The sequence below is a fragment of the Tenrec ecaudatus genome, chromosome 4, assembly GCF_050624435.1.
Source record: "Tenrec ecaudatus isolate mTenEca1 chromosome 4, mTenEca1.hap1, whole genome shotgun sequence".
In the NCBI taxonomy this organism is placed as follows: Eukaryota; Metazoa; Chordata; class Mammalia; order Afrosoricida; family Tenrecidae; genus Tenrec; species Tenrec ecaudatus.
In genome coordinates, this window is record NC_134533.1 from 70,609,243 (window position 1) to 70,838,365 (window position 229,123).

The 229,123-nt window shown below is 41.2% G+C and overlaps 2 protein-coding genes and 2 pseudogenes across 3 annotated transcripts; 3 read left to right on the forward strand and 1 right to left on the reverse strand.

Moving 5' to 3' along the window:
• Window positions 1–2,317: 2,317 nt before the first annotated feature.
• Window positions 2,318–192,755, reverse strand: FAM168A (family with sequence similarity 168 member A). 2 transcript variants are annotated; one of them, XM_075546245.1, is made up of 9 exons: window positions 192,519–192,755; window positions 73,433–73,520; window positions 22,288–22,368; window positions 17,941–17,967; window positions 12,817–12,942; window positions 6,416–6,558; window positions 4,747–4,921; window positions 3,272–3,402; window positions 2,318–2,622 (listed from the first exon to the last, which is right to left on the reverse strand). In XM_075546245.1, the coding sequence occupies exons 2-8, from the start codon at window positions 73,500–73,502 to the stop codon at window positions 3,290–3,292; spliced, it is 735 nt and encodes a 244-aa protein (XP_075402360.1). In that variant the 5' UTR covers window positions 73,503–73,520; window positions 192,519–192,755; the 3' UTR covers window positions 2,318–2,622; window positions 3,272–3,289. The 2 variants fall into 2 exon arrangements, with proteins under 2 accessions (XP_075402360.1, XP_075402362.1); XM_075546247.1 differs by lacking the exon at window positions 17,941–17,967 and having other exon boundaries at window positions 192,519–192,754.
• On the forward strand, window positions 11,347–11,712 carry LOC142444895 (large ribosomal subunit protein eL43). Its single transcript, XM_075546248.1, has one exon. It carries the CDS (start codon window positions 11,371–11,373, stop codon window positions 11,647–11,649), a length of 279 nt encoding a protein of 92 aa, XP_075402363.1. The 5' UTR covers window positions 11,347–11,370; the 3' UTR covers window positions 11,650–11,712.
• A 3,731-nt stretch (window positions 192,756–196,486) lies between the features above and the next one.
• Window positions 196,487–196,751, forward strand: LOC142446935 (mitochondrial import inner membrane translocase subunit Tim13 pseudogene; annotated as a pseudogene).
• Window positions 196,752–201,492: 4,741 nt separating this feature from the next.
• LOC142446936 (eukaryotic translation initiation factor 3 subunit G pseudogene) lies at window positions 201,493–202,477 on the forward strand (annotated as a pseudogene).
• The last annotated feature ends 26,646 nt before the right edge of the window (window positions 202,478–229,123 follow it).

A 229,123-nucleotide genomic window follows, 5' to 3' on the forward strand; every position in this document is an offset into this window, starting at 1 on the left:
CTAGTCCACAGGGCCACTGGGAGGATTGAGCCGGCGATGTATGTGAAATTGCTTTGGGAACTGAGGTACTAGATATTAGACTTTTACTTACTGATAGACAGAGCCAAGTGACAAGGACGGTCCTTCCTAGATCCCCTGGCATGCCCCTCTACTGGTCCACCCAAGCCCAACTGGAGGGGTGGAGCTCCAGAAGCCCGCAGGTTCCCAGAATTCTACTCAATTTCAACAAGCTCCTTTCCTGTCTATACCGTGGTATCCTCATTGTCCAGTGGCTGGAATAACTCTGAGGCTGGCTGGCTCTCTCTCTCTCAGGGCTAGTGAACTAAAGGCTGTCAAATGCTTTGAGATGTATAAAGCACCTGACAAATACAAAGGTTTCCTATTGTTATCTCAATATTAGTATTTTGGCATTTTTTTTAACCCTTGACATATCTAAAAAGACCTTCGCCCACCCATGCAAAACAAGAGGCAGGTGAGAGGAGGTATTTAAAAAAAAAAAAGATGAACACTGGTAAACTGTTCTTTCAAACACCAAGCTCTTCAGCATCCCAGACTAACCAACTGGATTCTTCTTACTGGGTCTGCAGCTCCCTGGAAGACCAGCGGGTGGACCCCCAGGCTCTGGGCCAAGGACATGATGGGCTTTTGCCTGGCTGGGCAGCTCCGGAGGTCCTTCCAGTCAGGTTTATCCTGATTTTTTTTCATTCTTTAGGGGGACATAGGAGGTAGGGGCAGGGGGATGTCCAAGTCTGATAAATTAAAAAATAGATACTTAAAAGTCCCAAATGCTGACAATGCTACCGTTATGAATATTAAAATGCCAGCCTCCTGCCCCACCCCAGAGAGGCTACAGGCCCAGCCAAGCAAGCATTGGGGGGCAGGAGGGCTGGGCTGAGCAACCCAGGCTCCTGGCTGAGTCTAGCAAAGGCCCCTGGTACGCCTCCTCTCCCAGGTGCGCATCAGTCTCCTGGGCTCCACCTTCATTCCTCTCTCCTCTCCAGCTCAGGGGCTGGAGTCCCCAACCCAGGGCCTCTCCTCCTCAGCCAGCCCACTTGCTCCTGTGCCCACTTGCTCCTGGAGCCAGCCCAGCCGCAGGGTCTTCACAGCAGCTCTGAACGCTGTTTCTCCATTTGCATTTTCTATTCCTGCCATCTGCCCCATGGGGCGTCTGCCCTGTCTTCAAACTCTGCCTTTGGAGTCCATGAAGGAAAAGAGCAGAAAACAAAAGCCCAGAGGCTGTTCCAGAGGCGGCCAGGTGTGGGCACTGCTGACTTAGTTTTGTAAAAACCAAGCCACTCCATCCCTCCCTCAATTTCTGCAGGCAATATGCCCCTCTGGGAAGGCTGCATTTTCTACTCATTCGCTGGGAGGCCTAGGGAAGTCTTTCCTTCTCCTCTGAGCCTCCCTTCCATCATCTATCGAACGGGGAATGGATGAGATGATTGCTAAGGTCCCTTCAGTTCCATGAGTCTATGAAATGTTTATTGCTATTGCTTTTCCTTCACTATCATGACCTTCAGAGCCACCAGCACCCACCTGGAATACGGTCCCTTCACTTTGGTCATGAAGGGCACAAGGTAACTGAGAGCTGGGTCTACCTGCCAGCCTCGTGCACAACCAGGTGAGCCCTGGCACTGGGAAGGGCCGAGGGGAAGGGAGAGAAATGCCAGAGGTTCCCATTCGAATGAGGAGGAGGATGTCCCCCGCCCAAGTAGGTCCCCCAAGGGCTCAGAGGCTGGGAACTGGATTACACGGTGCACCTGGCCTTCCAATGACTTGGGACACCAGGGTCCCAAGCCCCCTGCAGCTGCTTGGCATGTCTGAGGTCAAAATCATCTTTTGAGGAAGTGCCAAGCCAGATTTTATCACTGTGCAAATCAGAAGGTCCAGGCCAATTTGGCCAGGGACCTTTTAAACAAAGCCAGCAGGCAAGCACCCGCTCCCCTTCTCCCCTCTCCCCTCCCACCATGCCCTCCCTCACCCACCCTTGCCCACCCTCCTCCAAGTTCTCCCAAGGAAAACCTGGTTCCCGGGTTGCTCAGCCTGGTGTCAAGCTGCTATCAATAAGGTGACGCTGTTCTCAGTTTGTTGCGATGGTTCTCAGAAGAGATTTCATTTGTGTCAGGATGTGGTAATGTCCTAAACTAATCTTGCTTAGGAAACCCCCCATCCCACCCCCTAAACAAAAACAAAAAACTAACCCTCTAAAGACATAGCCTGCCAACAGCTCTGAGTGCCTCCCCAGGACCTCAGAGCCACATCTGTTTCTGCTCTTCAAATGAAACTGAGCCTTCAGCCGAACCATTGCAATAAACCCCACTGGCTGCTGGCCACTAGACCAGGATCCCTGGGACTGGGTGCTGGGGGAGAAAAGACTAGGGGCAGAGAGGGGTGGCTGGCCAGGTAAGAAGAGGGGCTGGAACTGGAAGGGCAGCCAGCTAAGGGGGCAATCAGGAGAGGCAGGAGATTAGAAAAAGCAGCTTTTACAAAAATCAAAAACCAAAACCACTAAAGATGCATAAAGTGCCCCTTGCACTTCCGTGTCTCTTCTTGCAAATGGAAGGGGTGCTGCTAGGGGGCTGCTCCAGCACCGGTGTAAGACTCGAGTCGTTGACTCCACATCTGGGGAGAGGAGGGAAAGTCGTCAGAGACAGGGGTACTCCACAGGCTCCTTCAGGAAACCTCGGCATGCCCCATTCAACTTGGGAATCCCCCTGGGCCTTCCCAGGGGCGCTATTTCCCCCCAGGAAGTGGAGCTCCTGGAGGCAGTTGAGGGCAGGGTAGACAGGAGGTAGGGCAGGTTTCACACTGACACCCAGGCCTAAAGCCCTGCGGTGGGGAGCCTAGGGGTGGGGTTGGCTCAGGTTCTTCACTCTGCTGCCACCAGAGCTAACCTCTGATCCAGGTAAAACTTCATCAGAGAGGGGGGCCCACACTTAAACGAAGTCTGATGACCGTGGGGAATTCAGCATGTAAGGATTGGAAATTCCAGCCCCCATTTCCCTTTTTAAGGTTAAGAGATGCTGAACTATGTGTTTTCTGTGTAAAAGGGAGTGGAGGGTCCTTACTGCACAGCCCTTCCATCGGACTCATGCGAGAGCCTGGGAAGTACCGCTAAGTGGAAATGTGAAAAGCGGCAGCTCTTTCTAGGAGTGCTGGTCCTGGACCTGGGGCAGGGCTGCAGCTGATCCCAGGCTCCATTCGCGAGCAAGAGGCTGGAAGCTCTTCTATGGATAGACCCTCCCATCACTCCCACCTGGGCCCCACTCACTTGGATGGGCTGCAGGCTTTACCAGTGCGGGGGCACATAGCTGTACGCAGGGGTTCCTTGGGCCCTGTATGTTGGCATGGAGACAGGGTGTGCCCCAATCGCGGTGTGCTGGGGTGTAGTCAGCAGGGTACCTGAGCATCCAGACAGAGAAATGTAGTAGGGTCCCTGCCTACCTGATGGCCTACTGTCATCCTTCCACTCCACCAGCTCCATGCCCTCCTGCTTGAGGGCCAGAACCCACCACTCCTCTTTTCTTGATTGGCTCTCATAGTTGCAAAGATCACATTGAGTGGTGGCCATTGTTGGTTTGTGTCCTTTCCCCACTAACCTGGTCTCTTTGAGGACAGCACTCTGGCCCCCAGAGCCTGAACCAGGACGACACTGAGCCAACAGTTAACAGCTTGCTGACCTGATCTGGGGATGGAGCAGTCTTTACAACCAGCCCACACTGGAGACAGGCACACCCCAAAGGCCACCTGCTCCTTCCCTGGAACTCCCTTCTCACTATGACCCAGCTGGCTCTTCGCCCCTTGAGTCTCTAAAGGTATTCACTGATTACCCTTGTCTGCCCTGCTCTTCGTCTGAATCTCTAACAGCTATTTCCCCAAGGGCCAACATATCAAGACTTCCCTAAATCTGTGTCCCTCTCCACCCTCCACTGGCAAGGGTCATCCTGGCTCCTCCTCTCCTTCCCTTACAGTGGCTGACTGGCCAGGTCCTCAAGATCCTCCCTGTTTCATAGGCTTCCTTTCTGGGTTTCCTGCTCCTCCAGGGTCCTAGTGTCCCCCCCTCTCCTCTAAACTATGCTCATTTGATTCTGGTCCAGCCTGCAGCCAGAGAGAATGTTCCATACAAACTCATCCCTCCCTTGCTTAAACCCTCTCCCTCCAAAAACTCACTGTGCTCGAGCTGATACCAACTCAGAGTAACCATACAGGGCTGGGGAGAACCGTCCCTGTGTGTTTCCGAGACTGTAACTCTTTACAGGAGTAAAAAGCCCTGTCTTTCTCCTGCAGAGTGACCAGTGGTTTCAAACTTAGGACTTTTGAGATCACACAGTCATTATGCCAGCAGGGTTTCTACCTACCCCCATCCCTAGCTCCCTGCTATCTAATGGCATTCAAGATGCTTCACCATCGTATCTCTGCAGACTGCTCAAGCCACCCCTCCAACACCCTCCCCATATTTTCCAAGGGCCTAGCTCATTTTCATGCTGTGAACCTTCCTCCCCAGGTCCTTTTGCCCCTTCATCTATCGTGAAGCTTCTGTTCACCTGTGAAGTCTATCTCAACAAGCCCTTCTCCAGGAACACTGCCCCCCTCACTCCACCAACAGATTTAGTGGGTCCTTTCTCTGGTCTCCCAGACCCCTTGGCATAGTTTTTTTCATGCTATGTTGGAGCTGATTCTATGGGTTTTCCACGCTGTCTAGGGTGCCAGTAGGAAGAAAATGGCAACCGAAGCAGTCGCCCTCACCTGCTGACATGGCCATGGTGGTACCTGCCACCATGCCCATGGCCACACCATTGGTCCTGGGGGCAGCCACAGGTGCTGGGTAGATGGCAGAGGGAATGCTGTTGGGCTGGACGACTGTGGTGTGGTGGATGACGTGGGGCTGGGCAGCATACACCGGCTGTGTGTAGTAGGCTCCCTGGAGAAAGAGATGAAGGTCACACCGGCTTGTGGAGAGGTGGGATGGGACACGGGAAGGGGAACCTCTGATCTTCCCATATCCTCAGGAGTAGGTGGGAGAAGCCCAGGTCTAGGGACACAGGTCTAGGCTCCAGCTAGTGCTCTGCTTCTGCCTCACGTGACGGTGGATCGTTGGTGCTGGGCATGGCTGCTTTGCTCCTGGGCTGCTGTAGTGACCTGGTGGGACGAGAGCTATGCTGCTTAACCCTGGCTCTAGTAGCGTTAGCTGCTATTTACTGTTCCGTGCTGCTCGGACATGTAAAGAGAGGAGTGATGCTCAATCACCCAGTAAGGTGGTGACTGTATCTGGTGAATCTCAGGGGAAGGTACATACACACATGAGGGTTGTCTTGGTCACATTATTACACTGGTGTAAATGCTTCCATTTGTACACACTGAAAATGTGTCACCAAGGGGACAATATGCTAAGATATCCTTTACTCTTTCCCTGTAGGTGAAAAGATGTGAGTGGAGACACTAATTTAAAGTGACTTTCTACGGCCTGGGTCACAGCTGCTTCCTGCTACCACACTCGACAAGCCTGCTGACCTCGGGGGAAGGTGGGGCGTAGCCTGGGACCCTAGAAATCATCCCAACCCAGGGCTTCTGAAATGGTATTGGTATTAAATCATAACAAGAGCCCCAGAATGGGAATGTGTAACTTCAAAGTCTGGCAGTAATAGTCCAAAGCAGCCTACTATAAATAAGTCTGTTTTTAAAAACTTTGTTGTCTATGATATAGCTGATTTTTGTTTTGTTTAATGACAAGCATTCTCGTCACCACTTCAACTCTATGTAGAATTCTCACTTCAGAAAGCTGTGAGTGTACATTAGTGGTTCGTGTAAGGGAGCGTCAAACAGCTCACTGGAAAATGGACTGGAAAGATAAGGGAATTTCTTGAGGCCACGTCAATCATCCCTGTATCGCAGCCACCTCCTCGGAGCACATGTTCCCTAATTCCGGGGGGCCAGATGGGGACAGGAAGGCACAGAACGACAGCGCGCCCAGTATCATCCAAACACTGGTAGCAGAGACTGTCCTCTGTTCTCCTTCCCACTTGGCTCACCGATCTCTCCATGGAAGGCACATGTGAAGTGGGAGAAACCAAGACATATGGGGTCTCATCCTGATGCAACCAGCAGCTCACTGTGTGACCTCTGACAAGTCACTGCTGTCTTGGGTGTCAGCCTCCCCACTCGTATCACAAAGAGCTGAGCTAGATGATCCCTAGGGCCTCCACCTCTGACATTCTGGGTTCTGTTCATCACACCTCTGGCTGAGGTGGAACAGGAAGTGGGTAGATAGAGAAACAGTGCTTCCTGTCACAGGACTGACAGCGGGGCCAAGCCGTGAGCTCTCGCTCTCTCCTTTCTTCATCCCACTGGTGCCCACCCCACATGGCTGATGGCTCCTCCTCCGGCAGAAGTAGTCCAGGCGCTCACATGTACTTACCTGGGCATACAGATTCTGCTGGGGGTAGGCACTTCTGATTGGATACATGGCCGTCTGATATGGGTTGGGTGACGGGGAGTATGGGGGTGGAGCGGTATTACTCTGGGTTGGTGGGACCTTGTATGGTGTCCCTGCAGTATATCCTGTACCAAGGCAATAAGAAAGACTTCCAATTAGTTGGTAGAACAGCATGGCTGGAAGGCAGTAGGTCCCAATCTTATCCCCAGATATGGATGAGCTGAATCCAGGCTGGAAACACAGATGAAAACAGACAGAGAACAGGGCTCCTCCCAGAAAGCTCCGGCCCCAGAAGCAGCTCCCTTGGGCCGGTGCTCAAGGCATGTGTGTGACTCCAGGCATCTTTTTTTTTCCTTTTCTTTTTTTCTGGGTCTCAAGGCTCGCAGCTATCAAACAACAGGCTGGAGTCAGTTATTTTATAGACTCTCTGGGCTCCAATGGTCCGGGATTCTGAGCTACCTGCGGCAAGACAGGGAAGGGGCGTGATCTTCAACTCATTCATTCTTGCTTTTCTGTCTGCTCACCCAGCACTCCAGGGCATCTTCTACTGCTGTTTCCATCTTTTTCTGGCTTGTTTTCGCTTTCACTCTTTCTCCCTCCCCCATCTCTTTATAGATCTCTCCCTTCCTTTTTGGTCTTTCTTATCACCATCTTCCCCACTAAGTTTTGAAATAAAAAACCTCATACAAAACACCAGCCAGAGGCTTCCAGCTTCTGGGAGGCTGACGCTGAGTAACCCAGCTCCAAGGAACTATACGAGCAACTTATGTTGACGGAATCCTCTGAAGAGGCAGACCTGGGTACGGCTTCAACCCTTGAAAACATCAGCCACACAAGAACAAGACGGTGTCCTGAGAGAATCGTAAAGCAGAAGGATTCGATGGAATCAGAGTGATCAAGTGACTCCAACCATCTCACTTTACACAAGGGGACGCTGGTGTTGCTCAGCGGCAGCCAGCCTTTTAAGGGAATTCTTCCGAAGACTCGAAGGTCTTATTTTGGAATGGAAGGGACAGTGCCAGGGGGTGACCATGGTTATAGAATTCTAAGAAGGTAGTGCTGGGGCTTCCTCTTCTCTGGGGTCCCAGTCCTGGCTGGGTCTAGCTGACAGAGCTCTAAACCTGTCTGGGTCTCAGTTCTTCCATCTATACCATGCTCCCTGGGGACCCTTTGAGTTTTAACATGAAGCTTCCACAAGGTGTTGCTGGAGGCAGAGTGGAAAGGGGACTTCACTGGAAGAGATGCAGGGTTCAGTCCTGGCCCCTCCCTCTGATTTGCTGTGACCACTTCCAAGCCTCTGCACCTTTGTCTCCTGAACTAAAACTCCACGGCAGTTGGGGGAGAGGAGACCTTTGACCCTAGCCCTTAAGCACAGGCCGCCACATGGTCAGAAATCTCTCACATCGCAGTCTGGGCCTGGCAGCCTGCCCTGACAGAGTACTCAGGCAGCTTTGAGAGCTGTCACCAAAGGAAAAGTTGCTTTCAAGGACTAAAATAAGGTGTGGGGGGGTCCTGCCAAAGTGGAGAGCATCTCTTTCCCAGGCTGATGAACAGGGCGTCTCATAATCTTGAACTGCCCGTCTCTGAAAGGGGCACAGCACAGAGCAGCAGTTTGGTGTGGTTTGGAGGGTGCTGATGGCCTGGGTCCAACCCCTTCCCGGCTACTTCAGTTCTGTAGAATCTCTATATAGCAGTCACCTCACCAATAAAATGGGGACATCAATACCTAGTTCAAAAAGTTCCTATGATAAATACATTATGATCTTCATGTGATAAATACTCTAAGATGCCCAAAGCAGTTAGAACCGTGCCTGATATATTATCAGCACTCCAATAAACGTTAGCTACTATCTCTGTGTCCCTGTCTAGAAAGACTGTAAGCTTCTCACCCTTAGGGGTGTATGAGCAGCGGGGGCCTGAAAGACTGGAAAGAGATTAAACTATGAATCTCTTGATCTGGTCTACCTTAGCACACCCATTCCTGGATTCTAAGATGCCCACATGGACCGGTTTAAAAGGCCCTCACTCACTTGATGACTCGCTCGTCTTAACAGGCCAGCCCTCCTGGTGACTTTCCATTCCTTTCTTCAAGAATTTGCTCTGGTATTTTTATCTTCCCTGGAGCAGCCTGTATTACCCCTTCGAAGCCAGAAGGGCACCCATGTTACTAAGTGTTGAGACTAGCCCTCTGAGAAAAGTCAAGACTCTAAGAGATTACAGTCGAACTTGGTCTCCACAGCTAAGAATATCCTTGTCTGAGAATATTTCTCTGTCTTCATATTATAAAATGCGACACAAATATACTCAAAATACAAGCTAGTAGCCAAAATACCCTTGGCAGTCAAAGGGGAGAAGCAGAAGGCAGCCTCGATGCATGGCCAGATGGTTTTAGAGAAGCTGAATTGGCAAAGCACCTGAGATCTTGGAGCTCATTGACACCCAGCACAAACATGACATAGATAACGGGCAGCTGCCACAAGACAGATGACTGCTCACACTAGCCTGGTTCTCCTTCCTCTAACCAAAATGGTTCTCAAGACGTCCATTTGTGCCAGACAGTCCATGAGGCTGGGGAGACTGTGTTAGGCCCTCACCCTGCACCTGACTCAGCTCGATTCCTCAACGGGATTAGAGTCTATCCAGGGTATTCTAACACTGGCATCATAAGTCTCTCAGTAGCTCAGAAACACATTAAGGAGAAATTGCAGAGAACATCTTACAACTAGAAGGTGGGCCTGTGTGTAACCTTGGAGACCACTGGAAATTCCCCGAGAGTTGGAGCCTGAGCTACCTTGGGTGTCACAAAGCCCAGTGTTTATTGCTTTGTGTGTCTAAGTAAAAGCAGCTCTTAGGCTTGACCCAAAATAACAACAAAAACCGGTGGATTCTGTGCAAATGCACTTAGATTCGGCTCACTCACTAGAGGTTTGGCTATCTTAATGGGAATTCTACCTAAATCTGAAGGTCACAGAGTTAGGACTTTCTAATGTTGTCCCTGAAAGACAACCCGCTCTGTTTCTGATGAAGAACCTGGAGCCCAGAGAAGTAACGACTTTCCCCAAATGGCCAGATCAGTACAGAGCTGGGCCTAAGACACCGTCGCTGACCACGTCCTCGGGGAGCTCCTTTTGGAGTGGCACCTTTCTGTAGTCCATTCCCAGGCATGTGGGTTCACATCTCACTAACCACAGTACCCTAAGAGAAAAACCATTTGATCACCAGCTGTCCCAGCTCCGTCTTGTGAAATCAGCTTTGTTTATGATGTCCTGTTCTTTCTCTCAGGTTCCAAACCGTAATTCTAGGCTCCATCAAACAGGATGATAAAGAGAATGCGTACATTGACTAGATAAAACCCACCGAGCCCTCCTCAATCGTTTGGCACTATCATAAATCCTTTGTTGTATAGCCCCTGCCGCCTTCAGAGACATTGATCCTCACATCAAGGATACCTTTTAGACTAATCGGTTTATTGATCATCAGATTTATATGTCTGGGTAAAGCTTTATGTCTGAAATTTGCCTTGACCCCTAAGTCTCCTTCTTGGTAGCTGAATTAAGAGAGTACTAAAGAAGTAGGAGGGAGAATTAAATACAAACAGGCTTAGCAAGTGTGAGACTAACTGATTTTTCCCGTGTCCTGAATTTTCTGTGGAGCTAGAAATCATAAAATCCGAGTGCTGGGAAGGCCCATGCTGAGTGCGGCAGGGCCAGTCAATTCTCTATTAAGAAATGGGAACGGTCCACACATTGCATCCTTAAATGTCCTTTTAAGGGACTATGATGGCCTATCTAGGAGAGGAATAACAAGACAGGCTATTGAATAATTCAATTCAAGGAGATTCCAATAGTGTACAAGGCAAAGTCTTTTAATACTCAGACTTTCTAACTGTGGAAAGGGCGGCTGCCAGCAAAGGATAATCAGCTGGCTACTTGTCAAGGTGGTCAGTTACTTGTTTAAGGTCCCTGCCAAGGTGGAAGATGTTGGGTACATAGCACGAAGGCCACAGAATCAGGAGTCAATTGCTAGAGAGCACCCTCTCATTGTACAGCTGGGGAAACTAAGGTGCAGAGCATGGGCATGAATGATCCAGGGTTACACAGAACCACTTCTAGAATCCAACTCTCTGGGCTTCCATTGCAGGCCTCCTTCTGCTACGTGACAGTGATGCATGGGGTTTTCAACAGCTGGTTTTGGGGAAGTAGATCACCAGGCAAGTTTTCATCTGGAAGCTCTGCTGAACCCCATTCAACCTCAGAGCAACGCATAAGCCTCTGCTGACAGAGGGGTGGTGACTGTGCTTGGGACACTGGCCAGGAACTGACACCCCCCACCCGCACCCCCCAATATCTCCTGCATGGAAGGTGAGAATTCAACCACTGAGCCACCACTGCCCCCTAGAGGACAGCGGTCACGCTGGTGGTGGTAGGTGCTGCTGGGTGAGTTCCGTCTGACTCAGACTGAAACACTGCCCAGGCCTGGGCCACCCTCACAATTGTTGTGTGAGCCCACTGCTGCAGCCACCGTGTCAGTCTAGCTTGTCAAGGGTCTTCATCTTCTCCTCCACCCTTCTATTTCACTAAGTGTGACGTCCTGCTCCAGGGACTGGTCTCTCTCCTGACAGCATGTCCAAAGTATGTGAGACAAAGTCTACCCATCCTGGCTTCTAAATAGCACTCTGGTTGTACTCCATCCGACACAGATTTATTTGTTCTTTTGGCAGTCCATGGTATTTTCAATATTCTACTCCAGCACCATAATAGTGCTGTAGGTGTGTGTGTCTGTGCCATTTGCATACATAATCTCACACATGTTCAGTCAGTTCCACCTGGGGCATCTGGAAAAACTCTACTGCTACTATATCTCTCTTAAAGAGTCTAAATTAATCTCATGAAAGAAGTCAGTAATAGCTCTCTGGCTCGGGACTAGTTTGCGGCAAGATGGCCAAACGCACCAAGAAGGTCGGGATCGTGGGCAAATATGGGACCCGTTACGGCGCCTCCCTCAGGAAAATGGTGAAGAAAATTGAAATCAGCCAACATGCCAAGTACACTTGCTCCTTCTGTGGCAAAACCAAGATGAAGAGACGTGCCGTGGGCATCTGGCACTGTGGTTCCTGCATGAAGACAGTTGCCGGTGGGGCCTGGACCTACAATACCACCTCTGCTGTCACAGTAAAGTCTGCCATCAGAAGACTGAAGGAATTGAAAGACCAGTAGAAGCTCCACTATCTGAAACCTCTCTGGCCTGTAATAAATGGGTTAATTTATGTTTAAAAAAAAAAAGAAGTCAGTAATAGACCCAACTTTGATGAATATCTTTATCCAGTTGGGTTGAATTGGGCATATTATTCTTCTGGGCCCAGCTATCAAGCTAGAGGGAAATCTACCCAAATCACACAACTTAGAATGACTATAGGTTCAATGAGAGGGTGGATGTGAGAGCACATTCTCCAAAAGATGAGTTATACTATATAAATACAACTTGATGTTGGCATTTAGGGGAAATAACTATGGAGAAAGTGACAGTGATATTTGAAAGAAAGGAAAGAATATTACACATTTTTCTAATCTATTTACTTTTTAGGTTACTAATTTGCTGAACCAAAGATGATCCTGCTTCATGTTTCTACAACATCCCTCTGAGGGTTTGTCCAGCCTCCGCAGACACAAGAGGCAGGTGTGCCTTGGAGCCCGCTGCGGTCATTACTTCACTAAGAGCTCCGACAAGATACAACCTTCTTTATATGGAGTCAAACTCGATTTCCACACAATGGTTCTAATTTACTCCGTGAAGTCATCGTTGCAGTCAAGGGGCAGGCAGCTCTGACCAATCTGACTGGGTAGGGTTCCCCCTGTGGACTCCATGCATACCTTGCTCCCACAGGTGGCTTCCACTAAAGCAGTGCTTCTCACCCAATGGGCAGTCTGCCCTTTAGGGGGACATTCAGCAATGTTGAGAGATATTTTTCATTTTCCCCACAGGGGTTTGTTACTCTTATCTCATGAGTAGTGGTCAGGAATGTTGGTAATCCTACAATGCAGAGGACACTTCTGACAGCAAAGTTATTTGGTTCAGAATATCAGAAGTGTTGAGGTTTAAATCCATGCTCTAAGGAGAAGAGCCTGCTTCAGCCAAGGGCCGTAGTAACAGCCTCTAACCAAACTTATCAGCCAGATGAATACTTCTCCCTCCTTCATGGCTTGTGTCTCCCAAATACTGGTTGCATGATCAAAGAAAATAACCTTTCCTGAATGCACTGGTAACTTTTTTGTTAAACGTTTCTAATAAATGCCATTTTTTAAAAGTTCCCTTTCCTTCCTTCCCAAGAAACAAATCAGTCCCAACCGAGTGGAACGAGGAAAGGAGAGACAGGCCGTATTTACTGAAAGCTGCAGAGGATGCTTGGTAAGTTCGGTTCTCGGTCCCGGTGTCCACTGGGAGGTGGAAGGTGCCTTCAGTGCCACAGGAAGACGAATTCTGTGGCCAGGCCTGTTTCATCAGCAGAGTTGCTTAAGGGAAAACATAAGAACAACATTAGGCAGATAAGCAGTGGGCACCACCAAACACACACACAAAGCAAGGGTCTCGTCTGAACGAAAACATATAACCCAAGCGCCCCTGTGCAGACACACAGTATGGTTCAGCCTTTCTGAGATGGGAGGGGGGAAGAGGAATACTGAAGTGAGCGCCTAAGTAATTTGAAGCCAGAGAAACGAGTCTATACTAAGAAAGTGAGGATTTTCTATTACCGAAACCACGAAATGTCTACAAATACTCCCTGACATTTTGGCCTAAGGCTATGGGCTATTCCTCAGCAGCGTCCTCATTCACCTGTAGCAACTTGGGACCCGGGGACTTTATACTGGGCTACATCAACCAAGCCCTCTTTTTCATGTCAGAAATCTTATGTGGACATGTGTTTAAGTTGCTTTCAAAGAAAAACCCCAAAATAATGACATTACATGAACCTTGATGGATTACTATTTCTTAAAGTGTCTGGACAGTGGTCCTGGCAGCTTAAAAGGCACAGAGGTATGAAACCTAAGTGTCCAGTGAGGCACTGTTGGAAAACTTTTTCTCCAATGCACCTAGCTGTGGCCAGATAAAAGATACTCATGCATCCCCTTAAGCATCTCCTGGGCAGCTCCATGTGAGCGATCTTCTCATGAGATACACTGGACCCGTTAGGGTTTAGAAAACTAAATGCCAAACTTGTAGAGTCGAGCTGAGGTCCACCTTGGGCTCTGCAGAGACATCCCAGGCTGATTCAGGGCTCAGCTTGAGAGATTTAAGGATGAGTGACTAAATAACTTACCTTCATGGTATCCTGAGGGAAAGGAGAGAAGAAGCAGGGTTGTAAAGGAAGGGTGCTTAACTTATTAGACATTTCCCTTGCTATACTTTTAAACTCTACAGGAGAAAACATTCTTGATGGACATTTCTACCAATTATAAAAAGAGTGCTTTCGGTTCAAATGAGGTCTTGGGGGTCATGGACGTGGGGTATTAAAGTATCCCAGTAGGAAACAGAATTGCTCTGACAATAGCCAGTTATGCTTGAAATATTTTAACAAGGGGCTAAATTCAGAGAGGGTGGTATGAGGAGAAAGAATGTCCATCCACCCTACCCTCTAATTCCATGAGGACAAGACCGTCCATCTCCAGAGAGATACCATTGGCCTCTCTGCCCATCAGAGGCAACAGACTCTGGGCCCTCAGTTGTGGAGGGGCTGGGGCTGGAGAAAGAAGTCAAGAACTGAGCTATTTTTCCTGGACCAAGGCTAGCTGTCCAGCTATTCTGGGCTGACCCTGTGCTTGCATGAATGTGAATGGCCCGCAAGACACACAGCTGGAACAGAGAAACGAGAAGGCACTCATGGGCAGGCAAGTGACACTAAAAAAGAATTCTGGCTGTGGAAACGGAGCCCCAGAAGAACTACCATGCAGAGTCCAGGGCCTCGGCATCAAGGCACAGCTCTGGAGGCAACGCAGGAGGCAATGCAGGAGGCAAGGAGTCTATTGTAAACATTTCTGGGGCTTCTTTCCCCCACAGGTAAAATTCACAAAGGATCCAGTCATCGTTGGAAAAACTTATCAAGACGTCTACAAGACGTTTAGAAACTGCCATTGCAAAGGCTGGAAAGCTCCTAGCCACCCCAAACAACTCCTTAAAAAATAAACCATGTACTTTTGAAAAGTTAGACTGAGTAAGCCCATGCCTTCAAGATTCCAAAGGAGAGGCAGGAAAACGGAACTTGGCTATAGGAAATCTTAAAATTTTGGAGGTCCCCACCCATTCCAATTCCTCTCTTCCTAAATGGTACACATTTTACCATAATTTTAATCATAAGCACACACAAAAAAAGTCTAACAGCCTGAAGGACTGCGTGACAAAGTAAATAAATAAAAACTACCAAAGCATGACTGAGGTCTACGCTGCACTCAGCATTGAGGGGAGCTCCAGAGTGAACAAGAACACATGTGGGTCACAGTCACTGCACACAGGTCCTTATGGCCTAGCTGGGGATGCAACAAAGCCACACGCCAACCAGGGAGTGAACAAGACAGCATTATACATAACAGAATGCCCCAAGTCAGCCAGGAAAGAGGCAAGTTCAACTGTGTCTTGATTATGCTTTTCCCAACTGATTAAGTGAACAAACAATGTGTTTCTGATTGAAGGGGTGATTTGTTTTCTGGTTTCATTCTAAAGACAAGATGGAGGTAGGGGAGTCCACCGTGTGCTTCACACTGTGAGTAGATGGAGTAACTCAGATAACGGGATAAATAGGGAGATGAGAAACAAGTATCTGTCAACTTGAGCTCCTATTAGTTGAACCACGTGATCCCCTCCATGTGCAATTAGTTCTACAGTAACCCATTCTGGTGGTGGCAGCAATTCGGAGATCAGCTGAGGGTGAAGACAATGCCCAGAAAGCTTTCAGCGGCATAGAGGTGAATAGAGGAGGCTTGCTCTGTGGTGCCATGATAGGTACCATTCGGAGAAACCACTCCGAGAAACGTTTCGTAGTTTGAACTGGATAGTGGTTAATATAAGCGTGTGCATATGTGCATACATATGAAAAACATTAAGCTATACAGTTAAGATGAATGCACTGCTATGTGCTTTAGTGTTACCCCCCAATTAACAAAGAGGGACGAAGAGTGACAAAGGGGAGAGGGAAGGGGAAGAGCAGGGAAGGGAAGGCACAGAGAAATGAGCCCTGGGCAGTGAAGGACGACATCTTTGTACAGTTCCAGTCACAGCATGCTGCCCCATTGAGGTGCTAGATTGTTCACTTCCCTGGAGACTGGGCCCTCACGCCCTCTGACACTTGAACAATTGTTAAGCACACTTACATGGAGGCGAGGCAGCAAGGGACCATAATCCTGAACAATGAACTGAGTCAGGAAACCTGAATTCTAGCCTGGGCGCTGCCACTTATTAGCTGTGGGACCTTGGGCAAGTCGCTTAACCTTTCCAATGTTCTGTTTTGTTGTCTCATAAATAGCAATAATAAGCACTCCCTGCTTACTTCACTGCACTAACGGGAGGCCAAACCCAAGTGCTGTCTAGGCTTATGGTCTCTCATTGTGGTGTCTATCACTCTTCCATCCCCGTAGTTGCTGACAGCTTTAATTTAAGCTCTTGTCATCGTCTCTTACCTGAACTGCTACTATTTCCTCTCCACTGCTCTGTTCTTAAACCAGGCCCTGAAATCCACCCTGCATGCTGCAATGAGACTAGTATTTCTAAGACCTACATCGAATTGCAGAACTCTTTTAAGACTTCCCATGGTTCTCTACTGCTTACAGGCTGAAGCTGGAACAGCTTGAAAAATATTCAGTCCTCCACCCCCCACCCCAGATCTAGTCCCAGTGAGCTCTCTAGCGTTTCTCCCATGTACTTTTCTCCAACCCTACACCAGAGCTACACACACTGGTGTTCGCTCCAAGCCAAGAAGCTTCCCATCTCTGATGCTGCTTGCTCTTCCTGGTGCATATTTTCCCAGCCTCTATCTGGTAACTGTTTATTAAACCATCACTTGTGAGCAGAATACTGTATTCTACCCTGAAGTCTTTTCTTCCCCACAGCCCCCTCATATACCCCACATGCTGACTAACCCAATCCCTGTCATCCTTACATGTTGTGCTTGCTGACCCATCTGTCTGCCCCTCAACTGTGTGTTCCCTGAGAACAGGCACCTCATCCTACTGGTCTTTGTGTCTTCAAAGGTTAGCTTACAGCCTGCACAGAACACATTGTGAAGCGCTCCACATACACTCTTTATAGATTTCTACTCCAGATGCTTGACTGACAGGACGAGGAAGCGTGAGAGCGTCTCACACTCTCTATGGAGTCTTCTGTCCAAGTTCATACAGCCTATGGTCAACAAAAAAATGACTCCCCATAAATGGTAAGAGAAACAAGTCTGTGACTAGTAGAAATACAATAATACAATTATAAGAGAGTAGAATATTAGCAATTAAAGGAAACTCAGAGATAATCTGGAATAAAAGGCTTTATTTTATAAACTATCACCTGGAGAGAGTAGCAAATTGCCCAAGGTCACACAGCCCATGGCAGTGGCAAGGCGAAATTTCACAGCTCATCTCCTGGAAGATGTGCCACACACAAATTCAGTTCCAACATTCAAATGATTCAAGGTTAAAAGTGGAGGGTGGGTGCAGAGATTTTATGAAAGCATTGCCGTGAACAGCCCAGGTGAGGGTGGTGAGGGTGGCAAGTCCCTCCCATGGTCCCTTCCTGTCTATGACAAAAAGAGCCTAGTCAAGTTATGCTGCTGGGACCCTCACAGGTGCCTAGAAGTTCCTGTGGTGCCTTGGGCCTGGAGTCCACACTGCCCAGAGTACCCAGCTCCGGTCTCTGGCTCATTAGCACACTTGGCTCCCACCTCTCACCATCCAGGAAAATGCCCTGAAAATGAGTCCAGAGCTCAAGATTGAGGATAAAGAGAATAAATTATACCTAAAGTGAACCAGGTCTTCAAACGTGCCAGGTTGCCAATGGAGAGTAAACAGCTGATCCCCAGGCAGATAGTTTTGTTGTTAATTTGTTTGGTTCATTTTGTTCATACAGGCATAACCAAGGTAACTTCTCTATTGGGGCTCACAAGGCCAAGAGAGGAGGCTCATACTGGCCCAGGAATTTTTGCTCCTTCATTTTAATTCAGCAACCAGCTTGGGATGAAGATTTCTGACCTATGTCAGACCGAGACCCCGGAGGTGAGGAGGGGAAGAGACGCCTTTTAGTGCCATGATCCTGTACTGCTGCTGGGGGGAGGGTTCATGTGTGTCTCCAACCCATGATTCTGCACCATCAGACATGTTCCTGCATGCTTCAGGAACTGCTGCTGAGCCACCTGGGGGAGCCCAAGCCTAAGGGGTAGGGCTGAGGGAGGGGAGGGGAGGAGAGGGAGTCTATCACTGTAACGAGATAACACATTCATAGGCCATAATATAGAGGAGGAAAAATAGCTCTCCTACCATAAGCTGAATGCAGGAACTGAAACTCTGTTGGATAGAAATGTAGTTGAAGTTACCACTAGGATTTGTGGACAGATGTACACATTGCAGTTACACAAACAGACTGTTTCCCCAGGCTACACAAGAAACAGGGACTTTAGTGGTAAAAAGTGCCTCTACCCTGGAGAAGGGGGTCAGACTTGCCATCCAGGAAAGCTCGCTTGCTGAGAAGAGGCACCTCCTTGCATGTCACCCTGCAGGTGACCCAGAAGCTACCTGACTGTGGACAAGTGCAAGCTCCTCGTCTTGGCTTGTCCATGTGTTTAATTGCCTCAAGTACAACAATAGGGACTCCACAGTTGACAGCAACTGAGGGGCAAAATTGCCATTTCGGGCTCTGAAGAGTAAAGGCCCAGAGAAGTGGGCCCAATGTCAAGGCATCTCACTCTCTGGGCCTCCTGGAAATGTACAGGGCTGGCAAGGGGCCACATGCTATGGGGTCAGAGAGACTGGGTTTGAATGCTTGCTCAACTGATTTTTAGCTGTAAAATCCTGGACAAGTTATTTAACCCCGCTGAGTAAAATTGAAGGCAAGAAGCTGTAGCTCACAAGACGGAGGTAAAAATTATATAATGTTTGTGACGTGCCTGGAACATGGCAGGTGTGCAGAAAATACAAAATTTTTTCTCTTGCCCTTCCCTTGGTTCAGAATATGCAAAGTAGGAGTAATGTATTCATTTAAATGATAATGTTTCATAAACTGATTTCTTATGAGGAGGTACTATGCTGTCACCTATTTCGTTTTCCTTTTCAAGTGAGAATGCTTTCAGTATGACACCCCTCTTGTTTTCCAGATTCTGAAACCCAGTCTCAGTGGGCTCCTGCCTCCTGTGGGGTCAAATGGTTCTTAAATAAGATAGAACTGCTGGAGGGGCGTGGGGCCTCCAAGTGCCACAATGCTTTCAGAACCAACGAAAGTAGAACACTTCCCTGCATCCTGGACAGATGACATCTTAGGGTACTCAGTGCTACTAAAAATAGCTCTCTCTGAAGCAAATGCTTGGTCTCCTTGAAGCAGCAAAGAGAAACTTAAACCTGCCGGCCTGGTCCTTTGCAGACTTCAGCTGCAGGCTTCTCCCTGCATTACAAATGGGCTCGCTCGGGCAGGCAGCTGAGAGAAAGCTACACTGTCCTCTTTGACCTTGAACCAACTCTTCCCTCCTAGGATGAGCTTCCCCACTGCAGTCAGGAGACCCAGTTAATGAGGTAAACCAGCATCTGAACACACAAACCAGGCGCGCTGCATATATGCATGCAGGTTTAACTCAATAGAGAAAGGTTACACCAAAATCAGTGTAAGGCATTTGGTCATAGCTAAAAAGTATGTTGACATTCCAAAACATGAAAGGGAGGAAAGCCAAGTTAAATGAGAGCTGGTTTTGTTTTACAATGAAAGTTTAACCAAGACTGTATACATTCAAGGTGCTTTTGATCCCTTTATTCTTCACAGACTTGGGCTCCTCCTGCAATGCATTCCCTTCCCTCACTAGCCTGCTGCTCTAGTGTAACACTTCCATCTCCATCTGGTCAAACTGCTTCACTAGGATGCTGTGCTCTAATAGAACACGAGGGCTCAGGAGCAGAGTACCTGGGTTTGGACCTTTGGGCAGTTACTAACTTCTCCAAATTTTAGTTTTTCCACCTGGAAAATGGGAATAACAGTGGGACTAACGTCAAGGGTTTGTAGTAATACAAAACAAGTTAATAGCTAAAAGGAGCTTAAAATAGTGCCTGGAACACAGGAAGCATTTGGTAAATAATTAGCTTTTTATTTCCTTCCACTGCATCTTTTTAGTCAAACTCCCAAGCTAAAACAATCCACAATCTAGTACTAGGGATTCAACTTATGGCTCCACCCTCTGCAGGGCTCCAATGGTACAGTTACAGGAAATGTCGTCTCTGGGTAACAGTTCCTCTCCTGCTACTTCCCCTCTCCTGAAGAACCATCTATTTACCCCTGCTCATCTCTGTCTCAGCAAATCATTATCACTGGACAAAATCTCTCCACTTCCCACCAAGCAATTCACCCTAAGAACATCCATTTGTGACCCCTCCTTTAGTCTCAGAGGAAGAGCTAGTCTCCTCCCGTCAGCACCCCACTTCCACCTATCATTTGGCTCTCCCAAATAATGAAAAGAAATGAGACTGGATTTGCCACCTCTGCCTCTTTGGGGGCCTGACTTCACCTGTCACCCCTTCTTGTGCATCTCTGACCTATGCACTTGCTCCTTCCTACCCATACTTACGTAGCTAAAAATAGACCCTCCTTCAGCCCTCTTGCTCTCCTTCCCCTTGCAGCCAAGCTCTGTGCCATATTCAGCTGTTTATCTGCTAAATCTACTTCTTCATGGTGGTCTGGTTTCCAGCCTCGACATTTCAAGTTCCCTGAGGTCCCTGGTGGCCTCCTGACTGAACATAAAGATAATGAGGCTTTTCCACTCCTGATCTTCTTTGACCTTGTGCAACAATTTCCCTCATTTTGTTTTAGACTCTAGAGCAGTGGTCCTCAATCTCCCTACTGCCGTGACCCTTTCATACAGTTCCTCATGTTGTGGTAACCCTCCCAATCAAAACATTATTTTCGCTGCTACTTCATCACTGTAATTTTGCTACTGTTATGAATCGGGTGAGCCCTGGGAAAGGACCGTTCGACCCCCAAAGGGGTCGCAACCCAGAGGTTGAGAACCGCTGCTCTAGAGTTTATAAAGTTAATTCACAGATCTCACAGTATTTAGATTTCTGATAATCCAAGACTGATAATCAAAGCCATAATAGTTTTTAAGAGGGAACTTAACAAATTTGATTCTGTAGCTTCTATTGTTTTCCCCTCCTATGATAGAATTTTTGGAAATGAGCCCTGGCGACACAGTGGGTTACAATTTGGGCAGTAAGCCTCTTGAATCCAGAAGACAGCTGTGATATCAGAGGAGCAGCCAGCAAGCCGGGGTCCAGAGTGCAGAAGAGTAATGGACTTCACGACTCATGGAGCAAGCAAAGCTGAGTGCTTTTGAGCAGGGTGCTGGCTTGCAGAATGAGGTACACTCCACCAGGGAAGTTGGACTTGCTGACCCATGGAGGTGGAGTTGAGTGCCTTTGGGCTGAGGCTAACTGGAGTGGGTGTCTCTGGACACTTAATTCAGGTTGCGGGTTTGCTGACCCACAGCGCTTGAGCGGAATGCCTTTAGGGTTATGGTGATAGCTGAGTGGCATGCCCCTGTGGGCATTGATTAGCAGACCTGAAGGAACTTTGTAACATGTCCTCAATAAGCATCTCTCACAGGCATTACAACTTGCTAATTTCCTTAATAAATCCTGTAATCATAAATGTTGTGAGTTCTGTGTAGCCATTATAATAGATATCAGAATCCAGAGAGGTAAAACAGAGAACATTAATTAAGACAACACAATATGTAGTCTTCTAACAAAATTTACCAAAATTGTAATACATTTGTTTATATACCAGGCTTTCAATCTCTGCAATCTCCTTCAGACAAAGAAGGCATCCTTTCATTTTTCTATCCAAGGGCGCAGGACATTCAACAAATATTTGTTGAGCAAGTAGAGATAGATAGTTATATTCTTCAGAGAGGTAAGGTGACTTGTCCAAAGCCTCACAACTAGTGAGCTGAGTCGTCAGGATTCAAACCCAGGATTTTCAAACTACAGAGCCCATTCTTTTTTGCCTATAACCTCAAGAGCCCTGCTGACAGCAAAGGGATTGAGGTCGGGGAAGGTCTCTGTGCCATTGTTCCTGCCAAATTAGAAGAAACCTTTCCAAGGTTTACAAACCTTCAACTTCTTTCCAAAAGTGCTGGCCTTTTAAAATTTCTGACAAGGAAGCAACTCACCTCAGCTTAAAAACCAGGTCTTTGCTGTTGGCAAGTCTTTTATCTCTTCCAAATCACACCCAGGAAGCCTACTCTGTGTATGTGTGTGAATATATATATATATATATATATATATATATATATATATATATATGCACATGCATCTGTGTTGCTTCCCAATGACAGCTGTAGTGAAAATTGGTAGCAATGAAAAGGTTCTGTGAGAAGGAAACATGTCTTGGACAATTCTAGCACAGCAAAGATGGGCCAACCTGATGTTTCCAAGAATGTGAGGAACAATCTACTCCCACCCCGACTGATTTCCCAAATTCTAAGAGGTGACTCTCAGGAGAATAGGCCTGCACAGGCTGATCCCATAGCACTACAGATAGACACGGCAAGGTCACCAGGTGGGCTTGTTATTCCAAATAGAACCCCACCTTTACCTAACTCGCCACTGCTGCTCCCACATTCTCCTTACCTGGAGCATAACTGGGGCTATTGGTGGGGTAGAGGCTGGGATTGTAGGCAGGAGCTGCTGCCGGATAGGCTGTAGGATAACCTACAAAGAGATTAAAAAAAACCACACAAACATTTAGTTGGGCAAGAAGATAAAGTAGATTTAGGAGAAAATAATCCAAGTCTCAACCTTGGTATTCAGCTTCTTCATGGGTCAATTTAGAAAGCACATGTGACCACCTTGTAGCTTATAAGAAGACAACAACCAATCCACATTTCCACCATAATCTTTTTTTAAAAATCATTTTATTGGGGGCTCATATAATTATCATAATCCATACATCCATCCATTGTGTCAAGCACATATGTGCATTTGTTGCCATTATTCTCAAAACATTTGCTTCTACTTGAGCCCTTATTATCGGCTGCTCATTTTCCCCCTCCCTCCCCATTACCTCATGAACCCTTCATAGTTCATAAATTATTATTATTTTGTCATATGCTATACTGTCGGACATCTCCCCCCACCCTCTTCTCTGCTGTCCATCCCCCAAGGAGGAGGCCATATGCAGATTCTTATAATCAGTTCCCCCTTTCTACCCCACATTCCCTGCACCCTCCAGGCATCACCACTCTCACCACTGGTCCTGAAGGAGTCATCTGTCCTGGATTCCCTGTGTTTCCAGTTGCTATCTGTACCAATGTACATCTTCTGGTCTAGCCAGATTTGTAAAGTAACATTGGGATCATGATAGTGGGGCGGGGGGGAGGAGCATTTAAGAACTAGAGGAAAGTTATATGTTTCATCATTGCTACACTGCACCCTGACTGGCTCATCTCCCCACAACCCTTCAGTAAGGGGATATCCGGTTGCCTACCGATGGGTTTTGAGTTTCCACTCTGCAATCACCCACATTTACAATGATATGATTTTTTGTTCTTTGATGCTAGATATCTGAGCCCTTCAACAGGCTGGTATGTTTCTTCCATGTGGGATTTATGGTTTCTGAACTAGATGGCCACTTGTTTATCTTCAAGCTTTTAAGACCCCAGACGCTCTATCTTTTGATAGCCGGGCACCATCAGCTTTCTTCACTACATTTGCTTATGCACATGTTTGTCTTCAGTGATTATATCAGGAAGGTGGGCACCCACTAATATGATTTTTAGTTCTTTGATGTCTGATAACTGGTCCCTTCTATAACTCGTGGTCAGACAGGCTAGTGTGCTTCTTCCATGTGGGCTTTGATGCTTCTCAGCTAGGTGGCCACTTGCTTATCTTCAAGCCTTTAAGACCCCAGATGCTATATTTTTTAATAGCTGGCACCATCATCTTTCTTCACCACATTTGCTTATGCACATATTTTTCTTCAGCAATCATGTCGGGAAGGTGTGCATCCTGGAATGCCAATTTAATAGAACAACATGTTCTTTCTTTCTTTTTTTTACATTTTATTAGGGGCTCATACCACTCTTATCTCAATCCACACATATACATACATCAATTGTATAAAGCACATCCGTACATTCTTTGCCCTAATCACTCTCAAAGCATTTGCTCTCTACTTAAGCCCTCTGCATCAGGTCCTCTTTTTTTTCCCCTCCCTCCCTGCTGCCCCCTCCCTCATGAGCCCCTGATAATCCACAGATTGTTATTTTGTCATATCTTGCCCTATCCGGAGTCTCCCTTCCCCCCCTTCTCTGCCGTCCATCTCCCAGGGAGGAGGTCACATGTGGATCCTTTTAATCAGTTCCCCCTTTCCAACCCACTCACCCTCCACTACAATGTGTTCTTGCATTGAGTAAGTGCTTGAGTGGAGGCCCAATGTCCACCTGCTGCCTTAAAACTAAACCTATAAATATATGCACATAGATGTTTCCCCACATTCTTATATAAATATATTTACATATGTACATTCCAATCTTTAGACCTCTATAAATACCCTTTGTCACCTAGTTCTTCCCTCTATTTCCTTTTACTTTCCTCTTGTCCCATTATCATGCTCAGTCTTCATTTGGATTTCAGTAATTTCTCTTGGTTACATTGCCCTTGCTGAATCCCTACCAGGCCTCTGACAACCTTCTTTTTTTTTTTTTTATGGTGGTGAGAATTTTTTTCTTTTTCTTTTAATTTTAACAATTTATTGGGGCTCATACAATTCTTTTCACAGTTCATGCATATACATATACATACATCAATTGTATAAAGCACATCTGTACAGTCTTTGCCCTAATCATTTTTTTCTAGCCTCTGACAACCTTCTTGTCACTGATTTTGGATCACTTGTTGCTCCCCTGTTCCTGGGTTGGTCAGCACCAACTCCTTACCCCCGCCTCCCCCTCTCGCGTGTCCCCCTGGAACCATTGGTTCTGTTGTTTTCTCCTCCAGACTATTCATCCAGTCTATCTTATCTAAACAGATCTGTAGAGATAATAATATGCCCCAAATATGAAGCCACAGCAAGATAGGTGATGAGTGAGAACACAGCGATGACAACAATTACCCATAGAAGAATAAATTAATTTAAAGAAAAAAAATTTAAAAAGAAAGAAAACCCTGTAAATAGATCAAGGTCTGGTTCTTGATCTCTAGGCTGTCCGTCAGTCAGGTCCAGTGCTCTGGCCCCCAGTCTGTCCTTTGTCCTCCCTCGGGTGCTTCCTGCTCTGTTCTCACGGTGGCTCTGCCACACGCCTTTAGTGGTTTGCCTCGGTGTCACAGGGTCAGTCTGGGCCAGTCCCAACACTGAGTCTCCAGTGTTGTCCCCCTTAGCACCCTGGGCCAGCATGGGACGGCATGTCTCGTAGTGGGATCAGCCATATTGTCCACTCTGTCCATTGGCTGTTCAGAGGAGGGATATTGTCCTCCAGGCCTGGTGGGCCAGGATGTGCTCCACTCTCTCTTCCTCCCCCTTCACTTGCTCCCATTTACTCTAATCAGACATGCCCCTCTCCCCTAGCTGCAGCTTCAGTGCCGTCCTCTCAAGTAAATTCTTCTGGGGGGAGGGGCAGTTGTCCACGTAGCTGGTATGGGGGCCGAGCTCTCAGGCCCTTCCACTGGCTCCCCACTCCTTGCCAGCAATGCTGGATTTGCCTGGCACTGGCTTTAGATCTGGTCCCTCTTTCCCTCCCAATCTTCTGGTCTGGCAGCAGGGGCTCTGGATGGGTGAGTCCTTTCGGGTCGCCATTTCTTCCCAGTCCCATAATCTTTTTAAAGCAGTAGAAAAAATATGCCTAAATGCTCACTGACAAAAAATTCAGACAACATAGATGGTATATACGGTGACAAGTTTCACACTCTTGCTATACTGCTCAGAGGCTAACGCCATTACCAGTTTGACATCTATCCTTCAAGATAGTTTTCTATTTCTTTTGTAGGTAAGAGGGAGCTGCAAAAAATTAGTGGGAAAATTGAGTTAAAAGATAATGGAATTTTCCCATGGACTTTTGGAAGCCCTTTCATATATATATGTATCTGTGGTGTGCTGGTTGACTCGAGTATGGCAATGGGAAAGTACGTGGCTGAGGTTGGTAGCCCAGCTTTGCATAGTGTGATAGGTAGGTTTTGTGTAAGGTGACCAGATTTTAATATTGGTAAAGCTGGACACCAGCAGGACACCATTGATAAAACTCATATCCTGGCAAAATAGCCACATGACAGCCAAAAACCGTGTACCCTAGCTTGTCATGCATTCTTTCCAAAAATCGGGACTTTTTAAAAATGCTGCGAGACACGGGAAAAATTGTTAAAGCTCGGGACTGTCCCGCCAAAAGCGGGACATCTGGTCACCTTAGTTTTGTGTCAACTTGGCTGGGCCAACATTTTCAGTGGTTTGGCAGTTGAGGCCCGATAATAACCCATGATACGACCTAATACAATGGAATCTACTGTGAGCAGTGAAGCAGTTATAAGAAGATTAGGGTAGAGTGCCAACTCCCTTACTCAGGTCACAACTGTGATGCCATTAAAAGGAAGTTTCCAGGGCGGGGGGGAAGGGAAGGGGTAGTTCACTTCCTATATAAATGGATCCGGTGAAAACACTTGCTTGCTTTTTGCTGGGTTCTGGATCTTGCATCTGGCTCAAACTCTGGTACTTTGGACTTAAGTCAATAGCCTGCCATATGGCCTTTGGATCCTGGGATCCATCAGAAACTTCCCTTCGACCTGCCAACCTTGAATTCATCTGCCTCTGCAGCCAAAAGTCTGTCATGTTCCTGCCAATGTTGGGTTCATAAGCCTCTGGAGCTTCATAAGTCCCTGGAGTCAGGAGAAGCCTAGAGGTTCACACTGGATGCCATAAACTCGGACTCACCCACTTCCAAACCTGCGTGGCCATTTTCTTGATATAATTTCTATATCTATATCAATGTCACTGGTTTTGCTTCTCTAGAGAACCCAGCTTAGGACATACTGATAGCCAATTTCTGCAGTATAATTGTTCTCAGGAATGCCTATCTCAAGTTACCAATATCACTGAATGAGTAATTGGGAAGAGCAGCTCAAAATCAGCTCTAGAAAAACGACAATGAGCCAGCCCCAGGCCAATGCTCATGGAAGCAGCAGTCAAGAGATCAAAAGAAGTATTGCATTTGGGTAAATCTGCTGCACAAGACCTCGCCTCTTTAGAGTATTGAAAAGCAAGGATGTTACTTTGAGGACTAAGGTGCACCTGATCCAAGCTATAGTATTTTCGATACATACATTTTCTCATACACATCAGAAAGTTGTGCAATGAATAAGAAAGAGCAAAGATGAATCAATGCACTTAAACTGTAGTGCAGTACAGATGGAACTGGAAACACAGGGAATTCAGGACAGATGAGCCCCTCAGGACCAATGGTGATAGTGGCAATATCGGGAAGATGGAGCAAAGGAGGGGTAGAAAGGAGGAACCGATTACAAGGATCTACATATAACCTCCTCCTGGGGGGATGGACAACAGAAAAGTAGGTGAATGGTGAAGTTGGACAGTGTAAGACATGACAATATAATAATTTATAAATTATCAAGGGTTCATGAGGGGGGGTGGGGAAGGAGAGGAAAATGAGGAGCTGATACCAAAGGCTCAAGTAGAATGCAAATGTTTTGAGAATGATGATGGCAACAAGTGTACAAATGTGCTTGACACAATGGATGGATGTATGAATTGTGGTAAGAGTTGTACAAGCTCCCAATAAAACGATTTAATTAAAAAAATTGTAGTACCAGAAAATATTGTAAGTACTCTAGACTTCAATCTGTCTTGGAAGAAATACAACCAGAGTCTCCTTTGAGGCAAGGATGGCGAGATTTTATCTTACATCGTACTTTGGACATGTTATCAGGAGAGACCAGTCCCTAGAGAATGACACCCTGCTTGGTACAGTAGAGGAGCAGCAAAAAAGAGGAGGGCCCTCACAGAGAAGAAGGGACACAGGGGCTACCAGCAATGGGCTCAAGCATAGCGACATTTGTGCGGCTGGTGCAGGACCAGGCAGTGTCTGGTTCTCTGGTGCATACAGTCGCATTGAGGTTGTTTCACTATTATAAAAGCTATGAGAAGAGTCCGATCCTTTGGCTCCATCTCTCGTGGACTCTTCATCATTGTCATTACTCTGAAGTTAGTATGTATGGTGTAGATGAATATCACGGCCAACAGGAGGCAGGCTGTTGTGGATTTATATTGTGTAAACTTGGCTAAGCTGAAATTATGTTTCCTAAAATTCCTATACCTACAAAGTCTTGCGTTAATGAGTCTTAGCTATTAGGCATGAGATTTGAAAACAACATTGCAGTCATGTAATCTTTCTAATCAGAAAAACCTCAAGGATCTGTTGCTGCTAATGTTTGTTTCCCTGATCTACTGGTTAACCTTGTTGGTATGGAGAAGTGGCTGGACCCACAGCAGCTCCCAGTTTCTACTGGAACGTCTTCTTCCCAAGTCTTTTAATTTGAGGGCAGGTGCATGTTTAGTTCCATGATGGAGGGCACTGGCTCTTCTGGAAGACACCCATCATCAAAATTGGAGGCTTAGAGGTGGTGAGAGGCTGAAGGGAGTCTATCCTCAGGAGTTCTAATTGGACCTTGTTTTCCACGTTACCTTCCTATAAGCTCTGTACTTTATACATAGGCAGAAGTAGACATTCATCCACGCTGTATACTTCTGTTCCAATCCATCGCCAACATAACCTTCCCAGTGCCTGACAGAATGCATGGCACATAGCAAGGTGCTCAACTTAAGTTTGGTGAAGGACTGAGTGACTTAAAGAACAAATGAACAAATGAGGCAAAGTCTCTATCTTCAAGCAGCTCACGGACTAAGAAATGTGGAGCTAATGCAGCAATTATGGGATGTGGGCATCCCTGGTGGGCAGTCTCAACAATGCTGAGGTTGTTCCTTGGCTGCTAAGTCCCTGAATGCTCCCTCCCTGCCTTGTGCTAGGTGACACATCATTGGGCTGCCATGGCAGGTGATGGCATGAGGAGTCCAGGGGCAGGTAATTCAGTGCCTTTAGTATGTGGCAGGGAGATGTGGATGTTCTGCATGTCTTGCTTCTGAGAATAAAATCCAAAGGTTGTATACGCCCAGGTGCTGCAGTGGTCATACTTGTGGATCGGCTCCTGAGATCGCCCTGGATGTGCCCATCAGTGATGCTGTAACTACTGTGGCTCCTCTGGGAGAGCACTGGGGAGCTCTCATGAGGGAACAGCCATGGGTGAGGCCCTGGCAGCATCCACGGGCTGACCCTGCCCCTTAAACCATAGTGACAGCCATAGGTAACGTAGTCGATGAAGGGCCACTTCATTCCACAGAGCTTCAACACCTACCTGCCCTGGTGAGGACAAAGCCACAGACCACTGACACAATGAGGGCCAGCTGCACCTTCATCTTGGGGCTGGATCCTTCTGTTTGTTTAGGGCTGGGTTCTTGAGAGGAAATGCGAGCACCTTGGCTGCTGCCTGCCCCTGCCCTTAAAAGCTCCAGACGCTCTCAATATTTATTAAAGGAAGAAGAATTCTAGAAGTGAGATTTCTAGATCAAAGATGGCATTATATTTTTGGCATTATTTTTGAAGTCCAGCCATTTGACAAATATTTGAGTACCTACTAAGGCATTTTTCTGGGAACTACCTGTGGAGGAAAAAAAAAAATCCATGCCCTGTGGGATTTATACTCTAAGAAAGTCAAAGGAAAAGACAGTACATTTTAAGTATCAACAATACCTTAAGTATTCAACCCAGTGCCGCAAGGTGTGAATGCAATATCCCGGCGTGGAGTAGGGAACCAGTGGAGAGGTCTGGGAGGCTGGCCCCAGCACCATATATTAAGTGGATTCCTGCCCCTCCCCCAAAAAGAATTTGTTCCAAAGGACGACATTGACTCTGCAGCTATGGGAGATGGACATATCTGATCAGAGCACACGGGAGCAGATGAAGGGGCAGGAGGAGAGAGTGGAGCACAGCCTGGCCCACCAGGCCGTGAGGATGATGTTCCTGAGTAGAGCAGCCAGTCCACAGAGAGAACAACATGGCTGGCCCCACTATGAGACATGATGCCCCTCAGTGACTAAGGGCGATACAGGGGACAGCACCGGAGACACAGTGTGGGAATTGCACCTGACCTGATCCCACCACACCGAGGCAAATCACTGGGGGAGTGCAGCGGAACAGCAAGGGAATGGAGTGGCAAGGTCCCCAGGGAATGCTGAAAGTGGACTTTGGGGCCAGGGCATGGTGCCCCAACAGACTGGACTGGAAACCGCTCCGAAGGCCAGCAAACGACCCCTGAACTAACTACAAGCTTTTCTTTTGTGAAGTGTTTGGTTCTGTTCTTTGTCAGTGGTTTGTTTTTGTTGTTTTGTTGTCTGGTTGTATACTGTTGCTTTGTTTTCCTCTGTCTTGTTTTCGTGCATGTTAGTGTCTCCACAGGTCTGTCTGAATAGGACAGGCTGGATGAACTATCTGGAGGAAAAACAACAGGACCGACAGTTCCGGGGGGAATTGGGGTGGGGGGGGGTAAGGGGGGTAAGGAAGTGGTGTTGACAAACACAGGGACAAGGGAACAACATGGGACCCAAAATGGTAGAGAGGGGGGAGTGGCAGGCCTGGTGGGAAATGATCAAGGGTAAGGTTGCTTAGAGAAGAGGTATACTCTAGCCCAGGTGGTGACGAAGCATGGTAGTAGGGCAGGAGGAAAGTCAAGGGAGATGGAGGAAAGAGCTAGGAGTCAAAGGGCATTCATGGAGGTCTAGACAAAGACATGTACATGCAAATATATATAGGAGGATGGGGAAATAGATCTATGTGTCTATATTTATAGGTTAAGTATTAAGGTGGCAGAAGGACCTTGGGCGTCTATTCAAACACTCCCTCAATGCATGAATACTTTCTTTTATTAAATTGGAACTCTATGACGTTCACTCTCCCGACACAACGGCTGGAGCCAAAGTGGGTGAACAAGTAAATGTGGTGAAGAAAGCTGATTGTGCCTGGCTATCAAAAGAGATAGTGCCTGGGGTCTTAAAGGCTTGAAGATAAACAAGCGGCCATCTAGCTCAGAAGCAACAAAGTCCACATGGAAGAACACACCAGCCTGTGTGATCGAGTGGTCCCGAAGGGATCAGTTATCAGGCATCAAAGAACAAAAAATCATATCATTGACTGCACACCTCCATGATAGGATCACTGAAGACAAATGGGTGCATAAGCAAATGTGGTGAAGAAAGCTGATGGTGCCCAGCTATCAAAAGAGATAGTGTCTGGGGTCTTAAAGGCTTGAAGGTGAACAAGCGGCCATCTAGCTCAGAAGCAAAAAAGCCCACATGGAAGAAGCACACCGGCCAGTGCAATCACGAGGTGCCAAAGGGACCAGATATAAGGCATCATGCAAAAAATAAAAAAAGATATATGTGTATGTATGTATATATATGTGTGTATGTATGTATATATATGTGTGTGTGTATGTGTATATATATAAATATACATACCATATTGAATGAAGGGGGAAGTGCAGAATGGAGACCCAAGGCCCAAGTGCCGGCCAATGGAGATCCCCTCATAGAGGGGTTTAGGAGAGGGGATGGGTCAGTCAGGGTGCGAGGTAGTATCGATGAAGAACACAGCTTTCCCCCAGATCCTTGATGCTTCCTCCCCCCAGCTACCATGATCCGAATTCTACCTTGCAGGGCTGGATAGGACAGAGGCTGTACACTGGTACATATGAGGGCTGGAGGCACAGGGAATCCAGGGTGGATGATACCTTCAGGACCAGGGGTGTGAGGGGAGATAGTGCGAGAGTGGAGGGTGAGTGCGCTGGAAAGGGGGAACTGATTACAAGGATCCACATGTGACCTCCTCCCTGGGAGAGGGACGGCAGAGAAGTTGGGGAAGGGAGACTCTGGATAGGGCAAGATATGACAAAATAACGATGTATAAATTACCAAGGGCACATGAGGGAGGGGGTAGCGGGGAGGGAGGGGAAAAAAAAAAGAGGACCTGATGCAAAGGGCTTAAGTGGAGAGCAAATGCTTTGAGAATGATTGGGGCAGGGAATGTATGGATGTGCTTTATACAATTGATGTGTGTATATGTATGGATTGTGATAAGAGTGGTATGAGTCCCTAATAAAATATAAAAAAAGAAAAGAGGAAAAAAAAAAGAAAATGATTAGGGCAAAGAATGTACAGATGTGCTTTATACAATTGATGTATGTATATGTATGGACTGTGATAAGAGTTGTATGAGCCCCTAATAAATTGTTTAAAAAGAAAAAGAAAAAAAAAAGGAACTCAAACGGGCTTCCATTAACCCTCCTTAAGTATTCTAAAAAAAATACCTTAAGTATTACAAAAAAGAGAAATTAATTTGTATTCAGCCTCATCAGAAGATGAGGATTGCGGGCAGGAAAGTCAAGCCAAGTCATACTAAATAGGGTGATCAGGGGAAGACACCTGGAGAAGGTATGATTTGGGCAAAATACTTATAGTAAGAAATAATATAGTCAGCTAGTAAGAGAGTTAACATGCAGACAGCTAAAGGAAAACCATTTAGACTTAGACAACAGCACAAAAGCCCTAAATCAGTATACCAGATACCGCACATGGTCAAGGGAACAATAAAGAAGCCAGTGTGCCAGAGAGGAGCAAACAAGGGCAGTAATAGTAGAGAAATGCAGAGGAATAAATGGCTGGTTAGTTCATGTTGGGCCCTACAGGAGGATTGCGTAAGGGCTCTGAATTTTACTCTTGAGTAAAAATTACAGGCCATAACAAGGTTTTGAGCCAGAGAGTAACACGATCTGAGGTATGTTTGAAAAAGGTCACTCTGACTGCTGGGTTGAAAACAGACTTGGGAACAAGGAGAGAAGCATAAAGACCCAATTAGGAAGTGACTACAAACTCCTGGCGATAGATGAAAGGGAAGGATGAAAAGTCACATGCTAAAAGTCTGCACATTTTGCCACAGTGCTTTCTAGAAAGATTAACAATTCACACTTCCACTAGGAGTTTCCAAGTGACTCTCACCATTCCCTGCAGTTTTTAAGATTCTTTGGTGTTCTGACTGACAATGGAAAGCTAATTTTGAATGTCGAAGATTAAATCCCTAAATCTCTAAAAGCTTCTTTGGGATTTGTAAATATTGGAACTTTTAATAATGTATCCTTAGTAATATGTCTTTCCCTAAGCTCTTTTCAACTCCATTTCGCTTTACCTTCCTTCAGTTAGTTCCTGACTTCAGACCTGTGGTAGTAGCTAAAATGTTGCATCTTACTGGTAACTCAGAGGTCTGCCACTTCTCGAGAAGAAAGCCCCCGGTCAAGCTTGGAAGCAATGTGTTCCAGCCTCATGAAAGAAAGCATGCAGACACAGATAGATCGCCTCAGCCCTGCTTCTGGTTTGTTGGTTTTGTTTCAGACATCTTGTATTTTACAGGCAATCATAACATTTTCCTTACCAAAAAATAAATAAAAACTTCCTTCCATGTTTTCTAGTAGAATTGAGCTTGGTTCGCCTGAATTTTGCAGGCATCATACAAAGGCAACACTAGATCTAAGACTGAATGGGCTACTGGTCACACTTGCTGGTTGCCACTGAGTTGATTCCAACTCCTGGCAATCCCATGTGTGCAGAGTAGAACTGCTCCAGAGGGTTTTTGAGGCCATAACCTTTCAGAAGTTGAAGGTAGGCCTATCTTGTGAGATGCTTCAAGAAAGGTTTGAGCCACCAAACTTTTGGCCACTAGTCAAGTACATCAAGTGTCCCTTTGGGCTTCTGAGGCAGTAAATCTTTATGGGAGCAGAGAGCCTTTTAATTCTCCCACACAGAACATACAATTAGCCGTTGCTATTTTGTTACTATTACCTGCTCTAGTCTTCTTATAGCATACTGCAGACTCTCCAGATAGGTCTGCCCTACTCAGGTGAACAGAGTACAGGTTCTAGTCCCTCAAGGTTGCCTGGATCTGCTAAAGCCTATCAAGGGGTAAATGACATTGAGTTGACATTACATGCCAAGTTTATGTAACTCTTTCTTTACATAAAATTAATTTCACATCTGCTATTTCATTTAAGTCTCAAAATAACCCTAATCTTATTTCTCCCACCAATTTTGTACGTAAGGAAATACAAGGGGGTACCCACACCAAAGAAAAATAGAACAAAACTCCACTGGGCAGAGCCTTTCACATTTTCCAGCTAGGCAATCATTGAGCAACTCACTCTGAGTTAGTCTACCCAGTGGTGTCGCCTGGGAAGGTTAACCTTCTCTCTGGTCACAGTGAATTTTTTCCTAAAAGCAGTTTCACTCAAACCTCTTTTTTTGTGACAGCCAATTTAAGAGACCAGCGTGCGAATGTAAAATTTTGGCTTCCTGCTCAGGAAAAATGCTGCAGAAACTGGTGTGCTGTTGAGCACAGCTTACAAGGACAGTGCGATGGGAAAAACTCAAGTGTACGAATGGTTTTCACATTTCAAAATAGGTAAAATGTCAACTGATGACAAACCTTGTTCTGGATGTCCATCAACTTCTCCAATGAATGAAAATATTGGCAAAATGTGTGCACTTGTGCTTGAAGACTGACAATGGGTCATTGAAGAGATAGGGAAGTTATATGGACTATCTTGGAGCTCAGTTCAGTGATTTTAATAGAAGATTTGGGAATGAGAAGGGTCGCTGTGAAATCTGTGCCTTGGGTTCTGACTGACCAGGAAAAAGAGTGTCAAGTGGAAACATGCTGTGCTTTGAAAGAACAGTTCTGATGTGACCCAGACTATTTCCCAAGGTCATTACTGGTGAAGAGACATGGTGCTATTCTTATGACCCCGAAAGCAAACATCAATCAAGCCAGTGGAAAATGCCATCATCACCTCATCCCCAAAAAACTTGTCAAGTGAAATCAAAGATCAAGACTAATGCTCATTTGGTTTTGTTTGATGTGAGGGGGACAGTACATTTGGAGTCATTCCACCGGGTCAGACTGTTAATCCAGCTTTCTATTTAGAGGTTCTGAAAAGATTGAATAACAGTATGTGATAAAAAAGGCCAGATTTATGGCAGACAGGTTTTGCCCCCAGAACAATACACCTGCTCATATGGCCATCTCAGTATGCCAGTTTTTGGCAAAAAAAACAGCATGCCTCTCTTGCCCCACACACCTGAACCACCTGACCTTGCTCCATGAAACTTCTTTTTGTTTCAGCAAATGGAGTGGGACATGAAAGAATAGCAATTTCAAGACTTAGAAGAGGTGAAGAAAAAATGAGGGAAATTCTGTCAGCCATGCAAATAGAATGGAATCACAGAATTGACAAATGTATCAAGTGTAATGGAGTGTACTTTGAAGGTGATAAGGTTGTTTTGTAAAAAATTAAAATACACAGCTTGAAGACTCTGGATGGTGAAATGGCTTTTTTAAACTAAGGTTATTCAGCAAATCTGTGGTGTACATGGTACTAACATCCCAAACTGACAAACAATTGTAACTATGACAGAATGTATGTATCTCATATATGTATAAAAAGACATATTCAAGTACATATACAGGTGTATCTGTAGGCATATGTATATACACGCTTCTGTACTATATAAATATTTATAAATATAACAAAGTTACACAGACATACCCAAACAACTCACGGACTGGTTTACTGGGTTAAAAGGGTAAGGAGAATAGCCTCTGGGGAGAACACTGTCAAATGGCATAACATTTCATAAAGATACTGCTCTACACACCCTCGTTTGCAGAATAGTGTATGAATTCTTAAAAGCTTGAGAACAGTCATCAAAGATACATCAATAGGTCTCTTGATCCAGAGAAGAGATAAAGGAAATCAAGGGCTCAAAGAAGAAACTAGTCTAAAGGACTAACACCCTACATGAACAAAGGTCTCTTCTGGTCGGAGACCAAAAGAATTAGATGGTGTCACATTACCATTGCTGGTCATTCTGACCAGGGTTAAAATAGAAGTACCTGGATAGAATGGGAGAATGTGTAGAACAAAAGTCAACTCCTAGAATTGTCTAGATCTATTGGAATGATTTAGACTAGGTCAGTGTTTCCCAAAGTAGGTTATACTGCCCCTTGGTGAGTGCTGTAAAAGCAACATTTTATCCTAGATTATGGGCTACAGCACAAAAGTTTTTCAATGATGTGCGTACACATGCACACTAGTTTTGGGTTTTTTGGGTGGAAACAGAGAAAAGAGGCCAGTAAGTCAAATAAGTTTGGAAACCTAGGGACTAGACAAGCCCCTGAGAGAACCTCCTCAAAATAACCTTTGAACTTGTAACTGCAGCTATTTCTGCAGGTCACTGTTCATTAAATAGATTGGCTTATAAAGTAAATATATTCATGCTTCTTCAATAACAACTATATGAGACTGAATGGTCACTAAATCATTAGCAATCTGGTATTGTCTTTCTAGAAAACCCGTCTAACACAGTCACACAGAACAACCTTACCCAAGAGCAACAAAGGGGAAAAGGACCCCAAGATAGCATTGGCTTAAGGATGGAAAGAAGTCAAGAATGATACACACACACACACACACACACACACACACACACGCACGCACAACACACTAAAAAGAAAGAAAGGAAGGCAGGAAAACACCCAACACAAAAGGTATAAGAGGACATCACAGAGTCCATAGATGGAGGTAATAACCCTGAATATCAATGGCCTGAACTCAGGCATTAAAAGACTGAGGCTAGCAGACTGGCTTAGAAAACACAATTCATCATTCTGCTGCCCACAGGAGACACATCTCAAGACTACAGGCAAAAATAGGTTGAGAATCAAAGACTGGAGAAAGGCATACCAAGCAAACAGCAATTAAAAAAAAAAAAAGCAGGGGTTGCAATCCTAATCTCAGATAAAATTGACTTCAAAGTACAAACCAGAAAAAGAGATGAGGGACACTATAGAATGCTCAAGGGAATGGTAGACAAAGAACAACTAACCATTGTAAACATATATTCCCCAAATGAGGGACTCATGGAATATGTTAACCAAACACTCCAAAAGATGTAAAAAGAAATCACAGCCTCAACAATAATAGTGGATGACTTCAATACACTGCTCTCTGAGAAAGATATTTCACAGGAAAAGAAACTCAAAAAGGAAAACAGAGATCTAAACACTATAATTAGACTATTTAACCTGATAGATATTTACAGAGCTTTCCATACAAGTACCAAAAAAAAAAAAAAAATCACATTCTTTTCAAGCCCGCATGGCACATATTCAAAGATAGACCACATGCTGGGGCATAAGGCAAATCTACATAAATTTAAGCACATTGATACCATACAGACCTCTCTTTCTAACCACTGTGTCATAAGGCTGGAAATCAACAAAAGGAAGATGAAGAAAACAAGAGCAAACATTTGGAGGATGAATAATTCAACATTGCAAAAAGAGTGTGTAGTGGCACAGATCAGAGATGAAATTAGGAAATTTCTAGAAACCAACAAGAATGAGAACACGAAGTACCAAAATGTACTGGACACAGCAAGGACAGTCAGTATCAGAGGAAGCTTCATAGCAATACATGCACACCTGAAAAAGGAAGAGAATCATGATTGATATACAGGCACAGAATTTAAAACAACTAGAGCAGAGTCAGCAGGACAATCTTACTAAGAACAAAAAAATAATAAAAGTCAGGGCTGAGATTTAGGAGAGAGAAAATAAGAAAACTATGAAAAAATGTAATGCTGCTAAAAGTTGATTCATTGAAAGGATAAACAGAATCAACAGACTGCTGGCAAACCTAACCAAAGATTTTCAATAGGAAGAATGACGGATGAAAGAAGGGACATTAAAGCAGACCCTAATGAAACCCCAAAGGATAATTACACAGTACTATGAAGGATTGTACTCCAATGAATTCAACAACTTGGAAGACATGGAAAAATTCTTGGAAAAACAATCCCTCCCTAGACTGACCCCAAAGGACATCAAGAATCTCAACAGAATAGAAGAAATAGCCAAAGTTATCAAGGGATTACCAACCAAAAAATCCCCTGGACCAGATGGCTTCATAGAGAATTCTACCAAGCATTTAGGGAAAAACTAACACCAATCCTACACAAATTCTTCCAGAACATAGAAGAACTCCTTCCAGAACTCCTTCTATGAAGCTAATATAACTTTGATACCAAAACCAGGCAAGGATCCCACAAGAATTGAGAACTACAGACCAATATCCCTAATGAACATCGATGCAAAAATCCTTAACAAAATACTGGCTAATAAAAAAGTATATAAAACAAATAATTCACCATGACCAAGTGGGATTCATACCAGGGATGCAGGGAGGGTTCAACATACGAAAGACCATTAGTATCATTCACCATATTGACATGAAAAACTATACGAACTACATGATAACATCTATAGATGCAGAGAAAGGATTCAACAACATCCAACACCAATTCCTGTTAAAGACACTTGAGAAGATAGGGATGGAAAGAAAATTCCTCAAGACAATACAAGCTATATAAGAAAAACCAACAGCCAACGTGGTAGTCAATGGAAAAAAGACTAACACAATCCCACTGAAACAGGGGACCAGACAAGGATGCCTCTTGTCCCCCCTCTTACTTAACATCATAAAGGAGGTTTTAGCTAATAGTATAAGGCAAATAAAAGACATCAAAGGTATTCGTCTCGGGAAGGAGGAGGTGAAACTATCGTTATTTGCAGGTGATATGATTTTATATATGGAAAATCCCAAAAGCTCCACAAGGGGAGTACTGGAAGCAATAGAGGAGTTTGGCAGAGGCAGGATACAGGGTCAGCAAACAGAAGTCCATCGGACTGCTATAGACATCGTATAAGACCACAGAAGAAGAGATCAAAAAGGTGATACCCTTCACAATAGCCAAACACAAATTGAAATATCTGGGGATAAATCTGACTAAAAGAACAAAAGATCTGTATTAGGAACACTACAGACCACTATTACAAGAAACCAAGAGTGTCCTCAAGAAATGGAAGAATATCCCGTGCTCATGGATTGGAAGACTCAATATAGTAAAAATGTCAGCCCTGTCCAAGGCACTATATAAGTTTAATGCAATCCTAATACAATTACCCTTGTCTTTCTTCAAAGAAATGAAAAAACCGATTACCAACTTCATATGGAGATGGAAGAAGCCCAGAATTAGCAGAGAACTCCTCAAGAAGAAGGACACAGTGGGAAGGCTTGCTTTACCTCACTTTAGCACCTATTATACAGCCACAGTTGTCAAAACTGCATGGTATTGGTACAATGACAGATACTCAGACCAATGGAAAAGAACTGAAAACCCAGAAATAAAATCGTCAGCATACAGACAAATGACCTTTGATAAGGGCCCAAAAAATATCCAATGAGAAGCAGATGCCCTCTTTAACAAGTGGTGCTGGAAAAAATGGATATCAACATGCAGAAAACTGAAGCAAGACCTTTATCTCACTCTATGTACAAGAATAAACTCAAGGTGGATCTCAGACCTTGAAGTTAAACCCCAAATTATTAGGGCCATCAATGAGGGAATTTAGGACCAACTTGAGGACTTTGGCACAGGGAATACACAGGCTATCAGAAATAGGGAAGGACACAAACACAGAAGCACAAATTGACAAACGGGATATACTGAAGATAAAACACTTGTGTATATCGAAAGAATTCACCAAGAGAGTAATAAGAGAGGCCACAGACTGGGAATACATCTTTAGCAATGACACATCAGACAAAGGTCTTATTACTAAAATCTACAATACTCTGCTAGCTACCAAAAAGAAAAAAGTAATTGCCCACTTAGGAGGTGGGCAAAGGACTTGAACAGAAGTTCACAGGGGCAGAAATCCGAATGGGCAACATGAAAAAATGTTCCTGATCTTTAGCCGTAAGAGAAATGTAAATTGAAACAACATGAGGTATCACCTAACACCCTCAACGATAGCCCAATTCAAAAAACCAGAAAGCAACAAGTGTTGGAGGAGCTATGGGGAGACAGGAACTCTTATTCACTGCTTGTGGACCTTTAAGTATGTACAGCCACTATGGAAATCGATCTGGTGACATCTAAAACAGATGGAAATCGAGCTACCATATGACCCAGCAATAACACTGCTGGACATATACCCAGAAGAGGCAAGAAACAATCCACAGCCAGACATCTGTGCTCCAACTGTGGCACAATTCACAATTGCAACAACCCAAATTTCCATCAACTGATGAGAAGATTAAAAAATTGTGAAAAAAAATTGTGGTAAATACATACAATGGTGTACATGCATCGCTAAAAAGCAGTGATGAAGGTATGAAGCACATCACTGCATGGGAAGAACTGGAGGAAACCATACTAAGCGAAGCAAGCCGCTGAGGTAAGCTTAAAAAAAGACAACATACAAAAGGGGCATAAGGAAAAAGCTACTGTATACAAACATTCCTGGGATAAGGATTAGGTCGTATAGCAGGGGTCAGACCAAATCCAGGGATACATATGGTAGCCAACTAAAAAGGAGATGGGGAGAAGGGAAAAAAACAACAAAAAGAAACAGGTAGCAGGGAAACAGGGTACTAACCCACCCAAGGGGAGGGTATTGTTATATCTCCACAGGGAAAGAGGGACCAGACTTCAACCCAGTGCTCCAAGATGTGAATGCAACATGCCAGCATGGAGTGGGGAACCAAAGGAGAGGTCTGAGGGGCCAGCCCCAATCCTAACTACGTAGACACCTGCCCCTCTCCCCAGAAGAATTTATTTCAGAGGACAGCACTGAATCTGCAGCTCTGGAAGAGGGAGCAGAGCACAACCTGGCCCACCAAGCCTTGAGGACAATATTCCCGCTCAGAGCAGCCCATCCACAGAAAAGACCCTATGTCTGGCCCCACTAGGAGGCACATCCCTCACTGACCCATACCCCTACAGGGGATAACACTGGAGACACAGTGTGGGAATTGCGCCCGATCTGATCCCACCACATTGAGGCAAAACACTAAGAGCATGGAATAGAACAACAAGGGGAACAGAGTAATGAAGTCCCCAGGGAATACCAATAATAGACTTTGGGGCTAGGGCCCATGAGACTCGACCAGAAAACACTCCGAAAGGACAACAAACAGTCCTTGAACTAACTACAAGCTTTTCTTCCTTGTTGTGTTTTTTTTGTCATTGGTTTGTTGGTGTTGTTGTTGTTTTATTTTATTTTGTTGCTTGGTTTTGCTCTCTCTTGTTTTTGTGCATGTCATTATCTCCATAGGTCTGTCTAAATAAGGTAGATTGGATGAACAATCTGGAGGAGAAAACAACGGGACCGACAGTTCCAGGAGGACATGGGAGAGGGAGACGTGGGGGAAATGGAGTGGTGTTAACAAACTCAGGGACAAGGGAACAACAAGTGATCCAAATTGGTGTTGAAGAGGGTGTAGGCCTGGTAGGGCGTGACCAAGGGTAACGTAACAGAGGAATTACTGAAACCCAAATGAAGGCTCAACATGAGAGTGGGACAAGAGGAAACTAAAAGGAAATATAGGAAAGAGCTTGGAGACAAAGGGCATTTATGGAGGTCTAAATAAAGGCATGTACATATGTAAATATATATGAGGATATGGAAATAGATCTATGTGCATATATGTATAGGTTTAGTATTAAGGTGGCAGATGCACATTGGGCCTCCACTCAAGTACTCACTCAATGCAAGAATGCTTTGTGCTACTAAACTGGCATTCCATGATGTTCACCTTCCCGACACGATCACTGAAGATAAAGCGGGTACACAAGCAAATGTGGTGAAGAAAGTCGATGGTGCCCAGCTATCAAAAGATACAGCGTCTGGGGTCTTAAAGGCTTGAAGGTAAACAAGCGCCCATCGAGCTCAGAAGCAACAAAGCCCACATGGAAGAAGCACACCAGCCTGTGCGACCATGAGGTGTCAAAGGGATCGGGTATCATGCATCATCAGAACAAAAAATCGTATCATTGTGAATGAGGGGGAGTGCAGAGTGGAGACCCAAAGCCCATCTGTAGGCAAGTGGACATCCCCTTATAGAAGGGTCTCGGGAAGGAGACAAGCCAGTCAGGGTGGAATGTAGCAATCATGAAACATACAACTTTCCTCTAGTTCCTAAATGCTTCCTCTTCCCCCCACCCCCCTATTATCATGATCCCAATTCTACCTTACAAATCTGGCTAGACCAGAGGATGAACACTTGTACAGATAGGAACTGGAAACACAGGGAATCCAGGGTGGATGATCTCTTCAGGACTAGTGGCGAGAGTGGTGATATTGGGAGGGTGGGGTAGAGAGGTGGAACCGATTATAAGGATCTACATATAACCTCCTCCCTGGGGGACAGACAAGAGAAAAGTGGGTGAAGAAAGACATCGGGCAGTGTAAGATATGACAAAATAATAATTTATAACTTATCTATGGTTCATGAGGGAAAGGGGAGCAGGGAGGGAGGAAGAAACATGAGGAGCTGATGCCAGGGGCTTGCGTGGAGAGCAAATATTTTGAGAATGATGAGGGCAATCAATGTACAAATGTGCTTTATATTATACAATGTATGTAAGTATGTATTGTGATAGTTGTATGATCCCCCAATAAAATGATTTTAAAAAACCAGTTCAATTTATAGATAGATAGATAGATAGAGATATAGTTATTCTGTTCCACTCAGTGTCTTAATATAGGTCATGCGTGTGTTATTTAAAGTATCACACAGGCACTGAATTAGAGCTGGAAGAAGGTGATTAGTCAAATATAGCACTCAGCACAGGGATGCCCTTTAAAGTGGCCCACATGGCTGGAAATACGGCCGGTGTCCACACATATCTCTAATGGAGATGTGCTCAGAACTTCTTCAGACAGGCAGGGTTCCTGTTGAAGGGCCCTGGTGGTTAGGAAATTTTCACTCTGAGCTAAAATCTGCCTTATTAGGAATCTTACCCTGACCACCTCCTCAGTTCTCACAGAACATGCCCTATCCAAAGGACAATCCTCCAGAGATTAAAGGAAAAAATGTTTTTTCTAGCTGAATCTTTTCTTGTCCAAATTCAACAGATCCAGTTCCTTTAACCTTCTCCATTCTGATTACCCACTTCTGGCTACGCTTTAGTTCACAAGTCTTCGCTTCTGAAAAATACAAAAAAACAAAATCTCTTCCTGCTTTGTTCACTAATCTGCTGATATATATCCCCCCTACACTTATGCTTTTTTGTTTTGCTTTTTAATTGAATTGGCATAAGAGGATTCTGATAGGCAGTTAGTGAAGCCCTATAATTTTATTCATGTTTCATCATCATCATCCATGACTGAGTTGTTATCTAGCAAATGCTTACTCTGTGTTAAGTATACTGCTAGGTTATTTACATAGGTGCTTATGGATAAACGGGAAATCATACAGGTCATTTATATTAATCTGTATCAGAGAGTGCTGAGCAATCATCAGAACATGGAACATGTCTGGAAGGAGTAGGAGCGGTTTTTCAGAGAAGGGAAACATTTCAGTTGGCCTTGAAGATGAACAGGAGTATATTGGGAGTGTGTGGGAGTAAAGGCAGAAAACTATACATTTATTCCTATCACAGGGGCATGAAAGTGCGTGTCATACTACGGAAATGGAAAACAGTTTGGTATGGCTGGAGTGTACAGTAAGTGAAGAAAAGTCACAGGAAATGAAGGTCAAAAGTCAGACTTATAAAGGAATTTGAATACCAAGCTAAAAGAGAGAATTTATCAATAAGTACGACAAAATCATTTACTGGTTTTAAATTGGGGTGTTTCTGATTTGTTTTATGCAGAAGTTTGGAAAGAGGTTCAGATGGGTGAGATCAGATAAGAAGTTAAGGCGGTAGCCCAAAGGAAAAATTAGAACAGTAATTAGATGAAATAGAGGAAGAAATACAAAACTGCTCAGGAAAGAGAGCCTACAAAATTTGATCCTAATCACAAACTTCACTTTATTGCTATGTGCTGAGAAGCTGTAAAGAAAGACAGAAAACATTCCACCTCCACAGTTTTCATGCTTTTGTTTTTTTAATTTAAATATACCTTGAATTGGTTAGCTCCAGAGCAGTGACTGAATTTGAATTCCTTTGCGTAGCTGGGAGGCCTACCTGCTGAGCATGCTGGACTGAAGAGAATATAGGTCAATGCACGCAGGCAGTGGTTCTGCAGTGCCAGCTTTGGGCCTGTCTAGGTCTGGGTGTGAGGGGACCTCTATTTTAAATTCAAAGCCTACCTAAGTACCCTCCCAACAGTGAGTCCCAGAGAACTGTAAAGAGTGTGCACCGTCATTCCCAGTCAGGGCAAGGCAACAGATTCTCTCTGCAATTCTATGAAGGAGCTCTAAATTGTGCTGCATCTGCAGGGAGAACATGTCCATCCAAGTAAAAGACCAGCACTCTCTAGGTCATTTACCTAGCTGAGTCCTAGCACAAGTAGGCTGTTCAAATGAGAGCGGATTCACCTTGATATGTCTTTAGTGTAGGAAACAGTACCAACAAGAAAATATACTGCTATTCCACCTTATAATATAATTCTTCAAGTAAATATGAAAGGCCAAGATTTCTCGGGGGGAAATTTTTTTCTAACAAATCTAAAAATATCTCAGCAGTTCCCTATTTGCTGGTATGGGAGAAATTTTAATGAAAAGCAGATGGCCTGTTCTGTCTCTATCTACATTCCAGGATATGCTCCATTTTTTAATCCCTGCATCTATAAGGCACTTGGGAGGTACCCAGGACTTTACAAGTTGGTTGGTGAGTGGTTATTCCTGCTCTGGGTGTACATTACCTTCTAAAAACAGACAAAGGAGCAAGGTGAAATTCTGAAAATGATAGTTTGGTCCATTAATTTCTATTCCCCTGAGAACACCTTTAATCTTTGAGTTCATCACTCTGTTTAAAGAGATCAAGCAAAGGGAATATTGTTCAGATTCAATAAAACATATCTAGACAATGTTTTAATAAAAGCTGCATTTCCTACTTATACTTCTCTAATCCCAGAAAGACAAAAGCCCAAATTATAAAAAATAAAATAAACCCTTCACATAGATTAGATAGAGAATATCATTATGACCTTGTAGTTAGAAATTATTTTTTAGCTGAGTCCAAAAGGGAAAACTACAAAAGAGAAAGTAATTTTAACTCACTAATATTTAAGGTGGCGGTGCACGTGTTTAAGTACACGGTTGCAAACCAAAAGGCTGGTGAGTCAAAGCCAACAGCGACTGCAGAAGAAAGATGCAGTCAGTCTGCTCCTGGGAAATCCTGGGGCAGCTCTACTCTGTCCTGTGAGCATCACAGTGAGTCTGAGCCAACTTGATGGCAACAGACCAGGTTTGACTCAGGTGTATTATAAAAGTTATGAGAAGCCAAGCTAAGAGACAAATATAGAGTAAGAAAATATATTTGTAACACATACAAAAAAGGCTCTGTAGCCACAATAAAGATCTCACACACACAAAAAAAAATCAGTAGAAAAATGAAATCAACTTAGTTGAACATGATCAGGAAATCCATAGAAGAAAACACACAGCTGAAAAAAATAAAATAAAATATGAAGAAAACACACAGATGACTTCAGAGAATAAAGAACAAAAAATGTTCAACCATACCATGAATCACCAAACTACAAACACTGAGTATGCTGAGGAGCCTTGGTGGTGTAGTGGTTACACATTGGGCTGCGATCCTCAAGCTCAGCAGTCTAAAACTACCAGCACCTCCTTCAGAGAAATACTGGGCTCGAAAACTTACTGGGGTCACTGTAAATCAGCATTGGCTTGATGGCGGTGAGGCTTCTTTCTTTCTTTTTAAAACTGTAGATCAGTTTGGGGAGTATTCTCATTTCAATAATATTGTCTTCCAATCCATGAAGATGAAGTGTCTTGCCATTTTTTAAGTCTTTTTTAATCACTTTCAGCAAAGCTTTTATATTTTAGAGAATAAGTTCTGTGTTTCTCTTGTTAAATTTATTTGATTCTTTTTGATGCTATGCTGACTGAATTTTCTTAATTTCATTTTTGGATTGTTCTATTTCAAATGTATGAAATACAATGGCCTATTGCTATTAATCTTTTAACCAACCTATAACCTTGCTACTCATTTGTCAAATTGTTTTTAAAAACAGAGGCCTTAGAATCATCTAGATGTAAGATCATGTCCTCTGCAAATACAGAGAGTTCTACTTCCTCCTTCACAACCTGGGTGGCCTTTCTATTTCTCGCCAATTTGGCATGGGTAGAGCCATCAGTACAATTTTAAACAGAAGTGATAAGAGTGGACATCACTGCCTTGTTCCCATGTTGAAGGGGAAATACTCACTACTCTTTCTCCATTCAATATGCTACTGTTGCTATTTGCCACTGAGTTGGCTCAAATCCACAGCAACCTTAAGCAAAACAGAACAAAAGGTCCCTGGTTCTGTGCCATCTTCAAGATCATTGGATATTTGAGTCCACTGTTGTCAATCCATCTCAATCCATTGAGTTTCCTTTTGTTTTTGCTGATCCTCTACCAAACAGGATGTAGCTGTGGGTTTTGCATAAACGTTCTTTACCAAATTGAGGAAGTTCCTTTCTATTCTTAGCTTGTTTGGTTTTTGTATATGTCGGTGTTGCATTTATATCATTAAAGTGTGTTGGATTTTGTCAAATGCTGTTGTGTGTATGTGTTAACTGATTATATGAGTTCTGTCCTTTATTCTTTTTAATATGATACATTGTATGGATTGATTTTATGATAAACCAGCCTTCCATCCTTGGGATAAATCCAAGGTCATAATATAAAATCTTCAATATCTTATTAACAATACCTTATACAGTTTGATAAGTGTTATTTCTATTTAAGATGCATTTACATAACAACTCAATATGAGCCAGGAATCACTCTAAGAGCTCTGTAAATATTAACTCATAAAATCGTAACAATCCAAGAGATAAATATTATTATTGAGGCATGCAAATTATTATAGAGTTAAGCAATTTAGTCAAGGCAAATACAGCTAGCAAATGACGGACTGATATTGGAATTCATCAGGCAGTCTGCCCAGGAGTAGATACACTCAACCAGTTATTTTGATCTGTGGATTGACCAGTAGGTTAAAGCATAATTCTCAAGTCTAATCCTGACTCCATCATTTAATAGCTGGGTAACCTTAAGCTTTACCTTCTTATCTTGAAGAAGATAATAATATTTCCTAAGTTAGAGGCCTAAGCTACCAGCCATTCCTTGAAAAAAAAAAAGATGAGATTGTTTTCTCCTTTTTCCCTAAAGATTTACAGTGAGAACCTCCAGAGATCAGTGCTACTGTGCCCTCTACGGTTGTTTAAATGTCCTCAGACATTTAAGTTACTTTAACTTTCACTTTTTGCCAACAGAATAAAGCAGAAGTAATAGACTGAAAGTGAGTTAGAAATAAAATGGCAAAATGTGGAAACATTTTTGTCTATACATTTTTAAAAGGAACAAAAATGCTTTACAATGCACAAAAAGTTGTAAATACATGTTGTTGTTGGGTGCTGTCGCGTTGCTTGATTCATAGCAACCCTGCGTACAGCATAATGAACCACCACCCAGTCCTGTGTCAGCCTCACAACTATTCTTACGTTTGAGCCCACTGTGCAGTCGAGGTGTCAATCCAGCTCGTCAAAGCCATTTCTCTTTTTTGCCACCCCTCCAATCATATCAAGTATGACTACATTCTAGACAAAGTCACTCTTTTCTCCATTTATCTTGATGTTGCCTACTGGTCTAATTGTGAGGATTCTGATTTTCTGCACATGAAAGATGCAATCCTTGATCTTCTTCAGCAATACTTCAAGTCCTCCTCACTGTCAGCAAGCGAGACGGTGTCATCTACATGTTGAAGATTATTAATAAGCCTTCCTCTGATCCTGATACTGCTTTCTTTTTTTAAATTTTTTAACATTTTATTAGGGGCTCATACAACTCTTATCACAATCCATACATACATCAATTGTATAAAGCACATCTGTACATTCTTTGCCCTCATCATTTTCAAAGCATTTGCTCTCCACTTAAGCCCTTTGCATCAAGTCCTCTTTTCCCCTCCCTCCCCGCTAGCCCCTCCCTCATGAGCCCTTGATAATTTATAAATTATTATTTTGTCATATCTTGCCCTATCCGGCGTTTCCCTTCACCCCCCTTTCTGTTGTCCGTCCCCCAGGGAGGAGGTCACATGTAGATCCTTGTAATTGGTTCCCCCTTTCCAACCCACTCACCCTCTACCCTCCTAGTATCACCCCTCACACCCCTGGTCCTGAAGGTATCATCCACCCTGGATTCCCTGTGCCTCCAGCTCCTATCTGCACCAGTGTACAACCTCTGCTCTATCCAGACTTGCAAGGCAGAATTCGGATCATGATAATGGGGGGTGGGGTGGAGGAAAGCATTTAGGAACTGGAGGAAAGCTGTATTCTTCATCAGTGCTACATAGCACCCTGACTGACTCATCTCCTCCTCTAGACCCCTCTGTGAGGGGATTTCCAGTGGCCGACAAATGGGTTTTAGGTCTCCACTCTGCACTCCCCCCTTCATTCACTATGGTAAGTTTTTTTTTTTTTGATGATGCCTTATACCTGATCCCTTCGACACCTCATGATCGTCCAGGCTGGTGTGCTTCTTCCATGTGGGCTTTGTTGCTTCTGAGCTAGATGGCTGCTTGTTCACCTTCAAGCCTTTAAGACCCCAGACACTATCTCTTTTGATAGCCAGGCACCTCAGTTTTCTTCGCCTCATTTGTTTATGCACCTGTTTGTCCTCGGCGATCGTATCATGGAGGTGTGCAGCCAATGATATGATTTTTTGTTCTTTGATGCCTGATAACTGATCCCTTCGGAACCACGTGATCACACAGGCTGATGTGTTCTTCCATGTGGGCTTTGTTGCTTCTGAGCTAGCTGGCCGCTTGTTTATCTTCCTGATACCGCTTTCTTCATAAAATCCAGCTTCTCTGATTATTTGCTCAGCATACAGGTTGAATAATTATGGTGAAAGGATAAAACCTTAATACACACCTCTCCTGATCATAAATCATGCAGTATTTCCTTGTTCTGTTTACACAACTGCCTCAATCTATGTACAGTTTTTCAATGAACACAATTAAGTCTTCCATAATGATCATTCTTTTTTTAAATCATTTTATTAGGGGCTCATACAACTCTTATCACAATCCATACATATATCAATTGTGTAAAGCACATTTGTACAATCATTGCTCTCATCATTCTCAAAACATTTGCTCTCCAGTTAAGCCCCTGGCATCAGCTCCTCGTTTTTCCCCTCCCTCTCTCCCTGCTCCCACCGCTCCCTCATGAAGCCTTGATAATTTATAAATTATTATGTTGCCCTATCTTGCCCTGTCCGACATCTCCCTTCACCCATTTTTCTGTTGTCCATCCCCCAGGGAGATCACATGTAGATCCTTGTAATCCGTTCCCCATTTCCAACCCAGTCTCCCTCTACCCTCCCAGTATCACCACTCAGACCACTGGTCCTGAAGGGAGCATCCGCCCTGGATTCCCTGTGTTTGTAGTTCCTATCTGTACCAGTTTACATCCTCTGGTCTAAACAGACTTGCAAGGTAGAATTGGGATCATGATGGGGGTTGGGAGGGAGGTACGCATTTAGGAACCAGAGGAAAGTTGTATTTTTCATCATTGCTACATCGTACTCTATCTGGCTCGTCTCCTCCCCGAGACCCCTCTGCAAGGGGATCTCCAGTGAATGCCCATTCTTTTCAAGTCTATCCATAGTTTGTTTGGATCCACACAATCGAATGCCTTTGGATAGCCAATGAAATATAAGTAAACATCTTTCTGATATCCTCTGTTTTTAGACAAGATCCATCTGAAGTCAGCAGTGATATCCCTTGTGTCAAGTCCTCTTGTGAATTAGACCCCAACCACAGGCAGCTCCTTATCAGATGCTCTGTTGTAACCATAATTGCATGTTCTTCAGAAAAATTTTACTTGTATGTCATATCAATAACATTGTTCCTTAATTTGAACATTCTGTTAGATCACCTTTCTTTCCAAAGAAACTTGTTTTATTGGATTTCCTTTTTTGCAGCTAGACATTATCCTATCAAAGACAGAATGTTATTTCAGGATGTTGTTAGATATTGCCAACAAAAAAGTGACTGGCACTTCAAGATAGTTACTGACTGTAAATGCAATGTCATTCCTCTTGATTGTGTCATTCCCAGCATAGAAAACCATATGATTTTGATTCAAAATGGCCAATACCAGTCCATTTCCGCTTGCTGATACCTGTTCAGTCTGGGTGACCCTGCTGGTATTTGAAATATCAGTGACATAGCTTTCAGAACCACACCAACACACGAGCTACCACAATCTGACAGACTGATAAGTGGTGGGTAAACACTTACATAATTATAAATGCACAAAAAATTCACTCTATTCAAAAAGTTGTCCACCACCACCACACACAATTCATGCTGACTAAGAAGACCGCTTTTGTTCAGCTTATACTTAACCAAAGGGCAACAGGCCTGATCACCTAGGGCTGCGTCAGGGGAAAAGACAGGAAATAGGAGACATGATTGAAGACTGCAAAAAAAGTCACAGCAGAAACATCTAATGAATTATAACGTTAGAAGGAGAGAAAATTACCATCAGCATCAGTCCAAAGGCGGATTGCAGTGAAGTGGAAGTCAAACAAACCTCCTCTATCTAACACCTTTACCAATTCTGATAGCGCCCATCCCTCTTACAGCACTCTATTTCTCTACTGGGCTTATTAATATGTTGCAATGGTCACACAGAACTCACAGATAATACTAATGATTATTAGGGAAGTAATAGGCTATAATTCAGGATCAGAAATAACTCCAGATACATTTCTTCAATCAGGACAGCCTCTTTTCAGTCATCCCTGCAGGCAAGGCCCTGTGGGCCTCTAGGGCCAGCCTGGGCTCTGTCTTGTTCAGACAAGTGTTACAAACTCTAGCTCTGCAAATAAGTGCCTGCAGACACCCCATTACATAAGCCAGTCTTCTGCCTAAAGGTACTCCACACAATCCTTCTGTAGGTCAGCATATCCACTGTAAAGCTTTGCTCTGTAGGCCAGAAACCATTGCATTGACTGATTTGCTGGTTCTGTTGCAGCTGCTTCTCGCTGTCTCTGGTGTTAATAGCTTTCTGCCTTCTAGATTTAGGTGGTTGTCTGAATAGAGACCCTACGTAAAAAGCTCATTCTGTTCCCATATCATCTTCTTGGTAGGAGCGATCCCTTCCCACACCCACTGCCCTTTCTACCTCTGGGAATGTTCACTTTAAGCCTTGTGGTATGAGAAAACTGACTGATGTTCTCATTAGGATTCCAACACCGTATTTTCAATTTTTGGTAGGTGTTATAAGACTATAACTAGAAAGATCATATAAAAGTGATTCATAGTAATACAAGGATTTAGATTCTAGACGATTTTCATCAAATAGTTTGAAAATCTATGGGTAAGCACAAGCATTTCCAACAGGAACATTTTAATAAAAAGGATGGAGTGCAGGACTAACATTTACTGAACTGCCTACCATTCTGTGCCAAATATTTATGCTAGGTATTTGCATGCTACCTCCTTTAATTTTCTAGCCTGCAAAGTAACTGTATTTCTGAGACTAGGTTAAAAAGATTTGGCCAAGGTCTCATGTCTGATAAATGGTAGAGCAGGCTTTTGAATTTTGATTTCCGTGTCTGCAGAGCCCATGTTCATCCCACTGACCTGTGGGGCAGAGCAGAAGGCTCCTTCTACTGACTCAGAAATTATGCAGATCTCAAGAAAGTTCAGGACTGCTCAGCTCACTTTCCGAGGCAGCCCACATGCAGGTATAGGAGGAGAATTCTAAATTATTCAATGGTCTATGTGGCCTTCTTCCATATCTGCATTGCCCACATATTGAAAACTTTTATTTCTTTCCTATTATCCAGCAAATAAATCCTTAAAGATCTTTTGTGGTCTGATCATCCACATTTTCTGTCCCATGTCCTATTACATGCTTTTTGAACTATCTGCTCTGGTGGGGCGGTGAGTTGAGAGTTAAGCTGATAACCGCAAGGTCAGCAATGCAAATCCACCACCTGCTGTGTGGGAAAAAGATGAGGCTGCCTGCTCCCATAAAGATTTACCACTTTAAAACCTAAAAGGGAAGTTCTACTCTGTCCTATATGGTTGCCCTGAGTCTGAATCAACCCTACGGCAAGTGGGTTTGGTTTTTGGTCTGCACTGCGGCAAAACTAAAGTGGCTGTTTCCTGAACACACATTCTCTTGTGTCTGATTTTGCATACACTGTTCTTTTTATTGGGAAATGATAATCCTTTTATCTTTGCCTGTCAGAATTCTACAAATCAGAAAGGCTAATGTTACAGAGATTTGTCAGTCCACTGATGGAAACAGAAATAGGTGGAATGTGCAGACCAAGAGTGGGTTTCCAAATAAACTGAAATGTAGAACAAGTCTTAGGCAAAAAAAACCCATCTTCAGCCAATACACAATAACAGCTTTGGAAAAAACCCTGAGAATATATTACCTGTTCAACACATTTCTGTTTAGACACAACACATTTCTGTCTCTAGACCTTGCCACGAGCCTTGTACTCTGATTCTGTTTCTTTATCTGAAACGAATAATGACAGGAGACACAGAAGCTAGATGAACTCTAAATTTGTCTTGAGACAATCTTTAAACCTCAACCCCAGACCCTAAGCCTTCTTAAAACAACAGTCTAGCTTAGCTAGTAAAGAATATCTCCCTGGAGTAGCATGCTCTTTTAAGAACTATTTATGTGGGATCAAGGTGAGCACAGCAAATTGAAAGGTTACAGGGGAAGCTTAGAGGGCAGAGTCCATGTTAACGGGGGAGGAAAACTCAATCCAGGTAGGTGAGAATGCTTGCACAATTTAAAGAATGGAACAGATGGTACTGCGTTCTCTGCACACATTCTCAACATCAATAAAATAATTTTTTAAATGAGAGCTACAATAAATGAGCAGCATAGCACATATTCCAATTTATAGATGAGAAAGGTGACAATCTGAGAGACTAAATAATTTGCCAACAATTATACAAGTGACAGAGTTTAGACAAACTAGAGTTACTGATAGCGAACTACAGTCAAGGACTATTGGTTTTATTTTTTTTTCCATATTAACACTAAGAAGGCATCAGAACTATCTTTGTGTAATGGAAATTATATTGTACATTCTGTTGAATTGGATTAGAAGGTGCCCTGAATTATAATTAATTCATGAAACCATTGTAGCAGCTGGGTAATCAGATCAATCTAATCATCTGAATTTTATTGCTTGTTTTACTACGACCTATAAGCAGCTGAATTTAAGTGGTAAGTCAAAAAAATCTAGCACTGTAGAGGAAAGACTATCTCTTACTTTGAGTAGCTGGGTAAGAGTGGGAAAACTACTTGACTTCCCTGTATCTCAGTTTCCAAATCTATTAAATAGAAAAAATATAGTATCTTGCCCACAACTTAATTACTTAGGTGTATTAAGTTTAGGAATGCCAACCAATAGGAAAAAGTTAATTTTCCAAGGGTTAAGAGAAAATCACCTGAAAGAGCTCCCTAACACACTGGCTTCAGTACTCCAGAGAACGAAGTGAAGGGCAGAACACGCACCCTGCCACCTGGCTTCAGAAGTCACTTTTAATCAAATTACTCAAATGCTCAGTGTCCCAAGTTGGTGGACCTTAATCAGTCTAGTGATGACCATTTAAGCTGGAGGTCAGTAATATCTGGCCCATGGACCATTGAAGGTCTGTGAAACCAGTTAACGAACAGAGCCCTCACAAAGAGAAGCAGCCCCAGCCATCACATTAGGAGTGAGCTAATTAAACATTTGACCAAATCTAGCAGTTAATTTTATGTGGATAATTTTACATATGTAAATATATAAATGACTGATGGCAGAAAAAGGGTTCCCAATCCCTGACTATAGTTCTCTGTGCTTGCGTATGCTTCGGCAAGGGGCCTTGCTTGGGCTCTCACTGCCCAGATTGGTTCTTTCAGTCTCTCTCCTTCAGTAGTCACCAAATCTCATGGCTGATGCCTGGGTTACCCCAAGACAGACTCACCAGCAAACCACTGTTTCCCTGCTAACTCAGCTTTCAGCGCAGCATATGGAGTATGTACTTTAGATTGAGATGCAGGCTCTGGTTCCAGTTTTGTCATTCTCAAGCTATGTGAATTCGGCAAGTTATTTTCAGTCACTGGGCTTTAGCTGTCCGTGTAAAATAAGGCAATATTATTTTATAGAATTGAGATAATAATGCTAATAAAACACAATACAAATAAACGATCCAATCAACGATCATGGAAGCAGCAGCCAAGAAATCAAATATGTTACATTGTGCAAACCTGCTGCACAAGATCTCTTTAAAGTGTTAAATGATCAAAGATGTCACTTTGAGGACTAATGTGCATCTGACCCAAGCAATGGTATTTAACATTTTTTATATGCATGTATAAAATTCACAACGAATAAACAAGACTGCAAAATAATTGATGCATGTGAATTACAGTTTTGGCAAAGAACATTGAAAGTACAATGGACTGCCAGAAGAACAAACAAATCTGTCTTGGAGGAAGCAGAGCAAGAATGCTCTTTGAAGCAAGCATCAGGAAGCTTCATCTCACATACTTTGGACATGTTAACAGGGAGAGCAGTCCCTAGAAAATAATAGCATACTCGGTAAAGTAGAGGGTCAACAACATAAGCAAACCCTCAATTCCATGGACTGACACAGTGGCTGTGACAATGGGTTCAGATGCAACTACAACGTACAAGGCTGTGTTTTGTGTGGTTGTATTTGAGTTGAAGCCAGCATGATGCCACCTAATAACAACAATGCTAAGCACTTTAAATTTATTTCATTTAATTCTCACACTTAGGACAGCAATCAGAGAATTAATTACCAAGGCCTCTATGACAGACATTGTGAACTGGCAAACCCAACACCCATTCCCAACCCTTTGCCTTTTCTCATGCTTTCTGGATATACACAGAAGCATGCTGGGGAATTTCAGAAAAGCTCTGCTTTCCTAATAAATGGACAAATATTACTGATACCACCTCTCCTCTCTCTACTTTTTCCTACCTTAATTGCAGATACAGCTCTAGGCATCTAAGATCAAAAGGGAAAGGCCAAAAGAATCATGGGTATCTGGATTTGGCAGGGAATGAATACTCTTTTAACAGTGAAAATGATTGTATTCCTATCAACCACTCCTTTCAAAAGCTTCTTTAGAAACAGGATTATAAGCAGCCTAAATTACAAAAGGCTACCCTAACCCCTCTTGTCTGCTAACCCCTCTTGTCTGCTAACCCCTCTTGTCTGTACTACCCTAACCCCTCTTCTCTGTATTTCTGAAATCAGCTCTCCCACTCAGGAGGGAAAGTAGGAAAGATCAGACATCATGTCTTGGCCCCCTATGCTCCTTACCTATCTCGCAGCACCACCAAGATTCCAGAGGCCTCCTGTCATGCAAGACCAAGACAACAGAGTTCAATAAGCTCAACATAAACTCACAATTATGACAGAACCTGCGCAACCTTAGATGCCCAAATTTCTCCCAAAAAGTCAGAGACCTTTATAGGCAACATGTGTGGTTTTGTAGCTTAAACAAGGACCAGGGAATATTGATTTTCCTGTCTCTTCTCCTGCTGAGAACAGTAAGAGCAAAAATCTGATACAGCCACTTAAATTCAAGTACCTTCCCTACCAGCTAAGAATTTTAAAGTAATCACACTTTTGACCTCACCTAATGAGTCATTTAAAAGACAATTTTGGGGGCCAATTACTTAGTTTTCTTAAGATGTGCAAGGCAAAGAGACTGCGGGCCATTCTGCCGGGAGCCGGAACTTTCACTCACGCCAGGGTTGAGGGACGCCTGCTCAAAGAGCTCCTGATCTGTCTGGGAAGAGGACAGCCGCCCACTGGTGACACGTAAGTTTGACATCTGAAGCTATTGGAACTTAAGGGCATTTTCCTGAGAAATTATGGCATGTATGATGGCAAAGTTTCTATACAAGCTCACAGAAAAAGAACAAAGACTTTACTAAACATTTACTAACTGGTAGGTATGTGTGCCAAAATCATCTGGTGGCCCTGCAGAAATAGAGTGCTGGGATCCCCCTTCAGGGCTTCTACTTCAGAAGGATTGGGATGGGGCCTAAGAAATTGCATTTTTAACAAGTTCCTAGGTCTAGGGACTGCACTTTAAAAATCGCTGTCACAGAAATGTGGGTAAATGGAGACAGTGGATGGTGTTATGAAAATAATAATAGTTTATAATTTATGAAGGGTTCACGAGGGTGGGAAGGTGGGGGAGGAAGGGAAAAAAGAGGAGCTGATACCAAGGGATCAAGTAGAAAGAAAATGTTTTGAAAATGGTGACGGCAACATATGTATAAATGTGCTTGATTCAATTGACATATGGATTGTTATAAGAGCGGTAAGAGCCCCCAATAAAATGATTTGTTAAAAAAAATCATTGTCATAAAGTTACATCAATCAGTCACAAAGACTTTGGAAACCCATATTTGGCACCTTTAGATGTTGATAATATCTCTTTATCCCAACAAAGTTCACTATAACAAGATAGTCAACCCATTAACTATTTTTTTTTACCAAACAACAACAAACAAATAAATGAAACACTGTAAAAATCAATAGTGATGGGTTTCTATAGATTTTTATTTCACTAAGGACCAGATTGAAAATGCTTCAGGGCACTGTGAAGTGCCTGGAGATTTGTTGTTGTTGTTGTTACGGTGTTTTAAGATTAACCTTTACAAAGATGCTTGGAGTTCAGAAGAAGTCTCTTAGAAGTTCCACATAATATACTCTAGAAGACAGGGCAAGTTTGAAGTGAGGGTTCATCAATCTCCCAAAGCGGGCATCTGCCACCAGCAGCTGCTTTTAAGAAAACCAAAAATCTCTAAACAAGTGACTCTCAAGCTTTTCCCATAACACACCTGTGTTTGCCAGAGTACTGATCGGGGTGGACAGGGGCAATGGTGGAGAAGAGAGTGAGTGTGTGACAATTATGCCTTTAATCGGGTGGGGAGCATTCAACATGAGGTCCTATCTCACTGCCATCAGTTGATGCGGACTCATAAAGACCCTAGAGGACAGAGTAGAACGCACCATCTTTCTCCCAAGCAACCGCTGGTGGTTTCAAACGGCTGAACTTGTAGTTAGCACCCCAATTCGTAACCACTACTCCACCAGGGATCTATAAGGTCTGAGAAATCATCAATATCAACTAACATCACATGATTTACCAAGAGAAGCAGTTCCGGCATCACATTAAAGGTGATTTAATTAAATGTGTGACAAGCATGGCCTGAGAATGGCGGTATAACTATCCAAATGACCCTTGGCAGAATAATGATTCCCCACCCCTACTGAAAGTCTGACAAAGAAGTGGCAGAATGTATTAGCTGTCCCCACTATACTAAGCCGCTGAAGTTACTCAATTAAGAACTCATGCACAGTTTAGCCTCTATCAATATCTCACTAATGTTCAGCTATATTCAGTGCCACAAAACATTATTTGGCAATGACTAAAAAGCATAAATAGCTAATAAAACATAAATTAAATTGCATGAGCTTAATTAGCAGGAAAAGGAAATTTTTCATTGGTGGTGGCTATAGCTAACCTTTCAGAAAATACTTGTGAAAAAGCTCTCATAGTTTCCTATTAATTTTGTCAAAGAAAGTCAAGAGCTCTAGGGAAAGAAATCCTGGGTGGACAGAAGTTACTGCCACCATAGGAAAGGGCTCTGAGTAGGGGGCTACTGAGTTCTCAACATCATTTCCTCTTCTGAACCTTTCATTAATCCTAGAGATTTTAAAATAAGCATTCAAGAGGAAAAGGAATGGATTAAAGCAATGAGTCAATTGGTTGATTTATGAAAGGAGACATAACAAATTTATAAATGAATTCATAGAATATTTGAGGAGGAAAGGAAATTTCTGGACGTAGGACAGTGAAAGCAGAGACAGGTAAGGCTTGGCCAGTGCCTCACAGCCATCGGTAGCTAAATCAAACTTGGAACTCAGAACTTCTTGAGCTTCAAAATCTAGTTTCACATTTGCCATCTTAGGAGTCTTTTCAGTTGTCAGTCTCTGATGCATTTGTGGCCCCTACCCCACTCACATCATACTTTCTACAGCAATTTACTTATTTTACTTATTGTAATAAGCTTCTTGGAATAGATAACACTTTTCTTATATATTCTAATTATCTCCATGTTTGTATATCTATGTTTCCCCTTCTGTACTAGTTAAGGTGAGGAGCCTCTGTGTATGTAACTTCAGAAAGCGGTCAATCTTACAATTTAAAGACTAGAGAGTATAATAAAACTAGAAGATCATCTGGACGAGTTCAATTAGGTCCTGTGGCAGCAGAACCCTTTCTTCAAGCATCTTGCTTGGAAGTCTAAAATATAAAATAGACAAGAGCAGAACTTCTCTGCTGAAAAGGAAAACACATGTAGTAGATCCCTGCTCTTTAACAATTCCTAAGGGATATTAGGGATGACCTCCTTATTTCTTAAGTGAGTTACCGGAGTCCAACTAAAGAAACAGTTTTATTCTAATCTAAGTCTTCCCCTTCAACCGTCATGGAAGAGAGAAAAGAACAGGGCCTTTGGAGCCAGGTGAAATTGGGATGAAATCTTCTATTTCTTGAGAAACATTATTTGACCGTGCCATTTTTTTTTCATTATAAAGCCAAATAATAATATCTGTCTTGGAGTGCTGGTGGTGCCATAGGGTTAATTAAGCATTGCTCTGTTAACTGAAATTTCACTAGCTTAAGCTCACCAGCCACTCCAGGGAAGAGATTAGACCATCTGCTCTTAAGAAGATTTACAGCCTAGGAAACCCTATATAGATAGCATTGCTGTGAATTAGAACCGACTCAATGACAGTAGGTTTTAAATTTTTTAATTATTTTTTGGGGGTACTGAGGTGGGGGAATTCTTATTAAGAGTTTTTTATCTTACAGTTACGCCATGAAGATTTGGTGAGATGAATTATGTACTGCATCCAACTCAGATCTTGAATACCTAGTCATCCTAGAATAACTAAGTTACTGAACTTGTTATTGTTAGTGTCATAGAGTTGGTTCTGACTCACAGTAATCCAATGTACAACGTCTTGTGCTATCCTCACAATTGCTAAACCCTCTTTCCTCAGATGTAAAACAATAATAGCTCTCCCTTGCAGGGTTGTCATGAAAATGCAGACAAAGTTTGTAAAGTATCTGGTACTCTGTTGGCCATCATTAATGCTAGTTAATAATAATAATCAAAAGCAACATTAATACTACAATTAAAAATATATTAATGATTATAATTTAATCCAAGATTTAGCTTGATGAACAGCTAACTACAGCAGGGGTAAGTAACACATGACTCTTGCCCTTAAGAAACTCATAGTCTAGCAATACATACAAATACTTAATAACGCCTACAGAGAACAATAAGCTAAGAAGGATTTTGGCGTAAGTCGTTAACAATCCAACACATCAACACTTCTTTCTTTGGGGGGAAAATCAATCTTTTCTATAGAGGTGGAACATCATTTTGCGATCTGAGAAAGTTACCGGTTAGTCAAATAGCAAATTCATTTAATGTGCATATTTCTTACACAAACAATATTCACTCAATCTGCTTTTTGTACTGGTGTCACACAATGACTGCTCCTATTTACTCTGAAGCCCTGAAGGGCCTTGACAGCTTGATGGAGTAGAAAAAACAACAGATTTGTATTTACCTTCTAGTAACCCTTAATTTTCATGCTGGCTTTACCATTTACTAGCGGTAGGACATTGTTTAGGTTTATTAACACTTCCTCATCCTTAACTGCTTAAGATGGATGTTTTAATAGAAATTTCTGCAACCTCACAGTGCTGTTATCAGAATCAACTGAGATCGCATGTAATAAAGACTTTTCAAGATGTAAAGTATTATAATTATTATCTATTATTATATGTGTATGGGGGGGCTTGTTCTGGAAAAAAAAAGTCATAGGAGTCGAATTTTGTTTTGTTTTGAAACTTGGGCTTTCTACTCCCAATAAAGAGGTACAGTCTCAGAAACCCACAGGGGAAGTTCTACCCTGTCCTATGAGTAGAGTCAGCATCAACTCGATGGCAGTGATTTGGGCTTCTGGTTTGTTAGCAAAGATGAGACTCAAATTGAGTCATTCTAAAGCTGGTAATATAGGAGGTTTGAGGACAGCTCCTCTTTGCAAAGCAGTGCTGGAGAGAATTGTTAGAAGCTTCAAATAGGATTATTCTAAAAATAACAAAGTCACAAACTAAATAGGCAAGGGGAGGACTCCTTGATGTTTTCACGGAGGGTCTCCGCTGCTTATATGACTTATATACAGAAAAACCTCTCTACTGAACATGTTTCCATCTGGTCCATCCAGAAGACTTGATCACTCACAATAGATCATCCAAATGAAAATTTCTGAATCTCAGCTCACCACCTACAAAGCAAGACCAATCTCTCCCACAATTGTCACCTGTCTCAGGCACTCCTTTGCCATGTAAAAGCAATGTTTTTCTCAACCCATCTTATACTTCTCTACTATGACCCTAGACTTTTTTAGATTCCCATCTTATCCCTTTTTCTTTCTTTCTTCTTTCAATCCTTCAAAATCTGTTAAAAGTCTAACAACAAAAAGTCAAACAATGTAACCAAAAAATGGACAAAGCAAATATGGATTAAGCCTCTGGTGAATCCCCTCTGACCAGTTGAAGGATGTGAATAGCCTTATTATCAGGCAAAGATCATTATAAAATTGATTATGGACGATGTATTTAGGTTAAACTGCAATATCTTCTCAATTGATATCTCTTGACTCAAGTTAAAGTTGTTTCAGTTAAAAACAGTGAAGGGGATCCTCTCTGGCCATAGATACACCTGGGAGGTGACTAGGCTTGCTACCTGGCAGAATGTGTTGGAAAGTGGATTGTTGCAATACAGCTAAGTAAAAACGCAACAGTTTATCATTTGATTTCCCCTTTTAACTTCGTTCTAGTTTTTAATATTTCCTGCTTTCTTTTCAATTGAGGTTTTCTGTAATTGCTTTGTTATTATTGTTAGTTTTTTGTTATTGTTGTTTTAACTTTTTCTGTATATGAAATTCAGGATAAACAAATCTATAGTCAGTTCCTTAAGGGTATGGCAGGGGATATTAGAGGGAAATAGGGAACTAATAATGATCAGTACAAGGAAAAAGAAAATGTTCTAGAATTGATTATACAACTCTAACTCTTCTTGATGTGATCGAACAATTGAATCATATGATAAGTGAACAATATCCAATAAATGTGTCAAAAATTGGCAAATCCTTTGAGCAAAGAGATGTGTAAATAGCCAAGAAGCACATGGAAAGATATTCCACAGCATAAATTATATAACTGAACCAAACGCATTGCCATCAAGTAGATCTGGACTGATAGTGATCCTATAGGCAGGCTTATTGATGTTAGATGCTACTGGGTCAGCTCTGACCCATAGTGATCTTATGTACAACAGGAGGAAACACTGCATCTTTACAATTGTATCTGTGCCTGAGCCCATTGATGCAGCTACTATGTCAATCCATCTCGTTGAGGGCCTTCCTCTTTTTCGCCACGCTTCCACTTTACCAAACATGAACTCCTTCTCCAGTGACTGGTCTTTCTTGACAATATGTCCAAAAGTATGTCTGACAAAGTCTTGCCATCCTTGCCGCTAAGGAGCACTCTGACCTTACTTGTTCCAATATAGATCAGCTTGTCCTTTTAGCAGTCCATGGCTAAATATTCAATATTCCTTTCCAGCACCACAATTCAAGTACATGGATTTTTCTAGTCTTCTTTATTCAATGTCCAACTTCCACGTGCATATGATGCAATGGAGAATACCATGGTCAGGCACACCTTAGTCCTCAAAGTAATATCCTTGCTCCTCAATACTCTAAAGAGGTTTTATGCAGCAGATTGACTTAATGCAATATATCTTTTGATTAGAACAGGTCTGAGCACCATAAACCTTTATAGGAGCAGGCAGTCTCATCTTTCTTCCAAGAGTGGCTAATGAGTTTGAACATCCTACCTTGTGATTAATAACCCACTGTCTAGCTCACAGTCATATTATGGCTCCTTCATGAGTCATCAGAAAGATGCTAATCAAAACCACAAAGAGATAGCACTTGGTACCCACTAGGGTGGTTATGGGAGCCCTGGTGGCACAGTGGTTATGTGTTGGGCTGCTAACCACAGCAAGGTCAGCAGTGTGAAACTACCAGCTGCTCTAAGAGAAAAGATGAGGCTTTCTATTCCTACAAAGAGTTACAGTTTAGGAAAACCCACAGGGGCAGTTTTACCCTATTTGATTGTGTCTTTGTGTCAGAATCCATTCAGGATTTTTTTTTTAAGGGCAAAAACAAGCATTGGTAAGAAAGTGGGCACACTGGAACCTTTCTTCACTGCTGATGAGAATATAGTACAAGCACTATGAAAAATAGTTCATCAGTTCCTCAAAATGTTAACAGTTCACAGAAACCGACACTCAAATGGCTAACAAACACATCCAAAAAATGCCCACAGTCACTAGCCATTTGGGAAATGTTCTCTTTGCTTTCTTGTATGACATGTCTTAGTCTAGCAGGAATGGTTCTGCCTTTGATAATGAGTGTTTTGAAAGTTTTGCCTATCACTAATGCTCACTGTCTGTCTAAACAGTGTCCAGTCCCTTAAATGTTTAATCTGTATAAGTCAATAATCTGTGTATTTTGGTCTAAAAAGCTGTCCTATGCATGGATAATTTCCTTTTCTCAACATTCCTTTAAACTATACGTTTGGCTAAATTATTGATACTATCAATACAATTACCATATGTTCTGTGGAGATGATTTATAAATAAAGGAATAAAATGAAGATAATACCTCTAAAATAAACCAAGGGCATATATAAACCATAAATAAATGAATGAATTTTGAGTTTGCACTTAATCCTAGTCCCAATCTAAGAACAAGTTCTCATGACATGGCCCTGCTTGATGCTTGCTCTCATGAAGAGATCACTGAAGATATGAATACTACAGCACAGTGTGGTGAAGAATTCAGATGGTGCCCAGTTATCCGAAAGAACAGCATCTGGGATCTTAAAGGTCTTTCTGAAAATAAGCAGCCAACTAAGTGAAGTGCCAGGTAAGGCCACAAAGAATAACACCCGCCTTGGAATGCAAGGATTGTACATAATAAAATTTAAGATTGGAAGAGGGAACAATACTAGAGCTTAAATTATGAACACCCATTTTGCAGAAGGCTTTGGAAGACAACGAAATCCCAAGATCCATCTGCAGGCTGCTGCATGGGTTAAGCCTCTGGCGAGTCCCATTTGCCCACAGAGCAGCGACGTGAACAGCCTTGCTATCAGACAGAGTGCGCTGGAAGGTGGAGTACTGCAGACGTATTGAAGGTAAATTTAACATCTCATCATTTTATCTCCCTTTGGCCCGTTTAAAATCTCTTCTAGTTTTTAATATTTTCTGCTTTCAATTCAATTGAGGTTTATCTCTGTTTATTTTGTTATCACTGTTGAAGTTTTGGGGTTTTTTTGTTTTGTATAAAAATCAGGGGTAGATAAATCTATCAAGACACCACTGGATTAAGTTTCTTAGGGGTAAGGCAGGAAAGAAATAGGGAGCTACTAACAATGAGTACAGGAAGAATAAAATGCTCTATAATTGGTTGTAGGCATGTCTACACAACTTTTTAAAATATGACTGAACTACTGGATTGTATGACATGTGAATTATCTGTCAATAAAACTATTTTTTTAAAGTTAAACACAGAAATACCATATGATCCATTCCGGGGTATATACACCATATATATATATATATATATATTCATGTCGGCAAACAGAACTTGTATACAATTTTTTCTACTGCAGCACTACTGATAATATCTAAAAGATAGAAACAGCCCGAATTTCCTTCACAGATCAATGGGCAAAATGTGATATATATATTCACTAGGATGTTACTCAGGCAAAAGGAGAAATGAGGTCCTGATACAGGCTGCAACATAGATGAATCTAGAAAAAAAATGAGTGAAAAAAAGATGGAAAAGAACAAATGTACGATGCCACATATATGAAATATTTACATTAGATGGATGTGCGGAGACCAAAGTTTATTAATGGTTCCTGGGGTTAGGAGGAGGGAGGAGAAAGAGCATCACTACTTAGGGAGCATTCATTTTCTGTTACTGGTAATGGAATAATTTAGAAATAGTTAATAGTGATGGTTGCACAACAAAATGAATGTGAAATCAATTATATATATAAAAATGTTGGATTGGAAAATATTTTTAACAATATATTGTTATAATAAATAAGTATCTAGGGGAAAAAAGTTTTACCAATAATCTAGTCTGTATAAGCCCCTGTGCTGCAAGCTAGACATATGATAACCAGTAACAAAACAGTGACTATCAATTCTTTAGTATCCAACAAAAGCCTAACTACATATCAGATGCTGTTCACATACATATTATATCCAATGGTATTCAAAGCCCTATGTAGTAGGTGGTTTCAATTATCCTTTGTTTACATATGAAGCTCTGAAGATGACCGAGTGACTTTCTCCAAATGAAACCTGAACAGAAAGAGAACTAGCTTGACTGAAAAAGTTTGGGTTCTACTTTATTTTTTTTTAATATTTAATATTCACGATGTGCCAAGAGCTGTGTGTGGAACAAGAAATACAGAAGTAAATCAGACAAGGAATTCACTGTGGATCTGAATAAGTGCTTTCCGCAGGCACTTAGATTTTAGGAACCTCGTTTATAAAGAAGAGGGCTGGACTTGATCTCAAATACTCTTATCGCTCATTCACTCACTGCCATTCAGTTGATTCCTACTCAAAGTGATCTTTTAGAACAGGGCAGAGCAATCCCTGTGGGTTTCCGAGGCTGTAACTTTTTACCGAAGTGGCAAGCTTCATCTTTCTCTCATGAGAAATATAAAGGAGATTTTAAAAAAGAAAAAGACAATGTAGGGATTAGAAACAGATGGCAAAAGGCAAAAAAGGTGTCTAGGATGACTCACAATTCTGATTTAAAGGAATAATTGGATAGTGGTACCAATCACAAACTGATAGAGAGAAAAATGGGTTACAGGCAAAGAGAAAACATTAATGGAGATGTTCAGAAACCAGCTACCCTGAACCACAAGAGAAATTTGCTGCAGATAGGGCTTATGAATTACCAGCCTAAACAGTCACTAAAGCAAAAGAAGACGAGAACAGGCTGGGGCTAGGTTCTTGAACACTAAGGTAAGTAGAGAAAAGTCAGACAACAGACTATCCAGGACCAGTTGAAGAAGAAAAGAAAACACAAACAGGAAAATATCAGGTAGTATCTAGAAAAAAAAAAGAGAACACTTGAAAAGGGCAAGTGTCTCCTAAAAGTCAACAAACAGATCTTGAACTATTTAACGCTTTTCTTGTGGGGTTTTTTTCTTTTTTTGGTCATTGGCTTTTTTGTTTTCTTTTGTCACTTTGTTTTGCTCTGTCTGGTTCTTTTGTGCGTATTATCTCTGCAGGTCTATTTAGATAAGACAGGCTGGATAAACAATCTGAAGGAGAAAACAACTGGACAGATGGTTGGGGGGTCACGGGAGAGGGAGAGGTGGGGGAAAGGAAGTGGTATTAACCAACCAAGGGACAAGGGAACAACAAGTGATCCAAAATCAGTGGTAAGGTGGGTGGAAGAGGCCTGGTAGGGCTTGTTCAAGGGCAATGTAACCGAGAGGAATTACTGAAACCCAAATGAAGGCTGAACATGATACTGGGACAAGAGGAAAGTCAAAGGAACTAGAGGAAAGAACTAGGAGACAAAGGGCATTTATAGAGGTCTGAAGACAGACATGTACATATGTAGATATATTTATATATAATGATGGAGAAATCTATCTATGTGCATATATTTATAGGTTTAGCATTAAGGTAGCAGGTGGACATTGGGCCTCCACTCAAGTACTCCTTCAATGCAAGAACACTTTGTTCTATTAAGTTGGCATTCCATGATGCTCACCTTCCAGACATGATGCTCACCTTCCAGACATGATCCCTGAAGACAAATGGGTGCATAAACAAATGTGGTGAAGAAAGTTGATGGTGCCCAGCTATCAAAAGATACAGCGTCTGGGGTCTTAAAGGCTTGAAGGTAAACAAGTGGCCATCTAGCTCAGAACCAACAAAGCCCATATGGAAGAAGCACACCACTCTGGGCGGTCAGTCACGAGGTGTCGAAGTGATCGGGTATCAGGCATCATCAGAACAAAAAAATCATATCATTGTGAATGAGGTGGGGAGTGTGGAGTGGAGAACCAAAGCCCATTTGTAGGCCACTGGACACAAATAGCCACTGGACACCCCCTTACAGAAGGGTCTCCAGAAGGAGACAGCCAGTCAGGGTGCAATGTAGCAACAATGAAACATACAACTTTCCTCTAGTTCCTAAATGCTTCCTCTCCCCCTTACCCCCTACTCTCATGATCCCAATTCTACCTTACAAATCTGGCTAGGCCAGAGGATGTACACTGGTACAGATAGAACTGGAAACACAGAGAATCCAGGGCAGATGATCCATTCTGGACCAATGGCGTGAGTGGCAATACTGGGAGGATGGAGGGAAGGTGAGTTGGAAAGGGAGAACCAACTACAAGGATCTATATATAACCTCCTCCCTGGGGGACAAACAACAGAAAAAGTGGGTGAAGGGAATTGTCGGACAGTGTAAGATAAGTCAAAATAATAATTTATAAATTATAAAGGGTTCATGAGGGAGGGGGGAGCAAGGAGGGAGGGTAAAAATGAAGAGCTGATGTCAAGGACTCAAATAGAAAGCAAATGTTTTTAGGACAATGGCAATAAATGTACAAATGTGCTTGACACACAATGGATGTATGTATGGATTGTGATAAGAGTTGTACGAGCCCCCAATAAAATGATTTAAAAAAAAAGAAAAAGAAAAGGTGTCAGGGTTGTTAAGTAATATAAAAAGCAACAACAAAATCCCTTTCCCTCAAGACAATCTTAACCCATACTGACCCTATAAGGTAGAGAACTGCCCATAGGATCTCCAAAGTTGTAAACTTCATGGAAACACTGCCTCATCTGTCTCCTGCAGAGCTGGTGGGTTCCAGCCAAAGACCTGTAAGCAGCCAAGAGCTAAACACTGTGCCACCAGAGCTCCTTTTGTATTTACAGATAATTTATTGCTCATCCAAGACTTCATAATGAATTTCAAACCATGAGCTCTGTTCTCTGTGGCTGCTACTCCATCGCCTCTAAAGCAAGCAAACCTCATTACAACCAACTTGACCCTCTAAGTTTGCTTCTCCTTCCCTCAACTATCATCTGTTGGCCAGGAGTAGTCTTTGAGCTCCTCATAGGAGAGGTTCTCAAATCGCCAGGAAAGGCAATCTAGTTTACTGAGATAGTTAGTTTATTGTGCCAGCCTGGCCGATAAACACATGTGGGATTAATTGAAGGGCGGAGAGATAAATGGCTTGGGAGCCTCCCCTTTCTTGTCTCTTGCTCTTTGATCATTGAACAAGAGTGCGGCTGCCTTGCTTGTTCTGTGCCTCAATTTGCAAGCTACACTACCAGTGGAATACCTAACCTGTGAGTCACACGTCACCTGGGCAGGGGTTCTCACACCATGGGAACATTGACTGCAGCCTGGGGTGTCTCTATGGCATGCTGGGACACCCACTCCTGTTTCATCCCACTCTCTCATTTACTACTGGGAATACTAAGATAAATACATATTTTAAAACAGACCACCTTGCTATAACAGAAAGAATATGCACTTTGAAATCATTAAAACCTGGGTTCAAATTTTATGTCTCTTAGAAACCACATATACTAGGCATGACCTGAATTAACCGGTTTATCTGTAAAAAGAGGAGTACTGTGAGGCATGTGACTTATAAAAGTTATAATTAATATACATGTTAAATACCTTTAACATAGCTATTATTGTTACTAAGAATAACAAATGCTGATTATAATACACTATATCAAGCACTTGTTTATAAATTGTTTTACATCGATCTTATGTTTCCAGTACTATGAAGAAAACAAATTATGAAAACCAGCATACTGGGCAGTTGGAGTGGCAGGTTGGGAGGGGACGTTGAGGAAGGAGGCAGAAAAGAGGCTGTCGGAAGTTGGAGGGGGGAGGGAAGGAAAAAAACCAGAAAATCTGCATACTGTATAGAACCTAGAAAGGCTGGATAAACTATAATAAATACCTCATTCATAGGCACAGTTGAGAATTGAAGGAATAAAAAAATAAAACCTGAAGGATCAAAAATAAAGAGGAAAGTAAGCACTCTATTGATGCCGGGCTGCTCTGAGGAGGTTTTTTGAACTGGGTAATTAAAGGGCTTGCTTTTCATTACCCTGATGGTACAATCGGTTAAGTGTGGGGCTGCTAACAAAAAGGTTGGTGGCTCGAATCCAGCAACCGTTCCACAAGAAAAAGATGAGGTCGTCTGATCTCCTAAAGACTTGTATTTCTCTGGAGTAGTTTCTACTCTGTACTATAAGGTAGCCCTGAGTCAGAATCAACTAGAAGGCAGTGAGTGAGTAGGTGGGGGTGAGTTAGAGAAGAAACAGGACCGTAGAGAGACTAAAAGCTGAAAGTAAAATACCTCTGTATAAAGCTGCTGGGATTTTAAAGAAATTATATTGCCAAGGATTTTTTTAGCTGTTTTTTGTTTGTGTAATCAACCCAAAAGAACAGAGACAAAAAAGAAAGCAGATTAGAAAAAAGAATTTCCCTAAGAAATTGAAACCCTGGTTTTTGTGAAATTGTGTGGAATTTACACTACCTGTGTGTTCTTAAAATTCTCAGCAGAGAAATTACCTTAAAATTGTTTCACAGACTGTTAACCAACTTGTCCAAATTCAACCTGCTAGTATTACCTAACAGAGCTGGAATTTGGACCTGGTGGATGTTCAAGGAGGCCTGGTGGCACTGTCGGGTAAGCATTAGCCCGCTCATCACAAGGTAACCCACCACCAGTTCTCAGGGAGAAAGATGAAGATGTCGACCCCATAAAGATTTACAAAGTCCGAGAAGCCTTGTACAGAGTCATAATGAGTCAGGATTGACTCAATGGCAGAGTTTTGTGTTGTTCATTCAAAAAACCCGGTGGCACCGTGGTTAAAGCATTTAGCTACAACAGATATGTGAGCAAAGAGAGGCAGTGGACAGTGTGAAATATGAAAATAATAATAATTTATAATTTATCGGGGGCCCATGAGGGTGGGAGGGTGGAGGAAGGAAGGAAAAAAGAGGAGCTGATATCAAGGTCTCAAGCAGAAAAAAATGTTTTGAAAATGATAATGACAACATATATACAGATGTGTTTGATATAATTGATGATGGATTGTTACAGGAGCTGTTTAAGAGTCCCCAATAAAAGGATTTTAAAAAAAAAGCAGTCGATTGCTAGACAGAAGGTGGTGGTTCCTGCCCAACCCAATGGCTCCTTGAGAGAAAACTGTAACAATTAGCTTCCATAAAGATTTACAGCCTCCCCCATTACCAACCTGTGGTAGTTATGTAATATGTTGTTGAGGGATATACCAGTAAATAGCCCTGTTATCAGACAGAAAACACTGTGAAGTCAATTATGGCAGATATATTTAGGTTAAAATGTAATATATTATCATTTTTATATTATTATCTTATTGATCACTTTAAAGCTATTTTTATTTTTTAAAAATAAAGGGAAAATACAAGTGAATTAAGCCTCTGGTGAATCCCCTCTTACCATAGACCAGGGACGTGAACAGCCTTGTTACCATGCAGAATGCACAGCAAAGTAGAATACTGCAGATTTAGTTATGTTAAAATTTGGCACATTATCATTTGAACTCTCTTTTGACCCATTTTAAATTTGTCCCAGTTTTTAATATTTTCAGCTTTCTTTTTGCTTGAAGTTTTTCTCTGTTTTACTTTGTTATTGTTGTTAGGTTTTTGTTTGTTTGTTTTAATGTTTTTCTGTATGTGAAATCTAGGATAGGTAAATCTAGAGAGGTAGTTCCTGGGTTAATGGTTCCTTAGGGGTATGGCAAAGAATACTGGGGGGAAACAGGGAGCTAATAACAATAAATATGAAGAAGAAAAAGTTCTAAAATTGACTGTAATGCCTGTACAACTGTTTTTAAAGATGATTAAACTATTGAATTGTATGGTTTGGGAATTATATGTCAATAAAACATGTGTGTGTGTGTGTGTGTGTGTTATTATGAGTCAGAATTGACTCCAGGATATCAAGGTTTATGTTTTGGTTGATCATGAAATTAAAACATATTCACTAAATTGTACCAATCTGAAAGAAGGTCTGTTTCCTCTTTTTGTTGTTGCTCCCTTTCTAATCTGTTGTTAGAGCCGAGTGGGTTCTGACTCACAGCAACACTGCAGACAACTCTTCATATGTTTCAGCTCATTGTTGCCGTCACTGGGTCAATGCATCTCCTCGAAGGCCTTTTGGTCATGGCAATTCTACTTTACCAAGAATGATGTCCTTCTCCAGGGATTGGTCTCTTCTGATAAACACTTTAAAGAGGTCTTGTACAGCAGATTTACCTAATAAAATATGTCTTTCTAATATAGCACGCTTCTTTGTGCAAAACAATAGCTAAACACAACTGTTTTCCTCCACCTCAAATTTAGCAACTCAGAAAGAATGAAGGATAATAGCAAACTGGAAGCCCAGGCCCCACAGGATTCCCTTGGTTCTGTCTGTCAAACACTTTTAGTTTACTAAAGCTCCCTGAGCTGGGAAGAAGAAAAAGCAACAGGCTCCCTGAGCTACAGGGGCATGAAGTATTGCCCAATCAATAGTATTGCCCAATGGAATTTATTTGATGAGTATAAATATGCAATAGTTATCTAGAGTCACCAAAGCCACCAGCGCACGCCCCCTGACCAGAGCTGGAGAGGAGTTGACCGGGTTGGTTTTCGAGGTTAGACGCCAGACAGGGCAAGATATGACAAAATAATAATTTATAAATTATCAAGGGTGCATGAAGGAGAGGAGAGCGGGGAGGGAGGGCACAAAAGGACTTGATGCAAAGGGCTTAAGTGGAGAGCAAATGCTTTGAAAATGAGGGCAAAGAATGTAGAGATGTGCTTTATACAATTGATGTATGTATGGATTGAGTTGTATGAGTCCCTAATAAAATGTTTTTAAAATAATAAATAAATAAATAAATATGCAATAGTATTTTAAACAGAAATTATTTACTTTTAAGGCTGAATAATAATAAGCTGATGTAATGAATAAAACATGAGACTGAAAGATGACAGCTGCAGTCATATCAGATTCAGGCTCCAATATACTTCTGAATGTTGCAGTAGATGCTAAGCATTGAGGAAATCCTGATTTATAAACATAAACAGCTGCAAATGGTAGGGTTTTTTAAATTAACATGCATCTTAGAAACTTAACACATGTGTGCATGCTTTACAAAAGTGTGTGTGTGTGTGTGTGTGTGTGTGTGTGTAATCAAAAGTATGAGGAATCCCTGAAGAATTTCCCGAGGGTTCTTCAAGGTCACAATTTGGAAATAACTAGACAAGGAGTCCTCTCCCAGCCCAAGATTGTACAAAACATTATTTTTGTTGTTCACTGCAGTCAAGTCAGTTATAACTCATGGCAACCCCATAAGTACAAAGTAGAATTGCCTCATAGGATTTCCAAGGCTAGGTTAAAAAACAGATCACCAGGCCTGTTTTCCAAGTAGCCTCTGGGTGGATTCAAAAGGTCAACCTGTTGGCTAGCAGGCAGAGTTAAACTATTCGTACCACCCAGGGACCTCGTTTTTCATTATTCCAGCTAATCTTAAAGACCACCATGTGTCTATTTATACTGTTATCTTCACCTTGGATTTAAACTCAGTAAATGCAAGGGAACTTAAAACATTCATGGAAAAAGTGGAATTGAAAAGTGTGTTATTCTGGGTAGACTAGAGAAACAAATCCACAGAAACGTATGTACATGAGAGTTTTATATAAAGGGTAAGTGTACATTAAGAAAGCATCCCAACCCAGTGCTGTCCAAGCCTTTAAGTCCAACATTAGCCAATATGACCAACATCAATTAACAAAGTCCTCCTCAATCTCACAAAACGCATGCAATGCTGACCAAAGGAGGAAAGCCAAATCAGTGAGCGTGTAAGCATCTCAGCGCTGGCAGGGGTCTCCACATGGCTGATCTAGCACCCAGGGCTGCATCGGGCAAAGTCCACATGACTTCTCCTCAGGGATATCTCACAGGAACTGAGCCTTGCCAGCTGAGCCCTGTACCCTGGTCCGACCATCAGAGAGCAAGAGACCCGAGAACCAGAAAGGAAAGGTTCACCAAGCCATTTATCATTCCACTCCTCAATTAGGTGGGCACAATAAATCTTAACTATCTCAAAAGGGAACAGAATTTTTCCATGAACATTTTGATGCACCCTAGTATTCTTGAAGACTTACACATATTTTTCATTCATTTACACTCCCACAATCCTACCCTTTATTTGTAAATAACTATAAATAATTTGTAAATAATAATAGCTATCAGTTACTTTGTGCCAGGTAATAAACACTGAGCACCTCACTAGTTTAACCCTCACAGCGATCATATGAAATGAAGTAATACTAATAACTTCATTTTATACATGGAAATACTATTATCTGAATGATTTTAAAATCTGCCTAATATTAAAGAAGAAAGTATTTTTCAGAAAAGTGCTACCTGAGCTCAGTGATGAGTTCTTTAACAATAAGGTAAAGCTCAGGACAAAGGAATGACAGGTAAATTGGGCTACGTCTGCAAGGTCAGCAGTTGGAAGCCACTAGGCACTCCACAGAAGAAAGATGAGACTCTTCTCCTGTAAGAGTTACAGTCCCAGAAACCCACAAGGGCATTTCTACCCTTTTCTATAGGGTCGCCATGCACTGGGACTGACTTGATGAAAGTGAGTTTGGGGTTTATTTGTGTGTGTTTTGTTGTTGTTATGGTAACTATGGTTCTCCCATCTGTAAAGTGGTGATAATGAGCTTACCTTACATAATTGTTTCACGGTTAAAGTAGACTAAAGTATGTGAAGCTGCCTAGCATGAGCATGAGGTCAACCCATACTAGAACTCTTTAAATAGATCCTCCCTTCTCCCTATCCAACCATGCAAGTCTTAGAAAAGGAGCCTTGGTGGCATAGTTACAAATTACATAGTTACAAGTTGAGCTGCTAACCTCAAGGATGGCACTTCAAGCCCACCAGCTGATCCATGGGAGAAAGATGAGGCTTTCTGCTCCCTTAGAGGTTTACAGTCTCAGAAAACTACAGGAGCAGTTCTTCTACTCTGTCCTATAGGCTCACTACAGTCAAAATTGTCTCAACAGCAATTACTTTGAGTTCCAAGAATGTCATTTCCTTCTACCCCAGATTCTCTAGAGTTTCCAAGCTTTACCAGGGGTTTATAGAGGCGTGGTACACCAACAGCTCTTCACCAAGCTGTGGTAACATTCTAACTTCCACTTCTACACCACTCACCTGTGTAGGCCATGTTCTTAGGGTTGCCATAGGGCGCCCCAGGCTGCACGGGGCTGTACACAGGGTTCATTTTGGAAGACTGAGGAGCCTACAGAAAAAAAAGAAAAAAGTACAGAACTGATTATTGATTTCTCATTCACCTTAATATCAGCTTTCCCTCTATGACCTCCAATTTACATTCAAAGGGAAGTATTATCATGGTGTTGTGGGAAAATAAGCAAACACAAAGTTGTTGTTGTTGTTTTTCTTGGGAGGGGGGGTTACTTAGCCCGATCCTTGGTATATTTCTCATTTCACAAAGACACTAAGAAGCAGAGTGGTGCCATAACATGCCTAAGATTAACACAAGCCTTCAGACTCTGAGTTCAATCTCAGCCCCAATATACCACAGACTACTGGCCCCAGCATACTATGTAACATTAATCAGCTCACTTCTTTCTCTCGATATCGCTGTACTACGTAAAATGAGAGAATTAGTTCAGGATCTCCGAGACCCCTCATAACTCTAATGATGCCAGTCCTGGTAAAGTATATGCCTCCCTTGCTAACTTGGAGAACCCCGGTGTTTTGCTATGAGCGTGCACAGTGCTGGAAAGAAGAGCAGCAAATGTTTCACCTGCCCCTCACCCCTCCACTTGACAAGGTACCAGTTACTATAACAGCTCTAAGTAAAAACAAAATTGGAATTTATTGTCATTTATCATTTTAATGCAAACATGGAATATAGCCAGGATCTCTTTCCAAATTTATGCAAAGGAAAGAAATAATCTTGGAAATTTGTGTGCAGTTAACTATCACCTGCACAAATGTGGTGTTCATTATCTTAATGAAGCACCTGCTACATTCTGATTAATAGAAACTCCATCATTAAACTCTATTAGTCAGTCAATTTGTCCTACCTTATTTCAGCAACTATTTGTGACACATAGGTCGACACGTATTTGAAAACGTGTCTCCAGTTGTTATTTACATTTCATAAAAATCAAACAATTCTCTCCTAACTAGATTTACATGGTAGATGGGCAATTTGGGGGTGGAGGGGTGTCTTTAACTTTTCCTATAGCACCTCAGGATAAGAAACAAGGCAATGTTGAAGGCAAATAAGTCAACAGCCGGCTTTACTGCTCTGCTATTAATTAGTCTGCCCAGGATGTTCGAATAAGAGGTGGAGAAAGAGTGAGTTCCCACGGAATAGAAGTTGGAGCAGCCAGATAGGTAAAAGTTAAAATACTAGTGGTCGATTTCCGAGGGTACCTTCTAGAAATATATCCTCAGCACATCCTTGACAAACCATCTCAAGGAAATAAGCTAGATTCAACCGGCATCAGTTCACAAACTGAAACTAAGACTGCTTGGGGGTGAGAGTTGAAGGGAGGTAACGGATTTGAGCTCAATAGAAGGAAAAAACACAGCCAGCTATTTAAGAACAGGGTCAAGCAACACGATCTCTAAATATTAGCACTCACCTCACAGAGAGTTTAAGAAAGATCACAGTTGTTAAAATACAAGGCAAATGATGAAGTGGGATGCAGACATAAACAATAAGGATGAACACAGTGTAGGAACACAGAAGATTGGTTGCACATTTTGTCTGCCTTTGATCTCTCTTCTACCCAACCAGTTCTCTGCCTAAAACGGTTGCCGTGCTAAGCTGCACAACTGGTCCTGTGAACTCTCCTAATGAGAAGGCACTTTGTATCGCTGATTGGACAAAGGATGAAATTCCTTGTCATAACCAACGAAACTTATCAGTTTTGAAAACGGTCTCCTGCTTCTGCAAAATGAGCGGCATAGCCACAGGAGGAGCTCCTGCCTGGGCCAGCACTCCCCAACAGCATCAGTTTCAATCCCAACTAATGACTGATGAGCATGAGAGCTACCAAGAATTCAAAATTTGGAATAAGAATGTGACAGCCACTCTGCGAGCTGCCCAAAGGCAAGCCGACTTCCTGGCTCCTAAGAGAAGGTCAGCCTTTCACAACAGAACTATATACTTTTTTTTTTTCAGAACTATATACTTTAACAGCATCAGAGACAGGCTAAAACACAGGTTCTATGATTGAGCAGATTTAAGTTCAAATCCTGGAAATTCCACACACCAACTATGGGGCAACAGAACGTGCCTTAAACCTTTCTGGGCATCAGTTTCTACTAACCACAAAATGACAAAGAATAATGCCTACTTGGTAGAATTGTTGTAAGGTTTGTTTTTGAAGTTACATTTACTGTACTAGTGCAAGATATGACAAAATAATAATTTATAAATTGTCAGGGGTTCATGGGGTGGGGGGAAAAGGGAGGGAGGGGAAAAATGAGCTGATGCCAGGGGCTTAGGTGGAGAGCAACTGCTTTGAGAATGATGAGGGCAATGAATGTACAAATGTGCTTTACACAATTGATATATGTATGGTTTGTGATATATGTATGGTTTGTGTATGAGCCCCTAATAAAATGCTTTTTTAATTTACTGTACTAAAATGTACATATAATAGAATTTACCCTTTTTAAGGAAGATGGGTCCAGGAACTCTAATAAATGCATATAGTTGTACAATCGAGATATATTTTCACCACCCCAAAGAATTCCTTCATGCCACTTTGCAATCAATGCTATGACTAACTGTCCCAAACACTGATCTGTTTTCCACTACTTTAAGGATTTTATAGGTGTGTGTCCCTTGTATAATAACTGATCATTGTTAATATTCTTCCAGAGGACAGTAAAATAAGTGGAAAAAGGAGGGGTAAGCATGTTTTGCATGTGTCAAGGACATGAATTTGGTGATGGAGGGTGGGGGTGGGGGCATGGGAAAGAGTGGAATGTTAATGACTGAAGACAGAGAGAGTGACCCCAAATATGTGTGTGGCCTAACTTCTATCTATCCTTGAAGTTATAATCCCATTTGAAGATGGGATATCTTTAATAAGCTAATATGACATGATTGGTGGCAGGTACACAGAGTGAATCAATTTGTTTTGAAATATTAGAAGGATGAAACAAGCAAGCTAGCAAGCAGAGATGGGGATGACAGATGCCAAACCACATGAGAATAGCCCAGGATCAGAAGCTTAAAGATAAGGGTGTTCCTCCAGAGCCTACACAAGAGAAAGTTTTCCTTGGGAGCTGTACTCTAGATTCAGATTTTCAGCCACTGAGACTGAGAAAAATGTCTATTCAAGTCACCCACTTGCTACGTATTTCTGCTACAGAGCACTAGGTAACTAAGACACCATAACACATCAAATAAGATATATGAATGGCTACAAAGGACATGAAAAGAATACGCGACATCCTTAGCCATTATTGTTGTGTAAGGTGCTGTCAGGTTGGTTCCAACTTATAGCAATCCCATGTATAACGGAACAAAATCCTGCTAAGACCTGCACTATCTTCCCAATCTTAGATATGATATGTTTGAGCCCATTGTGCAGCCACTCTGTCAAACCCTTTCACTAACCTGAACTTTAACAAGCATGATGTCAGTCTCCAAGCATTGGTCCCTTCTGATAACATGTCCAAAGTATGACAGAGAAAATCTCACCATCTTTACTTCTAAGGAGCTGTACTTTTTTGAAGATATTTTTTTTCTTCTTCTGGCAGTCTATGATTATTCATTATTCCTCATCAACACCATTAATTCAAAGGCACCTATTCTTCTTTGGTTTTCCTTATTCACTGTTCAGCTTTTGTACACATATTCCGCAATTTAAAATACCATGGCTTGTGTTAAGTGTAACCTTAATCCATGTAGTCCAGCTTCTCAGATTATTTTCTTAGCAAAAAACCTGAATAACTATGGTGAAAGACTACTACCCTAATGAACACTTTTCCTGATTTTCAAACACGAAGAAGTATTCTTGTTCTATTTGAACAACTGTTTCTTTGTGCAGGTTCCACATCAGCACAGCTAAAGTGTTCTGGAACTCCTATTTTCTCAATGTTATCCATAATTTGTTTGATTCACACAATGGGATGCTTTTTTTAAATCGTTTTAATAGGGGCTCACACAACTCTTATCACAATCCATTCATACATCAACTGTGTAAAGCACATTCATACATTCATTGCCCTCATCATTCTCAAAACATTTGTTTTTCACTTAAGCCCCTGGCATCAGGTCCTCATTTTTTCCCCTCCCTCCATACCTCCCCCTCCCTCATAAGCCATTGATAATTTAAATTATTATTTTGTCATATCTTGCCCTGTCCGATGTCTCCCTTCACCCACTTTTCTGTTGTCCACCCCCCAGGGAAGAGGTCACATGTAGATCCTTGTAATCGGTTCAGTGGGATGCTTTTGAATAGTCAATAAAACACAAGTAAACCTCTTTCTGGTATTCTCTACTTTCAGCCAAGATCTACCTGACATTAAAGATAATATCCTTTGTTCCATATCCTCTTCAGAATCCAGCTTGACTTTCTGGCAATTCCCTATCACAATACTACCGTAACCATATTTTAAAATTATCTTGAGCAAAAAACATTTTGCATGTAATATTAATGATCATGTTTTATAATTCCTGAAATCTTTTGGATCACTTTTCTTTGACAACAACACAAATCATAAGATTCTCTTGTAGTTAACTGTATGTAGCTACCTTCCAAATTTCTTGACATAAGTAAGTGCTTCTAGTATTGCGTGTTTGTTGGGACATCTCAGTTAATATTCCATCAATTCCTGGAGCTTTGTTTTTTTGGCAATACTTTCAGTACAGCGTGGATTCCTGTCTATTCTATCAGTTCTTAATCACATACTACCTCCTGAAATGGCTGCACATCAAGCAATTATTTTTGGAACAATGACCTTGTTAAATCCTTCTGTCTTCTTTTGACGCTTCCTGAATCATTCAATGTTTTGTTCATAGAATTCTTCAACATTGTAAACTTGAGTCTTGAATGTTTTCTTTAGTTCTTTCAGCTTGATATGTGTGTGGCTCTTCCTTTTTTATTTTTACCTCAAGATCTTTGCACGTTTCATTTCAATACTGTCTTGTCAGGTCGCCCTTTGAAATCTTCTGTTCAGCTCTTTCACTTCACTGTTTCTTCCATTTGCTGTACGTACTCTATGTTCAAATGCAAGTTTCAGTCTTTTCTGACATCTACTTTGGCCTTTCTTTCCTTTTTGAGGACCTTTTGCTTTCCTCATAAATGAGATTCTTTGATGTCATTCCACAACTTTCTCATATTTGGTCACTAGTACTCAACATGTCAAATCTAATCTTGAGGGAGTCTCATGGACTTGTATTAATTTCCTTCAACTTCAAACTGAACTTTCAGATGAGCAATTGATAGTCTGTCCCACAGGCGGCTCCTGGCCTTCTTCCAGTTGATGATATTGGGCTTCTCCATCATCACTTACCACAGATGTAATTGATCTGATTCCTGTGTAGCCTACTTGGCAAGGTCCATGTGTACAGTTACCATTTATATTGTTGACAAAGGTATTATCAGTGAATAAATTATTGTTCTTGCAAAATTTTTATGTGTCTCTAGTGCTGTTTCTATGCTATATTTTTTCAACTACCAATACTTTTGTTTCCAACTTTTATATTCCAATAGTGAGTAATTATTATTGCATCTTGATTGCATGTTTGATCAAAATTCCAGGCTGCATATTCCTCTATTGCTGACAGCATTGAACTTCAGGGTAGACCTTGAAATGTTCTGAGAATGATGTGATGCTACTCCTCCTCAGTTTGTCATTCCAGGTAAAGAAAACCTCCCTTTACTCTTTCCTAAAATTAGGAGACGAGGAGTAGACTTGGTTAATTTACTTTCCATGAAGCGGTCTGGAGCACGGACTCTTCAGACTAAAAATGGTCCTTTGTGATACATCCAATTCAGGCGAGGACTATCAACCTCTGTACTTTTAATCACATGAAAATAAAACCTTGTGTTTGTTTGTTTTTTAACCACTGTATTTTACATTTCTGTTGTACATAGCTGCGCCTGATACTCTTTAATGAAGGGGAGAAGTACAGGTTTCAAAAGGATGCATCATTTGATTTACATTGTGAAGGGCAACAGAAGTTCTACAGAGGAAGAAGGGAAAGGAAAGGCTATCTGCGAATGTACACCAGGAAAGAACACAGCACATTCAGAGAACACTGAGTAGTTCTAGAAGACTGGAACACAGAATCTAAGGGAAACCACAGTAGGGATGCTATTAGACTATCTCCTGCCTCCATGTCTCAGTGGTATCCACTCAGCTCTTATGAAGGATCTCAAAAAGCTGCAGTGGTCATCATTACAGGCTCTCGGAGCTCAGAGTTCTGTCCATTTTTCTGTGATCATATTCATTACAACGGTTAACTTGTTTCCCCAAATCTTTTCTTCCTGCTCGGCTTTAGGTACCTAAAGTCAAGAGCCCATATCTGCTTTGTTTACTAATTAATTCCTAGAAAAGAACCTGCGATAAAGCAGGGTGTTCAATAAACATTTGCTGGTATGATGAATGACTGAATTAATGAGTAAATAAAAAGATCAAAAACATTCTTTTGGAATTAAATAGATTAACTTAATAGGAAAAAGTTTCTATCAAACAAATTTAGGAAGACCCACTGTTTAGTGGGGTTTTCCTTAATTCCATCAGTATAATAGGCAAGGAAGCCCAAGTGTTTATTTATATAGTATATTTAATTATGATATAATTTATATAATATATGATATAACTTATACAATATGTTGCAGTTTGTTTATGTAGTTTATTAAAATATTTAACTTGTATATTTAATTTAAATGTTTATAGAGTATATTATATAGTTTATCTCTATAGTATATAGTAGCCATCTTTTAATTTTACAGTTCTGTATATTTCATCTTAGAAATGTCTCAATTTAAAGATAAAATAAAGGAGAACTCTTATTTCTAGGAATCTATCAAAGAAGGATTTTACTATTTTAGGGCTTCTGAGGTCAACTGAAGGATTTTTTTAAACAAAAGTTCAACGACAAACTTTAGTGCCTACTTGTAAATCAGACACTCATCTGCAAAATGTCACATTTCTTTCTTTTATTAATAATTGTATTGGGGAGTTTCCTTACAAATATTTTAACAATCCATCATTCAGTGATATGAAGCATACTTGTACATATGTTGCCATCAACATTTCCAAAACATTTTCTTTCTACTTGAGACCTTGATTACCAGCTCCTCTTTTTTCCCTCCCTCCCTCGTGAATCCTTGATCAATTATATATCATTGTTGTTATTTCATGTCTTATACACTGTCCATTGTCTCCCTTCGCCCACATTTCTGTTATTCATCCCCCTGGGGGGTGGTCTATATGTCCGATCTTGTGATGGGTTCGCCCTTTCTCCCCCTTCCCTCCTTCCCCACCCCTACCCTCAAGATATTGCTACTCCCACTACTGTTCCTGAGGGGTTTATTTGTCCTGAATTCCATGTGACGAGAGCGTTTATCTATCCTATGTGTACACTCCGGTCTCATGGGATTTGTAGGGTAGAAGTGGGTCATGGTAGTGGGCTGGGAAACATGCAGGAACTAGAGGAAGGATGTGTTTTCATTGGTGCTATACTGCACCCTGGTTGAGTTGTCCCTTTCTTGTAACCCTTCAGTCGGGCATGTCCAATTGTTCACAGATAGGGTTTGGGCCTCCACTCCAACTCCCTCATTCACAGCAATATAAATGTGTGTTTTGGATCTTTTGATACACGATACCTGATCCCATCAACACCTCTTGATCCAAAATGTCACATTTCAACCAAGACATTCAACTCACTTAAGAAAATGGATTTTTAGCTAGCAAAACCCAACAAAAATGGTCTGTAAAGCGAAATGCTTACAATATTTCCTCTTAGGAATTTTTTCCTAAAAGCAAACAAATCTTAGAGGTAATCTCCTGTAATATTAGAACCCAGTTCTACATTTTTTTCTTTTTTTTTTAAATTTTAACAATTTATTGGGGCTCATACAATTCTTTTCACAGTTCATACATATACATACATCAATTGTATAAAGCACATCTGTACAGTCTTTGCCCTAATCATTTTTTTCTCTTTTCTTCTTTTACATTTTATTAGGGACTCATACAACTCTTACCACAATCCATACATATACATACATCAATTGTATAAAGCACATCCATACATTCCCTGCCCCAATCATTCTCAAGGCATTTGCTCTCCACTTAAGCCCCTTGCATCAGGTCCTCTTTTTTTTCCCCCCTCCCTCCCCATTCCCCCTCCCTCATATGCCCTTGGTAATTTATACATCGTTATTTTGTCATATCTTGCCCTATCCGGAGTCTCCCAGTTCTGCATTTAATTACACAAGGTCACTGCTCTTTTAAAAATAACTAATCCTGGAGAAACAGTTATATTTAAGATTGACTAGAAGGCAAGATACTATACAAGACCAAAGTGGTTTGCTCTTGGTAAAGTGTAAAGTTAAGCTTTGGACCGCTAATTGAAAGTTAGCATTCAAACCACCAGCCATTCCTCCGGGAGAAAGATGAGACTGCCTGCCCCATAAACATTGAAAAGACTCAGAAACATCATGGAGCAGCCCTACTCTGTCTTCTAAGGGTGCTATCATTTGGAATTGACTCGATGGCAATGGGTTTTTTAAACTGAAGTCTGAAAGAAGAGTGAAAATAACCCAGACTAAGGTGAAGAATGCACAAGTAAGAGAATGTTATTTTGAAATTACATCCATTTTGGTATCACATCTGGATGATAAAATGTCTATCATGGAAAGGATACAGGATTTGGAATCTGAAAGCCTAAATTTAAGCACATCAGAGATACTTAGAAAGTATCTGTTGAGTAAACTGATTAAATACCATGGTTTCGAAATGTACCATCCACAGACCTAGGATGTTAGAAAGGTAATTAAGAGAGCCTCAAAAGAGGACATACCTATATTCACTGCAGCACTATTCATAAGAGCAAAAAGATGGAAACAAGCTAAGTGCCCATCAACAGGTAAACAAATTGTAGTACATACCCACAGTAAGTATTACACACTCTAAAGCACAATGAGGAATTCACAGAACAGAACATGGATAAATCTGGAAGGCACTATGCTATGTGAAGTAACACAAAAAGACAAATATTGTGCCACTGACACAATACCTCCTTGACTTGATTGCTGAAGACAAAATGATGCATAAGCAATATGGTGAAGAAAGTTGATGGTGTCATAAAGGCTTGGAGACAAACAAGCAACCATCTAGCAAGGAACTAACAAAGCCCACATGGAAGAAGCACACCAGGCTGTATGATCATGAGGTGTGGATGGGAAGAGGTATCAGAAGTTCAAAAGACACACATTCAAACTGATTTGAAGGGGTTGGATGTAGCGGAGACTCAAAGTCTATCATCAAAACAATGGGACAGTCCCTCTGAAGGGACTCACAGAACAGAGGATAAATCCAGTGTGTGGCTTAGCACTGGTGAACCACATACCTATCCTCTAGTTCTTTGAGGTTTCTTCCCCTTCTATTGTGAACCATACGTGATACACCTCATTGGTCACGCTAGACTTGTGTATGTTCATTTTCACTTTTAAGATTGCTCGCTGCATGCTAGTCAAGATAGATGACCCGAAGGGAAACTGACAGGAATAAGGGTTCCCTGAGGGTATGGGAAGTAGGGGCAGGGAGTTGACAGAATTGATGATTATATAACCCCCACCCAAAGGTCATGAGCAACAGTAGTTTATGGGAAGGGATATATTGGAATGAGTAAGATATGTCAATAAAAATATTATTTAAAAAAGACAAATGCTATATGGTATCACTTTTATAAAGTCAAGCAATATGGTTACCAGGTAGAGAGGAGAAATGGAGGGAGGGGTACTCTCTAGATAGTAGGCACTATTGTGGGGAAATGAGAAGGGCAATACAAGATATGAGTGATGTTTACACAACTTGAACCAAGTAAATATGCTAAGAAGTACAAAGGGAAAAGGCAAAGATAAATGCTGTGACATATACAATGTTGCAACAACATTAATAACAAAAATGTGTGTGGTTACATATATGGAAGCAGTTACTATACTATAGATTAGTATATATACGTAAGGTGGGGTGTCATTATTTGTATTAGAATGTGAATTGGCTAATCAAAATTTAGGCAAGCAATCTTCTAGGCACTGGAGATTCAAAAATCTGTTTGCTTTTTAAAATTATTAAATACTTTTATTGGGGGCTTTTACATCTCTTATCACATTCATCCATTGTCATGCACATTTGTACATATGTTGCCATTATCATTTTCAAAGCATTTTCTTTCTACTTGAGCCCTTGATATCAGCTCCTTTCCTCCCTCCCTCCCTCCCGGGCTCTTCCTCCCTGATGAATCCTTGGTAAATTATAGATTATTATTTTATATCTTACATCGTCCTGTCACCCATCGCCCACTTTTCTGTTGTTCGTCCCCCTGGGAGAGGGTTATATATCAATTCTTATGATAGATTCCTCCTTTCTTCCCCCCACCTTCCCCTTATCCTCCTGGTATCTCTATTCTCATTGTTGGTTCTGAGGGGATTATCTATTCTGGATTCCCTGTGTTGCTGACTCTTATCTGTAGCAGTGTGCATGTTCTGGTCTAGTCCAATTTGTAAGGCAGAATTGAGGTCATGATAGTGGGGCGTGGGGGGCAAGCATTAAAGAACTAGAGGAAAGTTATATGTTTCCTCAGTGCTATACTGAACTGTGACCCTTCTGTAAGGGAATGTTCAATTGTCGACAGATGGGCTTTGGGTCTCCACTCTGCATCCACCCGCCTTCACATTGGTATGATTTTGTTCTGGGTCTTAGATGCCTGATACCATCGGCACCATCATGATCACAAAGGCTGGTGTGCTTCTTCCCCAAGAAGCAACAAATATCTGGTTGTTAATAACATTCCCAGCTTTCTATTTCAGATATAATGAACACAAACTACTAATCTGATCATCATTTATTATCTTGTCAAGATAAAATCAAAAGTTCTCTGTCCATGATTTTTCCCCCTCCAGTGCTGTTGAGATTTACAGAATGATTTGTAATCTGAAACAACTATTTCTAAATAGATCATTTAGATGGAACATCCCACTGGAAAAACAAATTCCAATGTGTTCATTCTGAGGCAAATGACCCTCAATAAAAATGGCAATGTGATATTAATGTGTGAATAAAGAAGATTAATGCTTAGAATAAGATATTGATCTTCTTTGGCATTGTCAAATACATTTTCGTATAGAAGAACAAGCATACATCTGTCTTGTTTTTACAATGCAAATACTTATGTTTCACATTCCAAAGTTGTGTTTTTAACATTTGCTAATAAGCTTAGATTATCTTCACAAATAACCCAAAGATTATTTTCTGACCTGCAATCAGATCTCATTATATGTCATTGGAAGACTAATGTGAATAAAAGTATGAATAATCTCCCTTCAATCAGAAAAAGACCTCAGGATAAATTGGGGGTGGGGGACTGCTTTTTGTGTGAGAACATGCAAACTATCCCTCATCTCCTATACTCAACCTAAATTGCATTTTTTGATCCCCATTTCACTCACTCTTTATCCCCTGACCTTTTTCACTGTAATCTCTGGAACTCAAGGTTCGCAAGCCCTGTACATAGTCAACCTCTTCTGTGACTGTTCTCTCACTTTCTTGCTTTGAAACATGGATCTACCTGATGATGTTTTCTCTGTAGCCCTCTTAATCAGGGACTGTCCTTTCCCTCATTCCCCACTTACCGCTGGGCCTTGAGACTCATTGTTGCTTCCAAACCTTCCACCACGTAAACACCTGACTTAGAACTTGACATCATCAGACTATACCTGGCCCAACACTCCTCTTCCTTGGAGGCATCAACTACCTTCCAGGAGTCCATCATATGCCTTAAAGGTGGTTGCTCCTGGCTCTCTGTCCATCTTTTGTACCAATTTCTTAGTAATTTCAATAACTACATGGAAATAATTGCAATACTCTGACTTCTTATTTTACTTCCTTTCTCCTCCACCAAGCTTGACTTCCATCCTACCTCAGTCTCTCATTTCCATGGTTATACCCTTGATTTTGCCACTACCAAAAATCTGTTTTGGTTCTACCACTAAAATATACCCCAAATTCAGTCAATCTTTTCTGTCTCTTAATCTACAATACCATACTCTCTCACCAAGATCATTCCAACTGCCTCCCCTAACTGGTTTTGCTTTCTCTTTAAGTCTATAACTTTTTCTATCTATTGTCAACAAGACAGAATGACTCAATAAAATAAAGTCACTCTCAAAATCCTCAGCAGAAAAGGCAAGGCTTCCTTCTGCCTCCATTTACCCTGTGCTAATCTCCAGCATCTCACTCACTGTCCTAGAGTCCATTCGGACTCACAGTGACCCTGTAGAACAGGGTAAGGCTGCCCTGGTAAGATTCCGAGACTGTTGGGGTCTTAAAGGCTTGAAGGTAAAAAAGCAGCCATTTGGCTCAGCAGCAACAGCCCACATGGAAGAAGCACACCAGCCTGTGTGATCACGAGGTGTCGAAGGGACCAGGTATCAAAGAACAAAAAATCTTATCATTGTGAATGAGGGGGATTGCGGAGTGGGGACCCAAAGCCCATCTGCAGGTAACTAGACATTCGAGACGATTCAGTCAGGGTGCAGTGTAGCAACGATGAAACACACAACTTCCTCTAGTTCCTAAAAGCTTCCTCCCCACCCACTATCATGATCCCAATTCTACCTTACAAATCTGGCTAGATCAGAGGATGGACACTGGTACAGACGGTAACTGGAAACACAGGGAACCCAGGGTGGAAAGGGGGAACCGATTACAGGGATCTACATATAACCTCCTCCCTGGGGGACAGACAACAGAAAAGTGGGTGAATGGAGACGTCAGACAGTGTAAGATATGACAAAATAATAATTTATAAATTATCAAGGGTTCCTGAGGGAGGGGGAGCAGAGAGGAAGGGGGAAAACGAGGAGCTTATGCCAGGGGTGTAAGTGGAGAACAAATGTTTTGAGAATGATGAGGGCAACAAATGTACAAATGTGCTTTACACAACTGATGTATGTATGGATTGTGATAAGAGTTGTATGAGCCCCCAACAAAATGATTTAAAAAAAAAGATTCCGAGACTGTAACTCATTACATGAGTAAAAAGTCCGATCTTTATCTCATCCCCAGTAGAGCTATTTCTATAATATGTACTTATATTAACCTATATATTTTACTATAAATGATAAACATAGATATAAACACATATATTCTATAATCCTGCATTTTTATACAAATGGTAGCAATTCTTTACACCTCCTTTTTTCAACCAAGGAAATTTTCTTCTGAAGGATAGAAGAAATTAAAGGCTCAGGAAATGGGAGAAAGGGTAATTTCAGGACTCTGTTAAGGCTCCCCAGGGAAACACCTGTCTAATTTGAGGCTAAGTGGTATTGGCATCACATAAAACCAAACTAGAGACAATGTATGATGCCAAGAATAACCAAATCAAGAATAATACAATTTAAGTAATACAAGCCTCCTTCCATTCCACCACTGCAGGTCCATTTGCCACTACTCCGTATTAGAATCATCTGATTCTTTTTTTATTTTTTTGACTCCACACCAAAATGATTAAATCAGATAAACCGAAAATCTGACTTTTAAACAACATCCTAGGGATTTCTGATATATTGCCAAATTCAGAAACTGCTAGATTCCAAATAAAATTCACTTTGTTTGTTTACTTTGATGATCCAATCCTTAGCTCTTCGTTCTTATCATTTGCTCCTTCGAAGGTTTTGGCTTGGGGCATCCCAGGTATTAATAAGAGCAGGGGCATCTAACTAAACTTTATACGATGATAAAAATGAAATGTCCTACATCTATGCTACCCAATACAACAGTAGTAGCCACATATAGCTACTGAGCACTTAAAATGTGGGTATCAGTTGCTAATGTGTTGATCTCAATGGAATGGACTTAGCTAGGAGCTACTGTATTGAACAGCACAGACTTAGAGCAACAGAGGAGTCCCAAGAAAGCCCCAAAGGAAAAAGCAAGGTCAGAGCAAATATTCAAAACAATTGCATTTAACTTTTTAATCTTTTGCTCAAAATGAGATATTGTTGTGATCATTCATTCATTCACTCATTGAACAAATGTTTATTGATTATTATGGGACCAACTACTGTTCAGGTACTGAGGATATAAACCAAGGTGTGGGAATGGTGTAGACCCACAGCTACCAAGTCTATTCCAACTCATAACAACCCTGTATCAGTTGCCAGGGCTGTAAATCTTTACAAGAGCAGAATGTCTCATCTTTCTCTTGTGGAGAGGCTAGTGGTTTGGAACTACTGACTGTGCAGTTAGCAGCCCAACTCTTAACTCCACTGTCAGGGCTCCTTAGTGGAGACATAGCACTGACTAAAACACACATACCTGCCCTCAAGAAATTTATGTTTTAACGAGGCAGTATAAGATAACAGTTAAGGGCAAAATCTGGAGCCAGAGAATATAAGTTCAGTTTCCGCTTCCACTGCTTACTACCTGTGTGGTTTTCTGAAAATCAGTTAACTTTCCATGCCTCAGTTTCTTACCTATAAATTGGTTATAATAACAGAACAATCTAAAACAATGTCTGTAAGAATTAAATTAACTAATATATGCAAACTATTTAAAACAGTACCTGACAACATGTATGATGTATGTATGTATGCTAGTTGTGACTATGATTGCTGTATTTTGTTGCTGTTGTTATGAATGGGGAGCAAGATAACAAATAGCAAGGAAAATATGTACAATTAGTGATATGAAGTAAAATAAAGCAGAGTTTTGGGATAAGGAATGGCAGAACTACTTTTTAAAGGATAATCAGGAAAAGCTGCACTGGAACAGTGTGATTGATACCTGAGAAAAAACCTGAAGGAGATTAAAAATCCATCCTGCCCACTCTGACATGTACACTCACCAGCCACTTCCTAAGCAGCTCCACACCAGGACCTCCATGTTAGCTACAGGCTATGCATAGAAAACAGACACTTATCAAGATCAACAAGCCTCAAACACCAGGAAGGCAAGGTAAATTATACATCAGACATAAAGGCCACTGCTCCCAGGCAGCCCTTTGAGAAAAAGGCTTTGTTAGATGTGCACTGTGGGGAAACTAAGATCAAAAGTTATGTTCAACCTACTGAACCTTTTCTAATCTAACCTTGGCACATAAAATATATAGAAATAAGGCAAGGTAGTTCCCATACCCAGCCAGTCCTGAGGCTTTGGAGCTCAGCTCAAGGGGAGTCCCTCTGGGACATAGGGGTACAGTGAATGGTGTGACCCTTTGTCTGGGCATGCCTACACAGTAGGGTATGCCGGGCCCCTCTAGGATTTCCTGTATGGGCTCTAATAAATTTCTTCCCTTTTGCTTAAAAAAAAAAAACAAGAAAGAAAGAAAGAAATATTTGGAGGTAGAAAGCCAAGCCATGTGGCCTTACTTCATATATAATGAATTCAGTAATTCGAAGTCCTTTCAACAATAGCTTCTCTGTATGTTTTAATCGTGCTCATGAAATCTTTAAGAAGATATTGGCTCCCCCATCACAGCCCCCCAAAAAAGATTAGCACTGCCAGAGCAGTAGCTTCTAGACTTTCTCTAGAAACAGGAGTGGGCAAACACCTGGCCCACGGAATCATCAATACCAGCTAATATCACATACTTCAAAGAAAAGTAGTTCCACCCATTATATTACAGGTGAGATAATTGACCTATCACCTAATTTTAAGGTGATAATTTTATATAGCCCACAAATGATGTTATAAATATTCAAATTACCCTTGGCAGAGAAAAAAAGATTGCCAACCCCTGCTCTAAAACTTACTAAAAATATCACTTCCACATTCCAGGGCCCAGTGCCCTCATCAGTTAGAAATAAATGCTGGACTAGATAGTCTTTAAAAGTTCCATCTTCATCCCTTTATAGCACACTCAGACCAAAAATGCGATAACTCAATAAACATTTGTTGAGTACCAACAATAAATTAGGCATTAAAAACTCAACCATACCAAATAGGTAAATGCATGAAGTTTCGTGCATTTTCATGGGTTTTTTTTTCTGTCACGTGCATAACATTTTCTCATCCCCATTTTCTATCTGGTGGGCATCTCTATTTGTCATGTACATGTTTTTTTCTTAGAACAAACCATTAGTACCTTGAGTACAGATCCAACATCTTACTTTTCTTAAATCTTTCCAGTAAGATTTAAAATATAAATTTAGTTATAGCTCATAAATACAAAGACTAATCTGAATGTGTGGTGGCTCATTTTAATAAGACAGCTAAAAATAAAAATTAATAAAAACAATCAGGGAAACATTTTAAATCAAGTGATCAAATTCTAAGTACTATTGTCTACCACAAGGAACCCTGGTAGTGTAGTGGTTACATGTTGAACTACTAACCACATGGTCAGCAGTTTGAACCCATCAGGACAAAGATGAGGCTTTCTGCTCCCATAAAGATCTACAGAGCCTTAGAAACCCAAATGGGGCAGTACTATTCTGGCCTACAGGGATACTGAGTTGGAATTAGTTTGGTGGCAGTTAGTGAGTGGTTAACTACCATAAGGGACCTGGGAAGGGGGTGGGGGTGGCTAAGGGTAGGTGCCAGACTGGCAACCAAAGGTCAGGGGTTCAAACCACCCAGATGCTGTGTGAGAGAAAAGTGAGGTCGTTTGCTCTCATAAAGATTATAGTCTCAGAAACTCTATATAGGTTTACTATGATTGAAAATTGATCAGAAAGATAAGAGCTCTCAACACACAGAATCCAGGACAGATAAACCCTCGGGAACAGTAATGGGAATAGCGATACCATGAGCGTAGGGGGAACATTGGGGGAGGAGGGGAAGAATAGGGGAACCAATCTCAATGATCGGTGTATAACACACACACATACCACCAGTGGACGAACAACAGAAACATAGGTGAAAGGAGACAGAGGACAGTGTAAGATAAATATAATAACACGTAATAATTTATCAAGGGTTCACGAGGGTGGTAGGGTGGGGGCGGAGGGAAAAAAGAGGAGCTGATACCAAAGGCTCAAGTAGAAAGAAAATGTTTTGAAAATGATGATGGCAACATATGTATAAATATGCTTGATATGATTGATATATGGATTCTTATAATAGCTGTAAAAGCCCTCAGGAGCCAGACCCAATCTTGAGATACATATATCTGCCAACTAAAAAGGTGTGGGAAAGAAAAAAAAAAAGACAAGGGTAGCAGGGGTACAGGGCACTAACTCACCCAAGAGGAGAGTGATGTTTATATCTCCACAGGAGTGGAAGAGAGGGACCAGACTTCAAGCCGGTAGGCCAAGCCATGAATGCAACATAACGGCATGGAGCAGGTAACCAACAGAGGTCTGTGGGATCGGCCCCAATCCCAGCTATATGGACACAAACCCCTCCCCTCAGAAGAATTCACTTCAGAGGACATCACTGAAGCTACAGCTCAGGGAGCAAACAAAGAGGGAAGGAGAAGAGTGGAACACATCTGGGACCACCAAGTCCTGAGGACAGTATTTCTGCTCAGAGCAGTCAATGCACAGAGGACCATAGGGCAAGCCCTACCGTGAGTCATGAGATGATATTCCTCACTGACCCATAGTGCTAGGGGGACAACACTGGAAGCACAGTGCGGGAATTGTGTCTAATCGGACCCCACCACACCTGGGTGAAACACTAAGGCGGAGTGCTCAATACATTGATCGCTATCTACTAGTCAATCACAAATGTAGTGTGGGTAGATCTCATGGTATTAAAAAAATAGATGTAAGCTTATCATCAATCCCGTCACTTAATTGATATACAGTGCAGCCAATCAGATGCAATCTCAGGTGTCAAACGAATGAGCAAACAACTGCGCTAAGTGCACAAAACTGACAAGCTAAGTTATCGCCAATTTTTAGACCTTGTTTTTTTCCCCTCTTAAATGTAAGAAAGGGTATTAAAATGAGTGGGGGAGCTGGACCAAGTAAGAAGTCAAAAACGTACCACTTTCATAGGGAATGGGAGATTTTGACACTACAAGCCGACATTCAGCTGAAGTCCAGAGCGCATGAAGAGATCTAGAACTTACAGAGGGAAAGCACCCAAACCTGAGAAAATGTGCCACCTCCTTGACTGCATTACTTGGCTCTACTTATTTATGTGAGTCAGCCTTCTCCCACATAAAGATCATTGGGTCCAAGTACCTTTCCACCATGACTGATGGTCATTTGGAAATGTGCTTAAGGTTGGCTGTCAGCAGCTACTGTGTGGATTATGCATCCCTGGCTCATTCCACTCAGTGCCAAGTCATCAGAGTAAACTCAGGTAATGACAAAAAATGTACATACCATATATACTCGTGTATAAGCTGAGTTTTTCAGCACAAAAAATATGCTGAAAAACTGGGGTTTGGCTTATACATGGGTTAGTGGTACCCCAGCAAGGTGTAACATCTCTCGGGTGATTGCCGTTCCTCCCCTGTTCATTCAAAGGCCCGCTGACCCTGCAGGGCTTTGAATGTGTGTTTACTCACATCTAACCAATCAGAGCCGTCCTATGACGTGGACGGCTCAAATTCACAGAAGCACCCATAGTGATTCACTTAAGGCAGCAGATGCACTGTTAAGGATGTGTCTGTGGCTGCGCTCTGTCTCTCCCCTCTGGTCTCTGTGTTAATTCACATCCTGCATTTCCCACCCTAGGCTTATACTCAAGTCAATCAGTTTTTCTGGTTTCCCAGGTAATAATTAGGTACCTCGGCTTATACTCAGGTCAGCTTATATTTGAGTATATATGGTAATTAATTGTGTTGTGCAATATGGACTCATGGGGTTATGCAAGGTACATAAACATACATTGTACATATAAAGAATTATCAATGCATTTATGAATAAATATAATAAATAAAATAAATATTTTTTTGCATTTTTGTAGTTGGTAGATAATTTTGACTTGATCATTTTATAAGTAGCTAGCATGCTGAGAAAGTGTGAGCACCCCTGCACTAAGGGCATGCAACAGAGCAGCAAGGGGAGCAAAGCAATTAAGGACCCGGGGAATACCAAAAATGGATTTTGAGGCCAGGGTGTGGCACCCTATCAGACTCAACAGGAAAACACTCCTAAAGGTCAACAAACAGACCTTGAACTATTTACAGGCTTTTCTTTATTTGTCATTGGTTTTTTGGTTGTTGTTGCTTTGTTTTGCTCTGTCTTGTTTTTGTGCTAATTATTGTCTCTCCATGTTTATCTAGATAAGATAGGTGGGATAAACAATCTGGAGGAGAAGCAATGGGATCAATGGTTCCAGGGGGGACATGGGAGAGGGGGAGGTGGAGGAAAGGAAGGGGAATGTCAACCAACCCATGGACAAGAGCAAAACAAGTGATCTAAAATCGATGTAGAGGAGGGATACCTGGTGGGGCATGATCAAGGGCAATGTAGCCAAGAGGAATTACTGAAACTCAAATGAAGGTTTGTTATGATAGTGGAAAAATAGGAAAGTAAAAAGAAATAGAGGAAATAACTAGGGGTAAAAGACATTTATAGAGGTCTAAAAACAGCCATACCTGTAAATACCTATGTAAATATATATAAAGATAGGGAAATAGATCTATGCACATATATTTATATGTTAAGTATTAGGGTAACAGACGGACCTACTCAAGTACTACCTCAACGCAAGAACATATTGTTCTAATAACCTGACATTCCATGATGCTCACCTTTCCAAAATGATCGCTGAAGACAAAATAGGTACATAGCAAATGTGGTGAAGAAAGCTGATGGTGCTCAGCTTTCAAAAAATATACCATCTGGGGTCTTAAAAGCTTGAAGATAAACAAGCGGCCATCTAGCTGAGAAGCAACAAAGCCCACATGGAAGAAGCACACCAGCCTGTGTGATCATGAGATGTCAATGGGATCAGGTACCAGGCATCAAAGATTCAGAACAAAAAATCCTATCAATGTGAAAGAGGGGGAGTACAGAGTGGAGATCCAAAGCCCATCTGTACACAATTGGAGATCCCCTTATAGAAAGGTCACAGGAAGAGACAAACCAGTCAGGGTGCAGTATAACACTGATAAAACATACAACTTTCCTCTAGTTATTTAATGCTCACACACACACATACTTATCATGACCCCAATCCGGCTAGACCAGAGCATGTATATGGGTACAGATAAGAGCTGGAAACAGGGAATCCAGGGCAGAAAAACCCCTCAGGACCAGGAATGAGAGTAGTGTTATCAAGAAGGGAAGGGGAAAGTTGGGGGAGAAAGGGGGAATCGATCATGTTGATCTACATATAAACCCTTCACAGGGGGACGGGCAACAGAAAAGTGGGTAAAGGGAGGCATCGATCAGTGTAATACATGAAAAAATAATTTATAAATTATCAAGGGTTCCTGAGGGAGGGAGGGTGGCAGAGGGAAGGAAAAATGAGGAGCTGATACTAAGGGCTCAAGGAAAAAGAATATTTTGAAAATGATGATGGCAACATATGTACAAATGTGCTTGACACATGGATATATATATAGATTGTGATGAGCTGTACAAATAAAATGATTAAACAATTTTAATTTTAAAAAGAAAGAAAAATTAATAAGGCAGTAGTAGGTCTTATTATCTACCATTAGTCATGGTGGTGGTACAAAGATTAAGTGCTTGGGTGTCAACTGAGAAGTTGGCCATTTGAACCTATTCATTCAGTATGATTGTGAAAGAAACAACCTGGCAACCTATTCCTGTAAATTTTACAACCTGGAAACCCCTCAGTACAGTTCTACTTGGTCACATTAGGTTGCTATGAATCAGGATAACTTATCTACCGTATATATGCCATGTGACTGCTTGCTGTGTGTAAGTGAAAATACAATACCCAGAGCCCGTCACTACTGGATTAAAATCTGAGCTCCACCAGACTTGAGCGAGTTACTTAACTTCTTTAGGTGTCAATCTCTTCATCTGTTTCAAATGAAGATACCCTCATTCTACATTTGACATAAAAGCTGAATCAAAGTGTATGTAAAATACATATCACATTGTCTGATACATAGTAAAAATAGCTGTTGATATCATCATCTCCAGGTTTATCAGGTAGATGAGCTATACAGAAAGGCAAAGTTCTAGAATTTAATATGTTTACTGCTATCATTCAAATCCAAAACTGGAGTAAATTAATAAAAATGAGGGGAAATAATGTGTTTTAAAAGAGCTACTTTAGGAGGAGGGAATGGGGATCTGAAAGCATAGATGATCGTGTGACTCCACTCCATGGGGTTGAACAACAGATTTGTACGTGAATGGATCGAGTGGATTGTGTAAGATATTGTGAGGGGCGATGCTGGGAAAGTGGAGGATAAGTGGGTTGGAAAGGGGGAACTGATTACAAGGATCCACATGTGACGTCCTCCCTGGGAGATGGACGGCAGAGAAGCGGGGGAAGGGAGACTCCGAATAGGGCAAGATATGACAAAATAACAATCTATAAATTACCAAGGACACATGAGGGAGGGGAGAGCGGGGAGGGAGGGAAAAAAAAAAGAGGACCTGATGCAAAGGGCTTAAGTGGAGAGCAAATGCTTTGAGAATGATTGGGGCAGGGAATGTGCGGATGTGCTTTAAACAATTGATGTATGTATATGTATGGATTGTGATAAGAGTTGTATGAGCCCCTAATAAAATAAAAGAAAAGAAGAGAAAAAAAAAAGAAAATGATTAGGGCAAAGAATGTACAGATGTGCTTTATACAATTGATGTATGTATAAGTATGGATTGTGATAAGAGTTGTATGAGCCCCTAATAAAATGTTTTAAAATAACTATATTTAAAAATTATTAGCCATCATATTCTCTAAGGGTTAAAGTTATAGAGACTGCTTAACTTTTACTATTTATATCATTCTTGACATTGTATATCATCTATATTGTCTTTGTAAACAAAGTAACAAAAAACATTAATCACTAAAAGCAAATGTTTAATAAACCTTTTAAAATATAAATAGAGTTGCTTTAAACTGAACTACCGTTCCTTACAGTTCTCAGTTTTGCATTCTTGCCTCCTTTCAAATTTCTTAATACTGCACTAAGACATGAGTAGACATGGAAGCTGTGCACTTGCAAATAACTGAAACACAGGCGTAAGGTTTTTCTACCAATTTGAGACAAATGGTATACATCTCCTTCCTTCTGACCCTTCAGAACAGGCTTTTCACAAGGTTACCTAATAGCTTCCAAGAAGATTAGGTAGGTAGGTAGGTAGGTAGGTAGGTAGGTAGGTAGGTAGGTAGGTAGATAGGTAGGTGTGGGGGATTAGAGGGGTGGTGGCGGTGATGGTGGTGGTGGTGGTGTTGGTGGTGGTGGTGGTGGTGGTGTGTGTGTGTGTGTAGTTCGTCAAAGTGAAATGAAGGCGGAGAGTTCATTATTTAGCTGCTGTCCAGGGCACAGCCCATCTTTGAAGAGGGAGCACATCTATAAGTGGTATTAATGGAAGTTTTAGAAATCCTCAAATCTAGAATTCTTTAAAACTTACTTGGCTCTCTAACACTCCTCACCCGTGAAAATGTTCTGGCCAAATTAGAAAGGTGCTCGATGTTCCAACATTGATTTAAGAAGAGAAATGTATGCTCACTTTCCTCCACAAAACTCACTCCTGTAAATTTATATCCTATCCATTCTTCAGGCCTTATCCAAGATGACCTCCATCTCCAAGAGTCTTTCTTTAAAAAGCCCAAATCAGAGTGATCTCTCCCTTCAGACTCGTCCCTTTTCTTTCTTTCCTTGCACCCCCCCTTCCCCCAGCCTCCCCAACTCAGGGAGACTCAATGCCAGCTGCACCACATGCTGTACCTCTGCTTTGTTCGGACTGTTTCCCGCCTATTCAAATCATAGCAACCTAGAGCACTACAGAGAACACTGGGTAACTTGGGCTAATCTGAGTTGGAGCCCCCAGCTCCAACCACTCCTAGCCAAGACTCAACTAAGTCTACTATCGCTCTTTCAACTAGGCAACGCATCCTCCATATGTAAAACCAGATAGCAACTATTGATTAAATAATTCTGAAAGGTTGTACCTAATGAACACTAGGCATGATCCGTGCTCTCTAAAACTTAGGAACGTCACAAGAAAATACGAAGTAGCAGAGCTTGACAGCAGAAGAACAGACACAAGTCAAGGTATTAGGGTCCTAGTCTCAACACTGCTACACAGTCTACAGGATTCAGGTGCCTTTTCCTTTAGTGGGCCTCAGCTTTCTTCTTCTGTCAAAAGAGCAAGGATTGGACTCCTAATTTCTCTCTTTCTTTTTAATCGTTTTACTGGGGACTCGTACAACTCTTATCACAATCCAAAATAGGGACTATGGTCTAGTATCACACTTATGGGCTTGAGTTGGAACTGGCTGTGATGTTTTCTTAATATATAATTACTTTTTGATATAAAGCGCTTTCTTGTATGAGTGTCACTGGATTTGTTTCTGTAGTCAACTCAACCAAATACAAATTAAAAAGCACACGTTTTGCAATTGGTCAGATTCTGGTTCAAAGTGGAACTACTTACTATCTATACAACCCTGGCAAGCTATTATTTTTATACAGTTCTACTGGCACATATTCCACATCATAAAAATTCAATAGTTCAGTCAAATCAAGAAGAGTTGTACAATCATTACTTTCTTCTTGTACTCATTGTTATGGCAAGTTATTTAACTTGCCTTGATTTCCTCATCTATAACACCGTGGTTACGAATCTCACCTCACAGGACTATTCTGAGAATTAAATGAGAGAAATGAGAGGCACAAAACAGCTACACACTATGAATTCCTTTTTCCTTCCTGCTCCTCTATCACATTACACCAGTGGTTCTCAACCTTCCTAATGCCACAATCTTTTAATAGAGTTCCTCATATTTTTAAAATCATTTTATTAGGGGCTCATACAACTCTTATCACAATCCATACATACATCAATTATGTAAAGCACATTTGTACATTCATTGCCCTCATCATTCTCAAAACATCTGCTCTCCACTTAAGCCCCTGGCATCAGCTCCTCATTTGTCCCCTCCCTCCCCACGCCCTCCTCCCTCATGAACCCTTGATAATTTATAAATTATTATTTTGTTATATCTTGCCCTGTCCGACGTCTCCCTTCACCCATTCTTTGTTGTCCGTCCCCCAGGGAGGTTATATGTAGATCCTTGTAATAAGTTCCCACTTTCCAACCTACCCTCCCTCCACCCTCCCGGTATCACCACTGGCCCTGAAGGGATCATCCTACAGTTCCTCATATTGTAGTGCACCCAACCATAAAATTATTTTCGTTGCTACTTCATGACTGTATTTTGCTACTCTTAGGATTGAGCAACCCCTATGAAAGGGTCGTTCGACCCTCAATGGGGTCACAACACACAGGTTGAGAACTGCTACATTACACTATCTATTGCTAATAAATTATCGGTGATAACGTTGAAAATAATATGAACATTATTACACTTCTCACCTTATATGAAGGGACTTCAAAAGATGCATGAAAAAATTCCATTATCTTATAGCTCCATTTCCCCACAAACTTTCTGAAGGACCCTAATGCATCTACCACTGCCACGATGAGATTATAAACAGTTTGCAGTGGTTCTCAACCTTCTTAATGCCATGACCCTTTAATACAGGTCCTCATATTGTGGTGACCCCCCAACCACAACATTATTTTCGTTGCTACTTCCTAACTGTCATTTTGCTACTCTTCGGAATCGGGCGACCCCTGTGAAAGGGTTGTTCGAGCCCCCAAAGGCGTTGCAACCCACAGGTTGAGAACCACTGGTGTAAGGGCAGAAGCAGTAGCTTAATCTAGCACTGAAATCCCTACATAATGCTTAAAGATAGTAGGGGTTTCAATCAATTTGCCTATACTGCATCCAATCTTTCCTATGTTTGAGAACATTGTTGTAGCCTTCTAGTCAATTCATCTCGTTGAATGCCATCCTTCTTTTCACTGACCCTCTACTTCATCCAGCCTGATGTCCCTTTCCAGAGACTGTTCCTTACTCATAAACTATCCAAAGTATATGAGATGAAGTTTCACCATCCTTGCTTCCAAGAAGCACTCTGGCTATACTTCTTCCAAGACAGATCTATTTGTTCTCTGGCAGTCGATTATACTTTCAATATCCTTCCCCAGCACCACAATTCAAATGCATCCATTCTTCTATCGTGTTCCTTATCACTGTCTAGCTTTCACATGCATATGAAACCCAGTGAAAATGTCATGGCTTCCATCAGGCACACCTTAGTCCTCAAACTGACATCCCTGCTCTTTCACACTTCATAGTGGTCTAGTGCAACAGATTTACCCAATGCTGCGTCCATGAACATTGACAGTGGATCCAAGTAAAATGAAGTGCTTGACAACTTTAATCTTTTCGCCATTTATCATGATATTGCTTATTGGTTACTGAAGAACAGTGACTATTCTTTCTTTTTCTTAACTCTATTTTATTTAATTTTTTTCTTTTCATTGAACTATAAATAGGCTGGAATCCTAGTTATTAAGAATGTCTAAATGACTTGAAATGAAAAATAGAAAGATTATTAATATATTAATTCCTGATGTTGAAACGCAGTATAAAACTGTGGCTCAGACATATTAACAAACTATCTCTAATATAAGCTAGAAGGAAATACATAATCTGTAAAAAAATAATTTCATTTGGGAAACATCTATTGTGAATTGGTCTAGCAGAGATAGTCACTGAATATGCATGACCTCCCTCCTCACAGTGCCTTATTACAGTTAAGATAGCACACCATGTGATTTGTTTTGGCCAATATTCTGTGAATAGAAAAGACATATCTCTTCCAAGCAGAAGCACTTAACAGCTAGTGAATAAGATGAAGATCTTCTTCTCTCCTGTGAAGGGGTGATAGATGTTTCATGTTGAGGTGGTGGCATCACAAGAATGAAGCCGTCTAAATGCCTGAGACATTAAATTCTCAAGTCACTAGAATTGCTATGTGCAACAACTCAATTGGTCCTTGTTATCGTAATCATAATAAAACATAGGGTTGATTTGCTACCACAATAGTAAGACAAAGAACGTATCAAAAACAAACTCACTGCCATCAAGTCGATTGCATCAACTCATAGTGATCCTGTAGGACAGGGTAAAGCTGCCCCTGTGAGCTTCCAAGAGGGTAACTCTTTAAGGGAGTAGAAAGCAGGTGGTTTCAAACTGCTGACCTTGCAGTTAGCAGTCTAACTTGTAAACACTATGCCACCAGGATACCTAGAATACGTGAATTCAAATCTGTACTCTGCCACCTACTTTTTGGTTGAGTTATTTAACTCACAGGTCCTTGGTTTATTTCTATTTAGAAACGATGCGAGTAACAGGTATCACCTATTAGAGCGGTTATAAAAATTAAATATTTGAAAGTACCTGTCATAACACAACTGCTTTTGGGAAAAATAAATTTGAAACCAAATCTTATGCTTACCAGGTAAAAGAAAGTCGAGTAGAAGAAAGTCTTATGCTGTCAAAAGCAAGAAAGGGCAAAATGTTTTGGAGAAAATCATGTTTTGAAATTATTTCCAAAGGAATAATAACTCATTTCTCTAGAAAGGTTAAAAAAAAAGCCACACAGCACTTTATATGTACAAAATGGCCTCCTATGCGCAGTTACATGTGATCTTAACAAGAACCCTACATAGAGTAAGGAACCTTATCAAAGAAAGATCAATATAAGCCTCAAAGTTTAATCTGCACCTACCTGTGGATCAGTGGAAGGAGAACCCTAATAGTGTCCTTTTAAAGAAACAGAGAAAAGGTGTTTAATGTCGGCAATTATCTACCAGTGCCTCCAGAAATTACAGAGGTACTTTAATTCACTGTCTCAGAATAGCTCCCTCTTGCCAATTATTGTGTCTAAATTCCTATTTTAACACATTCATTTGAGGAAGATATAATACATCAACAACACATCAGTTCTTATACACCAATAAGACAACTATCTTCCCCTTGGGAAACCCAGTGACTGTGGACAGGACAGAACAGCATTTCTTGAAATCACATAATCTGGGAAAGAAACTTTCAAAGGTAGTTTATTGATGCAAACAAGTAAGTCTGGACGTCCCCTTACAGAAGAGTCGTGGGAGGAGACAAAGCACTCAGAGTGCAGCGTAGCAACTATGAAACATACAATTTTCCTCTAGTTCCTAAATGTTTCCTCCCCCCACTATCATAGTCCCAATTCTACCTTACAAATCCGGCTAGACCAGAGGATGTACACTGGTACAGATAGGAACTGGAAACACAGGGAATCCAGGACAGATGATCCCTTTAGGACCAGTGGTGAGAGTCGTGATACCAGGAGGGTGGTGGAAAGTGGGAACCGGTTTACAAGAATCTACATATAACCTCCTCCCTGGGGGATGGACAACAGAAAAGTGGGTGAAGGGAGACTTTGGACAGTGTAAAATATGACAAAATAATTATAATTTATAAATTATCAAGGGTTTATGAGGGAAAGAGGAGAGGGGAGGGAGGGGAAAATGAGGAGCTGGTCCCAAGGACTCAAGCAGAAAGCAAATGTTTTGAGAATGATGATGGCAACAAATGTACAAATGTACTTTACACAATTGATGCATGTATGTATTGTGATAAGAGTTGTACGAGCACCCAATAAAATGATTTAAAAAAACCAAGTAAGTCGTTGGTAAACAACTCAAGTACATGTAATATACAATCTAGGGTAGTGAATTTCAAAAATGGAACAGATGGAAAATAAGTGTTGTTTCCTATTAACAAATAAGCAGAAGAAATTCTAGTGAAGGTATGAAAAATTATAATCGCTCATGATATATAAATGATAAAACCCCATGACTAGCACAGGGTCTCAATGAATACATGCTGATTGATCAATAAAAAAATATCTGGCAGAACTGTCTTGCCTAAAGAGACTTATAAGTAGGAGAGACAAACCTGAGCACACAGTTTGAAAGAAAAAAGTAAAAAATGAGAGGCTATAAATAAACTGTTTTGGAAAGAACTTGTCTGAAAAAATAACTTTTCACAAGAAAGGCCACATCAAAGAGGTGGCATTTGGCTGAGTCTTAAGAATTAGAATTTTTCTTAGGAAATTCCCTCAAAGCAACATGATTTTTCCAGGGAATATCTCAGAAAGTAATACAAGGTTAAGTGGCAAAAGGCATTGCTACAAAATTATAGAAACTGTTATTAAATAAAATTACCAAAATTAGAAGCTACATACCTTCCTCTAGATTTACACAATTCTGAAGATGGTGTTTCTATCTTTCCAACCCTTCCCTGAAGAATCCTGTACTCTTTTATACCTACTAAATTTTTAGCATTCTGAGGGGGCTCAAATCATGTTTCTTTGAAATATTCTTTTAGTTTTATAGGCAAAAGATGTCTGAAGGGGAAAGATCATGGCTACAAGGTGGATGGGACCCTACGATTTTAACAAATGTTAAAGAATGAGCAGATGCATTGCTGTGACAGAAAAATAAAATTTATTCCAAGCAACTTTTCTGGCCTTTTACTCATGAAATGCAGTTTTCAACTTTCTTAAAGCTTTTTTCTCATAAGCCCTTGTGATCACCCTGTATCATCTGGTAAACTCAATCGGATTATTCTCCTGGAATACCTCAAAAATCAGCTACCATACCCTGCTGAGCTGAGCTCTCTGACTTGAATAGCACTGGCCCAGCAGATTTCTTCATGAGTCTGTTTTGGTTGGATCCTTTATTTGGGGGGAAGGAACCCTATTGGAGACTAAAGACAAGTGCATTTTGGGGAGAATTTGCCTGTAACCATGAACTAATTGCAGAGACATATTTAAACATGATTTGTTTGGGATAAATTTAATATATGTATGAACTGGAAATATTTTTTTACTTTTGCTAGTACAAAGAACCCTGATCTTTCAAAATACCTTAATGAATCCTGGCTTTGTTTCTTTACCAGCTCTTTTTTTTTTCTTTACCAGCTCTTACCTCAGGAAAGTTATTTAACCTCTCTGATCTCAAATACCTCATAATACAACTGGATTGCTGAGTTAAATGAAATAAATGGTTTAAAAGGTACTGAATAAACTGTAAAGCATTTTTTAAATATTAAGAGATTGAAACTGACACATTTAAAATGAATACCAAGTTGTACAGTTTAAAATTGATTAAATGTGTAATGAAGTTGTTTTGATAATTACTAATGATTAGAATGCAAACTAAGAGACAGAACTTGTAGTTGAAAAATCTGGCCTTGGTGATAGACAGGAAATGATAGACAGATGATATGATAAAATTTTGCAAAACCATTATCTAAATCATTGCAAATACCTCTTTTCAGTTACACGAATACACAGGAATCAAATCATGTGTCAAAAAAAACAATGGAAAAGCTCAAAATATCATAATCCACAACAAGGTCATGAACTAACCGATCAACAATTGCTCATATGCCAAGTTCAAGTTGATGCTGAAGAATTAAAACAAGTCCACAGGAGACAAATTACAACCCTGAGTTTATATCCCATCTGGATTTAGATTCCCAGGTACGGATCTGACTCATGAATGATTGCAAACCTGACAAGTTATGGGGTGAAATCAAGAACATCATGTATGGAAAAGCAAAGGTCATTTAAGTGACAGGAGAGAAAAAACAAAATGAGTATCAAGAGAAGCTCTGAGATTTGCTCTTAACCTAGAGAAGCAAGAGTGACGGGGAATTATGAAGTAAAAGAGCTGAACAAAAAATTCACATGGTAGCCTGACGAAGCAAAATAAGCAATATAATGAAATGTGCAAAATCCTGGGGTTAGAAAATAAAAAAGGAAGAACACACTCAACATTTCTCAAGCTGAAATAACCAATGGAAAAGGAAAAGCCTCAAGTTGTAATACTGGAAGATTCTATGGGCAAAATATTGAACAAGTTAAGAACTATCAAAAGGAAATGGAAAAACCTTCCCCAAATCAAAACTCCATTCTGCCCTTTAAAAACTTCAGGTTGGTACAAAGATACACCAGATGTAAAAAGGATTCTAAAGTTTATTGAAGGATTTCAATTACTTGGGGAGTGGGAAGAGTAAAAAAAAAAAAGATGGAAGGAATAACCAGAACTATTGTATCCAGAAGAACTGGTTGGCATTCAACCATTTCAGAGGTAGCAACCTCTGAATGATAATATTGAAGGTGCCGGTGAAAAACCATGCTACTCAGCCCAAATGCCCAAAAGTGAAAGAATGCCACGACCCTTTAATACAGTTCCTCATGTTGTGGTGACCCCCTCAATCATAAAATAAAATTATGCTACTTCATAACTGTAATTTTGTTACTCTTATTAATTGGGTGACCCCTGTGAAAGGGCCATTCGACCCCCCCCAGAGGGGTCACGACCCACGGGTTGAGAACCGCTAGGTTAGGGGAATTGTGAAGCAAACAATAAATTGGGAGGGTAAGGGAACACTAGAACTGATTTTGATTATGCATATTTAACTCTTTAGCAAAGGGATTCAACTATGCAAGTGACTATTATTATCAATAAAACTACTAAAAAAAACATGCTTCAAGAATTGACAGAATACCAAATGAAATCTTTCAACAAACTGATGTAGTGCTAGTACTCACCTGCCTAGGACAAGACATCTGGTTAAGCAACAAGAGATCCATATTTAATAAGCCCATTCTAAAGAAAAATTACTGAACAGAATGCAAAATTTGCTTAATATTATTAATCACACATATAAGCTATTTCTTTCTAAAGATTTATTCAAAAACAGTAGCAACACTACATTAACAAGGGGAGGCAAGAAATTCAAGTGGGATTCAGAACTGTAAGTGAAACAAGGGAAATCATTACTGATATCAGATGACCTTGGCTGAAAGTAGAGAATACCAGTAAAATGTTTACTTGTTTTTACTTACTATTCAAGGCATAGTATGGATCATTACAAATTATTGATGTCACTGTAAAGAAAAGGAATTCTAGTATTTACTGTGCTCATACTTAATCTGTCCATAAATCAAGAAGCAATAATGCAAACAAAACAAAAGGACTCTGTGGTTTAAAATCAGTTAATGGTATGTCAGTTTTGTATCCTTTCACCATACTTTTCAATCTGTATGTTGAACAAATAATTCAAAGAGTTAGACTACATGGCAAAGAATGAGCTATCACGATCGGTGGAGAGCTCATTATCAACATGAAATAAGCAGTTAATACAACCTTGCTTGCTGGAAGCGAAGAAGCCTTGAAGCATTTACTAATGAAAACCAGACTATAGCCTCTGTATGGATTACATCTCAATATAAAGAGTACAAAACTCCTCACAACTGAACCAATAAACAAAATTATGATGAACAAAAAAGAGACTGAAGCTGTCAACAATTTCATTTTACTTGGATCCATAATCAATACCTATGGAAACAGCAGTTGTCAAGAAATCAAAGGTAAACACATTGAGTAAATCTGCTACAAAAGGCCTCATTGTAGAAGAGCAAAGATGCCACTTTGAGGTGTAAAGTGCACCTAACTCAAGCCATGGTATTTTCAATTGCCTTATAGACATGTGCAAGTTGGTTAGTGAATAAGGAAGACTAAGACCTGATGCATATGATTTATTGTAGAGAGTATGAATATGCCAAGGACTGCCAGAAAAAACATAAATCTGACTTGAAAGAATTACAGCCAGAAAGCTCCATACAAATGAGGATGACAAGACTTTGTCTCATGGACTTTGGATATATTATCAGAAGAGCCCAAAGACTTGGTAAGTAGAGGGTCAGAGAAAAAGAGACTCTCAATGAGCTGGACTGACAGTGAGCCCAGGCATGACAATTCTGATGATGGTTTAGGATTGAGAACTCTTTGGTTCTGTTGTACATAAGCCCACTCTGTGCCCTCAAATTGGTTCCAACTCATAGCGTTCCTGTAGGAAAAACTAAAACTGTTCACTGGGGTTTCTGAGACTGTAAATCTTTACAGAAATAGGCTGCCTCATCTTTCTCCCGTTGAGTGGCTGGGGGGTTTGAACCACTGATCTTGTAGTTAGCAGCTCAATGGTTAGCAAACTACACCAGCAGGGGTCCTTAACAGTTAGCGAGCTGTTTAATTTAAGGAGGGAGACTTTTCAGGATGGATTGTGTTTGCCCATTAGTTTGGTAAAGGGTAAACTCCCAGCATGCAGAAATGCTTCCAAACTTGGGATGTGGCGGGAGGGGGGAGGAGTGGGAGGGGTGGGCATGTGTGGAAATGACTACAACCCATAAATAGCTCTTTACACATCAAAACCTTGGTCTTGATGTAAGGATACCAATAACGTTTTTTAAATACCGTATATACTCGAGTATAAGCCGGGGTTCGGCTTATACACGAGTCAGTGGTACCCCAGCGAGATGTAACATCTCGCTGCGCCCCGCCCAACGGGGCAAGCACCCGTTATCTCACAGGTGATTGCTGCTGCTCCGATGTTCATTCAAAGCCACGCTGACACTGCAGGGCTTTGAATGTTTCTTTACTCACATCTAACCAATCAGAGCTGTCCTATATCGTGGACAGCTCCAATTCACAGAAGCACCCAGAGTGATCCACTTATGCCGGCAGCTGAACTGGTAAGGATGTGTCTGTGGCTGCGCTCCATCTCTCCCCTCTGGTCTCTGCTAATTCATATCCTGCATCCCCCGCCGCACGGACTCCCCCCATCCTCCTGGCTAACATGTCGCGGGGAGGTGCGGGGGGGGGGGGGGGGGGGGGGGGTCATTACCGTGAAAGTTCTTTTACAAAGTCTTGTTTTAAAATATTTAAATACATTACCCCATTGATGTCTCAATTTTTAGTAATTTTATTTTCATTTATTTTGATTATTGAAATTCACCAATCGCTTCTGCATTTTCCACCCTAGGCTTATACTCGAGTCAATCAGTTTTTCTGGTTTCCCAGGTAATAATTAGGTACCTCGGCTTATACTCGGGTCGGCTTATATTCGAGTACATACGGTACTTAATTTGACCTCGAGCACATTTGGTGGTGTAGTGCAGGCACTGTTACACCTTGGGTTTCAATCTGCAAGGTCAGCAGTTCAACCACCAGCAGCTTCACAGGAGAAAGACAGCTTTCTAGTTTTAAACAGTTACAGTCTCTATGTGTCAGCATTGACTCAATGGTCTGAGTGTCTTTTTGTTTAATTTGTTAATTGTGGTTTGGGTGAAAATTTACAGAGCAAATTGGTTTTCCATTCAATAATTAATATACATTTTGTTTCACAATATTAGTTGAGATTCCTTCAATGCAACAGCATTCTTTCCATTTCCTCCCTGGGTTCCCAATTTCCACTCCTCCTTTCCTACCCCTTCCACCTTCTCAACTTTGCTTAGAGCAAATGCTTCTATTCTGCTCTTGTGTAGTTCAATTGTTCTGGGGAGCACTTTTTTGTTTGTTTGTTTGTTTTAATCATTTTATTGGGGGCTTGAGGAGCACATTTTTCATGAGTCCACTCTATAGGCCTGTCTGTTGTTTGATTGCAAGGGAGTCCAGTCTAGGTTCAGTTCCAAATTAATAATAAGGCAGAGATTGGAGCTTTTCAACATGAGAGAAGAGTCAAACCATTCATATTAGGCTCACTTCTCTGGTCACAGTGAATTTTTTTTATAAAAGCAATTTCACTCGAACCTCATTTTTTGTGATGGCTGATTCAAGAAAACAGCACGTGGCTGTGAAATTTTGTTTCCTGCTCTGGAAAAATGCTGCAGAAACTATGATATTGAACAGTTACAAGGACAGCACTATGGGAAAAACTCAAGTGTGCGGGTGGTTTTCTCATTTCAAAAAAGGGGAAATGTTGAATGATGACAAACCTGGTTCTAGATGAAAATGTTGACTTGCAGTGCATTTGGAGTTCATACCACCAAGTCAGACTGCCAATCAAGCTTTCTATTTATAGGTTCTGAAAACATTGCATAACAGTGTGCCACCAAAAAAAGGCCTGATTTGTTGTAGGTGGGGGACTGGTTTTGCCACAACAACGCACCTGCTCACGTAGCCATCTCAGTGTGTCATTTTTTGGCAAAAAAAAAAATAGCACGCCTCTCTTGCTCCACGCAACTGACCTGGCTCTGTGCAACTTTTTTAGTTTCTGTGAATGAAGAGGGACAAGAAAGGACAGCAACTTGAAGACTTAGAAGAGGTGAAGAAAAAAATGAGGGAAGTACTGTCAACCATCCAGACAGATGAGTTTGAAATATGTTTCCAAGATTCCTACCCCACTATCCCCCCCACCCCCACCAGGGGAACGAACAACAGAAAAGTAAGTCAAGGAAGACAGCGGATAACGTAAGATAGAGAATAATAATTTATACTTTATCAAGGGTTCATGAGGGAGAGAGGGTGGGGAAAGGGGTAGGGAAAAATGAGCTGATATAAAGAGCTCAAGTAGAAAGAAAATGCATTGAAAATAATGATGGTTTGTACGAGCTCCCAATAAAATGATTTTTACAAAAAGAAAAGAAAATGATGATGGCAACATATGTACAAATGTGCTTGATACAATGGATGCATGTATGGATTGTGGTAAGAGCTGTAAGAGCCCCCAATAAAAGTATTTCATAAAAAGAAAAAGAAAGGTGTTTCCAAGAATGGAATCACAGATGGGACAAATTTATTAAGTGTAATCAAGAGCACTTTGAAGATAAGGTTGTTTTTTAAAAGAAAATTTAAATACAAAATAAATAAGAAAATAAATAAAATTAATTTTTAAAACTTTAAATACATAGCTTTGAAAAAATTTCTGTTTTTTGGGGGGTTACCCCTTTGTATAGTAGGAACTAAACAAAGGTTATTAGAAGTCTAAATTAATAAAGATATTGCTTATTTTTTTAGATGTGTTTTCTTTATTACTAGTGGTAGAACTAAGATGTGAATTCTTGCCTCTATTCTCTACACTGAAATAACATACTTTTTTGTATTACAACTACAACCATTTCCCAGAGTGGTTATCCAGTACCCACCTAGGAAAACTCTTGCAACAGACTGTATTTTCCAAAGATGGTCATAATATTTTCTATCCCATATTCCCTTCTACATTGTGGTCTTGCAGAGCCCCAATGTGGCGGAAGGACCTTGGGCCTCTACTCAAGCACTCCCCAATGCATGAATACTTTCTTCTATTAAATTGGCATTCTATGATGCTCACCCTCCCGACACAATCGCTGAAGCCAAAGCGGGTGAACAAGCAAATGTGGTGAAGAAAGCTGATGGTGCCCGGCTATCAAAAGAGATAGTGTCTTGGGTCTTAAAGGCTTGAAGATAAACAAGCGGCCATCTAGTTCAGAAGCAACAAAGCCCACATGGCAAAACACACCAGCCTGTGTGATCACGTGGTTCCGAAGGGATCGGTTATCAGGCATCAAAGAACAAAAAATCATATCATTGGCTGTACACCTCCATGATACAATCACTGAGGACAAACGGGTGCATAAGCAAATGTGGCGAAGAAAGCTGATGGTGCCTGGCTATCAAAAGAGATAGTGTCTGGGGTCTTAAAGGCTTGAAGGTGAACAAGTAGCCATCTAGCTGAGAAGCAACAAAGCCCACATGGAAGAAGCACACCAACCTGGGCGATCACGAGGTGTCAAAGGAATCAGGTATAAGGCATCATCAAAAAAAAAAAATCTTACCATAGTGAATGAAGGGGAAAGTGCAGGGTGGAGACCCAAAGCCCATTTGTCGGCCACTGGAGATCCCCTCACAGAGGGGTCTAGAGGAGGAGATGAGTCAGTCAGGGTGCGACATAGCACCGATGAAGAATACAGCTTTCCTCCAGTTCCTAAATGCTTCCTCGCCCCACCCCCCCACCCCCATATCATGATCCGAATTCTACCTTGCAAGACTGGATAAAGCAGAGGTTGTACACTGGTGCGGATAGGAGCTGGAGGCACAGGGAATCCAGGGTGGATGATACCTTCAGGACCAAGGGTGTGAGGGGCGATACTGGGAGGGTAGAGGGTGAGTGGGTTGGAAAGAGGGAACCAATTACAAGGATCCTTGTGACCTCCTCCCTGGGGGATGGACAACAGAAAAGGGGGTGAAGGGAGACTCCGGATAGGGCAAGATATGACAAAATAACAATTTATAAATTATCAAGGGCTCATGAGGGAGGGAAGAGCGGGAAGGGAGGGGGGAAGCGGGGAGGGAGGGGGGAAAAAGAGGACTTGATGCAAAGGGCTTAAGTGGAGAGTAAATGTTTTGAAAATGATTAGGGCAAAGAATGTACAGATGTGCTTTACACAATTGATGTATGTATATGTATGGACTGTGATAAAGAGTTGTATAAGTCCCTAATAAAATGATTAAAAAAAAAAAAGAAACTCAAAACCAAACTCAATGCGATCGAGTTGATTCTGCCTCATGGGAATCCTGTAAGTAAACTGTCCCAGTGGGGTTCGAAGGCTGTAAATCATTGCAGGAGCAGAATGTCTCATCTTTCTCCTATGGGCAGGCTGGTGTCTACACATTGCTGACCTTGTTGTTAGCAGCCCAATGTATTGCCCGCTATTCCACCAAGGTTCCTAAATTCATTAAGAGGCAGAGCATAAATCTGCTCTTGAATCTGAACTGGGCTGGGCTTACTTGACCTTAGAGATATAACAGCCAATAGAATCACACAGAGCAATACTGTGTAGCTTCTGAAGTTATGTCAAAAACAGTCATGCAGTTTCTGTCTGGTTTTGTTGATGAGATGTTCCTGGAAAGATCGATCTATGAAGAGAAAAAAAGTTCTTTTAAGGCGGTCCTTCATCCATTCAAGCTTTAAACAACATTTGTTGTCTGCTGTGTGCCAGGTCCTAAACATTAGGCCCTGGAATGCAATAGTGAACCACTCAGCTGCTTCCCCTGCCCTCAGTTTAGGAAGAATGAGAAGAGTGGTTCATGGAACAGACCACTACTTCCTAGCAGTACAACCTGGAAAACAATTGCATTTAGGAGGGCAGAGAGGGGGACAAACTGCCTAAGTACTTCAGAACTGCATGTCAAGAAAGGACACTCCTAGACTATGACGTGCAATAAACTGGAACACAGAAGAGTTAGCCACATAGGACAAAGAAGCACGGAAACATTTTAGAAAAAAGAAACCAGCTAAGCAAAGGTATTGAGGCAAATGGGAACATGGCATGCTCTCAGAGGAACTGAGAGCTAATAAGTATGGTCGGAAGAGAGTGAACAAGGAAAAGAGCGGCATACAAGTCAAAGTATAGGTTTATGAAGTAATACTGTTGGGTTAATCATGGGTCAATGAGTGTAGCATATCAGTGGATTAGCCTCTTAAAATGATCAATTAAATATGAATATGGTCACCTTTACATAATTTTAGATATAAAACAAAAGAACTCACGTAATAATTGTGGATACTAAATGCTGTATAACTCGAGGTGATCACACACACATTATGCAAAAACGGAAATGTTTCTACAGAAGAGAAGCATGTGGTCTGAAGGTCTCCTTATAATTAACCTCTTCAGATTTCTGGGCACAGTCAGACAGAAGTGACTTTCTCATTCCTTGTTAATGGTCTATTTCATAAATCATACCTGATAATACTGTTTGACCTAGTTTCCTTATCAGTTACCTCAAAATGTTTCACTGAAATCATAACCCTTAAATGCGGAGGATGATAAAGCCTGTCTCCAAAGGATGTCATGTCTAAAAAGAAGTTTATTTCTTTTATAGAATTCAGAATATCAAAGTGACTTCCAGCACACCCTTGGTTTTGCCTTCTCTTTAACAAGTGTCAAGCCCATGAAAAAAGGGGGGATGGGTTAACATTTTATTTTCACACTAGTTTCAAATACTTAAGAAGTTCTGGTGTTGTAGTGGATTGGGCTACTAACCACAAGCTCAGCAGTTTGAACCCTGCAGCTGCTTTGCAGGAGAAAGATGAGGCCACATGCCCCTGTCAATATATACAGCCTCTGACTCCTGAAGAGGCTGTTCTGCTCTAAGGCAGAACTGACTCAATGACAGTGAGTTTTATGAACCATTTGTCAGAGAATCCAAAGACACATGAAATAACCAGTATTTTCTAATAGCTCCCAAGAAATCCTTTCATGGGCCCTAAAATCTCCCAACAAATGCTATTTTTTTAATCTCTTAAATTGGCTGAAATCAGTAGGTTTCAAAGTTATAACTATGCTAATAAATTTCTATTATGATGCAATATGTTTCAGTAATTCTATGTGCAATTATTTTAATAAGAACACTTATTTAATGAAGCCTTATAACACAAAAGGATTGGTGGTATGTTATAACCTGAAACTTAGCCTATGAATATTTTATCTAGTTTGCCCCATCACAGAAAGAGCCCTCTGGCCCCCTCTTGAGCCCAGAGATGGCCAAACTCACTGCCATCCAATCAATGTCAACTCATGGCAACCCTACAGGACAAGGAAGAACTGCCTCATGAGTGTCAGAGACTGTAACTCTACAGGAACAGTAGAAAGCTCCATCTTTCTCCTGTGGAGCAGCTGGTGGTTTCAAGTTGCCAACTTTGTAGATATCAGCTGAACTGCTCATCACTACGGCGCCAGGGCTCTCTCCTATAGATGACAGGAAAGAGAAATAAAAGTCTGCTCTTCTTTTTCTTGCATATCTGCTCTAGGAAGAAATGGCTATCTGCTCTTAATGTCATATACTCTTTTGCATATCTGCTCTTACTTTCATCTTAAGAACTAGGAAATTAATGGCTAAAAAAACCATGGAATCACCCAAAGCAAAGAAAACCCATGGGGATAACCTAACAGATACTATTAACTACTATCACCTTGCTTATTCTAAGGCTTTAACTTGAGGTTTGAATGTTAGAGTTGGCACATGAGGGCAAAGAATTCTCAGCACCAGACAATGGAATTCCTCACCGAGAATAAAAGTCTCTTGCCTGAGGAATGTGTGATAAATCATTTGCAGAAGTGATCTAAAGGTCTATCTGGGACCAAAAAACTTGGGATCACTGGCGTTCAAAATAAGGAGCCCTTGTAGCATAATGGTTAACCATTGGGCTAATAACTGCAAGCTTGTCAGTTCAAAAACCACCAACTGCTCCACAGGAGAAAAAAATGAGGCTTTCTACTGCCATAAATCAAACAGTCTCAGATGTATACAGGGCAGTTCTACCTGTTCTATAGAGCTACTATAAAGCAGAATTGACTCAATGGCAGCAAGTTTGTTTTTTTTTGTTAAGAGTTCAAAATAAGGAGTCCCTAGATCAGTGGTTCTCAACCTTCCTAATGCCATGACCCTTTAATACAGGTCCTCATGTTGTGGTGACCCCCAACCATAACATTATTTTCGTTGCTACTTCCTAACTGTAATTTTGCTACTGTTATGAATCCGGCGACCCCTGTGAAAGGACTGTTTGACAGCACCGCCCCCCACAAAGGGGTTGCAGCCCACAGGTTAAGAACCGCTGCCTTAGATGGTTTAATAGGTTGAACACTCAACTACTAGCAGAGAGGTTGGAAGTTCAAACCCACCCAAAGGCGACTCAGAAGGAAGAACTCGCAAACTGCCTTCAAATGGTCACAGCCAGGAAAACCCTACAGAGTAGTACTACTCTGCATCCATGGGGTGACAGCACCTAACAGCAGAGTTCAAACAAAGGTGTCAATGAGGGACTTCTCAGGGAAGCTGAAACTAAAAGGAAACGAGAAAAAGAAATCCTTAGACTCCCAAACCCAGGCTCTAACTTCCCTCTCTTATGACTGACTGTCTCACCAGAGGCCCACAACCACTTTTTAAACTGGAAAACAGTATAGATGCATGTAATTCCTATAAAAGAAAAATCTCTAGTCCATCAAAAGAAAAAATAAAAGGGTATGGCCACTGAGCTGGCATTTGGGAAAGACATTTTATAGCAATTTTATCACCCCAGCATCAGCTACTCAGGAACTGGGTCATTAGGACTCTTGTTTGCTGTGTCAGGCACTTTTGCAATCTCCCACATGCAGACTCGGGATCCGCCAATATAAGAAATACTGAGAGAAGACTGTTGGGAGCTTCATAAACATCAGCAGCAGACAAGCTGAAGCAAAGTGGAGCAGAAAAAGCATTGGTAAGGCCCTCGGGTGATTTATTCTAAAATCTTGGGTTCCTACTTCTCTGGACCTTATTCACATGTATAGTATTATTCGATATTTATGACATGTATTTTTAGGGGAAAGGGCCATAATGATTATTTTATAATATAATGTAATTTTTTAAATCAAAGTTAATATATACTTGGTTTTACAAGTCAAATTCAGGAACAAGATTCATCAATCAAAGGCAACAACACCCTACCCTGATTTCTGCTTCCCAAAGGCAATCAGTTTCAACTATTAGTTCTTCCTTCTAGTATTTCTCTTCACTTACAAATAACACACTGGCATTCCATTTTGTCAATTTTACTCTTTATTGTCTTCCTATAATGTGGATTTCTCTTTTGTACTATTATCACCTCTAAAACACACACGCATGGATTTCTCTTTTGTGCTATTAGCACCTCTAAAACACATACACACACACACATGCACACTTCCCTTCCAAGAACAGCATCACATCACAAATTTTGGTTAAATTAACATTTAGGTATAGCTAAACCACAAAATAAAGTTCAACATCAAAAATATACTTGAGGATGGATCTCAAGTATATTATATGGAGTAAAAAAATATCAGTATTAAGAGGTCATACCTTGTATACTTCTCTTTATATAAATTTCTTGAAATGACAACATTTGAAAAATGGGAAGAAATTTTACTAGCTGCCAAGGAGCTGGAAAGGTGGGGGGAAAGGTGAGTCTGACTAACTATACAGGAGTAGCACAAGGAAAAGGTTTGTAGAGATAAGACATTCTGTATTTGATAGTGTGGTGGTTACGTACGCACTGTATTAATGCCATTTTCCTAAGTTTGATGTTATAATTATGAGATATAGCCATTGGGGAAACTGGATTAAGGGCATACAGGACATATCTTCCTATGACAGCATCCTGTACACCTATAATTTACAACTTCCTTTAAATCTATAATTTAAAATAAACTTATTGAGTAGTCCTTGTAATTACTTTCACAGCTGAGCAACAAAGTACATTGTGAGTGTATTGCTTTTTCTTGGAAAACTAGAATTCACTACAATTAGAATTTTTTTTTTTTAAGCAACAGCAGCAAATCATGGAGCACAGTCAAGCTCTAACCTGACCCACATGAGATGTCATGAGTAAGAAAGTAGCTTTGGGGAGGGGAAGGTACATCAATAATGATCATGAATTGTTCAATGGGAACAGCCAACATGTCTACCTCTAAGGGAAAAGTTAAATAAACTATGACACAGGTACACCATGAAAAAGGAGATGATGTCAGAAACTGAAATCACCAAGACACATTTTTAGGTGATAAAAACAAGCTGTAATACTTACACACAAAAATAACAGTGGTTAAGAGTGAGCATTCTTGAGCCAGACTTTCTGAGTTACTAAACTGTACAACCCATTTGTACTTCCGTTTACTTAGCTGTGAAAAAAGAATAAAAGCACTTTAAAGTGCTGAGAACATTGCCTGGCAGACACCTAGTCAGCAATATCTTAGTGTTAGCTGCTACCATTATCAATATTCATATACACATGCACAAAAAGAAAACTAGAAGGATGTACAACAAAGTGTTGACTACTAGTGGGTATCAAGAGTGTAACCCGCGAGGGTGATCACATCAAAGAGAAAACAGCAGTGTTAGCAACGATGCAGAAACTGGAACCCTTATATTCTTAATGGTCAAAGAGTTGACAGAGACCAAATCATGTAATACCCACACAATGAAGTGGTATCAGCAATAAAAAGAAAACCGTATTCATAATGCTATAAGAATGTACTGTGAAAATAGTATACCAAGAGTCCCAAAGACCACATGATTCCATTTACACATAATATCTGGAAGAGCAAATCCAGAGACCAAAAGCCAATTGGTGGGCTGGAGTGGGGGCAAGGAGAAATGAAGAATGGCTGCTAATATGTACTGTTGCCTTTTGTTATATTCTAAAAAAGGGTGGTAATGATTGTGAAACTCTGAATATACTAAAAACCTCTGCATTGAATACTTTAAAAGGGTGCATTTTATGGTATGTAAATTATATTTCAATAAAACTGTTTGTGTTCATGAAGAAAGGTACCAGTGAAAAACTCTTTTTCACCTAGATAGCTTATCTCAGTAACACATCTGGCATTCACAGAAGGCATGGATCATGTAAGCATGGAAAGCCAGTAGCTTTTTAATCAGGAAGAAGGAGAGGGTGCAGAAGGAGAGCAATGCTCCCAGTGCCTTTCATCTCTGGGGCCCAATTTCCTTATCTGTTAAAAACAAAAAGTGTGTGTGTGTGTGTGTGTGTGTGTGTGTGTGTGTGTGTGTGTGTGTGTGTGTGTGTGTGTGTGTGTGTGTGTGTGTGTGATCTCTAATCTGCTTATCTCACAGGAGTGTTAGAAGAAAAAAGCCAACAAGGGAAAAAACCTAAGTCTGGTTTTACTATATGATTTTAAATAAGTCTTCTACTCTCTCAGTTCAGCTTTTCAAGACCTCTTAAGATTCTATTTTATGAGAAAAGAGAGGAAAAATGAAGCCCTTGAACTGAAACAGAATTCACCGTTGCCAGGATCATAGGCTAATTTTGCAGAGACATTCAATTACTTACTGGTCCATAAAAAAATGTTTTACTGACCAGCCTCTACCGTGGTTGGTGCCCCAAAAAAGGACAAGATACTAAGATAACCACAGTTCTTTAAAGGCCTATGAAATGTCATGTCAACGAGAGAGTGGACCCAGAAATACAAGAGGTTTAAAACTACAAGCCTGCCTTTACAATCTCCTTTCTAGTGAGCACCTTAGAACAGCAGAAACAGGACAAAAGCTTGGAAAGGCAACTCCCAGGGGAAGAGACTCCATTATTCTGTGTGGAGACTGATGGGAGAAGAAAGAACAGAGGCAGATCAAAATTGTCCCTAGCAGAAATGACAAGAGTACCCACTGAAAGAATCAATCAATTAGTACTTATTAAAACCTACTTCATCCCATAGGATCATTCAAATCTAAATCACTGTTGTTAATTGGTTTATTGCCCACTAATGGTGATCCCATGTGTGCAGAGTAGAAGTGCTCCAAAGAGTTTGTTTGGATTTTGAACAGTGTGTTGTACTGTAGGTGAAAGTTTCCAGTAAATCCGTTTTCCATTCAATTATTCATAGACAAATTATTCTATGAAATTGGTTACATGCCCCAATGTATCACCCTAGGGTTTTCAAGGCTGTGTGACCTTTCAGAAGCAAATCTCAAGACCTATCTTCTCAAGCGCCTCTGGATGGGTTCCAACCACCAACTTTCCAGCTAGTATTAAAATGTTTAACCATTTGCGTATCTCAGAGACTCCTAAACCACTTACTAGAATTTCTTGTTATGTGCCATGGATTCAGTTCCTACGTAGCAACCCAATGTGGCAGAGGAGACCCAACCCATGGGGTTTCATTCATGCAGTTACTGGATGGATTCAAATTAGAACCTTTCTGTTAGCAGTCAAGTGCTTATCCATCAGGGTTCCCTATTTAGGTTGTAGCAGACTCACACTACATGCCAAGGAGAACCTTACATACTTCCATTTATATTATTCCATTTATTTCTCACACCAAAATTATTCAAATCACCAATCTTTTGGTTAGGAGCCAAGCACCTAACTATTGCACCACCAAGGTTCCTAAGTGAGAATTTCGCCTACTCAAATACTACTGAACCAGCACACCACTAGATACTTCCATATTACTTTTTCAAACCTATTGAGGAATAATTGTCTACATTTTACAGACAGAAGCTCAGCAATGATCAGGGATCACTACTACTGTTATTATTACTTACTATTACTCTCATTTTAAGGAAGAGGAAGAAGCTCAGAACAGAGAAATAAATAGTATTAAGTAGCAGAATGGGGTTTTTCCCCAGGTGAGTCTATCAAAGCCAATACTAATGTTACTATACCTCATTCAATGCCTTTCCTGTTCTATGCTAAACCACAAAACGAAAGTAAGATTTCAACTCCAATGGACATGCAGTTAAAATTAAATGACACATACAAATACTTTTTTTTCCGGTTCCTTTCAAAGAACAAATGTCATCACTTCTGAAGAGCAGTTAAGCAGCACTATTTACACAGCCAGGAAAGCCAAGGGGAAGATGACTGGCTAGCCAAAGATTCTCTAGTCAATGAAACTGCCAAAGGGAAACTAAGGGAAAATGATTTTCATCCAATGGCTTCTCACTCTCAAGATGAAATCACACTGCCGAGAATAATTTCGCTGGCTGTCCCAGAGGGTAATCACAAAGTAACCAGCTGAATGGTTTGATTAGTAAATTCTAACATTACTGGCCTCATCCAGTGTCTTTTATGTAATGTCTCTCTTGGAACTTTCTCTCCCAGACCATATGCAATATTACAAGAACCCTTCAAGCAGTGAGACAGGCATAAGGGTCCCCAAATTCTGCCTGGGTGATGATCTGAAAAAGGAATAACTGACTCTAAAATCTAAATAATTTACTAAGAAGGTTTTTGTGTGCTGGCCCAAAAGCAACAAACACACTAACCTCATAAATTTTGCTTCCTAATAATAATGGTCTATCTACCCTGAGCCTCCGGAAAATGAAAGAAAACTATAAAAGCATGAGCAGAAAGGCTTAATGTTGCAGGGAAATGAATCAGAATTCTTTTGTGAACCATTAATGTGGGACTTAAATATACCCTGCTGCTAGACAGCAATTGCTTCACAAATCAGGTGTCTGAAGCTCAGGCTCAAACTGGTTTATTTAAAAGGTCAATGATTACCAAATACTAACACTGCAGCTTTGTAAGTGCTGGTATTTGGCTCTGTTGTTACCCGCCCCACCCTAAATGGCCAGAAAGAAAAACAATTTCACCAATTTCTGCCATTCGCTAACAAGAATTCTGAACTAACCCTCATAAACTGGGCTCAGCCTAGCTATTCTACTTCTTAGCTGTATTAACAATGGTCAAGCCCCCAATCTTTCTAAGTCTCAGTTCATCTATCTGGAAAATGGGGACAAATAGAAGTTAGGGATAAAATGAACACTAAAATACAACAACTCAAACTCACTGCCGAGTTTTCTTTTTTCTCGGGTTTTCTTAAAGCAACATTCCTTCATTACAACAGCATTTACTAAGCAACTCATCATTGCCAAGCGCCATCTAGGCCAATGTAAACAAAGACAAAAAAAACACAGGTCTAGACACCAGCTGGCTTAAGGCATAGAGTAAGATAAATAATTAAATGGACAATTCCAATATACCAGACTCGTTGCTATTGAGTCAATTCCAACTCACAGTAATCATAAAGGAGAGAGTAGAAATGGTCAAAGGGGTGAAGGGCGAGTGAGGATCATTGGCATCAAGTTGATTCTGCCTCAGAGTGATCCTACGTAGGGTTTCTGAAGCTGTAAATAATGGAGGCAGAGAGCCTCATCTTTCTCCTGTAGAGCAGCTGGTGAGTTTGAACCACTGATTTTGAGACTAGCAATCCAATACATACCTAACAGCCCCACGAGGGCTCTTAATGTCACTTTGAGACTGAGGTATACTTGATCCAAGTATGGTATTTTTCAATTGTCTCATATGATTGTGAAAGTTGATAATGAATAAGGAAGATGAGAATTGAACCTACTGAATTATGGCTCTGGTGACGACTATTGAAAATACCATGGACTGCCAGAAAATATCATGAGGATATTGTGAGGATGACAAAACTCTATCTTATGTACTTTGAACATTTATTAAGAGGAACCAGTCCCTGGAGAACAACATCCTGCTTGGTAAAGTAGAAGGTTAGCAAAAACAAGGAAGACCCTCAATAAGATAGCTGCACAGTGGGCTCAAACATAACAATAGATTTGTGGATGGCAGAGGACCTGGCAGTATATTGTAAGGTGCACCGGGACCCTAAGAGGCAGAAACAACTTGACAACACCAAAGAACAACAACCTTTACAGAAGCAAGCTGCCACATCTTTCTCCCAGGGAGTGACTGTGGGTTCGAACCACTACTCCTTAGCTAGCAGCTGAGTACTTTAACCACTGCATCACCAGGGTTCCTTACCATAACACAGAACCAATTCTTCATTGCCCTGCACTGCATACTGGACTGGACTCTGAAGACTGCGTCTTCTCATTCTCAGATAGCTTCGTATTCAGTTCTGTCAAACAGAGGGCACTCAGGGCGACTCAGGCTAGAGGAGAAAAGGGGCCTTTTCCTTTTCCTGGTGTTTTCTCCATTCGGCCGCAAGGTGGATTTCACCACAGTGACGCTCCAGGTTCTGAGGCTACTGCTCTCTTCTTTATACCAACAAGCAAAACATTCCCACTCTCCTCAGTCTGTGGAGCTCTCTCCCAAGCTTATAAATTCCTTCCTTTTTTACTCTTCCTTCCGCCTAGAAATGGTAATAATTTTCTAGATCGACTGCAATATACTGAGCCTTAGGAGTTCTTTTTTCTTCCAGTGGTTCACTATCTTTTACCTGGTTAAGAACTTTAAAAATAAATTTTGCCTCTTGAAATGTGGTTTCTGTCTCTTAAAAATAAAATGAATGCTATGTTACTGGTCGACGAGTACTGCTTCCATATTTTACACTCAAGAAAACTGAAAGTGACCTATCTGAGGTCTCATCGTGGTAATACTGATACTGAAACGACTGTACCCTGCCTTTCAATGAACAGTCAACAAAATGAAGAGGAAGCTAAAACTCAGAAGGGAGATAAATAAGTATTATGAAGTAGCAGAGTGGTGTCTTGCCTGGGATGACTCTACCAAGGCCAATATTAATTTCACTACACCTCATTCAAACACGAATTCTAGGTCTAGGACCTACGCTGGCTACTAAAAAAACAGACAAATTATACCAAATCTATTCTCGGGCCAGATGACAAGTAGTAAGACAGAGAAAAAAGTTATCACTAGCTCTGCCTGGAGGGTCAGAGAAGGATTCCCAGAGGTGCTCATTTTGCCATGCTTTACTCCCCAGATTCCTAAACTGAAGGGAAAGTTAAACATCCTAAAATAAACCTGTAACCAAGGCCTAGGCAAAACAAGTAACCAAACAATAAACCTTCACTCTGAACATAATCAGAACATCATTAAAGGTAAACCCTTCAAGAAAGGAAGCATTACAGAAATTATGGATGAAGACTTATCATATTAAGAGTTGAAGTGCATTGGTTCACAAAGGACAGCGGGACTCTGGAAAAGAGAAGGTATGTGATGGGCCAGAGCAGCCAGGAAGGTTTTCCAGAAGAGAGTATATCGTGCTAGACACTGGCAGAGGGTTCGCAAGGCTGAAGAGGGGCTGAGCCTGTTTTAAAGAGCACTGTATGGTGAGGAAAGTCTACTGGACACCCCCTTACAGAAGGGTCACGAGGAGGCACGAGCCAGTCAGGGTGCAGTGTAGCAACGATGAAACACACAACTTCCCTCTAGTTCTTTAATGCTTCCTCGCCCCCACTATCATGATCCCAATTCTAGCTTGCAAATCCAGCTAGACCAGAGGATGTACACTGGTACAGATAAGAACTGGAACACAAGGAATCCAGGACAGAGGGTATGGGGAAGGTGGGGTAGAAAGGGGGGACCAATCACAAGGATCTACATATAACCCCCTCCTGAAAGACAGACAACAGAAAAGTGGGTGAAGGGACATGTCAGACATAATGACATAATAATTTATAAATTAACAAGGGTTTGTGAGGGAGGGGGAAAGTGAGGAGCTGATACCAAGGGCTCAAGTAGAAAGCAAATATTTCGAGAATGATGATGACAACAAATGTAAAAATGTGCTTGACACAATGGAAGCATGTATGCTTTGTGTTAAGAGTTATACGAGCCCCCAATAAAATGATTTTCAAAGCAAAGAAAAGGAAAGAGTCCATGAGAGTTCTGGACCAGACAGAAGGCCAACTTTACCTTACAATCAGGTTTTAGCTGAAATGAGTTTCTCACTGCTCCCTCTAACAACAAGGTCTTTCAGAGATTCCAGACTTTGTACATACTATTCCCTCTGCTTACAATGCCCTTCACCCTCATTCTGTCTACTAACAATCTGGCCCATCCATTTAAAATCACAAATCATCACTTTCACTGCTGAGCATTCTCAAAGCACTTACTTCCCTGACCTTGGACCTCAATAGAACTCATCATTCTCTATTCAGTGCTCTTTCCAGATCTCAATGATAGCATTTCCTATGATTTTATTTAATTATCTGTTTGTGTGTCTTTTCCCCAACTAGACCATGAGATTCTTAGGTAGGAACTGTCCCTCGTTGCCTATTATTATTTTTAGTACACAGCAGGAGCGCAGTGAATGTGTACAGAAATATTCTACTGACGTGACTATTCTCAGCCTTTAAACCGAAGAATAAATGGATCATAGAGTTCTAACATTCCTTGATTCATAATTAATCCCTTCTGTGATCCAGAACATTATTAGGCTATACTAGAAACCCAGTAAGTATTTCTACTTGAGAGCCTAAATATTTCCTTATGCCAAACTGGCAATGTAGCTATGCATCTTTAGTGCTTCCACTAAAGGAATTGTGTTTATTGCAAGTTCAAACAGAACTTTATTCTCCTCCTTTACATAAATTAGACAAATAGAGAATTTCAATCAGTTATACACTCCCTGGGAAGAGGACGTAGCATTTACTAACAATTCAAATCACTGCTGTCTAACATCCATGTGGCTGGCATATTATCTCTTTTGGCAGCTCATCCAGGTTTAGGGAGGAAGTATGACACATTGCAATCACAAAGAATTTCAAGACAAAAGAAGAGTAAGTCCCAGCTCTGCCACTATTTATTTTGCCTGTGTCATCTTGGACAAGTCATTTAATCTCTCTGTGCGTCAATTCCCCCAGCTGGAAGGGAGGGACAATGGTGTCTATCCTACTGTGCTACTTAAGAATCAAATCAAGACTGCACGGTATTTCTTTCTCTTCCTTCCAGTAAAATACCACAATACAAAAAATAGAACAAAGACAGAAAACTAGGGCGTGCGTTAGACACCTATGATTGGTCCTAGTTCTTTTCTCCATTATGTGATCTAAGCAAGTCAATTAATATCTCTGAACCTCAAATTGCTTTGTCTATAATCTAAGAAAATCCTTCCTACCCTATTTACTGAACAGAATCACTGTGAAGTTAAATAAAAATGCTATGATATAGAGGAAAGCATTTTACTTTACAAACTACGAAGTTTTATTATAATAACTTACTAGTGTGAAACTCTACAGTCCAATAACCTTGCCCTTCTGGAATGCTCAGAAAATCTGGAAGTAATCCCCATAGGCCTCTCCCAATCAGAATAACTATCTTTAATTCCTCGCACACTTTACTACTAGAAGAGACCCTAGAGGCTCACTCTTTATTTAGAAATGCTTCTAATAAACCTAGGGAGCCAGTCATAATAAGGGAGAACTGAAACTAAGAAAGGCGAATAATATTCTCTACTGTGTTTCTATACCAACAATAAGGTAGAAAATAATTCAAAAACAATCATAAGAAAAAACAATCTTAAGAATGTAAAAAGTTGTTGTTACCTATTGTTAGATTTTGGAATCTAATGAAAAGTTATCTAAAAGAATGCATAAATATAATAATTATGCATGCCTTGGTCAAAGTATATCAATTATTAAAATAACCAGTTTATGTACCACCAATCTAACAAAAAATAGCTCTTTCCAGTCCCAATGATTTGTTTTACTGGTGGCTAAGATCCCTGGTAACACAATGGGTTAAGCATTCAAGTTGCTAAATGCAAGGTCACTCACTGTCTCAAACCCATGAACCACTTTATAGGAAAATGATATGGCTGCCTGCTCCCATAAAGACTGAGTGTCAAATGAGAGTTCGCAACATAAGGAATCCAAAACAGATAAACCCCTCAGGACCAACAATGAGCGTCGTGATACCAGGAGGCTAAGGGGAAGGTGGGAGGAGAAAGAGGAAACTGATCACAATGATAAGACATATAACGCCTTCCCAGGGGAACAAACAACAGAAAAGCGGGTGAAGGAAGACAGTAGTTTGTGTAATAATTTATAAATTACCAATTTATAAGTAACAAATAATTTATAAATTATCAAGCATTCACAAGGGAGGGAGGGTGGAGAAAAGGGGGAAATGATCTGATACCAAGGGCTCAAGTAGAAAGAAAATGTTTTGAAAATGATGATAGCAACATATGTACAAATGTGCTTGATACAATAGAACTATGTATGGATTGTGATAAGAGCTGTAAGAGCCACCAATAAAATGATAAAAGAAGATTGAATGTCTTAGAAACCCTAGTGAGGTATCCTCTCCTCTTTCACTCTGCACTTGAATCAACTTGATGGTAGGGGGTTTCAGCTTCTTGGATTCATTTCATTTAGGGAAAGATGTATAACAACATTTAATTTGCTGCATCTGGTAAGAAAGTGAATCATACCTGCATTAATTCCTCCAATCGCAAGGATATCTGTTGGTACATATGAATTGAGATTTCAATGAATCCACTAAATTAAGAAAGCCAATGGGACATAAAAGCATCAAGAGACACATCTTTATAATTCCAGGGATTACTGCTGCTACAATATGTAGATAAATTTCTGTGTGTACAAAATTCTAGATGAATTGCGAGGGAAGAAGCCTCATTCCATGGTACCCCACCTTCAGAAGTCAGGGAAGACTGCATAGAAAATATGGTAGTCAAGACGAGTTTTAAAGGAGGAAGAGACGTTTGTCAGGCAAATTGGGGGAGTAGAAAGAGAAGTACAGGACAGGAGAAAGATGAGCATGAAGCAATAAATGAGCATGGAAGGGCCAAGAAGTTGCAAATAATGCAGTCACCAGTGCTCAGGGAAAAGCAGTAGGAGATGAGCCTGAAAGGGTAGGGAGAAGCAGAATCAAGGAACACTTTGTACAGCATAAAAGGAGCCTGCTACTAAACCTGGGGGCACTCAAGAGCCAATGGAGAATTTTTTTTTTTTAAATATCAAGAATTTCATTTTATTTTACAGTATAATCATATAAAGTATATACAAGACTAGACTCTTCAAAATGTCTTGTGGACAGATAAAAATTTTTTTTTCCTCTATTTCTTTTTTTTAAGTTTTTATTTATTTATTTTTAAGTATGATAGTGGGACAAGAGGAAATTAAAAAGAATTAGAGGCAAGAACTAGGAGGCAAAGAGCATTTACAGAGATCTAAATAAAGGCATGTACATATGTAAATATATTTATATATAAGGATCGGGAAATAGATCTATGTGCATATATTTATAGATTTAGTATTAGGGTAGCAGAGGGACATTGGGCCTCCATTCAAATACTCCCTCAATGCCAGAATACTTTGTTCTATTAAACTGGCATTCCATGATGCTCACCTTTCCAACACGATCGCTGAAGACAAAATGGGTGCAGAGGCAAATGTGGTGAAGAAAGCTGATGGTGCCCAGCTATCAAAAGATAAAGCACCTGGGGTTTTAAAAGCTTGAAGGTAAACAAGAGGCCATCTAGCTTGGAAGCAACAAAGACAACATGGAAGAAGCACACCAGCCTGTGTAATTAGGGGGTATCGAAGGGATCAAAGAACAAAAAATCAAATTGTTGTGAATAAGAGGGGGTATAGATTGGGGACCCAAGACCCATCTGTAGGCAACTGGACATCCCCTTACAGAAGGGTCACGAGGAGGAGACGAGCCAATCAGGGTGCAGGGTAGCAATGATGAAACATACAATTTCCCTCGAGTTCCTAAATGCTTCCTCCTAACCCCACCCCCAACCCCCCACTATCATGATCGCAATTCTACCTTACAAATCTGGCTAGACCAGAGCTAGTACAAATAGGAACTGGAAACACGGAGAATCCAGGACAGATGATCCCTTCAGGAGGGTAGGGTGGAAAGGTGGAACTGATTACAAGGATCTACATATAATCTCCTCCCTGGGGGATGGACAACAGAAAAGTGGGTGAAGGGAGATGTCGGACAGTGTAAGATATGACAAAATAATAATTTATAAATTACTCATGAGGGAAGGGGGAGAGCAGAGGGAGGGAAAAAATGAGGAGCTGATAACAAGGGCTCAAGCAGAAAGCAAATGTTTTGAGAATGATGAGGGCAACAAATGTACAAATGTGCTTGACATACAATGGATGGATGTATGGATTGTGATAAGAGTTGTATGAGCCTCAATAAAATGATTTTTTAAAAAAAGAAAGAAAGAAAAGGAGCAAACTGGTGGATTCAACCTTCCAAGCTATTCCCAATAGCTATTCCCAAAAGGCATGTTGTCATGCTTATAAACCCCCGGCTCTGTTGTTCAATTGCGAAACAACAGCATATTCTATCTATTCAACATTATAGCAACATATAGGTAGGTCTCCACTAACCAATAAGTGAGTGGCTGTGCATAAGGTGCACTGACTAGGAATCAAAATCAGATCTCCTCCATGGAAGGTGAGAACTTTACAGTGGAACCACCATTACTAGCCCCAACCACTTCTCAGTTACACTGATCTCTCTCTGTCCTTAAAGGAGATGAATATAATGCTTGGCACTAAAAACTATCCTGTCCTCGTCTTTATTCCTCACAATGTTGGAGAAGGTAGATAGTTTTATTTCCATTTTCGGAGATGAAAAACCTAGCTCCTGGGGTTAAAAAGTGTTACACACTATGACAGAGCCAATATAAGATGAAAGCTGCAAAGCTTTTCTCCTATTTGCTGGGCCCCTCCTGCCTTCTGTTATCCTCTACTGATTCTCCACTTCACGCAACTGAATTAGACCAAGAGACTCGTCAACCTGGAAAAGCAAAAGCAAATGGAAATTCTGGACAACAGATTCAGTATCAAGAACAGAAGCAGCAGCAGCAGCAGCAGTCCCAAATTCTTCGGCGCCGTAGCTAATACTGGTAAGGATTACAACAGCAAAGCTGAGGGTGACAGAGCTCCAGTCCAGATTTTCATTTCATCTTCAGCCAACAGCACCAGACTCCTGTGTAAAATACTGCCTAGGTCAGGCACACATCACAAATGAATTCCAATAAACAGATGTAATCTCCCCTTGAGGCCTCCCACTCTTACAAAACCACCACAAACTAGAGAAAGCTTTTGTTCTCCATCTGAACAATTGCCTGCAAGCCCTTGGTGGTAAAAAGAAAATGGGTTTGTGAAGCAGATGGCTTGTCAAAAGGCCTAAAACCTAAGGTGTAAAAGAAGCAATTTACTAAAATTAAACATTCCAAAGGGATACAAAGCCTCTCTGAGGTGACAAAGAATGATGTCATAGTTTTGAGAACCCTCTAAATCGAAGCTCCAAAGCACCCTGTAGGAAAAGCAGAGGCCATTTTGGTCAAGACTCATATTAACTCTAGTTATACTCTACCATTCATAATAACATGTGTCACACGAACATTCTAGATTTGCTTCTGAAAGTATATGCCATCATATTTTACGAAACTCTTCTCGTTACAGACATTTGATCATGAAAGAATTGTCATGAAAGATAAGTATATTGTGTTAATTAAACCCTCAATATAATGAGAAAATACAGAAAGTAATTAATGCATTAAGCAGGATAATATAAGTAAAAAGCCTAAGTAGAGAGGAAATTAACATTTGTATCTTTTGATTATTAAAAATTACCTAAGCAGCTTTTATATACATTATCTCATTCAGTTCTCAAAACAATTTAAAGCAAGTGTTAATAATCTTCATTTTATAAATAGAAGTTCAAAAACAGAATGCAACTTGCTCAGTCACTCTGTGGGCTAATATTTGTTATTTGTTCAAGGTATCCTAGCAAAGAATCAAATGAACAAATAATAATAATGCCATCTCATATTTAGAAGGTGCTTGAAATTTTCACTGTGTAAGACATGGGAAGGGAAACAATGAAATAAATTCTGTAGTTTTGACTATGCCAAACTTATGTAACTTAAATTAAGTCTCTTCCCCTTTCTGGGAGTTAGACCTTAATCCAGAGTGAAACAATACCTAAACTTTAAAGAATCAGTAGGGCTAAATAATCTCAAGATTTTCAAAATCTAGGATATACAACCACGACAGTTTACTGAAGAAGTTCTCCATTATTGCCCAGTGCTTACCTGCACTTCTGGCTATACTCTCAGAACTAACAGCTCACCTCCACCTGTTCATCAGCCATTTCTAAAACAGAAGAATCCTTTACAGTGCAGTTGACCACCTGTACTAGATGCTTCCTTACATGTAAAGCTGATACTATACTTTGCTGGAAAGCTGGTGCACAAATGTTACCTAGAGATGAATAAATCATTCCAGTTGTGTTGGGTTGCAAATGCAAGGGCAGCAGCTGTGGGTTTGAAAGCAGATGGTCTTAGGATGGAGGATTTGGCTCCTGTCTGGTTTTCCTAAGGCAAGCAGGTTTGGGTCAGCAGGAAGCCTGGCTGGGAAGTGCCTGAGTGGAGCTAGTATTTGGTGATGAGGAAAATGACAGAAATGCACATGCAGTTTCTTTCTATAATAAACAAACAATACACCAGAGGTTGGAATTACCAGAATCTCAAGCCCTTACTTTTGTACCTACTCATCAACTTCTAAATTGTTTTCTTTTCCATACAATACATTCCTTTATTTCAACAACAAAAGTAAGCTCGTTTAGAATGCCTAGTACAAATATGGCACAAAAAGAAATTTCAAGATCTGCTGACTGAAATAAATTGGAAAAAAGAGGAAAGCAACACCAAAAAAATGCCTGAACTTATTTGGTGTCTATGGAATGAACACTGTATAATAGTAGGTACACAGTAACCATATGTTTAATGCATCAGTGTACCAGGCACCATCCTAAGTGTATTACATACATTCTCTCAAAATAACCTTATATTTAATTTTCTCTGTTTCTGTTTCATAAACAAAGAAAATAAATCTTGGAAAATTCAGATACTCTGCTCAGTTACACAGCAAATTAAACTATGCAAGTCAGAACTGACCCCCAAGGTTAAATGACTTCCAAAGCTTTATGCAATTTGCTCTTTCACCCCATTTAATACCAAAAGTCGTGCTATTATACAAACAGTTCATTCCTGCCTTTGAACCTTTCTATGTAGCGTCTTCTCTGCGTTGAATACCTTTCTGCCACATCTTTCCATGGCTTTCTACTTCGGAACATTCAGGTTCTCTATGCAAATACATCTCTCCACAGAGGATTACCTTAATCACCAGTGTGCCCTGTCCCCTTACACCTGGCTTTATTAGAGTTATATTATGTATTGGTTAGTTAATATGCTTGTTTACTATGAATCTACCGCACTAGAACAAAAGACCCATAAGGACAGATCTTAGTCACAGCTGTGTCCCAAGTATTTAGAACAGTAATTAACACTGGTGCTCAATAAATATTGCCTAAATAAATGAATAAGTGAATGAATTCTATGTGTTTAGAATAAAAGACCTATAGGATATTGGTATAAAGATAGTAGTTACATAGCAGAAAGAGCACAGCTTCGAGATTACCAGCCCCGATTCAAATATCTGGCTATTAACCTTGGGTCAACTTCTTTAATCTCATCTGTGTAAAAATGTAGACATCATAGAATTTTTTATGAAGATAAAATTAAATAAACACAAAAATTACTTGCACAAACTACAAAGTATCATATAAATATGTTCATTGCTATCATGGGGAAAACTGCACATAATACACTCAAACCCTACACTTTAGAGATTAGGAAACCAACACCCAACCCAAAGGCATAAAGTGAACTGCCCAATGTCCCACAGTTATTTAGAACAAAGTTGTAACCAGGCTATAGGATTCCTGATGACCATGCCAAAACACTTTTCATTATCTCCCACAAATTATTTGGTTACGGGACTCTATCTACTTTTAGAGGCATCTTCTATCCCACTGGCATTTCTATGATCTTTTCAGCCTCTTTGATATCATAATCTATCTGCTCTGCTCTATCTATATATCTATATATCTATCTATATATCTATCTGCTCTGCTCTATGATATATATCTATATCATAGGTGATATCCATTCCACGGCTTTACATATATTAATGACTCCTCTGAATTTATATAAAAATACCTGATAACTCCTTTGATTATCTAATAAGTACCTTAAATGTAATATGCTAAAATAAATGCCTCATCCCTCTTTACAAACTTGCCCCTCCCAGTTTTCCTGATCACTGCAAACAGTAACCCCAATTTTTTTCACTGCTCAAGGAAAGAATTTCTGATTTTTTTTTCTGAATCATTTTACACAATTCTCTTACTCTAATAATCTTAATCCAATCTATTAGAGAAAATGTTGGCAGTTCTATCTTCAAAGCATATCCTGTAACAAACTAATTGGGGTCATCTCTATTGCTACGACCTTGAACTATTCTGGTTGAAGCCTTCATTCTCTCTCTCCTTGAGTGTTATAATGGTTCCACCTGGTCCATCTGTTACTCCCCTGGCCATATGTCTAACCCATGTTTTTATATTCCCAAAACTAAACTGATGCTTACAAATTCAATTCAAACAACCTCACTCCACTATTCAAAACCTGTGGCTTATCTCACAGTAAAATTCAAGGTCATTACCTCAGCCTATAAAAACACCATGCAGTCTAGGGCCCATCTACCCCATATGATTTTCACCACTCTTCTCCTGAGTTATTACTACTTAAACACACTATCCACCCATTGTCATGGAGCCAACTGCTAACTCACAGTAACCCTATAGAAAAAGACAGCCTTCCTTGCGCGACTGGCATGTTTGAATTGCTGACCTTGATGACAATTAGCTCAATGCATAATCCACTATGCTACCAGGGTTCCTTCAAGCACATTAAAGTAAAATTAAATTTGAGCATCAACTTTCATGTTGCATGGAAATACCCAAAGTGGCCAACAGCACGGACAAAGATCAAGCAAGACTCAGATATCTCATGACTACTAGGGGCATAGTTGTCAGCACACTATCTCAAGGACTTAACACTTATGAGGAACGTCAAAAATTAATGGAAATCTGGAATTAAAAGATAATTTGCCTATTCCTGGTGGGTTTGAACCACTGATCTTGACATTAGCAGTTCAATGGATAACCAATAAGTCACCAGAGCCCCGACTAAGAATACGGGAATCACCAAATACACTGTAGAAAGTACATTATTGATTGCCTCGGGTTAGGACTCATGAGAAGAATAAGATGTATCTACTTAAAGGTATAGGGCTTCTTTTTAAAGTGATGAAACTATTCTAAAAGTGATTATGGTCCGGGAGGGAGGGGGGAAAAAAAAAGAGGACCTGATGCAGAGGGCTTAAGTGGAGAGCAAATGCTTTGAGAGTGATTAGGCCAAAGAATGTATGGATGTGCTTTATACAATTGATGTATGTATACGTGTGGATTGTGATGAGAGTTGTATGAGCCCCTAATAAAATGTAAAAAAAAGAAAAGAAAAAAAAAGAAAATGATTAGGGCAAAGAATGTGCGGATGTGCTTTATACAATTGATGTATGTATATGCATGGGTTGTGATAAGAGTTGTATGAGCCCCTAATAAATTGTTAAAAAAAAAACTACTAAAACTAAATATAAATAAACTAAATATAATATAAACTAATATAAACTAAATATAAATAAAATATAAATATATATAAATAATATAAACTAAATATAAATAAAATATAAATATATATAAATAATATAAACTAAATATAAATAAACTAAAACTAAATAAATAAATATAAATAAACTAAAACAAACTAAATATAAACTAAATATAAATAAACTAAAACTAAATAAATTGTTAAAAAAAACTACTAAAACTACTAAAAAATACCTACTAAAAAATCAGCTTAAAAATAATTAAATAAAGTTAAAGCTAGCTATATATCTATCCCCTGAAATTTTCTACAAAACAAACAAGTTTAGTTTCACTATTAAAAACTGTCTGCCGATTGATGTATGTATATGTATGAACTGTGAAAAGAATTGTATGAGCCCCAATAAATTGTTAAAATAAAAAAAAAACTGTCTGCCGTCGGACAGGGCAAGATATGACAAAATAATAATTTATAAATTATCAAGGGCTCATGAGGGAGGGGGAACAGTGAGGGAGGGGGAAAAAAAGAGGACCTGATGCAAAGGGCTTAAGTGGAGAGCAAATGCTTTGAAAATGATTAGGGCAAAGAATGTACAGATGTGCTTTACACAATTGATGTATGTATGGATTATGATAAGAGTTGTATGAGTCCCTAATAAAATGTTTTTAAAAATAAAAATAAAATAGAAAATGTCTGCCTTGTTGAGCATTGTGCTACTTAAGAATTATTTATCAAGGGTTCATGAGAGAGAGGGGAGCAGGGAGGGAGGGAGTAAAATGAGGAGCTGAAGCCAGGGGCTTAAATGGAGAGCAAATGTTTTGAGAATGAAAAGGGCAATGAATACACAGATGTGCTTTACACAATTGATGAATGTATGGATTATGATAAGAGTTGTACGTGCCCCTAATAACACGATTAAAAATATAATTGTTTATATGAAACAGTTTTGAGAATAGCAATTATGAATTGAAAGACTAGCTAAGAACCTTAGGGGAAGTGAATCTATGTTAACATAAAAGGTACAACTCAGAAAAGGCAGGTAAGAATGTTTGCACAACTCCAAAAATATAATTAACCAATGTCACGAAATGGTACATATAGAACTTGTTGAAGTGGTGTGTTTTTGCTCTGTTATGGTCCTCAATAATGAAATAAAATAAAAATAAATAAAAGTTTCACAATATTAAAAACAACAAGGATCAGAAAAAGGTTCTGAGGATAGTCATTTTGTTTGATCTTAATGAACTTTGGACATGTTAAATAAATATCTGAATGCACTACTGACTAGTTTTTAAAATATATCAACATACATTATTTTTAAAAGTAAAGCTATAGACCAAAAAAAAGCTATATATATGGTAATAATAGATATATGTACCAAGGAACAGGTAGTCCAGAAATAAAACCATACATCAATGGTCAACTGACTTTCAACAAGAGTGTGAAATCCATTAAGAAAAAAAAAGTCTCTTTAATAAATTGTACTGGATCAATTGCATTTCCACGTGCAAAAAAACAAAGTATCTCACCACTACTTCAAAATTTAACTCAAAATGGATCAAGGACCTACCTATGTGTGAGAACTAAAGCCATATGTTCTCAGTAGAAATATAAATTTTTTCCACAGGTTTCTCATTTAATATTCAAAAATAACTCTTTGGTTTGCTATTAATGCCGTCATCCTTTTTTTCACTACCAAGTAAAGTGAGAATCACAAAATTAAAATAATTTGCAAAGATAACACAGCTTTAAAGTGGGAGGGAATAGAGTTCAAGCTCAGCCCTTCTGTCTCACCTCTTGGAACCTCAATATCTGAATCTTCAAAATGGAAATAATTATTAATCATCTTCAAGGTTATTGTAGGAATCACAAGATAACACATGCACAGCTTAGATGTGCCTGCTCTTCAATAATTATCAATAGGGTTTTTCCTTCTTCCTTTATGCCTGAAATTCCTGGTTTGTTGTTTATTCCAAGCCCATAATAATTTTTAACAAAAACACTTTTTTGTGGGGAGGGGCATCTTATTTGATTTTGGCTTGGTTTTCACAAGAATGTACAGGGTGACTCTGGGATATCGCAGGAGCATTTCTGACTCACCTACTAGTTGGTGCTTTCTGTAGCACAGTTCTTTAAGCTCAAGAACTTGCAATATGCCCTCTCTCTATTCTCCCTTAGACAAACAAGATTCATATACAGGTAGAATTTTTTAAAGCCATAATTAACTTAATTAGCATAGAGTGATAGAAACAGAAAAGGCCATAATGTTCTAGACACGCAACAGGCTGCAAGGAGAGCAAGCATTCTCTGGCTAGCAAAATGAGAGGAGAAGTGAGCACCCACAGCACGAGGGGCCAGGAGTGACGGCCCTGGGTGGGAATACGTAAAATGATGATCCGCATTATCCACTACAAACCTCATCTTTGTTCCCCAGGATGATTCTGGAGCTCCTGGCCTACTGAAAACAAAATCATACCAGATAAAAAAGGAGCTCCTTGGCGGTCGAGATTAACTTAGACATAGTATGATCCTCAAGTCAGAACCTGGCACAGACAAGCACATGTACTTCTCGAAGGACTAAGTAAATGAATGAAGCCAGATTAAGGGATCTTCTCTATCTCCTCTGTAGTCTTCTACTTAGTATCTCACAAAACACCCAAAAACATAGTGCCCCTACAGGCCATTTCCCCAAGAGTTCTAAGTAACCCACACATGACACAATCATGTCTGAAAAAGAACAACGGCAAATGGAAAATGAAATCTTCAAACAACACCCCACTGCCTTCAGAATAGTCTTTGCACCTTAACTTTTGCCTTTCCTTCCAAATAAATCTTTTCAAGAACTCTGACCCCTACTAAACATGGACCCATAGTACCGTAACAAGCCCTGCACTCCAACTTCAGAACCTTTATTTCCATCGTTTTCAACAAGTTCACTACCCAGAAAAATCTAGTTTAGCCTAACTGGATCCATCTTTCATGAAGAACTCTAGGATCATCAATTTTAATGTATTATAAATGTTATAATTATAAATGTTCCAAACTACAAAGTTCAATTAATTCCTTGACTCGGGGTATAGTGTGAAATGCACTCATCCCGCACTCTGTTTTTATCTTTGTATACTGAACATATATCCATAGACAGATAGGTATTATGAGTCAAGAAGTATTGCTGCTGGGGTTCATACATGCACAGGTAGATGCCAAACATGTCTCTCTGATCACTAGATAGTTTCAGACAAATTCAGTAATATAAAAGTAAAATTATATATGAACTCATAAAAATAGAGATATTGGCACAGGTACATATTTTTATATGGCAATATATTGAGGACATGCACAGACTTTGGGTCTCTGCCCCAACCCTAACAAACTGGCATTCTGTGATGCTCACCATTCTATTTCTTCATTTTGTTTCATCACCATTCATTTGAGCTCGCTACTCCTTAAAGGTCTCATCAGTGCGTTAGATCAGCAGTTCTCAACCTGGAGGTCAAACAACCCTTTCACAGGGGTCTCCCAATTCATGACAGTTATGAAGTAGCAACGAAAATAATTTGGGGGGTCACTACAACATGAGGACCTGTATGAAAGGGTCGAGGCATTAGGAAGGTTGACAACCACTGTTCTTACCCTTCCCTCACGAAAATTGCACTCTTATATTTACCCTACATCAAAAGAGCAGGAGCTTCAAATTCGGTTCCTTTAAGATGCTATCTGAGCTTTAGGAACAGAAAGTCTAATGGGACAAAGTGGGGGCAGATAGGTGGCTGAATGAAATTTTTGTAGAGCAGCCTCCATTACCCACAAAGAACGAGCAGGTGTGTTTTCATGATGGAAAAAAAACTCCTCAATCCAACTTTCCTGGTCCTTTTCTCACCCATGCAGTTTTCAATTTCCTTAAAACTTCTTCCTAATAAGGCCCCATGATCATCTAATGTCCTTTGGGAAAATCTATCATGATTATCCCTTTGGAATTCTAAAAAGCAGTTACCATAACCATCTGGACAGACCTCTCTCCTCTGAATTTAAATGACTCAGCAGATGCCGTCAGAAGCCACTGTTTTGATTGGACCTTGCTCTCTGATTACAATTAATTCCATAAAACAACCTTCATTACCTTCCATATTCCTTAAAAGCCTGATGGAATGATCAGCTCCTTGAACAAGCTATATTAGGATACTGCTTTTAAGTATCCTTTTCCTAACACATGTTTTGTTTGAAATAAATCCATGTATTTTTTGAATTCCCTTTACTAATCACCAACCCCCGTTGTTTGTATAAATAGTGGCCAGTCACTTAAGAGTTTAATCTGTACAAGTCAACAATTCATGCTTTGTGATTCTTAGCTGACCTATACTCATATGATTTCCTTTTCTGAAAGTGTTTTAAATTCTATACCACTGGCTAAACTAATAAAACTATCAATGAACAGTGGTTACTCGGGCTGCTAGCCACAAGGTAAGTACTTAAAAATGACCCACCACAGGGGAAGGATGAGGCTTTCTACTCCTGTGAATATTTACAGGCTCTGAGTCAGCACTGACTTGATGGCAATAGAAGTGTAGCCCCAAAAGGATGATTGACAATGTTCTGTAACATAAGATTATAATATCTCTAAGGTTACACAGAGACATACAAACCATAGATGAAGAAATGGATTTTTGGTTTGCACTTAATCCTATCCCAAATCTGAGGACAGTCTGTTCTGGCTTGATGTTCACCCTCATGAAGATATCACAGAAGATACAAGTGCTATAGCAAAGTGTGGTGAAGAAACTAAATGGTGCCTGGATATCAGAAAGAAAAGGCTTTTTGTCAAACAAGCAGCCATCTAAGTGAGGCCTCAACAATGTCCACATGGAAGAAGCACAGCAGCCTGTGTGATTCAAAGATTGTAAATAATCTAGTCCAAATGTAAAGGAGTCCATGGTATCAGAGTTTAAATTGTGAACACTTGGTTTGAAGAATGCTACTGTTGACAGTGGAAGCCCAAAACCTATTTATTCACACATAAATGAACCCCCTGTTATCAGAGAACATTGTAAAATCAATTATGGCAAGCATAGTTGTTAAAATGTAAAGTCTTATTTGATTTCCCTTTTGACCCATTTTAAGGTTGTTTTGGTGTTTTTAAAAGTGGGGGGGGAAGGATGGATGGATAAGTAAATAAATGTATGTGAGGGGGAAAGAAATACATGTGGATTAAGACCCTGATGAATCCACTCTGACTATGCACCACGGATGTGGATAGCCTGGCCAGAGCAGTAGTGATCAGAGTAGAACGCACTCTGCCTACTCAGATACATCAAAACAAACAAAGGAAAATATCAGGACACAGCAAACACAGTAAATATAGCAACACCTTAATGCCTCAGAGACCACACACAATATAAAAATCACATAAAACAGAATAAGACAACCCTAGTGGCAAAAATAAGGAACAAAAAAATGCTTTTAGGGGAAGAAATTATAAAAGTCCTGATAAGGAATTCAAAGACTAATGTACATAGTTTTCTAAGAAATTATGAAAATATCAGGATAAACATAGGGGAAATATAAACAAAACTAATGTTTAAAAAAAGTAATAGAAGAATTAAGAAAACAATAAAAGGAAAAAAATTACAAAACAGACTATTAGAAAAAGAGTAACTCAAAATCCAAAAGATAATTATGCTTCAGAAATAGACAACTCAACAGAAGGACATAAAAAGAAAATTGAACCAACAGGGAAGACAAAGTCAGCAAAATAGAGAACAAACTCCTTGACACCAATTTGAATAAAACATTTTTTAAAAGAATGAACATTGAAATGAAGATAGCTTGATAGTGGGACAAAAGGAAAGTCAAAAGAAATAGAGGAAAGAGCTGGGCGGCAAAGGGCATTTATAAAGTGCTAAAAAAGGCATGTACATATATAAATATATTTATGTATGAAGATGGGGAAATAGATCTATGTGCACAGATGTAAAGGTATAGTATTACAGTAGCAGATGGACATTGGGGCTCGACTCAAGCACTCCCTCAATGCAATGTTCTATTAAACTGGCATTCTATGATGCTCACCCTCCCGACACAACTGCTGAAGACAAAGCGGGTGCATAAGCAAATGTGGTGAAGAAAGTTGATGGTGCCCGGCTATCAAAAGATATAGCATCTGGGTCTTAAAGGCTTGAAGGTAAACAAGCGGCCATCCTTCTCAGAAGCAACAAAGCCCACATGAAAGAAACACACCAGCCCGTGTGGTCAAGAGGTATCGAGGGATCTGATATCAGGCATAATGAGAAAAAATATGTTATAGTGAATGAGTGGGGCAGTGCAGAGTGGAAATCCAAAGTCCATTTGCAGGCCACTGGACATGCCCTTATAGAAGGGTTTCGGGGAGGATATGAGCCATTCAGGGTGCGATGTAGCAATGATGAAACATACAACTTTCCTCTAGTACCTAAATGCTTCCCCTTCCCACCCTCCCCGCCCCCCACTTATCATGATCCCAATTCTACCTTGCAAGTCTGGCTAGACCAGAGGATGGACACTTGTACAGATAGGAACTGGAAATGCAGGGAATCCAGGGTGGATGATCCCTTCAGGGCCAGTGGTGAGAGTGGCGATAATGGGAGGACAGAAGGAGGGCGGGTTGGAAAGGGGGATCCGATTACAAGGATCTACATGTGACCTCCCTGGGGGACGGACAACAGAAAAGTAGGTGAAGGGAAACCACGGACAGGGAAAGATATGACAAAATAATAGTTTATAAAGGGTTCATGAGGGAGGGGGAAGTGGGCAGGGAGGGGAAAGTGAGGGGCTTAGGTGGAGAGTAAATGTTTTGAGAATGATGAGGACAATGAATGTACAAATGTGCTTTACACAATTGATGTATGTATGGATTGTGATAGAGATGTATGAGCCCTAATAAAATGATTTAAAAAATAAAAAAGAATGAAACATTGGAGGGGTGGAGGAGGGAAAAAAGAGGAACCAATCCTAAGAGCTCAATGGTAATTGAAGGTCTAGAAAAAAATGATGAAATATATGTATGAATGTTGGATACAACTGATGTTATAGTTTATAACAAGCGTTGCATGAGCCCCCCCCAAAAAAATGATTTAAAAAAAAAAGGAATGAAAAAAATTTAAGCTGAAAAATCATGCAGGGCCTTCAAGAAGAAAAATTCACCCATGGTCAGAATTCTGGAGCAGGAAAAAAGAAAACAAACAAGAATACATAAAGAATTGTTTAATATTTGATGGCAGTAAATTTCCCCAATTTCACAAAAGATGAAAAGATATTCATTCAATAAACTCAACAAACCCATACAGGACAGACCTCAAAAGAAGGTCACCACAGCATAGTATAATTAAATTTACTAAAACTAATGACAAAGAATCACAAGAATAATGCAGGGGGGAAAATAAAAATGTCACCTACAAAGGAAAATCAATAAAACTAAGCTCTGAATAGTCAGCAGAAACCATACAGACAAGATGATTATGAGATAACCTTGAAAGAAGGAAAAAAAACCCTATGAAACAAGAATTATATATTCAGCAAATTTGTCTCTAACGAACAAGCAGCCATCTAACTCAGAAGCAATAAAGTCCACATGGAAGAAGCACACCAGACGGTGCGATCACGAGGTGCCAAAGGGACCAGGTATAAGGCATCATGCAAAAAAAAAAAAAAATATATATATATATATATAAATGTGTGTGTGTGTGTGTGTGTGTGTGTGTGTGTGTGTATACCATAGTGAATGAAGGGGGAACTGCAGAGTGGAGACCCGAGGCCCAAGTGTCGACCACTGGAGATCCCCTCATAGAGGGGTTTAGGAGAGGAGATGGGTCAGTCAGGGTACGAGGTAGTACCGATGAAGAACACAGCTTTCCCCTAGATCCTGGATGCTTCCTCCCCCCAACTACCATGATCCGAATTCTACCTTGAAGGACTGGATAGGGCAGAGGTTGTACACTGGTGCATATGGGAGCTGGAGGTACAGGGAATCCAGGGTGGATGATACCTTCAGGACTAGGGGTGTGAGGGGCGATGTTGGAGAGTGGAGGGTGAGTGGGTTGGAAAGGGGGAACTGATTACAAGGACCAACATGTGACCTCCTCCCTGGGAGAGGGACGGCAGAGAAGGGGAGGGGAGGGAGACTCCGGATAGGGCAAGATATGACAAAATAACAATTTGTGGGTTATCAAGGGCTCATGAGGGAGGTGGGAGCGGGGAGGGAGGGGGAAAAAAAGAGGACCTGATGCAGAGGGCTTACGTGGAGAACAAATGCTTTGAGAGTGATTAGGGTAAAGAATGTAGGGATGTGCTTTATACAATTGATGTATGCATATGTGTGGATTGTGATAAGAGTTGTATGAGCCCCTAATAAAATGTAAAAAAAAATGTCTCTAACAATGACAAAATTAGGTATCTCCAGGTAAGCAAATTTTTTTTAATTTGTGAAAAAGAAACCAACCTTACAAGAAATATTACTGACAGTCCTTTGGATAGAGAACTGACAACACCCTGAGATTGGGACATAGGTCAACATCAGCCAGTACCAATTCAGATTAGAGTTCTCAAAAATAAAAAAAATTATACCAAGAGCTCAAGTAGAAAGTAAAAGTTTAGAAAACAAAGATGACAACACATATAAAAGCCCCTAGTAAAATGATCTTTTAAATAAATAAAATTGAAAGACTAAATACAGAGAATCAGAGACATCAATCTGTAAATGACAACAATATTAAAAACAAAAAGGAAAAATATATGGTATAATTATAGAACTTTGACATGAAGAAAAAGTCAAGGAGATAATCAAGAAATAAAAGACTAAAAAAGAAAAACAAAGAAAAAGAAATAAAAAACTGCTTAAAAAAAGATCACTTTAAACTTAAGAAGATCAAATGGGGATGGACAACAGAAAAGTGGGTGAAGGGAGATGTCGGACAGTGTAAAATATAACAAAATAATAATTTATCAATTATAAACGGTTCATGAGGGAGGGGGTTGCGGGGAGGGAAGGGGAAAAATAAGGAGATGATACCAGGGGCTTAGGTGTAGAGCAAATATTTTGAGAATGATGAAGGCAATGAATGTACAAATGTGCTTTACACGATTGATGCATATATTGATTGTGATAAGAGTTGTATGCGCCCCTAATGAAATGATTTTTAAAATAAATAAGATCAAACTAAATTTCTAAGTCACCACAAAGTAAGTTAACAAACCTACTCACCGAAACAAAAATTAGGCTGTGGCACATCCATCAAAAGTCTAATCTCTGAAATTTATAGAATTAATATCTCAAAAACAAAAGGACAAACAACCCATTAAAAATTGGGCAATGGATATGAACAGAAACTTCACTAAAGATGACTTACAGGGGGCTAACAAACACAGGAAGAAATGCTCACGATCATTAGCTATTAGATTTCTACAGATAATGAGACAGTTTCTCACCCTGAACTATAAGGGCAGTAATATAAATAACAAAATCTAAGAAATGCTGTCAAGGTTGTGGAGAGAATGAAACTCCTGAACATTGTTGATTGGAATATAAAATGGTATAACCAATATGGGAAACAGTATGGTACTTCTTTAAAAACTAGAAATAGAAAATACCATGCAATCCAACAATCCCACTCATAGTATATACTCCAAAAAAATAAAAACTATAACATAAACAGACACGCACAGCCATGTTTTCTGCATTATTCAAAACAGCAAAAATTTGGAAACTGAAGTGCCCAACAATAGATGAATGGATAAGCAAACTGTGGTGCATACACACAATGGTACACAATGATAAAGAATATTACATAATAATATAATAACAACAACAAATTCATTAAATATCTCACAACACAGGTAATTTGGAGATCATTATGCTTAGTGAAATAAGTCAATTTATATATGTATAAAATGTGAGCACTATTTGAAAAAGAAAAGGTTTCAACACAGAAAGCAAAATGTTTTTGATGGTTACCAGGACTGAGAGTAGAAGGAAGGAAAATTAGCAACTAATAGAAGACATGTTAGTAACGGTGAAAGACAAGGTAGTACACAATATGGGGGAATCAATGTAACATGACCATGAACGGATATATAAGTAAATAGGTCTGTTAGAAGGGTGAGAGGGCTTAAGGGAGCACATCCACATGCAGATATAGGTTTGGTTGTGGGTATTTCTACATATATTAATTGTAGGTGCAGCACACATGCTAACAATAACACATTCAAGGGCACACCATGGAAGTTTCTCAAGCATAATCAAACATCAGAGGCAATGTTCTGCATTCTACTTTGGTGAGTAGTGTCTAGGGTTTTTAAAGTTTGCAAGTCACCATCTAAGATACAACTTGGTGTCTTCCCATTCAACACAAAGGAAAATATAGAAAATCCAAGACTCAAGGAAGCCATCAGTACAAAGGGCTAATGGACCACATGAACCAGAGCCTCCAATACCAGAAGAGCTCAATAGTACCCAGCTGCAACTATCAATGCCTCTGGGATCAAAACAGAAGGTCTCAAACAGAGGAACAAAAAAATCCAATTCACAAAAAATACATATATTAAATTTACTAGTCTAACAGAGACTGAAGGAACCCCCGAGACTATAGTACCAAGGCGCTTTTCTGACCTAAAACTGAAGCCATTCACAGAGACCACCTTTCAGACTAACAATAAACAGGCCCATACAATAAATAATACTCAAGAAGAATGTATTCCTTTAAACAAACAAAAACCCCAAAGGGCATTTACCTAAAAGCAAAGATGAGGAGGCAGTAAGAGGTAGAAAATCCAGGCAAAAAGAAATGGGGGGCTCAGAGCAAATAGCAAGTGTTGGGACATTGTGGGGAATGCAACCAATGTTATAGGACCATGGAATAAGAGACTAATTTGCTCTGTAAACTTTCATCTAAAGCACAATGAAATAATTTTTTTAACAGCAAAAGACACAGGAATATGACTTAAACAGTAAATGCCTACTAGTTCAGTCTGGCTGGAACAACATGAGAAAGAAGGCAAACGAGAGGCAGAGGTGAAAACACAAGAACTATGCTAGCTAAATTACCAAATCAAAGCCAAACACACTGCCACCAAGTAGAGTCAAACCCTTAGCAACCCTATAGACAGAGTAGAACTCTGTTGGGTGTTCCACAGTTGTAACCCTTTATAGAAAAAGACAGCTTGATCTTTCGTCTGCAGAGCAGCTAGTGGGGATGAACCCACTGGCCATGTAATTAGCAACCCAACATTTAGCTCACTATGCCATCAGGGCTCCGTAAGCTAAATTAAGGAGTGTGGAATTCACTGAAGGTTTTAAAGCAGGATTGGCCTTCAACAAGATGAATTAACACAATGTCTCGACACAGCAACAATTGTGAGGATGATGCAGGTCCAGGCAATGTTTCATTCTGTGGGACACAGAGTCACTAAATCAAAATGATCAATGGCATCTAACAACAACAATTTTGCAGAGTTGTAGAGAGAGTGAAAGAAAATATCTACCAACCATTATGCCATTTCAAGAGGTACCACCATATAATCAAGAATCGATGCTATTGAAATAAGTACAAGTTGCACTGAAAGCATTAGTGGAAAAGCAGGGCTCCAGGAATTTAAGTTCCAGTTAAGATCTTTCAACAAATTGATGTAGTGCTGGAAGCATTCACTAATATAAGCCAAGAAACTTGGAAGACCTGTTGCATCCCAAAGAAAGGTACCCAAGAGAATGTGGAAATTATCAAACAAGATAATCATCAATATCACATGCAATGAAAATTTTGCTGAAGATAATTTTTAACATAGTTGCATCATTCTATGATGTTCAGCTTCCTGACATAACTGCTGAAGACAAAGCAAGTGAATAAGCAAATGTGGTGAAGAAAGCTGATGGTGCCCGGCTATCAAAAGCTATAGCATCTGGGGTCTTAAAGGCTTGAAGGTAAACAAGCGGCCATCTAGCTCAGAAGCAACAAAGCCCACATAGAAGAAGCACACCAGCCTGTGTTATCACAAGGTGTCGAAGGGAATCAGGTATAAGGCATCATCAGAACAAAAAAATCTTACCATAGTGAATGAGAAGGGGAGTGCAGAGTGGAGACTCAAAGGCCATTTGTCGGCCACTGGAGATCCCCTTGAAGAGGGGTCTAGGGGAAGAGATGAGCCAGTCAAGGTGCAATGTAGCACCAATGAAAACACAACTTTCCTCTGATTCCAAAATGCTTCCCTCCCTTCGCCACTATCATGATCCGAATTCTACCTTGCAAGTCTGGCTAGACCAGAGGATGTACACTGGTACAGACAGGAACTGGAAACAAAGGGAATTCAGGGCGAATGATACCTTCAGGACCAGTGGTGTGAGTGGCAATACTGGGAGGGTACAGGGAAAGTGGGTGGGAAAGAGGGAACCGATTACAAAGATCTACATGTGACCTTCTCCCTGGGGGACATACAACAGAAAAGTGGGTGAAGGGAGATGTCAGACAGGGCAAGATATGACAAAATAATAATTTATAAATTATCAAGGGTTCATGAGGGAGAGAGAAGTGGGGAGGGAGGGGAAAAAATGAGGACCTGATGCCAAGGGCTTAAGCGGAGAGCAAGTGTTTTGAGAATGATGAGGGCAATCAATGTATAGAAGTGCTTTACACAATTGATGTATGTATGGATTGTGATAGGAGTCCCTAAAAAACGATAAAAAAAAGAAAGTAAATGTCTAGAAAAGAATGGCAACATATGTATAAATATGCTTGATACAATTGATGTATGGATTGTTATGAGCTGTAAGCGCCCCAATAAAATCTTTTAATTAAAAAGAAAAAATACAGGAAAAAATATATATTAAAAAAAAACAAACAGTTGCATCAGTACACTGCGAGAGACCTGCCAGAAATCCAAGCCAGATCCAGAAGAGGGGGTGGAACAAGGTTATCTTGGCTATAAACAGAAATTGCCAGAAATGTTTGTTTCTTTAACTATGAAAAATCAAAAACCTTTGTATTTGACTGTGTGGATCATAACACACTACGGACAATATTGCAAAAATTAGGATTCCATAATAGTTCATTTTATTCAAAATTGAAGGAGGCTCATTAACAGCCTGTAATATGCAAATGACACACCACTGCTTGGTGAAAGCCAAGAAGACTCGAAGGTCTTGCTGATGTCAATAAAAACGATACCCTTCAGTATAGATGGCAAATTAGTGTCTCTTCTTTGGGGCAGAAGAAGCAAAGACCTGATTTTATTTGGCTTGAGCGTAAAGAAAGCAATGAAGTTGAAGCTAACAAGAGAATAAAGCACAAATTATAAACAAAGAGAACAGAGAATACTTAGAGGGTCAACTGAGGAGTTTACAGGCACTCATTACTTCCTACATTTGAAAGAACTTTTAAAAGTTAATGGAAAAATGAAATCAAAGGATAAAAATTTAAAACATAAACTTTATTTCTCTACATAAAAGTACCATCAAAGTCAAGACATTTAGATACTAGTCATTTAACCCACCTCTAAAGAAATCCTAAACTTTTAACCACATCAATGCAGTCTTTTTTAATTACCTGAAGAAAATGGGTGCCTTTAATAATTATTTTAAGATTGGGAAATAAAAAGAGGTCAGAAAGAGCCAAATCAAGACTCAAAGCTGAATGCCTAATGATTGCTCATAAAAACTCTTTGCCCCCGTGTGTCGATAAGAATGCACAAGAGCACTGTTAGATGGTGAAGAAGGAGATTTGGTGAAGTTTTCCTGGCCACTTTTCTGCTAGAGCTTTGGCTAACTTTCTCAAACAAGCACATGCTATCATTCTTGGCCCTCCCAAAAGTCAACAAGCAGAATGCCTTGAACTTCCAAAACACTATTGCCTTGATACTTTCTTTAAAACGTTGGAAACAACTGCCTGTGATTACATACATACAACTAATTTTAAAAGCAATTTAACCAAGGAGGTGTATGATTTGTGAATACTATAAGAAAACCACTAAGAAAAGAAATATTGATATGTGAGAAATGTAACCAGCGTCACTGAAAAATATGTATAGAAATTGTTCAATGGAATCCTAATTTGTTATGTAAACTCTCACCAAAACACAATAAAATATATATTTTTAAAAAGAACAAAAGCCAGGAATGCCATATATTTCAGCAATTCCATTATTTGGTATATATCCTAAAGAAATGAGTCACAACATGAGAGAGAGAGTGTGTGTGTGTGTGTGTGTGTGTGTGTGTGTGTGTACTCATATTCCCCAACAGATATTTCTACATGCGTATTCAGTTATGCTGTAAACATAACCATGAATGTGGTGCAGCATACACAGGGAAAAGTTATGAAAATTCAGACATAACCACATATCTTGAAATGTGTCAGTGGACCTAGGGACTCAGGACTGTGGTCTTGGAGGACCCCAAAGTCAACCAACCTAACATAGTCCATAAAGACAAAGTTTTATATCCTACTTTGCTGAGTCACCAACTAGAGTTGTAAAAGCTTGAGAAGCCACCAGAAGCGCAACTATTGATATCACCACCAGTATCCGAGTAAAGAAAATTGAGTAATACAAGAAAACAATTAGTCCAATGGCCTAAGGGACCATACAAACATCAGCCTCCGTGACCCTAAGACCAGTAGACTTAAATGGTACCCAGCTACCACTACTCACTGATATGAAATGGATCAAAATAGAAAGCTAAGAGAGAGTGAAGAAAAAGGTAAAACAAAATTCAAATCATAGAAGAAACTAGGCTTATTGGTTGAATATAGACTGGTATAACTTGAGATTATGGCCCTTAACCACCCTTCAGGTCTGGAAATGAACTCACCCTCTAGGCTCATTTTGAAGCCAAACAATAGAGAAGTCTATAGGAGGAACAATAACACTAGAGAAGTATTCATTCCTTAGAATAATTAACCACTTTTGATCAAACAGGCAGCACTTATACAAGGATAAAATTCAGAGGGGGTTAGGAAAAAAGTAGAAATGGGAATGAAAACACAGGCAAGAAGTGGGAAAAGTGATATTACAATTTGGGAGTTATAATCAATGACATGAACCAAAATATGCATGAATTGTTGAATGGAAAACGGATGTGTGCTGTAAACCTTCACCCAATTCACAATAAAAAGTGTTTTTAAAAAAGAACTGTTGCCATGACCTTTGCTCTTGACTGGTTCGCTTTTGCTTTAACTGGACCACTTCCACCTCTTGGTAGCCATTGTTTTGACTGTGTCTTGTCTTTAGGATCACACTGGTACAGCCATGTTCCATCTCTTGTTACAATTCTTCCAAGAAATGTTTTAGAATCTTGGTTCCACTTATTTAAAATCTCCATTGAAAGCTTTGCTCTTGTCTGTAGTTGTTTGGGGACCCATCGAGCAGAAAGCTTGCTCAACTTTAATTTTTCAGTCAGAATTGTGTAAGCTGAACCAATTGAGATGTCTATGGTTTTGGCTATTGTTTCTGCTGTTAACTGTGGGTCTTTTTTAATTAAGGCACGAACAAGATTGATATTTTCCTCACAAACTGATGTGGATGGTCTGCCGCTGCGAGCTTCATCTTTAACATTGTCTCGTCCCTTCTTAAAATGGGTTATCCATTTGTAAACTGCTGACTTCTTCGGGGCATTATCCCCATAAACTTTTCGTATAGCATTAATGATTTCACCATTCTTGGACCCAAGCTTCACCATAAATTTGATGTTCGTTCTTGCTTCAAGTTTAGCAGAATTCATGTTGCTTTGATAAGGGCTCTTTCAAATTGATGTCTTATCCTTCTTAGTGCCTCAAACTAGATCCTGTTCAGACATGTTATATAACAAGTTAGTACGAGTTTATTTCGGTGCAAGAACATTTTGAAATCCATGCATTTTTTTTCATAATACACATTTTTCACAAAATTTTGGAAGACCCCTTGCAGAAGACAACTAGGCACACTGAACGAATACTTACTGTGTCCCTGTAATGAACTAACATGTATTAAGAGCCTTGAAATTTATACCTTTACCCCAAATATCCTATTCCTAATTATTGATCCTAAGAAAGCTATCAAAACTTATAACCAAATTTGCTTATCACAACTTTATTTATAATATCCCAAAATGGTAAATAACCTAAGTATCTAACAATAAGGTAATGGCTAAGTCATGTCATGCAACGCAGAGCATACAGCCATTAAAATTGATACTTAAGAAAAAATGGTAATGACACTGTTAAAAGCTTAGGCTCTATGTTAAATATAACATCTCCAAGATTGTATCTACAATATGAACTACCTAAAATAAGAACAAAAAAAATCTTAAAAAGAAGACCCAATGCTTAAAGTTTTAAAAGCTAATCTCTGCATGGTAGAATTATCAGGCGAAATTTGCCAAATTGAAGTGTTTCCCTATAGTCAGTTTTTTGGAGCCCTGGTAGTATAGTGGTTACACATTGGGCTGCTAACCTCAAAATATACAGTTCGAAACCACCAGCCACTCTGTGGAATAAAGATGAGCCTTTCATATCCCATCGTAACATTCTCATGAGGAGAGGAGATGATACCAAGGCTCCAGTAGAAAGAAAATATTTTGAAAATAATTATGGCAACATATGTACAAATATGCTTGACATAATGGATGGATGTATGGATTGTGATAAGAGCTGTAAGAGCCCCAAATAAAAGGATAATAATAATATACAAACTATATTTTAAATTTTTTTTATTTTAAAGAGTTATATTCTCAAAAATCTACAAGGATAGTTCTACCCTATCCTATAGGGTCATTATCAGTTGGAATCAATTCAATGGTAGTGAAAGGATTTCTTACAAAATGTTGTGGAGATTTAAGACACATTTTGGACATCAAACCCATCAAGATTGATCAAGATCATCTGAGTCTCTGCTAAATGAAGAGGAGTATAAAAGGTATAATATTCTTATAGAAAAGGATCATGTTAATCCCAGTTACAACTGCTAAAATTGCAAAGGAGACACACAATGGGAAAGTAATCAAGGGCAAACTCCATCAGATTCCTAGGAGCTTGTTTACAGTGCAGAATGTCTGTCAGTGCCACAGAATGAAGCATGGTGGTAAAGGGATCGAAATCTATCTATGGCTTAGTGCCAAAAACTGAGAATTCTTTGAGAGCATAGAATCAGTGCTACAGGAGAGGATGGAAGGTAGCAGAAGGAAAACCATGTAGGGTGATGAAAGGCTTCCTAAAAGAAGCTGGCTGATTTAAGGAAGAGTTAAACTGGAAAGGGGGGAAAGGATAATCCAGGGAAAAGGGCAGCCCAGACAGAAAAGAGTAACCGCCCGGCGGCAGTCTGGGAAATGTCATCCAGTTAAGTGCTACTACAGTGCAAAGTGCCAGCTGTGGTTGTGGAAGTCCTCAGGGGCCTGTCCCACAAGGCCTGACTGCTTGGTCTATTGTTAATCAATCAATGCGGGCACCTATCCAGAAGGAGCTCATTCTACAACATGGCAAAGCTAAGTAAAGAGTGTTTATTGCAGAGGAGGAGCACTAAACCTAGTCTGGGGGCTCATAAAAGGCTTCAGAGAGAAGGTACAAGAGTTGAGGCACAACATAAAAATGAGCATAAAGACAGGGGCCTCCAACATGATAAAATACAATTGCGACTTGGCCCGCTCCTAAACTCCAGTCCTGCATTGCTTCCAGAGTGGGATCCACTCTCATCACCAGAATATAAAGCTCCAGGAATCTTGTCTGTCTTCTTGTTCATTGCAGTGTCTCCAAGACTCAAAGCAGTAAATAGCTTGGAGTATTTATGCTATAAATCATATATGAATTTAAAAAGGGAGCATCTTATTCTATTAAAAAATAATGGAGAAAACAAAATTCTGAAGACCTCAGTCAGCCCTCACTAATTTAGAGCTGAAAGCAATGCAATGTCTCCTCCTGCCCTCCTTCAATCACCATATCCATTCCTATATCCATCTAGTTTGAAGAAGTCCTACTAACCTCAAGGCCCAAAGAAAATCTACAATAAATTGCAGCTGTTAGACAGTAAGCACTATTCAGAGGAGCCCTGGTGATGGTTATGTATTGGACTGCTATCCTCCTGGCTAGCAGTTCAAAACCACCGATAGCCCCACAAGAGAAAGGCTGGGCTTTCTACTCCAGTAAACTGTTAGTCTCAGAAACCCACAGGAGTTGCTATGAGTCAGCACTGACTTGATGGCAGTGATTTTGGTTATTGAGTTTGGATTCACGAGTGCTAACTATTTTCCCAATATTGTGCTGAGCAATAAAGGGAAGACTATAAAATGTAGATACAATCTCATAGCAGCTATAAAATCTATCTAAGACAGAAAAAAAGTTAACCAACTTAAGATTATAATTAAAGTTACAAGAACAATTAAGTGAACTGTTTGGTATAGACTAAGTGCTGAAGGAAATCATTGTTTTTCCTCCTATTAAACCTGTAACCCTTTGAGTCAAACATGTAGAAACTACTACTCCCTATTTTTGAGAAAAGGTAACTGAGAAAAGAAGGCCCTATTTATGCTACAGTTCATTTTTTTATTGTTTTATTAGGGGCTCATACAACTCTTATCACAATCCACAGATACATCAATTGTATAAAGCGCATTTGTACATTCTTTGCCCTCATTATTCTCAAAACATTTGCTCTCCACTTAAGTCCTGGCATCAACTCCTCATTTTTCTCCTCTCTCCCTGCTTTCCACTCCCTCATGAGCCCTTGATAATTTATAAATTATTATTTTGTCATATCTTACACTGTCCTACGTCTCCCTTCACCCACTTTTCTGTTGTCCGTCCCCCAGGGAGGAGGTTATATGTAGATCCTTGTAATCTGTTCCCCCTTTCCACCCCACCATCCCTCCACACTCCCAGTATCGCCACTTTCACCACTGGTTCTGAAGGATCATCTGCCCTGGATTCCCTGTGTCTCCAGTTCCTATCTGTACCAGTGTACATCCTCTGGGTTAGCCAGACTTGTAAGGTAGAAATGAGATCATGACTGGGGGCGGGGGGGGGGGGGGGGGTATTCAGGAACTAGAGAAAAGTGCTACAGTTCATTCTCTATGCATTTAACAAACCTGGGCCAAACTCTAGATACAAAAGAGGAATAGATCACTTAGGACTTCAGTTGTAAATGACCAAACACTTAACTCACTCTAGTTTGAAGCAACAGGAGTCCCTCCCAGAGTGATGCGAACTCTTAGCACATAGGACTGCTAACTTAAATGTTGGAGGTTTGAATGACCCCCACAAAGGGACCTCAAAAGAAGACCTAGCAATCTACTTCTGAAATTCAAAGGCATCAAAAAGTTCTTGGGAAACCGGAATTGAAAGATAGTGGAATTTTTTTCATGAACTTTTTATATCTCCTGCGTAACAGCCCCAGAAAACCCTGTGGAGCAAAGTTCTACTCTGATACACACGAGGTCACCATAAATTGAAAATGACTCAACAATAACTGGTTAATTTTAACAAAAAGCCTAATTACTAGCTTCCTTAACTGAAGTTTAGGATTAAAACAGAATTTCAGGGGAGCCCTGGTAGTGTAGGGGTTATGCATTGGACTGCTAATTGCAAAGAATTTCAGAGTGCCTCAATTCCAAGGTCAGAGTCACTGACTATCTTTCAAACTCGCTTCCTTAATACTCACTATATTAGGAACCAGACCCCTTTCTTATGGTGGCAAAATTGCTACAACAACTCTAAACACATGGCTTTTCAGTCCAGCATAATACAATAGTAATGGCTCCCCCAAAGTCCTGAACATTTGGTTTAGACCAGCTTAGAACCTGTACTTAGCTCTAAACTAATCACTGTGGCCAGATAATTGAAATGCACTGGTTAGCTTGGACCTTATTCACAAATCAGAGCTAAGAAATCCTCACCTAGCATAAGCAAATGTGGTGAAAACAGCAGATGGTGTCAGGCTATTAAAAGGTAAAGCATCTGCAGGGGTCCTCAAACTACAGCCCGCAGGCCACATGCGGCCCGCTGAGCGTTTTTGCCCTGTTTGTTTTTTATTTCAAAATAAGATATGTTCAGTGTGCATAAGAATTTGTTCATAGTTTGTTCTTTTTAACTATAGGCCGGCCCTCCAACAGGTCTGAGGGACAGTGAACTGGCCCTGTTTAAAAAGTTTGAGGACTCCCGGTCTAGGGTCTTAAAAGCTTGAAGCCAAACAAGCGGCCATATAGCAGGGAATCAACAAAGCCCACATGGACGAAGCACACCAACCTGTGTGATCTCGAGGTGTCAGCATCAAAACACCCAAAATAAACAATCATATCAATACAAATGAGAGGGGTCAGAGTAGAGATACAAAGCCCCTCTGTAGACACTGGGACAGCCCCTCACAGACAAGTCAGCCAGGGTGCAGAATAGCACTGAAAACACACAGCATTCCTCTAGCTCTTTAATGCTTCCTCCCCCCACACCCACTGTCATGACCCCAGTTCTACCTTACAATCTGATTAGGGTACAGGTCAGAGCTCTGGACACATGGAATCCAGGACAGATAACCCCCTCAGGAACAATAATGGAAGTAGCGATACCATGAAGGGGGAGAGAGAGGAAACCTATCACAACGATCAATGTACAACACCCTCACTTCCCAAGGGGGACGAACATCAGAAATGTGGATGAAGGGAGACAGCAGGTGGTGTAAGATATGAAACTCATAATAATTTATAATTAAGGGTTTATGAGGGTGGGAGAGGGAGGGGGAAAAGAGCTGATACCAATGGCTCAAGTAGAAAGAAAATGTTTTGAGAATGATGATGACAACAAATATACAATTGTGCTTGACACAATGGGTGGATGTATGGATTGTGATGAGAGTTGTACAAGTCCCCAATAAAATGATTTTTTTTAAGTAGAAAGAAAATGTTTTGAAAATGATGACAACATATGTACAAATGTGGTTGATACGGCTTGATGTATGGATTGTTATAAAAGCTGTAAGAGCCCCAATAAAATTATTTATAAAAAAAAGAAAGAAATCCTCACTCAAACTACAAAAGACATTACAGAAAGGAGGTGTGAAGTCACTACCAAGATAAAGAAAAATGAGGAAGAAAAACTGTAAAGTCTACTACAAGGAATCGTGTGATTATACAGTTTAAGGCATTGATTCTCACTTGCAAAAGTCTGGCAGAAAAAAAGGACAGAGGTACAGCCCCAGTGGGAAATAAACATGAGTACAGTATAATGTGATATGTGCTACAGTGTGGTTAGAAACAGTATGTCATACATCCAAAACCAAAAGGGTATTAAGGCCATCTGGGGTTCATCTACCTTGCAGTTAGCAGCCCAAGACCTAGCCCACAATATCATCAGGTCTGTTTCTTACACTAAAGTAAGGCTAAATCTTGAATTTAATCCTGAAAAGAACAGGTCAGTTAGCAAATCACCCAACTGCCACTGCAGATCCAAGGCCCTAGTTCTTTGCCAAGAGCTCTTTCCACTACTAGAGCCTCATGGTAGGACAGGAAGAGGGGGCACAGTGACTGCCACAGAAAATGATTTACACCAACTAGCATGGCTACTAAGCATTGACATACACTGTACATAGGCCTTGTCTATATAAACAAGACAACAAAGATTCTGCCAACTCTAGAGAGGAGTACTTCTGCTAGAAACACCATGATTCCAACATGGAATTAGGCAGTCCTGTCATTTTCCAGAACTTTAACCTACTACCATGCTGCCTCTTATGAGGGGACTTCAAAACGTTCATGGAAAAAAATTCCACTTTCTTTCTAGCTCATGTTCCATGTGTTTCGATGCCCACATGTATGTGTAAGAAATCAAAGCTCAAAAACAAAAGTACCAAACACACTAAGTTGGGATTAATTATCATATGGGAAAATTAGTTCAAGGAAAACACCTGCCAAACTGACTTTTCCACACATGCAGTTTATGTTCATTGAGCAGCATGATGCACGCATACACACACACAAAAGGAAAGGCTTCTGGTGTGCAGCAGTTTCCAGCACTTTCTAATTGAGAAAAGTCACTTTTCTAACTCCTTAATGTCTTCATCTATAAAAGATGAGATGTGGTTTACTAGATGTCTTCATGAAACAACTATAAGAATTAAAATAAGATAAAGTAAAAGCATTTGATCAAGTTGTAAAGCATCATATGAATGTTAGTTATGATGCTTTTAACTTAACTCTGCAGATAGATATTTCAAAGATTTACACGACTTGTACTTTTATAAAAAGCTGATCCTCAATGCTCCAAAACAGAGGGACTACAGGCAAGTCACAGGTGATGAATGTCTGCCAACTTACTTGTACTAAACCCTTCAATGTTATGTAAATCTGCCCTCAATTTGAAATGATTGAACAAACCCCTACTCTCAACAAATTCATCAAAATCAACTTCACTTGCTGCAACTGTAGCTTTTAAATCTTTAAAAAGGCTCCAAAGCTTTTTTCTTGCACTAAATCCAAAACACACACACTGCCTTCGAATGGATTCTGACCAAAGCAATGCTCCTGCCTCAAGGGTGCCCACGGCTCTAAATACTTAGGGGACCACGCTATCACATCTTTTCTGCCGAGGCTAATGAGTTCAAAGAGCAAATCTTTTGGTTAGCAGCTGATCACTTTGACCATTGTGCCATTAGGACTCTTTTCTGCACTAGTCTACTGCCATCGAATCAACTCCAACTCATAGCGACCCTATACAGGATTTCCAAGGCTGTAACTGTTTAAAAGTAGACAGCCTCATCTTTCTCCCAAGGAGCAGCTCATGGATTCAAACCATCCGTCTTGCAATTAGCAGCCCTAGCAGCCCAATGCCTAACCTAGAGTGCCACCAGGGCTGTTTCTTGCACTGAAAAAACAAACCAAACTCATTACCATCAAGTCAATTTCATCTCATAGGGATCCTACAGGACAGGGTTGAACTGCCCTGTGAATTTCCAAGACTGGAACTCTTTACTGGAATGGAAAGCCACATCTTTCTCATGCTTCTTCCACTGAACTATGGCTAAATTAGAACTCTATGCACCTGTTCTGACTTTCCTACAAATTTCACTTAAAGATGCGCTAAGGAATCTATCTAGTTCATAACCCAGGGTTCGCCTGCACATGCCTTCTGTACTTAAAGAAGATAAAAACTTCTAGCAGGGAAGGCTTATAAAAACAATGCCACATTAAGCGCTGGTGATTTGTTTTAAGAGCTGGTATGCAATTAAGAGGATTCCACTGTTTCACCAGGCTCTTGTGGCATCCAATTAAGTAATAACATGAGAGAGGAGCTCTTAATTATGGAGGGAAACTTCCAGAAGCCACTGACAGGTGTGCAGGGCTCAAGCTGAGATCAAAATAGTTGAGATCAAAATAGTTGACTACAGCATTAATCTCCCTCCCTTCCTTCTTCCCAAAGACACTTAAGTTTGCATGCAATTAGTTGAAAAGTAAACCAGGCCAAATTACTACTATATTTCAAGCTTTATTATCTTCTATCACATTAACAACCTCCAATAGCATTGTTAAGGATTAACACCAAAACAAATGGTTTAAGCACCTAGTAAATGAGCTTCAGTGATCAAAAATGATAATGACCAAACTGAATTTACACTCATCCCTGATAGGTAACAGTGTTTCCCTATATTGTGCCTATTGTAACTGAACGTATCCCTTTTCGTTTGCATGTGCCTTGGAAAAACTTTGAGACTATAATAACTACGCTGTACAATCTAGGAGCCCTGGTTGTACAGTGGATTACGTGTTGAGCTGCTAACTGGAAGGTCAGTCAGCAGTGCGAAACCACCAGTAGCTCCTACGGAGGACAATGAGGAGGTTCTCTACTCCCTGGGGTAAAGGAGTAAAAAGTTAGTCTCAGAAACTCACAGAGTTCTAAATCGACTCCATGGCAGTGAGAGTGAGCTTATACAATTTGTTTAATTAACTAACTGATATCACTAAATTGTATATCACACATTTGTTAAATGTAAGTTTACAACAGCAACAGAAAAGAAAAAAGAATGCAGTTACTAAAACGACCTAGGTAAAATCAAGCACCTACAAAACCTTGGCTGAAGGTTTAGGACAGGGGTCCTCAAACTACGGCCCGTGGGCCACATGCGCCCGCCGAGGACATTTATCCAACTCGCCGGGTGTTTTTGCCCCACTGCCTGTCTTGCTTAGCAGCCGTCTCATCCAGTGTGCATAGGAATTTGTTCATAGTTTTTTCTTAAACTGTAGTCCAGCCCTCCAACGGTCTGAGGGACAATGAACTGGCTCCCCATTTTAAAAGTTTGAGGATTCCTGGTTTAGGATATGACTTCAAGGGATTGTCCAGCTAAATGACCTAACACTGTTTTCAGAGGTTTTAGTCTACCCCCCAGTTCAGAGCACAGTGCCTGAGGTCTTCAAAGCTTGCTTACAGCCATCCAAGATACAGCAAGTGGCCTCCATTTGCCTGGAACAGCAGAGGAAAAAGGAGACTCAGGAATCGGAGAAGGAACTGGATGGCTGCAGGTCTAGCTGCCTGAATGAACTGACTTCTGTGCTGTGAGACCAAAAGAACTGACGGTCCTTGGCAGCCATTACTGACCACTTGGTTCAAGATAAGAAAAAACGGGCAATAGAATATTTACTATAGAATTCTGACCTACTAAGACCACGGAGCCTGAAAGAACTCCCAAATCTGTTGCCCTGAAAAAATTTGAGCCTTGAAATGAACCATACCCACAAGTCATCTTTAAACTAAGTGATAGTAGAGACGAGCCAGTAATGCAACATGCAACTTTCCTCTAGTTCTTAAATGCTTCCTCCCCCCACTATCATGATCCCAATTCTACCTTACAAATCTAGCTAGACCAGAGGATGTACACTCGTACAGATAGGAGCTGGAAACACAGGGAATCCAGGACAGATGATCCCTTCAGGACCAGGGAGGGGTGAGTGGCGATACTGGGAGGGTGGGGTGGAAAGGGGGAACTGATTACAAGGATCTACATATAACCTCCTCCCTGGGGGATGGACAACAGAAGGGTGGGTAAAGGGAGACATCGGACAGTGTTAGATACGACAAAATAATAATAATTTATAGATTATCAAGTGTTCATGAGGGAGGAAGGAAGAGTAAAAATGAGCTGATACCAAGGGCTCAAGTTGAAAGCAAATGTTTTGAGAAGAATGATGACAACAAATGTACAAATGTGCTTGACACATGGATGGATGTATGGATTGTGATAAAAATTGAACGAGCCCCCAATAAAATGATTTTTTAAATAAATAAAATAAAATCCAAAAAGTTCAACAAAAAAACCAAGTGGTAGTTTAGCAAAATTAGTATAGGATGTTGCCTTGAACACTGTGTTCTCATAAAGAATTGTCTATATCAAATCAAATGGCCAAAAACAACTGCGGCAGAAATGAAATTTATGGGACAATTAATCTATATCAATAATGAAACAAAAAATTAAGAATACAATGTGAAGGTAACCAATGTCTTTAAACTGCACATGAAGAAACTGTTGAATGTATGTTTTCCAAAACATAGGATATTAAAAAAGGTATGTGCATATATGAACATCCTCAAGCGATGCAATGGGCTCAAGCATGGGGATAATTGTAAGGATGGTGCAGGGTCCAGTCATGTTTCGTTCTGTTGTGCATAAGGTCACCATGGGTCAGAACCTACTTCATGGCACCTACCAACAATAACAAGGGACACATTTTCTTCTACTCGGTCTTTCTTCCAAAATATACTGCTTGTAGTCAGTAAAAATCAGGGTCAAACATCAAACATTTCTTTATTTTCAAGTTGCAATGGCTTTTAGAAACGCCTGCATAAAACCAAAAAAAGCACATCTCTAAAATCCTAATTAAAAATTATTTACAACAAGTTTGATTATTATACGGTCAAAATGTGATTTTTCAAGAGATGGACTATTTCAAGGGGAAATTAAACTGTTGAGGTGAATTCTAAACACATGACTGGACAATATTGACAACACAAAAGCTCTCATTTCAAAATAGCCCTTTAAAGCAGCACTACTCTTGACTGACAAAGACGGGGACTCCTGGGGTTAGATCTCCCATTGCAGAGAAGCAACTTCAGAAAAAGAAGTGCATATTCACATAGGATGGATTCTTAGAATAAGAAAAACACAAGATTTGGATTCAAGTACCAATTTGTCACATCTGTACTCCATTTATCAAACAATTACTGAGTAGCTCTTCTCTACAGCACAAAATGCTAGGATTATCAGACAATCCCTACATTTATTACCGTGAAGTGCTACTGATTGTACGACAAGCATCAGCACGGGGAAGGCATGAAGGACAAAATGGTTCATTCTACCAAGAAAAGGTAGCCAACAACTATGTAGAGGATGATACTGGTACTAGATGATAAAAGATAAAACACAGCTGTTTGCCAAGAACAGCCAGGGATTGAGAAAAGAACTGACTGGCAGCAGAAAGGAAAACGGAGGCTACGAAGCAGTTAGTAAGAGATGCTGCAAAGTCGAGCTATGCTGGGGTTGGAGAGAAAGACATGGGTTTGAGAAATGTTAAGTGATGATATCTTATTGGCCTTATTGATGAAGACAATGTGAAGGGTTTTTAAATCCCAAATTTCTGGCTTTGGTGATGGAAAAAAAGGGTGATGTTATTCACAAGGAAACACAAAAGGAGTAGATTTGGGAAATAAGATAATGCATTCTCTTTTGAGTCAGTCTAAAACCTTAAAGTAATTTTTACCTTCAAATCCATTTCCCTGTTACTAAAACGGTTATAAACCTACTGTAGCTCAAAGGTTGCAGGCAGACCGACATAATGAAAGGGGAGGGGCTATATTATTATTATCCACTACGTAGGCTTCCGTGGAAGAGACTACTAGTAGTATCCACTTTCTTTCTTCTCGTTAGTACAGGCACTCCCCTAGTCTCACATTCTGCCAAGGCTTAACCAGCTACACACAACACAGCTGGAAACTACACTTCCCAGTATTACTTATAGTGAGGTATGCCATGCTTCTAAGTTACAGTATGTGAAATGCTAGAAGTGATGCATGCAAGCTTCCAAGCTCAATTTTCTTTTTTAAGTCAATTACTTGTCCTCTACTCTTTTTCCATTCCCATAACTGGAAGGTACATGAGCACATACGCTGTTTTAGAGCATGAGAATGAGGACATCTTGAGAGATCAGTAAAGAAGGAATAAGATCTCCAGATGTCTTCAAGTAGCAGAACCTTTGACCACCCAAACTTATGCCTGCCTCTGGGACGGCTATGTGAGATTAAAAAAAGCTTTTATCTTGTTTGAGTCACTGAGTTTTGGGGGCTTTGCTTCAGCAGCTTATCCTTTACTCTATGTGCTCTCCAAGCTTAGAAAATCTGCAAAGAAACTGTAAAACAAATTTTAGGGCCCTAAAATTCAACTAGATAATGGTAGAACCTACCATTCAAGATAGAAGAGGGAGAACATTTCATGAGCACACATACATGTGCTGTTATAAACATAAAACAAGGGAAAATAATTGATGTCTGCCAAATGACAGAGCAAGTCCAGGATAATAGCCAACTATTCAACATTGAAAATTATAATTTTTTACTTTATAGTTTCCTCATTAAGACAAATAACTTTTTTTAAAGACAAATAACTCTTTAAAAGACTCAGTTATATGTAGATTACTATCTGACACTCAAATCGACAACCTGAAACAATGGGCTCAACTACTACATTCTTAGGTGGGGTAATTTACTTGAACATAACAGTCATGTCAGACTGAAATAAAATGATCTTAGAAACTCTCTGCCCTTCTCCCTGCAAATGCATGCAAAAATAAGCAGGCCAGAGCATCTGGAAAACCAAGCGGTTAGATTATGATGACTATATATGAATGGCGATATTAGCGAGAAGCCAAGTGTAATAAAACTAGTTGCATAACAAGGGCCCAGAAAAAAAGCTACTGATGGAGTTGGCCACTTGATCTGTTCACTAATAGAGATGTTCCTACCAAATCCACCGTTTCCTTCTTTTCTTTCTTTCTTCTTAATAACAGGGATCTGATATGTATTTACAAGACAGATATATAAACCAAAATACTTCAGCCTGTGATTCTGACCATGTGACATCACCTCTAGAACAGTATCCGACTTCAAAATAAGAAACCACCAGAGAAAGGAAACCTGTGTTCTACTCCCAGGTTCTCCATTAGATACTGTATGACTGTGTATGTGTTGGCTTCAGCGTACATTTGATTTTATTTTTAACATTTTATTGGCATTAATGTACATTTTAAATAAAGATCATCATCTGCTCAGCCCCCTCTTACATTACACATAAGGAGTTAGATGCCCAGAGAAGTGCAATAGAAGAGGGGGCTGAGCAGATGAGGAATTTGTCTAGCTTTATGAATGTCCAAAGACATATCTTCTAAGGATATACTACGAAGTGAGCTTCCTGTTACTTTATTTCCTGTTGCTGTTTTTTTTTCATGGCATAACCAACAGGTTGTTTCATTTTATTCATTTATTTTAATTAATCATTTTATTTGGGTGCTCTTGCATATATTATAACAATCCATATATCCACTATATCAAGCGGACATGTACAAATGTTGGCATCAACAATTTCAAAACATTATATTTCTTCTTAAGCCCTTTTTATTCCCTTGCTCCCTCACCCTACCATCCCCATGAACCCTTTATATATTATGTATTGTTATTTATACATATCTTACACTGCCCATTCTATTCCTTCACCTACTATCCTGGTATTTGTCACCCTCAAGGGGGGTTATTCTGCCATTTCCAGTTACTTTAATGGCAATATTCTGATGTAAAATATGAGCCATCATAGAATCTGAGGGGGCTTCAAAAAGTTCATTGAAAAACGCCATCATTTCATTCCATTTTTTGCAATTATCTTCGGGCCCCCTCACACAGCATTATCACTTCAATTTCTTTACTTAAAATGTACGCTTAAGTCATATGCACACATGAGAGGGTTTTTAAAATTTCATAGAAAAATGGAATTAACATATAATGCAGATTTTCTATGAACTTTTTGAAGCCCCCTTGTCTACACAAGAAAACTAATTTGCCACTACCATATCTTTATCACAGAAACAAAAGAAATACAATGATGTAATCAAAAAGAGCCCAGTATAACTAAGTTCACCCAGACACTTAAAAAATTGAGTATTAGAAATTCATAAGTGCAATTTTTCTATTATAGACAGTTACCATATACTACATTAAATGTCACTATAATTAGTCTTACTGTAATAAATAAACATAATCATAAGTGACTAAGAAAGAAGCAACCAGAACAAAGCATGTGAAATAAAAGCAAACCAGCAATTGTAGACCCATTACTCTCTAATAATACCAGGGTTAGCATCAACTTTTATAATCGTGATTCCCACAGCAAATTTTTCAGAAAACATGCTGTCAGGTGCCAAGAAACAAACACACACACACACACACACACAAAACAAAAAACCCTGTCCTACCTACCATCAAGGAGTCTACAGGCCATCTATCAAGAAATTTTCCTTAGATTTGAGAAAGGAAAAGAAAGGTGCACAGAAAGATTAAAAGTGATCTCTGATCTTCAGTTAGTCTAGATAAATAATTTTCCTTTTCAAAAGATTCTTGTACAGTCTTGCACAGAAAATAGACATCTAATAGTTGAAAGGAGAGTAAACAAAAAATATTTTTTAAACCAAATCCACTGTCATCAAGTCAATTCCAACTTATAAAGACCCAATAGAACAGAAAACTGCCCCATATGGTTTCTGAAACTGTAAATCTTTACATCTGGCATTAGGAGACCAGAGATTCTTGATTCCAAATTTTGCCACTCAGCAACTATATGTATGACCTTGTCTAATTAATGTCCTTCCTTCCCCTCACATATAAAATAGATATAAAAAGGATAACATGTGCTGTCCAGAGTATTAAGATACAAATAAGATACATAATAAACTTCAAATACACTTATATACATTTTTCTGAGACTATCTTGTGTAAAGTAGTAGACGTAGGTTCTAAAATCATATTGCATGAGTTCTAATCACAGTTGCATCCCTTCACTGGTTTTGAGAATGAGCAAGTTACTTCCGGAGTCCCAGTTTTCTATTAAATGGGGATTAAAAATATACCCATTGCCATCAAGTAGATTCTAACTCATAGAGACCCTATATAGAGTCTCTGAGACTATAAAAATTTTCAGGACCAGACAGCTTCATCTTTCGCCCAAGGAGCAGTTTCTGAGTTTGAACTGCTGACTTTAAGGTTATCCCACATATTATCCTACTAAGCTTATCCCACAGCGGCACCAGGGCTAGATAAAACAGATGTCACAATGCCTGGCATACAGCACATTGTTAACTGTTAATGTCAGTGCGAAATATAGTGAATACAGAGTTGAAAATTACATGATCCTGTCCCAAAAGGAGGAGCCAGAGCCCTGGTGGATTAAGTGTTGGGCTGCTAACCATAAGGATGGGGATTCAAATCCACCAGCTGCACCGAAGAAGATGAGCTAAGTTTGCTTCCGTCATGATTGACAAGCCTCAGAAACTATGGAGCAGTTCTACTCTGTCCTATAAGAATTGACATACAACTATAAATATCTATAATAAAGTGACAAACATGAAAAAAAAAAAGAATTGACACAATAGCAGTGGGAAAGGGTCCTCAAAGAGCTACCAGTTTAGTGCATGAAAGCAATAGATAAAATAAAACTGTTTGGGGGGAATTATGCAAATATTGTTTGAAATTATTATAAAGTTAACATGATAAAGTAACAGAATGTTTCTTTTTTATCATTCTGAATAACAGAAAGTTTCTGATGAGGCATATGGAAATACATTTCTTCATATAATCACTGCACTACCTTGACACTAACAAACCAAAAGAGTCTAAGAAAGAAGCCTAAATGTATCCTGATAATCAAATAAAATGGAGGCTTTGAAACTGTTCTGCACAATAGTCTACACCAATACTCAACAGAGAAAGCAATGATAGACACAATGCAGTCGACTGTAGTAGAAATAAAATTTAAAAATCCAACATCCTCTTGAAAGAAAAATAAAGCCAGGATACAACCAGTACCCAAATCCAGGACCAGACCCTTTCTCCACACAAATAAAACCTTAGTCAATGTACTGCAACATTCAGATGCAGCAATAATTAAACACATTGAAATTTTAGGTGATGAGGTAATCTACTTTCATAATGATTGACAATCTCAGAAATCCTGTGGAGCAGTTCTCTGTTCTGTAGGGTTGCTTTGGGAAAATATCATCTACATTGCTGAAACACTATAAACAGAACAAATTTTCAGAGAAGAGATGACCTGGAAAAAATGCATAGAATTAAGCTTTCTAGCCCATGGAAGCAGAGCCCCACTTGCTAGCCACCTGCACCTCTTTAAATGAAAATATGACAATTGCATGTCACCACTGGATTCAAGCATAATGAACACAAGACTCATCTGGAACTTTCCCAAAAAATGGATACAATTAGATATTGGGAGTTAAGTGGATCTGGGAATTAAACATAAGCTATTTTAATTATAATGATGAAGCAAAAATAACAACAAATTCTAACTTCTATACCTGGTCTCTTAAAGACTTACTACAGGGATTTCAACTTGAATGTCCTCAAGAAGGACGCTGTAGCTTCATCTTCATCCCTACTCCTTCAACCAATTCTCCACATGTTGCCCAATGCTGTTTTCTGATTAAGGAATCTCACTTTGCCTGCTCTATTGATCGATATTAGATCAAAATCCAAAGCTCATATCTAAGCTTTTCCTAAGTCCCTTGGCCGGTCTCGGTTATGGTTATGACCGCTCCCCAACCCCCACATCTTTATCTTCCAGTTATATCTATCCTATACTTTGTCTACCTAGGGTCTCTTCAGCTGTCCCCAAGGACCATCATAAAACTAATCAGGATGCCTCCTTTGTACCTCTCAAATGAAATTTTACATTTCCCTCTTAAAATGATACTGATTTCCCACTAAGTCTTATCTAATTATGAAAGTTACATAATAATTACTATCTCATCTAGTAATTTTTTAATTTAAAAGGTATCTGTGCATGAGTTATCTCATTTGATCTTTATAACAGATGAGAAGGCCAGCTATTATCATCACCCAGATCCCAAATCTCCATCAGAGAGAGTCGGTTGTCCTAAGACATTGAAAGAAGAGATAACCTGTATGAAATTAAGCTTTCTTGTCAGTGGAAGTAGACCCACCCTTCCTGCCTGCCAGCTACCTGCACCTCTTTAAATGAAAATATGCCAGTTTGTTCATCTGAACTGAATTTCAACAACTGAGCAAGAATTTTGACAGTTTGTAGGACCACAAATCTAACGCCCTTTCCATATCTGCACCCACTTTCTTCACCAAGAAAATATAAACAATAAAATAGCTAGCTAAACCTCCCTTATACAAATTACCTACCTTTAACAGAAAGATTGTAGAGAAAACGGAACTGTCAGTTTAAAGCATCAAACAAGAAATCTAACAAAATGGCTCCAGAGTACAGCTAACTTTTAATAAACCCTTTGGTCAGTGATACAATAAAATCAAAACATTCTGATACTTCACTACTAGGAGTTACTCAAGAAGAAAGGAAACCAGTATTATTGAGCCAGGCCTGGTGACCTGCTTCCAAAAGGTTTCCAAAGGCCATGAAAATCCTTCAGAGAAGTTCTACTCTGCACATGAGTTACCATACATCAGAATCTACTTAAGGGCAACTAATAACATCCATGTTAAAGTAAATACTGGATCCTATCACATATATGGGAGCCCTGGTGATGTCAGAATCAACTCGATGGCAATAAGTTTGGTTTTGGTACCAATACATACCTGGATGGCACAAAGGGTTAACACATTCAACTGCTATTTTAAATATGCTGATTCGAATCCCCACCCCAGACACCTGGGAAGGCCAAGAGAGCTACTTCCAAAAAGCCACTAAAAAGCCTTACAGAACACACTTCTACTTCATATGGGGTCATCATGAGTCAGAATTGCCACAAATGCAACTTGTGTTATATACATTAATCCTAATAACCATGTAAAAACTCTATTCACTACCATTAAGTAGATGCTGACTCACAGCAACTCTATAGGGCAGGGTAGAGCTGCCCCTGTGAGTTTCCAAGACTATAACCATTGACAGGAGCAGAAAGCCCATCTTTTTTCCCCTGAGGAGCCGCTGGTGGTTTTGAACTGCAGGCCTTGTGGATCATAACTACCCTGCCATCAGAGCTCCAACAATAACCCTATGAAGTGGGTATCCTATCTCGATTTTGCACATGTACAAAGTGGCTCAGAGGAATCACAACATTTAACCAAGATCATCCAATAAGTGATTGAGGCAAGACTAGGAAACCTAGTGCCCAAACTCCAAGATTGGAGTTATTTCTAGCAACTACATAATGCTGTGGAGACTTTAAAAGAATTCCAAAAACAGTAGATATCTGAAGTCCTTTAATTTCTGTAAGATAATCAAAACATGTTTTTTTTTATTTGCTGTAATATAGGATTAAATGACATACACACATCTGTGATAGATGCTAGTTTGTGTATAATGTACTACTGAACCAATCACTGTACTAGTAATTTAGTAGGTGCTTTAACATATCAGAATGGCACACTCTAATTGAAAATCTAAGGTAAGCCTTGAATTTGGTAAAGTGCCACATATTAGTTAGAATACGTTACTTAGTTACTTTTTTGAATTTATGTTTCTGCATATTAAAAAAGGAAACCATAACTACTAGCAATGGTTCTCATTAAAATTTAGAGATTTTGATTTAGAGATAATTACGATTTAGAGATAATGTATGTAAAACACCCAGGGCAGTGTCTAGCACATGGTAGCTATTATCATCTTTGGCCTTTGTGACTATTAGCAAAAATTTTTTTAAAAGTAGATAAAACCTGAAACCCCAAACATAAAATATTCAAAATATAACTGGGTGTCAGGCACCATAAAGTATAAATAAAAATGACTTAAATTTATTTTATCCAGCTATTTTGACATTGGATAGAATTTTTTTAGATAAAAGATTCCCAGAGGACAACTAAAATCAACCCCTGCTATTTGCGCCTTGAATCTCTAAGCAGAATTTCTTTCCCCTTCAGAAGATCCTCTAGTTACCTAGTAACCACCTGCCAGCCTCAAACTAAAGAAAATTGGCTCTGCACTGGGCTAATTACCCAACCAGCCTGAACAATCTGAAATGAAGTCCAGAATAAAGGGAATTGTCAGCCAGAATGTTAGTGAAATTATCCACAACAGGAGACCTGAGAATCCAAATACCACCGGGCAGCTATTTCCATGAGAATAAAATCACAATTTATGAGGCCTGCAAATTATACCATTATTAAAACAAACATCCCATTGAGGCTACAGCTATCAGATAAATGGCTTTATTGTCCCCATTGTTTCATCCACTGCAGCAAAGAGGTACAAACTGAGCATTTACCAGAAGCAGCAATTTCTAGGAAATTACAATGCAGACCTCCATCTTAAAGCTTCCTTTGTGTTGGCTGTAAGTGCTCAGGAAGGGAAAGGGAGACTGAAAATCAAGTCTTCACCTCCCTCAAGCTCAATGATCCTGACAACTTTAGAAGCTGAAGTAACCTGTGGTCCCTGCATTTTCCTATTTGTCACCCACCCCCTAACCACACCCCAAGTAAGTCATTCCTAGGCTGGACCAGGAAGAAGAATCTAGGCTCAGCAAATCCATTTTATTCTCTAAGAAAGCTTTTAGACAATCCTTCAACCCAGAGAAACACAGATAGAGGAAAATGGCCCTCGGTTTCCCTGGCTCCCAGAATACAAAGTGCCTCCAGCTACAGCAATGAGAATTAATGAGAAAATACAAAGGCCTGGCATTGGCTCCTCCCACTAGAAAAATCCCTTTATAATAACTGCTAACGTCATAAACCTCAAACTACATTTTCAGACTTAAAATGAGAAATCTGAGACACACAGAGGATTGTGCTGGCTATCCTGAACCGAACTGCATCATGGAACAGGAAAGGCAAAAGTAATCGCTTCAGTAAAAGCTCACTGACCTATACAAATCCACCAATTTTGGAACGGGAAAAAGCCTAGCATCACTAGTATCTGCTGTATGGCAACCACTATGTGGCACACACATTTTCTCTGGTTCTAACACCACCTCACACCCTCAGAGGTAGAACAGATAATCCCTTTATTGACATTTTCAACTTTTGGTTTGGTTGTTTTGTTCTACCTGTGCTACCTGAACCTTTCACGAAGTTCTAACACTGCATGACAGTCATGAGAAGATGTAGATGAACTACAACCTCATCAGACAATTCACTCACTTCAAAAATTTCCTCAAATTTGTAAGGTCTGATTATTCCCCACTTTATATGTAAGATAACTTGAAGATCAGAAAGGCTTTATGATTTGCCCAAGGGTGAGCTAAAATGAAAACCCAGAAAGAACACTGACAACAGACTCCTTTCTCCTACAGCTGTATCACTATGTCGGACTTAAATACTGTCAGAAAGAACTAAAAAGTCTGCTGTGGCATTTTGGATTATTTATGAAGAACATCTGTTCACAATTAATACCATGTGGAAACACTGGGGATGGGACGGGAAGAAGGGAGCACTAGAAAGACCCTTAGGGCCTCAAGCTGCTTGAATGTAAACTTTCCTCTTTCAAAAACCCTGGAAGCCCATTTGGTGAGAGAGGATACCAGTTCTTGGTGATAAAAATTTTTAAAAAGCATTTGAAGGCATCAAAGTAAGTGTATCTGGACCACCAACTGAAAGCTTTTCCGGTAATGTTGCCTTCCATTCCAAAGACTGAGGACCTACTATACATAAGGCACTATATGCTAGACTCTTTCTATACTTTGTTCCTAAACTCATGGCCCCTTGGCTGATGATGGAATCCCTATTTCACAAAAGAATAAACTGTTGCTGTTGTGTGCTGTAAATAGCTTTGGTGGCCTGTCAAGTAAACACTATACTGATAACCAATGGTTGGTTGGCTGCTCAAACAAACCAGTCACATCATGGGAGAAAGAAGCTATCTGCTCCCACCAAGATTTACAGCCTAGGAAACCCTCCCTAGACAGGGTCAGTATGAGTTAGAACCAACTCACTGGCAGTGGGTGTGTTTTGGGGGGTTGCATGCTGTCGAACTGATTCAGACTTATAGCAACCCTATATGACAGAACAGTCCCACAGGGCTTCCTAGATCTTTTCACCTGGAAAATCTTTTCTTGGATTCAAATTACCAATCTGTGGGTTAGAAACCAAGCACTTAACCATTGTGCTACCCGGGATCCTTGATGAATAAACTAGGGATACTAAAATGAAATGACTTTTCCATCACCCAACTAATATAGTAGAAGTCTAAGGATCTGAATCCTGATTCATCTGACTTTAAAACTATCTTAAACCCATCTAATACAGAAGTAAGGTGCCGTGGCGGCGTAGTGGGGTACCCATCAGGCTGGTACCACAAAGTCAGCAAGTTTGAATCCAACAACTGGTCTGAGGAAGAAAGATGAGCTTTTCTACTCCCATAATAAAGAGTTAGTCTTGGAAACACATAAGGATATTTCTATCCTGTCCTATAGGGTCTCTATAAGTCATAATTGACTTGATGGCAGTGAGTTGGGTTTTTTTTAATGTTTATATAAAGAAATAAAAAGCAGATCAGTGGCTGCTTGGGAATGGCTGGCACAAAACAGCAGAGGGAACACCAAGCAGTACCAGGAAATGTTGGGAAATAATGGCTATGTTCACTACCTTGCTTGTGGTGATGGTTTCATGGATGTATATGTATGTCAAAATTTAGCAAACTATACATTAAATGTCTATGGTTTATTGTATGTCATTTTACCTCAATAAAGATGTTTAAAAATAGTGTAGACCCTTGAACTAAAAAAAATAAAGTGTTCTTTTTACTAACAGCTGAACATCACCCAAGATAACCTGTCCTCAAACTGAGTCAGATCACAAGGAAGCCAGACCAGAGAATTCTTTCCCTAACCAATTTAGTTCTGAATAAACGATTGGTAAAACCATTGAAAAAAAGTGTTCTCCCCCGCCCACACACACACACATCATGATCCCAATTCTACCTTACAAATTCTGCTAGACCAGAGGATGTACATTGGTACAGATAAGAGCTGGAAACACAGGGAATCCAAGACAGATAAACCCCCTCAGAACCAATAATGAGAGTAGTGGTACCAGGAGGGGAAGAGGAAGGTGGGGGAGAAAGGGGAAACCAATCACAAGGATCTACATATAACCAACTCCCTGAGGGAAGGACAACAGAAAAGTGGGTGAAAGGAGACATCGGAGAGTGTAAGACATGAAAAAATAAAAACAATCTATAAATTAGCAAGGGTTTATGAGGGAGGGAGGGGAAAAATGAGGAGCCGATACCAAGGGTTCGAGTAGAAAGCAAATGTTTTGAGAACGATGATGGCAATGAATATACAAATGTGCTCGACACAATGGATGTATGTATGGATTGTGATAAGAGTTGTAAGGGCCCCAATAAAATGATTTTTTAAAAGAGAAAGTGTTAAGTACCAAAAAGTAACAAACTATTTCCAAACTTTCCAAAGCATTTCAGAACACATACCCTACAAATGATGTGTTAATTACAAAACAGAACCCAGTGAAAGAATAAAAAGTAAAGGCTTTGGCATCACATAAAGCATCAAAGATAGAATCCCATCCTTGATGCTTACTAGTAAGCCTAACCGGGTTGCTAAATTTCTGTCCAGTTCCTCATTTGTAAAATGGAAATGATATTGGATAGGACAGAGGCTGTACACTGGTACATATGAGGGCTGGAGGTACAGGGAATCCAGGGTGGATGATACCTTCAGGACCAAGGGTGTGAGGGACGATGCTGGGAGAGTGGAGGGTGAGTGGGTTGGAAAGGGGGAACTGATTACAAGGATCCACATGTGACCTCTTCCCTGGGAGAGGGACAGTAGAGAAGGGGGGAAGGGAGACTCCGAATAGGGCAAGATATGACAAAATAACAAGGTATAAATTACCAAGGGCACATGAGGGAGGGGGGAAAGGGGAGGGAGGGGAAAAAAAAAGAGGACCTGATGCAAGGGGCTTAAGTGGAGAGCAAATGCCTTGAGAATGATTGGGGCAGGGAATGTATGGATGTGCTTTATACAACTGATGTATGTATATGTATGGATGGTGATAAGAGTTGTATGAGTCCCTAATAAAATGTAAAAAAAGAAAAGAGGAGAAAAAAATGATTAGGGCAAAGACTGTACAGATGTGCTTTATACAATTGATGTATGTATATGTATGAACTGTGATAAGAATTGTATGAGCCCCAAATAAATTGTTAAAATTTTTTTAAAAATGGAAATGATATTAACAATGCACTACTATTTACTGAAATTGTACTATGTGCCAAATACTGAACTATAAGCACTATCTATCTATCTAATTATCTCATTTAATCTCCCAGCAACTCTATAATGCAATAACCATTATATCCTCATCTCAGAGATGAAGAAAATTATAGAAAGAGTATGTAATTTATAAGGTCATACAACCAGTAAGTACAAGAGTGAGAATTTAAAATAATTAAGTCTGATTCTAACATGCCTACCTTGTAAAATTATACTGAAGAATAATCTTCAAGAAGGAAGTAAAATACTATGAGTTTTGGTATAATATGATAGATGGTCCCTTATTCTTTAAAGCAAACTTTCTAAAGAACTTTATTTGAAAGAAAAAAATTTTTATTCCAAAAATGTAACTTTCAGCTGACTAAGGCTAGTGGTAGGTACCTTACCCAACTTATCCCTGTTTCTCAGAGGCACTCTTGTGGTGTGCAGCGTTTCGTGGCAGGCTGGAAACTATCATCAGCTCTGCGTACAGCGACAGTCTCAGAAACCCACAGGAGTACGTCGACCCTGTCCGCGAGGGGCTTTCTGAGTTGCAGTTGAGTCAAAGGCAGCGAGTTTGGTTTTGATTTGATCCCCAATTCACAGTCTACTTCCCTCAGCTTAACTAATGGAGAAAATGAAGTTCTGAAATGCTGAATGACCTTCAGTAGTGGCAATGATGTAAACTGCATTATTAGAACACATGTTTTGACATGAAATGGAGTTCTTTCCATTATGGTTTATGTCATCCAAGCTCCTCACGAACACATTTAATTATATTTTGAGAGACATTTTATAAGTAATTTAAGTAGTATCTTTCATAATAGTTGAGAACTGAAGCTTCATTGATTCTATATACAAAAAATCTTTTTCCTAAACTCATGGAGCTTACAGTGTTAATACTTCATAAATGACACAATAATCTCAATCTTTTTCCCACTTTTTTCTGCTCACGGTAAGAAAAATTGATGCTTCAATCTGTCAAAAGACTCATTTAATTGAATAAATAATTTTTTTAAAAAACAGATTATTTGGAAAATCACATTTTTTAAATCGTTTTATTAGGGGCTCATACAACTCTTATCACAATCCATACATACATTAATTGTGTAAAGCACATTTGTACATTCATTGTCCTCATCATTCTCAAAACATTTGCTCTCCACCTAAGCCCCTCACTTTTCCCCTCCCTGCCCACTTCCCCCTCCCTCATGAACCCTTGATAATTTATAAATAATTATTTTGTCATATCTTGGCCTGTCCGACGTCTCCCTTCACCCACTTTTCTGTTGTCCGTCCCCCAGGGAGGTCACATGTAGATCCTTGTAATTGGTTCCCCCTTTCCAACCACCATCCTTCTGCCCTCCCAGTATCGCCACTCACACCACTGGTCCTGAAGGGATCATCTACCCTGGATTCCCTGCGTTTCCAGTTCCTATCTGTACCAGTGTACATCCTCTGGTCTAGCCAGACTTGCAAGGTAGAATTGGGACCATTATAGTCGGGGGGTTGGGGGGCAAGGGGGAAGCATTTAGGTACTAGAGGAAAGTTGTATGTTTCATTGTTGCTACATCGCACCCTGACTGGCTCATATCCTCCCCGAAACCCTTCTATAAGGGCATGTCCAATGGCCTGCAAATGGGCTCTGGGTTTCCACTCTGCACTAGCCCCCTCATTCACTATAATATATTTTTTCTCATTATGCCTGATACCAGATCTCTCGACACCTCATGACCACACAGGCTGGTGTGTTTCTTTCATGTGGGCTTTGTTGCTTCTGAGAAGGATGGCCGCTTGTTTACCTTCAAGCCTTTAAGACCCCAGACGCTATATCTTTTGATAGCCGGGCACCATCAGCTTTCTTCACCACATTTGCTTATTCACCAGTTTTGTCTTCAGTGGCTGTGTCAGGAAGGTGAGCATCATAGAATGCCAGTTTAATAGAATAAAGTATTCTTGCGTTGAAGGAATACTTGAATGGAGGCCCTATGTCCCTCTTCTACCTTCATACTAAACCTATAAACATATGCACATAGATCTATTTCCCCATCCTCATATATAACTATATTTATATATGTACATGCCTCTATCCAGACCTCTATAAATGCCCTTTGCCTCCCAGCTCTTCCCTCTATTTCCTTTGACTTTCCTCCTGTCCCACTATCATGCTCAGTCCCCACCGGGGTTTCAGCAATTCCTCTTGGTTACATTACTGTTGATCACGCCCTACCAGGCCTCCACATCCTCCTCATCACTGATTTGAATCACTTGTTGTCCCCTTGTCCCTGGGTTTGTTAACACTACTTCCTTTCCCTCTACCTCCCCCTCTCCTATGTCCCGCCAGAACCATCGGTCCGTTTTCTCCTCCAGATTGTTCATCCAGCCTATCTTATTTAGACAGACTTTCGGAGATAATAACATGCACAAAAACAAGACAGAGCAAAACCAAGCAACAATATACAACAAACCAATGACAAAAAAAGAAAACCATAACAAGAAAGTAAAGCTTGTAGTTACTTCAAGGACTGTTTGTTGGCCTGTAGGAGTGTTTTCCAGTCCAGTCTGTTGGGGCACCACACCCTGGCCTCAAAATCTACCTTGAGCATTCACTCTGTTCCCTTGCTGCTCTGTTGCACACCTTTAGTGTTTTGCCTCAGTGTGGTGGGCTCAGACTGGGCGCAATTCCCACACTGTCTCCAGTGTTGTCCCCTGTAGAGCTATGGGTCAGTGAGGGGCGTCATGTCTCATAGTGGGGCCAGCCATGTGGTCCTCTCTCTGCACTGGCTGCTCTAATTGGGAACGTCATCCTCACAGCCTGGTAGGCCAGGATGTGCTCCACTCTCTCCTCTTTCCCCTTCATGTGCTCCTGTGTGCTCCAATCAGATATGTCCTTTTCCCGGAGGTGCAGATTCAATGCCGTCCTGTGAAATAAATTCTTCTGGGGGCAGGGGCAGGTGTACACATAGTAATTGGGGTTGGGACCGGCCCCCCAGACCTTTCCACTGGTTCCCTACTCTAAAATCACATTTCTTTCACATATTCTTTCACATGTACTAAATCCTCGTTAACAACTCTCAGTGGTAGATATAGATATGAGTATCCTCATTCTACAGAGGGTAAAAAAAATGAGAGCTTAAACAATATGTCCCAAGTTAAGCAGTTACTAAGTGGTAAAGCTGAGGTCCAAATCCAGGTCTTCTGACTCAGTCCAGAATCTTACACATACACAATCGAGTCATCTTTCAAAATAAGCTCAGGTGTCTACTCTTCAGCATTTCCCCAAAAGTCATATTAACAAAGGCCTCTCTTGTTTTATGCTCTCTAAAACACATATGGTATTCATTTATACCTAATCTCCTGTGCATTGGGGAGCACCTTGAAGGCAGGGACCACATTATACTCATCTTTGTGTGTCATAGATTGTATCCCCTTCTCCCACCCCACCACCACCACCAAAATGTGTGTCAATTTGGCTAAGTCATTGTTCCTGTAATTATCCTCTATCTTATGAAATTCCTCTATTTATATGTTATAAATCCAAAAACTTCTATGAGCTGTCATTTGAATGAGGTGCATGAATCATACTGCCTTATTGAACTCACACTGACTCACGTCATTGCCTTACTCAAGCCACATCCTTGCTGAGTCATACCTTTCATCTTATAAAAGATACATGGAGCGAGAAGCAGCACAGAGAAGAGACAGACCACCAAGAAGTGGGCAAGAGTATTACATAACCTCTGGACCCAAGGGCCCTACAGTGAGAACCTCCTAGACCAGTAGTTCTCAACCTTCCTTATGCCGTGACCCTTGAATACAGTGCCTCATGTTGTGGTGACCTCCCAACCATAAAATTAATTACATTGCTACTTCATAACTGTAATTTTGCTACTGTTATGAAGCTGGAAATCCCTGTGAAAGGGTCGTTCGACCCCACCAAAGGGGTCGCAACCCACAGGTTGAGAACCACTCTCCTATGCTCAGGGGAAGACTGATGTCAAGACACCGGGTGAGCTACAAGGTACACCCAGCCCACAAATGTTAAAAGCCTAGCTAGGTCTTTTCTCCAACAGAGAAAGGGAGGTCGCCCCTAGAGCAAGTGCTCTGAATTCAGAATTCCAGTCTCCTGTGAGACAATAAACTTATTTGTTAAAGCCCTTCATTTGTGGTATTTGGGTTTTTTGTTTTTGTTTTTTCATTTGTGTAATTTGTTACAGCAGCACTCAATAAACTAAAATAGTGTAATTCACCAGAACCTATACAGCACAGAACCTGACAACTAGGTAATCGATACATGCTGACTAAATGCATGAATAGATACATAAATTAATATATTTTGCTTCTATTAAACCTCCAATCTGCAAATATTTTTTAAATCTATAATTTAAGTCACCCATAAGGAACTACCAAGGGTTTACTTGAACAGTAAAAAACTTGACACTTTTAAAAATCTCACTCATCCAACCATCTTAACTAATAAGTCAAATCCTATATTATTGTTGTTTAAAATGAAAATGCAGTAGTAGGGCAGGTATAAAATTTAGCTTTGTGGCATTCATTTTAAGTTACTGACAAGTAAAAATTGATCAAATGGCTAGTGAGGAAGAAACCTGTAAGCAGAAAAAACAGACTAGACTGAACTGCAGACAAATGATCATAAAGGGCCAGCTCCTCCTCTTACCAATGTGACTTTCATTCATTCAAATCAGATTCCAGGATCTGTCACAAATCAAGCTCTTTCTGAGCACTGACATGCCTACGGCACACACACCTCCACTGGCCCAGCCAAGGGCAAAGAGTAAAGAAAAGTTGCATGCGAGTAGGCTGAAAGAGAATGAGATGACACAGAAGGGGCAAGGGGTAGAAAGAGATGAGGCAAAGGTACTCAGGGTCCAAAATTTCCCAAAGTGGACTGTAAGGGGTGGGGGCACTGGAACAATCCAGGGCAGCTACAAAAGAAAGTACGTACCTACACTTTATCCTGGATTGTGGGCTAACGTATATATAAGTTTTTAACTGCCAGGGGGACACTGAGATTTTTGACGTTGCTTGTTTTATTTGTTTTTTCCTGAAAGGGGGCAGTATGTCGAATAAGTTTGGGAACTTAAGACGTAGAGCTGAAAAACTGCAGCTGGTTGAGAAATGACAGCTGTTTAAGAGGCCACCCTTAAGTCAATGATAACATCAACAAGCCCTTATAAGTTACCTATCCCTGTACATGGTCTTTAAGATGGGATCTGAGTATAAAAGCTATAGGAAGGTGCAATCCCTGCCCCCTAAGAGTAGAAAAAACAACAAATAATAAATGTATAATTACAACATTTTAATCAGTTCAATCTAGAGTTTCAGAGTTGGGTACTCAATTCCAATCTGAGAGAGTCAAGGGAAGCTTTCTGGGAATGGTTAAATCCTAGGTTGAGAGAAGACGTGTGTGGAACAAGAGGAACAAGAGGTAAGCCCATGTGGATAACTACAAGCACAGTATAATGCATACTTCACCAAGTAAAATGTACAAACTGAGACAATGAATGACAATGGAGAGAGAGGTAGCATAAGGATCCTAAACTGCCATACATACTATAGTATAACAACTGTATTCCATTTAATCTGTACAAGTCAGCAATTCATGTTGCAGTCTGAAGCCATCTATACTTGTACAATTTCATTTTTTCAACAGTATTTTAAATTTGCTATCATTGGCTAAATTAATAACACTATCAATTATGCCCTAAGGGGAGTGATTTATAATGTTCTCTATCACAAAATGATAATGATGTCTGTAAGATTAACCAGAGACATTTGATATATGAATGGATTGGGGGCTCACACTCAATTCCAGCCCAATGTAAGAACAATTAGTTCTTATGACATGGCCCTGCTTGATCCTCATCCTCATGAAGAAATCACTGAAGATATGAGTGCTATAGAAAAGTATGGAAAAATAATTAATTTAAAAAAATGTTTTAAGTGTGAAGAAACCCCGCTATCAGAAACAGTGTCTGGGGTTTAAAGACTTGTCTTAAAGCAAGCAGCTATCTAAGTGAAGCATCAACTAAGTCCACATGGAAGAAACACACCAGCCTGTGTGATCCAAGGGTTGTAAATGATACAACCCAAACGCAAAGAAGAGAATCGTATCAGAGAACACCTGGTTTGCAGAAGGCTGTGGATGAAAATGGATGCCAAAAACCCATGTGCAGGTGTCCACGTGATTAAAAGTCCAGTGAATACCCTCTGCCCATAATCCAGGGATGTGAACAGCCTTATTATCATATGAAGAACATTTTATAGTCGATTATGACAGATATAGTTTGGTTAAATCATTTAATCCCCCATTTGACCCATTTTTAAATTTTTTTTTAATATTTTCTGCTTTTTCCTTTATTGAGGTTTTTCTGTTTTCTCAAGTCATTGTTGTTGGGTTTTTTATTGTTGCTTTGAATGGTTTTATAAGACTGTGTTTTGTTTTGCATGACTTTCTGTATATAAAATCCACGATAGGTAGATCTATCTACAGAGGCAATAACTAGATAAAGACCTGGCAGGGGAGCACAGGGGGAAATGGGGAGCTAACAACTCTTCATATGAGAAGAAAATGTTGTAAAGTCAATTGTGGTGAGGATTGCACACGTCTTAATATGGCGCAGTGACTAAACTGCATGATATGTGAAATATATGCCAATAAAACTTTCTCTTTTTTTCCAAAAGAGTCTCAGCAACAGGAACATCCTATCCTGCCCCCTAGATCCCATGAGTCAGAATTGACTCAATGGCAGTGAATGCATCTGAATTATGGTGCTGGCAAAGAATATTGCAAGTACATAGATTGCCGTAAGAGCAAACATCTATCCTGGAAGAAGCACAGTCAGATACAAAGATAGAGAGACTTCATCTCAAGTACTTTGGACAAGTTATCATGAGAGTCCAAGCCCTGGGAAAGGACGTAATGCTTGGACAGGCAGATCTATACAAACAGTAACTAGATAAGGCATGACAGGAAGATGGGGGATAATGGGGAGCTAACAAAAATAAGTATGAGAAAAAAATGTTCTGTAATTTATTATAGTGATGATTGCACAAATCTTCTTAATATGACTTAATTAAGCTGTAAGATAATGGTGAATATGCCAATAAAACTATTTACCAAAAAAACTGGACAACTCAAACTTAAGTATTCAAGAGTGTCATACTAACCCCTGTATCCAGGAGCATGTCCCTACACTGAGAACATGTTTGAAGGGTAGGCTTTCAGATATGCTCATTTAGAATGAGCTTGATCAAATTGTAGGAGCCCTGGTGATTTCATGGCTATGAGTTAGGTTGCTAACCATATGGTCAGCAGTTCAAAACCACCAATCACTCCACAAGAAAGATGAGGCTTTCTACTCCTATAAAGAGTTAACAAGGCATGGGCATTTATAGAGGTCTAGTTACAGGCACTAACATTTGTAAATATATTCATATATGATGATGTGGACATAGATTTATATATTTATAGGTTTAGTAGTTATAGTATTTCATATTTATAGGTTTAGTATTTATATTTATAGGCCTATCTATTTATACGTTTAGCATTAAGGTCACAGATGGACACTGGGCCTCCACTCAACGCTCTCAAGTGTTCCCTCAATGCAAGAGCACTTTGTTCTATTAACTGGCATACCATGATGCTTACCTTCCCAACATGATCGCTGAAGACAGGGCAGGTGCATGTGGTGAAGAAAGCTGATGGTGCCCGGCTATCAAAAGATATAGCATCTGGGGTCTTGAAGGTAAACAAGCAGCCATCTAGCTGAGAAGCAACAAAGCCCACATGGAAGAAGCAAACAGTCTGTGTGATCATGAGGTGTCAAAGGGATCAAGTATGAAGCATCAAAGAACAAAAAAATCATATCATTGAGAATAAGGGGCAGTGCAAAATGGGGACCCAAGACCCATCTGTAGGCAACTGGACATCCCCATATGGAAGGGTCACGGGGAGGAAACGATACAGTCAGGATGCAGTGTAGCAACGATGAAACTTTCCTCTAGTTCCTAAATGCTTCCTCCACACCTACTATCATGATCCCAATTCTAGCTAGACCAGAGGATGTACACTGGTAAAGATAAGAACTGGAAACAGGGAATCCAGGACTAATGATCCTTTCGGGACCAGTGGTGAAAGTGGTGATACCGGGAGGGTGTAGGGAAGGTGAGGTAGAAAGGGGGAACTGATCACAAGGATCAACTAATAACCCCCTCCCTGGGGGACAGACAACAGAAAAGTGGGTGAAGGGAGATGCCGGACAGTGTAAGACAAGAAAAAATAAAAATAATTTATGAATTATCAAGGGTTCATGAGGAAGGGGGGAGCGGGGAGAGAGAGGAACAAATGAGAAGCTGATACCAAGGGCTCAAGTAGAAAGCAAATGTTTTGAGAATGATGATGGCAACAAATGTACAAATGTGCTTGACACAATGGATGGATGGTAGTGATAAGAGTTGTATGAGCCCCCAATAAAATTATTTTTTAAAGAGTTAACAAGGTTCAGAAACCCACAGGAGCAGTTCTACCATATCCTATAGAGTCACTATGAGTCAAAATTCACTCAATGGCAGTGAGTTTGGTTTTTGGTTTTAATCAAACTATATAGCTAATGCCATAAATCTCAAAAATAAGGATAACATTACCAGCAACATAAATAAATACAGGAAAAAATCCAGAAAATAAACCCCAATTATGTCTCTGGGGCAGGATACAACAGGGAAATATCGGACCTTCTCAATGATAACTGGTGCAGAAAGAAAAAAATGCAGTAAGGCCAGCTCTCATATTTATGGAATGTTTAACTTACAAAAAACTATCAACCTCAGTGAACTCTCCAAAGCAATCCAATTTCACTCAGACTTACAATTTTTAAAAGTTGATGGAAGGGCAAAGGCCAAACTTGCATTGGTTTACCAAGAAATTGAAGCTAACGGACAAAATTAAAGCGCTGTTGCCAGGAAGGCCATGTAAGCTACAACTCAAAAAAGCAAAAAGGCCAAAATACAAAAACCCAATAAATTCAGAGTACTAGTTCTCTAACAAAGAACAAAAACATTGTTCCTTCTTCACATTATGAAAATTATAATAAATCCTACACATCTATATTACTTCTAGAAGGTTAAATGTACTGAGTAATATTAGTAAATACTGGCATCAATATATGCTAAGCACTGTGCTGAATTCTTAGGTGAATTCTCCTTTAATCCTCACAACCACCTAAGAAAAAAATCCCTGATATTACTAACCTTTCCTTTATAATAATTAAAAACGAGGCATCGAAAAGTGAAATATCCCCCTAGAAGAATTTACTTGGGGGGGACAGCACTGAGGCTGCAGCTAGGGGAGAGGGACATGTCTGATCAGAGCACACGGGAACAAATGAAGAGGGAGGAAGAGAGTGGAGCACATCCCGGCCCACCAGGCCTGGAGGACGATATCCCCAATCCGAGCAGCCAATGCACAGCGTGGACCATATGGCTGATGCAACTAGGAGACGCGCCATACCTCGCTGACCCAGGGCCCTATGGGGACAACATTGGAGACTCGGTGTCCGGACTGGCCCAGACTGACCCTGCGAAACCAAGGCAAAACACTAAAGGAGTGGGGCAGAGCAATGGGGGAGCAGAGCAGGGAGCTCCACAGGGAGTACAAAGGACAGACTCTGGGGCCAGAGCGTGGCACCCCATTGGATTTGACTGGAGGACACGCCTACCGTTCAAAAATCAGATCTTGATCTATTTACAGGTTTTTCTTTCTTTCTAAAATTTTTCTTGTTCCTTTTTTAAATTAATGTATTCCTTTTTTTGAGAGGTTAGCATGAGTTTATTAACGAGGAATATTTTGGGGGGAAAGCTAATTAATTTATTCTTTTATGGGTCATTGATTTTCTTTTGTGTTGTCATCATTGTGTTCTCATTCATTGCCTTGTCTTGCTATGCCTTGTTTTTTGGATGTATGGATTGTGATAAGAATGGTATGAGCCCCCAATAAAATGATTTTTTTTTTTAAGAAAGAAAAGTGAAGTGATTTGCCTGAGGTCTCATAAATAGTAAAGGGAACCCATCCACCATGACTGCTATTGAGGATTCTGACTCACAGTGATACCGTAGAGAGTTTCCTAAACATTGTAAATCTTTCTAAGAGCAGACAGCCTCATCTCTCTCCCTTGGAATGGCTGGTGAGAGTTTGAAATGCCAACCTTCAGTTAGTAGCGCAACACTTAACTGACAACAACCAGGCTAAATAGTTGTCTTAAACAGATTTCTAAAGAGGTCATCTGCAATCTAAGAAAAAGGCATCCCATCAGATCTCTTAGTTTCTAAATACTTGAATTAGTTCAACATTTTTATAGAGTTTATCATTAAGAAAGTTGATCCCCAAAAAAAAAAAAAAGAAAGTTGATCCTTTCCCCTTAGCACCAAACCATTCTATGCAAAACCAGGCATCAGAATAGTCAGGTTGTATACTACTCTGTATAAACTACTAAATTCGCTCAAAAAACTTTTTTTTAATTTATTTCAATTCATAGTGATTCAAGTTCAATTCCTAGTGATTCTATAAGGCAGAGTAGAACTGTCCCATAGTCTATCCAAAGCTTTAGATCTCTATGTAAGTAGACTGCTTCCTTTCTCCTAGAAAGCAACTGGTAGGTTGGTTAGCAAAAAAAAAGTACTTTAACAATTGTAGTATACTTATTCAGCACTTGGAGTTCAACAAAAATTACTAAGCCCCGCTAGTTTCCAAGCACAAGATATACACAGATAACCACGGGTACATTGTCCTTGGAAAAGCATTGGCACACAAGAAAACACACTCATGGGCTCTGGGGGCAGGAAAGTCAGGGATAAGCCCACCTTAGTTACCTTTATGCATAGCTCGTGGCCTTAGTAGTTCAAGATCACTGAGCCTGTAAAATGAAATAGTTATAACGACCCTGTATTTTACTTGTAAGGCTAACATGAATTAACACATGTAAAGGGGTCTAGCACAATGTAGACACAAGATAAATGTTCATTCTTTTCCCAGAAGGTTCCACATCTAGTAGGCGTGCTGGTTGCAAGGACAAAATAATGCTCAACAAGAACACTCAAACCTATGTCCTTCTCCATTCCTTTGCCCAGCCACAGTCACAGCACAAGACTGGCTATGGCTTCATATGCATCCTTCTTTTTCTACTGCAAACAGCCAAAGCTAAGCATGGAGACCCCAATATAACAACAGAGCCACTTGTCTTTATGCCCAGTTCTCAGAGGCCACTTAACATCTTCTCTCACCACAGGTGGAGAAGGATAAATCCCAAGCCCAATGATTTTTCCAGCATCTTAACAAATTGGTGAAACTGCTCATCTCTTACAATTTTTTGTTTATTTGTTTTACTAAAGTCAAGAAAAATACAACTGCATCCATGCTGTCTTTCAAAACTGAAAATTTAACAAAGGTTTAACAAATTACTATCATCCCAATATGAAACAATATTAGTAAATAAAAATATATCCATCTTGTATTGAATCAAGGCAGTGACAGCAAACTGCAATATTCCCACTATATTCTACATGACCACACCCCCAAATATGCTACTTTTGGTTTCTCTAAAGAATGTTCTTGAGGAAGCCAAAAACAATCATTTTATTAAATCTCAGTCCTTAATTAGACATCTTTTTATTGTTCTCTGTGATGAAACAGGAAGTACACATAACCCACTTCTGCTGCACACCAAAGCACAAGAGCTGTCAGGAGGAAAAGCACTTGTGTAATAAGTTGCAAGCTGAACTGGCTGCCTCTTTCATGAAGCACCACGAAAGATCAACTGGCAGACAACCTACAGTTATTCAGTCTTAGATATTTGGCACTCTTTTTTTAAAAAAATTAATAGTGACACTGTTACTTCAAGAAAATAACTACCATATTTTTTGCCAATAATAAACTTTGTACTTCCAAGTGAAAATTAGAAAAAGATTTCTGAAGCGATTGTTAACAATATTAACAAATGTGATTTTTCTTTTTTGCCACTGTATAATTTATGTCAACATTGAGAAGATCTGCATAATTTAATGAATCAATATTTTCCAAATAACCCATCATACTACAAAATCATTTATTCAAAATGCAAAACAGACAAATGAATTTTAATGTAACAGAGTATAAAAAGTTAACTGACCATAGTTTCAAATTCTACAAGGCAACCTACCTTAAAAAATTATGTAGCACCCCCACCTAATTCACAATTTTTAAAGTGCACTTAAAAATAAACTACATGAAGGAAAAAAAAAAACTACATATTGTTTGCCAAGTTTTGGTGTAGTTTCAAAGAAAAATTTCCTTAACTACGTAAAAAAGAAGGGACCCTGATGGCACAGTGGGTTAGGCAGTGGGCTAGTAACCAGGAAGTCAGATGAACCCACTAGCTCCCACACAGAAGAAATATGAGGAAGTATGGTTCTTGTAAAAATTTACAGCCGGATGCATAAGCAAATGTGGCGAAGAAAGCTGCTGGTGCTCAGCTATCAAAAGATTCAGCATCTGGGGTCTTAAAGACTTGAAGATAAACAAGCAGTCATCTAGCTGAGAAGCAACAAAGCCCACATGGAAGAAGCACACCAGTCTGTGTGATCATGAGATGTGGATGGGATCAGGTATCAGGAATCAAAGAACAAAAATCCAATCATTGTGAATAAGGGAGAGTGCAGAGTGGAGACCCAAAGCCCATCTGTAAGCAACTGGACATCCCCTTGTAGAAGGGTTACGGGGAGGAGACGAGCCAGTCAGGGTGCAGGGTAGCACCAATGAAACAAACATACAACTTTCCTCTAGTTCTTTAATACTTCCTCCACCCCACTATCATGATCCCAATTGTACCTTATAGATCCAGCTAGACCAGAGGATGTACACTTGCACAGATAAGAGCTGGAAACACAGGGAATCCAGGACAAATGAACCCTTGAGGACCACTGGTGAGAATGGCGATACCAGGAGGGGAAGGTGAGGGAGAAAGAGGGAACCAATTACAAGGATCTACACATAACCCCCTCCCCACTAGGAGACGGACAACAGAAAACTGGGTGAAGCGAGACATTTGACAGTGTAAAAAATGAAAAAATAATTTATAAATTATGAAGGGTTCATGAGGGAGGGGGGAGGGGGAGCGGAGAGAGAGGGGGAAAATTGAGCTGATACCAAGGGCTCAAGTAGAAAGCAAATGTTTTGAGAATGATGATGGCAACAAATGTACAAATGTGCTTGACACAATGGATGGATGGATGCATTGTGATAAGACTTGTACGAGCCCCCAATAAAATTATTTTTTTTAATGTACAGCCTTAAGAACCCTATGGGACAATTCCACTCTGTCCTATAGGCTCGCTCTAAGTAGGAATACACATGATGGCAGTGGGTTTGATTTAGTAAGACAAGTGAAATAATCCACATTTCTATGTTTTCAACAGACTGTACAGAAACACAGATATGAATCCAGCTGGCTTCTATTAAGTCAGACATTAAAGGGATTTTTAAAAATATTTTTTCTCTTTTTGTCCCTGACAATGAAGTTAGTTTTATAAAATGCTAATATGCCAGATTTTATTATTTCAAAACAAATAAATACTTTTAAAGTTTCTCAGTCTGAGTTTCTAAACACAGTAAATATTGGTAGCTATGACCTTCACACAAAGCTCTTTGGAGGGAGGCCTCAACAATTTGTAGGAGTGTGAACAGACCAAAATGCTTGAGAACTTCTGCTACACAGCAGTGATGAAAAACAAACTACTGCTCCAAGAACACACACAGATCTCACCAATAATGTTGTGTCCCAAAAGCCAGTCAGAACACATGAAAGTTCAAAAGATGTTCAAACCCATCGTTAGCACTGGGAATTAAATACTGGTTATGTTGGAGGGGGATATGTTCTCTTTCTTCATGTGCTGGCTACAGTTTTTGTGTCCCTCTTTTTGTATCTCCTATACTCAACCCAACACATTCACTGCCACTGAGTCATTTCCAACTCATGGAAACCCAATAGGACAAGGGAGAACTGCCTTCCTATGGGTTTCCAAGACTATAAATCTTAACAGGAACATACATCAACATGACTTCCTTTCAATGTATATTTTCTGAATACACCCATAAACACAACACCTGCCTTAGGCTCACCCACAGAAATTCTGTTAGCTCTGGTATGAAATGAAACAAGAGCCACGTCTTTTTAAAATAGCTCCTTAGGTGATTCCAATCTGTAGCCAAGATACAACAGTAAGTGGAAGGCTACTAACTCAGGAGTTTAAAGCCCGGGCATTTTAAATATAGTACATCAAAAAGAAACAAGGACGTGGAACAAGTTTCGATGCAAGCTTCTCTTCTACTAGCTACATAACCCAAATGCAAACTACTTAATCTTCATGGGCCTCAGTTGCTTCAGTTTTCACTTCTGTAAAATGAAAATTATATTAACATGTGAAAATTAATGATATAAAAGCAAAAAGTACCCAGCATATTGCCTACCACTCAAATATTAGATCCCTTTGATTTCCCATCCAGATCCTCTAGTAGTCCTAAGGCCTATGACAAAGTGCCCTGAGTTTCAATTAGTTCTTCCTTAAAATGAAGGTAATGCAGCCCATGTACTGTCGTCAAATAAAGCAGTACAACGATCTTTACAGCACTCTAATAGATGTTTGCTATCCATTCAAATAAGAGGCAGGAGGACACATTAAGAAAAATTAGAGTATGCAGAAAAATTATAAAAAGAGGCTAGAAAAGAAATGAGTTTCAGAATTGTGAAGTCTGAAGGGCATGATCAGAAGGCAAATCATAAAAAAGGTCATAATCTCCAGTAACCAGATAATGAAGTTTACTATGAAAATTATGAATAGCCAAGATTTCTTTGAAATGTCCATACCAGGTCACAGGAAGGAGACGAGCCAGTCAGGGTGCAGGGTAGCACCCTAAATGCTAGTTCCTAAATGCTTCCTTCCCCCCAACCCACTATCATGATCCCAATTCTACCTTACAAATCTGGCTAGACCAGAGGATATACACTGGTACGTAGGAACTGGAAACGCAGGGAATCCAGGGTGGATGATCCCTTCAGGGCCAGTGGTAAGCATGGCGATACTGGGAGGGTGGGGTGGAAAAGGGGAACCGATTACAAAGATCTACATATAACCTCCCCCCCTGGGGGGATGGACAGCAGAAAAGTGGGTGATGGGAGACGTTGGACAGGGCAAGATATGACAAAATAATAATTTATAAATTATCAAGGGCTCATGAGGGAGTGGGGAGCAGGGAGGGAGGAGGAAAAATGAGGAGCTGATGCCAGGGGTTTAAGTGGAGAGCAAATGCTTTGAGAATGATAAGGGCAATGAATGTATGAATGTGCTTTACACAACTGATGTATATATGGATTGTGATAAGAGTTGTATGAGCCCCTAATAAGATGATTAAAAAAAAGAAATGTCCATACCAAAGAAAAAGCATACTTTATCTCATAAATATAGGCACATCCTGAAAGGACCTGGTGGAGAGAGGATGCAGAGTTGAATTAGAGTTTTATAAACCAAGATGTTCTTAGAGCATCTTCATATACAGATCAATAATGTTTAATAAAATTATAAACTTTTAAATAAACAGAGTAGTATAGTATAAAATAGTCTATACATTGTTTCAATACTGAAGATTCACATGATTGCCCAAGAAACTAAATTTTATAAATAAAGCAAGAAATATGAATTTATTTTAGTCTCTATGTTCTTGAATATTCTACTAAGTTCAATTTATTTTATTTATTTATTTTACATTTTATTAGGGGCTCATACAACTCTTATCACAATCCATACATATACATACATCAATTGTATAAAGCACATCCATACATTCTTTGCCCTCATCATTTTCAAAACATTTGCTCTCCAATTAAACCCTTTGCATCAGGTCCTCTTTTTTTTTTCCCTCCCTCCCCGCTTCCCCCTCCCTCATGTGCCCTTGATAATTTATAGATTGTTATTTTGTCATATCCAAGTTCAATTTCTCATAGTGTATTAGAGATAGACAAGCTATGGCTCACATATGGCCAGTGAACCCAGAATTTGCTTTTATACTTTAAAACATTAGTATAAAAAGAAAATACAAGTAAAATGGGTATGATACACACACACACACACACGAGACTATAAAGCCTCAGGAATTTCCTATTTGATCCTGTACAACGTTTGCAGACCCCCTAATTAGACCAAGTTTCTGTCTTCGACTCTTTAACTTGTGCTAGACATATCTGTTCCCCAGACAGATCAGGCCCCATCAACCTCCACCTCCCACTGGAGAATTTATCCTACAAAGCAATACCAATGTGGGACATGTCTGTAGACTTCTCAGAGCTGAGTATTTTAATTTTTCATACCCCAGCCTCCTAGCAATCACTCAACAAGTGTTGAATAGATTTTTTTGCACACATTATCTGTCGTCATGCACAAGACTCTAACTCCTTGGCCTTGGAATAATATAGAGTAGTTATGGATTTGTGTTCTCTGTTATACTTCAGTTATGATAATAAAATTAATTTGCCTTATAAATGAAAATTGAGGGGAGATGTAGCCCAGGGAAATATTGAATAACAGAAGAATAGCCTGGAGGAAGAAAATATCACCCAACAATTCAAAAGTAAAATTACAATAATTATTGTAAGTTGTCATATACAGCACCAACTAGGTTCAGTGTTGGAATTCTCAACTTCCATGCAAAAAACAGAGTTGGATTCCTGGTCAATGCATCTCAAGTGCAGCCACCATCCATCAGTTAAAAGAGATTTTGTTGAGCTAGCATGCTAAACAGGCTTCAAAGGCGTGCTAGACTAAGAAAAAGAGCTTGCAGCATTATGGGTTCAGCTTTGGGCTGCTAACCAAAAGGTAGTGGTTCAAACCCACCCTGCCAGCTGCCATGAGAGAAGGATGAAGCCATCTGCTGTTCTTCAAAACTTAAAGTCGTGGAATGATTGAACTATGGAATGATATATGTATTAAACCCCTATTAATAATAATTTTTTATTACAGTTATGGAAACCCTACAGAGGGGCCCCTATGAATCAGAATCCCACGTCCCAAAAATTCACTTAAGAGAAAGTCCTCTATCAGCTTCTCCATCCCACTAAAACCAACAACATCCCAATGCCAATTGAGAAACTAGGAGCTGGTCTCCACCAGGAGAAAAACCCACCAGAAAGACAATAAACCAAATATGACAAGCTTTTTGCCTGTCTAGGGTATTCTGCCTTCAGTTTTATAAACTGGGAGGGAGGGGGGCACCAAGGGGGTAAGATAAACGCTTATAAAGTCTTCTATACCTTAAAAACATGTTCACATTTATTTTATATTATTTGAGCCCCATTTTACAGATAAATTAACTGAAGCTTAAACAGGTGATTAATTCATATAGATTTTAAATCCCTTGAACAGAAAAGTCTTGGCATCTAGATTGTTAAGCTTCTGATATGCACAAGAGAGACTTCAAAAAGTTCATGAAAAAATATATAGATGACAGACCCTCCTGCTCCATCAAGAGAGGACCACTGTACCAGAATGCCTTTCTGCAAAACAAACGATACACAAAAATCCTGACCCTAAGAGCGAATTGGCTTGCCAAAATATGATATGAAGCCCCAAATTGGTTTAACAAAGAATTAGTAACCAAAATATAAAGACCTCCTGCCCATGAGAAAAATATTCCAAGACAGTAAATACTCTCAGAGCTCAGGACATCTGCTATTACCCTCTCCTATTCCGATTTCCAAGTATGACTGATTCACATCTGGGAAATCTGATCATGCATAGCTGCAAACTGGATTCCTCCTGCAACCTGAACTGTCAATATTCTTCACTACATTCTGGGGGGGGGGGCAGAATTGTCATAGAGTCACTTTTGACTCTTAGTGACCCTATAGGACAGAGTAGAACTTCTCCCAAAGGTTCTCAAGCTGTAAAGCCGGAAGACTACTACAACTTTCTCCTGCAGAGCAGCTAACCCTAACCTTTGGTGAGCAGTCAAGTGCTTAACCACAGCATCCCAGGTCTTAGTGCATGAATATGTTAATAGAATGTACTCCTGGAGAAAGGGCCAATAAACAATCATTTTGTTCCTTTTTTTCTTTTTTGTACTTTCAAATTTCTGCCATGATGGTAGAAGGAATAAAATTCTTCTAAACAAACAATAGTTCAGCACAAAAGTGTCACAAAAGACACTATAATGTATATGAAGCTGTAAAGGGGTGGGGGAGAATCTATTGTTTAGAGATAAGCATATGTTTGGTAAACCAGATAAAAAGGCAAGAGAAAGATTCCTACAAAAATCAGGAGAGCTGTTGGCTACCTTTAAGGAAAAGGGGAGAAAAGAGAGAGATTCAATCAAGCAGGACCTCACAAGAGCCTTCAAGAGTACTAGCAATCCTTTTGTTCACCTGGGTGTTGGGTGTACAAGGTCTTTAATTTATTATCGTTCTTTAAGTTATACGTTTACTTTACAGTCACGCTTTCATGCACAGGAGTTCACGTTGAAGAATCAGAATTTCTGATCTGCAACTAGAAAGTGCCAAGTTATTTAACTTCTCACAGTATTTTTTTCTTCTATTACTGCATATGAGGAAACAAAGAGCAAACAACTGTTTAGTATTTTATTAAAGTTCCTATTTTATAGTACAAACCATACGGATAAGCAAATAAACTGTAAAAGCATATTTCATGAATAAATTATTTTTTTAATTCCCTCGCCATCAAGTCAATCCTCATAGCAACCCCATGTGTTAGAGTGGACCTGCCTGAGAGTGTTTCCACAGTTGTAATCCTAAGAGAAGCAGATCACCAGGACGTCCTTCCATGGAGTTGTGATGAGATTTCAAACCCCAACCTTTAGCTTAATAGTCACACACATCTGTGCACACCATCAAAAAATAGATCATAATACTAAAAATTCTACCACCCCACTAATGACAGCAACAACCTACAATGTTTAAGCGTGTGCTATATAAGAAAATTATTCCTAGTGGTACAAGGGTTAAAGTGCTTGACAGATAACCTGAAGGCTAACGTTTCAAACCTACCAGTTACTCAGAAAAAATGCAGCAGTCTGCTACTATAAATATTAACAGCTTTGGAACCCTGTGGGGCAACTCTACTCTGCCCGATACTGTCACTATGAGTCAGAATCAACTCAACAGTAATGCATTATGTAATATACACTATGTTTAATTCTTTGCATGCATTTTGTTTAACCCTCCACACAACTTTATGAGATTAGTTTTACTATCCCCATTTTACAGATGAGACCATTTTGCCCAAGGCTGCCCAGGCAGTACGAAGACTAACTTTAAAGCCACACTCTTAACCAATATATATTTTTGCCTCACTTCTCACACTACACAGTCACCCATTGTTTAAAGTCCACAATACAGACTGTGGAATAGGAAATTAGGTGATTCTGATTTTGTGTGAATACCATGTTACATCCAGGCAGGCCCTGGATTACAAACGAATTCACAAATTCCATTACTAAATCTGTCCATAAATTGAATTTGTATGCAAATCGAAACAATTTAAGTACAGTTGGTATCTAATGTCAGGTAGTCAATTGTTTCTTTTAGAGTACAATATCTTTCCATGCATAATAATCATAAAATACTTTCAGATACCTTAGAATATCCCTTAACACAGCAACACTAATAATACTTTGATGCATGTTCCAAAGCAGCACTCATTTGCTAGACTGTTATTACAAACCTTTGCATGAGCCACAAGTTCTTAATATAATAGGCTTTACAGGGGTTGGGGCCATTATGCTGCTGGAAGTTACTCCAACTGCCTTTATGCAGATCACGACTATATTTAAATTGTCTATCTCATCCACAACTCTGGAAGCAGGTTTTTGTTCACTTTCATCTCCCTGGCACTTAGCAGGCATTAAGTAAACAGTGAACAAATATTTCATATCAATGTTCCTGGGGCACAAACTGCTTTTACGGGCATGAGCAGATTTGTTCCTTTTGACAGCTGTGCGAAGTATGCGAGGTTTTTCATGACTTCACACCTTCAATCACTTCCCTCTCTACCTCTGACCTAAAGTGGTAGGTCTGGGATATGAACCATTGACTCTTGACTCTTGTCTATGGTCTGTTCATTCCTTCCAGTTGCCTATCGAACAAAAACCTTTTCCGGCTTTCTCCTTAGCACCAGACTATCTGGAGGTTCAAGTGAAATAAAGCTACTAAAACACTTTATACATATTTCTACTGCGTATGTAACCACCAAAACATTCCTCTCGTGCAATTCTTTTCAGTTTAAGCTTTCAAAAGCTAAGGTTATAATATAAATATCTAACCTCTAGATCAAGCCTACAGGTCCACCAAAGGAATGTCTGGACCCCAGAGTAAAATTATAATACTTGCATTAGTTAGGTTATACTCTCACTGAATTATAGGTAACTGCTCAAACCTGATTTGTACTGTAATAAAGAAAGTTTATTCCTAACAAAACTTTCAATTACAAGGTTAAGTCCAACCTTCCATCATTCTGCCTATTTAGGAACTAACATCAAAAAGATACTGAATAGTGTGTATTTTTATGTACTAAAACTGTGAAAGCCCAGGAAAATGATGTGTGCTAACACAACTCTGAAGCTTGAAGAAAAACAAAAATTATTTTCATCCCAATGATACCAACTTTATCCTCTTGATAAGTCTCCTCATTTTCCAGTCTGAACTCCAATTAATAGTCAATTAATGTTCAATATACTATAGTTAATGCAGCACATCCAGAAAACTGTTTTTTGTAAAGATGGTTCCTCCATTCACACCCCTCTCTACCTTCCCTCATCACCATTCTGCTAGGAGAATGAACATATCACTAGGCTTTAAATCAAAATTTTGATGAATAGATGTTATTTCTGTGGTTAATGCAATATGCCACATCAATATCACCCCCTTAAAAAACAAGATAAAAATTACTCAATATGCCTATTTATCTACACCTGACAGATTTCTGATCACCTGAAATCCTTTAGAAAAAAATTCAATCTATAGGAATACAGCCCAATTATTTTAAATCTTATCAAGCAATGTCAAAAGAAAATCAAATGAAAAACTCCATCAGTACCAGGGCATCTCAGCAATGAATATTTATGACATTTCCGTATTTCCTGTCTTTACTCTGTTTACATAAAGCAGTGGTGCCAAGACTCATCTCAAGATTAGCCTGCAATACAATGATGGGCCTAATTGTCTTGCATACCAGGACACCAATCTATTTTAATGGGGGGAGGGGGCTAAGCACTTTCTACATCTATGCATGCCATCTGACTAGGAAATAAATCTAGCCTCGTATTTGTCAGTCTTGTTCATCAGTGCTCAAGTAAGGAATGCTCCTTAACAATCTCAATCTCATCAAATCTATTTAAATTTCAAACTCCAGAATTATTTGTTAAGAGTACCAGGGAAAGAAAGACAGAGACATCAATGTATCACATCCCATTTTCATCTCTTCCTTGCGATTGGGACCTTGCCTTCCTTGATTCTATCCTTCCTGAAATCCTTATTAACTTGATTCTCTAGGTTGAATTCACTTCTAAATATGTTACTGATATAAATGAAACAAAAAGATCAATTTAGTATCTTAAGGCAGTCTTTAACATAGCTTTTCTGGCTCACGCAAAGTACCCTCGAACAACCCTGATCGGAGTCCCTCCCCAACCACAGCCACCAGAGCTGCCCATATAAAGTGTTCCAACCCCTAACCCTACTGTATCTCTAGGCCATCCCAATTTCCCCTCCCCCGCCCCGCAGGATGGCTCTCCCTTTTGCTCTCTGCAACTCCAGGTCTACACCCCTCAAATTTCTCCTCTGCGACTTCATGATCATTAGCCACTTCACCGGTCTTAACAGCTTGTCTGACAGTTCTCCCAAACTCCCTGTCACCACAGTCAAGGGGCGTTCTCAACCGACCATTACCTAACCCTGCTCACCACCTAACACTGTTCGTCTGTGCCCTCTACCGCGACCCTGCACCCAGAGAACCATCATGTCTCTTCCGGGGGTTCTAAAATCCCCCTAACTTCCATTTCACTGCATTCCCTCCTCCCACTTTCAAGCCTTGAGTGCCCATTTTGGGCCTTACTCCAATCGCCCCTCCATCCTGCCAGCTCACCATCATGCCCCACTCATTCGAGTCCTACCCCCTATGTCCACCTCCGATAGGGTCTCTGCTCCATTCCAACCTCTTTTATCCTATAAGGTTCCATGAATTCCACATACCGACCCCCTCTCCCCCCGCCCCCCCCCCCGGTGACAAAACCCTACTGAAAGCTCAGGTCCCAAGCCAAGTCATGCCCCTCATTCTCAGCTCCCACCATCCCCATCAGCCTGTCCTGGATCCACCCCAAATTCCACCCTCCAGAATTAACACCCCACCCCCAGGGTCCAATGCTAGTCAGGATATCCCACTCTTCATTGAAAGCATCCCCCTACCTCCCACCCCAGCTCAAATCCCAAGCTGTCAACTGCTCCTGGCCAACCCCAAACCCACCACCCTCATTCAGTCCCCTCCCCCATTAAAAGCCAACCCACTCCAGTCTTATCTCCCATCTCGCCCCAACACCAACCCAAATTCCACCTCGCACCCCCATCCCCCTAATTCCACACTCCTATCCCAGCTCTGGCCATTCGCCATCAAAAATCTCCCTCCCTTGTCGCCCCCCAACCTGCTTGGGTCCCACCCTCACTCACCCCACCCCCAGCCCGCGCCAGGACAAGTCTTCCCCGCCAGCCCGCCGTTCCATCGCAACCTTAGCCCCCTCCCCCAAACCCACCCAGGGGCCCTGCTGCCCGCACTCTCATTCTCTCCAGCACCACCAGCCCAGGCTCAGGACGAGCGGGCCAGGTTGGGGGGGGGGGGGGGGCGGGGGTAGGGGCTCTCACCGGCGAGCGACTGCAGGCAAAAAGCAGCGACGGCTGAGGCGGCGATGCCCTTGTCTGTTCTGGCGGCTGCAGCGGCGACGCTCTGGCTCCCTCACCGGTGTCCGTAGGGTGGCGGATGGCGCGCAGGGACTGAAAGCCTCCTCCTCTTCAGCTACTCGGCTCTGAATCCTCTGCAGTAGCCGCCGAGGAGACCGACGGGTTGGGGGAGGGGACGCTCGGCTGCGGGTGGAGGAGGCGGAGGCAGAGTGGGGGGGCGGGGGACCGCTGAGAAGGGCGGGGAAGGAGGAGTCGAACGCAGCGCTTCGACACGTCCCACCGCTTCAGTGCGCCGGGACCACAACTCCCGGCATGCTCTGCTCCGTCCCGCGGGCGGCCTACGTCTCCCCCGCGCGCGCGCGCGCAGACTGAGAAGGCGTCGCGCCTTTCCTCGTCTGGGACAATGGAATAAAGCCAACCATCCTTGGGCGGCTATTGTACACTCAAAGACTACGTATGAGGGAGGTCAGGGCGTCCCACCGCCCCGTTTCCAAATGCAAGGCTGGCAGCAGCTCCACCCGTCTTCAAAATACACACACACTCATTTTTTTTGTTTCCCGTCGGACTACATTTCCCAGCATCCTTTGCACCCCCAGCCCATTCTCTGTAGCCTTCTCAGACCCGGCACTACCACGGTTACGCAGGAGTGTAGTCCCTAAGAGTGCCTGGGAGATGCAGTTCTTGGCTCTTCCTCCATGTTAAGAAAATAAGTGAAAGGAAAAAGGTAGGAAGGCCGTAATGGGCTAAAGCACCTGAGAGTCTGTACTGTGTGCGCCATCTCTCTTTTGCCTCGATGTCACACCAGGATTAAAGTAGCAGCTTCATCATCTCCCAGTAAATCTGAGGAAGATCTGGCTATTTGAATACCAAAGTAAGGTGCGCATATTTCTTGACTCAGCCCCCATTACTTGTAAGAATTAACCTTAAAAAGGTAATCAAGAAAAAAAAGGTAATCAAACCACTAAATGGTTTAAAATGATAGATGTTATGTATATTTTACCACACACACACACACACACGGATGATTTGTAGAAGATGAATATACAAAGTTCCTGTATGAGGTTGGTGATTATAGAGGGGAAGAATTTAAATGCCCATCAATAGGGAGCTGGTTAAATCAGTTATTATATATACACACAATGCAGTGGTAAGCAGCCATTACAATTATCATATAGATCTATTTATTGACATGAAAAGCTATTCACAATTTATCCTCCAGCGAAAAATTGATTACAGAGCAGCATGTTTAGAATGGCCCAATTTATGTGAGTTTGACACAATAGTCTACAGGCATAGCGAAATTTCAGGAAAGAGGTTCTCCAGGACATCAGATTTCAAATAATTTTCATTTTTCATATTGTGTGATTTATTTATAAGGAGTACATACCATATTTTTAAAGTTCAAAATTATATTTTAAATATATCATTTCCAAATCCAACAATTTCTCTTTGCTGCTTAAAAGTTTTACCTGGCTCTGTACTGCCATTAGCAGTGCTCAGGACTATGTTGGTTTGTTTTCTGTGAGCTCCATAAATTCATGATTAAAACCCTAATTCACAAAAGAACATTAAGTTAGGAGGGAAATTTTTGTCAATTTCTGATGTCTTTTTTAAAATATCCTTCTATCAACTGTGTATCCCTCTCCCCTAGAACATCTTATCAGATTATCTGATTCAACACACATCATATAGTTTGTCTCAAACTTTTTTTTTTTTTTTTTGGTATATGTCATCAATTTGACCTGCAAGAAACCCATGAGCTCCACTGGCCAGCCCACTGGAGAATGTCAGGCATACAGGACAAAGGTACAGAATACCTGGCTAAGAGGTAGCAATTAGTTGACAATCCTACTATGGCCTATTTCTCCAGCTTCACCCCACATCATTTTCTTTTCTGAGAATAGTGAGAAAAATTCCTATGATGTGTTCATTATGACAGGCAAGCCCCTTCCCCTCTTTAAATATTGCATCTAAAACCTATCTTCTTTCCCCCCTTTTCACTAGTGGCAGCAAATGGGTTGCTGAATTCTCTCTTCAGGGAATAAATCACCTGATAGATATGAAGTTGAGTGGACTAGGAGCAGCCCTGGTGCCATAAATGGTTAAACCCTCAGCTACTACCCAAGATTGGTGGTTCATACCCCCTCCTGGACTCTATGAAAGATACAGCAATCTGCTTCTGTAAGCATCATAGCCCAGAAAAACCTACAGTTCTACTTTGTCACATGGGATGTTATGAGTTGGAATGGAATCAATGGCATCCAATTACTACAGTGGACTAGAAATCTTACAATCAGAGCCCCCACCCAACTGCCTTGAGTCAGTGTCCTTAGCTGTTCTGAATCTCAGGGTCCACAACCGTCAAATGGAAATAATGAGGAGTGCTGCAGGGGCAGTGAATTGTTGAATGGGGTTCTTCTAGCCAGTCTCTTACTCCCAACTTGTCACCTTTCCTTGCTGGTCTGTTAAGGTGGGGGGAAATACTGATAGGATTCACCTCTGAGTAATTGCAAACAAGGTTGCCTGGATTGCCATCCTGCTGTCAATAAAATGAGCCCTCTCAGAAGCAAAAGGAGGGGTCTCATTACCAGCAAGAGCCAGGACTGCAGTGTGTCCTTTGGACCTGTGATTCCTGCGAAGTGACCTTCCTCCACCCAGATGACAACAGCAACATCAGAGAAGCAGCAGCAGAACCCAGAGGCAGAGCGTGGAAGAGCAGCGGGATGAACTTCCCAACCCACAGAGCAAGCAAAGCTGAGTGCTTTTGTGCAGGAGTGCCTCTGAGCATTTAGGGAAGTTGGGCTTGCTAGCCCACAAAAACTGGAGCTGACTGCCTTTGGCTGAGGAGTACTGGAGTGGTGTGCCTCTGGACACTTCATTCAAGAGCTGAACGCCTTCGAGTTGAGGTTTACACCTAAGTAGTACGCTCCAATGGACATTTATTAGCACACCTGAACGATCTTTGTAACATGTCCTAATAACTCAACCCTGAGCATTTAAATTTTTTAATCATTTTACTGGGGGCTCGTACAACTCTTATCACAATCCATACATGCATCCATTGTATGTCAAACACATTTGTACATTTGTTGCCCTCATCAGTCTCAAAACATTTGCTTTCTATGTAAGCCCTCAGTGTCAACTCCTCATTTTCTCCCTCCCTCCCCACCCCCCTCCCTCCTGATAATTTATAAATTATTATTATTATTTGGTCATATCTTACACTGATGTCTCCCTTCACCCACTTTCCCGTTGTCTGTCCCCCAGGGAGGAGGTTATATGTTGATCCTTATAATCGGTTCCCTCTCTCTACCCTCCACCTTCCCTCCACCCTCCGGTATCACCATTCTCACCACTGGTCCTGAAAGGTTCATCTGTCCTGGATTCCCTGTGTTTCCAGTTCCTAGCTGTACCAGTGTGCATCCTCTGGTCTAGCCAGATTTGTAAAGTATAATTGGGATCATGATAGTTGTGTGTGTGTGTGGGGGGGGAAGCATTTAAGAACTAGAGGAAAGTTGTATGTTTCATCAGTGCTACAATGCACCCTGATTGGCTGGCCTCCTCCCAGGGACCCTTCTGCAAGGGGCTGTCCAGTTGCTTACAGATGGGCTTTGGGTCCCCAATCTGCACTCCCCCTCATTCACAATGATATGATTTTTTGTTCTTTGATGCCTGATCCCTGATCCCTGATCCCTTCAACACCTCGTGGTCACACAGGCTGGTGTGCTTCTTCCATGTAGGCTTTGTTGCTTCTGAGCTAGATGGCAACCCTGAGCATTTCTTACTTGCATTACAACTTGTTAACTTCCTTAATAAACCTTTTCATCATAAATTTGTCTGTGACTTCCAGGTAGCATTGTAATTTATATTAGAACCCAGAGGCCAGTACGGGTCAGCGCACTCGGCGGTGGTTCGGGTGACTTGGCGGAGCAATGGAGGGAGGCTTCGGCTCAGATTTCAGGAACTCCAGGGGCGGGAAGCTGGACCCCGGTGTCATCATGGAGCAGGTGAAAGTACAGATTGCTACAGAGGATGACGGACAAGTGCTTCCGGAAGTGCATAGGAAAGCCTGGGGGCTCCCTGGATAATTCTGAGCAGAAGTGCATCGCCATGTGCATGGACCGCTACATGAACTCCTGGAACACGGTATCCCGTGCCTACAACTCGTGGTTGCAGCGTGAGCAGGCCAACATGTAACGAGGACCCTCCAGGAGCCCCTCCCTCCAACCCCCATGCCCTTATCCATAAACATTGTGAGACAGGACAGCGAAGAAGCGTGGTTCCGTAGCGCCTGGACTGCCCTTCACTGGACACTGAACCTCACCCTGTCCGCCTCCAGTGTAAATTGAGTCTGGGGACCCAGTGCCTTCCTAACATGCTGGCAGCTCGGGGTCAGGCCATGGAGACCCCCTTTGTGCTCCAAGGTCGACTTCATGCCCCATGCAACCCTTCTTGTTTGGACTTTGGTGGGAAGGTGGGGCGGGCAGGCCAGAGCCGACTTGCGCTCACCTGAGCCAAATCTGCTTTAGGCTGTGAAATAAACTGCTGACAAGGTGGGGGTGGGGCGGGACAAAAGAACCCAGAGAGGTAAAATAGAGAGCACTCCTAAAGACCACATAACAGTCCCCCAGCTCTGTGTACCCTAGATACTCTAAAAGAGCGCCTTGCCGTAGAGACTCATTGGAGGCAGACATGACGATCCTCTTAGGCAGGATTCAGCTAACCTTCCAGTGGCAAGACTGAAAGGAAACCCTGTCTGTAACCTCACTAGAGAAGATGGGCCACTGGGTTCACAAGAGCGTAGAGGTGCTTGGGCAGTGTTTCTTTTCTTTCTTTTTTTTTTTTTAAACATTTTATTAGGGGCTCATACAACTCTTATCACAATCCACATATATACATACATCAATTATGTAAAGCACATCCATACATTCTTTGCCCTAATCATTTTCTTTTTTTTTCTTTCTTTTCTTTTTTTACATTTTATTAGGGGCTCATACAACTCTTATCACAATCCACACATATACATGCATCAATTGTGTAGAGCACATCTGCAGTTTTGGGCAGTGCTGCTTATCCATTCATTTGTCTTTACTGACAACACAAACCCTTTCTGACATTGCCCTGTCAATTATCACGCACTGAGATAATAGAGAGTGACTGGGGCTTTGTGATAAGGTTCTTTGAAAGATAATCCACCATATGCTGATTAGGATACTTTGTTTGCTTTGTATAATTTTGCAAGATTGTGCTTTGTTTTTAGTGATTTTCTGTATATGAAATCCAGGGCAGGTAGATCTATAAAGACAGTAACTGGATAAAGGCATGGCAGGGGAGGGTGTGGGGACAAGGGGGCTAACAATGTGCATGAGAAGAAAATGTTGTGAAATCAATTGTGGTGGTGATGATACACATCTTCTTAATCTGATGGAATGCTTAATTGTATGATATGTAAAATATACAACAATAACACTTTTTTTTTAAGACTCTGAAATCCACAGGGCCATCCTACCCTGCACCATAGGGTCTCGTGTGTCAGAATTGACATCAATGCATTTGAATTGTGTGCTGGCAAAGACTATTGAAAGCCCCATGGATTGCCATAACAACAAACAAATCTCTCTTTGAAGAAGTCCAGCCAGAAAGCTCCGTAGAGGATAGGATGGCGAGACTTCATCCCGTGTCCTTTGGACATGTTATCAAAAGAGACCACTCCCTGGAAAAGGACATCATGATTGATCATGTAGAGAGGCAGCAGAAAGAAGACCGTGGACAAGATGGATTAACACAGGGACAGCTACAATGGGCTCAGATAGAGCAATTGTGAGGCTGGGAGCGAGGCCAGGCAGTATGTCATTCTGTTACACAGATGGTCACTGCAAGTCAGAACTGACCTGACAGCACCTAACAAGAGCAACAAACTTTGTTCATGCACATATTTTATAGTAGAGGACATTGAGACCCAGAGGGACAGGGGATTGGCAGAGTTAATTAGAAACCAGGTCCTGGTGTAATTCTCAGTGCAACTTGAATGGTTACATTTTCCAAAGTTATCTGACTTAATTTTTTAACTTTTGCCATCACCTTCTTGGAATATTAAATATAACTTCTTAGCTAGGATATAAAACAATACAAGAAACCACACGGATATAAACAAAGCATTCCCAAAGAGTTTGGTGTGACCGCAAACAAGACTAAGCGCATGAAAATGTTTTGTAAATGGTCTAGCACTGAACAAATGGGAACTACTGCCATGTGGGCTGACGGCTGTTCTATAAGCCTGCGATGCCGTCCTGGTAGATCTGACAGCGAATAAACAGCACACAGTACTCAATAGACAGCCATCAAATACCTTCCAAATACTTCATTCTTTTTTTAAATCATTTTATTGGCGGCTCATACAAGTCTTATCACAATCCATACATCAATTGTGTAAAGCACGTCTGTACATTCGTTGCCCTCATCATTCCCAAAACATTTGCTCTCCACTTAAGCCTCTGGCATCAGCTCCTCATTTTCTCCCTTCCCTCCCACTCCCCATCCCTCATGAACCCTTGATAATGTATAAATTATTATTTTGTCATATCTTACACTGTCCAATGTCTCCCCTCACCCACCCTTCTGTTGTCCATCCCCCAGGGAGGAGGTCACATGCAGATCCTTGTAATCCATTCCCCCTTTCCACCCCACCCTCCCCAAATAGTTAATTCTCATAGTCAAATTAAAGGAATCAAATATCCTTTCTATCCTACAAGACACGATCCAAACATCAAGAAACCCCTCTGACCCACTGGTTTCGTGAGATGTCCATGCTGGACTCCTACAAGCCCGCTCACAATATGTCCACTGTTTAATGTCCACAAAGCAAAGACCAAGGTGATCTGATTCATCCCAGAGCTCAGTCCCGCCTGGTGTTTATCACAGGAAAAGGGTTCTATAACTGTGGCTGAACCAAACCACATAAGAAGTAGAGAGACTATATAATAAATAAAATGATAAAAAGTGCACATTAAATAAAATTAAGGGCAGGATAAATCACAAATGAATCTGCAGAAACTAATCAACAATTGTTAAATCTCCTATGCAGGAAAGTACCAGGAAAGTCTCGAAGACCCAAGTTCAAATCCTACGTCACCCACTTCCCAGCTGCGTCTCCTCAGTCAAGTGATTTCCCCTCCCATGCCTAGTTCCTAACTTGTGATATGGCAGAAGAGCAGAAGCTTTGCATGCATGCTAGGAACTGCTAGCCTGTGACCATTGTCAATGACAAAGGCCACAGGAGAATCCGGAGAGAAGCACTTGGAGTTGTAATTTAGGAGAATCCTTCTTATAAAGTTGCTCAAGGTCGTAAACTTAAAAACAAAATAAAGCAAAAAAATCTACCAATGAAGCTGGAGACCCAAGCTAATCAATTAATTAGTAAATATTTTAATCTTGCAAATAGATTCAAAAAGAGCCCATTTGGGTAAATGCTTATCAATTCTATTTAAAATTTTATCTCTAACAGCAGCTGTGAAAAATTGGTTCTAACAGCCATTGTCTTTGTATCTCTTCTCTTTTTAGCTCTCTTGCATTCTTAATTCTTGCCTTGTCTCCGGGGATGGTCAAGACTTCTAATTACTGTGAAGAAGTCTGGTGCCACACAAAGGGCACAGACATAAGTTGACCAGACCTAAAAACTAGGTTGATATCCCAGTTCAGTCCATGACCTTGGGAAAATACTTTTCCTTACTAGAGCTCCATGTCCTCAATTGTAAGATAGTAATATCTCTAGCGTATGAAAAAACGAGTTAGAATACCTAGTACCTGACCTAGCAATTTCACAAGTTTAACTTGTCCAGAGGTTTTTGCTTGTTTGTTTTGTAGTGAGGGGAGCTTGGAGGGGAGGGGGAGAAAAGGAACAACCAATTTCCCTTTCAGTTAGAACCGTTTCCCAAAGTGGGCAATACCACCCCCTGCAGAGCGCTGATACAACCCGGGAGGTCTGCAAGAGCAGACGCCTACCCTTTACCTGGGATTGTGAACTCGAATATGAACGGTTTCCTTGTCATTTCATTTTCATCACGATGGCTAATTTTTTCTTGAAAGAGGGGCTGTAGGCCAAATAAGTTCAGGACCCTATGAACGAGGAGGTAGGAAAGGCTTCCAGAAAAAGCATAAGGGCAAAGGGCCTTTATTCTCAGGAAAGTCCAAGTCCATAGGCAGAGGTCTGTGGCCTTGGTAGTTATCCAGTGGTCATTCCGCAGAAGGTACAGATCCCTGCTCTGTACCAGGCCCTTTGCTGCTTCCAGAGCTCAGGCTGAATTGAGTTCATTTTCTTGGGAAACACACTGACAAGTAAATAAGACACCTCAGTGCCATGGTGAGGGAAAGGAAGGAGTCTGGCCTGTCAATCAAGATATAAGGCCTCTGTGTGGGCATGGCCTTCTGAGAATTCTGGGAACTCTGGTATTTTCCTCCTTGGAGGCGGGAGACAGTTCTCTCTCTCTGTTCACTGCCTGGGAGACATTGCAGCTGACAAGACACATGAAACTATGATAGTGCCTTGAGCTGGAGAAGTCACACGGACCTACCCTGAAGCCAGAGATGCCATGTAGAGAACCCTGCCAGTGCTAAGATGCTTACACCGCCGCTGGATCCAAAATCTTCCTATCCACTGGCTTGTGATCATTCGGTGTCATTGCATGTGTTTTGTGAATTTGAAGAAGCTTTTATAGATCTGTATCAGACATATGAGCTAATATCGGACATACGGGCTCGGACTGGACTGGGTTGGGATGTTTAATGTACAATTACCCTTTATATAAAACTCTCTTACACACATATGGGTCTCTATGAATTTGTTTCTCTAGTCTACCCAGACTAACACAATATGTGAATATTATATCAAGAACACTATTTAAAAAAAGAAAAGAGAGCCCGGGCTCGGGCCCGAGCTTGGGCTGCGTGGATAAGCTTTGGCAATGCCGACTGGAGACTTTGATTCGAAGCCCAGCTGGGTGGACCAGGTAGAGGTAGAGGGAGAGGACGACAAATGCGTCGTCACCAGCAAGTTCCTCAAAGGGATCCCACTGAGCCCTGGCAACACCAGCCCCGAGCCTGAGCTACTGCCCGGAGCTCCACTGCCCCCTCCTAAGGAGGTCATCAACGGGAGCATCAAGACAGTGACTGAGTACAAGATAGATGAGGATGGCAAGAAGTTCAAGATGGTCTGCACCTTCAGGATTGAGACCCGGAAGGCCTCAAAGGCTGTCGCCAGGAGGAAGAACTGGAAGAAGTTTGGGGACTCCGAGTTTGACCCTCCCAGTCCCAACGTGACCACCACCACAGTCAGCGATGATGTCTCCATGACGTTCATCACCAGTAAGGAGGACCTGAACTGCCAGGAGGAGGAGGACCCGATGAACAAGCTCAAGGGCCAGAAGATCGTGTCCTCCCGCATCTGCAAAGGCGACCACAGGACCACCCGCTGCCCCTACAAGGACACGCTGGGGCCCATGCAGAAGGAGCGGCCGAGCAGCTGGGCCTGTCCACTGACGAGAAGGAGAAGGTGCCTGGAAAGTTGGAGCCTGTGCGGCTGCCCAGAGCAAGACTGGAAAATACGTGCCGCCCAGCCTGAGGGACGGGGCCACTGCCGTGGGGAGTCCATGCAGCCCAACCGCAGAGCCGACGACAATGCCACCATCCGGGTCACCAACCTGTCCGAGGACACGCGGGAGACCGACCTGCAGGAACTCTTCCGGCCCTTTGGCTCCATCTCCCGCATCTACCTGGCAAAGGACAAGACCACCGGCCAGTCCTAGGGCTTTGCCTTCATCAGCTTCCACCGCCGCAAGGATGCTGCCCACGCCATCACCGGAGCGTCTGGCTTCGGCTACGACCACCTCATCCTCAATGTCCAGTGGGCCAAGCCGTCAACCAACTAAGCCAGCTGCCAGCACAGCTCTGGCTCAGTCCCTGGTTCCAGCACCCTCGGCTGCAACAGGAGGCCCAGAATGGGGCCCCAAGAACAATAAAGAGGCTTGCACCCTGAAAAAAAAGAAAAGAAACCACACTTGACCAACAGTTACCTTGGATGAAGGAGGAGGTTGCCTAGGGGACATTGAGTTTATGTTAATGGTGGTGGACTGATTTGGAAAAGGACATCGATAATGGTTGTGCAACACAAAGAATATAATCAATGGCACTGAATTTAACATGTAGAAGTTGTTGAAATGATGGAGATTGTTTTGTTGTATATAATTTTGCCACAATTAAAAATAATTACATAAGGGAGAGGGGAGCATGGAGGGAGGGGGAAAACGAGGCGCTGATACCAAGGGCTCAAGTAAAAAGCAAATGTTTTGAGAATGATGATGGCAACCTATGTACAAATGTGCTTGACACAATGGATGGATGGATGGATTGTGATAAGAGTTGTATGAGCCCCATAATAAAATGATTTTAAAATAATAATAATAATTACATGAGGATTAGGGGAGGGGAGGGGAGAAAGGGGTAAATGATCACAAGGAGCAACGTATAGCCCCCTCGTAGGGGGATAAACAACAGAAAAGTGTATGAGGGGTGAAGGAGGATGATGTAAAATATGGAAATAATAATCTATAACTTATCAAGGTGATCATGAGGGAGGGAGGCAGTGGAAGGAGGGGGAAGAAATGGGGAGCAGATATCAGGGGCTCAAGTGGGAAGAGATGCTTTGAAAAGGATGATGGCAGCTTATGTGTAAATATTCTTGACACAATGGATGAATGTATGGATTGTGATAAGAAATGTAGGACCCCCCAATAAAAGTATTTACTAATATAATTACACAAATAACAATGAAACAAGGAAGAAGAAAATGTTCTAAAATTAATTGTGGTGATGATTGTACAAATCTTCTTGATAGGATTGAACTATTGAATGGTATGATGTGTGGATGAAATGCCAGTAAAACTGTTAAAACGACAAAATCCCACCACCTGCTTCTGAGCTCGTTCACCTTATACCCAGTAGGATGGCAATCACTAACAATGGAATCATGTGATACCATCATCTTCCCTCACCCTCTTACCCAGACTCATCATGGAGAAGTCATTTGATGGGAATAACAAAGTTGTTTGGGTTTTATAAGGGGAAGGAAATAACCATGTCCCCTCTGAACATAGCCCAGCGTTGTGAATAATCTTGCTGTTGTGCAGAGTGCATTGGCTAGTGGATTACTGCAGAGGCAGTAGGTTAAAATTTAATGCCTTATCATAGGATCTCCCTTTTGAACCATTTAAATATTTGTTTTAGTGTTTAATATTTTCTACTTTCTTTTTGATTCAGGTTTTTCTCTATTTTACTTTTTTACTGTTCTCTTTTTTTTGTTTTGGTGTATTTTTCTGTAAAAGAAACCCAGGATAGGTAAATCAATAGAAACAGTAACTGGATTAACGGTTTATTGGGGTTACATCAGGGGATATTGGGGGGAATATTGGGAGCTAATAATAATGAGTTCAAGCAAGAAGGAAATGTTATAAAACTGATTGTGGTGACTTTTAATGTGATTGAACTATTGAATTGTATGATATGTCAATAAAACTATTTAAAGAAAAACTATGGTTGGAATTAGGATTATGTACATCAGGGTTGTATCCTCAATCGTACTTATTCAAGCTGTATGCTGAACAAATAATCAGAGAAGCTGGACCATATGAAGAATAAGGCATCAGGTTTGGAAGAAGGATTATTAACCAGCAACATGCAGGTAACAGAACCTTGTTTGCTGAAAGTGAAGAGGACTTGAAACACTTGCTGATGAAGATCAAGGATTGCAACCTTAATTTACAACTCAGTGTAAAGAAAACCAAAATCCTCACAACTGAGCCTGTCGGTGTAACATCATGATAAATGGAGACAAAATTGACATTATCAAGAATATCATCTCGCTTGGATCCACGATCAGTACTCATGGAAGCAGCGGTCAGGAGATCAAAAGATGCAAACCTGCTCTATGAGACCTCTCTGAAGTGCTGCAAAGCAAGGCTGTTGCGTGAAGGACTGAGGTGTGCCTGACTCAAGCCATGGTTTTTCCAATTGACTCGTGTGGATTTTAAGGTTAGATATTAAAAAATAATAATAAAACAAAACAAAGCCCCCCCAAAAGTTGGATATTGAATAAGGAAGAGCTAAGAAGCAGCGATGCATTTGCATTATAATCCTGGCAAAGAATATTGAAAGTGCTGTGGACTGGGAAGAGAACAAACAAATCTGTCTTAGAAGTAGTCTGCCACAATGCTCCTTAGAAGTGTCACTGGAGAGGGGAGGTTTTGTCTCGTGTATACTTTGAACCTGGTAAAAGGAAAAGCACATCGTGCTTGGTAAAGTAGAGGGCATCAGCAAGGAGGGAGATTTTTGATACAATGGATTGACACAGCAGCTGCAACAATAGGCTCAAATAAAACAATTGTGAGGATGACACAAGGCTGGGTGTTGTTCTGTGATACATAGGTTTACTGTGAGTCAGCACCAACCTGATGGCCAGAAAGGTCAAGTCGTTCACTGCACTGCGCACTCTTCTAGCCATTGTCTTTGTCACTTTTTTTTTGCATGACTCTTTTCAGTTTATTGCATGAAGGAGTTACACTAGTCCAAGTTAAAAGTGGACCCCAAATGGTTACATCATACAAGCTGTGAGGTTTTAAACTTGTGACAAGGGACAGAGGGAATTTTTCTACTCATTGCAGGGAAACCCTCACTTAAGCGTCAGTGGACCACAGCACTTAAAACCCATGAACCTTCAGCTGGTCGTCCTTAGCCAGTCCAATCTCTACAAGGAACTGGCATATGTTCTTGCGCTGGTCACCCTGGAGCTGAATCCCTTCTCCATATTCTGGATGCTCAATCACAGTACCATTGCAGGGAAACTTCTTCTTAAAGGCCTTCACTAGCTTCTTTTTGTCGTAGTCATCAGCAATCCCTTGGACAGTGGTCAGGGTCTTCCTGCCGGTGCGCTGTTGAATTCTTCAGCAAAGGGGTCGAAAGAGTGGAGGTTCTGGATAGCGGACTTACGATACGATTCCTTTTCCTCGGTGGAAACGGCCTGCGGAAGGCGGCGGCTGGAGAAGGCGGGCAGGGGGGACAGAGCGTCGGGAAGCGAGGGGGCTCTAGGGGGAGGTTGCTGAGTCCTCAGCGGCGGCTCAGTGACTGGGGCCGTCTTTGTCACTTATGAAGGCTTAACCACCAACCTTTTAATCATGAACTGTGAACACACCCAGTACTCTGAGGAGACAAAAATGTTTTATTCCATCTGGTCAGCTTCTACAAAAGTTGTCTCAGCTTCACTTTTCTTGTCCTCTGATAGAAGTTAACAGAGATCATTCCCTCGCCCCAGGCTCTCTTGAGGAACAAGCACTGAAAAAACATCACGGGTGAACAATCTACCCTGGCTTCCATAGGGAAAAGGAGGATCCATCCTCGCACCAGCTTAAGGCCAATTCCCACCAAGCAGAGATCAGAAATGCGTCCATCCTCCATCTTTCCTTATCCTGACACCAACTATTCCTCCCTCAAGATTCTGCTTTCCTGCTGAGTTCAACAATGTAGTGCAATGGCCACAGAGTCCACAGACAACACTCAAAATTATGGAAGTTTATGACAGAAGTTGACAGGTTAGCTTAAACCAGGGCCAGAAAACAATAAGGATACAATCACTGGTGCAAAGCAATGGCCCTCACTTCAGCCCGCAGCCAAGCCTCTAGCCATCAGCCTCCTAGCCACATGATGCCTTAGCTTCTGCCTCTGTGGGCCTGGAAATCCATCTTCTGCCCTGCATCATCATCTTGGCACTGCTCTGTCTCGTGGTCTCCTTGGCTCAGTTTGGCATGGCCACTTCAAGCAAGGATTTTTAACATACTCCACCGGCGGCTCTTCTTCCTTGGTGGTCCCAGGAATTTTCATCACTTCTGAGAAGCCTCATTTTTATAGCCAGGGGAATGGCAAAGCTGACCAATCCCAGAGTTAGAGTCTTTACACCTTATTTGCATGGTCTCACCCAATCACTTGGTGGGAGTTATAGAGAAATGGATAGAGCAGCCATATTAAGAAATTTCACTTATACAATTGATGGATGTATGAATTGTGATAAGAGTTGTATGAGCCCCTAATAAAATGATTTTAAAATTTTTTAATTTCACTCGACCACAAATAGAATGCTGGATTTTTCCTCCATTGTATAACCCATTTATTCATTCCTTTGTCTCCTGTTATTCTTTCTACCTTCCTTTAGTCATTTATTTTTACCCAAACTTGTCTACCTTGGGATAGGACATCAGACTTAGCTGCTGTGCCAATCCAAATTGCTGGTAGCAGGACAAATCTAGCAAGTGCATCTTCCTCAGTTCATTCCCATTCATGTTGTGTAGGGTTACATCGGTACAAGACTCATGGGCTGTCTCCATCACGAGGCCAGATGATATTATTCACAGTCAACCCTAACTTTGCCAGATGGGGAGAAGGTAAAATCCATTCCATTAGGCCCTTGGGAATTCTGGCATACAGATTCAGAGGTCCGGTCACAGATCCTTGCTGAGAGATCATCCCTGCTTCTGGCACTTGCAGCTGCATCCCAGGTCCTGGGACTGCAGCATTCAACAGGAAAATAGCTATTTCAAATGATCTGGGGAGGAACTGTACAATGGTGCCAGCATCCTCCCCAACCCCATCTTCCCTGAACTCCCAAGAAATGTAGGATTCTATCCAGTGGTGATCTTCTTTTTGACCTCTTCATGTTGAATGTGAACACACACTTTGGTAAGCTTGTAAAGCACCCTTTCATATGTTTATCTCCTCCCATTTTAGATAGAAAATTGGAATAGACAATTGCACATGCTCATGTCCAGATGGATTTGTAAGGTAGAAATGGGGTCATGATGGGGGAGTGGGGGTGGGAGGGAACTATAACGAACTAGAGGAATGTTGTGTGTTTCACTGGTGCTATACTGCACCCTGGCTGGTTCATTCCTTCCTTGGGACCCTTCTGTGAGGGGATGTCCATTTGTCTAGATGGGCTTTGTGTCTCCACTCCAACCCCCTTCATTTGCATCAATATGATTTTTGTTTGGGAGTCTTCTGATGCCTGATACCTGGTCTTGTTGATACCTCATGATAACACAGGCTGGTGTGCTTTTTCCATGTGGGCTTGTTGCTTCTCTGCTAGATGTCTGCTTGTTTAACTTCAAGCGTTTTATACCCCACATGCTATATCTTCTAATAGCCGGGTTCCATCAGCTTTCTTCATCACGTTTGCTTATGTACCCATTTTGTCTTCTGCAATCGTGTCACACTGCCCATGAGTCAATGAAAATCCAAATATTTGGGCTCTCACCATTGCCTAATTATTCCATCATTGCTAGGAAGATAGTATACAGTTCAGTCTTCTGAGCTGACCTGCTCTTGCCTTCTTCAATTATGGTCTGTGTTAGTCTGGGTACTTTAGAGAAACAAATCCACAGAAACTCGTGTATAAGAAAGAGCTTTATATAAAGGTTACGTGCACATGAAGAAAACACCCCAACTCAGTGCTGCCCAAGCCCACAAGTCCAACATTAACCCATTAACCCATATGTCCAACACCAATCCACAAAGTCCTCCTCCATCTCATAAAACAGATGCAATGATGCTGGCTGCAGGAGGAAAGCCAAGTCAGTGAATATGTAATCATCTCAGCGCTGGCAGGGGTCTCCACATGGCTGCTCCAGCACCCAGGGCTGCATCGGGGTAGGTCCATGTGGCTTCTCCTCAGGGATATCTTGCAGGAAGTGATCCTTGCCAGCTGAAGCAGGGAACTGACTAAGGCAGCTGCACCCTGGTCTGACTATCCGAAAGCAAGAGACCGGAGAACTAGAAAGGCAAGGCTCACTGAGCCATTTATCCCTCTGCCCTTCAATTAACCCCACATGTGTTTATCAGCCAGGTTGGCACAGCAAACTAACTACCTCATTGTCTTTTCGTCTACTGGTCTTAATGCAGTAGCTTTCCATATCAAATGTTATGCCTGTACCCTAGAACTGTCATCCACAAATCAAGCAGCCTTCTGCTGGTCAGCAGTTGCTCATAGGACACTGTTCTTGTGGCAGTGGGCTCTGGCAACTTCATAGGTAGTTCCTGTGTGGGGCCTATGGGAAAGAAGCTTATCTGCTCTGTGTTTCCCTCATAGCTTGTTTGTGTATGAACATTTCCATATTACAGAACTATTCTGGACATCACTCTCCTTATTTGAGTGTTTCTACGATATCACTTAAGACATTATGGGTATCTCAGGTCTCGTGATGGTTTTTTACCCTCTGTCATTGAAGCAGTCTCAAGGACTAATAGCAAGTGAGTAATGAATTGCCTTTCAAATAGTGTGAATTGTGTTGCAGCATCTGGAAATTTTCTAGTCCATAAGCTCAATGTTGTAGGAGGGCAATGTTCTCAGTGTTTCGCTATAAGCTTCATTCCACATAAGCATGTGTGGCAGACACCTTCAAAATCATATGTGAATAAGGACTATAAGGGCCTGAAGGCAAGGAGAGTGAGACCACCTTCTGAAACTCAGACTTAGCCTGTTGTGTGGGCCCCCTTCAAATGCCGTTTCCTTCTCTGAGTAGCTTTATGGATGAGAGCCAACAATATTACCAGATATGGAATATGAGACCTCCAAAATCCAAATAGACCAATAACGAACGCATTGGTCTCCGGCTTAGTCTTAGGGGCATGCAGTGACAGTAACTTATTCTTGGCTGTACGTGAATATCACGAGAGGCTCCTGCTCAAGTTATTTCCAAGAATTTCACCATTTGGACAGGACTCTAGATTTTTATTGAGTTTATTAACAAGCCTCTCTTGGTCGTGCAGGTCATCGCGGTTTTCAAATCTGCTCTAGCTTGTTCTTCCAAGTTTGATGTTAACATAACACCATCAATGTAATATGCTATGACGCTTGAGGTCTGCACTAAACCCAAGTCTCTTCTAACCATCCTCTGACAGAAAGCTGAGGAGTTCAGATAAATGAGGCACTCTACAGCAATTGCGATCCTTCCCACGTGAAGGCAAACTTCAGCTGCCTCTTGTCTGAGACTGGGATAGAGAAAGAGCCATTTGAAAGATCAATAGCTGAAAATCAATCTTCTTTAGCCTGCTGTATTTTTCCCCAACGCAATGGGTTTTTATTTAATATAACACTTCTCATCATGGGGGTGTTAATCAGTTAATCAGTATAAGGGCTTGTTTGTGAAATGACAAATCACTTCTCCATTCCAGTGTAAAGCTTTTTAAAGCATTAAACCAATTTCTCTATTTCAATATTAAATGCATTGACAATATTTTTATTAACTCCCCCCACCCAAAAGAAATAGGTTTCAACTTTGACTACCTATATTTGCTATGTAAATACAATTAAAAAATCATTTTATTGGGGGCTCACACAACTCTTATCACTATCCATACATACATCCATTGTGTCAAGCACATATGTACATTTGTTGCCATCATCATTCTCAAAACATTCGCCTCCCACTTGATCCCTTAATATCAGCTGCTCATTTTCTGTAAATACAATATTAACTTTGTATATAACAAAACACAAATCCAATGAAACTATGGGGAAAAGGCTCTTTTGAACAGTGGTTCTCAACCTTCCTAATGCAGTGAGCCTTTAATACAGTTCCTCATGTTGTGGTGACCTCCCCCCCAACCATAAATTTATTTTTGTTGCCACTTCATAACTATAATTTTGCTACTATTATTAATCAGGTGACCCCTGTGAAAGGGGTTCGACCCCCCCCAAAGGGGTCACGACTCAAAGGCTGAGAACCTCTGCCTTCAAGAGGCAGTAATTACGGCCAAACAATGGTGCTTCCTTAGGATTCTGGACAAGGGCTTCCTTCTCATTTCACATTCTCTGAGACTTCTAAAACCAGGTTCAGCCATCTTATTGATTTCACTCCCTCTCTAATCAGCAAATACAAACCAGAGCCTGCATTTTTCAGTGCAGTATAGCGTGAAAAGAACACTTTCCCCCATTAAACATTCATAGCTTTGTTCCCATTTAGAGAAAAACATCTAAAAGGTGAAACTACTCTATTAACTCTCGACTTCTTTGGGAACATTCAAACATCAGAGTTCAGTTTTAGTAACTTTGATAGCACAAAGGTTCTTCGGGGTCAGGTTTGACTTGCGAGACCCTTCGAAATCACCTTTGGCATTCCTTTTTTTGTGCGTGTACCCCTAAGCATGCCTGTAATGCTGAGAACCACGCCTAACAAGCGAGCAATCCCATCTACTTGCTTCCACCCACGACAAAAGCAGTGAAATCAGGACCACTTACCAACTGTGTGGAAGCTGAGGACACGATGCTAGAATCCTGAGGGCTGATGGTTCCAAATAAATGGAGCCTATAGAAATATAATTCTGTCTGACTTGAAATGCTCCATCCTTGGAGTTCCGGATGCTGAAGCTAACGTTCCGCACACCACCACCTTCCAGGAAGCAGTCAGTACAAGAATGGCAAGGAAGGCAGGGTTCTGGCTGTATTTTTTTAAGTGTTTATTTTTTATCATATTGACTTCTAATTCACTTATCACCACCAATTTTTGAACATTTCATCATTATTGTACCTATTAGTATTAGCTCCCCGTTGCTCCGCAATGTCCCCTGCCATAACCCTAAGGAACTATGGATCTAGTTTCTGCCTCTACAGATTGACCTATCCTGGATCATTATTTTGTTTAGGCTGCTATTTTTTTTTCCACTGACATACAAATTTAGAAGAGAAAAAAAAAAACCTGTTAGTAGTTCGAGGTCTGTTTGTTCACCTTTAGGAGTGTTTTCTGAATGAGTCTGATAGGGTGCCACGTCCTGATGGGGTGCCACGTTCTGGCCCCAAAGTCCATCCTTTATATTCCCTCAGAACCTCCTTGCTCTGCTTCCCCTGCCGCTCCATTGCACTCCCCCAGTGTTTTGCCTCAGTGTGGTGGGGTCAGCTCAGTCGCACATCCCCCACTGTGTCTCCGGTGCTGTCCCGTGTGGGGCCATGGGTCAGTGCAGGATGTCGCATCTCGCCGTGGGGCCGGCTGTATGGTCCTCTCTGTACAATGGGGCCTTCGAGCCGGGCTATCGTCCTCTGAGCTTGGTGGGTCCAGGTGTGCTCTGCTCTGTTCTTCCTCCTTCCTTTGCTTCAGCTTCCTTCCAGGTGTGGTGTGGCAGGTCAGTTCCTTTCCCACACCAGACGATCTAATTTCATTTTCTGTGGTACTCCCTTCGATGGTGGGGGTCGGGCTAATTCTGGTTGGGGAGGCTGCTGTATTTTATGCATCATTAATACCATGTCTGGAACAGCTGAAGCTACAGGTGGCGGTATTTTAATGAGCCTTGATAATCTACTGCCAACCTCCTTGAACTAGCTACATCTCCATACAGGACTTTTCTTAATGAGAATCTGTTGGCACCAGCGCTCCAGCCCTTAGTATGTCTTTAATCAAAGCAGTGAGCTCCTTGTCTCCATTGGGGATCCTAAACTGTTTCAAATTAATAGTCTTAGTGGGTTCAGGGGGTTCTAATGGTTCCCATTTAGCATGCGCCTAAGGGTGGACTTATAAGCCTTCAATTTGACAGTATCAGGTAAAGGGAATGTTCCCCAATTAGATATAATATCCATGGCAATGATATATTCAGGAAAGGGAATTGCAACTACTTCATACACAATCTGTTGAAATCTTCTGACTTTCATCCAAACTTTCACCTTAGCCCCATGAACTGTTGGATCCCCAAATCCTGCCCACTACCATCCCCTAGTCTTACCTTCTCAAAAAAAAAACAACACCTCATTGCCATGTAGTCAATGCCAACTCTCAGTGACCCCATAGGACAAGGTAGAGCTGCCCCCGTGGGCTTCGGAGACTGGAACTCTTTATGGGAAGGGAAAGCCCCGTGGCAGCTTCTGCAGCGAAGCTGATGGCTTCAAACTGCTGATCCTGCAGCCAGCGTGCAGCCTTATGCCACCAGGGCTCCCAATCTAGCCTTGGACCCTCCCACCACCGCGCACTTGTGTATATGGCCTCAGGTCCCCTGCTGGGGGCTGGACCAGAAGACCCTGGCCCCCTAGTCAATCCTTCTCTTCATCAGTTAGCTGAGCCGCTGCTTCAAATGGTCTCCTGCAGGAATTCCCATCAATAAGTCCCTCCCAGCTGCGGTGAGCAGAATGGGTTTGTTAAGGCCTCACCATGGGGAGGCCAGCAGAAGATTCTATTGGTCCACCCAATCTCCTGGAGTGCTATACTCAAACCCTTCTATCAGCTACCTCGATGTGTGTAATAGTCATTCCATTTCTTAATAGGCATCTAGAAATCTCTATCCTTCTTGGATAAGTTCCTTCCCCATTGCCTATTCCCCATTATCTTATGAATTACTCTTATGTTTCTTGCATCTGTGAAACCCATGTGGGGAAGGTATGCCAACAAATGACACTGCTTCTCCGATTGGTGATTTGTTCATAGTAGTAAGGTTACATGCGGGGCCCGTGTAGAAGGGGCGCCCTGGATTACCATATCTGTCATAACCTGTGTAAGAGGCATGCTCATTGGATGACTAGCATGATCACCAGTGAGGCATCCCAGCATTGCTTACACAGCAGCACATGTGCTGCTTCCTTTGGCATAGTCCACTGAGGCTTTAGAGAGGGAGGGGCAGTTTCCCTTCCAGTTTTATCCAGTCCACCAGGCGGGCGGCCCTGTCTGGGTTGGCTTGCTGTGTAACTGGATCCAGTACCACCAGTCACGACTGTAGCACAGTGAGCTGTGGGCCTCGCAACACACTCAACCCAAAGATACTCCTCCATTGGGTGGATTCAAGACTAAAGCCGCCGTTGCTACAGTCGTCACGCTCACAATCCAGGTTAGTAGGTGTTTCAGGAAATTGATGACATCTATCTACAAACCGAGACAGCTCCTTGACACAGAACCCCTTGGTTTCCAAACAACTCCTTTCTTCTGTCGCCCCTGATTTCAGACATTTGTTGGTCTTACTGTTCCCCTCTCAGTCTGTCTTCTCTGTGACCCATCATCTTAGGGCCACCTTCTGTTGCTCTGCACATTTTTTCCTTTCCAAGTTGATCCTGAGACTAGGGGTTGTGGCCAGGACAGAACTGGGTCTGGGCTTGTTCAGTGGTACGGCACATCCCTGCGTTTCCCCATAGCATTGCAAAAACCAAGGGAGTGCACATCTTGCCCCGTCATACAGCCCAGGAAGAGCTTGTACAGACTGCAACATACCCGCTGCTTCTATCCATGAGTATTTCCTATCCAACCCAGAAACCAAAGGTGTCTCATTCACCCATTCAGGCTTCTTTTCTCCAAACCATAGCAACAAATTCCACCATGCTGACACCCATTGCACAAACAATTTCTTTTAGAAAAACTAACACAAGACTTGTCTCAAGAGGTGGAGGTTAAATATACTACAGATGCCCCACTTCTCCAAACTGCTTTACCACTCCATCACCTCTGCCATCAGCCACCCACCGCCTTCTCCCATTAGTGTATTCTTTATGTTCCCCCCAAAAATAACCCTCACTGCCATCCAGTCAATTCTTACTCATAGTGACCCTATAGGAAAGGTTAGAACTGCCTCGTGGGTTTCCAAGACTGTAAGTCTTTACAGGAGTAGAAAGCCTCAATTTTCTTCTCAGGACAGCTGGTAATTTTGAACTGCTGACCTTACAGTTGGCAGCTCAACTCATAACTCATTATACCACCAGGGCTCCTCACTTCATAGAGTGCGACAATCCACTGCAATGGCCACCCAGAACTCACAAGATATAGGAGGATGGCTCCTGTAAGTATGGATACGTAAGTCCCCAACCCCAAATTCAGTGATCCATCTGCAGGATCCTGTTCATCCCCAAGGCTGCCGAGGCTGGTGAAACCAGTCAGGAGATAGGCCACCGCTCAAGTTCCAAGAACCAGAGGTCCAACAGTGAGAGGCAAACCAGATGCAGCATCCGAAGGACACTCTCCACTTCCGGCTTATCTCGTGCTGGTAGTAAAATCCACCCCCTATCCCCCGCTTCTGAGACGACTTGCCTTACACTTAGCAGGATGTAACGGTCAGTATCTTCCCCCACCTTCTTACCCAGACCCATCATGGAAAAGTTGTTTGGTGGGAATAACAAAATTCCCTGACTGCAGACCAAGAGACAGTCACTCGAACAGAACAAGGAAATACTGCACGGTTTAAAATCAGGAATGGTGTGTATCAGGTTCTAAATGGTGCCTTTCCACCATATTTATTCGATCTATATGCTAAGCAAATAATCAGAGACACTGGCGTATATGAAGAAGAACACAGTATCAGAATTGGAAGAAGGCTTACTAACAACATATACTGATAATACTGATAATACTTACTAACAACATATACTGAAAGTGAGGAGGACTTGAAACACTTGCTGAAGATCAACGATTGCTTCCTTCAATATGGATTATAGTTCAGTGTAAAGAAAACAGAAAGCCTCACAATTGGGCCAATAATAGAAATCGTGAAGGACTTCACCTTGCTTAGATCCACAATCAACGCTCATGACAGCAGCGTTGACGAGGTCACACGATACACTGCATGGGCACATCTGCTGCACAAGACTTCTTTAAAGTGTTGGAAAGCAAAGATGTCCCTTTGAAGACTAAGAAACGCCTGACCCAAGCCCTAGTATTTGCATTTGTCTCATATGCATGTGAAAGTTAGACACTGAATGAGGAAGACCTAAGAAGAATTGAATGAGCCCTGGTGGTGTAGTGGTTAGGAATGGGCTGTGATCCGCAAGGAGGTCAGCAGTTCAAAACCACCAGCCACTCTGCGGGAGAAAGACAGGGCTTTGTACCCTCATTGACAGTTACATTCTTGGAAATTTACAGGGGCAGTTCTACCCTATCCTACAGGATCACTAGGAGGCGGCATCAACTCAATGGCAGTGAATTTGGTTTTTGCCTTTTAAGAATGGATGCATTTTGGTGTATAGTGCTGGCTAATGATATTGAAAGTACTATGGATTACCAAAAGAACAAGCAAATCTGTCTTGGAAGAAGTAAAACCAGAATGCTCCTTAGAAATGAGGATGAAAAAAAATGAGGATGAGCATGTTTATCAGAAAAGACCAGTCCCCAGAAAAGGACATCGTGCTTGGTAAGTAGAAGAGTAATGAAAAAGATGTAGCTCCTTGACAAGATGACTTCAACAACAGGCTCAAACATAACAATTGTGAGGACCAGGCGCTGTTTCATTCTGGGTACAGGGGTCGCTATGTGTTGGAAATGTCTCAATATTGGGTACCTAACAACCACACACCAGCATTTATATGAAATGTGCAGAGAAGGGATTTATAGAGAAAGAAAGGCCATCAGTGGTTGCCTAGGACTGAGAAATGGAAGAGGATGGATAGGAGTGATGCTGAAGGATGTGGGATTTCTAGGATGAAAATGTTCTAAATTTGATCATAGTGGGATTGCACAACCCTGCAAATATACTAACTACCATTGGATCACAGGAGTATCCTGTAAGGGAATGAATTGCCTGGATGGAACAGGAGAGCGCAGTTAAGTTTAACTTTATCAGTGCTTCCCAGACGGGAACTGTAGGTCAGCTGAGCTAAAAGCGATGCTCTACAATGCCAGCACAGTGTATCTAGTTCACCTTGGCTAACTCATTGCAAAGGCCTCACCGGGGTGCCTTTCTTGGTTGCAGCGACCGAATATGGCCGCCAGAGGGCAGTGATGCCCGTCACTGGCTACAGAAGTTTGTCTTTAACTGGGAACGACTCTGAACTACTCAAGGTGTGTTTGTGCGCTGCTAACCAGAAGGGCCAAGTGGAGATGGGGTGTGTGCTGATGAAGGCAACAAACTTGCTGTGTTTAAAAATGACATTCTTTCAATACTGTTCAAACATGTTTTGCAGAGATGAAAGGAAACTACGTTTCTGTTCATGAAATACTCTTTGGGAGTAGCAGGTGGGAGAGGGTGTGAAGTCTGTTGGCCCGACTGCTAGTTCCACAAAGTGCACCCACTCTGGAAAAATCCATCCAGCTCGCGACTACTGTGTGTGCATTTCTGTGGGTATACCATGCTTTCAGGAAAATCTACTCCAAAGATTCATGAGAAGGACCGATCACTTAAAACTCCTTTGGATATTTAAAAAAAACAAAAACAGATTTGTTGTACTTACTGAGTGTGGCATACATTTTTGGAGAATGAATACTTAATACACTCACAAGGTTTGAAGTTCAAAAGGGTAAGTTAAAATCTCTCTCCTTTTCCCGTCATCTGATCACTCAATTCCCTCCTGTAACCATTTCCTGTCACCCCCTAAACTTAGAGCAGCAGCCATTTTATGGGCTCATGATTCTGTGGGTCAGCAATTTGGACTGGACTGCGTTGGACAATGTGTGTGCTGATCTTACCTGCTACGTTGGGCCTTTGGCATAGTGAGGGGGGACTACACCGGCTACCCCCGTGGGTAGGAAGGATGTGTGGCATCCTTCACCTGCCAGGCTGTTCCTGCAGGGCTGCCAGCTGGGCCTCACTTTCCCTGTGGTCTCTCATCCTCAGGGAACGGGCCTGACCTTGGTGGTCTGAGGCCATCAGGAGGACCAAGGTGGTAGCGACAAGGCCACTTCAGCTTTGAGCCCACCACACCGACAGCATCACTTTAGTTGCTGTGTACCGGTTAGAGCAGGTCACATGGCCCGCCAGATTCAAGGGTATCCAGAAATAGTCCTTCTCTGCATGAGAAGAACAGCAAAGTAGCATTTCTTTTTTTCTCCAGGTAGTTTTATTATGATATAATTTACATACCATACACCTCCACAGTTCAGTCATATTTAAAGAATTATGTGCACATCATCGCAAACAGTTCTAGTGCACCTCCCCACCTCTGGCATTCATTGTTTGCTCCCGACTTTCCCTCAACCTCCCCCTCCCTAAAAGCTATTATCTCCATTACTGTCTATACATCCATCCCTGCTGTGTTTCATAAATTGGGAAATATAAAAAAATACCCCATGAAAACTGTGTGTGTACATATATATGATTTATTTTTAAAAAGAAGAAAGAAAAGATCACCAGCAGTATTAAAATAAACCAGAGAGAAAACTTAGAACAAATGCAGAATGGGTCACCAGGGGGAAATCCAATGACGAGGTATGTCATTACACTGTAGCGCCATCCACCATAATCAAGTTTACAATCATCAAAGTGCATTTCTAAAGGCTGCACATACACAGATGGGGAGGAATGTGTAGCCATCTGCTGCAATCTACCACACCTCACACGGAGTCTCCTACACATCCTTCCAGAAGGATGGTGCCCAGACTCTAAACCTGTGAGAGCCAGAGCATGAGAGCCTCGCTTTCCCTGGTCCCGCGCGTTTCTCACCTGTGACAGGGTGCCGTTAAACCAATTTTCTTCTGTTCATTTTAGCAGACAATCTCGCAGTTTCCTTCTCTAACAAGTTTCTGCCTTATTCGGTTCCGGCTCTCACAGAGTTTATTCTCAGGTAACTCACAAAGTAATGCTACAAAAAAACAAAAGAAAAGAGTTATGCTACAAAGTCATAGAAACCTTGAAGTGTCTTAAACCAAACTGTCAAAAGGTGAAGCCATGGTTTCTCAACATCCTCCCCCAGGGGGTTATGCTTCTGAAGGCTGCGTTTCTATCTTCCTCCCCTTCCGTGAAGAAGTCTCCGCCCTTCACCTGGCACCCCTGAGGGTTCTAATCATGTTCCTTTTCAATGTTCTCTGAGTTTAGGGAACAATAAGGATGAAGGAGCAAGATCAGGGCTGCAGGTTGTCAGGGGGAAGTTCCCCCAACAAAATCCTCATCGGGGACCCCTTGCTACCATCAAAGAATGAGCAGGTACAGTATTGTGACAAAAAATATACATGTTACATTACCTTTTCTGCCCTTTTCTTACCAGTTCAGCTTTAAATTTTCTTAACACATTTTCAAAATAAGCCTCTGGGATCACCCTGTGTCCTAAAATAAAATCTATCAAGATTACTCCTTTGGAAGAAACAAACAAACATCAATCGCGATAACTTTTTCAAGTGACCGCTCCGCTTTGAACGTCACTGGCCCCGCAGATCCATTTGGAAGTCACTTCTGGAAGGCACCCTAACCATACCAAGATGAGGGTGTAACTGAGAGAACTTGTCTAAACGCATCCACTGCTCACAAGACAAGTGTCGGCGTGCTTGGTGCGAAAGAAACCTGTGTGTGTAAGCTGGGACTCAGAAGCTCCGCGTTGCCACCTGTCCTCACACGGAACAGTAGGCACCGTCTGCCCCGTGTGCACCTCCAGCTGAAGCCCGGGATCTAGGAATCTTTAAGTTCCCCCTTTCACCCATGGTCTATACGCAGACCATCAGCAAATTAACAAAATGCCCACACGATCTGTGCACGTCTCCAGCTCTGTTGACACCATCCTCTGCAAAATCCCCTCTGTCCGCAGCCTGCCCTGGTCTCCTAGCTAGTGTCCCTGCTTCTGCTCTTGTCTCACTCCCAGCTCTCCGGAACCTAAGCCACATCGTGTCACTTTTAGTTGTTGAAACACAAGGCCTTCCCTGTGCTCAGATCGGCTCCCTCCTGCCATCCTCCTGGACCCCTTGGCTCTGTGTTCGCTAAGGCCCAGTTGCTCTGCCTCAAGGAGACCAAGCCTTCCTTGCCTCAAGGACTGTCTCCTGCAGGTTCCTCGGACAGGACTGCTCTTCCTCCTGGGCTGGACTCCTTGTCACCCTTCATGGCTTAGCTCAGTTGCGATCAAGGGAGCTTCCCTGACCCCCGTGTCCACTGCCCCTTCGTTTTCTTGTAGTTTCCCTCTCTTCCCCTTCCAGAATGTAAGGACTTTGCTCTGATGTGTCCAGAGATCCGTGGCCTAGTGAATGGGAGGATGGACTCACGGACCAGGGACGGCAAGCGGAGAGCAGTTTGTTTGGAGGCGAGAAATGCCTGCTGCAGCAGCAGCTTCGGACCGCAGTGAGCTGCCACTGCAGGAACTGCGTCTCGGGCTTTTATCGGATGTGGGGTGCTTGACCCGTCTATATCTCCAGGTTCTGAAGGGACCATCCCAGGTCTTGTCCCCTTTCTCAAGTCCAATCACGAATCTGCTCCTGCCCTGTCCAGGCAGGAAGTAAGCATGCAAAAAGGGTCCTGGTTTTGCTGCCTGTGAAGTGTACAATCAGCATAAGAATCTGATGCTGGTTGTCAGAATCACCCCTCCAGACATCCGGGTCCCTCCCAGAGATACCCACCCACCCACCTCCCCACCTCCCCCCACCCCAGCTCTTTCCCTCTCTGCCTGGGCCTTGCTATCTCCTATTTCTCCATGCCCCTTTGGAGTGGGAGCCCTAACTGCCGTTAGGGAATTGGGGTGCCAAGCCAAACGGCTACTTCCAGCTACAGAGGGACGTTGTATGAGGGAGCAGCAGTCCAGGACCCTCCCCAGGGAGTCTATCGAGTGGACCACAGTGGAAAGTGGTTCAAGGTCAAGGTCCCCAGTCAGCTGTCTCCAGCAATAACAAGCTCTTCAGATTCACTGAGAGTCTTTACAACTTTGGGCCACCAAAATTCAAATCTGAATGTGTTGGAAATGAGAAGATAGAAACTCCGTTAACAAATGTAAAAGACATGGCCTGAATAAGCAAACAGCCAATATAGTGACCAGAGGTCCAAGCAAAAGTCTGATTCATGGGAACCAAGTCTTCAGACATTCTCACCAGGAATCTCCTGGATTTTTTACATCGGACTTTGTCCGATAAGCAACTTTATCTATTGCTTTTAGACTGGTCCCTACTTGACCAAAAGTGTCCACCCAGAAATAACAGGAAGTGTTAGCAATGGCAGCACACCACATTCTCCAGCCAGGTCACAGTCAAGAGCAGTGGTTCTCAACCTGTGGGTCTCGGCCCCTTTGGGAGTTGAACGAACAACCCTTTCACAGGGGTTGCCCAAATCATAACAGTAGCAAAATGACAGTGATGAAGGAGCAATTGCATAATTTTATGGTTGGGGGTCACTATAAGAAACTATATGAAAGGGTCGCGGCATTAGGAAGGTTGAGAACCACAGGTCTAGAGCAAGCCTGTGATCCATGACCTCTGCCAGAGACAGTCAGGATGTTTGTTGGGCCCTGACTGCATTTTTAGCAGTATTGGCCAATAAGTGATTGGTCTCTGTCAAATTAATGTTGAAATCAAGGCAACTGCTAACCCGGGCCACAAAAAAACCGAGTGCTTGCCACATTCAAGCCAAGGTGCTTGTATTCACCGGATTAAACTCATACTGATTTGCTTCTCCGAGGTCCAATTGCTAGAGGATGGTAAATACTGAGGAAAATCAAAAAGAATTTGTTACCAGTGAAGGGAAGACGAAATACCTAAAGGCACAACTATCAGTCACCGAAAGAGGACTCAAACATTCGTAGGCAAAAGCATTGGGGAGGAGGTTAAGGGGGATGGATAAATGCACACAGAAACATGTGTGTCAGGGATGGCCGGAGGGCTGACATGGAGTAATTGCAGGTGACATTGAGCCATGCAGTGAGGATTAGGAGGACGGGGTTACAATCAGCATAGTCGCCAATCTTCTTGGGGCTATTAGGGAGAGAAGAGGTCACTTCATGAAGAAGGGACTTAGTCCTTGACAAAGGTCAAAATTAGAGCTATTGCTTATTCCTCCCCGAACTGCAGGCCATAGTCCCGCAGGCTGTGGCCCTTAATGTCCCCCACACTGTGACTGCTAAAGAACTCAGAGGAGAACGTTCGGGACAAGTCTGACCTTCAAGGGGACCAGTCATTGGTAGCCTTAATGATCAAGGAAGGGGGTTGTAGTGGTGTTTTATGTCATAGAGGTTAGCCCCAAGGGACTCTGCGATCTTCCACACTGAAAGGGAGGGGGGGTATATCCAGCAAGGTGTTACATTTCCTCTGTGTGTGAGTGAGCTTACTGAGGTCATAAACATATTACTCTTGCTTAAAGCGAGCCCAAAGATGCCAATTACCCATCAGTTCTCTGCATAACGAAGAGCAATGGAAAAGCAAAATTAAATCTTTTAGGAAGCAAACAAAGACCCACAAAGTCAACTTCTCTAGGCCACAGAAGGAAGCTGGTCCGGTCAGGATACCCAGCAGCGAGATCAGCAGCATTCTCCAGGGCCAGAAGTAGGAATGTCCGGATCCCTTACAAGACCCTCACCAAGGAGACGACTGTGGTTGATGAGTCTGACTGGGAGTTGGGAGCTGGGGTGGTTTTTCTGTATTTCCTGTACCCTCAACCGCCTCTCCCCCTATTCACAGATGCAGCCCCAAATCTCTTTCATACCTGGCACATGGAAGGGATGGGTTAAACTATAAGACTCACCCACTGCCATTGAGTTGATTTTGACTCATGGTCGACCCTGCATAGGGTTTCTAGGGTAATAAATCTTCACAGGAGCAGACGGCCTCACTTTCTCCTGAAGAGCAGCGGGGAGGTTTTGAACTGTTCTCACTGAATTCCGGGATGGGCTACATTGCTAAGAAGCCCAAGGGTGGATAGACACATCCATGAAGAATGTGAGAGGGAATTCAGCCTTCCAATTTCCTTCCTGATGGTGCATATTTAAGGGTCCAGGGCGTCTTTTGAAGGTTGAGGAGTAACAAGGTCTGGGAGGCTGAGTTTGGAGTTCCATTGGCAATGCCATTCTTTCACAAATCTAGTAGACCTTTGGTCTATTTAGGAACCCTGGTGGTGTAGTGATTATGCGCTGGGCTGCAATCCACATGGCTGGCAGTTCAAAACCACCAGCAACTCAACAGGAGAAAGACTGGGCTTTCTACTCCTGAGAACAGTTACCGTTTTCTGGGAAACCCTCAGGGGGTTGCTTGAGCCACAGTGACACAATGGCAGTGAGGGTTGCTTTTGTTTTTGTCTGTTTGCTTCAGGTCAGCTCCAATGTGAGCAATTACAACCAACCTCTTATCTAAGCATGGTTTTCAAGCTGAAAACTGGTCTGTACTTATCAGCCATTCCTCCAACCCAATAGTGGTTCCCTTCAGACACCTTCAACAGCTGTTTAGGTAAGCAAAGCGACATCATTGAGTCCTTCTTGCCAACAGGCTCAAAGAGTTTGTAAACAGGGCACCACTATACTTTTATGTCAATCACACACCCACTATTTTTGCAGGCCATCCACCTCTCTCTGGAGTTAGATCTCTATGCACACTACACATGTTATACATATGCGCGTGCCCCTGGTTTACTCGAGATGCCATGTGTAAAAACAAAAACCACACTGCATAAGTCTTGCTAAGGCTAAAACTTTTCAGTCCCCATTTATAGCTTCTTCAGTAGGCACAAAATTGGCTTTCTAATGCTGTAAAATGTAAAATTGCAGGATTCTCAGTTAACCCATATTGTAGGTTACAGCAGAGTGCCACCTGAGCAAAACTGCATTTCTTCTCTGCTCACAGCAAAGCTAGCTCTGAGAGCTTGAGTTTGTCTAACTCTTTCATGTAGGACTGCTAAAAATAGCAGGAAGGAGCCAGAAACACCAATATTCTGACGTTACCTACCATGCTACCACCAGCCCATGATCCCACTTTCCAAGGTTGACTAGCTGGTACCCAGTTTTGCCCCTAAGGAATCATACCTCCCAGGATTCACACCTGCTATAGTACCCTCTTCTTAAACCTGGGTTAGCCCTGTGACCCACTTAAGCCAATAATAGGTCTGGCAGCCTCCACGGCTGCATTCTTCACCATGCAAAGTGACCGTGTATGTAAAGAAGCCCCAAGGGGAGAGAGAGAGAAAGAGAGACAGATGTGAGGTAAGCCGTCTTGGATCCTTCATCCCCCAACCTCCATTCAGCTTCATGAATGACTCTGGTGACAGCGGTGGAAGCTGCTCACAGAGAGCCCACTAAAGAGGAAAATCATGAAATGCTTCCATTTTCAGGTTAAGGGTAGTTTGCTACATGGTAATACCCTGGTGCCGCCAAGTTGATTCTGAGCGCCTAGCCACCTAGGGTTTCTAAATCTGTAGTCTCTATGGAAACAGACGCCCATGAGGCAGCTGGTGTGTTTGAACCCCTGATCTTTCCGTTAGAAGTTGAGGACTCATCCACTGCGCTACCAGGGAGCCTTTGACACAGTCATAAATAACGGAACACAGCATCCTGATCAAGGCTCTTCCTGCTAGATAGCAAGGGCCACATGTTTCCAGAAGGTCATTCTGAGTCCTTACTGTCTGCAGCCCAACTGTATCCATTCACTTCAGTCCTGTCACTTGTAGGACTCTATCTCCAGGTAACAAATGTAAGGATGAAATCAATTAGAAGTAGGCTGCCTGGGACAGAAAAATAAAATAATAGTGGCTTAAACTAACTAGTTTATTTCTCTCACCCATAAGTGAAATCCAGAGATATGTAACCTAGAACTGGGGGACCCAGGCTCCTTCTCTGGGGTTCTACCTTCTGTCTTCCACGTAAGGTCGCTATGCATCCGAATGGACTCGATGGCAGGGAGGCGTTTGTTTGTTTGTTGTTTAACTTCAGCATATGGCTTTCCTTTCATGGTCCAAGTCGGCTGCTTAGACACCAACCATAAGTCTACCTTTAAACAACAACAACAAAACATGAGAGATGAAGGGTGTCCCTCTCTCTCCCTATTACTTTCCTAGGGCTGCCATAAAGAAAAAAAATTGCCACAAGTTGGTTGGTGAGTTAGTTTATTGTGCCAACCTGGCAGATAAACACATGTGGGGTTAATTGAAGGGGGGGCGGATAAATGGCTCAGTGAGCCTCACCTTTCTAGTTCTCTGATCTCTTGCTTTGTGATGGTATACCAGGGTGAAGCTGCCTTAGCAGTTCCCTGCTTCAACTTGCAAGGCTGACTCTCTGCAAGACATCCCCAAGGAGAAGCCACATGGACCTACCCCGATGCAACCCTGGGTGCTGGAACAGCCATGTGAAGACCCCTGCCAGCGCTGAGATAATTACACATTCACTGACTCGGCTTTCCTCCTGCAGTCGGCATTGTTGTGGTGTGTGTGTGTGTGTGTGTGTGTGTGTGAGATGGAGGAGGACTTTGTGGATTGGTGTTGGACAGATGGGTTAATGTTGGACACGTGGGCTTGGGCAGCACTGGGTTGGGATGTTTTCTTGATGCACACTTAACCTATATATGAAACTCTCTCTTATCCATGAGTTTCTGTGGATTTGGTTCTCTTAGGTCCCCAGACTAGCACAGTTGGCCTGCACTGTCTCACAGGAACTGGCGGTCGCAGTGCAGAGGGTACGCAGGGCATTTCCTCTTCTCTTCACCATCCCACACTGAGCTCTCAAGGAGTTTTACACTCCTCAGGAAAACCATGCCAGGCTATATTTGCATCTTCACAGGGAGTAAATAAGGACTTCTTCCTGCCTTCCTGTCTTCCTTACTTCACTCACTAACTCACTTTCTCCACAAACCAGAATAAAACGCTTGAGGACCTACTCAGTGTCAAGCCCTGTCCAGGCACCGGCGAAGCAGAGAAGATGAGGCTCTGTAACTTTCGGGTGTAACTTCTCCACCACATGGATAGCTAGAGGACTCCTGCTCTTAGCGGAGGGAACAGCACACACAGGGGCTGCCTCTAGAAGTTGAAGTAGAGAAAAGGCTGTGCTGGGCAAGGTGAAGGGCATAGGAGGCCTCTGTTGTATTCATCCTGCCCCCGTGCCAACCGGACTCATGAGCCACCCAGTTGTAAGATGAGGGTTCATTCTGGACAGCCGTTTCCTCGGTGTTCTCTACAGAGTGGTCCTGGGGGTGGCAGGTGGCTCTGTGGTCGTCTGAGTCCTAAGACTCTGAACCCGGTAGACATTACAGAATGCTCTGCAGAAGTGCCTGCCATGATGAGACCAAGTCTTGCTCTCCTCAAGTCTCAAAGAGAGAGGGGGTTTGGTGCACGGTGCTAAGTGCACTACTAGTTGTCTTGCTTTTTGAATATTGACATTTGGGGGGACAGGGAGAGTCAAGGGACATACCATTGATATTTCAGCAATAAACCAGACCAAAAAACAAACCCCACTGCCATTCAGTCCATTCGGACTCACAGCGGCCGCTAGGGCAGGGTGGACCCGCTCCCGTGGATTTTCAAAGCTGTAACTCGATACGGAAGTAAAAAGGCTCATCTTTTGCCCGCGGAACCACTGGGGGTTTCAAAGTGATTTCAGCAACCGTTCCAGTAAAATTAAAGATTTCATCGGGTTTTGCCCAGCATGAAACAAAAGTCCAGACATGCCTGGTGTCTTGGACAAATCTAACCCTGTGGTTGACCCGTCAGATGCTTAAACAGGGGGCTCTCCGTGGTCAAGTGGGTCCATGTGCATCGCTGCAAACCGAAAGACTGGAGGTTCAGAGACACCTTGGAAAAGGCCTGGCACTCAACTTCAAAAAAAAAAAAAAAAGGCCATTGTAAACCCTGTGAGCCAATGATTACATACCATGAAGCATGCTATCAATCCACTGGATCATACCTCACTCACTGCCCTCCCGTCGTCAACTCTGACTGCAGCAACCCTACGGGGCGGGGTAGAATGCCCCCGGAGACAGCACATCTTTACAGGAATTGAAAGCCTCCTCTTTCTCCAGCAAAGCGGCTGCTGCTTGCGAACTTCTAGCCTTCAGGTTAGCAGCCCACACATAAACCACTGCACCACCAGGGCTCCAGATTGTGAGAGAGAACTTCAAAAAGCTCCTGGGGAAATGCCACATTATCTTTTATTTTCATTTTTCCATCAATTTTTTAAAGCCCCCCCCCCACACACATAGATATTGATGAGCCAGTGCAAGTTTTTACCAAAATAAATGAAAGCAACAACCCCATGGAGCACAGTCCAACCCTGTCTGACCCACGGGGTCCTCATGAGCCACAATCAACTCACCAGGAACTGGTTTAAAACGTTGTTAACACCCTCCGTCTTTAAAAACAGAACCAAACCCAAAACCTCCCTCTGGTACGTTTGTAACCCCCCTCTCCGTACTCCAGGCAGAGGAACCCTGGTGGTTACACGTTGATCTGTGAATCCCAAAGTCGGCAGTTCAAAACCACCAGACGTTCTGCAAAAGAAAGAAAAAGCTTTCTACTCCTGTAAATAGTTAAGAGTCTCAGAAACTCACAGGGACAGTTCCTACTGGGTCCCTATAGGTGTCCAGGGTCTCTATGAGTCGGCATCCACTCGACGGCAATGAGTTAGGATTTGGTTCGGATAAGCCGATCTCTAATACTGTGAAAAAGACCTTGTCTCTAGAAGAAGAAACCAAATCCATAAAATCACAAGTGAAAAAAGGAAAACAAACTTCAAACTATTATGCACAACAGAGGGGAGACCTGGGCTCTTCATACAGAAGCCTCGGGCCTGCGGGAAGCGTCAGATCAAGTCTGTGGAGAGTGCTTGCTGAAGATGGAGAAGAAACCTGAATAAGAACTGGATGGCTAAAGAAGAAACCAGAAAATCGACATACAGATCGTCTTAAAAATCTCCAGGCTGCAAACAAACCTCCGCTGAAGTGCAGATGAAACGCTCCAGGAAAGAGGACGTGAAGTGACTGAATTTTGTCAAGAGAAAGAAATGCAGGTCCGGGAGACATTATGCGCCCGGCAGCTAGGTCATTACTTAGAGCAGGAGGAGAGTGGAGATCTTTAGTAAGCTGCCAATGACCTTGAAGCAAAGCTAAAAAGAACTATTTGTTCTGCTCAAAGTCAATTGTCTCTCCTTGATCTGAAAGCTCATGATCGTTAGTTGAGCATACCACCCGCACAGGATCATAGAAATAACACTTACATTTGAACTTCCGAATTAGGTCCGCACGCAGGACACAGTTGGAGGATTTTGCTCTTCCTCCACCTCTAGCATGGGACGCTGTTTTCTTTGAGACAGAGAGGATTCACACCCCTCCCCTGGCTTTCCTCCCCTCTGCCCTGTTCCTGCTCCTCTCCCTCCCTCCTGGTCTAGGGATCCAGGAGCACCAGTATTTCTGCCTGCCCAAGGAGTGTCATGCTCCTCAGCCTACCTCATGAATTGGTGTTTTCCTGGGACACCCCACTCTCACTCCTGCCATCTAGAAAATGGAAGTGAATTGCCACATGACCCTTCTAAAAGTTCGGAAACACTACCAGGTCCTCAAGTATACCCAAAGTTATACTTAAAAATTCCCAAAGGTGTTTTTCAATTAGCTATGTCTTCTTAGTTTAAAAGCTCTTTCTATGAGAATAAAAATTGCCCAATTGAAAATAGACAAAAGATTGGAATAGATGTTTCTTCAAAGAAGATATACAAATGATCGATAAGCACATTAGTCACTGGGAAATGCAAGTCAAAATTACAATGAAATACTAATGACTTCACACTAAGTGAGAAAAAATCCATGAGGATGACTCGAATACAAGGAGAGACGATAACAACTGTTGGCAAGTAGATGGAAAAACCAGGACCCTCAGCCTACGCAGATGGGATTGCAAACGGTGCAGCCACGTTGGTACACAGTGTGGAAGTTCTTCAAATACTAAACACAGAGGTATCATATGACCGAGCAATTCCACTATTAGGTATATACCCAAGAGAAAGGAAAACATATATACACATACAAATTGTAAATGAATGTTCTTGGACGTATTCTTTTTTTTTTTTTAATCATTTTATTGGGAGCTTGTACGACTCTTATCACAATCCATGGCAGTATTATGCTTAATTGTCCCAAAGTAGAAACAATTTGATGTGTGCCAACTGAAGGATGAATAAAATGTGGTCTATTAATAATTTTTTTCTAATTTTTTTCATCAAAAAAAACCAAATGAGGTACATGTTACAAAACAATCCATCTTGAAAAACTTCTGCTAGGTGAATTCAGCCAGTCACTAAGAAGGCATGTTACATGATGCCACTGATATGAAATGTCCACTATGGGCAAATCTGCAGGGACTAAAAGTAGACTAATAGTTGCCAGCGGATGGGGTCAGGTTGGGTGGAGGGCTGAGGGAAATGGGGGTCACTGCTGAAGGCTTTGTTGGGGGTGAAGAACATGACCTTACTTGATTGTGCGATGCCCGCACGACTCTAAATATGCTCAAACGCACTGCACTGTGCACTCTAGAGGTTGGATTTTATGTTCTGTGACTTCTATCTCAATATAGTACTTTAAGAACATTTTATGTGAGCGGTTTTACTTTTGCTCAAATGGTGTGTTACAACATTTGGAATTTCTTTAGTCAAAAGATAGCCTTTATGTTATTTTCATGACACTAGAAAGGAGTAAGTAGTTCGTCTATTTGAATTTGAGCTCTGAGCTCTTCATCGACCAGAGGCGTTCAGTCATCATAGAAATAGAAAAGTGAAAAAAAAATAGAAAAGTGTTAAGAGATGTAAGTGAGAGGTCAACACTGAGACACTGAACGGAGTTAGAATTGAGACAAAGAAGGTGAGGTTAAGATCGCCTTTCTTAGGGTAGGGAAAGAGCTCGGGGAGGGAAGGGAGAGCAGAGAGAGGGACAGGAGCATCTCGAGCTCCT

What these genes read in the sequence shown, in the direction of transcription:
- LOC142444895 (XM_075546248.1), top strand. Translation starts at nt 11,371, where the DNA reads ATGGCCAAACGCACCAAGAAGGTCGGGATCGTGGGCAAATATGGGACC.
- FAM168A (XM_075546245.1), bottom strand. Translation starts at nt 73,502, where the DNA reads ATGAACCCTGTGTACAGCCCCGTGCAGCCTGGGGCGCCCTATGGCAAC. An exon ending in TAAGAACATGGCCTACACAG is followed by an intron (nt 22,369 to 73,432) that starts GTGAGTGGTGTA and finishes ATCTCTTTGTAG; the next exon opens with GTTATCCTACAGCCTATCCG. An exon ending in GTTCCTGCATTCAGCTTATG is followed by an intron (nt 12,943 to 17,940) that starts GTAGGAGAGCTA and finishes TTTTCCCTTAAG; the next exon opens with CAACTCTGCTGATGAAACAG.